This window comes from Archocentrus centrarchus, chromosome 4, assembly GCF_007364275.1.
Source record: "Archocentrus centrarchus isolate MPI-CPG fArcCen1 chromosome 4, fArcCen1, whole genome shotgun sequence".
Taxonomy (NCBI): domain Eukaryota; kingdom Metazoa; phylum Chordata; class Actinopteri; order Cichliformes; family Cichlidae; genus Archocentrus; species Archocentrus centrarchus.
In genome coordinates this window covers 34,704,413-34,967,980 of record NC_044349.1, presented here as the reverse complement: position 1 = coordinate 34,967,980, position 263,568 = coordinate 34,704,413, and the positions used below count along the sequence as shown (strand labels likewise).

General features: G+C 41.0%; 9 protein-coding genes and 1 pseudogene across 14 annotated transcripts; 5 read left to right on the top strand and 5 right to left on the bottom strand.

The window, feature by feature from the left end:
- Window positions 1–8,662: 8,662 nt before the first annotated feature.
- Window positions 8,663–17,333, top strand: LOC115779628 (survival motor neuron protein 1-like; annotated as a pseudogene).
- Window positions 17,334–27,165: 9,832 nt separating this feature from the next.
- dph5 (diphthamide biosynthesis 5) lies at window positions 27,166–40,535 on the top strand. The gene is made up of 7 exons (XM_030727577.1): window positions 27,166–27,565; window positions 30,468–30,592; window positions 31,195–31,303; window positions 37,511–37,631; window positions 39,464–39,503; window positions 39,692–39,795; window positions 40,080–40,535. Exons 1-7 carry the CDS (start codon window positions 27,431–27,433, stop codon window positions 40,310–40,312), a joined length of 867 nt encoding a protein of 288 aa, XP_030583437.1. The 5' UTR covers window positions 27,166–27,430; the 3' UTR covers window positions 40,313–40,535.
- A 149-nt stretch (window positions 40,536–40,684) lies between these two features.
- On the bottom strand, window positions 40,685–56,761 carry slc30a7 (solute carrier family 30 member 7). Of its 2 annotated transcripts, none has more exons than XM_030727575.1 (11): window positions 56,590–56,761; window positions 56,243–56,344; window positions 53,378–53,491; window positions 53,208–53,295; window positions 50,460–50,589; window positions 49,046–49,237; window positions 48,803–48,853; window positions 47,211–47,346; window positions 42,938–43,028; window positions 41,513–41,662; window positions 40,685–41,384 (listed from the first exon to the last, which is right to left on the bottom strand). In XM_030727575.1, the coding sequence occupies exons 1-11, from the start codon at window positions 56,685–56,687 to the stop codon at window positions 41,337–41,339; spliced, it is 1,200 nt and encodes a 399-aa protein (XP_030583435.1). In that variant the 5' UTR covers window positions 56,688–56,761; the 3' UTR covers window positions 40,685–41,336. The 2 variants fall into 2 exon arrangements, with proteins under 2 accessions (XP_030583435.1, XP_030583436.1); XM_030727576.1 differs by having other exon boundaries at window positions 53,378–53,486.
- Window positions 56,762–81,712: 24,951 nt separating this feature from the next.
- On the bottom strand, window positions 81,713–103,568 carry vcam1b (vascular cell adhesion molecule 1b). Its single transcript, XM_030728252.1, has 10 exons — window positions 103,461–103,568; window positions 99,559–99,855; window positions 95,853–96,158; window positions 95,510–95,770; window positions 95,151–95,423; window positions 90,352–90,627; window positions 87,056–87,358; window positions 86,678–86,950; window positions 83,534–83,794; window positions 81,713–83,406 (listed from the first exon to the last, which is right to left on the bottom strand). Exons 1-10 carry the CDS (start codon window positions 103,501–103,503, stop codon window positions 83,246–83,248), a joined length of 2,454 nt encoding a protein of 817 aa, XP_030584112.1. The 5' UTR covers window positions 103,504–103,568; the 3' UTR covers window positions 81,713–83,245.
- Window positions 103,569–107,767: 4,199 nt separating this feature from the next.
- On the bottom strand, window positions 107,768–143,666 carry cdc14ab (cell division cycle 14Ab). 4 transcript variants are annotated; one of them, XM_030727249.1, is made up of 16 exons: window positions 143,288–143,666; window positions 140,319–140,409; window positions 139,595–139,670; window positions 137,779–137,871; window positions 133,897–133,976; window positions 127,707–127,773; window positions 126,114–126,176; window positions 123,507–123,594; window positions 121,877–122,107; window positions 120,938–121,076; window positions 114,712–114,898; window positions 113,784–113,884; window positions 112,462–112,509; window positions 112,235–112,363; window positions 111,547–111,907; window positions 107,768–108,027 (listed from the first exon to the last, which is right to left on the bottom strand). In XM_030727249.1, the coding sequence occupies exons 1-16, from the start codon at window positions 143,364–143,366 to the stop codon at window positions 107,998–108,000; spliced, it is 1,863 nt and encodes a 620-aa protein (XP_030583109.1). In that variant the 5' UTR covers window positions 143,367–143,666; the 3' UTR covers window positions 107,768–107,997. The 4 variants fall into 4 exon arrangements, with proteins under 4 accessions (XP_030583109.1, XP_030583111.1, XP_030583112.1 ...); XM_030727251.1 differs by having other exon boundaries at window positions 111,547–111,718; XM_030727252.1 differs by lacking the exon at window positions 111,547–111,907.
- Window positions 143,667–163,796: 20,130 nt separating this feature from the next.
- On the bottom strand, window positions 163,797–171,179 carry rtca (RNA 3'-terminal phosphate cyclase). Its single transcript, XM_030727462.1, has 11 exons — window positions 171,024–171,179; window positions 170,767–170,867; window positions 170,003–170,146; window positions 169,753–169,876; window positions 168,843–168,901; window positions 168,620–168,761; window positions 165,815–165,936; window positions 165,462–165,520; window positions 165,153–165,247; window positions 164,966–165,070; window positions 163,797–164,021 (listed from the first exon to the last, which is right to left on the bottom strand). Exons 1-11 carry the CDS (start codon window positions 171,072–171,074, stop codon window positions 163,923–163,925), a joined length of 1,101 nt encoding a protein of 366 aa, XP_030583322.1. The 5' UTR covers window positions 171,075–171,179; the 3' UTR covers window positions 163,797–163,922.
- Window positions 171,180–173,151: 1,972 nt separating this feature from the next.
- Window positions 173,152–190,044, bottom strand: lmnb2 (lamin B2). Its single transcript, XM_030727010.1, has 13 exons — window positions 189,597–190,044; window positions 185,258–185,394; window positions 185,000–185,156; window positions 183,336–183,461; window positions 183,014–183,112; window positions 181,113–181,184; window positions 180,901–181,026; window positions 180,532–180,752; window positions 178,173–178,410; window positions 177,703–177,810; window positions 176,859–176,978; window positions 176,680–176,760; window positions 173,152–175,578 (listed from the first exon to the last, which is right to left on the bottom strand). Exons 1-13 carry the CDS (start codon window positions 189,813–189,815, stop codon window positions 175,543–175,545), a joined length of 1,740 nt encoding a protein of 579 aa, XP_030582870.1. The 5' UTR covers window positions 189,816–190,044; the 3' UTR covers window positions 173,152–175,542.
- A 3,155-nt stretch (window positions 190,045–193,199) lies between these two features.
- rpl36 (ribosomal protein L36) lies at window positions 193,200–197,371 on the top strand. The gene is made up of 4 exons (XM_030727398.1): window positions 193,200–193,266; window positions 194,414–194,508; window positions 196,065–196,199; window positions 197,254–197,371. Exons 2-4 carry the CDS (start codon window positions 194,416–194,418, stop codon window positions 197,341–197,343), a joined length of 318 nt encoding a protein of 105 aa, XP_030583258.1. The 5' UTR covers window positions 193,200–193,266; window positions 194,414–194,415; the 3' UTR covers window positions 197,344–197,371.
- A 1,028-nt stretch (window positions 197,372–198,399) lies between these two features.
- pde6d (phosphodiesterase 6D, cGMP-specific, rod, delta) lies at window positions 198,400–226,254 on the top strand. Of its 2 annotated transcripts, XM_030727483.1 has the most exons (6): window positions 198,400–198,698; window positions 216,530–216,618; window positions 220,703–220,828; window positions 223,170–223,275; window positions 224,612–224,738; window positions 224,897–226,254. In XM_030727483.1, the coding sequence occupies exons 1-5, from the start codon at window positions 198,649–198,651 to the stop codon at window positions 224,691–224,693; spliced, it is 453 nt and encodes a 150-aa protein (XP_030583343.1). In that variant the 5' UTR covers window positions 198,400–198,648; the 3' UTR covers window positions 224,694–224,738; window positions 224,897–226,254. The 2 variants fall into 2 exon arrangements, with proteins under 2 accessions (XP_030583343.1, XP_030583341.1); XM_030727481.1 differs by having other exon boundaries at window positions 224,612–226,254.
- Window positions 226,255–233,377: 7,123 nt separating this feature from the next.
- Window positions 233,378–244,120, top strand: LOC115779559 (prohibitin-2-like). The gene is made up of 10 exons (XM_030728287.1): window positions 233,378–233,520; window positions 234,353–234,485; window positions 234,658–234,742; window positions 236,350–236,429; window positions 239,307–239,491; window positions 239,714–239,843; window positions 240,196–240,299; window positions 240,640–240,717; window positions 240,886–240,965; window positions 243,557–244,120. The coding sequence occupies exons 1-10, from the start codon at window positions 233,500–233,502 to the stop codon at window positions 243,579–243,581; spliced, it is 921 nt and encodes a 306-aa protein (XP_030584147.1). The 5' UTR covers window positions 233,378–233,499; the 3' UTR covers window positions 243,582–244,120.
- Window positions 244,121–263,568: the final 19,448 nt, after the last annotated feature.

Below are 263,568 nucleotides of genomic sequence, written 5' to 3'. Positions count from 1 at the left end.
CCCCAGCGTGGGATCATAAAAATTTTATCTTATCTTAAACCACAACAGAAATTAAAATACGTATAAGAAGCTGATGCTATTAAGCTGCTACTGCTGTTACTGCTGATTCATGCCAAATCAAAATGGAGTGTGCCAAAAAGTGACTCATGGTGTTCTGACATACTTACAGAAAGTTATTTAGCTAAAATCAAAACTAGTAAAAAAAAACTGAATTATATCTATTATCTCAACTCCTTTGGCAAAAAACATGAAAATTGCCAGAAGAAAAATATTTAACCAATAAAATGTATATTTTTGTTCTACTCCGCCATAGGTCCATTCATTCTGGGCTGTCCCAAGAGTGCACCCTAAGAAACAGGAAGTACAAGGAGTGGGAGTTCCTGTCTAGAAGATTGTTGCTTTTGGCTTTTCTGCAGCATGGATCAAAGCTAAAGCAACAATACCACAATACCTTTATTAATGTCAGTTTGCATTTTGCTTTTTAACTTAGAACAGCCTGCCTGTGGGTGAGATGGAAAAATCATTGTTATATTTTCACTCTAATTTGGAGACGCTCCCTACATCATGTCCTGAATCCCTGAACTGTAGGTGAGCTCTTAACAGCCCTGCTAGTCTCCAGTAACAGATTCTTCCAACTTCCAGCCAGCATCAGTAGCACTATTAGCAGCCACCACTCCTTTATCTTTTTACTGTAACTCTATTTTGCATCTCCTCTGTGTTGTGACACTGCTGTGGAAGGATTGGGACTGTGTTGTTCAGAGAGAGGAGGCACAGCCAAGATGTCCCAATACAGAGAGGTACAGGAACAACTTTGTGGTGTAGGTGGTGTATGGTGGAGGGAGGGTGAGGCCTCTGCAGCACCCAGGGGTCCGCTTAGTATTCAGCAAAACACTCATTAGACATGCAAAGCTGCAGTGTTGGCGCTTCAAGCCTGAATGAGTTGCCTTTGTCCTGTAATTGGAGATGGTTCTGTGGGAGCCACAAAGAGAGCAGGACCTCCTCGCCCTCCTCACCCACTCCACTCTTCTCTGATTCATCCTGTCCTTCCTCCTCACTCTGTTGTGTAATTTGTTGCATAAAGATTCAGTTTCCAGGAAATGATCCAAATAAAATCTGAAAAGTAGAGAAACAAAAAAGCATCACAGATAATATTTAAAGTCATATTTAAAAGTCAGTCCGACTTTCTCACCTGAAACCCTGCAGATGGCAGACACCGCATCTGTTTGACAGTACAAATGAACAAAATCTTCATCAGCATGACAGATAACTGTTTTCTCTCTGTTAATGTAAATGTTATTAATTTATGTGAACTGTAAATGTTTACATACATTTTTGAATCTTTAAGGGTTATGAATGTGTCTTAAAAAACTATAATAACCTTTTTAGGCTAACCTGCTCTGTTTGGCCCACTTTTGAGCACATCTGCTTGATAGATAGATAGATGGAGGAGATGGATAGTTGGAGGACTCCTTAAACCCAATCAAACAAATAACCATGGTGCAGAGTTAAGATAGCCAGCTCTTAAATGCTCCAGGGAGACTGACCAGGTGCTCCCAGTTGCACTGATTTGCCCCACCTACCAGGAACCTGCAAGACAACACAGACAGACAGACAAGAGCAGGCCCTGGCCAAGGCAGAAGGCCGTCACAAAGCACTTGGCTACAGTGAGAAGGAAAAACTCCCTTTTAACAGGAAGAAACCTCCAGCAGAACCAGGCTCAGGGAGGGGCAGTCAACTGCTACGACTGGGGGTGAGGGAAGAGAGACAGGACAAAAGACACACTGTTTCTCACAATCAAATACCCAGGAAAGCAGACAGAGGAGTGAAAACAAGTCTTCCTTATTGAACTTATGCCTAAGCTTGATTTAGGTTGCTAATTTCTTTTGTCATTTACAAAAGAAAATAGCTGGGTGGCTGTAGGTCAGGAGGTAGAGCAGGTCACCTGCTGATCGGAAGGTCCGCGGCTCGATTCATGGCTACTCCAGGTTGCATGCCAATGTATCCTTGGGCAAGATACTCAACCGACGCAAGTGTTGGAGTGTGAATGTTAGATAATAAAAAAGCACTTAGCTTAGTTAATCATGGAAGTGCTTGTATGAATGGGTTTGAATAGGGTAAATGTAAACGTGTTGTATAAGCGCTTTGAGAGCTCAGACAGAGTAGAAAAGTACTATATAAGAACTAGTCCAATTACCATTTATATCCTCTGTTTATAGTCTCTGTTTATGTTCTAGTTCGTCTTCTTGGTTATTTAATATTTAGTTATCTTTTGTGATCCCTTTCTGTTTCCCCAGTAGGGTCCCATGTTTGTCTGGTCAATATCTTATGTTCATGATTGTCTGGTTCCCCTTTTGTAATTCCATCTTGTCTCTGCCAGTCAAAAGTTTGACACTCACCCAGTGTGTCCTAACTTTTGGCTGGTACTGTATAATTATTCAAGCTGCACAGATTAAGCTGCTGAAGGAATTTAAATAATAAGTGTGTGTGTGTTGCTGTTTAAGCCTTTAAGTTTCTGCGTGTTCGTTTCATTGAACAGGAATGACACCAACAGGAATAAGGAGTCCAATCATTAAATTTAATAAAGCCATTTCAAACAATTTACAGATTAATCTGGTTCAGAATCGTCGGAGTTGCCTGATGCAGTCAGTGCAGCTTCACACAAGTCTGACACCGCTCTCTATCTTAGTTCAACTTTTATACACAGACTTGACACAGTTACAGTTGAAATATGCAAGCATGTAGCAGCTTATCAGTTCCTTCTTCTGTGCCCTTCACTGGCGCCTGTTAACGGCCTCATCACAAAACATCAGTCCAAAACACACATTCTTTTCCAGTAAATCATTGGCATGTGATTTTGCTGTTTCTCTACTATGCAGTCTTATTTCTGTCTGCTGTACAGAGTTATTTCAACACCTTCACCTTGTTGTGAAGATTAATTCTGCGATATGCTACTTGATGCTACATTTCTATTTAAATTGTTATATTTATGGCATGTCTAGTGTGCAGCTTGTTTACACTTCTCCCTTCACTACACAAAATGCCACTGTGTATTGTAACAGGAACAGGAAGTGGTGTGATACCGTGATACCGAGTGCCACCAAGAGTCTTAGCTAATTATAGACCAATTTCTAACTTTCCTTTTATCTTGAAAATTCTTCATTTAAAGGTTTATTTGAAGAGTTTCAATCAGGATTCAGAATTCATCACAGTACAGAAACAGCATTAGTGAAGGTTACAAAGGATCTTATGGTCTCTGACAGTAGACTCATCTCTGTGCTTGTCCTCCTAGACCTCAGTGCAGCATTTGACACTGGTGACTACTATTATTTTACTACAGAAATTAGAACACACCACAGGTATTAAAGGTACTGCGCTGCAGTGGTTTGAATCATATCGATTTGATAGACTCCAATTTGTTCATGTAATTGGGTTGTAGCTCACAAGGTAGAGCAAGTCATCTACTGATTGGAAGGTTGGTGGTTCGATCTCTGGCTGCTCCAGTCTGCATGCCAAAGTATCCATGGACAAGATGTTGAAACCCAAGTTGGTCTCCAGTGCATGTTAGAATGTTAGATAGAAAGCACTTAGGTGCAGAAAGAAGTGCTTGTATGAATGTATGTGAATGGGTGAATGAGACAAGTGCTTTGAGTGCTCAAAGTAGAGTAGAAAACTGCCATACAAGAAAAAGTCCATTTAAACTAGGAGTCTTTTCACACACTAAGGTTAAATATGGAGTTCCACAGGGTTCTGTGCTAGCACCAATTCTATTTATGTTATACATGCTTCCCATTGGCCAGATTATTAGAAGGCTTAGCATACATTTTCATTGCTGTGCAGATGATACCCAACTTGATCGATCCATAAAGCCAGATGACACACACCAAAGAGAGGGATTACAGAGACTTTATGTCAAATTCCCCACCTGTCAAGCATTTGAGGAGGTAGTAAAACTGTAATTTTATGACATCATAAAGTCATAATATTTTATAATCTAGTTATAATAATAATATTGAATATGAATAATAAAATGTTTGAGATGTGTAATAATCAGTTAGTTAAATGGATGCATGGGCAACAGGTCATAAATGTGCTTTGATGTCACTTTAAGGCAAAATTGTCTTTATTTGATATCCTTGCTGGCAGCACGGTGGCATGGTCTGGTCTGGGTTCGATTCTGCCTTGGCCCGGGCCTCTCACTATGTGGAGTTTACATGTTCTCCTTGTGTCTGTGTGGGTCTCCTCTGGTTTCCTCCCGCAGTTTTATTCTCCTTAGCAACAGGATGTGATGACCTACACACACGCTTCCATCCTCAGACACAGATGTTCATCATGTTTTGGCAAAACCTTTGAGGATAAGATAAACATATTCTTCTCTGAGAGCGAGAAGGTCATAAATAAGATAAACATATTTCCCACAGGCCGTGAAGTTGGTCTGGTGACCACTGGTCTCCCATCTGTCTGCTCTCTATCTAATGTATTTATGTTATTGTTTATTATTTGCTTCAGCCACTATTTAGTTATTTTAATTCAGTCACTATTTTGATTGTTTTAATTCGACTACTGATTATACATTATCTGATTCAAGTATTAATTTATCATTTAATCAAATACTATTTAGAGTTTGAAGTTGGTCTTTACAAACTGTACTAATGTATCAGTTATTATATACCTATAATAACTGATACATTAGTGTCTCACATTACATAATTAGTTGACACTGGCTTAAAAACATGAAGCATGCTTGGCAGGATAGCCCCACACATCAGCATGGGCGAGCTCAACCCTAATCCTAATGCTGATGTTGTGTTTTCAGACTTGAGAACAGAACCTTGTCACGGTCCTGGGCCATGTACCCAGCGTTTTTTGTTGTAGGCTCTGTTTTCACTGAGTTCTGTTTTGTTTTGTTTTGTTTTGTTTGTTTCATTTTGTTTTGGTCTTGATCATTAATCTTAGTTCCTGTCTTGCTATTTGTTATTGTTACATTTTGATTTCCTAGTTCCCTTTGTTCCTGTCTCCACTGCGTCTGTGTTCTTGTGTCTGTTTTGTCCTTTTGTCGTGTCCCTGGCTCTGCGTGTCTGTCCGTCTGTGTGTTTCCTGTTTTACTTTGATAGCCCATAGCTCCTTGTGCTTTGTGTTTAGTTTTGCTTCCTCTGTTATTAGTTTCATTGGTTTCACCTGTTGTTCCCTGTTGTTTCCTCTTGCCCTGATTACCTAGTGTGTGTATTTAAGCCCTTAGTTTTTCTCTGTTCCTTGTCCCATTGTCTTCAATGATTCCCGACTGTGTGCCTCCTTGCCTGTTTGTTTAGTTCTGGCTCCCATCCAGCCCAGTATTTGTACTTCTTATTTCATGCCATTCTGCTAATAAACCACCCTTTTAAATTTAACTCTGTGTCTCGGAGTCTGCATCCTGGGGTCTAATCCTGCTACACACAGCCAGCCATGACAGAACCTTGCTATAAAGTTTACCTTGAAATGAGAAAAACAAACCAAAAAAAAACAAACCAACAACTCACTAATTACAGTCAATTAAGTATCACTGTAATCATTGTGATAATTTCAAATGGTATACAGTACTTTTGACTGTACTGTATGTGTACAGTTGGTAACGTTTGTACAGAAGGTAATGAAAAATCAGGCTTATTACAGTATAACTGTTACAGTATACTATTACAGTATAACTGAGAAAAATTTGAACTATTTGTTTTTGTGTGTGTGAATTGTGAAGTTAAGAGCATAAGCAGAGGTAAAAGATCAAATCCAATTATGTGTCAAAGTGCTAATTTCAAAGGACATATGTGGCACAGAAGGTCACAGAGTAGGTCATGACATCAGAATCAGTCTCATTACAGTAGGGCATGTATGTACCTACAATAACTGAGCAGAAATTGAACTATTTCTGAGTTTTTCCCTTAGTTATGAACTTAACTGCATTAGCAGAGGTCAACAATCACAGCCTATTAGGTGTCAGAGTAGTAACTGTATGGAGCATGAAAGTTCACACAGTGAGTAAACACAGAAAAATCAGGATGAGTACAGTAGGCCTCATATGTAACTGAAATAATGGAGCAGAATTTGGGGTGAACTTAAGTGCATTAGCAGAAATATAAAGACATTTTTAAAAAATTAGCAGATTCCTGGGAAAGTTCTGTTACATAACCATTGCTGCAGCAGTACATGTACAGTCAGTTAGAGCACAAAGAAAATATTGATAATTAATTCTGTTTGCCTTTGTTTTTTAAAGTAAACAGAATCATACTTTATACTGACCCAGAGTTACAAACAGATCTGAGAAAATCCATATTTAATATCTCTTTGGAATTTGCCGCAGAAAACCGAGCACATTATTCTCGTGCCCTTTTGTGTACAACCGCTAGAGGGTGGGTAATTTTAAAACCTATGTATTGGTTGTAAAACTTGCCTGCACAAACGACCCATGAGTTTGTATTTTTAAAGAACATTTAAGACTCTTGTTAAGTAAGGTAAATGGTCTAGTTTTTATTGATTATTATACACTACAAATCAAGTACTGTAGGTAGGTGAATTTTAAAGTTTAGAAATGCTTTTGTTGTTTTGTAATTAACATCCTTTAACCCCAGTTTTTATTTCAGTTTCTAGTTTTTAATTCTCAAAAGTGGACATTAAACACAATTAATCTGAAATTTGGTTCACTTGTCAATAAGAAGTGTGGGAACCAAAATATGTTAGATGTAAGAGTTTTACATGCTATTGGCAATAGCACAAGTTCCTTGTGGTTGTTTTATGAGAGAATAAGGCTAAAGGAGTAAATATGGGGTAAGATAACTGTCAAAAAAAATGTATGTGTAAGGAGTCTAAATTCGTACATGTAAGTCAATAAACGTGCATAAATATAAGATTTGTATTTCGAATGCAATCTACAAAGTTACAACTTATCAACAATACAAATACAAATCACAAATTTACAAGTACAAGTTACAAAGTTACAACTTCTCAACAATACAAGTACAAATCACAAATTTACAAGTACAAGTTACAAAGTTACAACTTCTCAGCAATACAAGTACAAATCACAAATTTACAAGTACAAACCTCTAACTATCGAACGTCATACTGGGCATGCGTTAAAAGACAACATTCTTATGGCAGATGGAGGATACTTCTTCCTGGTTGGTGGCACATTCCGAACTATTCCGGTGGAGAAAGCCTTACTGGTTGTCGTATCTGTTGTCTGTTGTCTGTCTGCTGCCCCTCGACAGGCTGTGATGAATTGCCCTCTCTAACCGTTTGCCTGGCATTCCCTGACGAACCTAACCTGCTAGTTATCATTGACATCAGACTGTGAGCGGTGTTCAAAATCTCCGTTAGCTGCGCCTAGCAAACACATAATATTAGGTTATGTACCTCAACGGAAACTCCACAAAAATGACAGGAAACTCAGAATCATACTTCATAATCAACACAATAAGCCACCAACCAGGAAGAAGTATCCTCCATAAGAATGTTGGCATTTTTTTTTTTTCCCATTTTTGGCCACAGCGGCTTTTCGTGACAGGGGAGAGAGACAGGAAATGGAGGAAAGATATAGGGAAAGACACACAGGCAAATCCGCCCCGGGCCTGCACGGGACGCGAACCCGGGCCTCCCACACTGCAACGCGGCGTGTGTATGTGGTATTGTGCTTCACCACTAAGCCACCCAGGTGCCCAGAATGTTGTCTTTTAACGCATGCGCAGTATGACGTTCAATAGTTTGAGGTTTGTACTTGTAAATTTGTGATTTGTACTTGTATTGTTGAGAAGTTGTAACTTTGTAACTTGTACTTGTAAATTTGTGATTTGTATTTGTATTGTTGCGAAGTTGTAACTTTATAGATTGCATTCGAAATACAAATCTTATATTTATGCACGTTTATTGACTTACATGTACGAATTTAGACTCCTTACACATACATTCTTTTTGACAGTTATCTTACCCCATAAGTAAACCCCTATAGAAACTCCAGACTGGAGCCCCTAAGGCTGTTGGATGGCATACTTGTCATCTTCTGGTACCTTCTGCAGCCAAGCTAGTGCCAGATGTTAAGCTTTACATTCCTGTGGATCACATCAGTGAGGCTGGGAGGGGGATCCTGACAATTGAGCAGTCCAGGATGTCCATAGTTTAAGCCCAGGCCTGAACCCTGGAGAGTCCACCCCAGCCTCACTTTGGTTGAGTACACAACATGGAACCTGGCAGTCTACAAGTTTTAAGCCCCTCTTCCCCTGCAGCCCTAGGTTTCACAGCACGATGATCTCATTCTACACTGATATAAAGGGATAAGTGTTATATGATGGATGTTCCTCAGACCCCTTGTCCATCAAGGGTGGAGTCAAGCAGAGCTGTTAGCACCAATCCTCTTTGGACACTTCTTTTGACCCCTGCTGATATATGAATTTGACTCATACACTGATGGCATCTATCTGTATACTCGATCTGATGGAAAGTTGCTCAACGTGGCACAACTGTGCTCAAAGACTAAAGTCAGGATGGTTCTAATCAAGGACATGCTATTTGCCAATGATCCAGCGCTTGTGCCCCACACCAAGAATCCCTTCTAGAGACTAGGTGGTCATGTTAATGACACATGCAAGCAGTTTGGGCTTACTGTCACCTTGAAAAAACAAACATCTACTCACTTGTTCACATGGCGAACGTATGCAGCGAAGTGATTTTCACAAGCGGAACTGGACAGAGTGATGATTCAGACATATGGGATGACACTGCATTGCAGTGACGTGCGGTGAGGGTCGTGACTGGTGAGGCACTGACGTCATCACATCAGATTTACAAACATATAGCTTATTCACCATTTGATTGGCAACAGTTGTTTTGTTTAACATTAACATAGTCTGAAGCAAACCTTTTAGCTCCGGTGTTGGTCTTCCTTTAATTATTATCTTCTGCTTCGATTGAAAGTCCAGTTTAGAAAATTCTTTCACTTGAGTTATGTAATCTTCCATGTTGAACATAAGGCCAAGCAACAGGAAAAACTAACTGGCCTTGCTAAACTGTTTATGGTAGCTTGCCGCCGAGGAGTCGTAGAGTCCCTGGGATCACCAGCGCCCCCTACCATGAGGCACGAGAACTGCGTGCCTCACCTAGTGTCTCTTCGCAGCAGTTTCATGATCGCTCAACACAAGAATGCATTACACACACATACAGTTGTTAATGAAAAAAACAACAAAAAAAAACTGTGCATTATATACACCAGCTAAAATATAGAAATTTAGTTCATATAGTAAAAGTGTTAGAACATTTTAATAGCCACATGCAAAGGGAAAGTAATCCGGTCTCACTGCATAGCATGCCAGCACAGTTAGTAGTCATTGGCAATGACTATACTGAGCCGCACCACGGATTGCGCAATCCGTGGTGCGGCTCGCCGGGCTGGTGCCTCACCGTTCGTCTCTTAGTATTTGACCGGCAAATGCAAAAATTCAGCGATTTTGAAAAAACTAATCTAAAAATGGTGTAGTTAAATGGAAAAGAACTTTAAAATACAAATCACTGAATGAATATAACCATTTAATTTATTTTTTAATTTTATATTTCCACGATGACAGGTGAGGCCGTGCCTCACCTGCCTCCCCTGACTGCACGTCACTGCTGCATTGGTAAAGGCTTATGACAAGGCAGCTGCATCTTACAAGCCCGTTTTGATCGGACACCGTGTACGTCATTATCACACATCAGCGCAAACACGCACGCGCACACGCACCTCTCACGCATGCGCAATGCTTTTTTCACACCTAGGTGTGAAAGCCGCCTAACTATAACTACTTATGTGCTCTGAGTTTGCAAAGTGTTCATAGCTTTAGTAAATGCCACCGAACTGATCTAAGGCTGTCTCTGTTGGACTCAGACACAAACAGGATCAAACAGATAAAGTGTTTGAGCAGGATTAAAGCTTAATGTTTACCTGGAGGTTTAATCTGACCTCAGATCAGTTCACTGTGTCATGAATCACAAGTTGAGGTCCCAAATACCAAATTCTGAGGCAAATAGAATAAACTGAAGATGCACCTTTATTGTGAAGATGGACACTCAAAACAAGGTAACTAAGTCCATACAAAAATCAAATCCATGGAAAAGAAGGCTTCATTTGTGGGCTGCATTTATAGGTGCCCTCGAATTGGGACAGTTTTTGTCACCTCACTGTGATGTAATCGGTCTTAAAATGCATCTGATTGTTGGAGTATTCTATTCAATTCAATTCAATTCAATTTTATTTATATAGCGCCAAATCACAACAAACAGTCGCCTCAAGGCGCTTTGTATTGTGGGTAAAGACCGTACAATAATACAGAGAAAACCCAACAGTCAAAACGACCCCCTATGAGCAAGCACTTGGTGACAGTGGGAAGGAAAAACTCCCTTTTAACAGGAAGAAACCTCCAGCAGAACCAGGCTCAGGGAGGGGGGGTCATCTGCTGCTACCGGTTGGGCTGAGAAAGCCATGCTGTGGAAGAGAGCCAGAGATTAATAATAATTAATGAATAAATGCAGAGTGGAGTATAAACAAAGTAAATAAGGTGAATGAAAAGAAACAGTGCATTATGGGAACCCCCCAGCAGCCTAGGCCTATAGCAGCATAACTAAGGGATGGTTCAGGGTCACCTGATCCAGCCCTAACTATAAGTTTGATCATAAAGGAAAGTTTTAAGCCTAATCTTAAAAATAGAGAGGGTGTCTGTCTCCTGAATCCAAGCTGGGAGCTGGTTCCACGGAAGAGGCGCCTGAAAGCTGAAGGCTCTGCCTCCCATTCTACTCTTAAGTATCCTAGGAACCACAAGTAAGCCAGCAGTCTGAGAGCGAAGTGCTCTGTTGGGGTGATATGGTACTATGAGGTCTTTGAGATAAGATGGGGCCTGATTATTCAAGACCTTGTAGGTGAGGAGAAGGATTTTAAATTCTATTCTAGATTTAACAGAGAGCCAATGAAGAGAAGCCAATATGGGAGAAATATGCTCTCTCTTTCTAGTCCCTGTCAGTACTCTAGCTGCAGCATTTTGGATCAGCTGAAGGCTTTTCAGGAAGCTTTTACGACAGCCTGATAATAATGAATTACAATAGTCCAGCCTAGAAGTAATAAATGCATGAATTAGCTTTTCAGCATCACTCTGAGAAAGGATGTTTCTAGTTTTAGAAATAATGCAAATGCAAAAAAGCGGTCCTACATATTTGTTTAATATGTGCATTGAAGGACATATCCTGGTCAAAAATGACTCCAAGATTTCTCACAGTGTTATTGGAGGCCAAAGTAATGCCATCCAGAGTAAGTATGTGGTTTGACACCATGTTTCTAAGATTTGTGGGGCCGAGTACAAGAACTTCAGTTTGATCTGAATTTAGAAGCAGGAAATTAGAGGTCATCCAGGCCTTAATGTCTTTAAGACATTCCTGCAGTTTAACTAATTGATGTGTGTCATCTGGCTTCATTGATAGGTAAAGCTGAGTATCATCTGCATAACAATGAAAATTGTATTATTCTAGGGTCTTTACCGTACCTTACAATAAAATGTTCCTTGAGATGACTGTTTGTTGTGATTTGGCACTATATAAATAAAATTGAATTGAATTGAATTGAGTGCTCAGGTAGAGTAGAAAAGTGCTCAATAAAAACTAGACCATTTACCTTACTTAACAAGAGTCTTACATGTTCTTTAAAAATACAAACTCATGGGTCGTTTGTGCAGGCAAGTTTTACAACCAATACATAGGTTTTAAAATTAACCACCCTCTAGCGGTTGTACACAAAAGGGCACGAGAATAATGTGCTCGGTTTTCTGCGGCAAATTCCAAAGAGATATTAAATATGGATTTTCTCAGATCTGTTTGTAACTCTGGGTCAGTATAAAGTATGATTCTGTTTACTTTAAAAAACAAAGGCAAACAGAATTAATTATCAATATTTTCTTTGTGCTCTAACTGACTGTACATGTACTGCTGCAGCAATGGTTATGTAACAGAACTTTCCCAGGAATCTGCTAATTTTTTAAAAATGTCTTTATATTTCTGCTAATGCACTTAAGTTCACCCCAAATTCTGCTCCATTATTTCAGTTACATATGAGGCCTACTGTACTCATCCTGATTTTTCTGTGTTTACTCACTGTGTGAACTTTCATGCTCCATACAGTTACTACTCTGACACCTAATAGGCTGTGATTGTTGACCTCTGCTAATGCAGTTAAGTTCATAACTAAAGGAAAAACTCAGAAATAGTTCAATTTCTGCTCAGTTATTGTAGGTACATACATGCCCTACTGTAATGAGACTGATTCTGATGTCATGACCTACTCTGTGACCTTCTGTGCCACATATGTCCTTTGAAATTAGCACTTTGACACATAATTGGATTTGATCTTTTACCTCTGCTTATGCTCTTAACTTCACAATTCACACACACAAAAACAAATAGTTCAAATTTTTCTCAGTTATACTGTAATAGTATACTGCAACAGTTATACTGTAATAAGCCTGATTTTTCATTACCTTCTGTACAAACGTTACCAACTGTACACATACAGTACAGTCAAAAGTACTGTATACCATTTGAAATTATCACAATGATTACAGTGATACTTAATTGACTGTAATTAGTGATCACTGCTAAGTTGTTGGTTTGTTTTTTTTGGTTTGTTTTTCTCATTTCAAGGTAAACTTTATAGCAAGGTTCTGTCATGGCTGGCTGTGTGTAGCAGGATTAGACCCCAGGATGCAGACTCCGAGACACAGAGTTAAACTTAAAAGGGTGGTTTATTAGCAGAATGGCATGAAATAAGAAGTACAAATACTGGGCTGGATGGGAGCCAGAACTAAACAAACAGGCAAGGAGGCACACAGTCGGGAATCATTGAAGACAATGGGACAAGGAACAGAGAAAAACTAAGGGCTTAAATACACACACTAGGTAATCAGGGCAAGAGGAAACAACAGGGAACAACAGGTGAAACCAATGAAACTAATAACAGAGGAAGCAAAACTAAACACAAAGCACAAGGAGCTATGGGCTATCAAAGTAAAACAGGAAACACACAGACGGACAGACACGCAGAGCCAGGGACACGACAAAAGGACAAAACAGACACAAGAACACAGACGCAGTGGAGACAGGAACAAAGGGAACTAGGAAATCAAAATGTAACAATAACAAATAGCAAGACAGGAACTAAGATTAATGATCAAGACCAAAACAAAATGAAACAAACAAAACAAAACAAAACAAAACAGAACTCAGTGAAAACAGAGCCTACAACAAAAAACGCTGGGTACATGGCCCAGGACCGTGACATGGTTCTGTTCTCAAAACTGAAAACACAACATCAGCATTAGGATTAGGGTTGAGCTCGCCCATGCTGATGTGTGGGGCTATCCTGCCAAGCATGCTTCATGTTTTTAAGCCAGTGTCAACTAATTATGTAATGTGAGACACTAATGCATCAGTTATTATAGGTATATAATAACTGATGCATTAGTACAGTTTGTAAAGACCAACTTCAATCAAAAATATGTAACTCCCTGTTCTCCTGATCACTGGTGATCAATTATGAGCCTTTATCACACCAGTGATTTTGATATTATGATTTAAAATAGAGCTACAAAATTCATTAATAGTTGTTGCATGGTTAATTTGCCATACCTTAAACTATATTTTGATATGAAGACAAATATACAACAAAGGCACCATTTTTATGTATGTTTGAGTATGTATGTCTGTATACATTAAACTGCCCCCTGACAACCTGTAATAAGACATCACAATTAAATTTAAAATTTGTAGGTGTGGATCAGATCACCTTTCTTTTCATGAAAAAGACATAAAAAGGAAAACACTAAGCAGCTTAAAGTCCAAGTTTTAACAAAATGTTAAAAAGCTCTGAGGGTTAGTTTGTTGCTTCTAGAAGCTTTTCTTTTCAGCTTATTACATAACATAAAGCTTCTCCAAAGCCAGGGAGTAACATGACCCCCCAGAGAGTAACAGAAATGGCGCTGGTAAGTGAACTGTCATTTATAAGCCATAGTTTAAAAATTGTCTGTTCCATTTACTACAAAGTAACCATCAAAATATATCTGCCCAGTTAAGAAAAATCAAATCTGAGACATTATACACCACTGCTGATAATATACAGAAGTACTGCACATTTTTGCTCACTTCATCAATGTCGTGAGAATGTCTGAATGAACTTGTGAGGAACATTAATGTAAAAGTGAATTGTGTCTAAAAGTCAGAATGACACTTGTTGGTTCTTATTTTTACTCTTTTTACCTTATGAACAAAATTATAACGTTTCAGAGTAAAACTGCAATCAAATGATTAATTAAATAGTGAATCAATCAATGATTAAATAAGTGAATACATGAAATGATTAGATTAATAATAATTGAATTAAATTAATAATTGGCAGTTGACTCAAAGCTCTAAATAGTATTTGATTAAATGCTAAATTAATACTTGAATCAAATAATGTATAATCAGTAGTTGAATTAAAACAATCAAAATAGTGACTGAATTAAAATAACTAAATAGTGGCTGAAGCAAATAATAAACAATAACATAAATACATTAGATAGAGAGCAGACAGATGGGAGACCAGTGGTCACCAGACCAACTTCACGGCCTGTGGGAGATATGTTTATCTTATTTATGACCTTCTCGCTCTCAGAGAAGAATATGTTTATCTTATCCTCAAAGGTTTTGCCAAAACATGATGAACATCTGTGTCTGAGGATGGAAGCGTGTGTGTAGGTCATCACATCCTGTTGCTAAGGACAATAAAACTGCCAAGTCATGATTAGGGATATGTGAGAGGGGAAGGCGTGTGTTTCTTTAACGGAGCTTTTATTGCTGTTTGGAGAAGCTTGTGCCATGATGCCGGAACCAACTACACAACGAACCAATCTGAGAAGGCCAAGTCTAAACCGAGGCTCTCTCTCCATCTGATTTTGAATTGATAGCGCTTGTAGTATAAAATTGTTATGTTTAGCTTAGAGCAGTGCTCTTCTGAGGAGGGGAGCCACAGGCTGGGAAGGCCTGACTCTTCCTGAACCAAATGGCCCATGTACGAGTTCTTCTTCTGATTCTTTAATATATTAAATGTTATAATTTTTTAATTTAAGTGTTTCAGGTGTCTTCCTTCACAAATGAAAAACACGCCCTGACACACTGCTTTAATAGATTGAGCAAGCCAGCGATTTTACACTAAACTAGACTGAAAAGGGTTTAGGAATGCTCTTTCACATGCCATCATTCCTACCATTACAGCAGCAGCCTCCTCCTCTCTGGAGCTGCACCTCCTTCTTCTCCTTTCCCTGGACCTTCAGCTTCCTCCTCTAGTCTCTTTGGAGTTGCTGTCCATCCTATCATATTCTTTTATCTCAGTTCTTTTATCTTTTAATTATTCTCTGCACTGTATATTTTGTAATATTGTGTTATAGTTATAGTTCTAATATCTCTGTATATTTGTAATTTGTATATTTGTAACATTGTCTTATAGTTTTTATACTTATTTGTTTTTTATGTAAGCACGAAGTACTGCAGCAATTTCCTAATGCTGTGAACCTGTTCACCCACATGGCAATAAAACCTTCTGATTCTGATTCTGATTCTGATATCTTATCCTATCCTATCATAAATATGAAAAAGTGTATGAGTGAGAGTTTAACCAAGATGAACCACATGAAGGTATACCATGGAAGAAACCAACAGATTAAAAAAAAAAAAGCAGATAAATATTCCTATTTTCTCGATGATTGCCTTGGTCTGATCAGGGAGATTGTAGGTGCAGAGGCATTCTGACCACAGTGTCTTCCTCTTCCTTTCCTACTTCCTAAGCACAAGAACAGGTTGCTGTAAAGCAACTGAAGTTTTTGCATGTGAAAGAGCTGAAAGCGAACATTTAGTTATTTCATAGAATAAAAAGATTTTGTTTTGGAGGGATTTGAGCCCATATACATACATAAACAAGCAGCAGAAGCATCTGTTTAGAAAAAACCTGAAATCTGTAATGATGCGTTATTAATAATAATGTATCAATTCATTGTTCTACTTATAAAATCTGTTTGTTGAATATGTTCTAGAACAAGTGAAACTTAACATGATTTGAGTGTTATCTTTCACATGGGACATGTTTCTGTTTCATTTCATTGCCTCCATCCATGTGGTTCAACTGAGAAATACTCTTGAAGCAAGATCCTGAAGAGTATTTCCATAGAACACTAGTTCACAGTCAGGCGGCATGGAGGGGAAACAGGTTTCATGGGTGGGTCTCTCTAGGCAGAGGAAAGGGAGAGTTATTGTTTGTTCCACAGTTGTTTGTTGACAGTTCCAAGATGACGGAGAAGGTTATTTGTAAGCGGGAGCTGAGCAATCCTTGAAGGGAGGAGTGATGTCATAGTGGCTCCAGGAGGGCAGGCAAGGCAGAGGTGAGACGTGAATGATTTTCATGAGGTGTGGAGAGGAAGCCAGTCCACAGATGCAGGTGAGCTCTGTAGCAAGGATACCATCCATCCATCCATCCATCCATTCTCTTCCACTTATGCTGTTCAGGGTCGCAGTGGGTGGAGGGGGTGGAGGTGGGTGGTTTTGTTGGTGGGGGGCGGGGGATAGGCTCTTAGGTGCCTATCCCAGCTGACATAGGGCGAGAGGCCCTTAAGGGTGAAGATGAGCCACAAGCCTCCAAGAAAAACCAACCAGGAAAGAAACGCAAGAACAACAAAAAGAACCAGAGCAGGAAAAGAAACAATGCACCACCAGACAAAGAGTGGCCGGTTGGGGCCTCATGCAGGTCTTACTGGTCAGAGGATGGCCAGCTTTATGCAGCCACCATCACCTCTATAGACAACAAGAGAGGCACTTGTATAGTTGTTTATACAGGCTATGGCAATGAGGAGGAGCAGAATCTTCAAGACCTGCTGTCGGAGTTTTCTGAGGGTGATGAGGAATCAAATACCAAGGAGCATGAAGCAGACTCATCAACAGAGGAGAGTGACAGGTCAGCCACTCCAAACCAGCACAGTCAGTCACACAATAAGTCCCACAATTCCAAGGCTCACAAAGGATCACCTCCTATGTGGGCTCCTGGTTTTCCTGAATTTCCCCCAGGACCACCTCCAGTGCATGCTTTCAGACAGGGGAGCAGCAGGCGCTCTGGTAATCACGGACCTATACCCCCTACATGGCCTCCCATGATGCCTTTTGGACCACCAATGGTTCCTCCACCACCACCGATGAGCCCTGACATGGTGGATGATGAGGCCTTGGACACGATGCTCATCTCCTGGTACACGAGTGGATATCACACAGGATTCAATTAAATTCAATTTATAAAAATGTTGGTGTCAAAGAATCCATAGGTCCCACATCTATTTCATGTAGCCCCTTTCACTGTGGTTACATGTGTAGTAGCATTCCAACAGTTCCCTGTTCTCATTAGTAAAGAGGGGCTCTGTGGTGTAGAGGTGCAAACAAATCCCAGGCTGAGATACAAAAAACAGCCTCAGCGGTCACGAGCTAGTGTGCCATATGTGCCAATCCCAAGCCCAGATAACTGGGAAAGTTTCAACAGGAAGGGCATCCAGTGTAAAATCTGCCGAATCAGACATGCAGATCCATCCCCCGTGGTCCCTGAGAAATAAGGGAGCAGCTCAAAGTACCTTCCCCTTCTAGTGATTATTAGTAAAAGTAATAGAATAATCTTAGATTCAAAATGTTGTAATATCTTACACTCTCAAATACAAATTCCATAAGATGCATTTTTGGTGAACAAAACAATTATTCATGACTAATTTAAGGGCGATGCCACTGATTTTATAAGGATCATGACTTTTATCCTGTACATCCTTCACAGCAGCAAATATCTGGGTACCATACGATTGCTAAACCACACTTCTTCCTGAACTTTACTTCCTCACAAGACCAAAGGTGGCGTCCTGTGTCACAGTCATATCACCATCCACCTGGAAAAGAAACATTTGCAGTAATCCTGGTTTTGTTTTCTGATCCTGCAAAAAGACTGAGGTCAGAAAAACCCAGAGAATACAGATACACAGAGTCCAAAAGTCATACTCAAACATAAATTCCTCATAAATTAAGAGCACCAGGTTGGCTATCACTAAATACACATTACTTTGTATGAATGAATAATAAACAAGAAATAAACTTTGGGTATGCTGAGCATGGGGTCCCATCATCCAGCTGTAGACAAACATCTACCGAACATCTTTGTTGGAAGAGGTAACGTCTAAAATAGGACTGATTCTCCCATCAGGGATCTGTTGAGTTTGTTAAGCTGTGGTATAAGCAGCAGTCACTGAAATATTACTGTTTCAGATAATAAGATCTACCACATAAAAGCCAGGATGGGAGGGTTTTAGATGATCTCAACTACCTCTGCAGGTGTTGGGCTGGTTCTCCAGCATAGTGTGCTGCAAAAACCCCTCAACGGAAATCTGACACTCCAGTCACAGACAAACAAAAACCTCTAGCAGGGAGATGGAAACAGAGTGCAGGACAGTGACTGTGCAGAGCTGCCCTGGCAAACAGAAAAAGGGAAATAAAATTAAAAACCAAAACAGGAATGCCATGAAGACCACCATGCCATCTTGGAATCAGTAATCAAAAATGCATCACAAATTTATAAAAAAATCATGTATTCTTTTTTCAATTAAACATGAAAAATTCCTTAACACCCCACAACAGACTGGCAGCCTCTCCAGAGTGCACCCTGCTTCGTTCCATGTCAGCTGGGATACACTCCAGAGCTCCACTAACTGGATAAGCAGTTAAAATGGACGACTGTATTCTTTGACTTCTCACTAAAATTTTCAGTATGGGACTGATTATCACTAATTACATCCATTAAATGGACTAATAACACCCAAAGGGCAGGTGGTTCTTCTTCATATCAATGTACAGTGCCAGTCAAAGGTTTGGACACGTGTCCAAACTTTTGACTGGCACTATACCTCCATAGCAGGGATCTTCAAATCCAGGCCTCGAGGTCCAGTGTCCTGCAAGTTTTAAATGTGACTCTGCTTCAACACACCTGAGTCAAATATAGAAGTCATTAGCAGGACTCTGGAGAACTTGACTGCATACTGAGGAGGTAATTCAGCCATTTGATTCAGGTGTGTTGGATCAGGGACACATCTAAAACCTGCAGGACACCGGACCTCGAGGGCTGGATTTGAGGGTCCCTGCTCTATAGCAAAATGGCAGTGACTTCCCTGATAACAGAAATCCTTAAAAAGTGTGAAAGCACTTTGTCTCATTCCAGATATACTTTAGTACAGTCTGTCCAAAACATTGAACTTTCCAGCTTAAGTTGAAGCTCTGATATTAACAGTCTGTCAACTTGTCACTTTCTTTAATGGAACAACTCTTAAGATAAAAAAGAGATGGGTCTTCCTGTTGACATTGTGTTGCCTCAAGTATGAAACTATACCATAACAATCTTCTCTCAACAGGGAGATTGTCTTGTTAATATCCAGCTCTTTCACTTGACTCTGTTATCCACATCAATGAATTCCAGCACAGCCATCACTGCTGCTGTTGTCATGATCTGCAGTCTTCCTGGACAGACATGCCTCTTCTCTCTCCTCTTCTGTGCTTTCTGTCCCTATCCTCTTCTTGTACGTGAGTGTCTGTGCTGATGTGTGTGTGTGAATGTTGTTTGTGTTCTAGCGACAGAGCGTGCTGGAGGTCTCTGCCCTGCCAACACACCTGAGCTGCATGCAAAATCACTCACCTGTGGGCTGGTGAATGATTCCCATTTGGCTACAAAAGGCTGGAGTGTCCTCTCAGTCAATGCTGGAGTGTTGCACCACTTGCAGTATCAATGCTGGGTGTATGGTCCTCAGTTCTGTGTCTTCAGTTTGTTCCAGTCTAGCTCTGTATATGTTTTGGGTTATTTTCAGTTTAACAGCAACAAAGCTGAAGTTTTGAGTTTACGTTTTGTCTCTGGAATCCTGCATTTGGGTCAACACTCTGCCTGCCACACAGCCAACGATGACAGAGGGACACGACCACATAATGGACCCAGCAGACCAGGGTTATAATAGGTTTGGATTTTACATTATAGTTTAGTTTTATTTTGTTGTAATTTTTTTTTCTCTAATTCAGCTAGTTTAAATTAGTTTTTATTATTTGTTTAAGGCTTAGTTTTAGTTTAGTTGTCATTAGTTTTAATTTTTCATACTTTGTCAAAAAAATGCTGGGACTTTTTTTCCCTCCTGGGTCCTCGCTCTTTGTGGTCAGGATCTAGAAATGCATAGGTCTTTAAAATTGTACTGCCTTTTTCATTTCATCTTTGATCTGTACAAATACAGTTAATAAAATGCAACCTTGTGCCTGGACCCCTATACGGTCACATGTAGAAGAAACTGCATGGCTGTTCTCAGATGTTTTCTCTTGTACAGCTGACTTCTTTTCCTTCTCTTTTTTGAGTGGATGTGGAGGATGGTAAGATGTTTCTAAGTACACAACTCACACAACAGATTTCTACGTCAGTCCCTGTGCTCAACAGATAAACATCCAAAGCAAATACCATTCTCTTTTAAAAAGTGAAGTTTCTCTCTTTCATTTTGGGGCAGGCCTTCAGTCTATGATCCTCTTCACATAATCAGGGTGGCTGTAGCTCAGGAGGCAGAGTAAGTCATCTATTATTCAGAAGGTTGGTGGTTTAATCCCTGGCTGCTCCAGTCTGCATGCCAAAGTGTCCTTGGGCAAGATCAAGTTACTCCTGGTGTATTTATTGGAGTGCAGATATTAGACAGAAAGCACTTAGATGTAGAAAAATGTGCTTGTGTGAATGCAGATGTGTTGTATAAAGTGCTTTGAGTGCTCAAGTAGAAAAGTGCTATATAAGAACCAGTCCGTTTACCATAGTAAGGTATGTCAGGAATGTCTTAAAGACATAAAGGTCTGGATGACCTCTAATTTCCTGCTTCTAAATTCAGATAAAACTGAAGTTATTGTGCTTGGCACACCCTCTCTATTTTTAAGATTAGGCTTAAAACTTTCCTTTATGACAAAGCCAATAGTTAGGGCTGGATCAGGTGACCCTGAACCCTCCCTTAGTGAATTGAATTGAATTGAATTGAATTGAAGGATCCAAAGATTCTTTATTGTCATTCACATCACATTTGCATGCAGTGTAATTCAGCCTAGAAGTAATAAATGCATGAATGAGCTTTTCAGCATCACTCTGAGAAAGGATGTTTCTAATTTTAGAAATATTGCGCAAATGCAAAAAAGCAGTCCTACATATTTGTTTAATATGTGCATTGAAGGACATATCCTGGTCAAAAATGACTCCAAGATTTCTCACAGTGTTACTGGAGGCCAAAGTAATGCCATCCAGAGTAAGTATCTGGTTTGACACCATGTTTCTAAGATTTGTGGGGCCGAGTACAAGAACTTCAGTTTTATCTGAATTTAGAAGCAGGAAATTAGAGGTCATCCAGGCCTTAATGTCTTTAAGACATTCCTGCAGTTTAACTAATTGATGTGTGTCATCTGGCTTCATGGATAGATAAAGCTGGGTATCATCTGCATAACAATGAAAACTGATGCAATGCTTTCTAATAATACAGCCTAAGGAAAGCATGTATAATGTAAATAAAATTGGTCTTAGCACAGAACCCTGTGGAACTCCATAATTAACCTTACTGTCTGAAGAAGACTCCCCATTTACATGAACAAATTCGAGTCTATTAGATAAATATGATTCAAACCACTGCAGTGCAGTACCTTTAATACCTATGGCATGTCTCTGTAATAAAATGTTATGGTCAACAGTATCAAAGCTGCACTGAGGTTCAACAGAACAAGAACTGTCAGAGGCTCTAAGAAGATCATTTGTAACCTGGGGGCTCATTTACATTTTGAGTGAAGCCAACTGAATCTAATAATTGATTAAATGCAGTGTTGAGGCTGTCATTTTCAGCATCTACATGGATGTTAAGATCACCCACTACAATTATTTTATCTGAACTGAGCACTAAATCAGACAGAAACTCTGAGTAAGGACCAGGTGGATGATAGAAAATAACAAATAAAACAGGTTTTGCATACAAAGCAAAACCTAAACAGGATGTCAAGAACGAAGGGCTAAACACTGAGGTGTTACCAGTCATAAAAAGACAGAGATGAAAACTAACCCAGACATGGAAACATAAGCAAGGCAGGAATACGTAAGGACTCAGGACATACAATATAAGTGAAACCATGAGCAAAACTAGACAAACCTAGGAATTTAGGTCAAATTTATTTATATAGCATCAAATCACAACAGTCGCCTCAAGGTGCAAATACAAATACAAATACACAGCTGCATTGCTGATATTTCATTATATATTTGATTAGTTGAAGTAATTGCTAAAGTAATTTATCATCCATCCATTTGCTTCCACTTATCCTGTTCAGGGTCATGGGGGGGCTGGAGCCTATCCCAGCTGGCATAGGGTGTGAGGCAGGGTACACCTGGTACAGGTCCTCAGCCTGTTGCAGGGCTACAGACAACCATTCACACTCACAGTCACAATTTAGAATCATCAGTTAACCTAAACCCACTGACTGCATGTCTTTGGACTGTGGGAAGAACCCACACAGACACAGAGAGAACACACAAACTGCACACAGAAAGGTCCCAGCCAGATGGTGGAGTCAAACCCAGGACCTCCTTGCTGTGAGGCAGCAGTGCTAACCACCGCACCACCATGCCCCCTTTTCAATACTCCCAAATGTTTTATGGCTGTTTTGTGTGTTTTACATATTAAATTATTCAATTAAAAAGTGAATGAAAAAAATGATCAGTTTGACCTCTATTCTTGGGACAAAATAAAAATGCATATAATTTAATTTCTTTGCTTAGCCTTTTCTCTCTTTCCACTGAGGGTCAGATCTAGACCAGAGTTTCAGTCCAGATTTGATGCTGAAGAGAAACAGTTAACAGAGACAGAGTGACAATTCTCTGGATGACTGGAGTCCAACAAACCCTGAAACAGAGCAACAAAAGACCACAATCCGCCTCTCCATCCTCCCTCCTCTTCCTCTACACCCCCATCACCAAAAGAAAAAAAAGGAGAGGATCCCATTATGTAACCCACCAACCATCTCACTCTTTTAACTGGTTCCCGGTTAAAAGAGTGAAGGAGATGGGAGAGATCACGTGGTGCACGAGCTTGTTTACCACAACAAGGGCTGGACGAGGGAGAAGCAGACTGTGAAGGGAGAGGGTAAGAAAGAGTTAAAGAAGAGGCGAAGCAGCTTTTCCCACCAACTCATTCACAACTCAAACGCTTTCACACGCTGCGCTGCCGACCGCCATCGCCATGGAAACGACTGGTCACCCAAAAGAAGCAGGGTTGGGAGGGTGGAGGAATGGGGGTGGGGGCAGAAACATTTTCACATCTGTCCATCTGTTTGTCCAGTTCATGAAACACAACACAACCAACAATCCCTTCTGTGTGCGACAGTGCAGCGACTGCGTGGATGGAAAGAGTCCTGCTGTCCTGTTTGTTGTTCGTACACTCGACCTGTTCAGGCCCAAAGGTTTCACAACAGGAAACACAGCAGGGAAAACCTCATTTAGGAGCAAAGTCATCAAAAGTTTGCAATGTTTTTTACATTTTTATTTAGCTTTTCTTTGTTGTCTCTTTTTTCTTTTTAAATCAGATTTGACTGGTGATTCTATACATGCAGTTTTTATGTGGCCACTGAAATGAAATGAAATACAAATACTAAAAAGTCCTCAGAGGCATTTCCTGCTGAGTGGTAAGACTTGCTTCAAGAAGGACTTTGCTGTTATGTTATCTTTAGTTATTTGATGGCATCTCTGCTCCTCCGGAGTGCTGCTCAGGTTTTAGTGAAACAAGATTCATTTTTCCTGGACATGGCTCTTTGTGAGCCTCCTTGAGATCTCATTGGATTGTAATTCTCATTAGTTTTTGCAATACAGCCAACCGATGACAACTAAACTTACAGTATTGTGCAAAAGTCTTGAGCCACCCCTCATTTCTTTATATTTTTCTACCAAAGGCAAAGCGTTACCCCACAACTCTGAACAGGATAAGAGGAAGGAAGGAAAGAAGAAAGAAAGAAGGACCAATCATTAAGCTATACAGAGTCAGAGTTGTTTGTAATTTTTTAAGTGGTCTTGAGCAACAGTTCTCCAGGTTTTCTGAAAGTCTTTCAAAGTTTTTCTTTGGACATTGGTTGCATTTTTACCCATTTTCAGTCTAGTCCTTGTACCCGACCATTTTCAGGGGAATGTTTATTCATTTGTTGACCCACTTTAAAACTGGCCTTTGAATCATTCCAGCATAAAAAAGGCTCATAATTCAAGAAATGAACCACTGTTGTGTCTACACATATCAGACAACTTAGCAAAGGACCATTTTTATACTGTATCTGTAGGCACTTTGTTATTAGCAGCCTGCCACAAAAACACATCATTTGTTCCCATTTCTTTAGTTGACTCTATGAAAAATGGTAAAGATAACAGTCTGACAGCATAAAATAGGATTTTTGCACCAACACTGTGATTCCCAAAGAGCTATTAGCTGAAAACTTGGTATATCTCAGTGTGGTGTGCAATGTGTCCTTAAACAATTTGAGCAAACTGGACAAGAAATAGGGAAAAAAAATCCAGCAAAGACCTGACACAGAGATGCTTCTGGCTCTTCAGCTGATCCATCACTGAAGCCTCAGTCTCAGTGGAAGGGCAGCCCCAAGAAGTTAATCTTAAGGAAGGGAATCAGGAGGGGAAATGTTGAGGTATGCCACATTCCACATTAGACTGAAAATCAGCAGCAACAGGTCTTATGGAATGATGAATCCAAATTTTACATTTTTGGTTCAAATCATCGCTGGTATGTACAGGGGAGTGGTGTTGGGAATCTTCTTAAAATTGATGTAATTACAAACACAGAAAAGTAGCATCAGATTTTGATCCACCATGCAGTGCCATCTGGACATCCAAAGATTAGCTTTGAATGTCTTTCAAGAGGCCTGAAAAACTATTCCTGAAGACTTCAACAAAATACAACAAAGCTGCCTCAGAGACTTCAGACTATGATGTAGAATAAAAGTCTGACGGACTCACTCACACTGGACAAACCCTGTTTTTTGCCTTGTATGCTGCATTTCCATGTATGTTTGCAGATGATTCAACAAGTCCCTGCACTTTTTTCCATTTTCCAAGCAAAATATAAAGAAAGGCAACTCAAGATCTTTGCACAGTACTGTACAACTGATATAATAAACTGTGAATTATGATGGATCGTGTGCCAGCTAATACATCACCGATTTACTGGTTATCAAAATAATCCTAAGTGACTCTCTCACCTTGCAAGGGTTTGCCCCAGAATCCTTATAATCATTTGAATATATATACTTTGAGTAAGAGTTAAGTTTTAACATGTTTTGTAACAGATATCCCTGAAGAATATCACAATAATTTAAAAACAAAAAAAGGTAAAAATAAAGCTTTACTTTTGATGACACATCTGTGTTAATATCATTTGATGGTTTAATAACAGTTTTTCTTGAATCCATTGTAGACAATAATAAAAGAGTGAAAAATGTAAAAAGTGCTGATGTATGGATTGTTCTGGCTTTGGCTGAAGACAGAAGACATCACTGCCATTTGCAAAGTCCTTTGACATGAAGCGTCTCTGTTACAGCGTCAGATCCAGCCTGGATCAGAATAAGCAGAATAAACATCTTGAGCAAACTAATGTTAAAAACACTTAATACTTGCTATCTATATTGTGGCTTATTGTGTGTGAGGAATAGCAGTCACTGCAGGAATCAGCATCTGCACACTTATTCTTCCTCCACATGATTATTTCCTGCTTCTAAAGTCAGATAAAACTGAAGTTATTGTAGGCTGGATTATTGTAATTCATTATTATCAGGCTGTCCTAAAAGCTCCCTAAAAGCCAGCTGACCCTAAATGCTGCAGCTAGAGTACTGACAGGGACTCGAAAGAGAGAGCAGATTTCTCCCATATTGGCTTCTCTTCATTGGCTCCCTGTTAAATCTAGAATTGAATTTAAAATCCTTCTTCTCACATACAAGGTCTTGAATAATCAGGCCATAAGACAAACTGGGGCTTTAAACACACAGACACACTGAAGGCTAATCGGAAATGAGACACAGCTGTGGAACTAAACAGGCTGACACGAAATAAGATACACAAGCCAATGGAAATAAAACTAAACACAATACACAAGCGCCACACAACTACCAAAGTAAAACAGGAAATAGCCAAATACAGAGACTTGACAGCAATACACAGGAGAGGCAGGAAACAAGGAAAATCAACAAACTAAAACCATGAACAGAAACTCGATCGCAAAACTAATTGAACTCTAAATGCAAGTTGACCATGAATAACAACTCAACCTGCAAAAGTAATAAAAACAAAAGCTCAGGAATAATAAATATCAAGGAAGCTAATGACAGAGAATAATAAATAAAACGCAGAAACACTGGGTCAAACCCAGGAACAAAAAATCAGCTACAAAAAGTAATTTTCCACGATGGCAGATTTCACCGTCCATCGCTCCATTACTGGGTTCCAACATTACAGACACCAGGCTTCAGTCACAGCTGGCTGCACCTGGTTACATGAGCACAGGTGGAGGTGGTTCTGCTAACTGAGCAAAGTAATGTTAAATGTCAAAGAAATGAATGTTACAGACGAGCATCATTTACTCGTTTAACTGTGAGCGTCTGTCCTGCTGTTTTTACAATGAACAGCATAAACAGCATTAAGCCTCTGGCAGTAGGAGTGGGTGGAGTCACGTGGCGCTCACGTCTCACCGACTGTCACTGTAAACTGTGCACGTTGCCACTTGAGTAGTTTAAAGCATGTTTGTGGGTTAAAGTTTGTCAGCCCTGCCCCCTGCAGCTTCCTACGCTGCCTGATGGGAAGCAGTTGCAATGAAAGCATCCATCAATTTTCTACTGTTTCGTGGCCACGCTGGCACACAGGATGGTATTTTTTTTAAAAAGCTCCGTTCTCTTTGATAGGAGCAGGAGCTGGAGTGTCCTATGATCACACAGACACGCCGAGCCCACCCTTCAGGACCCGGTGTGTCTGCGTGGGTTCTCCTCCTCCCACAGCCCAAATTTACGCCTGGGGTTCGTTTAATTGATGATTCGTGTGAGTGCTTGTGTGTTTCTACCGGCACCCCACCCACAAAGCCGTAGACTCGCGAGACTTCGTTAAAAAGTCTGCTGTCGAATCGTGGCTGCAGCTGTCGCAACTGTAAACATTTTGCGGCAAGCCGTATTCCAGGGAGTACAGCGGGACTCCACGTGAATGTGGGAAATGTGCATATAAAGTGTTGATTTGACTTCTTTGTGATTCCTGTTGTGAAGCTTTAGCCCCTGCTGTGGCAGCATGCTGTATCTGATCGGCCTGGGGCTCGGAGACGCCACCGACATCACGGTGAAGGGTCTGCAGGCGGTGAGGAGCTGCTCCCGGGTCTACCTGGAGGCCTACACCTCCGTTCTCACCGTAGGCAAAGAGGCGCTGGTGAGTCTGGAGCACTGCGGCGCAGAGGGGTTCATTTGAGGGCTGAAGTGAAACCACAGCCCCGATGAAGCTGTGGGAGAACCAGGAAGCAGATTATTACTTTCCCATCAGTGTTTACTACTTGTAGATGGCTGACTTTGAACACGCATGCAACCTGTTTCTAAATTACGGGACATGATTTGTGATCAATAATAGCAGCAGATTAAAAAGAATGATCCAGGCTTTTCTGCAGCCTTCGCTGAAGTGAGGCAGAGACAGCGCACATGCTCGCAGTCACACCTGTGGCCACAGAAACGATTACCAATAATTAACAGTCAGGGTTTAGTAATGAGTGACATGATTTAGTTCAGGGTTTTGTAATATTTCTACTGAGAGAAGCAGGAATATGACAAAAAACCCTGAAACACTGCAAACCCCTCAGCTCACTGCCTACAGCAGCATCACTTTACGTTGATTATTAATGTCTTATTAATGAGCAATAATAAATATTAAAAGGAAAAAAAAACACACAGGCCTTTTAAAATTAACTGCTTACTGGTTGCCATTGTAGAAGTTGCATTTTTTAATAGTTTAACTGCAAACAGCATCTGTCAGAAAAACTAAAGCCTTTCATTGGATTTATGGTCAAATTATATTTGGAAAAAAAAATTCTTAAATGTAAAAAGGCACAATTAATCACAGTATTTTCAAAATAAGGTATCCATGCAACCTAAACTGAGGCCTGAAATCAAACAGCCTTTACTCGGTGCTGTTGGAAGGTTTTCTGTCAGTAAGAGGAAGCAAACGGAGTTCTGACAGTGCTGGAGCTCCTGGATATGGTGGACTTGGTGTGTATTCATGTGTGTGTTTGTTTGCCTGTGTGTTTAAGTGTGCCTGTGGAACAATACATAAAAAGCTTTTATTTTTCTATTTTTAAATATTAATAAAAAATATCAAAATAAGGTTAGAAGGTAACTTGTGTAATTTATGTGTATCTGAATCTAAATCTGCAAAATGTTTCTAAAGCCTAGAAATAAATTTGATCTCTCCCCCTGCCCCCCCTTTCTGGATTGTTGAGCTTTATCAGTGAGAATTTTTGTTCACGAGACCAATTGAGATCCACAGTGCTACGGTGTCACCGCGGCTAGGCAGGACGCTGCCGTAGAGGCGTTCAGTCATAATCCTGTTTCACACCGTTGGCTCCTCAGCCAGGCGCACACCGACTGTCTGAAGCTGCAGTTTGTCTCATACTGTGTAGGATTACTATCGCAACAACACATTGTCAGGAGGGTAAAACAAACCCGTCTCACGACAATCAAATGCTTCTTTTTTCCAGGGCGAGTCCACCAAAAACTCCCACTCTACATTTGTCAAGTTCTTGCATTTCTCTTCACATTTCATCATGTGGTGACAAATTTAGCAAACGACAAAGTTATATACAACTATTTACATTAAAATGCAGGCGATGCCTTCACTACAACTATTTACAGAACAATCAGGTGTCACAATAAGATGCCACACAAATTATTTGCTGGCTTACTTGTGGTTCCTCGGATACTTAAGAGTAGAATGGGAGGCAGAGCCTTCAGCTTTCTGGCCCCTCTTCTGTGGAACCAGCTCCCAGCTTGGATTCAGGAGACAGACACCCTCTCTATTTTTAAGATTAGGCTTAAAACTGTTCTTTTTGATCAAGCTTATAGTTAGGGTTGGATCAGGTGACACTTTGTCATTCTTCTCATGAAAAACGTGACAGGAACAAAATTCAGTTTCTGACGTCCCTCCAGTGCAAGTTTTGTGTTTACAAAATAAATTGAATGATTTAAGAAAGAAGAATAGAATAACTGTAAAAGAATAGAAAATACTGATCTGGTGCCTCAGCAGTTAGATGGCACTTGTATACTGTGTTCAGCAGTTCTATTGCACAAGAATGTTGTCAGTAAAGTGACTTCAGTGAGGAGCGGAGTTCCTGCTCTCACAGTCTCAGGATAGAAGGTGTGTCCCAGCCTGGTCGACCTGACTCCAATGCTGCGTAATCCATTGAAAGGAGTGGGGAGAACAGTCCGTGGCTGGAGTGGGTGTGTTCCCCGATTATGCTGGTGCTCCACTGCCACCACTGGAAGTGGTGCAAAGCGTGGTCAGGATTACAAGGTGAACAGGAAAAAAAAATCATTTATTTAGTTACTACTTAATCTTTTCTTCCATTTCTTGTCACAGGCCTTCAGCTGCACTTTTATGGCCATCTTCTTTTGCCTATATAAGGTCAAGATTACACTTCAGGTTTTGTATTAAAAAATATTTTCCAACAGTTTTTGTTCCATTTTGAGGGGCATTGGTGTAAATTTTCTTTCTAGGGAATAATTCAACAGTATGTCATCTGCATTAGCAGTGTGCCAGCCTCTTTAGCAGTATGTACGGTGTTTTTGGCTCTGTCCTACTTCAGCAGTGGGTTAGATGCTTGGAGCAGCTACCAGTCAGAAGGTCGGTGGATCATTCCCCGGCACCTCCAGTCCATCTGTCGAAGTGTCCTTGGGCAAGATAATGAACCCTGAGTTGCCCCTGGTGTGTGTGTGTGTGTGTGTGTGTGTGTGTGTGTGTGTGTGTGTGTGTGTGTGTGTGTGTGTGTGTGTATGTGTGTGTTAGAAAGGGCCTGGGCATAGATAAAAGTGTTGTACAAATGTGGGGGTGAATGAGACTTGTGGTAGAAAGTGCTGAGTGCTCAAATTGAGTAGAAAGGCGATAAGTACCCATCAGTTTAAACACTGAATGAACTAAAATCCCATCCATCCATTTTCTTCTGCTTATCTAATTCAGGGTAACAGGAGGGTGAGAGCTAAATGGCAAACTTGGATGGAAAATGGACCTAGGCTTGTATAGTGCTCAAAGTGCTTATAAAACATCCTAACAGTGGGTTCCTTTGTTTCAGGAGGAGTACTATGGGAAGCAGCTGATCCTGGCAGACAGAGATCTGGTTGAACAAGGAGCTGATGAAATCCTGGAGAATGCAGATGTCACTGATGTGGCTTTTTTGGTGGTGGGCGACCCATTCGGGTGAGTCAAACTGTCCGTGCAGCCAGACTGTATAAGCAGCAGCTTGTATTGATCGCACAGATCTGGAGTCTGCTGCGTCAGCACTTGGACTGTAGTGGAGAGCAGCAGAGTCAGATGAACCCACAGTTTGTGTCAGAGCAGAGCTTTTAAATTTCAGCAGATTTCTCCCCAAAGCCACAAGATTCCTCCGAGTTAATAACAGAGTGCAGAGCAGCTCGCCTGCTGCCTGAAATATACAAACTATGTAGTCTTTTGTCTGTGGGAATTTCTGACTTACCGTTTACATCAAAAAAGAAGCTGGTTCTGAACCTCCTTTTCATCACCCTGAGGTCTAACCCGTCCATAACCTCAGCATCTGTACGTTACTCTGTCATTCAGTCACACAGTCTGTCGACACAAAACTGGAGAACAACACACAGTCCTGATGTTTCTGTGGGTTCTCCTGCTCTTTATCTCCATGGGTTAGTTCACTGTAATAACAGTGGGACAGCCCAGTGTCAGCTAGTTCACTGTTTTATGCAGGCTCTCAGTATTTAGCATCTGAACTCATTTTATGTATTTTATATGAAAAAGCTGCCCTTGTCCCATGTGTCCTTCTGCAGAGCTACCACACACAGTGACCTGGTGCTGAGAGCAGTGAATGCTGGGATACCATACAAAGTCATTCACAATGCCTCTGTCATGAATGCAGTGGGCTGCTGTGGTCTGCAGGTAAACTTCTTCCTGAACTGAGTCTGTGAGGCAGATCTTCCTGTCTAATGCATCCCATCTAGGTTTTTATTTATTTATTTACTCAATTATGTTTTTCCACATATAAGAATGAAGACAATAAGAGAACACAGTTTATATGTTTATCTGATTCTAGTTTTACCCTGAAATGCTTAGGATGGTTTACAAAACCTCTACATACCTCTGGGTTTTCATACAATAAAGGAGCAAACAACAGTAATGTAAAGAATTACACAGGGTACTAAAAGCTCAGAGAAGAAATACATTTGAAAGTGCATAACTGTGAGAAGAAGTGGTCACCTAGTACTCAGTGCCAAGGATAGAAGGATTTGAGTCACTGAGACTCTGGACTCAGAGGATCAGCATGTGCAGTGTTGGTGTTTTGGACCTAGAAGTGACCATATTTGGAAGCAAGAGTAGCGTGTTATCAGCTAATGTTTAAACAGCACGACTTTAAGCCATAATGAAATCGAAAGGGTAAGTGTGTTTTCTTTTTTAAACAAACAAAAATAAATCATAATCTGTACAGTTATGAAGGGTAAAACTGGATATAAAACTTTACGAAGCTGTGAACATGCTTTTTAATGTGTTAAAGTTCAATTAAGTTGAATCCAGCTTGATTCATATAGCACCAAATCACAACAGCAGTCGCCTCAAGGTGCTTTACTTTGTAAGGTAAAGACCCTGCAATAATATAATACAAGCTGAGCATTTCAACACTGGAGATTGATTTGTTTTGGGGAGCATCAACGGCATCAAGTCAACCCTGAAGTGTGTTAAATCTGCGCTCTTTGGGCGACAGTGAGCTACGATAAGAAATATTTTATTAATCCCATAACTGGGAAATTCTTCTAATACAGCTTTTGAAATTATGATTTAATAATAATATAAATAATAATGATATTGGTCATAAAAATAAAATTTATTATGAATAATAATACAAAATAGTTAGTGTGAAAATGTCCTTCTGCACAGACCTCAATAATAATTTCGTCTCGTTTCAGGTAATATTGAATAAAAACCAGTCAGTTTTGTTAATTTTTAGTCCTCCTTCTTCATGCTGCTCCCTTCAGGAGTCACCGAGGCAGATCACCTGCCTCCATCTCACCCTCTCCTTAGCATCCTCCTCTGTCACACCAACCCTCTGCACCCTCTGCCTGGCAGCTCCATATTCAGCATCCTTGATGTAATGTATCCGCCATCCCTCCTCTGTACATGTCCAAATCATCTCAGCCTTTCCTCTTGAACCTTGTCTCCGAACTGCTGAACCTCAGCTATCCCTCTGATGGACTCATTTCTAAAATGTTATCTTCAGCTCGGCCTCCTGTCTTTTTGTCAGTGCCACAGTCTCCAAAGCATCCACCATAGCAGGTCTCACTACCATCTTGTAAACCTTCACTTTCACTGTTGCTGCTCTCCTTCTGTCACAAATCACCCCTGATACTCATCTCCCTGGACTCATTTCTTCACTTGTCTTGTGCACTGTCTGCTGCTTTGGATGGTTGACCCCTGATATTTCATCTACCTTCACTACCTCTTCTCCTTGCAGCTTCACTGTTACACCTGTCTCCTTCTCATTCACACACATGTATTTTTGTCTTGCTTCTACTGACTTTCATTCCTCTTCTCTATAGAGCATTTCTCCTCCTCTCCAGGCTCTCTTCCACCTGCTTCCTATTCCCACTACAGAGCACAAAGATGCAAACATCATAGTCCACAGAGACTGCACCGCCCTCACATACTTCTCTTCCAGTCCTGACTTCTTCATGCAGTTCCTCTTGTGGTACCTTATCATCTGCTTTCTCTAGATCCACAAAGACACAGTGAAGCTCCTTCTGACCTTCTCTATACTCCTCCATCAACACCCTCAAAGCAAATGTCACATCTGTAGTGCTCTCTCCCAGCATGAAGCCATACTCCTGCTCACTGATCGTCACCTCTCTCCTTAGCCTACCTTCAACAACTCTTTCCCATATCTTCATGGTGTAGCTCATCAGCTTTATCCCTCTGTAGTTACTACAGAGGTACCAGTTTCCAAGAACATCAGCTTTGTTCTTGGAAACTGGTACCAGTACACTTCTTCCCCGTCCCTCTGGCATCCTCTCACTCTCCAAGATTGTGTTAAATGGTTAAAAAGTCCACCGCCCTCTCTACCAGGCATATCCATACTTGCACATGTATGTCATCTGGACCAGCTGCCTTCCCACTCTTCATCCTCTTCAAAGCTGCCCTCACTTCCTCCTCCTCTCTCATTTTCTTCATTAATGACGTCCTCAGAGTACTCCTTCCAACTTCTCAACACATTGCCTTCAATAAGTTAAACTGCAGGAATGTCTTAAAGACATTAAGGCCTGGATGACCTCTAATTTCCTGCTTCTAATTTCAGATCAAACTGAAGTTCTTGTACTCGGCCCCACAAATCTTAGAAACATGGTGTCAAACCAGATACTTACTCTGGATGGCATTACTTTGGCCTCCAGTAACACTGTGAGAAATCTTGGAGTCATTTTTGACCAGGATATGTCCTTCAATTTTTGACCAGGATATGTCCTTCAATATTAAACAAATTTGTATGACTGCACTCTTGCATTTGCACAATATTTCTAAAATTAGAAACATCCTGTCTCAGAGTGATGCTGAAAAGCTAATTCATGCATTTATTACTTCTAGGCTGGACTATAAAGTAGGAATTGAGCCTATTGAGTCATCATTAGTGGAGGTCATAGATCAAGGGAGCTGGTCTTCATGCAGCTAGAGGAGTCGCTCTCTGGTGGCCATTTAAAACAAACATGTTTAAGGTACTGAGCATTAGCTTGACTTTTCAGACCCAGAAGCTGCTTCCATCTTTCTGTTTATGTGTCATGAGTGCAGCTGCAGCTCATGATAAACCTCATTAAACAACTGTTGTAACAGTGAAGGCTTCACAGTAATGCCACCTCATCAATAACTGAACTGTCAGGGCAGCCAATCATAGAGCAGAACCCAGCTGCAGCTCCCCCCCATCCACACATGCAAAGATTAGCATTAATGCAAACATAGCATCTCCAGTGGGAGGTTATTAATATGCTAATGAGAAAGGAGGCATGCAAATCAGCTCTGTGTTCCTTCCTCTGGGAGCAGGGGCTGTTTGAGGGACGCACACACACTCACAGCTGGAGCCCTTCAGGGCTTTTCTCTACGGAACAAACAGTATATTATTTTATATAACATTTTCTGATTCTCTGAATTGTTTTCTTTATGAGAAGAATAATATCAGCTTCTGAGAACAATTTCACCATTTAGCCCCTTTCAGACATGAACTCGTTTTTGTTAATTTGGGACTCCACTGAGTCAGACGGGAACATTTACACATCACTCTGAATTGTGTGGCAGATGGCTGCCCTTTCCTGCCTGGTTCTGATGGAGATCTCTTCCTTTTAAAAGGGAGTTCTTCCTTCCCGCCGCTGCAAGTGCTGCTCATAGGGATCATTTCATTGTTGGAGTTTTCTTTCTAATATTCTCAGGTCTTCAGCTTGCATTATAAAGCGCCTTGAGTCAACTGTTCTTGTGAATTCATGCTGTATAAATAGAACTGAGTTGAAATTAAATTGAAAATGCATGATCTTTTTGTAGAATATCCCAAAATAAAAAAGGAAAACCTTTGGTGTGAGTCTTCCACTGTAGTTCTGTGTTCTCACAGAAGCTCCAAACCTGTTTCTTCAAGCTGTGTCCACACTGTTGCACAAAGTCTTGTGTCACCCTTCATTTCTTTGTGTTTTGCTTCCGAGGAGCCAGACTTTCTTTTATTTTTTCAAAGTGGTCTCCAGCAATAGATCTCCAGGCTTTCTAAAGGTCCTAACCACCTAATAACTGGTTGTAGCACCCATGGCAGGTTTAATTATTGCATTTGCGATAAGCGTCTGAGTCTTTCACATTGCTGTGGAGGAATTTTGGTCCACTCTTTTTTTGCAGAATTGTTTTAATTCAGCCACATTGAAAGGGTTCCCTACATAAACAGCTTGTTTAAGGTCAGACCAAAGCATCTCAATCAGATTCGTCTGGACTTTGACTAAAAACCTTCATTTTGTTTTGTTTTTTTGAGCCATTCAGTGGTGGACTTACTGGTGTGTTTTGGTTCTTTGACCTGCTGCATGACTCAAGGACGCTTGAGCTTCAGGGCATGAACTGATGGCCGGATATTCTCCTTCAGGATTTTCTGGTGCAGAGCAGATATCCTGGTTTCATCAAGTTCCTGAGATCCTGAAGCAGCAAAGCCGCCCCAGACCATCACACTACCACCACGTTTGACTGTTTTTATGAAATGCTGTTTTAGTTTTATAACAGATCTAACAGGACTAAAACCTCCCAAAAAGTCTAACTTTTCTCGTCATTCCACAGAATATTTTCCCAAAAGTCTCGGGTATCAAGATGTTTTTGGTAAATGTGAGATGAACTTTGTGTTCTTTTTGGTCAGCAGTGGTTTTCTCCTTGGAGCTCTCCCATGGATGCCATTTTTGCCTAGTCTCTTTCTTATTGTTGAATCATGAACTCTGACCTTGAGGCAAGTGATGCTTGCAGTTCTTTAGATGTTGTTCTGGGTTCTTCTGTGGCCTCCTGGATCAGTCGAGCTCTTGGAGTAATTTTGGTAGGCTGCTTCTGTGAATGTTCACCACTGTTCCAAACTTTCTCCATTTGTGGATAACGGTTCTCACGGTGGTTCACTGGAGTCCCACAGTCTGTGCAACCCTTTCCAGACTGACAGATGTCAATGACTTTTCCCTCAACAGTTTCTTTTGATTATGACATGATGTGCTGCTTTCTGAGGTCTTTTAGCCTGCTTCATTTTGTCAGATGGGTTCTATTTAAGGGATTCTTGATTCAACAGGTCTGGCAGTAGTCGGGCCTGGGTGTGACTGGTGAAATTGAACTCAGTTTTCCAAAAATGTGGATAACCATACTTAATTCATGATTTAGCAGGGGAAAATGCAGTTTAAAAACTGCATTTTGTGTTTACTTGGGTTATCTTTGACTAATATTAAAAATTGATTGATGGATCTGAAACATGTAAGTGTGACAAATATGCAAAAAATTAAGAAATCAGAGGATAAATACTTTTTCTTTTACTTTTCTTTTGGCGCTGCACAATAATGAGTGTCTACAGTCTGTGAGTCATGGTTTAGGGCTGCCAGTGGTGTTGAATTGATGGAATTATGAACATGTTATTGCATAGTGAATCCCAAATTAGTTTAGGATTCACTATGCAATCCCATATGGAAAGTTAATGATGGTGACTTCATTTTTCAGCATGACAATGATCCCAAACAAACTGCCAATGCAGTAAAATCATACCTGGATTACACACAATCAGTGGATTGGCCTCCCCAGAGCCCGGGCCTGGGGTCATCCTGACAGAGCACTGAACAAAAAGCAGCCAACATCCAAAGAAGAGCTTTGAATGTCTTTCAAGAAGCCTGGAGAACTGTTCATGAAGATTGCTTAAAGAAATTACAACAATGTTGTCTCAGAGAGCTAAGGCTGTGATGGAGAATAAAGATGCTCACACCAAGTATTGACTTTCAAGCTCATTAGAAATGTACAAACTGCACCCTACACCCTACCCAGAAGGCAGAGCAGGTCATCTACTAATCGGATTGTGTGTTAATATTAGATAGAAAGCACTTAGATGTAGAATGTGCTTGTATGAATGGGTGAATGGAAGGAACTGGACAAGCTTTTAAATATGATTGTTTTTAATACTTAGGTTAAAATCATCCATTTTATTTGTCTTCACCAGGCCATGCACTGAGTGCTCAAGAAGAGCAGAAAAGTGCTTTATAATAATCAGACCATTTGAGGCAACTGTTCAATTACATTTGAGCCTCTGAAAATGGTGGAGTATCAAAATGGTTGTAATTCCTAATCAATTAATGCAGCATGTTAATGGTTTAACTTAAAATCCACTGTGGTGGTGTAGAGCAGAAATGACGTGCTTTGTTGTCCTAAAACCAGTGAACCTGACTGTATGTACTTGCATTGCTGATGATATTTGGAAATACTCCTATTTGCATTAGTCACATTGTGGGGACTCAACTTCATTTCTGGGGACAGGAAACATCACTATATGTCAGTCATTCATGTGGAAATAACTGCAACTCAAACTCCTGTGATGTGATGAACTCGTCTCTCTCTTTTTACGTGTGTTTGTGTCAGCTGTATAATTTTGGGGAGACGGTGTCTGTGGTGTTTTGGACCGAGACGTGGAGACCAGAGAGCTTCTACGACAAAATCTGTAAAAACAGAAAAGCTGGACTGCACACGCTCTGTCTACTGGGTGAGGAGTACACACAGATCAGTGTTTAAATCTTCTCCAACAAGACCCACAATATCGAGATAAAATTATAAGCAAGAAAAAATATGAATAAAATTGTAACATTTCATAATTTCATAAATGTTCATTTGAAATGCCCCAAAAATCAAATGATTAAATATATCTTAGGAACTTAATTAAGATAATTACATTTAACTTTCAATAATTGAACATTTTTAAAGGAAAAAGACAATTAACACACAAGATAGTTTTAAAATTTCCTGATATTGAAGATGTGTAAAGGACAAACAAAAGAAAAACCTGTGTGTGTGTGTGTGTGTGTGTGTGTGTGTGTGTGTGTGTGTGTGTATGTATATGAGTGTATATGTGTGTAATATAAAATGTAAACATTCAAACACAGCCCAGCTGCTCACAATGAATTAATCTGTAATGATACTGATGGCTGCCTGAGGCGTTCTTCTTTTATGTCCTCCAATGAATATTTATAACACACCCACTCACCAGCAGGTCATCCACCTCCCACCAGACTGTTAATTTATGGGGGGAGCATTTGGGGTCCCTGGGGTGATTGATGGTGACCATCCATCACGTCTCCACCCACATGCACATTCAGAAAAGTGCACGGCCATATTGTCTCCCCACGGACACCAAACAATGCAGGACACTCCCAGCAGAAACATTTATTTGTTTCAATAATTAACTAAGACTTTGGACTTTTATTAATAACTGCATATTCTGTTTAAGTAATTTATAAGAAAACAAATGCAATATCACTCATAAAGCTGCAGCCATTATAATAAGGAGAATATTTACATACACTACACAGCAAAATACTAGAATAATGTTAAAAAAAAACTTTTTACATTTAGATTTTATTTATTGCTGCATTTAGACTTTTCAAAATAATACTATAGTTTCAGGCCTGTAGATCATCAAATAAAATATTATAAAAATGAAACCGAAGAGCAACACGAGCTGCTTCTTGTTTGTGTCGTATTTTGTATGTTTGCAATACGGCAAAGAGCTGATCAATACTTGCCTAATCATTTTTGTCAATTTAAGTAGAATCATTGTGTGGAAGAAATTACAAACCGCTGTGAGGCGACTGTTTGTTGTGGTGGGGCGGCTGTGGCTCAGCAGGTGATCTACTAATCAGAAGGTTGGTGGTTTGATTCCTGGCTGCTCCAGTCTGCATAACCAAAGTATCCTTCGGCAAGATATTGAATCCTGAGTTGCTCCTGATGTATTCATTGGAGTGTGAATGTGTGTCTGTTAGACAGAAAGCACTTAGATGTAGAAAAAAGTGTTTGCATGAGTGTGTGTGTGTGTGTGTGTGTGAGAGCTGAATGCAAACGTGTTGTATAAGCGCTTTGAGTGCTCAAATGGAGCAGAAAAGTGCTATATAAGAACATGTCCGTTTACCATTTGACACTAAATAAATAAAATTGAGCTGAAAACTTATTGTTCATTTTTCTAGCTGTAAATGGACCGATACTGATACTTATGGGAACGCTGACATGCAGAATAGAAGCGCTGGGGATCGAACCACCAACTTTCTGATTAGTAGACTGCTCGCTCTGTCTCCTGAGACACAGTGGCTGACAAATTGCTTTCTATTTTACATTATTTATATATTCAGATCACTGAATATTTGAAAAATGTTATCAGCAGATTTTTCTGTTCAGTTCAATCACAGCACCAAATCACTGCATCAGTCGCCTCAAGGTGCTCATCTTCAGACCCGGTAAAAGACGGTTTAACTCTTAATGACTGGCGGCATTTTAAGCTCTAAGCACTTGTTTCATACAGTTTTCTTCTTTTGTTTTTATTGGCAGACATTAAAGTCAAAGAGCAGAGCATTGAGAACATGATGAGGTAAGAACCAGGTTCTCTATATTTAAGATTTGGCTCAAAACTTTACTTTTTGATAAAGCTTATACTTAGGGCTAGATCCTGAACCCTCTAATAGGCCTAGACTGTTGTGGGGAGTTTCTGCAGACCTGGAGATTTAAATTACAGGAGTCAGTCTGTCATCTGGTTAAAGTGCTGATTATTGATTTCAGGGGCAAGAAGATCTACGAACCTCCTCGGTTTATGACAGTCAGTCAGGCTGCAGATCAGCTAATACAGATCATCCATCGGAGGAGGGAGGAGGGCGAGGAGTTGGGTGAGTCACAACTGCCATCAAATATCTGATTGACTCAACAGGACCATGTACAAAAACCTTCTAATTAGTACTTTAGTTTAACCCCAGATTTGTTTTGGTACAGTAAAGTCATCACAGTTTGAGGGAACTTTAAAACGGCCACTGTTTAGAGATTTAAGATTTAATATCTGGAGAAAAAGTCATGTTATTTTGATAGTAATATTTTGAGGGGGGGGGGGGACCCCTCAAATTTTAAAGTTTTTAAACAGTCCTTAAAGAGTCTGCTGTGTTCTCTCCCCTTCCAGGCATGACGGAGGACACAGTGTGTGTCGGCGTGGCCCGACTCGGCTCTGATGACCAAATGATTCGTGTAGGAACATTACATCAGCTGGTGTCATGTAACCTCGGCGCTCCGCTCCATTCGCTGGTCATCACTGGTCGACTCCACCCGCTGGAGGTGGACATGCTGCGACTAAATGCAGAACCAAACGCACTGGAAAACCTTCACATGATCGACAGCTCAGTGTACATCTCTTGACACACAAGCATTTACCTGCTTGTCTACAAGTACCATTTGTGACATAATGCATTCAGGCCCCAAACAATAACCTGATCACACCCTGAAGCATCCGATCACATCCTGAAGAACAGTTGCGATGTTTCAGTTTAGTTGGTTCTCAAAGACAGCAATACAAGGCCAAACATAATCCTACTCAAGACTCAGTGGCTTAATCCTAATCACTAAAACTAAGACCGAGCCTTTAAACTTGCTCAAAAACTGCCAAAAATGTCCCCCAATTATGATGGGTTTAAAATTGGTCCTCACAAAGAATGCAAACACACACAGGAAACAAGGAATTAACAATAATGTATTGATGGAATGAAAAACATTTGAAGCAGGGGAGCAGTGTCTGAAGCAGCTGAACTCAGCTCCAACTTTAATGTATGCGGTTGTGATCATTTCATGTTAAATTGAACAGGTTTACAGTGGTGTCACTGTGATAGTTTAAAACAAACAGTTCTGATATTAAAACCATGTACAAATATTGCTGCACCTGAAGTGAAAGCTTTCTTTCCATGGGGCTCTGATCCTTCCTTAGCTGTTTAATTAACTCTGTTTCAGTCAGTAATACAGATGTGATGAAGAATAGTCAAACTCAGAGAACCAGAATTATTTATTACAGCTGAAATTTAAAAAAAGAAAAAATGGCTGAAACCCACTGACCCGTCACATGGTTTGGCACATACAGAGTGACTTCACGCACACTGTCAACCAATCAACAAGTCTGAGCAGTGACGCCGGTGGGAGGGGCTCAGATTGTCTCATGAGGAAGGCACTTACCCATAATTCTTTGCAGGAGAAACAGAATTACCATTGTGGACAGGCCTATATATATAATAATTTTTTTACTTTTAATAAAGTGGGGGTGGGGCTGTTTGAGTTCATCAGCTCTGAGAGCCCTCCCCTTATCTCAGTCTGTCCTGCAGTGACTGTGGGAGTCAGAGGTCACCTGCACCAGTAGACTGAATTGGTCCCATGTGTAGAGGAGTACGAGCAGCTTCTACATGGCAGCTGTGTCGATCTGAACATAGAGCTGCCGAACTCCTGCCTGTGGAAAGACAACCGTTGACCACTATGTTGACATAACTACTACCATCAAACCATCAATGTGACAAAGTAAAAATAGTACTGCTGATACAGCCCTACATCTACAACTGCCACTACTACAACGTGTACCTGGGTGAAGATGTTGTGTGTCTGGCTGAGGATCCAGCGGGTGTCGGCATCAGGGGCGACCAGCAGCTTTAATGTTCCGATATACACATCAGTACACAGAGTCCAGAAGTGAGGCTCTTGCAGATTGTACACTCCCTGTAGCTGCTGCACCTGAATGCAACACAACAAACCATAAATCAGATTTGTCCACTATGCGCTCGGTGACTTTCAAGACTATTACCTTATTATAATGGTACTACAATTACTATATGTGGTCAGTTACTAATGATAGTACCAGGAAAAAAAACATTTTTAACTAAATGTGTATTCAGATACCATTTACAAGGTCTCTTCAGTAACACCTTCCTCAATTGTTACTACACCACCACCAAAACACACACAGACGTTATTTCAACACACTACATGTACACCACAAAACCAAACTAAAAAAACACTTTTAAATCAGAGTTTATCATCAAGTCAGTTAAACCTTTGGGATATTGATCTGGTCAGTTAAGTAGCAGAAGTGGTTGTTAATCAGTTTCAGCTGCTTTGGTGTCAATGAAATTAACAACAGGTGCACTAGAGGGGCAACAATGAGACAACGGGAATGGTTTTCCAGGTGGAGGACACACATTTTTCCCTCCTCATCTTTTCTAACTGTTTTTTCAATAGTGTTGCATTTGGCTAGGGTCATTGTCACTGCTGGTAGCATGAGGTGATGCCTGGACCCTACACAGGTTGCACACGTAGTCCAACTCCTCCAGGATGGCACATCAATGCCAGAAGGTTTGCTGTGTCTCCCAGCACAGTCTCAGAGCATGGAGGAGATTCCAGGAGACAGGCAGTTACACTGGGAGAGCTGGACAGGGCTGTAGAAGGTCCTTAACCCATCAGCAGGACCGGTATCTGTGCCTTTGTGCAAGGAGGAACAGGATGAGCACTGCAGAGCTACACAATGACCTCCAGCAGCCACTGGTGTGAATGTCTCTGACCAAACTACCATTTTGAGAAAAGTCTTGGATGAGTTCGAGTCACGGTGGCCTTATTCCTAACACATTATCTAGTCCATAACAGTACAGATATCCAGCTTGATTTACTCTCTTGGTTCAATGGACATCATCCCAACCTGTTTTGAACTGCAGCAGAGGAGAGGACAGTAGTCCTTCTTCTGCTTTGCAAGTGTGCTGCTAGCTGGAGGACCGCTCTAAGCAGAACCTGCAGCAGGTGGAGAACGGGTTCTTGTTCCACTAACAGTATTCCAAGATGGCAAAGTAGGACTCCATCAGTGCAACAACAAGCTTCCAGGAAAGGCAGAAAAATATGCTTTTCAATTATTCAGTTGTAACTGACAAAATAAAGTGATGCAAACCATTTGAATTTATGCAAATACAGATGTGTGCTCAGTTTCTACCACTGTAACATTTGAGTATGCTCAATACTCACCCTCTGGTAGCACTCTGGTAGGGCATGGTCCAGTGAATGTGGAGTTCTCTGCATCAGGATCCCAATGGACTCCTTCAGTAATGGTACCACACTAAGGATCAGATAACAGAAGTCAGAGACAAAGTTAAGATAGAAAATAAAGGTCCTTTATTGTAATTCAGTTCAATTTTATTTATATATCACCAATTCACAATAACAGTGGCCTCAATAGACTTTGCATTGTAAAGTGAAGACCCTACAACAGAGAAAACCCCAGCGGTCAGACGATCACCTACGAGCTGCACTTTGTGACAGTGGAGAAGTAGAGCTCCCTCTTAACAGGAAGAGATCTCCAGCAGAACCAGGCAGGAAGCAGGTGTTTGTTAACACCTATTTGGAGTATATCTAAATTATACAGGCTTCCCTTTAGGCAGTATTATCAGAAGGCATTGCATACATTTTCATTGCAAGGCGGAGGATACCCAGCTTTATCTATCCATGAAGCCAGCTGACACACACCAATTAATTCAAACACAGGAATGTCCTAAAGACATAAAGGCCTGGATGGCTTCTAACTTCCTGCTTCTAAATTCAGATAAAATTGAGGTTATTGTACTCAGCCCTAAAAAAAAGATTTAGAAACGTGGTGTCAAACCAGATACTTACAGAGTAACATAGTAACACTGAGAAATCCTGGAGTCATTTTTGACCAGGATAGGTCCTTCAATGCACACAAATTAAATATGCAGGACTGTATGTTTCTAAAATTAGAAACATCCCATTCAGTTCAATGTTATTTATATAGTGTGTTCCAGTTGCTTAAGTAAAATATTGTGGTCAGTGATACTGTGATGAATTCTGAACCCTGACTGAAACTCTTCAAATAAATTATCCCTCTGCAAATGATCAGTTAGCTGGTTTACAACTACTGATTCAAGAATTGTTATAAGAGGAGTTTCTTTCATACATCAAGACAAGATCCAGAGTGATTATAACAGTGAGTGTGACCATTTATATTTTGAGCGACGCCAACTGAGTCTAAGAAAACATTAAATACAGTGTTGAGATTGTCATTTGCAATCTACATAGGAATGCTAAAAATCACCTACAATAAATATTTTATCTGAAATGAGTAATCAGACTAAATCAGATAAAAGTTTTTTGGTTTTTTTGTTTTTTTTGGGGGGGGGGGGGGGGGTAATAGCCTCAAAATGCAATTTCTGAATAATAAGTGAAATAAAGCAAAATATAACTCTAGATTTATATTTTTTTTATTTATAGTTTTATTTTTGCTAAAATATTTGGTTGTGCAGGAATGAATACTACTACTCTAGAATACTGCTCCAGAATTAATGTAATTCTATATCAATTCTAATTCTATTCTACAAATTTTAAAAACTTACTGCAGAATTGGTGACTGAACTTTCAGTTTTCCCATGAAACACAGCTCAATGTGTAGATTGTAGAGATTTTTAAGTTTGGTCTAAGTTTCACTTTAAAGCTCAGTTTCATTTGTAGAAGCTATAGATTTACAACTAGAGTTTAGCTCCATGGTGAGTTCAACTTTCCAGCTGCAGAAACTCGATACCTGTGGTTATGTGAAGGCCTCTCAGCTAACCACAGCACCACTCTGCTGACTCTTTAAATTGGCAGCTGTGCTCACTTCCAGCCTATCAAACCACATCAGCACATATGAACTCCATTTATCTGGGAGTTCTGGGAAATCTGACCACTGCATTCACATACAGAAGACCAGTGATTTGGGAACAGGCTCCAGGACTATATCCAGGTCCATACTGGTGGTTTGGCATGTTGGAGCCCATTAAATACTAATTGCACATTCTTTACATTAGAGGAAACCATTTTCCAAGCAGTCTGTCAGGTTTTTGATTGATTTCCTTTCTTCCAGGCAGATACTGGTTCCAACTCATTTTTCTGTAGAATTGAGAACTGCAGGACTGAAATCTGTCTGATAATTCATTGTTGTTCAGCTCAGAGCTCAGACGGTTAACAAATGGTAATTTTTTAAGTAAGTTCTTAAACACTACTGGACAATACACTAGACACTACTAAGCTGCACAGTTTAAAATCTTAAGTCCCCCCCCCAACATTGTTGGCAGCAAGCAGTTTTAAAGCATATTTTATTTGTCTATAACCCTTAATATCATGATGTGCTTAAACAGAGCCTGCCTGACATAAAATGTCCAAATAGGCAAAGCCTACTTACTGGTTTGAATTCAGTCTCTTAACAATAGAGCTGTGACTCTGGTAAGGCTATTAACTTACAAAGCAGTTTTCTAGTCTTACACACATTCAAAAAGCACTTTTTAATACTCTACTACTGTATAGCACCGTTCCACTCACACACCACTGCTTTGGCTGCAGAAACTGTGCTTTCAGTCTGTTTTATGCATTTATACACTTGGTGTTTTTCTAATATAATTTTATCTTCCTTTATAAAATCTGTTGCTCTAACACCTTTACACCTGTCCATCTGTGTGAACAGAGACGGCCAACACCACTCCCTCCATGAGAAGATGCTATAACTAGACTATGAAACCCTGACTTGACTCATCTGGTTGTTGGGTAATAGATGAGCAAAAGGTATGCTAGATATATTGAACTGGCTTAGTAACATAGGCTCCAGGATCACACACACAATACCAGAGGAAAGGGGGGGTTTTAACTAGGGATGGCACGATACCACTTTTTTAGGTCCAATACCGATACCGATATTTTACATTTGCATATCTGCTGATACCGATACAAATCTTTTCAGGCAGTGGTGCCAAAGCTCTTTAGCTGTTTACCATTCCAGCTCCATTTAGCTGACGCTGCGGCGTCTTAAAAAACAGTTGAAAACTTTTCTGTTTAAACAGGCTTTCTTTTGACTTTATTTTTATTCTTTTTCTTTTAATATGGTAATTTTAATATGTTTTTAACATGGTGTTTTATCTGGGTTTTTTTTGATCTTGTGTTTTAATTATTGTACAGCGCTTTGTGACTTTTTGTCTGTGAAAAGCACTAAAAAAAATCAACTTTACTTACTTACAACAATTGCTCTATCACCTGAATCCTGTTGCTCCTATGTGAGAAGGTGATGGTATGTTGCAAATTTCATTAGGGCTGCAACTATTGCTTAATTTAGTAATCGAGTATTCTATCAATTATTCCATCAATTACCCGAGTAACTGGATAAGAAATACTTTTTTCACATTAACAGTTCATCTGCATATTTTAACTTCCGTACTGCAGTTTTTCCCTGTGTGAAACAAACAGGGTGGATCGAGCAGCTACAAAGTTCTCTTTTCTTCTCTTACTGATCAGGTGGTTGATGAAGGACCTCCAGCTGTTTCCCAGTAAAGGTTTAATGGAGGTTACAGGGAGAAAAGCTTCCTTCTGCTCCATCCGAGCTCACTGGCTCCGCCTCTTTGCGCTTGTGCAGACTGACTGCAGGTAAATCAGCTGACTGCTGCTGTTGCATCAGTGTTTATGTTGAAAAACTGGGGGCTGCGTGAGCGTAATCTTGTAATGCTTTATATTCACAAGCATTCTCCTAAATACGTTTCAAGTGCAGGCCTATATTTAGTCACTAATCTGGGATTAAAGTATAAAAAATATTTTGACGGGGAAGGAGTCCTTCCAGTACCGGACGCGGCGCTCGCTAAGCAGTATGTCCGGGAGCTGAACTAGAGAAAAAAATAACAAATTCTCAGCACAGCAAGCACAGCGAGCACAACACACAAACACGCAGAGAGCGGTGGAGGCGTGGAAAAACATGTCAGCGATGATCGCTCAGTGTCAAAGGGAATCCGTCGCAGCGATGGAGAACTGAGGGGGTTGTTTCCTCCATTCCGGTAGATGGCGGAATGGTGGAAACATTCCGCCATCTACCGCTGCTAAACCGCAAACCCACAAGAAGAAAAAGACGGTGGAGAACTGAGGGGGTTGTTTCCTCCATTCCGGTAGGTGGCGGTAATGCAGCTCTAAGCTGGTTTGGTCAACCGCAAACCCACAAGAAGAAAAAGACGGTGGAGAACTGTAATGTAGCTAATGCGGGTCGGATCGGATTGCATTTTTTATTTCTTTCCGATATCGGATCCAGTAATTTAGGCCAGGATCGGACCGATACCAATACTGAATATCGGATCGGCGCATCCCTAGTTTTAACACAGTATCACTGTGACCACCACAGTGTACAGCAATGTTTCTACAGTAAGATGTCTCATCCAGTAAAACCACTGGCTGATCAAATCATTTAAGGAATTATACTGTAAGCAGGGATAAGGATCACCTGACTCCAATGAGGATGGCGATCAGCATGGAGCAGATGGGATCAGCAATCATCAAATCATATTTCTGCATCAGCAGAGCAGAGATGATCACACCGATACTGCCCAAAGTGTCTGCAATAATATGTAAAAGGACACCTGGAACACACAGATACAGCACACATCAGTACAGCTTTAATCAATTCAAAGTGTTTCATACATCCTGATCAGAATTCAACAATTTGAGACCAGTGCACATAAGAAATTTGTGACAATGAAGCCAAATTTAAAAAAAAAAAAACAAAAAAATAAAATATGTTAACAAAAATAAGTATAAAACCTTTAAACAACTTGCATGAATTTAATATTCTAAACTATTACAAATGTAATTAAAATATATTTACATAATTAAAGTAAATAAAATAAGTGCAACAAAGTGCTTCATATACTGTGATGGAATCACACAGTAGTCTCTGAGGAGCTACTATCTACACCTAGTGTGATGAACACATAAAAGGAGCAACTCGGGTTCAGTATCGTGTCCAAGGATACTTTGGCATGCAAACTGTATCAGCCGAGGATCGAACCACCAACTTTCCAATTAGCAGATGACCTCCTGAGCCACAGCTGCTGCCGGTGTTGTGCCAAAAAGTATATATAAAAGTCACTTTGCCAAAAACTGAGTGCAGCTTCTACCTCGTGATAGAAATGCTGTTTCTCGCTCAAAATGACCTGATATCATTCATGAGATATGTTTGACATGTTCCACAGATTATAGGTCAACAAGTCATTTACAACTGTTTAAATACAGGCAATCATTTTTTGACAAACACCAGACTGGCAGCCTGTTAAATGTAACTAATAAAGTAGCTTGTAATCTAACTTAGTTACTTATAAAAATTATGTAATCAGTGAAGTAACTAAGTTACTTTTTAAAGGAGTAAATCAGTAATCATTACTTTTTCAAAGTAACTATGCCATCACTGGTGGAGAAAAGGTTGAGCAGGTCTGAGCATTTTATAGTGCAACTACTGAAGGTATTATCTGTTGTTTCATTCCTACATGGTTTGGTAACCTGTCTGTAAAGCTCAGATCACAATTCAAAACTTGATCAAAAGGGCGATAAAGATAAATGACATGTTCCCTCCATCTTTACTGCAGAAGATATTTGAAGACAGCAATAACGCTCAGAAATCATTAAAGATAGAAATGACTTCATAAAGGATATGAGTTGATGCCCTCAGAAAGAATGTAAAAATTGTAAGTTGATCAGCGCACGCACGCGCACACACACAGCTTCCACATGCTGGAGATCCAGCACAGATCACAGACACACAAGTGTAAGTGGGAAATAACAGGACTGTAACCGGTCCACAGGAACATGAGGAACATCAAAAACCAGGTAAGGCCTTTAAGTTTTCGGTCCAAGTCCTGAACATGTTTTGATCACGCTTCATTTTTATATTGAATTTAAAGTAATCTATTACTGCAAAGTAAAAATAAAGGAAAAAAAAGAAAGAACTCCTAAATCCATATAGAATCTCAAATATTTTACAACTACTTTTTGTTACAAACAAACAGTGTAGTATAATGTAGCAGTGTGTGCGGTTCTCACCCTGCAGGATCTGTTTGCTGGAGCCCTTTCCCGGCAGGTGCTGCGGTTCATCTGAATAAAAGAACACAACAAGGAAGGTTGGATATGTGTGGAGGTGCGTCTGTATCGTGCAGGTTTGTTTTACTACAAAGTTACCGGAAGCTTCAGTGCTTAATTAAAAAAACCCTTTACACTCTGATGCTTAACGCACATGACAGAGTATTGGTCAAAACTCTGTTTGTGGGATGCTCATGTCAGACTCACCATTACAGAGTGGTTCCTCGTGGACTCCATGACTGTGCCCGTGTCCTCCATGACTGTGCCAGTCTGCATGTTTGTCGTGGTGGTGATGTCCTCCGTGACTGTGACCGTGTCCTCCGTGACTGTGACCGTGTCCTCCATGACTGTGACCGTGATTCAGGCTACCGTTGAACAGAGAGTGACTGTGACCGTGATCTGAGGCCAGAGGAGAAAAGATCAGACGAACAAGAATCTGCACAGCTGCAGAGAAGTTCTAAAGAGATGCAATGAAGTTGCACAAGGCTGCAGTCAACCTGTGAGGGACACAGACACCCTCTCTATTTTTAAGATTAGGCTTAAAACTTTCCTTTTCAAATCAAGCTTATAGTTAGGGCTGGATCAGGTGACCCTGAACCCTCCCTTAGTTACATTGCAATAGACCTAGACTGCTGAGGGCTTCCCAGGATGAGTGTTTCACTCACCTCTTTTCACTCTGTGTGTTTATACCTCACTCTGCATTTAATCATTAGTTATTACTAATCTCTGCCTCCCTCCCCTCACCAAAAACCAGTTGTAGCAGATGACCCCCCCTCCCTGAGCCTGGTTCTGCTGGAGGTTTCTTCCTGTTTAAAGGGAGTTTTTCCTTCCCACTGTCACCAAGTGCTGCTCATAGTGGGTCGTTTTGACTGTTGGGTTTTCTCTGTATTATTGTTGGGTCTTTACCCACAATACAATGCGCCTTGAAGTGACTTAGTTGTGATTTGGTGCCATATAAATAAAATTGAATTGAATTGAACGTTCTAGTGATGTGAAATGAAGTTTAACTGAGCTTGAGTTTAGTTTAATTGATCCACATGAGGTTCTACAGAGGTGGACAGGTTTTCCAAAGTTCACTGTATCAAGGTTCTAGAGATCTGCTTTGTTTGGTTCTGCAGAACACATTTTAGAGTGCTGCAACAATACTGTGAAAAGGAGAAATGTGGGTGCAGGTTATATAGATAGACGTAGGTATGACTGATCTGTACAGGCTCTATTTGCTTGTTAAGTTTGATGTATTTTGCCATTTCCAGGTACAAACGTACCTATGAGGGTTCAACTCCAATAAAGTGATCACTGTAGACTTTAAGTGTAAGGTCCGGGAATCCATGAAAAAGAGAATTTTATGCTAACTAGTAGATACTAAAGATGACATGTTCTACTCTGGCTGAGGTATGTTAAATGTATGGTGTAAGTGCACCATAACTGCAAATCCTTCTGACACCCTATGGTGTAATGTGCACCTCTCTAGAAATTTAACTCCACATCGCTGTCAGTGCAGCCCACACAGGTATGAATGCTGACAACAGCATCATCTTCAGTAGAACTGAACTATGGAGTCTAATTGCGGCTTTATTGGAACTGCTGTAAGATTTTGGGCTGCAAAATGCATGCATATTACCTCCCTCTCCATGTGAGTGCCCGTGTCCTCCGTGCTGGAACACAAAGATCCCGACCAGGTTCACCAGCAGACCAGCTACAGAGACAGGAAGCAGCCGCTCATGGTGAACATCAGGAGGCTCTAGAGCTCTCTGACAAACAGAGACAGATGGTCATTTTGCTGTTGGCTGAGCTCCAGTGTGCTCTGTATGTTTCTTTACATTTGTATCAGTGTGAGTTATGAGGCTTGAGGTTTTAGAACAACAAGAGAAAGAAAACATTTGCTTCTACCCTAAGAGAACTGATCCAATACCAAACTGATACAGCACCCATGCACCCAGCATCCAATCCGTTCTCTAGAAAATAGCATGACCATTCCTGCAGGGAGAGCAGGAGGGTCTGAAATCTTTGTGTTTCCCTGATGTTCATCAGTAAGAATCGTAGAGTCTCCAACTTTATTCCTTGATTTATTTTTTTCCCTGTTGGCAGCAAACAATTTTACAACAATTGTGTTGTTCTGTAAAAATTAAGATATGATCCTAAAACAGGACACTTACACTGTTCTTATATCGTACCTCAACAAATTTATACGTAGACTAAGCCTATGTTTGAATTCTGCTTATATCAAATCAGAGTTCAAACATAGGCTTAGTAAAATAAAAGAGTTCAGAGTAAAGAATATAATGTTTACTCTGAACTCTTATTTGGGGGCTTTTTGTCTTTATTCGATAGTGCAGCAGTGAAGCGGAGACAGGAAAGATGGGGAGAGACAGAGAGCATTGGAAGACGTGCCATAAACCACCAGATTAATAGTTTTCTGTAGCATTCACCTGTTGTTCTTGAATTTTACTGTTATATTTTAATGTTCTTTGAGACCACTTATCCTGATCACCAGCGTTAGGCTAAGTGGATCCAGATAATGGAAAGACACGGATATGCTGAACTCTGTAGAACACGGCCCTAGAACCCATTGTTTATACCTTGTTTAATAGATCCAAGATCAACTGTGTGATCTGGGATTGGCTAATCTGTTTTATCCAGTTCTTCAACGCTACAGCAGAATTAGATCAGCCAAGCTAATTTCAATCATCTGGGATGATCATACACAGACCAGTGGAAATATTAGTATTGGAAACCACGAACAGCAGCTTTGCGTCAATATCACCTCCTTACATATCTACTGTATACACTCTTTTCATATATTCGTTAACAATCAGCGCAACATAAAAATCACAAGGACAAAAAAGTAAAATAGAAAAATATTTTCCAGTTAGATATGTTGGTAACTTATTAACAAGTTACTGAGTGATTAAGAATAAGATAATTATTCCACATTTAATAAATTACTCCCCCCAACAGCTAAATAATAATAACAACAACAACAACTGATTACTAAGTTACTGAGTGCAGGTACTGATGATATTATTGGGCTCACTTGAGATGGTGATAAAGGAGGGATTGGATTTTAACTCCTGATTACTGACAGGATGCAGCAGTGGTGAGTCGAGTCATTGTTCCTGCTCAGACATGTGCAGACATTTTTTGGGGCAGGTGCTCAAGCCAAAAAAAAAAAAAAAAAAAGGCATATTTAACTTATATATTTAATTTTATTAATAACACAATCAATACACATCTAATCAAATAACTGCAAAATGTTTGTGCTTCTTTTTCTTTAGGCGTTCACATCAAAATAAGATTTTAAATTAAACAAAACTAGTGAGCTTTTATAATTTGGAAAAGAGTAAAACGGTCTTTAAATTCTGTCTGCTGCAGTTTGTCCCCCTTCATTAAACATGACAAACGTCAGTAAACAGCTAAACGGGGCTTTGCAATCACGTGTTTCATGACTCATGAGTACAGAACATGTAGGCTATGCATGGATGCTCTTGGTATGAAAAGGCAAGCATTTTCAGCAGGTGTGATGCCTAAATGCCTCTCCACCCCTTTTTTAAGAAATGTCGGGCCAGTAGCCACGCAATGTTTTCAGCGCCACTATAATGTTAAGTGTTGCGGTTAATTTTGCACCAGATAACGTCAGGGATTGCACAAACACTGTCATTATCGGTCTGTCTGATGCTGCGGCTCAGAGGAGATGTGTGCATCAGCGGTTTGACGCTCAGCACTGCATGAGTGGAGGAGGAGGGAGGAGTAAGGCGGGAGCCTGCGCGCTCTGCGGATCGGATCAGAACTCAAATAAATGCTGATAGATATCAAAACACTTTTGGGGGGAACTGATGACAGAGAAGGTTATTTTTATTTGTAAATATTGATGAATGAAAAAAAAAAAAAGGGGGCTCCAGCAGAAAGGGGACTTCAGGGCAAAAGGGCAGGTGCTTGAGCACCACTAGGGGTCTATCTGTGCACGTGCCTGTTCCTGCTGTTATGCGTGTGTAATATGACAGATCGTGCAATGAAATTTCTTTACTTCATTGAAAACTGTTTTTACAGGCAGTGGCAGGAAATTCCTTTCCCCCCTATATGGGTGTTAATAAATTACACATAAGAATTATTCCTTCCTGACTGAAGCAGGATGTCACTAAAAGTAATGAGTCAGGGTGTGCATTACCAGTTCCTCCCACAAGATGTTGCAACCATAGCTGGTCAGTGTCATTTAAGTCATCACTTAACCTCATTTACAATGAATAAATGGAATCTGAAGTAGATTTGGCTCTATGGCGTGAATATATGAAGAAAAAAAATATGCAAACACACCTCTTAGATATGATAGTTTTACAAGTCAGGTGAAGTGGCAAATGTGTCTGCATGTTACCTCGACTCCTTCAGAGAAAATGAAGAAAGCAGTGAAGATGAGGAAGAGTCCATTGACAAAGCCTGCCAGAACCTCTGCTCTCACGTAGCTGAGACACAGAGAGGACACAGATGAATTAAACACACTGACTGTCAGACACGTGACACAGAGCTCAGAGTGGATGGTCTTACCCATAGGAAAAGCTATCGTTGGATCTCCACCTGGAGATGACGGAGGCTGCCAGACCAGCCAGCAGGGCAGTGCAGTCAAAAAACATGTGGAAGGAGTCTGAGATCAGACCTAAACTGAACACATGACACACAATGTAAAGAGGCGAATTAAGGAACAGGATCAGAGGACCTGACAATGTTTTGATTCTGCAGCAGACAGAATAATGCTTTCATTCAGATGGTTCAGACACCGACTGCACTTCTGCTTTGTTTTCTCTGTCATACGCTGTTCCAGTGCTGGATGCTCATACACTCCCCTTCAAAACAATCCCTTTATTTTTGCTGTGGACTGAAAACATTTAGGTTTGACATTAAAAACAAAATGGATCAACCAATATGAGACAAAAGATCAACATCTCAGCTTTTATTTCCAGGTTTTTACATCTGGATCTGATACACAGTTCAGAAGATGGCACCTTTTGTTTGAACCCACCCATTTTCTTGTGAGTATTGGAACAGATAAACTTAAAATAGATTAAAGTGAATAAGACTTCATATTTAGTTGCAAATCCCTTGCTTGCAATAACTGCATCAAGCCTGTGACCCACTGACATCACTAAACTTTTGCATTCTTCTTCTGTGATGTCTTTCCAGCATTCATTGCAGCCTCTTTCAGTTGTTATTTGTTTTGAGGGGTTACTCCCTTCTTTAGCAGGTAAACGTGTGTGTGTGTGTGTCTGTTCTTTAAGCGTAACACTGGGAACTGCGGACAGAAATTTCATTCCACTGCATGTAAATGTGATGCCAAATGACAATAAAGAATCCTTGAATCCTAAAATGCTCGACAGGATTTAAGTCTAAAACCTTCCACTTCCTGTAGTTTTGGTGTGTTTGGGTCATTACCTTTCTGCATGATGAAGGATCTTCCAATCAGTTTGGTTGCATCTTTCTTTAAACCGACAGACAAAATGTTTCTGTAGACTTCTGAGTTCATTGTACTGCTGCCATCATGGTGACATCATCAGTGAAGATTCATGAACCCATCCCAGAAGAAGCCATGCAGCCCAAACCATGACCTCACCTCCACTGTGTTTCACAGATGAGCTCGTATGTTTGGGATCTTGAGCAGATCCTTTCTTTCTCCAAACTTTAGCCTCTCCGTCGCCATGGTAATGATTCATCTTTGTCTCATCAGTCCATAAAATGTTGTTGCAGAATTTCTGAGGCTTGTCTCTGAGCTTCTTGATGAATTCCATCCAGACTTCCTGTTCTTTCTGCTAATTAGTGGTTTGTATCTTCTGGTGAAGCCTCTGTGCTTTTGTTAATGAAGTCTACTGTGAGCAGTAGATTGTGACACCTTCACTCCTGCCCTCTGGAGGTTGCTAACAGTTGTTTAGGGGTCTTTTTCGTTCTCTGGTTTCCACGTTGGTTACTCCTCTATTTATAAATGCACAGTCTGCACAGGCAAAACCCAACTCTGAAACTGAGTGCAGACATTCAGCACTATTTATTGTTTGAATAATTAATGTAAACAGAACAAACTTGGGCAACAAAACACACCTGTCAGTCACATGTTCCAATCCTTTTGCTCACGAGAAAAATGGGTGGGTTCAGACAAAGGGAGCTATCCCCTGAACTGTGTATAAAAGGTGAGATGTTGATCTTTTGTCTCATATTCATCTTTTAATTCACGCACACTCTGATGAACGCATCGGACAGCAGCTCAGAGTTCAGTATCTTGCCCAAGGATACTTTGGCATGCAGACTGGAGCAGCCAGCAACCTTGATTAGCAGATGACCTGCTCTACTTCCTGCACCACAGCCACCCCGTGTAGAACTAATCTGAGCAAATAAAGAGTGAAATCCAGAGCAGAATTGGATGGGTTTCAGGCCTGAGGATCAGAGCAGTGTGGACGCTGGATGACAGGCTGCAATCACCCATTCACACAAGCACTTTTTTTTCTACATCTAAGTGCTTTCCATCTAACATTTGCACACACATTTACACTCAAATGACTACATCAGGTTCAATATCTTGCCCAAGGATACTTTGGCATGCAGGATTGAACCACCAACCTTCCAATCAGCAGATGACATGCTCTACCTCCTGCGACGCAGCCACAGAACTACAATAATTAATGTATTTAAAATGTGTTACTTATATTTTTATAGCAAGCTGTGAAGTCAATTTTAAAAAGTTGTTCACTGTTTTTATACTATATTTATTTTAGTGCAACAAATACCACATTATTCAAAATTATTCAAAAAACGTTTCATATTGTTCTTCTGTAATAATTAAATTATTTAGATGTGTTAGCTGTTGTGTTATTTATTGTATTTGTTTATTCTAATGTGTATTTTAATGATCCGTAATGAAATTATCTTAATAATTTAGAAAACTAATAAAATTAATCTTGAATACCTGTTTCGCCAAATCTTACATATAATTAGAAAATTTACATGAAAATTAACAATTTAACAGCTGCTGTAGCAGGACGGTGGTGGTGTCAGCCTGTCACTGACAGGTCTGACACCAATCACAGCTAATATTTATTCCCTTTGTCTTTCTCTGCTGTTCATGTTACTTCATTTTTAAGAATGCACTTTCAGAAATGTTACGAATCGTTGAAAAGTTTGCGTAGTGCTGTGAATTGTGTATTTACAGGCTAACAGCAACTTTTGCTTTCAGTTTAAAGACGACGGACTCACTAACACACACCGGGTTCCTCCATGCTAATGCGAACACATACGTGGCACATCCTGAAAACAGCACATCACACAATCACACACTCTCTCTCACTAACACACACACACACACACACACACACACACACACACACACACACACACACACACAGAGACAGATGCTACGTTGTGTTAGCCTACCTGTTACTCCAGATGCCGTACATTAGCTCCACAAAGGCGAAGGACAGGTTCAGGCAGAGGAAGAAGAACAGATTTCTGGAGGTTTTATCAGCGAGGATAGACCTACAAAGAAATACACACACACCAGTGAGAAAAACAGCAGCACACATCATAACATAAGCCACAAACCACAGGAAAACCCCCAGCCATGAACTCCTTGCGGTTATATTCACGTAAAGCTGTCCATGAAACACGAAGCTGCGGAGGATTTAAATAAGTGTTTCAGCGGAGGAAGCTAAAGTTAGGCTAGCAGCTTCCCATTAGCCAGATGGCTCACAGCTAGCAGCTGTTAGCAGCGCCAACATTACCTGAACCATCCAGAGATTTTCAGCAGCAGGTTATTCTTGGCTGGCTTATACTCATCGTCTTTAATAGATAATGGTAACATTTTCACACCTGGACACATACGCGCACACACACACACACTCACTCACTCCTACTGGGTAGTTTAGCTGCGGAATGCTAACTGTCAACTTCCGGTTTGGGCAGATTTCACAATAAAGGCGTTAGAGCTACCCTGCCATGAGTAATGATGAACTAATGTTGTAATAATAATAATTTATTATTATTATTATTATTATTATTATTATTATTATTATTATTATTATTATTATTATTATTATTATTATTATTATTATTATTTATATAGTAGTAGTAACTAGGCTGCAATTTCTGTAGAAAGAATATGTCTTTTTCCCTGTATTGGCAATACCATATGCAAAATCACAGACGGTCACGGACACTGACAGAGAGATGAATAAATAGGTTTAAATTAGGGGTGGGACTCGATTAAAAAAAATTTATCTAATTAATTAGGAGCTTTGTAATTAATTAATCGAAATTAATCGCATTTTAATCACATTTACATATTTAACGTGATAAATATTAATTTAAGTTTGGTTGATGAATGAATCAATATACATAAGCTTAAACTTCAAAATTTTGTTTATTTTCCCACCAGTCTACTACACAGACCAACGAAGGGCGGAAGTGCTCCTGTGATAAGCAAACTCCTGAAATTAAAGTTAAGCATCATAACTGGATAGTTTTATTCAACATTAATGTCTCACTTAATATACTTGTAAATTAATCATTCGCTCAGCTGTATTCCTTGATGTTGAAATGTGTTATGCTTGTTTTAACATCTTATTTTGAATTAAAGACTTAAAATTAAACCACAAAAGGAGCGAAAGTTCGTTCTCCGTTTAACCAGCTGCTTTTCCACAGCTGTGCTTCACATTCACGGTTGCTAGGCGTCATGAGCTACGCAGAGGTGAGGGAAGGTGACGCTGATTTGAAGGCTAGCCGCTCACTTCCGGCCTCTGCCGTCTTCGTGGGCTGCGAAGCAAGTGGGCCGGGTCTTTTGCACGATGCGGCCCCTGAATTTTTGGCATCGTGCGTCGATATAATCTCTATGCCTGGAACTCGTGCACTGAGAAACGGTCCACGGTGCAAACTGCAAATAAAATGCCTTAAAATTTTTAATTCGTTATTTTCCCTGTAATTAATTAATCGAAATTAACGTGTTAAAGTCCCACCCCTAGTTTAAATAGATTGATGCATGTGTCCATTTCAATCAGCCCTTTATAATCATATTCAAGTATTTGTCTGAGAACGAGACAAGCATTTCCTGTGAATACACAGAGAAGACCGAAGATTTAAATCAAGCAATCAGATGATGAAATTCAAATGAAGGTGTTCTTCAGCTGTCAGTTGTGGATGTCTGTATCAGTTAAGCTGCAGTTAAAGTTACCATGAACTCAAATATCCTTGAGAGGATAAAGAGCTGGTCCAGCGTTCCACGACCAGGATGAAAACCGCATTGTTCCTCCTGGATCCGAGGTTCGACTAACGGGTGGACCCTCCTTTCCAGCACCCTGACATAGACCTTACCAGGGAGGCTGAGGAGTATGATCCCCCGAAAGTTGGAGCACACCCTCCGGTCTCCCTTCTTAAAGATGGGGACCACCACCCCGGTCTGCCAATCCAATGGCACTGCCCCAGATCTCTATGCAATGTTGCAGAGGCGTGTCAACCAAGACAGCCCTACAACATCCAGAGCCTTCAGGAACTCAGGGCAAATCTTGTCCACCCCAGGGGCCCTGCCACCAAGGAGTTGTTTAACTGCCTCAGTGACCTCACCCCCTGTGATGGGCAAGCCATCTCCCTCGTCCCTAGACACTGCTTCCACTACAGAAGGCGTGTCAGTGGGATTAAGGAGGTCCTCGAAGTATTCCTTCCACCGTCCGACTATAGCCTCAGTTGAAGTAGGCAGCACCCCACCCACACTATAAACCGTGTGAGTGGAGCACTGCTTTTCCCTCCTGAGTCGCCTGACGGTTTGCCAGAATTGCTTTGATGCTCTCTGAAAGTCTTTTTCCATAGCCTCACCGAAGTCCTCCCACACCCGAGTTTTTGCTTCGGCCACTGCCCGAGCTGCATTCGCTTGGCCTGCCGATACCTGTCAGCTGCCTCCGGAGTCCCACAGGCTAACCAAGCCCGATAGGACTCCTTCTTCAGCTTGATGGCTCCCTTCACTTCCGGTGACCACCATCTGGTTCGGGGATTACTACCACGACAGGCGCCAACCACCTTGCAGCCACAGCTCTGAGCAGCAGCCTCAACAATGGAGGTGCGGAACATGGTCCATTCGGACTCAATGTCCTCAGCCTCCCTCAGAATGCTGTCGAAGTTCTGCCGGAGGTGGGAGTAGAAGATCTCCCGGACTGGGGCTTCTGCCAGTTGTTCCCAGCGCACACTCACAACACGTTTAGGTGCGCCAGGTCTGTCCAGCATCTTCCCCCGCCACCTGATCCAACTCACCACCAGGTGGTGATCAGTTGACAGCTCAGCTCCTCTCTTCACCCAAGTGTCCAGAACATACGGCCGCAGATCTGATGATACAATTACAAAATCGATCATCGACCTGGGACCTAGGGTGTCATGGTGCCATGTGCACTTATGGACATCCTTATGTTCGAACATGGTGTTCGTTATGGATAAACTGTGAAAGTCTATGCCAGGGTGCTGGAAAAGGGGGGTCCATCCATTAGTCAAATCATGGATTCAAGAGGAACAATGCGGTTTTCTTCCTGGTTGCAGAATGCTGGACTAGCTCTTCCTTCTCTCAAGGATATTCGAGTGTGCATAAGAGTTTGCCTATCCAGTCTACATATATTTTGTGGACTTGGAGAAGGCATTCGACAGCATCCCTCAGGGTATCCTGTGGGAGGTGCTGCGGGAGTATGGGTGTCTGGCCCATTGTTGTGGGCAATTCAGTCCCTGTACAACCGCAGAGACAGCTTGGTCCGTATTGCTGGCAATAAGTCACACTTGTTTCCTGTGGGTGTTGACTTCACCAGTGCTGCCCTTTGTCACTGATTTTGTTCATAATTTTTATGGACAGAATTTCTAGGCATAGCCAAGTGGCAGAAGGCTTCTGTCTTGGTGGCCTCAGAATCTCATCTCTGCTTTTTGCGGATGATACGGTCCTGTTGGCTTCATCAGGTGGTAGCCTCCAGCTTGCAGTGGAATGGTTCCCAGCCAAGTGTGAAGCGGCTGGAATGGGATTTAGCGCCTCTAAGTCTGAGGCCATGGTTTTAGGCCGGAAAAGGGTGGAGTGCCTTCTCCGGCTCAGGGACGAGTTCCTGGCCCAGGTGGAGGAGTTTAAGTATCTCAGGGTCTTGTTCAAGAGTGATGGATGAAGGGAGCGGGAGATTGACAGACAGATTTGAGCTGTATCTGCAGTGATGCAGATGCTGCACTGGTCTTTTGTGGTGAAGAGGGAGCTGAGTGTGAAAATGAAGCTGTCTATTTACTGGACAATCTATGTCCCTACCCTCACCTATGGTCATGAGCTTTGGGTAGTGACCGAAAGAATGAGATCGCGAATACAAGCTGCAGAAATGAGCTTCCTTCGAAGCGTGGCCGACCTCTCCCTTAGAGATAGGGTGAGGAGCATAGTCATTTGGGAGGGGCTCAAAGTAGAGGGGTATGTCACCTTTGTTAAAGAGGGCATCCCTTTTAGTGTAGTAGACACTGGGTCTGAACTGGACTGTGTAGTTGTGGAAGTGTTAGCAGGAAAGAGAAAGCTGGTAGTCACAACCTTTTATAATTGATGCAGAAAACTAGAGCTCAACAGACTTGAGAAACTGGAAGGAGTAAATAAAGGAAGCTTTGTGTGGAGACTTCCATGCACATCAAAGTGAGGAGGCTGAATACAATGGCCAGGTAGTAACAGAGCTGTAGGATAGGAGTTGTCTTGTTGGTATTAATGACAGCTGAAACACATGGATAGATGTAAATACTGGCAAAGAATCAGTACTTGATCTTATGCTAGTATTCCTAGTGCCTCTGTGTGACTGGGATGTGCATAAAAAAGAGATCAGTGGTGAATGGACCGATTCTTTTATAAGACTTTTCTACTCTACTTGAGCACTCAAAACACTTTATACAACATGTCACATTCACACCCATTCACACAAGTACCTTTTTCTATGCCTAAGTACTTTCTATCTAATATTCACACTCCAGTGAACATAAAGAGGAAAGCAGTACCATGGCGAGATGAAAAGTGCAAACAAGCAGTGAAAAGTAGAAACAAAGCTTTTAAAGTGGTTAGAAGAGCTTACAATTTTCAGCACCTGGTTCATTACAAATAGGCCCAGGGAGTGGTTAGGAAAATGATACAACAGGTAAAAAGGTCATACTAGAGTCTGGTAGGAGGGAGTGGAACTATCCTGTTCTGAGTAGTGTGGAGGTTGTGGAGATAACTAAAAAGTAGAAGGTGTCATTATTGCTGAATACCTTTGTTGCTTTGCAGCTCCAGTAATGTAACTGAGGAAGCAAAGCAAGGCATGGAAAAAAAAAAAAAGCTGGAAATGAGGAGGCTCTTAGGAGAGAGTAGTGGGGAAAGTGAGAGAGATATTCTTTTTAACATTGGTGAATCAAAGAAGGCTTTAGCTACAATGAAGAAAAGTTCACCAGGTAATGATGGCATATATTATGATAACTCATCTAAGTGAAGAAGGATTGGATAAGTTGCTGATGTTGATCACTAAAGTTTGGAAAGACAAATGAAAACCCAAGAGTTGGAAGGAAGCATTTATAATTCCTGTCAGAAAGCTAGGGATAATTCCCCATAAACCAGGTAATTATAGAGCCGATGCTTTCATATTTGTAAGTTAACAGAAAGAATGGTTAACAAAAGACTGGCATACTTTTTGGAAAGGAAGGGTCTGCTAGCAGTCTACCAAAGTGGGTTTAAAAGAGTAGGAGCACTACTGACCTTGCTCATGTCTGTGTGCTTTAATGTGGAAAAGGTGTATGATATGCTGTGGAGAGAGGGGTTGATGATAAAGTTGCATCAAACTGGAGTCAGTGGTAATATGTTAAACTAGATTTTGAGTTTCCTATGTGGAAGAAAAAGTCAGGTTAAGCTTGAGCCATAACTACCAGAAAGGCATGTGGCAGAAAATCTGACCCATTTGATTTAGAACCTCTTACACCAAACCACGTCCTTACACTGTTCCCCCTTCTGGTAAGTTTTCCGGATGCCGGTGGAAACAAACAGAGTTCCTGGATGACCTGTTCAGGAAAAGATGGACACAAGAATATCTGGCACTAATGAAGAAAGACATAAATGGTTTAAAGAAAGAACTTCAAGGTTGTAAATGTAGTTGTGATAGTTGATCCCACCTCCCCGTTGTCTTCATGGCCTCTGGCAAGAATGCTGGAGACAAATCCTGATTCCAGTGGATCGGCCTGAACAGTAAAACTCAAGACAAAAACAAAAATAGAGCAGAAAATTACAGAGCTGTAACCATAACTGGATAAAGGACATGTAATGTATGTCTCCTTTTTTTTTTATATAATATTTTGTGGATCCCTGAATACTATGCTGAGTAATAGTTTTGTGAAGCCTAAAACATTTAGGAGCTGGATTTCTAGGAGCCAAAGATGATTATTATTATTAAGATGGTTTCAGTGTCTAACATTACTTTGTTTGAGTCGACCCCATCTAGTGGCTGGAATTAGTGTGCAAATGCGATAAAGACAGGTGATGCTTTCTCTTTCTCCCATTTCTACTTCTTGCTCTCTCTCTATTCGTCGGCTGTTCTTGGTGGAGCCTCTGTTTCCCAGGCTTCACCTGTCGCACCTGTCCCCCATCTGAGAAGTATTTAAAGATCACGGATCTGTTACAGACAGAGTTAACAGAGTTGGAGTTAACTTCAACTCCGAGTCTGGTAACAGACTCTGACCCTGCCCTGCCCACTGGCAGGTTTTATTTAACAGACTTAGTTTCTGACTCCTCCCCTCCTGTTGCACCTGAATCACCTGTCTGACACTTCAGTTCATTTCCTCATTCATAAAGTCGTTTGCTCTCATACTCAGAACTAGTTTTTCAACCTTAGAGGTCTGCAGTGATTGCTCCAGTTTAAGGATGGCTGACGTCTCTCCTTTGTCATTCTTGTGTTGTTGTGGACACACCTGAGTCTACACCCACTTCAACCTGTTATTGCAAGCTGGCAAACAGCTACCTACTGGTACTGGTATCTACTCACCTGCAACAAGCCTGCCAACTCCACTGCTCCCTCCAGGCCTTCTCTGGTCTCTTCTGGCCAGTCAGTGCATCCTCTGCAGTTTGTTGATAGAATAACCAAATAAGCCAGCATGTCCTTGTCCCTCTGTTTCCCCTTGACTCCTGTTTCCTCTCTGGTAGAGATTCCCTGCCATATTCCTGTAATCACAGACTCTCACCTGCACATAAACCTATTAAAACAGCTTTCTGAGTCCACTCATTTGGTAATTATAACATGTTTAGTAGCTACCTTTCTTAATTTTGGTACAGTATTCTTCATTTGTATGGACATGTTACAATTTTTCATTCAATTAAAATAAAAACAAAAACTTTTTAGGCTTTTGTCTTTGTGTCTTATTGCTCGGTCCCTTACAACTGGTGGCAGTGGATGGATCGTCCAGTTAACAATCCCCTTTCTTTTTGTGGAATTTCTATTTTTGGCATGAATCATGTGGGGAGTTAAAGGCAAAGCCAAGCAAGTCCATTCAAACAAGGAGGGCCAAACAGCTAATGAGTGTGAGGAGTACACAGCTACCGGTAGTGCAGTTGGCAATGACAGTGAAAAGTACAGGAAGCCTACAATATCAGACATGACAAATGTTCTTTAGGTCCATACAACAGAAGGCTCAAGCACCAATGTGGAAAAAGAAACTGCATGGCAAGACCAAAGATCAACACCAGTTTGACCTACTTCAACTAGAGGTCGAGGTCCAGTCCTTATCAGGCTTGAGACCTTTATTACAACAGAGGCTTCAAGACGATATTGATTCAGGCGGCTCTTTAGAAGAGGTCTCACCACCATTAAGATCCTCGCAGCCAGGTGATTTGTGTTTTGCTCCCTCTTTCTACAGAACTGAGATTAAGTGAAGACGACACTGAGCACTTATCACTGTAGGCTGTGTGCAGAAGTCAGGTTGGGTTTTTCTTTTGATTCTGCTCTTAATTGGGAAAGGTAGAAGTGTTCATGTGGACATGGATGTGGCTCAGTCATTGGATTATGATTGTTAAGTCTACTATTCTTCAGAAGTTTGAAATGCATTAAATCCCTCCACCCCCACCCAAAGATGTGCTGAAGCTGAATCTACATTTGATAAAAATTAAATTAAATTTAAAAAACAGCTGATATTGACTGTTAAATATAAAACATAATAAATTTTTAGACTAAAATTGGACAGGACAGTATTCAAACAACACATTTGCATTCACCCCCATTCATACAAGCACTTCCATTTATAGCTAAGCTAAGTGCTTACTGTCACACACACACACACACACACACACACACACACACACACACACACACACACACACACACACACACACACACACACACACACACACACACACACATTCACACTCCAACACTTACATCAGAGAACAACTTGGTGTTCAGTATCTTGCCCAAGGATACTTTGGCGAGCAGCTAGGAATCAAACTGCCAACCTGACTAACTCCTGAGCCACAGCCACCCAATGTTTTTTATTCTCAGGTCTTCTTAGTTTTGTAGAGCTTTTCTTTCAGTTATAGCTGAGATTTTAGTCCTTGGGTTTTCGGTTAATTACCTCCCCTCTGTTCCTTGTATCATATTGTCAGTTTTGTATGTTTCAGTCTGATTTACTTTGGTAATCATTGTTCCTGTGCGTTGTTTTTTGTTCTACTTCCCCTATCTTGTCTTGTAGTTAGTTCCAGCTGTGTTCCCCACTTGTTTCTACCTGCCTCATCACCTCTTGTATTTATTGTCTCTGTCTCCTTGTTCTTTGTCGAGTTGCCCACATTGCTGTGTGTTCCATAGTGTCGTCACTTCCTGTAATTATACCTCAGGGCTCTTGGCTTTTGCATTCTGTTTTGGGACTGTGCTTTCCTTTAATTGATCCAGCATTAAATGCTCGCCTTATGCTGATTTCTGTATCCTGCGTTCTGTATTTGGGTCCATAAACTACTAACCACATTCCACACAGCTGATCTACACATTTGTACAAACAACTAGTTGAAATGCAAACCCAATTCCAAGTAGCTATAGGTGCTGTATAAAAATGTAAATACAATCAGAAAGCAATAATTTGCTAATCTCATAAATCCGTATTTTATACACAATAGAACATAGAAAATAGCAAATGCTAGAACTGAAATATTTTACTAGTTCATGAAAAATAGTAACTCTGAGAATCTGGAGAAAACTCTGTGTGCAAGAGACAAGACAGAAAATGGATATAGGATGATCTTCAGGCTCTCAGGCAGCACTGCATTAAAAACAGGCCTGATTCTGTCATGGAAAGCTCTGTGTGGGCTCAGGAGCACTTCCAGAAATCACTGTCTGAGTACAACTCACTGTGCCATCAACAAATGCAGGTTAAGGCTCCATCAGGCAAAGAAGAAGCCATATGTGATCATGATCCAGAAACACTGCTGTCCCCTCTGGGCTAAAGTTCATTAAAATTGGACTGAGGCAAAGTGGAAAACTATTCTGAGGTCAGATTGATTGAAAATTTAAAATTATTTTTTGAAAACAAGGATGCTGCAGCATCAAGACTAAAGAGAAGAGCGGGCATTCAGCCTGTTGTTAGTGCTCAGTTCAAAATCCTGCATCATGGTATGGGGGTACATCACTGTCAGTGGAATTGGCAGCTGCACATCTGGAAGGGCTCCATCAGTGCTGAAAGGTGTATATCCAGGTTTTAGGTCAAAATGTAATTAATTTCTCTTTTTATTCACATTTTATACAACGCCCAAAGTTTTTTTGAATTTAGGGTTAAAATTTTTAACCTATGACTGTCTCTAGGATTATTTTGAAAATGTCATTAAACACGTGGATATCACATCACATAACCTTATCTGGAGAAGTGAATTTGGAGTGATATTTGGCTCCTTTTTATATATTTTTAAAACCTTTCTGCGGTGCATAAAATACATTTCTGTATGTCAAATGCCAAAAAGAACAGGACAATACACACACAAGCTAACACAGACTCACTGCCCTAACTGCAGGAAAACCAATCATCTCTGAGCAATAAAAAACCCTGCATGTCGTTGAGGTTGACTTAAGACAAAAAGGTTCTGCAACTCTTCCTTAAGATTAGTCAGCACACTAACTATGAACTTAAAAACATTTTTTAAAAAAGATGATGACCCCTGTGGCTCACAACTGACCTGATATCAAACCTCATCCTCCCTTTTCCTTCTGGCTCCTCCTTGGTCATCCACCTGCATGTGCACATGACATCAGAAGAGACACCACAAGTGTTTACACTGCATAATTAATTCATGATTCATATTTTGCAAATAGAAAAATAGAGTAACTGCTGAATAAAATCAGATGCACAACATACCACAACAGAAACCCTTCAATAGACATTTTATTATTTTAATTTGGAGGTTTTGCCCAAAACTTTTATCAAAGAGTCACTCCTGGGTTAGTAAAGATAATATATTAACTATCATTAAATCAAAATTGTCATAGTCCCGGGCCAGTGGTTTGAGTGTTTTGAGTTCTTTCGTGAAGTTCTGTTTTCTTGTATTGTTTGGGTTGTGTTTCTTGGCTTTTCACACTGTTTAGGTTCTCAGTTTGTTATAGTTCTGTATGCCAGCTTTGAGTTTAGTTATTGCTTTTTATCCTGTGTTCCTGGGTCCTTGTCTTCCTGTGTCTCTGTGTTCCTGTGTTGTCTCGGCCAGCCGAGTGAGATATAATCTCTCCAGCGTGTCCTGGGTCTACCCCAGGGCCTCCTTCTAGTTCAGAAGACCCCCATGGAAATGCTAACATTTCCGGCCCCACGCTGGAGCCAGGCCTGGGGAGGGAGCTCAAGGGAGAGCGTCTGGTGGCAGGGCACTAGCCCGTGGTGCCCGGCCGGGCACAGCCCAAAGAGCTGACATGAGCCCGCCCTTTCCCAATATAACAATTCATTGTCTTGTGCACTGTAAATAAATTCACTGAGATTCTAACAGTCTACTTATTCCTTCAGCCAGGACATTATTAGTTTAAATGAGAAAAAACAAACAAAACCTTGTTTTAATACAGTTATGTTCTAGTATGATTATGATGTGGTGGCTCATCTTCTTCAAGGCAGTTGCATTGTTTAAGTGTGTGAGGGTGAGGTGCAGGGTACACCCTGTACAGGTCGCCAGCCTGTCGCAGGAGCTAACACAGAGAGAGAGACAGACAATGTGAGATTCCAAAATAAAAACCTTGTGCTGTTCGCACTGAGAGCAGCAGATGGCGGTGGTGTCCAGCTAAAGTTCAGACTTGCTCCAAGGAAAACCGGTTTTCAGGCCACAGTGCACCCTGCTGCTGGATTCAGTAAAAGTGGCACGCATCCTTAAGTCCTGCAAAAGGGAACTTTGACCATAATTTTCTTCCATCTAGTAATTTTTTACACATCAATTTGTACTTTTTCTGCATCTGTTTATACTGGAAATGCTTTTATTTGTGTAAAATAAAATATAAAAATCGGGCACTAAGTAGCGGTTTAACTTATACTGGAATATAATGCAGACAGGCTTTCAGGTATAGGTGTGTTATCACTGCTGCATCACCACACATTGCACGATTTACACTTCTGTCCTCTTTTCAGTTTGAAAACGAGTACAATAAATTGATTTTTCTGACTAATAGCAGGCTACTTTTATCTTTGTTTACAACTTATTTAGTCAACATATTTAGTCAAGTATGCACACAATGTCACATCAGTAATCTACCTGTATGCACAGTAATACCAGTGACAAAAAGCCATCATATTGGATCTGTGGATCAAACACATGCTATAGTTTTAGTCTCAGGTTATTCACGTCCACCTTCTGTTCCTGCTGAATGTGTAGATTATGTAAAGACTTGGGAGATAAAATAGTAGTTGATGTTTAGCTTCTCAGGTAGACCCATTTCTTCTATCAGTACGGACAGCAACTGATGACTATTTTTCTGTTTTTTAAAAACAGCCACATTCATCTCCCTGACATTTTATCTGGAATATAGACAACCAAGTACCTTAAAACCAAACTAATCAGATATCTTTATCACATTTATCTCTTGTAGTTAAAAAAATTGTCTTTCAATTTCAAGGCAGTTCTTTGTAAATGCCCCACATAGAGACATAAAGCCTGTCCACATGTGGATTTGTTTGGTTATTAAAAACAAAAACCCCAAAACACATCACTCACCTGCCACTCCTTGCCAATCCACTAATATTTATATTATTTTCATCAAAATGTAAAAAATAAAACATTAGTCAGCCGGTTATGAAATCACTCAGTATGTATGTGCAGTGATGAGGACTCGCTGATCAGTTTCCATGGTAACCACAAACCTCAGTGCCCTCATTTAACTGGAAAAGCAGACACCAACACTCGAGCAGCAGTAGGAACTCCATGGTGATTTAACATCAGCACCAGGGTTCAGACCACCACCAGGAAGAGGAAATGATTGGTCGGTTTGGGGACAAGGTGAAACCGTTTGGAGCTTAGAGGTCGTTTACACTTTCAGTTCACTTCAATCCAATTTTGTTTTTCGAACAGTAAAACACAACTGCCACCTCGAAGGCACTCTATAATGTAAGGTACAGTAGGCTACAATAATACAGAAAACCTGACAATCAAAACAAACCCTCTGAGCAAGCACTTGGCAGCAGAGGGAAGGAATGTTCCTTGAGGCAACTGTTTGCTGTGATTGGCACTATATAACTAAATGTAACTGAAATGAAGGAAAACATTTAATGGGAAGAAACCTCTGGCAGATCCAGACTCAGGGAGGGGCAACCATCGCCGACTGGTCAGGGCTGAGTGGAGGGAAACAGGACAAAAGACACACTGTGGAAGAGAGACAGAGATTAATAATAACTAATGATTAAATTAGTGAGTTGTGTATGTTGCTCAACATAGAAGAGCCACCTTGATAGGACAAGACTCAGCTGTACATCTGCATCTCAAGGTCAAAGTCCTAAGCTCCCTCCCCAAGCGTCTCAAACCCCATTCACACCTTTGTTCGACCTCGGTAGGTCACATGATATGGTGGAGCAAAGTCCCAAATTGGTTTCACCTGACTGTAATGACCCACGCCTCCTTTCACACCTTGTGATTATGCAAATTGACAATAGTGGGTCACAACCACCTCCAGGGGACTACGCCCACTGAGGTTTAAATACCTGGGTCTCTCCACCTTTTGGTTTGAGAACTGAAGAAGCCTTTCGGGTGAGAGGTGAAACATCGTCAAGAAACAAAAAGAAGTCCAGTCACCCTTTTTTCTAAGCTCCAGAGACAACTATGGCCTGGATGAACCTACACAGACACCTTGTTTCCATATTGGCCTTCCATTAAGAAACAGGCTTCCTGTTAATCACTGTTCGGGTCTTTGTACTGTTGTCTGGTGGACTTGGCAGTTGCTTATTGTTACAAAGTTGAATAGATTAGCTAAAAAGGCTCTGGGGAGTTTTGTCTCAAAACGTTGAGGAATCATATATGATATGATCCATGCCTTTTAAGAAAAAAATCACTCCAATGTTCCCTGCTGATAGTCACTGTTAAGGTCTGGCAGTGCTGTCTGTTGTCCATCAGTAGGCATATGTTAGAGAGGAGCAGCTTAAATACTTGAAGTTGTGTGATTTGCCTTTAAACTGCAGTATGATCTCAGCTAAAATTAGATTAGATAGGTTAGATAAAACTTTATTAAACTTTTTAAATTATAAAATAATAACTTTATTAAAATTTGATAACTTAATAGAAAATGTAAGTGGCTGTGTTTCCCACACTGTATGTCCATTCTCAAAATAAATAGATTTAAATACACTGAAATGTGTCTTTCAAGTAGTGACCTATCATCTGATTCAGTCACTATATACACATGCATATATATATATATATATATATATATATATATATATATATATATATATATATATATATATATATATATATATATATATACAGTCCCTGACAGAAGTTCTGTCGCTTATCCATGTTGTGGAAACAAAAGCTCATAACCCGACTTTAAATTAATCCGCTGGTTTTAGAAATGACTGATATGAAAGCTGAAACCCTCCCAAATGAGGTTTAATTTACGAAAATAAATTTGCTTCACTGCAGAAATATTAATCATTTAATGAACACAGAAAGATCTGATTTTGGCAAGACAAAAGTTTTGTCACCCACAGAAAGTAATGTGAAAATCAAACAAATAATTTGCTTCAAATACAAAGATATGTTTCATAACATTGGTGAATGAAGTTGTGGTGCTATTAGAGCCATATTTAATATTTTGTGTGACTTCCATGAGCTTGAAGGACTGCATCCACGCAGTTCGACAATGATTCATTCAATTTATTGATGAAGTCATCAGGAATAGCAAAGAATGCAGTCTTACATGCCTCCCAGAGTTCATCAAGATTCTTTGGTTTTGTCTTCCAAACTTCCTCTTTCATCCTACCCCAGACATGCTCAATGATGTTCATGTCTGGTGACTGGGCTGGCCAGTCCTGGAGCACCTTGATCTTCTTCGCCTTGAGGAACTTTGATATAGAGATGGATGTACGAGATGGAGTACCATCCTGCTGCAAAATCCATTACAAAGAGGGAGCACCAGTTTGTTGAAGCCATCATGTTGCCCCACCATCTTGATTACAGTGACCAAGAGGGCTGTTCCTCCCAGTAATATTTTATGTATGTGACTAGAGGCACCTTACAAGTTACTTTTATTTTAAAGATCACAAGTGGCTCTTTCAAACGATATATGACCATTTAACATGTGTACATGCATATTTTCAGCATCTCTTTCTCAATATGTCTTTCTCCTTCACATCCTCATCTGCCACTGCTCTCTCTCCTCTCTCATTTCTACCCATCCTTTTGCTCCTCACCTCAAGTCTCATCTCCTAAACTGAAGTCAGAGCTCTAACACATGAAAATGTGCATAAACATGCTTATTTATTCCAGAAATTGTAGCAAATACTTACTGTCAGCAAATTAGACATGTGACACTCTTGTCTCCAGACATCTGACAATGAGCTGGCTAAACAACAACAACAACAATGACTAACAATATGTCAGCTATTGTTAGGATGGATGGATGGATCAATGTTAGGCTTGAGTGTCCTAAAAAAAAAAACAGTTTGATTTACATTCTTGTATGAGAGTTTACTCAGTAAGAGTCCAATAATGTTAGATCCACTTTAAAGAAAGTTTCACTAATGCTGGCTAATAGATGCTAAAAGTGGCAAAAACAGCAGTGCTTACTGACAGAAAAGTTCAGCATATCCTCAACAGCTCACCTCAGTATTGTTATCATCGGACATAAGTGAGTTTCTCTGACTATTGACTCGTGGCAGACTCCTTTCATAAAATTTTACAGCACCTTTTAGAGTACATAGACATGAACACCAGCTGAGGTAGATAGTGGACTGACAGTTTATGCTCACTACAAATGAACGGCAGCCAGGGTTGTGGCCACCGTAGCTAGGATTATGCACTTAAACTGGGAGGGGTAAGAAAACAGAATTCAGTTGACTGCAATCTGCAATCTACTGACATCTAATGGTGAGATTTTGCATACAGTACCTTTAAAGACATACAGTATGACTGAAACAGATAGCAAAAGAGAGTGGCATACAGTGATGTAACATGGTTGCTACATTTTAAGTGCCCCACCCTGGTGCCCTGCATGCTTTATCATCCAAGGAAACACGCTCACTCTTCAGATGTTGCAGTCATGGATTAAATAGATGGAAGTAATGACTTTGATATTACCCACTGGTTCGCAGGGCCCTGTTGTAAAACCTTACTTTGATCATCATCATTTTGGTTTTTGAATGCAGGCTCAGGTGCATCCAAGACGTATGCTATATAATCATTCCACTCTGAAAAAAGAACAGCCCCAAATTATGATGACATTCATGCCTGTGATGAGTATGTAAACCTCTGACCTGGCAGCTCTCAGTATAAAGCCTTGTTTCTGAGCCAGCCTCGTGGCAATTAGCGGAACTGCAGTTTGTGGCAATGTCTGCTTGGGGTTAACACTAGCAATTACATTGCTGTACATTTGGGTTGATGTAACTTAAAACAAGTAATTGTCATGGCTAGTGTGTGGCTGAAGCAGGGAGACCCCAAAATGCTGGACTCGAAGATGATGAGCTTAGTGATTTTATTGAAATGGTAATAATAACAAAACTGGGCTGGGCAGAAGCCAGAACTAAACCACAAAAGATGGAGCACACACGCAACAGAGGCAAAGACGACAACACAACAAAGAACAGAAGAAAACCGGGGCTTAAATACATATAAGGTAATCAGGGCACGAGGAAACACCAGGGCACAGCAGGTGAAGCAAATGAAACTAATAACAGAGGAAGCAAAACTAAACACAAAGCACGGGGAACACAAGACTGTCAAAATAACACAGGAAGTGACTAGACAAGGTACACGTAGACTTGACACGGGGAACAAGGGACTAGAAATAAAACAGAAATACAAAAGAGAACTAAATTTAATCTGAGAAAATAACTGAAATAGCACCAAAAGGACACAAAACACTGGGCCACCGGCCCAGGACCATGACAGTAATGAGTAATGTCTAACAACCCCAGCACTGGCCTGCATCTTTCATGTAGTCCTTTCTATGCAAATGGAGATATGTTTAAATTAAAACCATGGCAGTTTAATGCAGTATTGATTATTTAATTTCAAAATGCATTAGGAATACAAAACTGAAAGAAAATACACTTTTATGTGTCCACATACTCTAGACACACTCATGGAGTCTGCTATTGCAGTTTATGCAGATTCAGCTGAAACATTTTATGGACTCTGTTGATAAATGTGTTTCTCTTTACTCCCTCTGGTGTTTTTCACATTGTGTGCCATTTGTTATCCTAATGGACATCCAAGTCCTCTCACCCCCACGTGGTGTTGTGTAAGAGAGGACAGGAGTTCTGCTGCGTCTTGTCATTTTAATCTCCTGTTCCTTTGGTATTTCCTGTTTGAGCTAAATGAAAATGGAGCTCCTTTGTTTTCCTGACCTGAAGCATCTCCAGCAGCAGTTTTAAACACTTTTTTTTAGATAACTGAGATCATTGTTTATGGAGAGAAGCAGAAATTTTTAGCATAGATCATTTTCAACCTCTGAACTCTGGGCTGCCATTCACCCTCAGAGTTATATTTAAACTCATACATCTTTAACGCATCAGTTTGAGTTCAGTATGTGTAAAATGAATACCTCAATCAGTGGACACAGAAGAAACCATTTTCTATTGAACCCGGCTGATTTGAGATGTGTGTGTGTGGGTTAGGGTCACTATTCAGCACTTTAATTACTAATTAAAAACAATAGTTGCTTCTTTTCTTATTGCATTTTATCAGCATGACCGATAAATCAATGATTTATTTTGGCATTTGACAGATTTCCACGAGGCAAAAAAAAAAAAAAAATTAAAACAAAAAACAAAAAACTCTTTAATAACTGTTTCCTGTTTTTGTTTCTTCCTTTCTAATTCTTCTCCTATTAGAGTAGAGAGGTGCAGATTTTTTTCTGAGCAGCAACTCTGCTGGATTTAAGTTTGTTCACTTTCAAAGAAATGAAAAATCTTTCATTTTCTATGGTAGTTTCATTTTAATGGAGAGAGACAGAATATCAACCAAAAATCCAGAAAAAACATTACATAAAAGTTATAAATTGATTTGCATGTCACAGAGTGAGATAACTATTTGATCCCCTACAACCAAACCAAAATCTGGCTGGCACAGATTGGCTGTGTGCCTATGTGATGCACACATTACAATCACTCAGTCAATCATTTTCTTCCATTCCAACCTCTCCAACACCATGGGCAAGCCCAAAGAGCTGTTAAAGGACATCAGGGACAGGACTGCACACCAGCACAAGGCTGGAATGGCTACAGTATCATCAGCAAGAAGCTCGGTGAGAAGGTGACAAGTGTTGCTGTAATTATTTGGAAATGGATGAAATATAAAATGACCAACTGCCCTTAGTCTGGAGCTCCATCCATCTTACCACTATTATTAGCCATCTAAAAAAACTGACCTTTTTATTGAGCCATAGTATAAACCACTGCTGTGCTTTAATTTTGTAATGCTCAAAGCTTGTAAAATCAAATTGAAACTGAGGGTTATCTTCCAATTTACAGACAGTATGAAAACTTCAGCAAGAGCTCGAGCTGTCACTTGAGAATTCATCACGCCGAAAACAAAATAAAACAGTTTAGACTTGAGAAAAGCAGAGGATGGATATACAAAGATAATCACAGTGTTTCCAAGTGTCAAGAACTGGAGTAAGAAATGTCATCAAAAAATTCAAAGAGAGTCACACAGCACAGAACAAGCCTGGCAGAGGTCAAAAGCAAAAGATTTCAAAGACTCTGGAAAGAAAAGTAGTGAGACATGTGTCTAAAGACCCCAGAACAACTACCAAGACAATGAATGACTCAGGAATTGTAGTCCCAAAGAAGACAGCCACTAGAATTCCACTTCTGCAGAAGACACCTTCAAGACAGACTGAACTATGCTGGAGAAAGATTATACTTATTTCACTCAGTGACATGCAAACCAATTTATAACTTTTATATAATGAGTTTTTCTAGATTTTTGGTGGATATTCTGTCTCTCTCCATTAAAATGACAAGACTAAACTAGAGCTCTTTGGCCATGGAGAGGCTGCTTATGTTTGGAGAACGAAGGGAGAGGCATACAACCCAAAGAACACCGTCCCCATAGTGAGACACAGTGGTGGGAGTATCATGCTGTGAATCTTATCAAGGTGGAAGGAATCATGAAGAGAAAAGGATATGTGAAGATTTTTGAAAGAAAACCTCAAGCAGTCAGCAGCAGAAGTGGGTTTGGGCTGTCGCTTTGCCTTCCAACACGACAAAGACCCAAAACTTATGTTGCTCCTGGTGAAGAACAACCTCCAGAAGACCAAAGTGAACATTACTGACTGGCCTGCAAAAAGCCCTGACTTGAATCCCATTGAAAATCCGTGGGGTGAACTGAAGACTAAGAGTCAAAGTCAGGCTGTGTGGTAGGCAGGGTTGGACCCAAATGCAGGGACGCGTGACAACAAATTTAACTTGCAGTGCCGTTTTAATACTGAAGTTAACCAGGGAAAACACAGAAAAGAGCACTGACCGCAACGAGACAAGAGCTGAACAAGACAGACAATATATACACACGAGGCAGCGAAAGGAGAGCGGAAACATCCGAGATGGACAAAATTACACCAACAAGACAAAGAAAACAAAACTAAACACAACACAAAGGCAAAAGGGGACCGCCAAAATAAAACAGGAAGAGCCCAAACACGATACAAACGCAGACTTGACTCAACACAGGGAATACAACTAAATATAAAACACACAAGAGACAAGGGATGAGGACATAGAGGGACAAAACAGACACTGAAACATGGAGATGTGGAAAAGATGAGACAAACAAAGAAAAACAGGAATTAAATACAAATAAGTATAACCAATAACAGAATTCAGAAAACTATAACAAACTAAGAATCTAAACATTAAGCAAACTTAGAAAGCAGCAGAAATATAACAAAAACAAAAACCTCAAGGAAAAAGACACAAAACACTGGCCAATGGCCCAGGACCATGACACCAAGGTCCATGATGGAAGACCATCAAATCTGAAAGAGCTTGAAAGGTTTGCCAAAGAGCAACGGGACAACAAACGTAGTTTTTGGTTCAATTCAGTTTTTGGTGTTTGTGAAATAATTTTGTTTCTGTATGCAAAGTAACATCATTTAGGCATCCAAAATAAAACTGGGATGTTTGGAAAAGCTGTGTTAGAAATTCTTTGCCCAGTTTAACAGCACTTGGGAAATATACTGCTAAAACCAGAAACACTTCGAAAACACATCAGAGCTCAATGGGTAAAAAACCTGTTGGATATCTAAACTGATATAGACTGTGTAATGTGCTAGGAATAAGAGGGTGTCCTGGAGAGGTCTGTGCATCCCTCCATGGATATGCTTCCCCAGACCATCACTGACCCACCACCAAAGCGGTCTTGCTGTTGTTAGTTTCATTAACACCAAAGCAGCTGAAACTGATTTAACAACCCCCTCTGCTCAATAACTGACCAGATCAATATCTCAGAAGTTTAACTGACTCAATGCTACACTCTGATTAAAAAGTGTTCCTTTAATTTCTTTGAGCAGTGTACTTAAAAAATAATGATAATTAAAAAAAAATCATAGGGGGCTAATAATTCTGTCCTCCTCTGTAAATGATTCAGAGAAGGCTTGGGAGAAAGTGCTGCGGTCAGATAAAACCAAAATCAAACTCTTTGGCATCAACTTGACCCGCTGTGTTTGGAGGAAGAGAAATGCTCAGTATGACCCAAAGAACATGTTTGTGTAGGCTCTCAGTCATCCAGGTCATGGTAGTCTCTGGAGCTTGAAAAAAAGCGACTGGAATTCTTCAAGTGTTTGAAGATGTTTCACCTCTTATCCAAGAGGCTCCTTCAGTTATAAAACCAAATGGTGGAGAATCCCAAGTGAGGGATGTCCCCTTTAGAGCTGGTTGTTGACCCACTATTGTTTATGTGCATCATCACATGAGCTGTACATCTCCACCAAAAGGATTAAGGATACTGTTTCAAGGATGCCAATGTTCACATTTTGGACCAGGAAGACAGATGTTTGAAAGAGAAGTAAAAAGAGCCATCTATGTCCACTGTGAACGATCATCACTGAACAGAGGTGGTGGCTTACAACACCAGCTGTCAGCTACCTCCAGTGCAGTCTTGGAATCCCTTGCCAGCAGCCTCAGGCAATTCAATTCAATTCTATTTTATTTATACAGTGCCAAAACACAACAAACAGTTGTAAGTTCATAAGTCATATCAAGGACCACGCATTTTTCTTGATTTTTCTCAGGAATGGCACTCGCAGGTTTGCCTGTGTAAATCTGTAGATTCCATACATAGCTGGTTTTTGCATCACAGGCTGTCCAGATTTCTATGCCATATTTTCCTGACTTACTGAGCATGTATTGCCAAAAGGGGCATTTTCCATGGAAAGGGACAAAGAATTCATCTGTTGTCACCTCTGTCCCTGGGTTGAACATCAGTGGAAGGAGCTGCACCCATCTCTCCCAGACATCCCTGATGGAAGCTGGTCTTGTATCGCTGTGGTCAAATCTGAGGACTTGTGATATTATTGGAAAGGTCTGAAGTGGCATTGTTGTCCAGAAGATATTTGACATGTCTCAGAGACTATCAGTGGCCTCACTGCTGGATCTGTAACTCCAGCAAGAAGAAGAACATCAGTATGTCCACTCAGTCAAGGACAAAGTCAAAAGAGAATAAATAAATTTTTATTATTATAAAATGCACATTTTCAGATAGCAATTTTGTCCTTTACTCAATAATAATAATCAGTTGGTAAAAGAAAATAAGGAAATAACTGCAAATTATTTGTGTCTTCAAAGAATCTTTGTGGGCTTTTTAACCAGATTGTTTAACACAATCTTATGAGTGAGAGGATGAAGAGGAATGAGGACGAAGTGAGCTGGTACCAGTTTGCAAGAACAAGGGCGATGTCCAGACCTGCAGTAGTTACAGATGGATAAAACTGATGAGCCATACCAGGAAGATATGGGAAAGAGAGGTTGAAGGTAGGCTAAGGACGTTCAGTCAGGAGTCAGGAGTGGCAGAGAAGTATGTGAGGGTGGTGCTGGACATGTATGAGGACAGCGAGACAGTGGTGAGGTGTATGGTAGGAGTGTCAAATGGGTTCAAAGTTGGTGTGAGATTCCATCAGTGGTTTGCAGTGATGATGGACAGGTACACACGGACACTTACAAAGAGATGAACCGTCTCTCATCTTTATGGTAATTTCATTTTAATGGAGAGAGACAGAATGTCAACCAAAAATCCAGAAAAAACAGAAGACATAAAAGTTATAAATTGATCTGCATGTCATTGAGTGAAAAACATGGCTGAGTGCTTCATGGAGAAACTCTTGTTGGTGAGCACAGTGGTAAGATCTTTCTTTTAGTTTGTCACCAGGTTTGCCACATATCTCAGGAGGGACATTGGCCCACTCCTCTTTAAAGGAACTCTTTTAATCCTTCAAGTTTCTTGGCTGCTGCTTAGAAACTCAAAGCTCCCTAACAGATTTTCTATAGGATTCAGGTTGGAGACTGACTAGGCCAATCCATGACCTTCATGTGCTGCTTCCTTAGCCACTCCTTTGTTGCCTTGGCGGTATGTTTTTGGTCATTGTCATGCTGGAATTTCATCTTCAGTGTTCTGAAGTTATCGTAGAAACAAATCATAGAAACATGGTGTTTAACCAGATACTTACTCTGGATGGCATTACCTTGGACTCCAGTAACACTGTGAGAAATCCTGGAGTCAATTTTGACCAGAATATGTCCTTCCATGTTGGCTTCTCTTCATTAGCTCCCTGTTAAAGCCAGAATTGAATTTAAAATCTTCTCACATACAATAATCAGGCCCCATCTTATCCTAAAGACCCCATAATACCATATCACCCCAATATAGCACCTCGCTCTCATATTGCTGGCTTACTTTTACTCTTCTTTTTATTCTGTTTATACCCCACTCTGCATTTAATCATAGTTATTATTAATCACTGGTTCTCTTCCACAGTGTGCCTTTTGTCCTGTCTCTCTCCCCTCACCTGCAGCAGATGACTGCCCCTCCCTGAGCCGAACCAGGCTCCTGTTAAAAGGGAGTTTTTCCTTCCCACTGTCACCAAGAGCTGCTCATACAGTATGGGGTTGTTTTGAATGTTGGGCTTTCTCTGTAATTATTATAGGGTCTTTGCCTTGCAGTATAATGCACCTTGGGGCAACTGTTTGCTGTGATTTGGCGCGCTATAAATAAAATTTGATTGAATTGCTCTGGCTGAAGGCAGGAGGTTCTCATCCAAGTACAGTACATGGCCTCATCCATTGGCCGCTCCATGAGATGAAGTCATCCTGTACCCATCCATCTATCCATCCATTCACTTCCGCTTATCCTGTTCAGGGTTGCGTGGAAGGGGGGGGGGGGGGGTACCCTGCCTCTTGACATAGGGCAAGAGGCAGGGTACACCCTGTAGAGGTCACCAGCCTGTTGCAGGGCTAACACAGAGAGACAGACAACAGTGGCCATCACACTCCCATTCACACCTATAGGCAATTTACAATCACCAATTAACCTAACCCCGCTAAGGCCCCGTTTACACGATGCCGTTTCCACTGGAAACGGTGCTGTTTTGATGCGTTTCAGCCTTCTGTTTACACAATAGCGTTTCAGGAACGATCTGCATTTACACGATGACACGTGAAATGATGAAAACAATGTAGTTCCCATGCCAGGCCACAAGTTGGCGTTGGTTTTCTCTTTGCAAAGCTTGTTTACGCAAGACGCGCATGCATGGAGTGACAGTAGGAAGCGCGGCAAATTGTTCATTACTTACAAAACGGCCAATGTGAGAGGTTTTGTGTGGCCTGACGATGAGGTTGGATCGCTGCTGCACACAACGCTGAATTACAAAACGGTAAAAACACAAGAAAAGCACAAGAAGCACTCATAAATCCGCGAGTACTGTCTATCAATTTGCGCATTCGCGGAAAACTGTGGCCGTTGGAACCATAGTGCACATGTGCGAGTCACCTGTTTTCAAATCACCCCGGTTTCAAGCGTTTACACGAGAACGCAAGCCGGTGCGTTTCTGAAACGCTCCACTCTGGACCCCGCTTCCGAAGCACATCGTTTTCACTCCGCTGTCGTGTAAACGGAAGGCCGAAACGCATCAAAACAACGGCGTTTTCATTTTGAAACGGTGTGGTGTAAACGGGGCCTAAGTGCATGTCTTTGGACTGTGGGAGGAAACCAGAGTACCCGGAAAAAACCCACGTAAACACAGGCAGAACATGTAAACTCCACACAGAAGGAGAAATCTAGCATGTTTAGAAATGCTATGCTGAAAATGTTTTTGTTCTGTTAAAAAAAAGCACGGGAAAATTTTAACAAAATCTTTAAATTTCAAACTGAATGAGCTGGAACATAGAGCCAAAGAACAAAATCCAAAGAGCAGTCCACATCACTTCCCTTCAAATGACTCTTCAAATGACAATTCAACTTAACAAATTTTGTACAAGCTTTCTTCATTGGTTTTAATCTCTTCTCAAAGGCCTCATCACCTGGAAACTGCACTCATGTCAGCCTTCCAAAGGTTCATTTACTATAGAGGGTCCTGCAGTGATGCTGAAAGCTCCTAAAAACGGTGTAGAACTACAGAACAACACACTGTCACAGAGCCTGACCTGAAACTGGTCCAAAGACTTAAATGGTCTGATCCACACTGGCTCCTCTCTTCACACCTCACATATAAGGCCTTCCTGTTTCCATGACGACGTGTGGAGGAACCAGTTAGCTTCGTGCTGAAAACAAAAGCCAAGAGAACTCTTTTGATTTCTCCTTTCAGCTTGTTACACCACTCCAGGATTTAGGCACATCCTGCTGCTTCTTCATGAAAACAATGTCTCTGGGCTTTTATGACACCTTTAGCCCCTTTGACCTTTTTAGCCCTCTGACAAATCAGGATAAACATTTAAATTTTCTATGAATCTTAGGGGAACTTTATTGACAGTCTCCGCGCCGCCATCTGACACATGGTTTCAGTCTAAAGATGGATTATGAGGAAAAAGGTTCCTGACCCCAGACAAGTGAAAGACTGAAAAATATAATACTATAAATGTTTCATTTTCTGAAACAGTCTCATTGTTTGTTTTTGTTTTGTTTTGTTTTTGTATCATTGTAGCATTTATTAGTAATTTGGTCCCTTTGTGTATCAATTTGTGTCTTTTTTGTTACTCAGTTTATAGCTGCTTTATACATCTGTGTAGTTGCTTGGGTTCCTCTGTGTGTGTGTGTGTGTGTGTGTGTGTGTGTGTGTGTGTGTGTGTGTGTGTGTGTGTGTGTGTGTGTGTGTGTGTGTGTTTGACCCAAAGTTTGATTAGAATTTCTTTCTCAGTCAGACGTTTCCTCTGAACCAGCAGTAAGAAAACAGAGTTAAGCAGTGTGTTATTGAAGTCTGTGTTTAGGAGCTGCTGAACTGAAATGACTGAAATGCAGCTTAGGTGTTACCATGGTACCAGCTGAGTCACCCCCAAGGCTCCCAGTAAACACTTAATCCGACAAATAAAAGTGAAAGCTAGCCAGTTACAGGAAATTCCCAGGAAAATCTTGCGCACTGAAAGCCCGGGATAAGGAGGGAAGACATAAATATCTTTATTGAAAGTGAGCAAATTAAAAGAAACTGTACACATATACATTCAACTCGTACAGTGTATCACAAAAGTGAGTACACCCCCTCACATTTCTGCAGATATTTAAGTATATCTCTTTATGGTACAACACATGTCAGTGTTGTCATGGTACAACACTGACATGTGTTGTACCATGTCAGTGTTGTCATGGTACAACACTGAGAAAATGACACTTTGATACAATGAAAAGTAGTCTGTGTGCAGCTTATATAACAGTGTAAATTTATTCTTCCCTCAAAATAACTCAATATACAGCCATTAATGTCTAAACCAGCAGCAACAAAAGTGAGCACACCCCTAAAAGACTACACCTGTAAATGCCCAAATTCAGCACTGCTTGTCATTTCCCCTCCAAAATGTCATGTGACTCGTTAGTGTTACTAGGTCTCAGGTGTGCATAGGGAGCAGGTGTGTTCAGTTTTGCAGTACAGCTCTCACACTCTCTCATACTGGTCACTGAAAGTTCCAACACGGCAGCTCATGGCAAAGAACTCTCTGAGAATCTTAAAAGATGAATTGTTGCTCTACATGAAGACTGTTATATAAGCTGCACACAGACTACTTTCATTGTGTCAAAGTGTCATTTTCTCAGTGTTGTCCCATGAAAAGATATACTTAAATATATGCAGACATGTGACGGGTGTACTCACTTTTGTGATACACTGTATAACCCAGCAGGTAATTCAGCATTAACGCCAAGTGTGCAGCAATACCAAACCAAAAGATCTGAGGAAGGTGAAGATTGTGAAACGTTTTAGAGGAGTTCAACTAACTGTGTCAGTCTGAATGTTTAAGTCTTTTTCCCACAGACAGAAGGACAACAGTCTGTAAGCTCATGGGTTAAAAGCAACATTTCTGCTTTCTATTTGAATCTTCAAGTTGAGCAGTTAAAGAGGCTTTTCACTGAAAGGAAAGTCAGAGTTCATAGTGGCTGAAAAGTCACTAACTCAGCAGACCCTGGAGAAGAGAGAATACAAAGCTGCTGGAAGCTGACAGTGGACATTATTGAGCAATAGGCAGTTGTTATTTTTCCAGCTGGACTCTTGCAGACTTGTTGATTAGTGCCATGGATGTTATTCACGTGTTGGAATAACAGAGTCACATTTAAAACTTGGCAGCCATGAGTTGGGAAGTAGTAGGTAGATTTTTGGACCGGGTTGAAAAAGTAGCAAGCCACATGCTGAAAAATGATAACCATATACTGTATCAGGAGGTAGTAGTCACAATATCCAAAAGATAGGATAGGATAAGGTTTGGTATCCGCAAGCTGGGAAGCAGTAGTCTTCGCATTATGGTGACAGTAACCACATGTTGTGTTGCTGCAGTTGCTTGTTGGCAGACACTGTACGGTACTTGCATCATGTTGGGATATTAGGGAGTATCAGAGACTTAAAACATATTGGGATTATGAGAAGTGGAAGTAAAATGTTAAAAGGTGGCAATCACATTTTGGAAATGCTAGGTTAGGATGTTGCAACCACATCGCTGAAGATGATTACCACACAACACGATATTAGAAGTGGTGGTCACACATTAGGATATCAAAGTCACATGTTACAACGTGGCCACGTGTCATGAAGCTTATATGTATATAGTGGGATGTGGTAGGGCCATGTACTGTAAAACACATATGCAGAGGTGGTAGTTATACGTGACAGCCAGGTGATGGAAGCTGTTACCCATATGTAAGGACATGATAGCCACATGTTCTTATTAAGAGCTGCAGGTACCAGGTCATGGTACCTGCATGCTGAGCTGAACATGTTCGAAAATAATAGCCATATATTTGTCAGTGCTATTGTGTAGCTGGGATATGGTAGATACAAAATGGGATACTGAAGCTACATGATGTAATTTGCTAGCCACATATACCGGCAAGATGGTCATATCTTGGAATATCAAAGCCATATGTTTAAAAGCACAAAGCATATGGTGAGATCATGTCCTGTAGTAGCCACATTCAAGGACGCATCATCCAAATTTTAGGGACATGGTAGTCACATTTTTAGAATTTGGCAGCAACGTGTTCAGATGGGACTTTGAAGCTACATGTTGAAACTTGGTAGCCACATGAACCATGAGCCTTCTTGCCCAGTGTCGGCCTCAGGCTGAAGGTGGAGCAGACTGGGGTAGTTGATAAAAGCCTTTCTTCCTGGATCTCCTTAAGTAGTCGAGAAACAGAGCAGAAGCTGCTAGCACAGTGGCAATGCAGACAGCTGGGATGATGATGATGCTGAGACTGGAGGGAAGTTTGGATTTTCTCTCTGCAAAAGAATAAGGGGTCAATAGGTCAGCTTTGTGAAACTTTTTATAAAAACTGTTAAGCTAAACTCCAGCATTTTCACTTAAACAGAAAGGGGATGATAAACTTTTCTAAACTTTTTTACTGACCTCTGACACTGATGTTGAAGATTTTGACCTGGTACCCAAGGTCGTTGGTCACATTGACCTGGTATAGCCCAGAGTCTTTGGCTGTGACATTGACCAATACGAAAGTTCCATTGGTAGAATATAACTCTGTGCCATTGGTCATTTTCTTGAGAATCACAGCTGATGGTGGGAAGCTGATGGTTTGGCAGCAAACAGTGACATTTTGTCCCTCCTGGACCATTGTAGATGGCAGGATGCGGACTGTGGTGTTCCTTGGAGGAGCTGGATAACAAGAAAACAGATCAAAATGAGATCCACTGTCCACTTTAATTTCACTTTTTTTTTGCACAGTTACTTTTGCAGGAAATGCACAAAAGAGAGATGACCCAACTGAGACCCAACACTTATAACCATACAGTCATACAGCACTTCATTCTGTAGGCTCAAAGTGTGCTATGCACCTCACATCCACAGGTGATTCTGCAGTCACAGTTGTAGGTACAACAGTTGTTGTGTATTCTGGTCTGACAGTGTATTTAGTTGATTTTACAGTGGATTCTGTAGGTGTTCCTGCAACTTAATTTTCTGTTGAATTCCCAGGTTTTAAAGCCACCAAACATTTCAGTCATATTTTGGTGAAAAGATGAAGAAGCTGAAGAAGCTCTGTCAGTCAGACTGTCATGACAGGCTGAAATGAACTCTGATAAATCACAGGACAATCGGGGAGACATGTGAAGTGAGGTGTACTGGGTGACAAAAAACTGAGTCCAGATGGAAAGCTTCATGGTCATTTCCACATCTAATTAATGACAGTAAGTGTGACGGATCGAGAAGAGTCAAGTTAAGTTTTCGCAGTTGAGTTTAATGCATTTAAAAAGGTCAGGGACCGCTAAACTGAAATCCAACTCTCTTTTAACTTAAAACTAAGTTAAAGGAGAACCGTACAGAGAATGTACAAAAGCATGTGAAAGCAGCTCAGCCAAACCCGCTGACCTTCTGACAGACCTTTAACCAACACATCATCACCTGATAGTGGACAACCCTGCCACAGGACTGGAATTCAGCCTGGTGTCCTTATTAAGGTTTGCATGCCACTTTAATACTAAACATCCTTTTTCTCATGTTGTAGCTCACCTCCTCCTCACTGTTTCACTTACAGCTAGAGGACTACAGGGCTGTGCATAAATATCAATTTATGTGCAGAAACTACATGGTTTTTACGGCACCTTTCAAAAATAGAAACCAAATAGATTCAGACGTTCTGTAGACATAAATTTGTTTTCAATTTTTAAAATTTGTTTGTGCCTTGACAGGTAAACAGGTTGTTTATGAAGGAAGACACCTGAAACACTTTGATTAAAAAAGTAAGACATAAGAATCAGAGAAATACACACATGCATGTGGGGACTCAGAAGAGACAGGCCTGTGTGTGTGTGTTCCTGTCCAACCATAACATTTTTATACTGACAGCCTCTTATCTAAACATAAACAATCTCTGAGCGCTATGAGTTGACCTTCATCACTCAGTCTTGTTCAAGCTGGATTTCGTGACTCAGATTTCTCAGATTCCTGTACGTCTCCTCTCCTGATGCTTTAATTATGCGTCCTTGCGGCCGGTCCTCAAGATAAGATGCACTGAAACAGAAAAGTTAGTCTACTACTTTCTGATCAGTTGCTCTCTTTCTAATGTATTATTTAATTGTTTATTATTTGGTTGATCTACTGTTTATTAATTAATTTACTGGAGTTTACCTTTAAACTTTTGTCCTTTATTCATTGAGTAAAAAATAATCCCTAACAGGCTGCTTCAGTCTGGATCAGCTCACAGAGAAGTTTTGAACATTTGGTAAAGAAGTGATCATAATTTCTGCTTTCATAAGTTTAATATTTCTGTTATTAGATGTATTTTAACCTGTTTCACTTGATATTCCTTTTAAGAGAACGACAATAGCAATGAACTTTTACATATATTTACCTTCACCAAAGAAGTTCTGTTTTTGGTGGTGTTTGCATGTCTGTAAACACGATAGCTTGAGTTTTGAGTTCTTTTGAATTCTGATGAAACTTTGTAGGGGTGCAGAGTGGGGTCATCCGCCAAGGTCTTCAAGGTCAACTTCATGATCTATTGGTCAAAAACTGATTCCTACAAGTGTGGTTTGTACTGTCAACATATAGAAAGTACCATACAAAGATTTGAAATATGGTCTCATATTTGACCTCTGACCTCAGTTTTACATTTCACATCTGCCTTTCTTTCAAGGTGACCCCAAAATGTGTTTGATCTTTAGCGAAAGTATTGAATGTGAGTGTGGACGTTGTCTGTCTCTCTGTGTTGGCCCTGCGACAGGCTGGCGACCTGTACAGGGTCTCGCCCAGCCCCCCCACCCCCCCCCCCCCCCCCACCCCCACCCCCCACAACCCTGAACAGGATAAGTGGAAGTGAATGAATGGATGGATAGATTGTCAAGAGAAAGAGAATGAACTGCCAGGTTAGTTAGAAATATACTGTAGTATATTATTATATAATAAGCTCTAGATATTATCCATTAGTTACTTCTACATAATGTTTGTGTAATCAGAGCAAACGTCTGTCATGCTGCCCTGATCTGATTTTTACGGCACTACAAACTTCTTAAAAGTAGGTTTAAAAAGAACAAAGAAACCAAAATGAATACATAGAAAATACAATAATATTCCCTTAAAAGGAAATACTGCCCAGAGGGGGCGCTGCCTTGGTGGAGGTTTGTGCTCTCTGAGTGCTTCTTGTAGGTTTTTTAATCCTTAACAAGCTCCGCTCTACGGCTGCACTGAATGACCTGATGGGAGTGTGACGGCTAAAGTTCTGGGCTGATGACTCAGCTGTAAAGTCAGGCATTTATTTCTGTCTCAAGACCTTGTGAAGGAGTGAGAGGCTGTTTTTGTTTGTTGGTTTGTTTTTCTGACAGAGAAAAAAACACACAAAAGCAAAAAGAAAAAACTGAAAGAAAACTGATTAAAAATATTACTAAATCCCTGATTCAAAGCTTTGAGGAGTGCAAGATATATACTGTGTGGCTAAAAATATTTAAAAGAAATTATTTAAATAAAATCTGCACTATGTCGCTCCTCTCCTTAAAAAGCATATGAAAGAAGATTTTTTTAAATTATAATTATTAATGATCTGACCTTTGACAGTGATGAAGTGAGAGGCCAGTTCAGATCCATACTGGTTGGAGGCTTCACACTGGTAAAGATCAGAGTGTTCCAGCAGGATGGAGGAGAGGCTGAAGGTCAGTGAGGATGAGGAGGATGGTTTAATTCTCTGAAGCTCTGTCCCATTTCTGCTCAGCACCAGTGTTGGGGCTGGAGCTCCGTCTGAATGACAGCTAAATGTCACCTGATGACCCTCCACCACCTCCTCACCTGGCCTAATTAACAGTGATGTATTCCTTGGATGATCTGAAACAGAATTAGACCAGGAGTTTAATAAAATTTAATAAAACCTGGATCTGAGTTTAACAAAACCAAGATCTGACTACACAAAACAAACAAATAGACACTTACAGTGGACCTGCAGAGGGACGCTGGTCCTCCTGGACCTCCACAAGTCTTGGTCTTCTGTCAGTAGCTCTGCGCTGCAGGTCAACACCTGCTGATCCTCATCAACCCGGTGCTGAAGAGTAGAAGAGACGTTCTGTAAAACACTGGAGAACCTGAATGACTCTACCGTCACCGTTGTGTTTCCCAAAAGCCACCGGATTCTCAGCTGATTGGCTGAGAAGGCATTAATGACATCGCAGTGAAAGACTGCCTCTTGGCCCAGCAGGACAGGGCCAGGATCCTCCAGTATGGGATCAGATGGAAACGCTGGAGAGAGAGAAAAAAGTAACACTGATATATTTAGTAGCTAATGATGATTCAGAAGTGTGAAAATACACAAATTGTGCCAATGAAAATCAGCTTGCAAAGACTTCAACATCAAATCACAGCTAATTACATGTAAGTCAGAAATCATCAGGTTGTTTAAAGTTCTTCACTACATTCTGCTTTTTGGAATTAAAACAGTGGATCACAGTTGGAGTTCATGGTTTTAACAACCTATCCCAAAAACCTCTAAAACCTTGAGAAAGACGATACCTCAGTACTGACTTCAGCAGATTCAAGAACCCTGAATCTTCTGCTAAGACCCTTTTTCTCATTAAGAAAAAAAAGATTTTGGCTTCATTGATACCTTTTCAAAATCTCTACAACCATGGAACCAAACAAGGAACACCGGAAACTCTGGAACCTAAACCTAAACCTCCATGATCCATCATCATCCTATTCAAATCATCTGCAAACTTTTATGAACCTCTGAAAATATCCAATCACAATACCACAACCAGTAGAATCTTGCCAAAGACCACCTTAAAAGACTTTTAAACCCTTCTTAAGGAGACAGACACAAAATGCTGCCCCGGTTTTCTCAGTAAGATGGAGCTTGGCGCTTCCCTCCTGATGATGATCCTTTATTCAAAGTGGACAGTGTACAGCTGCCATGGTCCTTGGGGTCTTTGACCCAGTGTTTTGAGTTTGTAGAAATAGTGACGTGTTCCTTTTAGGATTCATCTCAGTGTCTGTCCTCGTCCTTTTCCCTGTGTAAAGCTGCCAGTTTTTGAAGTGCTGTGGATTTAGTTTTTCTCGACATCTAAGTCTTGGTCTGACATCTAAGTCTGGTTTTTTTAAAATAAAGGTTTGTCTTTTGTTTACTTCCATGTGCCCAAGAGTCTGCATTTGACTCTTAAACTTGCAATTCATGACAATAGCTCAAACATAAATGTAATCAATGTAATTAATGCACTGTACCAGAGAGCCAGTGCAGGTCAAAATAAAAGAAAACAGTAACAGTTGTTACAGATTAGTAACAAAGTACAAAATCATATAGACCACATTGATATGTCTGAAACACTTTTTCATAGAAAAGCAAGTTTAACAATTAGAACCTCAAAATCAGAGACTGGACTCTGACTCTGCTCCTTTCTGAGTGGGAGGGTTTCATATTTAGTGTTTTTGTTGAAGTGGTCAGAGGGGTAGATATGAGTGTGTGGGTGGGTGTTTGGCTTCGTTCCCCCCTTGTGTCACTTCCTTACAGAGCATTGGAGTTTATCCTCTCAGCTCAAATCTGTCAGCAAACCTTTGAAATGAGACTCTTTTCGTGGCCCTCTGACTGTGAGCATGTTTGTAACTCTTCACATTTGCAGACTTTTAAAAAAATGGAGGTCACTGCAGTTTTTAGGAGGAAGTGGAGCATTTCTTGGAACAGTTTTTTAGTGATGGTGACGATTTTCAGAAGCATAAAAAAAAATGGAGCAGAGCTATGTTTTTTCAGGGATTTGCAGAAAAATCTAGATTACAAAAAAAAAATAGCAGATCTATGTCAGGACATGCTGCTGCTCTCTGTGTTACTAAACCAGTGGCGTGGAGCTCTGCAGACTTTGACCTGTGTTCGCTGAAAAGTGGGGCTGAATGTGCCCAAACAAACTGAGCTGAAACTAAATCGTGATGATTCATATGTGGCTCTGTTTTCTCTGACACCCCCCACCCCCGGACGAGCAGCTCAGCATCAGGACATCTGTGCACACATCACTAAGCTTCATGTCTGTTATGAGCAGTTCATTTTTTTATTACACCTCTGAGATTATCAGACAAGAACGTCTCCTGCTGAGCTACACGAGTCCTGAAACTGCTGAGGATAAAACCTGTGTGCGCTTTTGCTTCAAGTTTTAGCAACATTTTATTTAACTGGTCCTTTCAGCTTTCCCCTCAGCATACAGTCATTTTCTAGTATATTTAGCTGAGTATTTCAAAGACTGTGCAACACAATCTAGTACTTACAGGGTCTGAGCTCTCAGCACAGAGGGAAAGAGCCTCTGCATGGGGCCCTTCTGTTAAGGTTATTCTAAAATGTACAAATGCAAAATAATTCTGTTCAGTGGTGGAAGTAGTATTCACAATAAACCTACAAAATAACGCTTAAAAATACCTCTTACAAGTAAAAGTTCTGTAATGTAAAAATAAGTAGGTACTGTACTTACTTAATACTAAAAGAAAGTACTTCCTACCGAAAAACAGTGTGTGAGTGTTAGACTAGGATACATCATTACACGACAGTATAATTCTCATCCATTAATATTAAAGCAGTGTTTAGAGTACTGCAAATGAAAAAGGTGGAGCTACAACTATTAGTTTTTGGGCTGCCACTATTAATTATGTTTATTATGGATTATTCATCTGTCTGTATACATAGTTTCAGCACAGAAATAAAAGTTGTCAAATGCAACAAATTCAGATGGATGTAGTGGTATAAAGAGTCAAAAACTGGAAAACATCCCGGTGGACATGTTTGTTCTCAAGGAAAAAAAGAGACTGTCAGTCATCTTCAAATCTAAACAGCTGCTAATTTTTGAAAATTAAGAGGAAAGTTTTGATTAAATTTCCTGGAAAACAGAAATATCAGGACTCTGAGGGTATTGTGACTTTCACCACTGTGACAGCAATTCAAATAATAATAAAAAAAAACACCTGAACGCAAACCCAATTCCTTTAAATTTAACCTTGAAATTCCATTAACTTCCTCTTTAATAATAATAATAATAATAACAATGAACAATTAATAAACTTTTTATCATATGTTTGCACTGTAATTCATAAGGTCTCTACTTAGAGGAATCTAAGGAAAATAAAACCTCTTAAAATTAACATGAAAATCTACTGTTGAATTAACTGTTTAATAGTTCAGAAACCCCAATTTGAAAATAAATGAAGTGTTGTTGTGTGACTCTGAAGTCATAATCATCTGCTCTCGGGTGTGTCAGACTCACAATAGACGTGGACCTGGATGTTTCTGGTCCTGATGACGGAGTCACACTCGGCCTGACAGCTGTATTCACCCCTATCATGGAGATCCAGATCCTGCAGGTGGAGCAGAGACAGTCCATCCTGATGCCAGGTCCTCTGGAGGACAGTGTGGTGCAGGTCAGTCCTCCTCCAGGTGAGGGTGGGAGTGTGGAGACAGCCAGAAGCCTTGCATGTCAGACTCAGAGCTGATCCCCGCTCTGCTGAGACCTGAGGACTCGCCTCCACCTGCAGAGGGTGAGCTGAAGGAACAGTGAGACTTTACTGATCCTGTGCATTCACACTGAACCCAACTCAGAGTTATTTTATTGCTGTGTGCGAAGGCTAACCTTTACAGAAGAGGCGCTTTTTACTATCACACACAATTAACCTAAAAATGTGAAGAAGAGTCTGGATCCAAACTAATCTGCATGCTGGCAAAAAGCTGTTGGGGTCTAGTCCAGTATACCTTAATGATTAATAATACTTAGACCTCCTCTTTACTACAGAGGACTTAAAGACTATGCACTCTAAACTTCTCTTTATTGGCCTTGAACACAACTTCAGACACAAACATCCATTCCTCTGTGGCTGCAGTGAGATGCCAGGAAATTCAATAAATGTGTTTTCTTACAGAAAGATTAATTAATTTTTTTCATAACAAAGTTAAATATAACCTCACATATTCAACTGGGAAATATTTGAAGGTACCAATACCACATTAACAATACCTCATTAATTTATAAAAACAGGGGAACACATTGTTGGGTTGCTGTTTTGTTTGTAAGAGTCAATCAAACCAAAAGCTTAAGATTCAACCTTAAATAATTTTCTTAAGTAATTCCTAAACTGAACTGGCTTCTTTTGTCTTCCTAAGCTTGAGTGTGCTTACACTATGTGGTGGAAGCAAAAGGTTCAGGGACTGGTGCTATGGCACACACACAAAGCACAGCATGTAACTTTGATGAATCAGGATTGAGTTATGTCAGTGGAACGTTGTTGTGTCCACTTGCTGCTCCACTGGACATTTTTCAGTTGCGCCATGGACCACAAGCAGCAGTCTCTATAGTGGGGGCTATGGCTGTGTGCCAGCCCTGACACCATGTGACCAGGTGCTTGCTTGTTGTTTTCTTTGACATTCATGAGGTGGCACATCATGAATATCTCACCCAGCACCAGAATGTTCTACAGTTCTTCAGGAATGTTAAGTGTAATGGTGTAAATACTCAAGCACCAGTCACAGGCTGCCATGCTGTACCTTAACACTGGATCCCATCCACCACAAGAAAACTATCCATGTGTAGAGAATTAAAAACTAAATTGTAAACCCTTTTAAAAAGAAAAATGCAATCATTTGCAAATATTTTACATGCTGAAAGACAACAGATTAAATGTGAAAATGAGAAATGTAATATTTTTGAAAAGACATGCTCATTTTTGAATAGAATGTCAGGAAGAATTATGGAATATCTCATGAATAACCTGATTAATTGGCATCAGAGCATGATTCAGAGAGGCAGATGGAGTTTTCAGACCACAAAATATTAAATCACTAAGAACAAAGCTTATCATTAGTCCACAAGGCTTACATATCTGTGAAGGCACCACTGACACTAAATGACACAAGTTCTGGGGCAACATCCAGACAATGTCTGTTTCAGGAGAGGCTTTGCTTAAATCAGGACAACAATTCCTGGAATTCATGGGTTCTAAACTAGCCTGCCTGTCTCTCTCTCCCATCTCTCTTCACTCTTCAATCATCATATTATGAAACTAAAAATAATGCCACAGAAGGCTCTGAAATCAGCTGAATTCTCTTGATATATTAAGTAAAAAAAGGAAAACATTTTGCTTTTAAAACTAGCAGTGAAGGGTGGTGTCAAAAGAAGAGTAAAAGCAACACAGTGGTAGGCATACCACACTGTTATGAAATGTGTGTCTGGCACTGAATTTAAAATGAGCTTATATATTTAAAAAAATACCAGATTTCTCAGTTTCAGCATTTTGGTCTCTGAACTTTCAATTGAACGTAGAGTTTCAATGATCACATTTTACATTTAAATTTTACATATTGTTCAAACTACTCCTCCACGAATTGCCACCTTATCATGTTGGAAGGGTTTGTGTCCCAGTGATTTCAGGAGCTATGTTGTCTGGGGGCTTTTGCCCCCTGGTAGGGTCTCTCAAGGCAAATTGGTCCTGGGTCACGGGCCAGACAAAGAGTGATTTAAATTACCCCTATGGAAGAAATATCAAGTGAACAGTTTACTCTACCCGGGATAGGGTTACCAGGGCCCCACCTTGGAGCCAGGCCTGGGAAGGGAGCTCGAGGGAGAGTGTCTGGTGGCTGAAGAGGAGACATGGGCCTGCCTTAGTGCAGGCCCACCACCCACAACAGGCATTGTAAGGGTCAGGTGCAATGTGTGTCAGGTGGCAGCCAAGGGCAGAGACCCTGGTGGACCAATCCCTGGCTATCGGGGCTGACTATTGGGACATGGAATGTCAACTCTCTGGTGTGGAAGGGTGAGGTTGAAAGATAGTGACTAGATATAGTCAGGCTCACCTCAATGCATGGCCCGGGCTCTGGAATCTCCTGGAGAGGGGCTGTACCCTGTTCCAATCTGGAGTTGCCCTCGTGAGAGGAGGCGAGCCAGGGTGGGTATCCTTGTTTTCCCTCGGCTTGCTGCCCAGTACATTGGAGTTTTCACAGGTAGACAAGAAGGTTGCTTCCCTGCACCTTAGGGCCTGAATGTTGCCTGTGCTTATGCACCAAATGACAGTTCAGAGTACCTAGCCTTCTTGGAATCGCTGGGCGGGGTGCTCAAGGTTGCTCCATCCAGTGACTCAGTTGTCCTACTGGGAGACTTCAACATTCATGTGGACAATGACAGTGGGACCTGGAGGGGCGTGATTGGAAGGCCTGCCTGATCTGAACCTGAATTGTGTTCAGCTATTGGACTTTTGTGCAAACCACAGCTTGTTCATAATGAACACCATGTTTGAACATAAGGATTTCCATAAGTGCACATGGCACCAGGACACCCTAGGTTGTAGGTCAATGATTGATTTTTGTAATTGTATCATCAGCTCTGTGGCCATATGTTCTGGACACTCAGGTGAAGAGAGGAGCTGAGCTGTCAACTGATCACCACCTGATGGTCCATTGTTGAGGCTGCGGCACAGAGCTGCAAGGTGGTCAGTGCCTGTTGTGGTGGTAACCCAAGAACCAGATAGTGGACACCAGAGGTGAAGGGAGTCATCAAGCTGAAGAAGGAATCTGAGGTCACTGAGGTGTTTAAACAACTCCTTGTTGGCAGGGCCCCTGGGGTGGACGAGATTCGCCTTGAGTTCCTGAAGTCTCTGGATATTCTAGGGCTGTCTTGGTTGACATGCCTCTGCAACGTCATGTGGAGATCTGGGGCGGTGCCACTGGATTTGCAGACTGGAGTGGTGGTCCCTAAACTTTAAGAAAGGGAACCAGAGGGTGTCCTCCAACTATCAGGGATCACACTCCTCAACCTCCCCAGGAAGGTCTATGCCAGGGTCCTGGAAAGGAGGGTCAGTCCGAACCTCAGATCCAAGAGGAATAATGGAGTTTTCGTCCTGGTCGTGCAACACTGGACCAGCTCTTCATCCTCTCAATGATATTCAAGTGAGCATGGGAGTTTGCCCATCCAGTCTACATGTGTTTTGTGTACTTGGAGAAGGCATTAGACCGCATCCCTCAGGGTATCCTGTGGGGAGTGCTGCGGGAGTATGGGGTGTCTGGGCCATTGTTGTGGGCCATTCAGTCCCTGTACAACTGCAACGAGAGCCTGGTTTGCATTGCCAGCAATAAGTCAGACTCCACCAGGGATGACCTTCATCACCGATTCTGTTCATAATTTTTATTGACAGAATTTCTAGGCGTAGCCAAGTGATGGACGGCTTCCACCTTGGTGGCCTCAGAATCTTATCTATGCTTTTTGTGGAAGATGCAGTCCTGTTGGCTTCATCAGGCAGTGGCCTCCAGCTCGCACTAGAACGGTTCCCAGTCAAGCAAGAAGAGGTGGGTATGAGAATTAGCACTTGTAAGTCTAAGGCCATGGTCCTCAGGACCACTTCTAAGGAACAAGTTGCTGCCCCAAGTGGAGGAGTTCAAGTATCTCGGGGTCTTGTTCACTAGTGACAAGAAAAAGGAGCGGGAGATTGACAGACGGATTTAAGCTGTGTCTGCAGTGATGTGGACGCTGCACTGGTCCGTTTTGGTAAAGAGAGAGCTGAACGTGAAAGCGAAGCTGTCAATTTACTAATCAATCTACGTCCCTACCCTCACCTATGGTGGTGAGCTTTGGGTAGTGACCGAAAGACCATGATTACAAGTGGTGGAAATGAGCTTCTTCCAAAGGGTGTCTGGCCTCCCCCTTAGAGATAGGGTGAGGAGTGCAGTCATTTGGGAGGGGCGCACAGAACAGCCACTACTACACAACACTGAAATGAGCTAGTTGAGGTGTTTTCAGGCATCTGACTAGGATGCCTCCTGGGTGCCTCTTGGGTGAGGTATTCCAGGCATGGAGGAGGCCCCGGAGCAGACCCAGGACACGCTGGGGAGATTATATCTCTCGGCTGGCCTGGGAACGCCTCTGTGTTTCCACAGATGAACTAGAGGAGGTGGCTGGGGAGAGAGAGGTCTGGGTTTCTCTGCTCCTGCAACCCGGACCCAGGTAAATGGAAGAAAATGGAGGGATGGAATGGATGTTCTATAAGATACAAAAGAGAATAAAAGATACAAAGAGAAAAATACTACCTCTGACAGTAACAGAGCTAGAGACAATCTGGGATCCATACTGGTTAGAGGCTTCACACTGGTAGAGGTTGGAGTGTTCCAGCAGGGCAGAGGAGAGGCTGAAGTTCAGTGAGGACAAGGACGCTGAGTTAACTCTTTGAAGTTCTATCCCATTTCTGCTCAGCACCAATGTGGGGGGTGGCGCACCCACTGAGCTGCAGCCAAAGGTCACCTGCTGACCCTCCACCACCTCCTCACCTGGAATTACTAAGAGGGATGTGTTGGTGGGTGGAGCTGTTTGGGAGAGCAGAGACACAACCAATTCAGTGAAACAACAAAGAAGCTGCAGAGATTGTAAGTGAAACAGGACCATAGCTCACCGTGAACTGTGACGTCCAGAGTGCTGGTGTAGTTTCCTTCTGAGTTGCGGGCGTCACACTCGTACTGTCTGGTGTCAGACAGTTTAATTGCTGTAAAGCTGAGCTGACTACCTTGACCGCATTGCAGAGATTGGCCGTTTGTTGTCGTGAAGCTCCAGGTGATGGTCGGCTTAGGATTTCCATCTGCCAAACAGGTGAGAGTGAGCGGAGAGCCAGCCATCACCATCACAGAGTCTGACATCTTCACAATAACAGGAGCATCTGGAGAGGAGAGAAGTCAGGTTTATAAGGACACAGACACCAGGTTGCAGACTAGAGGACTTGGAACTGAACTAAGACTCACAGAGGACACTTATTTGGACGGTGGTTTCTCTGGTCCTCTTGTCAGCCGGCAGGTCCTTCAGCTCCAGCGTGGCCCTGCAGCTGATATTCTTTCCTGGGTCCTTGTTCTCAGCTGTGAACTTGTATTCAGACCGGACTGACCTGGATCCAGCATCTCCTGCTGTGTTCTGCAGGATGGTGTTTCCTCTAAGCCAGGTGAGGCTCAGCTGCTCAGCAGGATATATGTCAGATACCTGGCAAGTCAGGGTGGACTCTACCCCCAGTCTAACATGGTCCTGACCTGTGATCACAGGGCCTGATGGAAAGGCTGGCACAGCAGAGAAACAGAAGGCAGGTATTAACTGCCATACTGTAATAACAACAATATAATAATAAATCATAACAGTGTAGTTCCTTGTGGCCCCTTGAGGCTGGCTCCAAAGTGGTTTTGTCTCTGTGGATAGGCCCCATCTCAGCTAATAGGACTCACTGTGCCTTTTGGAGCATTTTTAATGGAACTGTCAGACAAACAATGACAGTATGTGTTACAGACTCTCCAACAAGTCTGCGCTTCAGTTTTGGTGGGTTACACTCTGGTATTTTATTATTCTGTTACTTACCACTGTGTGTTGCATTGTTTCAGTTTTATGAATACAGCTTATTAATTACTCCAGCTAGCTAGCTGAAAGCTTTTCACATTACCCTCTCATCTTAATACGGTTATTTAAGCAGCAGCCAGAATATTTACATTTAGGCTTTAAAATGACCAAAACCAGTATGTGTTGTTACGGTGCTTGCATCAGTATTTTAAATTTACTGACCCTGAAGCCTTAAAGTGATGCAGTATGCACGTCTTCCCATTTATGAGGCAGTCCAGGAAGTGAAATGAAAAAAGTAGTATCTCTTGTAACACCAAACTTTTACTTTTATACACTTGCTAAAAGTTTCGCTTTTAGCTTTAAAGGTCTTTCTGGAACTATTCCAGAGATTTTATCAGGAATCCTTTTCCTGATGAGTATAACCTTTGTTCATACCAGGACAAAAATATTTCCTTTTTTGTTAATGCTGGATGTTCCCTTCATGCTTTTCAAGATTAGCATCCTGTTATTCTCCAAAAATGGTGCACGACCCTGAAGTCTAGATATTAAAGGACATACACTCACAGAGAGTTTAAAGTATACACTTCCAACAAAGTGATGTATTCTCATAATGTTAGCCTCAAAGCATAATGGCCTAAGTCACATTTTGGCCAAACTGACATATCTATCCAAATGAATCTACAGTGTTAGCAAAGTAGAATTAAGCAGGTATCTCAATTTGGCCAAAATATAACTTAGGCCACTGTGCTGTGAGGCTAATGATAAACTTGGAATTAATCCATTAAAAATACATAGGCATGGCCACTGGTTTGTAGATGTTGCCATCTAGAATATAGTGGGCCAGATAGACATTCTGCCTAATTGTGTTTTACGTACATGGCTAATGATCGGCCACATACTAGCATGCCAAAGGTTGAGGAGAAAAGAACCTGTAATTTGTAATTTGTGCCTGCACCTTCAGACTCAATATATGAAGCATCATATAATAAGTTTTATCAACAGAGAAGGGGTCCCCTTCACCAAAGAAGTGAAAATGTGAAGGAAAGAGACAATCCAACTGGCATCTGGATAAAACGTCATCCACTTCCTTCCCCACTTCATCTTTTAAACTGAAGTCAGGGCTCTAACACATGAAAACATGCTTAAAGATGCTCGTTTATTCACAATATTGTCACATTTACTTCTTGTCAGCAGATTACACATCTCTGGACAGCTGACAATGAGCCATCTCAACAACAGCAGCTGGTTATAACATTATGCCAGCTAATGTTAGGCTCCAGTGTCCTGCAAATTACACGTTCCCTCTGATGAATAGTTTCATTACATTCTCACATTGTATGAAAGTTTATTTGCTAAGTGTTCGAGTCCAACAGTATTTGAGCTACTGCATAGAAAGTTTCACTAATGCCGGCTAACAGAGGCTAACAGCAGCAAAAACAGCAACGCTTACTGACAGATAAGTTCAGGATATCCCAGCAGCTCATCTCAGCATCGCTGTCATACAGACGTGAGCTTCACCGTCTCATCGACTCCTGTCAACTCCTTTCACAAAGTTTTACAGCCTAATTAAATGTGGACACCTGGCATATTTATAGCTGGGGTAAACAGTGGACTGACAGTCTATACTCACTACAGATAAACGGCAGCCAGAGTTGTTTGTCCTACTGCGGTCACCACAGCTAGGATTATACACTTAATTGGGAGGGTTAAGAAAACAGAATTCAGTTTACTGGAATCTACTGACATCTATTGGTGAGATTTTACACACTGTAACTTTAAACTATATGGGTGTGCCATTCTATCACTGTCATCCTTGAAATAGAGTGCAAAGTCTAAAAGGTTTAATGGATTCAATTGTGGTTTAAGTCAGCTGTCAGGAGAATTTATAACCATCCTGACAAATCAATGAGGCATTATGATAAATGGAAGCATACTATTAAAAGTGCATTCATTTATGTAGTAGGTTTGAAGCCATTTAATTACTCATTTTCTTTTCATTAATTTTGTGTGATATTTTACTGGTGTTTGAATATTTACTTTTATTGATATAAATAAATATTGAGTACTGAGGCATGCAGTTTGGTAAATGGATCGGTTCTTATATAGCACTATTCTACTCTACTTTAAGCATTCAAAGCACTTTATACAACATGTTTCATTCACCCATTCACACACATTCATACAACACTTCCTTCTACAGCTAAGTGCTTTCTATCTAACATTCACACACATTCATACTCCAGTGGTTGTATCAGAGAGCAGCTAGGGGTTCAGTATCTTGCCTAAGGATACTTTGGCACGCAGGCTGGAGAAGCCAGAGATTGAACCACCAACCTTCCAATTAATAGGTAACCTGCTCTACCTCCTGAGATACAACCACACAAAGTTTCACACATGTTGCTTTTAGGCCACAGTGATTTATACTGACTGTATAAAAGGGTAGGTTAGATGAACTTTTTTGTTTTAGTCTCACTTCTGTCTCATCTGCTAACATTGAGGGGGCAGAGTGTATGACCTATACTGCAGCCAGCTATCATGGGTGATCGTGTCTGCGTTAAATGTTAAGGGTCTTTAGCTGAAGTCTACTGGATTACCCTGCAAATTGAAAAGTTATCCTACAGTGGCACCAAGTGCTTTAAAATAAAGTGGTAATATCTGGTGATGGAAAATAAAGCCTGCATTGAAGGTGGCTGCAGTAAAAGCCTGGCAGAGCATCTTAAGAGGGCAAACATAGCATTTGGTGATGTTCATGGGTTCTAGAGATCAGGTACTCAGTGAATTTCATCCAGGTATCAAAAAAATTCCTTATTCTTATTCCTATTTAAAATTTTGTTAGTTTGTCCAATTACTTTTGAGCTTTTTGATAATGTGGAACTGTATATAAAATGTCTAAGCAGTTACCACAATAGTTAAAGCCCTTGAACTGAAACTGAATTGAAAGTCTGCGCATGTTGATTGCTGGATTTAAAATCCACTTTGTGCGTATAGGAGGCAAAATAACAAAGAATAACTGTACATAAACTCATATTGTTTCAAATAGAACAATCATGAAATAATAATATAACATTTAAATATAAAAATGTAATTCATCCCATTTCAAATTTATGCTCCATTTCAGTGGTAACTCACAGTAAACCTGCACCGAGCGTCTGACTTGTTTCCGTTCTCCTCTGCAGGTGACTGTACACAGCAGTGACCCCTCGTGCTCCATCATCACAGGATCAAAGGTCAGCACAGAGCACGTTTCGTTGGTGGTGATGGAGTCGGTGAGAGGCCGGTCCCCCAGCATGGACCAGGAGACACTTGGTATGATGGGACAGTCCTGAAACAAGCAGAGCAGCTGCTGACGCTCACCCAGACTGAACAGAGCCCGTTCAGGGGTCACATCCACCTGCAGACCCAAAATCGGTGACATCAGGAACACAGCTGTGGAGGGAAACAACAACATTAAAAAAATTAGGCAGGTTTTCTTCAGCTCGCGTTGGTTGTCAGCTGGTTCCCCTGCACCGAAACATTTACCATATATTTCTGCAATAATCACTATTTAAATAAATTTGTATGAAGCTTTACATGCATAAAACAGTGACCAGTGAACAGTCATTTGTTGAAAGCAGTCACACTGACTCACTGCTGAGAGGATGTGAATATGTGTGCGAAGATGAATCTACTGCAAATCACTGAACTCAGTATTACCAGGTTTGATCTGTATTTGAAACATTATGGACTAGCCCTTACATACAGACTCCCACTACATTACATTACATTACTTTTCGCCTCCAAGGACAAGAAACAAAATAAGCTAAAAAAAATAAGCTAATTAGAACTGTGAACTAACAGGGATTAAAACCGAGGGGCTGGAGGAAGGTCACAAGACTATCAAACCATGAACTGCTACATCAGTGAGTGTGGGAAACTCACATGAATGCCTGCTACTGCTGCTTTGACAGCACACACTAGTTCGCAGCAAGCAGTTGCTTATGTTTTGTGTTCTAAGTGTTGATTAATATGGAGATAATATTGATAATTATAAATGGTAGTTATAAGGATGTTTTATGATAATGAAGTGAAGACAGTGTTTAATGGTTTATAATGGTTATGCATGGTTACATATTAGAACCAAGTGGTATATTTTTATGATGTCTGCAAAGTCTTTTTATAAAAGCGTATTTATGATGGCAGCCTGCTGCAGCAGCTCTTGTGTGTTCTGTCTTTTTGCTGTCACTTTGTGCACCCTTATTCTTGCTTGTTTTTGTTTTTTTGGAGAGCCATATAATTCCACACACAAGACCAACTGATGGAGTTATGGAAAAGACGACGGGGCTGCAGAGCTGGAGGTCCCCGGCCAATAAGATGAGCAAGCTCAGGATGATTAAGACCAGGAGGAAATACTGATGATGTGCTTCACAGAAACCTGGCTGAACTCACACTTCCTGAACCACAACACAACATCAACTGGCTTCAGAATTTCTCGGGCAGAATGAATGTCAGTAAGACCAGAGAAATGGTGATCAACTTTACAAGGAAAAGGACTGCCACACGGCTCGTGTCTTTAGACAGGATGGGAGCAGCATTGGAGCTGGTGATACCAACAGCCTGAATAAACTGATCAGGAAGGCCAGCTTTGTGATTGGCTGCAAACTGGACACTTCTGAAGTCACAGCGGAGCACTTTCTCTAATGCTACAGTCAGTCACACTAGGGAAGACAGGAGTTGAACACCATGGCGTGATAAAAATTTATCGTGACTGTGTGCAATGAACTTGTGATCTTGTTGCCTTTGCAATGGTTGCTATGAAGACCCAGGCGGCTGCCGTCTGCAAGCGAGTTTGGTGCATAAAAACAATAAAATGGCAATAAGACATTTGGCTACTGAATGGGGTTAAGTTAGCAATTACATTCATTCTATTTGATGACATGACAATCTGTTGCTGTTCACATAAGCAGAATTTCACATTCATTCATTCACATTTCATACATTCAGGTTCCTGCAAGAACCTCATAGATTTGCAACAGAATTTCAGAAATTCCTCCACAAACAGTAGTTCCTAGTTCGTAGTTGCAGCAATTTAACTACAAAATGACACGGGCACTCAGCAACTGGAGTAAAACCAGAACAAAACCAACTGGCAACCATTTGAGTCAAGTCCCTGTTGCTAAGAGAGATGCCACCGATGAGTTGCGATCAGCGCAGACTAACTCAGATTAATTGCTGTGTGTTGTCTATCTGCCTTTATAAATTAGACAATTATTTGCAAACCAATCTGTCTGAGAGGTACTGCAGTCAGCCCGACTCAAACCGTGACTGCTTGAAGAAAGGGTTGCTTCCCACCATGTGACCCAGGCAGTCACCTTGCAATCAAAAGTGATCACCCAGCAGTTGAGAAGGTGTCAACCCTCAAGGAAATGATCACCCTGTTCCCCACAGTGAAGGGGTCATAAATCGTGTTTATGTCTTGTTTTGAACTACAGTCTGTAAAGCACACTTCCCCATCAGGATGTAAATTGGAGATGAAACATTTCAGATTTTGCTTTACGCCAGAAAACAGAAGCAAATTAATAACAAAAACCAAGTTAACACTAACACTAACTGACAGAGACAGTCTCTCTCAAAGTCACATCAGAGTCTGTCCTGAAGGACTTTAAGGGCAGTGATCAAAAGTAACATCATCAGCAGGTCAATAAAAGCTTTGTTCACTGAGCAGCAGAGATAAGAGAATTTGCTCAGTAAAGAGCAGGCTGTCCACTGACGGGCCACCCCTGCAATGGTTACAAAAAGAGCGGCATAGCATTATCACAATACTGTTTTTATAGTATATAAAATATGTGTTTTAAAGCTGCTGCAGCTCCTCTGTACTGCTGGGGTAAAATGTCCAAGTTTAAAAAGTTTGTTTAGTCTGGTACAAAAACAAACAAAAATGTTTCGGTTTCTATTTCCTCCTTCATCGCAACTTTATGATGGGTCATCTTTTAGAACTCATTCATTTGGATTCTGGTAAGACTTAAATTACGGTGAGGCCGCTCACTGAACAGTTCCTCCCACGTGTCTGTGCTGCAGTTTGGAGCCTTTAAATGGAATTATCTGGCCCAATGATAGCATGTTTACTTATCAAGATACAATCATTAACTGTACAGGAACACTGTCCAGACACATACCTGCTCATTACTGCAGAGTAAGAGACTAACAAAATACTAAATTCACTAACCAAAAATGAAGCACAAATTTTTGGATCGTAACACATGGCAAGCTGTATTAAAATGCCAGATATAAATGCAAAATAAGTCAATAAAAGTCGGAGGTCAAGTTCAGTAGCTACAGCTGCTTGTGTCAGCACACCTGTCAGTCAAAGCAGCTGCAACCCCCACGATCGACACAGTCGTGAAGGGAGAACCATCCACAGTTACCAATAACTTCATTATGCTGTAAACATCGTTCTTAATGCTGTAAAGTTGCGCATTAAACCTGGGGGGGGGTCTGACTCACTTTTACTGCCAGCCTCAAGTGGCCATTGGGGGAACTGCAGTGTCTGGATGCTGTGTTGCCTTCAAATGTCTTATTGATTGAGTGAATGTCAAAAACCAAAAGTTTATGGTGATATAAGAAAATGAAAATGCCAACCATTATTATCATTTTCAGAAATACAAAACAGAAAAATCTGAAAAATATATTTTAAAATTAAAAAACAAAATATTGACATAAATTATTGAAAAAACTGTAAAACAAAAACGTTTAAAAGCTTTGATGAACTGAAACATCCACAAACAGCAGAAAGTGAGAAAGGTGAGATATGAAATCTAAAAAGTGTTCCCTGTTTTTATGAAGATGAATATGAATTTCCCTCATCTTTCCATGCGTGTCTGCTTTTTATTTCTCTATTGTTAATATACTAACCACAAAAGCTGATGAAAAACACAACAATGGCAACATTTTTCTCCAATGAAAATACAGAGATTGCAATAAAACGATATAATATTTGCACTTTTTAAAACACATCACACAACAAGCATAAATTTAATCAGAAGAAGGGCTTTTACCTGAGGTCAGAACAAAGACGCTGCGGACCCGCGGGAAGGCCATCCTCTGCGCGCACACACGGATGGATGGACACACAGCAGCGTCTCCTTTGTCGGAGTTTCGGGATGTGAAGCAGAAAGCAGGCGGACTGACGAATCACAGACGGTCTGTGAACAAGCGAACGGGCCTGTGATGAAACACACGCCCCCTCCGTCATCTGTGCTGAAGCGAGTCTGCGGGCCACAGCGCCCTCTGCAGCACACTTCACGTCTCTGTGTTACACCTTTTCATTATTTCTCCCCATTCTCCTTTCGTCTTTTTCTTTCTCCACCTTTAATCCAGCTCTTTCCTCATCCTTCCTTACCTTTGGTTTGGAAGAATTAATTTACTTTCTCACACCTTTCTTCCCTCCCACATGTCCACCCTATTTTTCCTTTACTCCCCTTTTCCCCATTCTCTGACTTTTTCCTTCTCCTTGTCTTTATTTCTTCCTCATCCTTTCTTTCTTTTCCCCTCTGGCCCTCCCGGAGTGAAGGTCAAAGTAATTAATGAAAAACTGATGATTTAAATCATCTGGGAGGTTGTGTCATCTCTTTTGAGATATTTTTGGTCAGCTTTATATTTTAACTGTATTAATATGTCTTCACTTTCTATTGCTATGAATCATGGGTTGTTGTTTTGTTTTGTTTTGTTTTGTTTTTGTTTCTTGTTAAATGGCATTAAATTGAACATAACAGCCAAAACGTTACGGGCAGTTATTACAATGAAAAGGAAAAGCGATCATTTTTCATGGATCCCAGCAAGGACTGCGTGTCCTGTTAGGGAAATTCCCAGGACTGATTCCCAGAACTGAGGAACAACTTGCAGTAAAGCATGGTTTCTGTTTTGTTTCTTGCACTGAACCAGTTATGCAACTGGACAATTTGGAGAGCAGCCGTGGAAGTACGAGTGTTCACCCTTTGCTGGTGGCCCTGACTCTCCTGGGTCAGGGCATATCACCCAGTAGTTTCCTGGGAATAAAAAGTGAAAATGAATTCCTGTCACGTTGCTTTTGCTCTTAGATATTTGGAAACTGGAATTGTTTCTCCTGTCAGTGAACTGTGATGAAACAGCAACCAACATGCTGGACCTTGTCATGTGACGGGGGTTCTATCAGGAGTGTTTCACTGTGGGGCCTCTGCCTGACTCATTTGGAGACTGTGATAAAGGGCTGAGTGGTTTACAGCCTCTGTGACTTTGTATTGATCACTTTGATGAGGATTCAAACCAATCACGACTTTCACTGATCAACTCAGAAGGTCTGGACAGCTTGTTTTGTTCATCAGGCTCTTAATAATTTGATGTCTGATTTACTGAATCTTCAGGTGTTTTTCCTTCTTGTTTCATATCTCTCAGCAGAATCATTTTTCCATTTGGTTGATTTCCGGACTGTAGTACTATCATCCCAGCCTTGTTTTGGAGTTGGGCAACTTCGTGTTGTCATTGACTCGAGACTTGTCTGGATCTCACAACTCCCAAGAAGCTTCTTCTTCTGTTGGCTGGTCTGCATTTTGCACTCAAACATCTCAGTGTGAGCATTTCTGACTTTTGTATTTTATCTTGTCTTCTTAAACGTTTTAGTGAAAAATGAGAATTTAGAGCTTTTTGAATTCAGATTCATGGCTGTTGACTTTGATGAGGACTTGCTTTGCTTCGCCTCAGGTTTGTGTTTTAGACTTGGACTCGTGTCAGAGCATGTGTGAGAGCACCGCAGTCTCACTTTTTTGTACCTGAACTGAAAGCCAAGTTTGAACTTGGCATGTACTTCCACTGGGAGATGCCTTCAAAACTTCAGGGTTGCAATGAGCTCATATACTACGGGTTTTGACCCGGACTTTGTGCATCCACTTGATCTTTATAACACCACACCAGTGCAGTTAACACATATCAAAAACAAAGAAACTCAGAGTCAGAAGAATAATTATTTTATTTTGTTATTGCTCAGACAGAAATTGTGCTGTGTGCTAAAAGAAAAAAAAACTCCAATATATTTTTTAACTTTTCCCTCAGTAAAATTCTTCAGTAAGACATTAAATACAAATCAGGACTTCCATCAGTAGAACCACAATTCAGCTTCATTTAAACATCTTCATGACAGCAATAAGTGCAAAAACCTTCTGCTTCTTTGCAATGCTGACAAATACAGTGCTTAACAAATGTGTTAGACCACCACCCAATACAAGGTTTATGCCACAGCTTCCCTAAATTAACAGTGCTGCTAATTACCAAATTTAATATTTATGTTTCTGTAATGGTTAATCTAACAGTATGTGCAAGCTCTTTATTCAGAATATTGTTTATGCTAAAATATCATTGTTATCCATGAATTTTCAAATTTATTCTTTAAACAAACAAAAAAAAAAGCAGAAAAACCTGTAAATCACATTATTATTTTGTGACTAAGATGCCAAATTACACTTATTTACTTGCATTCCTGAACAGAACATTTGAATTTCATGTTAAAGTGTGTATAAATTGATTTCTGCGTGCCAGCTCCAAAATCAGCAAATTCAGTCATTTTTAGTTTTAAACACATTTCTGGCAGATTTCTAAAATCTTTGTGTTCTTGTTTTTATGACAACTGGTCTAATAAACGTATTAACCACAATGTGATTTTTAGCCAAATGATTAATTCTGAGATGTGAGACATTTAAGGCACTTTGGGTGTGTTTAGTTAAATGATGATGTGACTGAGGGAAATAAACATCAAAAGGCTCTTGAAAATAGTGAGGTCTCCTGTTTTGGTTGCTGAAGCTTGTATTTTATTGGTCCTGAGCGTCTCAGAGACTCTGGAGTCTCTGTCACGAATGACAAACTCATTTCTTACACACAGAATGAAAACACTGTGATGATGTCATGAAGGACATTCAGCAGTTATCTCACAGCATAAAGCTTCAGGAACTTTATACGGGGACCTTCCCGGGGGTGAACCTTTATCCAGCACAGTTACACAGCAGGCTGAACGCACCAGGAAGTTTAAGCACATTAATCAGCTGCCGTGAAAAATGAAGCAGTCTCAGTCGATTCATCTTCTCACTCTAGTCTCCGTGGTTTTAAGCCAGTAATCTATATAAAACTTCAATCCCCAAAAAGACAGAATACTGTGTAAATAAAACAGAATGCAATGTTTTGCACTGCTGAGCAGATAGAATCCTATAAGTCTGAGACTGGGACAGCATTCCTCTCCCAAAGGTCCAACAACTGCTCTCAGGAGACCTCAGACATTCACAGGCTGTTGTTAAAAGAAGGCAGGATGCTAAACAGTGGTAAACATGGGCCTCTCTCAACTTTTCTGAGATGTTGTGCTGCCATCAAATTTAAAATGAGCTAATATTTTTCTGGAAATGGTACATTTTATTTTCAAACTGGGGGTTTTGCAGGTTCAAATAAAAAAATTCTGTAAGTTCCAGGGACCTTTGCAGGGTAAAACCATCTTCTAATCCAGACCCTTGTTCCTTCATGGAAGCACAGGAACAGAAAGGTTTCTTTCCCAGGGAAAGTTCCTGCGCTGATAAACTTTGAATAATCTTTGAATGTTTGGTGGATTATTTCTTTGTTGTAACAATGCAATAACTATTTATTGCCAACAATGGCAATAAATCTTATACTGTTGGGAAGCCTGTTTATTTCTCCTTAAATGGAGCCACATTTGTGAGGAAAATGCGCCTGTGGTTGAGCAGCAGAGTTGAGTATCTGGGCTGCACCCACGAAAAACTTCATTAATCTTCTCTGCCAATGCCAAACAGCTTATTCTGCTATTCTGCTTATCCTGCCCAGTCCTCTGAGCCAAGCTAAAAAGCAAAAGCAATCTATGGTGACAAAGTTGCTGATATTACATTATTACTTCTTACTGTTCTGAACTGCACTGAAGTGGAAGTGGTGCTGTACTAACAATCTTTTAAATTCAGTCTAAGATTCAGACGTGAGACTGCATTTTGTTGTTTTTTTGCTTTCATGACATTAAAAAACTGTAAATGTTTCTTTAAGGTACAGTGAATGACAACACACACACACATCCATACACACTTTAATACCCTGAGCTTAGTTGATGACATTCCGTTTTTGGGTCCCTTATTTATTTGTTATTAATATTGTTATTCCTGTAGATTAAATTAAAAAAAAGAGGGCTGATCGTCACATCAACCAAACAATATGCTGGTTAACAATCAGAAACCGGACGTAAATACTGTAACCATGATGACAGAGCAAACTGTCATCAGCTGATCCTTCAGTTTGCCAAAAACTCCAATGATCAATATCATTAAAACAAAAATACATCTGTCACAAATAAGAAATATAAAATGTATTTTCATGTAAATATATCTTCAGCCGAGCTTATGTGCAGACTACATATTTACAGACAACTCATTTACATGTGGTATAAACAGTCAGCAGCTGTCACCTCACAGGAGATTCAGTCCTGACAGAGATGAACTCCAAAGCTTCCCTCTGAACATCCAACGCAGGAGCGAAACAAAAAAACAAAAAAAACACCATCTTCAGGGCGGACATGTAGTTTTAGTACTGGATGTACTCGGACTGAAGAGACTGAAAGACAAAACAAAAAGTGTGTTTAACTTTGGGACAAATGTGTTCACTGCATTTCCTATGAGGGGTTTAACAGAGTCCTGTGGGAGGAAGACTGGGAAGAGGAAATTCCAAATGAGCTGCTCTTTCTGTGCCAGACAATCATGGAATCAACTATAGCAACCAGAGGTTATCTAAAACGTGCGCCCCACACGTGACTATTGATCCAGACATCATGTCCACCTTGGAAGTCTGCGCAAAGAGATTTCTTCCTAAAATTCTAATGATGAATGCATGAAAAGACCCAGCTTTGTGGTTCTCCACTGTGGAGTTGGAAAGTTATCTTCCTCCCTAACCTTCATCACACCAGTGCCTGTGATGCACACTATGAATGACACTTCAGAAACATGCAGATCAGGATTTCCAGCTTTGTCCAGAAATTGGTAGGATTTTTCGATATCTTCAACTTCTTTTATCTGCTCTTCTTGCAGTGTTCTCTGCATGTCTCACTTCAGTAGCTTACCAAAGCAGCAGTTTTATGACCTGTTTGAACAGGGCTGTAGAAGGTCACAGCCTGACACGTGGCGCTCTGGAATCACTCATAAAATGAGTTTCACACACAGTGCAAGCTGGCAAAACAAGGTGAACTCTCAAATTTAGTAATTTATACGATCCTTGTTAGCATCTCCATCAGATGCTTCCTGTAGCCTTTTACGGCGCTCACACAATCATGAGGAGGAATTCAGGGCCATTTCCTACTACTTCCTACAACTGTTTCAGTTCATCAATATTTCTGGGATGTCTTGATTACAAAGCTTTTTCAGGACTCAACAAGTTTTAGGTCAGCAGTCTGACTTGCTGCTACTCCAAAACATACATTTTTGCTGTTTCAACAATTCTTGATTTCCCTAACATGCTGACATAGAATATTGTCTAGGCACAGCTGTAGCTCAGGACGCCACCTACTAATAGGAGGGCTGGTAGTTCAATCCAGTCTGCATGCCAAAGTATCCTTGGGCAAAATACGGAATTTGGGATTCAATATTTTGCCCAATCAGTTGCTCACTGATGCATTCATCGGTGAGTGAATGTTATATAAAAAGCGTTCAGGAAGTGCTTGTATGAATGGGTGTGAATGGTTGAATGAGGCATTTTGTATAAAGCACTGAGTGCTCAAGTAGAAAAGCTCTGTAAGAACCAGTCTATTTACCATTTTCCATGCATGAGCTACTCTTCTGAGCTTCAGCTAATACACTGCTGACCTGTAAAATTTCTCCATTAAATTTTAAAATGAGTGGTTCCATCATTCTCTGAGGTAACAGTGTTGCTGATGGTGTTCAGCGCTTTTTTCTCCCCAACAGTTTTGGTGAACCTTTGGTAAAAATGCACATTTGGCCAATTGGTCCCAACAGAACATTGCTCTGTTGCAAGGTTTTGATTTTTATGTGCAGATCCTTGGAAGTTTGTGATCACACCTCATAAGGTTACACCTCCGTTTGCTGACGGACATTTTCCAGCCAGACTTCACTGCACCTTACATTTCAAATCGCACACCAAATCTGCAAACTGTTTCGTGAATCAGTCACGTGGTACGGCCGGCTCGCGAGGCTTCTGACATCACCACGTCATCAACACAAGTCTCAATAATTTTAGCTTCACAAAAATCTCCCTTCATAACTCGACACACACTTCAAAGCCTCGACACAGAAGGACACGTCACTATTGCTCACTTCTTTCAAATGTGAGTGATTAGTCTGTGTGTTTGACATGACATTAAAACATTTGAAATCATTTCAATCGTCCCTGATTCTGGATTTTTCAATGAGGACAGAAAAATAATATAATAATAACTTTTTATGGTAATGTTTTTATGCATGTTCACAGATGTATATATAGTGTCTTTAATTACAGGCAACACCTGCAGTATATTCAGAATTTAGTGGCAGTAAGTAATATTTAAATTTGTTCCGTTGCTTTCCTGCTGTTGAAGATCTGTGCAGGTTCCTCAGCTCAGCAGCAGCTTCATGTTAGTGTGAACTAGTGATGTTAACATGATTGATAATCATGCAGGAGAGAAACACCACAGAAATCCACTGATTCTTACCTCACATTAATCAACATCTTTAAAACCACCACCAGAGATTCAGCAGTTTTAAGGCGATACTAAAAAAGTCATATGAAAGCATGAGTTTTATTCCATTTACAAAGTTATGCTGGAATTTATTTATTTTTGTTTGTTTCATTTGTTTGTTTTTTGCTTACCTTTTAAAAGGTAGGCACTAAGCCCCCCTCCCAAAAAAAAAAATAATAAAAAATAAACCAAACACACTGTTAAAGAGTTCTAATGACAAGTTATTTTTTTAACTTCCAAATTTCAGGTATTTTATTACTGGCACAATTATGATCATTACAATAATTATTTGATCAATAAAATGTACAAAACACAGGACCGGTCAAAAGTTTGGACACACTCACCCAAACTTTTGACTGTTACTGTAGAAAATGTAAAAATCTTTGAGAACATAAAACATAAAAACAGGAGTTTCTGAATGGTTGCCAATTACTTTTCTGTTAACAGTTATTCGCATGCATTGCAGCTTTTGTGTCTTCATATGGAACCAGGTAGCAACTAATCCTGCTTTTTAATCCTGTCATTTGATCCTTGTACTTTTTGTTACTGAGCAGTCAGCACAGCGATAAGTTCAGAATCATCTGAGACAGAAAAGGAAAACGGCAAGGGTCATGGGTCAAAAACACACTGGAAACATCAGACGCATCAGTTTTTAAAGAGCTGTGTTTTTACTGGCTGAGAGTCAAACTGCTCTAAAAACGCGGCAGCTGTAACATAACTAACCACAACACAAAAATCAGGATTTTAAAACAAAAGTGAAAGAATATCCTGATGAATTAAGTTTTCATATTATGCTGTTGTGGACCAACAGACTGTATATAAAAGAAGGACGTATCCCTGTGCTGTAATTTACTAGTTTCTGGACTCATCATTCTGAAGCCTCAGCTTAAATATTTTGGCAATTTGGTGAGCCAGCAGTGGGCTTGGTTAGTAAATTTCACTCACCAAAACTGAAGCACAAACTCCTACAGTCCGTCCTCACACCAAGACATTATGTTAGATAATTCTATTGAAAATTATCCAAAAGGCACCAACAGCACAAATGTTGTGGAAAGGACCTGTTCAGTGACTCCAGTTAGTTGGTATACCGGTTGATCAAATCAGCCATACCTATAAATTTAAGTCTTGCAGAAACCAGTTTAGTGAGGCATCTAAAAGTAAATGAATAACCCCCACCCCCCACCCCAGATGTTATGAAGGGTAAAATTAGTAAAGACACCAAAACCGGTTTATGTACCAGGCTGTTAAAAATTTGTCTTAATTTTTCAACCCCGACAGTTGCTGCTTGAGTAAACCATGTGCATGCATTAAGGAAGTCTACTTCTGCATCCAGTGTGTTAGTGATATGAAAACAGAGCCAAGCAACACAGAGGGGAGGGGCTGAGCTGCTGCTGTGTCAGAGGACTTACAGGTATGGAGCGGCTCAGGTAGCGTCCTGAGGGACCCTTCATAGCGCTGTAGTGCCCAGGGCCCCTGTAGGGCCTGAAGTCCTGAGGCCCCAGCTGAACCAAACCTTTTCCCATAGGGGGCACCGCAGGGCTGCCATACAGACTGATGTTGTTGTTGACTTCATGCTGCATACTGTGAGGTCCATTACCATAGCGAGACACAGATGGTGGAGCAAAAGATGAAGTTGGGGAGCTTAGAGAAAGAGAAGAGGAGGAGGAGGACAGGGGAGGAAGAGAGGAGTACAGAGTCTTCCTGTCCTTCTCGATGTCGGCAGCATACAGATCAGTGAGAGAGCTGGCCAATCGAGAGCTCAGAGTTGAGCTGAAGTAAGCAGGTATGCAACATACAAACAAATGATTATAACATACACTACAGCTAATATAATGCAACTGCAGGATCTTTATGGATCCGCTTTAACTGAATTCAAGTCAACTTAACCCATTCTAAGACACTGTAAACGTGGTTTACACTGGTTAAATACACTGGTTAAATCCCAGTTTAAACCCCATTCATGTTACTTCCACTTAAAAAAAAAAAAAAAGTTTAAACCAGTTTAAACCTCCAAAAGATCAATTTGATGTAGCCACTGTTAGAATAAAAGCTGAAGATCAGCCAACTAATTAAAAAAAGTACCGCGGGATCACTAACCTTCTGATGTTTGACATTGTTGATGACGGACTCTTCCCAATCCTCTTGGCTGCAGCAGAATTGGAGGACGTTGGGAACTTGGGAGACTTGAGCGGGGAAGTGGAGCCCTGACTGACCCCCATCGACAGCCTGAACACAGACATGCAAATTATGATCAAATGTTCTGATTCCTGTTTCATTCTGGGCACAGAGGAAAACTTTCATGTTTTATTTTTGTAAAATTGTACCTTAGAGGTTGTGAGGCTGACCTACTGTGCATGTTCATCTCCTCCACTCTGAAAAAGGACATGTTCATCAGTCCAGGTTCATACAATCTGGACAAAATCTGGTGTCCAAAAAAAAATCATAGCCTGCTACCTTTCATGAGCTGCATGGTGTCATGGGCTTGTCCTGCTAGACTTCAGTGCAGCATTTGATACCGCTGACCATAATATTTTATTACAAAGATTAGAGTATACCGTCTTTCTAATCATATCAATCTAATAGACTCCAATTTGTTCATGTAAACACACATTGAGGTTAATTATGGAGTTCCACAGGGTTCTGTGCTGGGACCAATTCTATTCACGCTATACATGCCTTCCCTTAGGCAGTACTATTAGAAAGCTTTGCATAAATTTTCATTGCTATGCAGTGATACCAAGCTGTATCTATCCATGAAATCAGATGACACACACCAATTAGTTACAACTCCAGGAATGTCTTAAAAACATAAAGACCCCCTAATTTCCTGTTTCTAATTTCAGATAAAACTGAGGTTACTGTGCTTGGCCCTAAAAATCTTAGAAAGATGGTGTTTAACCAGATATTTACTCTGGAAGGACTGTGAGGAAACTTGACCAGGTTATGTCCTTCAATGCACATATTAAAACAAATATGCAAGACTGCTTTCTTGAATTTGAACAATGGCTCTGAAATGAGAAACATCTGTCTTAGAGTGATGTTGAAAAACTACTTCATGTTTTTTTTACTTCCAGGATTGCCTATTATCAGGCTGTCCTAAAAGTTCCCTGAAAAGCTGATTCAAAAAGGCCTAAAGAACCATCTACAGCAGATTAAAAATATCTGAAAAAAAAAAAAATCCAGCAGATCTGACACAGGACCTGAGAGTTCACTTTATCCGTGCATTTTAAGATAGATTTTAAAAGATGTACTAAGGCGCCTCCTCAGTTCAGATGGTTGTTCATGCAAATGGCCTCTTCGACTCCCCGTTCATCCTTCACCAGCTTACAATCCTGTTATTTGCACCGTTCCCCAACTCTCTGTGAATGGTACTCATGGCCACTCATCAATGGTCATGACAATTTGCATACTAATGATCATGAAACTGAACTCACAGCCCATTGTTAGTCAATGGTGCTAGCTTTGCTATGCAAATTTATTGTTTATAAGGTTGGGGAAACCTGCAGACAGCTGAGACTGAAGTGAGTGATGAAACGTTTCTCCCACTGAAAATGGTACATCCAGATGAACAGAATATTTTGTAATCGTTATAGCCATTTCAGCTTCAGCTGTAACTGACGGTAGTGATTTGGTTTGGTTTTAGTACCTCAGGGCCCCAGTGGTGGCTGGACGGGTGGAGCGTCGGCTCTTTAAGGCTCTCAGTTTGTCTCCCTGAGTCAGACTGAGCCCGCTGTCTGTCAGCTCACTCTGAAAGATAAAACAAACATACTGTATGACAACTGACATGTTACAGTTCACACTGAGAATAAACTCACAATAAATAAATGATACAATAATAGTAATGGTAGTAGTAGTAGTAATAATAATAATAATAATATAAAGGAAAAAATTAATGTTAACTAAAGAATACTAATGAACGCCTAATTTTAGATATCTATAATTAAAATTTAATAATTTCCTTGTTTCAAGAAGGTCCATCAATCAACAGCTGCTGACTTGATCAGTGGCCGAAGACCAAACTACTGTCTCCAATTATAACCTATCGTGAATAAAAGCCTTTACTAAATAGTGCTGGAAAACCTAACTGAATACCAATTACAGTTTTAAAACGCAACTCAACTAAATACATCAGAAGTCGAGCTCAATGTTAAACTGTGCAAACAAATATTTTGGGAGTTTGCTGAATTACTTCACAGGCTGTTTTTTGGATAAAAATGACTGTTTGAGGATACTGATAATGAAGGCTGAAGTTTGAGGGTTATGACAAGTTCAGGTGACAAACAGAAATCATAGTTTCGAGTACTGAAACAAATACAGCACGTCTTCATTCACACACATTCATCCTAGCACTCTTTTCTACATCTAAGTGCTTTCTATCTAACATTTGCACAGTCTGTTGGGAGCAACTCGGTGTTCAGTATCTTGCCCAAGGATACTTTGGCATGCGGACTGGAAAAGCCAGGGATCGAACCACCAACCTTCCAATTAGCAGATGACCTGCTCTACTGTCTGAGTCCCAACCAGGCCTATGCATACGTGCATGTACATACAGTATGTGTATGTGTATATCTGACCTCCTGTAGCTGGTCGGAGCTTTGCGATCGGGACATGTTGCTGTTGTGGTTAGGGTTTGTGATGATGTGGGTGGGGTTTAATGTGAGCCCATCCATACTGCTGATGAGATGAGGTACTGCTCTCTCCTCCAGCTTGGCTTTTTGGGAATGCTGATTGTCACCTAGCAACCACAGTGCTGCCTGTTTCCTGTTAATGGAAAAACACATAATTTAACTTTCTCAGTTAGCACTGCAACAAATTACTCTAGTATTTGCCTCAAATTTTATCACCTGAAAATAGAAACCTTTTGTAGATTAATGTTTTTGACTGATCAAATTGTTGATAATTTAGGAAGACCTTGGATCTTTTCATTTTTTAAAGCAGTTGATGGACTTGTTAAAACAACAAAAACAATTAAGTCAAACGTAACCTGGAACAGGTTTCAGTGCAAAAAATTAAATTTAAAAATTGAATGACAACTCAAATGGTGTCAACTAGCCACAGCTGCTATGTTCTTGTTGGAGAAAGAGGATGTGATCATCTGGTAAAATTCAATCAATTCCATTCAATTCATATAGCACCAAATCACAAGAAGAGCCACCTCAAGTTGATTACATTGTAAGGTAGAGACCCTAGAATAATTACAGAGAAAACCCAACAATCAGACGACCCCCTATGATCAGGCAATTGGCAACAGAGGGAAGGGAAAAAGACGTTTTTAAAAGGATGAAACCTCTGTCAGAACCAGGTTCAGGGATGGAAGCCATCTGCTGTGACCGGTTGGGGGTGATTGTAGGGAGACAGGGCAAATAACACACAGTGGAAGAGAGCCAGAGATTAATAATAACTAATGATTAAATGCAGAGTGGGGTATAAACAGAGTGAAAAAAGGTGAGTGAAGAAGAAATATTCAGTGCATCATGGCTCTGCCTCCCAGTCTACTCTTAAATGCCATAGAAACCACAAGTAAGCCTGCAATTCAGTACAAAGTGTCTATTGGGGTGATATGGTACAATGAAGTCTTTAAGATAAGATGGAGCCTGATTATTATTGTATGTGAGAAGAAGGGTTTTAAATTCTATTCTGGATTTAACAGGGAGCCAATGAAGAAAATCCAATATGGGAGTTCCTGTCAGTACTGTCGCTGCAGCATTTTGGATCAGCTGATGGCTTTTCAGGGAGCTTTTAGGACAGCCTGATAATAATCAATCACAATAGTCCAGCCTAGAAGTAATAAATGCATGAACTAGCTTTTCAGCATCACTCTGAGACAGGATGTTTCTAATTCCAGAGATATTAAACATATGTAAAAAAGCAGTCCTACATATTTACAAACAAATAAATGTACTATATAAGAACTAGTCCATTTATTTGTTTAATATATGCATTGAAGGACATATCCTGGTCAAAAATAACTCCAAGATTACTCACTGTTACTGGAGGCCAAGGTAATGCCATGAAGAGTAAGTATCTGGTTAGACACCATGTTTCTAAGACTTGTGGAGCCAAGTACAATAACCTCAGGTTTATCTGAATTGAGAAGCAGGAAATTAGAGGTCATCTGGGTCTTTAGGTCTTTAAGACATTCCTGTATTTTAACTAATTGCTAAACTAAAAGTGTGTCATCTGGCTTCATGGATATATACAGCTGGGTATCATCAATAGCAAAATGTATGCTATGCCTTCCAATAATACTGCCTAAGGGAAGCATGTATAATGTAAAGAGAACGGGTCCTAGCACAGAACCCTGTGGAACTCCATAATTAACCTTTGTGTGTGAAAAACACTCCCCATATACCTGAACAAATTGGAGTCTATTAGATATGATTTAAACCACTGCAGCGCAGTCTTTGTAATACCTACAGCATACTCTAATCTCTGTTGAAAAATATTGTGGTCAATGGTTTTGAACGCTACACTGAGTTCTAGAAGTGCAAGCACAGAGATGAGTCTATTGTCAGAGGCCATAAGAAGAAAATTTGTGACCTTCACTAATGCCGTTTCTGATGACTACATGCAGCTTGGAGAAGAAGCATGTTCCAGCCTCCAGAGTACTGGTCCCAGTTTGGATGGCCAACACAGAGTTGCACCAGTATGGAAACTGAGATAAATGAGCAGGATTGGAAACAATACCATGGTCCTGCAGTGGAGCTCTTGTTTGCTCACTTTGAGTGTTCTACGGCATGTGAGCTCAAGTTCACAGTTCATCTTTAATCAACTACTGCTCTATTTGTGACATTAGAGCTGGGTAGAACTTTTTCTTCTTAGGAGCGCTTTTCTGGGAGCCAGAATGTTCCTTCAGACCATTGTCTGTGCTTCTATTGGGTGAAGACCTTTGAAGATTATTCCGTGTACTGGATTTTCATAAAATTGTTGTCTGTTGTGTTGTCTGTTTATTAAAATGTTGCAGTCTTTTTACATCACTGCCATCTGTCTCTTTTGCTTTCTGCGTGACATCTGTGACAGCTACAGATGTGCAAGTAATGGCTTGTGTTAAAATTGTGCAGAGTTGTGTGAGTTGTGTCATTTTCATAGTGTTTTAGAATTTAACTGCTGTAAAGCAGAACATTTTATTTCGCCTTGAGATGGCTATTGTTGTGATTTGGTGCTATAACAACAAAGTTAACTTAAAAGACAATAAATAAGATAAAATACGGATACGGAACAGGATGTACGGATGCCTACATCCTGTACATCCTGTTCAGGGTCGCAGGGGGGCTGGAGCCTATCCCAAATGCAGAGGAGAAGATATGTTTTTAGTAAAGATTTAAATGTATGTATCATCTGAGCTGGGCGAATATGGAGACGTCGATTATTCCATGGTTTCAGTGCTGCTGCAGCAAAAACTCGATCACCTCTGTTTTAATCTAGTTTTACGCTTCTGTAAGAGTAATTGGTTAGATGACCTCAAAGCTCTTACAGGCGTGTGACTGTGAAGCAGTTCAGATTTTGAAGGAGCCAGTCCATTTACAGCTTTAAAAGTAAGCAATAAAATCTTAAAATCTATTCTAAAATGGACAGGGAGTCAATGAAGGGATGAAAGGACCGGGGTAATGTGTTCATGCTTAATGAAGGTGGCTTGAAGGCCCAGCGTCCTCTAGTGGGCCATGTGCTCACTACCCAGCACCATGGAGTCATAGAATACCAAAATTGGCAGGGCCACCACTGGTGCCCTGTGCTTTCCACAGATGAGAGCAGCTTCACCCTGATCACATATGAAAGACATGAAAGGGTCTGGAGAAGCCGTGAAGAATGTTATGCTGCCTGTAACATCATTCAGCATGACTGGTTTGATGGTGGGTCAGTGATGGTCTGGAAAGGCATATCCATGAAGGGACACACAGACCTCTCCAGGCTAAGCAACAGCACCCTGACTGCCATTAGGTATCAGGATGAAATCCTTGGACCCTACACTGGTGCAGTGGGTCCTGCTTCCTCTTGGTGCACAACAATGCCTGGCCTTGTATGGTGAGAGCATGCAGGCAGTTCCTGGAGGATGAAGGAATGGATACCATTGACTGACCGCCCATGACTGATTGACCTAAATCCAATAGAACACCTCTGGGACATTATGTTTCAGTCCATCTGAAGCCACCAGGTTTTAGCTCAGACTGTCCAGGAACTCAGTGATGCCCTGGTCCAGATCTGGGAGGAGATCCCCCAGGACATCATACATTGTCTCATATGGATGGACTGGACTGGTTCCTATATAGCGCTTTTCTACTTCTATACCACACAGTCATACAAGCACTTTTTTCTATATTAAGTGCTTTCTAGCTAACATTCATACACATTCATAGTCCAATGAAGACTTCAGGAGCAACTCAAGGTTCAGTATCTTGCCCAAGGATACTTTGGCAGATTGCTCTACCCCTTGATCCCACAGCCACCCGCATGTTTGTATGCTTGCCCCAATGTTGTCAGGCATGCATACAAGCACTCGGGGGCCATACAAACTACTGAGTATCATTTTGAGTTGCTGCAATAAAATTTCAGCAGTGTTTTCACTTTGATTTTCGGGGTGCTGTAGTGGCACACAGATAATCATTCTTTTAACAGGTATCAATCAGAGAACACCAAAACATCAGATGATGAAAATGCAGCAGCCAGCTTCTTACAAGAAGCCACCCCCCCCCAAAAAAACTTAACATATTACAGCAGTATTAATGACTCTACACTGGTTGCCCATTACTTTTAGAATTGATTTTAAGATTTTACTTATTACTTTTAAAGCTTTTCATTTCATTGTATAATGAAATGAAGCTAAAATATATTTAGCTTCATTTCAATATACAATTACGTTTCTTTGAATTGCAGGTACTTGTTATAATTTTCTTTAATTGGCTTGAGTAATAGTATTTTTTTCATATTTTTTTCTTATTTCATGATACTCTTATAATCATGAGGATTATACACGTGCTTTATTCATTACTCCTTATTGATTATCTACCTTGATTGTTTATTGCCAAATAATATGTTTACATTTGTACATGAATATTTTTATAATACCACTGCTTATATCCTTCACTTTGATTACTGATTTTGTACATGTTTGTTGTTAGCTGTTGCTATCCTGCTTTTTCCTGATTTGGTTAGAAGGCACCTACAATCACATGACCCTTTTTAGATGTGGGTGTGTATAAACAACATGTTACCTTCATTGTTTGTCAAGTCTGAGGAAGGGCAGCTGTACCCGAAATGTTACTCTCTTTAAAGGTTTTTGTATTAAATATATTATTATCCAGGAGCCTTGCTGGACCTTTTTTAGTCCTTGGCCCGAAACCCAGCCTTCACGTTTTTGGATTGTGCGCTCTCTCTCATCGTTATTCAAACAGAATAACTGGCACTACACAATCATTACTGTCAGACCTCCACACTGAGGCAGTTAGCACAACTCATTAGGTCGCCACTATAGGGTCACTGCAGCCAGGACCATTATTGTCAAGAAATCATTCATCTCAACTGCAATTAACATTATCAACAACTCATAATTAAATTTTATATAATGTTCCAATCTTTTAATGAGGTTTTAATCTTGGTATGTGTTGTCTTATACTGTGTCTTATGTTCTGTTTTATTTGTATACACTGAGAGCCATGTTTAAGACAAATTTCCATTCCTTTGCAATGGACAATAAATTTTTCTAATTCTGATTATTTGCCCACAATGACAAGAGGTATGTTTGAACAAGAAAAGGTGAGGCTGTCAAAAATACAAACACTCTACCAAGTGTCAAGCATGGTGGTGGTAGCATTATGGCCGTTTTGCTGCCAGTGGCACTGGTACAGCGCACAAGTACTTAGAATAATAAAGGAGGAGGACTACCTCCAAATTCTTCAACTTCACCTCAAATCATCACCTAGACCAGGGGTGGGCAATCCCAGGCCTCGAGGGCCGGTGTCCTGCAGGTTTTAGATGTGTCCCTGATCCAACACACCTGAATCAAATGGCTGAATTACCTCCTCAGTATGCAGTCAAGTTCTCCAGAGTCCTGCTAATGACTTCTATATGTGATTCAGGTGTGTTGGCTCAGGAACACATCTAAAACATCCAGGACACCGGCCCTCGAGGCCTGGAGTTGCCCACCCCTGACCTAGACGGTTGAAACGTGGCCACAACTGTGTTCAAACGGAACAATGATCCCACTGCATATCAAAACTGTTTTTTATAATAGATCATCTGATCATGGTCCAACGTGCTGGGGGATAACCATATATTAGTGGGGGTGTATGTATACATTTGAGCCTGTATGCATGTTACATAGATAAAAGAAAATCCACAATAAATTCAAATTTGTACACCCAATTCTTGTTTTTGTAAAGATGAATGTTGTGCAATCACTCCATCCTGGAAAAAGAACAGTTCAAAGAAATCATTAAAAGCCCAAAATTTTCAGGCACCCAGGTGGCTTAGTGGTGAAGCCGGCGACCACGTGCATATGCCGCGTTGCAGTGTGGGCAGCGCAGGTTTGATGTTTGTCTCTCTCCACTACAGATAAAAGCCACTTTGGCCAAAAATGGGGGGGGGGGGCATGGCCACGATGACCACATATAATCTTCTGACCACAACGTGTATGTTTTTGGGCATATCTTCAATAAATTTTGAAAGCAAAAGTTTGATACATTACACAACTGAATATTTTGTTATGTTTTCTTCCTTCTTAAGAATTAGTTTGCTGTTATTTCTGAAAGATGAAAACAGCACAAGAATTAAAAGTAGATCAATCAAATAAATAATAAGACCCACTCCTCCAAGAAGTTCTGCTGGGGTCCAATCACAGAGCCCGGTCTGCAGATCCGTATCCATGCGATGGCCTCACCTGCTGTGAAGCGGTAATGTTTCATGAGGTAACAGCCAATGAGAGTCCCCGTCCTGCCCAGACCAGCTGACAGAAAGACACAAGTGAACCAGTGAGTCAGCAGAGCAGCATCTAAGTAAACCTCAAACATTTCAGAAGCATTCCTTAAAAAAAATAAAATAAAAAACATCCTCTTTGTTTCAATGACAAACTCAGTAGATGAACACTGACCCACTGCAGACTCCATAGACTGGTAATCATTCCTGTTAAACTCCTAAAGCCTGCCTAAAGGGTGCATTCATAGATATATCATAATCTAGTGTCTCTCTGGACAAGTCCTCTGATTAAAAAAAATTGGCAGGCACGCAGATGTCCATAATGAGCCTTGCACTCAGTCTGAATGAAATTTAGGTCACTGTGACCCAAGTGACCCCTAGCAAATTTATGATCATGGAAACTGTAACATGATCCAATTGATAATGAGAGATGTCCTGTGACGTTCTGTAATACTGGCTATGTCTGCTACCGGGTTCAATGGGATATTTATAGTGGTCTAACTTTTAAGACTAAATATAGTATCTTAACCATTCAAATCTTTTATTTGTGATTAAACTTTTAAGAAACTAGTGGCTCAGCAGTTTTAAATGCTGAAAGTTAAATAAGGACGTTTCCAGGAGTAACATGGTGAACAGTTTTTATTTGGTTTTCTTGAGGCTGAACCAAGTTCTTTGACAGATTTCTCCTTCTAAATCTAAATATCCAAAGTGTGTTTTGCACAGAGGTGTGAACAGCTTGTACAGCTATCCTCATCTATAATTCACCTGAGGCAGCAGGTACAAGCACGTCACAGAATCAGATAGGTGACATAAGGACGGGAGGTCTCTCACCCTTGCAGTGGACGGCCACAGCACCGTCTGTACTCTCACAGATGTGTAGAAAGCGCTGTGTGATGATGTCGCTCGGTGTGCTGCCATCTGGGAAGAATAGGTCGTAGTGGTTGAAGCCTGCATCAGTGAAGCGTTTGGCATCGTAGATCTTCTTGTTAAGACGGATGATAGTCGTCACATTGTGTTTTCTGAAGTATGGGAAGTAAGCCTCGGGGGCGTGTAGAGGGTAACCTGCAGGAGGCAGAATATATACCCTTTAATGCTTTCCTTGGCAGACTAACTGGGTGGTCTGACTTTAATTTATTCACAACTGTTCTCCAGCTGGCCTGATTTCCTGGTCAGCATCATCATCATATGACTGGAGAGGACTAAAAATTCAGAATGGACTTGAATTTTTTTTTAACTTGCACTGAACTAAAATTTATCAATATTCTTCTTTACTGAGTATTGTATCCATGTGAGGGTGAGGGGCAGGAGCAGTCTGGAAAGCAAAGCAACATTTTGTGTTGCTTTCAAAATGAACAAACTGAGATTTTAAATATTTTTGAAGTTCTTCAAACTTAATCACACACATCACTGGAGATCTCATTTTACTGACCTCTTCATTCCATATGACGTCTGTTCCTCTCTTCCCTCATCTCCCAAGGAGAACAGAGGTGAGGAGAAATCAGTCTGTATTACTACAGAGAAGACACAAACCCTTTGGGGTTGCATCAATAAGTGTATCTGGTGTAACAGTCTGCCAAATCAAATATGTGGCACTATCTGCTGTGCTGACCCTTCGTGAATAAGGGCAAAGCCAAAATAAACATCTAGATTATAACGGTTTGAGTACACCTCATGACTTTAACACTAGAGCTGGCTTTGGTATTATTCATTTAAATATCACAAGTATTCTTTCTAAAGTGGATCTGGGTGAAAGAATAGATACTGACATTCTTGTTTTATCTAAGACTTGGCTTCCAAAATTAATAACAAAGACACTGAGATTATGGATTACAATGTTTGTTTGTTTTTGTAACCACCCAAAATTAGTGTTGCTGCAAATTCCATCCATCCATTTTCTTCCACTTATCCGAGGCCAGGTTGTGGGGGGCAGCAGCCTAAGCAGAGAAACCCAGACTTCCATCTCCCAGCCACCTCCTTCGGGAGTTCCCAGGCCAGCTGAGATATATAATCTCTCCAAAGTGTCCTGGGTCTGCCCTGGGGGCCTCCTCCCAGTAGGGCATGCCCTGAACACCTCACCCAAGAGGCACCCAGGAGGCATCCTGGTCAGATGCCTGAACCACCCCAACTGGCTCCTTGTGATCATAGGTGAGCATAGATCAGCCAATAAATGGACAGCGTCACTTTTACGGTCAACAATGTCTTTATCGCGACGGACTGGTGCAGCGTCCGTATCACTACAGGCAGAAACGCAGAAAGAAAGAGAAAGAATGGTAGAAAGAAAGAAAGAGCTTCTGATGATGTCACATCATCAGAAGCTCAAACTGCAGTTTGTAGTCTGCCAGTGTGATAACACACACACACAAAAGTGGTAATATATGCTAGAACAAAACATGTTTGGCTGCAGACATTCTGGCTTGCTATTACAGAGGAAAGAGACTGCAGCCTGAACATGTTCACTCACCGTTCTCTACTTTAGTCTTAGGATGAGGACCACTGAAGGCCAAAAACTTCCCTGGGACAATCCAGTTCAGGTCTCCATTCTCCACCCGCTGCCAACAAACAGAAACACAGCTTAAAAGAAAAAAACAAAAAAACTCTTTTGAAGATGTAGTCAAAATCCTGAATACTTGTTAAGATTAAACTAATAATGTGCTGTGTCCTAACAGGTATGTTTCATCAGCATTACTAGTACATCACCATGCTGCAGTACTGGTTGGTCTGTTGGTGCTTTTGGCAAGCTGATACACTTAATCACATTAAGAAAAGTACAAATAGAAGTAGTAAATATAAAAAATATTTAAATATGGCAATCATATGTTTACATCAACTGTCTAAAAGCCAAACAAAAAACAGTGCACTACTACACTCAGACACTAATGCCCATTAAGTGTATAATGAAAAACAGGTATTTTGCTTAATCAAATATACACCCATATAGTAAAGGAGGATTTCATAACTTCCATTATCAATACATTGGTTAAGGCTTAATTATATATGTCAATAACATGCATCTGACAAAACCACATAAAATGATATGATTTAGCATATTCAATGTATACTTCTCAAAAAAAAAATAAATAAAAGGAAAACTTTTTCAGAGTTTAGCATCATGTCAGTTAAACCTCTGGGATATTGATCTGGTCAGTAAGTAGCAGAAGTGGTCATTTCAGCTGCTTTGGTGTTAATTAAATTAACAACAGGTGCATTAGAGGGGCGACAATGAGACCACCCCCAAAACAGGAATGGTTTTCCAGGTGGAGTCCACTCACATTTTTCCCTCATCTTTTCTGACTGTTTATTTTCACTAGTTTTGCATTTGGCTAGGGTCAGTGTCACTGCTGGTAGCATGAGGCCATACCTGGACCCTACAGAGGCTGCACAGGTAGTCCAAATCCTCCAGGATGGCACATCAATGCCACTGCCAGAAGGTTTGCTGTGTCTCCCAGCACAGTCTCAGAGCATGGAGGAGATTCCAGGAGACAGGCAGTTACACTAGCAGAGCTGGACAGGGATATAGAAGGTCCTTAACCCATCAGTGTCTGCTCCTTTGTACAAGGAGGAACAGGATGAGCACTGCAGAGCTACAAAATGACCTCCAGCAGCCACTGGTGTGAATGTCTCTGACCAAACAATCAGAAACAGACTTCATGAGGGTGGCCTGAGGGCCCGACGTGATCTAGCGGGCCCTATGCTCACTGTCCAATTGGCATTTGCCATAGAATACCAGAATTGGCAGGTTCAAGCGCCTTGAGATGACTGACTGTTGTGATTTGGCGCTATATAAATAAAATTGAATTTAATTTAATTCACCCTGAGCATATGTGAAAGACGTGAAAGGGTCTGGAGAAGCTGTGGAGAGCATTATGCTGCCTGTAACATTCTTCAGCACGACTGGTTTGGTGGTGGGTCAGTGCTGTCTGGGGAGGTATATCCATGGAGGGGCACACAGACCTCTACAGGCTAGGCAACAGCACCCTGACTGCCATCAGGTAACAATCCTTGGACCCACTGTCAGACCCTACGCTGCTGCAGTGGATCCTGGCTTCCTCTTGGTGCACAACAATGCCTGGCCTTGTATGGTGAGAGCATGCAGGCAGTTCCTGGAGGGTGAAAAAATTGATACCATTGACTGACCCCCCTCCCCCACGCTCGACTGACCTAAATCCAAAAGAACACTGCTGGGACATTATGTCTCACTCAATCCAGGAGTTCTGTGATGCCCTGGTCCAGATCTGAGAGGAAATCCCCCAGGACATCATCCGCCATCATCAGGAGATGTCAGGCATTCATACAAGCACACTGGGGCCATACAAACTACCATTTTGAGTTGCTGCCATGAAATTTCAGCAAAAATGGACTAGCCTGCTGCATCATTTTTTCACTTTGATTTTTGGGGTGTCTTTGAATTCTGTAGGCTGATAATTTTCATTTCCATCAAACGATGTGGCATCCTTTTATTCCTAAATTATTAATCAGTCCATATCACTATAGATATCCAGTATGATTTTTCCCTATTGAGATCTTGTGTGTTTTCAAAGTGTATTTTTTTAGCACTGTATAAAGGTGCATAAACACTATAAAAGGGTCATTTGTATGACCTATTCATAGCATTAGGTCAATACAAGTGGTTGCTGGGCAACATGATGTCATAATATCAGAAAAGAGCCTACAGGGGCCTAAAACGTACCTGTGTGCCAAGTTGCTCAACTCATGATTTCGGTAAACAGTAAATGTAAATGGACTGGTTCTTATGAAGTACGTCTCTACTTGAGCACTCAAAGTGATTCTTGTCATCGTGAGAGGGATCTACAGTCTTATTTTTGTCTACAGCACGTGAGACAGTAGTTAACATCGTGCTTTCAGTATGCAAAATAAGGACACTGAACTTTGTATTAATTTTTTTTTAAAGAAAATTCTTAATTTAAAAAATATAAACAGAATTTGTCTGGAGTTAGTCTGTGTTTGCCTTTTATGTCAAAAGCTTTTCCTTCTCCTACTTGAATGTAACAGACTGTGACTTCATGAAGTAAACCTAGGCAGCAGCTGGATACTACTGATGTATTCATACCTCATAATGTTCATACTCATCCACATCAAAGGTTTCAAAGTTGAAGAAGCCATGCTGCAGAGCCTGAAACACAGAACAGCTGACACTGTAAACAGATAAACTGAACAAAGCTGAGGACATAAAGAGCCACAACCAAGCTGGAAGGCAGCTGCAGTAAAGGCCTGGAAGAGCATCTTACATAAGTAAACATTTAGTGTGGTCCATGGCTTCCAGAATTCAGGAGGTCAGTGTATAGGATGTACATCAAGTGTTAAAAACGATCTTCCTCCATTCATTTGTTTAACTGAATACCCAGGTGGGAGAGCAAGAGCCTACTCCAGTTCACACTGAACCATAAGCAAGGTACACCCTGGACAGGGGTGTCCATCGCAGGGCAGAACACAGAACTTAGCTGCTGTCAGGTTTTTTTTCCTTAAAACCATAAAAATTAGCAGTGTGAATCCATGTAAATACACTGAATGGCTTTATTCACACTGCTGCTCCACTTTGATCACAATACACAAGCGCATGCACACACAGAGCTGCTATTTGATTGGCTTCTGTCACGCTCCTGTAATACAACAGCTCCTCATCCAGGTGACCGCACTGGGCTTTTTATGTAACGGTAATCTGCTAAAAGAATTGGAGAGTCTGAAGTGGAAAACAGCTCGCTTCATCTGAAGTCACAAATTTAGTGTTTTACTTTTTATTGTTCTTGTCTGTGTGTTAAAATGTTCTACAGTCTTTTTAACTTGTTCTGTAACCTCACAGGATTGGACAATGACTTCATTTGATCAGTGATCACTTTGATAGGATCTTATGTTCAACTCATTCAACTCAGAATACACTACAGATCAACTGCACAATCAATCAATGAACATAAAAGCAACATTTGACTAGAAAACAAATAAAAACGGAGTAAAAAAAAAACAAACTGATGGTCACTTAATCAGTGTCTACTACAGCTCACCCGAGAGGTCTGTTATTGTTTCACTAACACAATGCACCACAACATTCCTCAGAAAACAAAAATAATCCTCCTCTAATGAGATTCATGAGAACAAAATTACTCAGTATCTACAGATCACTTTATCATCACCACATGCTTGTTTATTCCCAATATTGTGGCAGTTCCCGATTTTCAGTAGATCAGACCTGCGACCCTCCCATTTACAAACAGCTGACAGGAGTCTGTGTTTTGTCCAAGAAATGTCAGGAAAATGGGAAAAATATTTGCTACAAAATCTTATAAACTAAAGTAACTCCTTCAGATTTTTAGATCTAACAATTTAAAAACTCATAACTAACTCATGTAGAAAAAGTATCAAATCTTAAAAATGAAAATTTGCAAATATTAAATATTTCAAAATTTTCTTTAAAAATGGCTGCAAACTTCATTCGATTTTTTTGTAAAAATACATTTAATTTATAAAGTAAAGCACCATTCATAAATAAGTCAGCAGAACAAATAATCCCCAAACAAAGTTAGTTTGGAAATAGTTTAGAAAGAAGACGTTGGTAATTAAGTTAATCATCTCCTCTGGCAAAACGAATAACATGAAGCCAGAAAACTCTTTCAATTCAAGTCCTCAGCAGACGGCACATTGACCTCACCTTTCTGATCCCCTGCAAGCTGTCCAACACAGTCAGGTTGTAGGTGCAATTCCCAAAAGAAGCATCCCTGCAGAGACAAAGATATTCTGATTAAGATATACAGCAGCTTAGCTCATATACTAAAAGCACTATAAACCTAATAGAAATTTATAGTGGATTTATGGTGGTGGTGGTGGTTGAGGGGGTTCGTTACAACATAGTATCACAATGTTACTTTATTTTATTTTTTTTTAAAAGGACCGTGCACAATCCATCCATCCATTTTCTTCCGCTTATCCAGGATCGGATCACAGGAGCAGCAGCCTAAGCACAGAAGAACAGACCTCCCTCTCCCCAGCCACCTCCTCCAGCTCATCTGGGGGGACCCCGAGGCGTTCCCAGGCCAGCTGAGAGATATAATCTCTCCAGTATGTACCTTTAGTCTTACTTATATTCAGAGTAAGGCATGACCATGTACAACATTAACATAAATATTGTCATTTGATGCACTGTACCACAGTTAGCTCAAAAACACACAATCCATCCTCATATCCATAAACACAAAAAAACTAGACATCAGTGTTTACATATCTTTCAACAAACATTTCATTCTGTTTTTAAAGCTGGTGACAGATTTACATCAGTGATATCCATAGAGCATTCCACTGACTTGAGGCTTTCACAGCAAATGCTGATTGCCCAAAAGCAGAGTAATGAAAAGGTACAGTACAATCTTTAGTTGAAGATATCCTTGTAGATTTTATGGATTCTCCTGGGCAAAAGTTAATACAATGAAGCAGTGGAGGGGCCAGACCATTTAAAATCCTAAACACCAAACACATACTTAGAAAGACACTGCAGTGGTTTGGTGACTGAATCATAGCATGCATGCAGGTCTTAGCAGCATCCACTGAGAGGCAGCCTCTAATGTGCCTGAAATTTCTTTGTAAAAAGCTGACTTAAAGCTGAGATTTGAATCAAGTCAGTGCTACATGCCCAGTGTTCAATATCATCTTAGTTGTTGTTTACAACCCTCCCTCCACTAACCCCACAACCACATGATTTCCACTCTTAAAACATTTTATCTCCTTAAATGTAAATTAATACCCATCACACTGATAGTATCTACAGACACTGTAAATAAGTACAGACAGTCTAAAGGTCCAGGATCAACAGCAGTGCTTTCAGCTGTGTTCAGTCTGAAGATGCGCTGCCAGCCATCATTATTAGTGCTGCCACAATTTGAGCTGTTCTACACAAAGTAAAATGACAAACTGAACTATCGGTAATAATAAGCACCAGAAATCCTGGGTGCCAGAGGTTTCTGGCATCCAGAAAATCTGACCCATAGGTATATAGAGAGGCCAGTCATTTTAAATCTATATTTCTATACTGTCCAAGTTTTAGGTGAGAGTGTCCTGGTCTGGTTGAATGAATATATTACACACGGCTGAAGAGTTTTTCACTTGTTTTGGTCAGAGATGATTTCATTTCCCCAGAGTGCAAAGGTTCAGCTTAATTTTAACAGCACTCTCACTGACCTCGTCCATTGCTTCATACCATGAATGAAGGGAGGGAGTCTTATCAATATATACTAAAAACACTGACCCAACATTTCAGATAACAGCTCATATCAAACCACACCTTCTGTCACAGGTGTACAAAAATATTTCTGAGTTTAAGACTGACAGGTGGTTTTCATGACAATGGACAAATTACACACAGCTTTTCAGTGACTGACATCTCAAACTATTGAAAAGTCATCCTATCTCTTAAAATGAAAAAAAAGAAGAAAAACTGACGCTGTAAAAACAGACATCTGGTCCATTTTGTTGTAAACATGCTTCTTTCTGTTCAGACCCAGGTACCTACTCTGCACATCCAACAGCTGGCCTCAAGCAAGAGTGGTGCTTGCAAGCAGCAGCTTATGGATCCTGAAACCTTTAGACCAGGGAATGGCAACTGCCGGCCCGTGGGCCACATCCAGCCCACCAGAGGTTTCCATCCGGCCCCCTGAATAGTACTGCCACAGGTACTATACAGCAATAGATCATGTCACGTCATAACAAAAGCCTTCAAACACAATTTCCCAGTGCCCGTAAATGCCTCCGTGTCCCTAAAACCAATCAGAATGCAAGATTGGACCATGTGACTTTAAGCATTTTGTGGCTTCAAGCATTTTGTGGCTACACTGAGGAGCTGGCTTTTGTTGGTGGAGATCAGATTGTAAACACAGCTGAAGGTGTCAAACCTTGTTTTGTGAAAAAAAACAAAAGCTCTCTCACACAGTACGCTCGGGGGACTAGGACGGGTAGGTGGCTCGGCATGTCCGTCCCTCGGCTGGAAAGAACCCCGCAGCCTAGTATCTACTATTTTGTTATTGTTAAAATAAATGTGCTGCTATTTTGTGTCATTGTGGTTGTACTGAGTGAATCTATGTCGAAATCTTTTTATCACAGTCTGATATTTGGGCCTTTTGCCATCATTCACTCTGGGCAGAGGACGGACTGAAGATTTTGCTGGTTTTGCCTCAAAACAAAATATTATTTATTTAAAAAGTAGGTAAATTACTATTACTATTACTATTACTTTACATTTTTGAAAAAAAATGCTCTTTTAAAAGAAAAGTGTCCAGGCAGATTTAGAGGGTTTTACATCTGAACTCTTATTAATTTAAAAAAAAAAAATCTACAACAAAAACGCCTTCTGAAAAGTAGATTGTGCATACATAAACTCATTGCTGTCATGTAACATTTTATTGTTTTCCTGCTCATCATATCTATAATGAGCACAACTGCACACAATGGCGGTGTCTCCATGACAACCGTCAATGTAACAGAGAAGAACATGTAAGTGCAAGACTTGCACATCGCATCATTACAAATAGCATAAATTTGAAAGGAAAAATTGATATACCAAAAGATAATATATTACTTAGGATACAATATTAATTTTATTTTACTTTACAAGAGCATCTGAACCTCACTCTGTGTGCTGAGAAAAATTCCGTCCCTTGGACAAATGTAGTTGAGGACCCCTGCTTTAGACCCACTAGCTGCAGTTAGACAGGTCTGTGAACGCCTCACTACTAACCCTCCCTGAATGGGTGTGGCTTCCCCATCATGTTTAATCCATTAGCAGCCACATGAGAGCTCAGAGCTCCTCATGAGGCCACTAGGAAAACACATTCAATGGTGTGCTCAGCTGTTATGTAATCAGTGAGTTTAGCGACAACAAAAAGCCCTTTATTACACATACAGCCACACACGCTCAGCTCATCTCCTCTGAGTCTGTGTCTCAGCACAAACTGAAGCTTTGGACAAACTTTATTCTTCCTATTTCCAGCTGCTGTGAGCAGTGGTGTAGAAAATGCATACATCCTACACTTAACCCTTGAACACAGAGTATTGCTGCTGACACATTGGAAATGTGTGCATTTTTCCATGCAATTTCTCAGCTGTCAGAAACCATTTGAATTTTTTCAATAGGAGAAATTATCACGTAATTACAATAATGCAAAATGTGTGTGCACAAGCGTGTCAGTGATGAAATGTAACAATGTGCTCAATGTTAAAGGGTTAAATAAAAAAAAAAAATGTATACCAGTAATGCCACATTGTAAAAAACACTACTACAATTAAAGGTCATGCCAAACAAAAAAACTAAGTCACCTATTGGGAGTTTTTTTCACCCCCAGATAAAAGTGACAGGCTGAGAAGCAGATATCTTTTAGCCTCTAACTGAGCAAACAGGTGGGGACAGTAGGAATAACATACAGTATATAGCATGCACCATATGATCATTACATGATCAGGATGCACACCCTGTAACCTGTAGTAGTATTATTAAAAATGCAGCCAGCTTGCCTACCTTTGGTGGTGGGTTCTGTTAGCCCAGAAATTTGGTCATGGGAATAAAGACTTCTACAGTCCTAAAGATCCAGCATAAAGTATTTTTTGACAGATACAGAAGGAGATTTCATCATGTGTGCCTGAACATTAATTCTAGTTCAAGACAACCAAAATGAAAGTCACCAAAATATAATATAACTATTTTAAGTTGTCTGAAGTAGTGCAAAAATACAAATAATACATTATAGTATATTAACAGGAAATAGTGTTACAGTACCCTTGTCCAGTGTACCCTGCCTGGATCAGTGTTACCAGGGTACTACCCTGGAGCCAGGCCTGGGGCAGAGGTTCGAGGGCGAGCGTCTGGTGGCCGAGCCTTAAGGCATGGGACCTGGCCAGGCTCAGCCCAAAGAAGCTACAGCACCTCCAAGTCCAAGACCATTGTCCTCAGCCAGAAAAGGGTGGAGTCAGGACCAGGATGAGTTCCTACCCCAGGTAGTGGAGTTTAAGTATCTCGGGGTCTTGTTCACAAGTGAGGGGAGAGCAGACCATGAGATTGGCTGATGATTTGGGACTGGAGAGATTATATCTCTCGGCTGGAGGAGGTGGCTGGGTGAGGAAAAACTGGGCTTCTCTGCTATGACTGCTGCTCTTGCGACCCGACCCCAGACAAACAGTAGAAAATGGATGGATCGATCGACAGAGTTACAGTAGAAAGCAAAGGTGTATACCTCACACATGCATTCTACTAGTCAAGAACAATGCAGGGCAGGTGTGGTTAGCTGGCTAGCCTTAAAACAGCTATGTAGAACAGGTCTGGTGTTTGCGTCATAACATTCAACTCAACTTTAATGTTATTATACTAATGAGAGACAAGTTAAGAAAACGTTTTTATGTTCATTGTATTGCGGGATTACACACAACATACCATATGCATGACAAAGCAACATAATAGTGCAGGATAAGTTTATCAAATTGTTTTGCTCATTAACGTAGGAATAACTCATAACACTAGATGTAATCATTATTCCAAGACAAGTCAGCATTAACATAAATGGAGCAGGTCATTGTAATAAGAAATTATTTAGAAATACATCTAATTGATTCATTGTCTTTGTTTTTTTTGGCCACGTAATGGAGAGAGATGGGAAATGGGGAAGGATACGGGGGAGAATACGGGGGAGGATACGGGGGAGGGTGGCGGCAGCCCGGGACTCAAGTCTGCGCCACCCACACTGCAACGTGGCATAAGCATGCGGTCGCTGGCTTCACCACTCAGCCACCTGGGCACCCGATTTATTGTCTTTTCTATCCATATTGGGATTGGTACAAAGTACATATTTCTGGTATTGTACTGTTCCTACTGCAGTAATACTGCTACTTGAGAGTAGGGCTGCAACTAAAGATTACTTTGGTAGTCGACTAATCTGTCAGTTATTTTTTTGATTAGTCAACAATTATTTCAGTCTTAGCTCAGCTGTTCAATCCTGCTCACCTGTTAACATCACCTTGTTGTCTCGCCTCACAATTAAAATAATGACCCATAAAAATACGAGTTTCAAACTAATCAAATGTATCTTTAACATTAATGTGACCATCACAATAAATATCAAATAAACAATGCATATTAAAGTGAATGTAAATTTTATTTTTAAATGAAAATATAATGTGCAAATAAATAAAAATGGCCTCTGTCCAAAAGTTCAAATAAGGCTTCAAATTAAATCAAAAAGATTTTTTCCATCCAAATCAGCTGAAAAGTTTATAGATGATTCAGTTCATGCGGAGGTTTATTATTCAGAATGAACACTGATATTAATGTGAGAAAAAAAAAAACAGGAGCCAGCGTAGCGTAATATCATCCACGAGAGCTTGTTTCCGACAGGTAAACTAACAGAAACATTACTGCACAAACATTAACAGGTGTCAACGACACACTAATGTACCCGTCCAGAGCTGACGCCACAGCTCCAGGGTGCCGGCGTTTTAAACGCTCAGCACTGCAGTGATGCTGCCGTGGAAGGAAAGCTCTGCACAGTCTGCATTCAGCTTTATTTTGTTTTCTGTCAAATGCTCCCACACCTTTGACAGTCTGTCTCCATTTTCTGTCATTTTCTCCACCGTCCTCTCTGTTCCACCATCGTTATGCTGCTCACGTTACTTTATTCTTTGTTAGTATTCTTGTTACTGGCAGTCAATGGAGGCAATACTGCCCTCATATCTTCCTGTAGTGTATTGCAGTTACAAAATCATGCACGTGGTTTTGAAATATGACACATTGACATTAAAATTCTACATTGACTAATTTTTGTAGTCAACATAATCAATTATGTCTACTACATACTATTTGAGAGACTCACCTGAAGGGCAGGTAGGAGGCATTTGAACCCGAAATCAAAGCTCTATAGGCTTCTTCGGGGGTTTTCTTCAGGTAGATCACCTGAGATAGAGAGAGAACAGACAATAATAGAGAATGCATTTCCAAGAAAATGTAGTGTGAATGCTGAGAGCTGAATTTCTTGAGCTGCATTGCTATAATTGCTGAAAACTTGAGGAAGCTTGCTGAAGTTGCTGAACCTTCAAGAGTTAAACCGTTGAAAGCTAAAATACGCACACAAAAACCCAGAAACATGCTAAAAGTTAATAAGCATTCGATGCAAAAAACTCACAACACAGCAAAATATAAAAGTTGGTACAAAGCAGAAGTGTGTACGAGTTTAGCCTTGAAATGAAGTAGAATGAAAACGCAGGAAACAACAGCTAAGATTTAACAATGAAAGCTTGATATTAGCTGAATATTTTGAAATCTATGTTACAAAACACCTAATTGAAGAAATTTTTTTTAAAAAGTAGAAAAAAGTAAACAGTTAAATGCAAGCTCAAATGCTTTAAAGGGCTTAAACACTTGATACCAAAATTGTGTCTTAAATTATGCTGGTTTTAAATTACATGCAATGCATTTCAGATTCCTAATTTTAGATCTTTTTATAATGACTACTGAACACGTACGTATGTCTGTGTACAACAGAGAGACAAATGAAGTCAGAGTTGTATTTAACAACAGATTAAGTTTGGTTAGATGAACTGAAATGTGGGAGAAAGGCTAATTGCTGAAATGTTAAGCCAAACCTTGTATCCAAAGAAACAAATGACAGTAACATTGCAATACTAAAGAAAAAAGTGGAAGTAAAAGAGTTACATACTGTTTAAGCAACAAAAAAAAAAAAGAGCAGAATGACACTGCAGAAGGTTGCAGCAAAAACAGGTAACATTGAAGACTGTAAGGTTTAAATTCACATTAAATCATTAAATATAAGATCATATATGACTTGTTCCTATGTGGGGGGAGAGAAACAGGTCAAAAAAGTAAATGATGGCATTAAAACTAGTGTCATATCTATGAATAACTGTTTCATAGACGGCCATGTTGCTGTCTCTGCCTGCAGGAAAACCTCTGCAGGTAGCTGCAGCAGAGAAAACAAATGAATTCAATTTACCAGCTTCCAGCTTAGAATACAGAGCAGCTGTGACTAAACTCTCAGTGGACTTTAATCAGTGAACTTTAATTGATTAGTTTCTTAATCATGGCATTTATAGGATGTGACAATTATTGCTTGGACAGGAAACGGATTTTCTTAGCCCATCAGTGCTGAGAGCATTCAGTGTGGGTCTGATTAGATCACATTCTGAAGCGTCATACAATCAACTGTTTCAGCTGCTTCAATAAAATCAAATATTCAATGCACAAGTGCTGGAGGCAGAGAGAGAGAGAGAGAGAGAGAGAGAGAGAGAGAGAGAGAGAGAGAGAGAGAGAGAGAGAGAGAGAGAGAGAGCGAGAGAGAGAGAGAGAGAGAGGGTGTGAGTGTGTGTGTGTGTGTGTGTGTGTGTGTGTGTGTGTGTGTGTGTGTGTGTGTGTGTGTGTGTGTGTGTGTGTGTGTTTAGTGGCAAAAGAGCAAATCTGTGGGCTTCCTGCAACAGCGTGAGTGAAATTACCCTAATATGGTTGTGAGGCTCAACAGGTGTTGCGCCAAAAAGTGGTCGTCTGCCGTGAAGTGATGTTTCTATGACCTTTTGTGTGTAATGTCTTTGCTTATATTGGTTTAAAAAAAAAAAAAAAGAGTGCAGTTAACAGGATTTATGAATGACGTCTGTATAAAATGAAGAATTGAGTATCACAGATTATTAGGGGTGGCTGTAGCTCAGGGGGTAGATCACGTCACAGACTAATCGGAGTGTGAATGCTAAAAAGAAAGCACCAAGTTTTATATGTGTATAGATTTAGATGTGTATGTAGCCAAATTATCTCTTTAGTCTTTATATTTTATGCCTTTAGTGTATGTTATTTTGTTTTTGGTTTTATTCATTTAAATGAAACGGTTGCAGCTGTAACAACAGAAATTTCCCTCTGGGATCAATAAAGTATCTGATTCTGATTCTGAAAAGGCATGTTGTATAAAGAGCTTCGACTGCTCAAAGTAGAGTAGAAAACATTAGAATCAATCCAGTCCTTTTTGGCCACTTAAAGTATCTTTATAGAACTGTAATGGTATATTTTTGAAGTCATTTACAACAGCTGTCTTTTTCTTGCAAATACAGGAAATCAGCTTTTGGCAGATGATCACTTTTTGGCACAACACCAGTCATAAGGGTGGTAAAGATTTTCTGAGGTGGTACTCACTGTGAAAAGTTTGAGAACCACTGCTGTAGATCTTTAGATAAAGAAGTTTTGACAGTTTTACAATGAGTAACATTATTCTGAAATTGTCACAATTTTTTGCAGCCTTTTGTTGCCCCCATCCCAACTTTTTCTAGATGTGTTTCTGCCAAATTCAAAATGAGCTATTTTTCTTAAAAAATTATATATATTGTGTTTTCTGTGTTCTACTGTGAATAAAATATAATTTTGTGATATTTGCAAATCACTATGCTATTGTTAGAATAGATAAACATGTAACTGTTTTTCTATGTATCACAATGTGTTCATCATAAACATGCACATGACCATCAGATTGTAAGCACAAAACATACTCACACACACCCGGACCCTCCAGGTGAGGAAAGCAGGTAACGCCTGTTTCCTGACGTCACACACACATACACACACCCCCACACACTTACGTGACGCTAAAATAAAAGCACCGGCAGGAAGAAGGAAGTCAGACTCTCTTTCAGAGGCACGTGAGCTGACTGAGACTCTCCCTGCAGGTAAAAAGACCAACTACGGGTTTCTGTGTCTTTCTTTATTTAACGGTGGTCCGAACCTAACAGCTATTTTCATTTACATTTCACACCCAAAGTTTTCAGAATTGGGGTTGTATATGGAGTTTATGGCCACAATAAAGGAGAATGTGTGTGTGTGTGTTGTGTTTCTATCGTCATGCCAACTTTACACACTTCACTTTTGTTGTAGACATTTCAGATTTGCGGAAACAAAGAGTTACTCAAAATGGTGTATATAGCAGGTATGTAGCAGAAAGGTTATTAAAGATTATTTAAAGGTTGTTTTTTTTTTTTTAATGTGGCTGGAAGAGACATTTATATTTCTGATGACTGGTATCCATTCTGTTATCCATCAGCAAGGGTAGGATAAATAAAAGAAACACACTGCCCAATTCACCTGCACCACAACACTTCATGCTCACAGAATGTGATCAAACCTCAAAAACGTTAGCCGGCGGTCACTGTCAAAATGCAGCCACGGATTAAAAAAAATCTATTTAAACTGAATAACTATATAACATATTTATGTGGAAATGAGGGACTCGTTAATTCCAAGTTGAGCATATTATGCTTCTGATTAAATTTTCTCATTCTAGAATATCACAGCTGAGTCGAGACACAGCAGTATTAGTTTATGTAGCATTATTGTTTGGTACACTTTCTGTCCTCTTTAGAGTTTTGTGTTTGTGGACGTCTCCTCTAAACAAGAATGTGTCACCTGTTCATGTCATGAATTCACTCATTTTAATTCACTGATAAATGTGTTTCACCGAGACGTCGGCTCATCTTTAAAACTTTCTGTAAATTCACAGCATGTCAGAGGGACAATTTAGGAAACTCACTCAAAGCTTTCAAAAAACAAACTGAAGTCAATGTGACTTTAAGATTAGCTCTTATCGATCTGTGTGTCACGTCTTGTTTTTAATGCCTAGCTTCCACTATTCCCTAGCCTCTCTCTCTCACTCACTCACTCACTCACTCACTCACACACACAGACCAATAAGAAGCAGAGTTGTTCTTACAGCGTAGCCTCCGATAAGCACGGCTGCGTTGGATCTCGTCCTCTGATCGAAGCTGGTGTAATGAACAATTCGTTTCCTGGTCAGTGTGAACGACTGCAAAGAACATGAGAGAGCACAGCACAGTTACACAACATTTCACTGAGCTGGTCATCAAAAATATTATCAAAAACTGTCTCCATCAAACCCATCAGATTTTTGTATTTCTGTTTCCCGTTACAGTAAAACTGAATCTGAGGGTTTTGGACTGAGGAAGACATTTTTCACTGTTTCCAGATCAGCTGCTAAAGAAATAAAAAAGATTAAAATTAAAAAGTCTCAGTTTCACCCCAAACTAAGAACAGCTGTGAGCTGCAGATTCTCACAGTGACCATTAAACTGTCAGCTGCCTTTATCTTCTCAGACTGACAGTGGCTCAGCAGGTAGAGCAGGTCATCTACTAATTGGAAGGTTGGTGGTTCAATTCCTGGCTGCTTCAGTCTGCATGCCAAAGTATTCTTGGGCAAGACGCAGATGAATTCAGAGTGTGAATGTTAGATAAAAAGTACTTATTTTTATTTATCCTTTCTTTAACCAGGTAAAAATCTCACTGAGTTTAAAATCTCTTTTCCAAGAGCGACCTGGCCAAGACGGCAGCAAACACTACAACAACAAAAAACCAAACACACACTCTAACAAGTGACTATCAGTCGACAAACTGACACATATGCAAATTAAATGCAGTAACAGATCATTTCAAGAGTGATGTTAGAAGCAGAAAAAAGTGAATGGGTGAGTGAGACATGCTGTATAAAGCGCTTTGAGTGTTCATGTAAAGTAGAAAAACACTTTATAAGAAGCAGTCCATTTACTGCTGAACCCTCCAGCTCATTCATCATTTAGTGCGCACAAATTTCAAAATAACTTTTATTCCCAGTACTCATGTACAAGATGGCCACCCTACTAATCAGAACCAGAAGAACAGACCTTAAGAGGCACTTAGGCTCACATTTATATGCATATAGCACAAGTACATGTGAGAGCCAGCACCAAGAAAGCAAGGTTTGAAATTCCACAAGTATCTGAATAGAAGAAGGAGGCTAGGATATGTTCTACAGCTGTCCTTTCTTTAAATGTCATACATAATGAAGACACTACTTTAGACACAGTCTTACATGTAAAAACACTGTCTGGTGCTGCCTGGATACAGACTGCCAAGTGAGACACAACGCTCACTCGCTAGCTGTGAATTTCCCGTAATACTAGGTGTGCTATTTGGACTTCAGTACCATCCAACATCGTGCAGACTTCATGTTTAACACCGTTTTTGTTCGATCTAAGACATTTGTGTTTTTACGTGTACCTCTGCCGAGTAAGTCCTGGAAAAGTTCAAGGCTGCAGTGCACATTTGATACGAAACTAAGACAAACTAGCTCAGGACCACTACACCAAGATATAAAGACTTAACTCCTGCTACCTTTATGTCACTTATTACTGTAAGCCGTAAACATGCAGCCTTGTGTGGTATGAACAGGTAGCAAACATCAGCTTTTTTGAAGAGTGTGACGAGACTGAGACACAGGTTGTGGATCCAGACATATGACAAATGACAAGAAGAATGCAATTACTGTGGTAACATGCAAACACAAAACAGAGTCTGAAAGAGGAGTGGAAATAGCAAGCGCTGTTCGTGTGACACACAGCAGGTTCACTGTGAATGCTCACCGTCACAGTGAACCTGCTGTGTGCGACAGTCAGGAAGTAAGACTGTGTCATGCTGCATCTGTCCTGCTGCGTTCTGGGCATTCCTGCAGAGGGTGAGGCACCAGTAGAAACTCACCTTGAGCTTCTTGTTGAGCTTGCAGCAGTATCGGTACAACATGGCCAGGTTCAGAGGCCCAAAGTCTGCGTAGAAGCTGGAGACACAAAGGACAGAACGTTAAAAAACAAACAAAACAAACAAAACAAACAATCACTCAGTCTGCAAGAACTTTACACACAGAGGTCATCAGACTCCTGCTGGCTGAAAAGGAAAGTGGTACTGAGAGTGAAAGTCTCCACTTAAATTCCTAAAGCATTCCTCTTGTAAAAGGGTCACACGAGTCATTTAGCTCTGGACTAACATCCTCTAAACATTCTGATGTCAGTCAGGCCTCTAAAATCTCCAGGCATTAATGACTGGAAAAACACTCAGGTTTGATTTATTCTTTCTACTTAGTAAAAAAATGAATAAATAAAATATACACTGCTGAGTGCATCTCTCTTCACCCACGTGTGTCAAGTTGCACCTGCACAGCTCTGTTGATCAATCTTTGGCACATTGTTCAAGACATTCAACATCACAACACGTTTGTTTGTTAGTCTTCTTGGATGGGTGTTCTCTTAACTGTAATTTCCCCATTGTGGGATCAATAAAGTATCATCATCTTCATCACCACTATCATTAAATCACACTTTTTGAAAAAAAAAAAATGGTTACAGCTGCTCAGCTTTGCAACATTGTAAATGCTGTTTGAAAGAAAAACAAAGAACAGAATGTCCTGAAGCAGGTGTGATATACTTACTTTTCATACACAAATTCATCATCAGTGCAGAAGTAGTGTGTGTTGGCTGTGCTTTTGGGTTTACTTCGTAACGTGGCGAAGTACAGGCGCTCTGTTAAAGACAGACGGGGAAAACTGTTAGAGCTGCTGATCATGTAAATTACTGCTGCATTTCTATCATATACCATAACTTCCCAATAAGTTTTGAACCTTCAACACTCATTGATAAACTCTCAGTTCAACTATAAACAATTCGCCTCTGCTGCCTTTATGTTGTGCCTTATGTGAAGGACTCTGAAATGTCTTCTGTAAATAAACATGAGTAGCGTTACTGAAATAATTTATGTGACTGTTCTAGTGTAACTCAGTTTGCACTGATTATTGCCACATTTTGATTTTTTTGGAATTTAATTTAACTTGAAGAGTTTATGAAAGCCTAATGATACAAGATGGATCATCTCTTCAGCAGGAACAGAACAGAAAAGAGAATTCCACAATTCCAACCAACCTCAGTTATGTAGCATATTTTTTTACACTCTTATCGTTTATACACATGTACAAGCTACTCTCTCACACTCACTCACACACACACTGTTAGTTTTGTTGCTTTGTTCTCACCAACTCTGTCCCTTCATCTCCTTTCTGTGGAGTGATTCAGTCAGTTACAAACAGTAAGCCACAGCACCACATCTTAGATATTTCAGAAAATACATTTTTTTGTACTTAGCAAAGCTGGTCAGTGGTACAGGAGAGGCAATACATGTGCAGCACTGTCAGAAAAAATGTATTCATACAATCTCTGGAGCTTGAAAAAGGCGACTGGACTTCTTTTTGTTTCTTGAAGACGTTTCACCTCTCATCCGAAAGGCTTCTTCAGTTCTCAACCAAATGGTGGAGAGACCCAGGTATTTAAACCCCTGTGGGCGTAGTCCCCTGGAGGTGGTTATGACCCTCTATTGATCATGTGCGTGAACACATGTGCCCAGGTGTGAAGGGGGCGTGGGTCATATTTAATCAGTGGTTTCAGTTGAAACCAATTTAGGACTCCGCTCCATTGTTTCCTGTGGCCTATTGAGGTCACTGGAACAAAGGTGTGAATGGGGGTTGAGACGTCTGGGAAGGGAGCTCAGGACAGCACTGTAAGCGGGGGAAAGTTGGTGACGTAATCCACCTCCTCTGTTCAATGATGGTTGTTCACAGTGGACATAGATGGCTTCTTTCACTCCTCTTTCAAACCATCTGTTTTCCCTGTCCAAAATGTGAACATTGGCATCCTCAAAAGAGTGCCCTTTTTCCTTCAGATGCAGATGTACTGCTGAATCTTGTCCTGTCGAGGTGGCTCTTCTATGTTGTGCCATTCGTTTGTGAAGAGGCTGTTTGGTTTCACCAATGTAGAGGTCCGAGCACTCTTCACTGCACTGAACAGCATACACTACATCGCTGATCTTGTGTTTGGCGGGTTTGTCCTTGGGATGAACCAGTTTTTGTCTTAGGGTGTGACTTGGTTTGAAGTATACTGAGATGTCATGCTTGGAGAAAATTCTTCTGAGTTTCTCTGACAAGCCCGACACATATGGGATGACAATGTTGTTCCTCTTGTCCTTCCTATTCTCTGTAGTTTGTGTTTGGCCTTCATTCCTGTGCATCTTAGCTGATTTGATGAAGGCCCAGTTGGGGTAACCGCATGTTTTGAGGGCTTTCTTAATGTGTGTGTGTTCCTTATGCTTCCCTTCTGCCTTAGAGGGAACACTTTCTGCACGGTGTTGTAGGGTCCTGATCACCCCAAGTTTGTGTTCCAGAGGGTGGTGGGAGTCAAAGAGGAGATACTGGTCTGTGTGTGTGGGCTTCCGGTAAACTTCAATGTTGAGGCTTCCATCTTCCTCGATAAGCACCGCACAGTCCAGGAATGGTAACTTGTTATCTCTGGGGTCCTCCCTGGTAAAACGTATGTATTTATCCACTGAGTTGATGTGACGAGTGAAGGCTTCTACTTCATGGGTTTTGATTTTGACCCAGGTGTCATCTACATATCTGTACCAGTGGCTAGGTGCCATCCCTTTGAAAGAACCAAGAGCTTTACAATAGGCCACAGGAAACAATGGAGCGGAGTCCTAAATTGGTTTCAACTGAAACCACTGATTAAATATGACCCACGCCCCCTTCACACCTGGGCACATGTGTTCACGCACATGATCAATAGAGGGTCATAACCACCTCCAGGGGACTACGCCCACAGGGGTTTAAATACCTGGGTCTCTCCACCATTTGGTTGAGAACTGAAGAAGCCTTTCGGATGAGAGGTGAAACGTCTTCAAGAAACAAAAAGAAGTCCAGTCGCCTTTTTCAAGCTCCAGAGACTACTATGACCTGGATGACTGAGAATCTACACAGATGTATTCATACAATGACTCTTCACATTGACCCTTGTGAGTGTATTTTTAGAGAGCAGCAGCTGACAGCACGGATTTCTGTGACAAAAGCTGCCTTCTGCCTTTAAAAACACATACAGATGGAAACCCTGGTGACTCTATTCAGCCAAGCAAAGTATTTACTGACCACACAGGTCAGGATGAGGAACTAATCCAGACCCACAATGCTCAAACTGTACAACACCTCTGTTACCATCTCCACAAAGCTGGATGATTAATCGAAAATGACAATTTTCAGCTCAGGCAGACACTACAAGAAAAGTTATCCATCAAACATCACTTTAAATCAAATCACTAGCCAATGGACACAATCCCTACCTGGAGTCTCGTGATGACTGTTATATAAGCTGAAGCCAGTTTCATAGTTTTGTGCAGTAAATACGTACAATAAGTTTTTTTTTCTAGTTACACATTTATAACACTTTCTATTGGAGTTTACATTTAATAAACTCAACAGCTCACAGTTCTCCGTCAAGTAGTGATAAACAGTTTAGCAGCTACTATTTATTGCTCCCATTGTCCATTTTTATGCTCTATAAAATTACTGTAAAATAAAGTTACCTTTAATAAACTCACAGTCCTGGCTCATCCTGAACAAAGCAGACAGGATCGGTGAATGTTTCACAGCCTCCACCGTCATGGATCCGTCTAACTCCTGACCTGTCTCACCTCCGCCTGCAAGCTCCAGAAACTTTCGGAACTGCTAGCTGCTCGGCACGCCGTTCGCGGCTGGACGGAGGGCGTCAACAAAGTTAGAAACTTTCTCGTTAGTTTCACATTGGTTCCTTCGGCTTCTCTCCACTCACCGCAGGTTTTATATAACTTCCTTTACTTTTTTTTCTGTTTTAAACCAGTGACTATTCGCAGTCCTCATATTAGCATGTTAGCGCAGCTCGACGACAGTCCGAGTCTGAAACTCTACCAAATCCCTCCTTAAGCCTCGTTACTGTAGCAACGGGAGCCGCTCCCATAGCAACGGCAGCCAATCACTAAACATATCATGCTGCCTGTCCGTGCTGCCTTCACGTTCCACTGGGAAACACATAAACAAAAAGAGGCGCTCCGAGAACGCAAACCAAGGCAGCTCCCTCTCTGGGCCGTATTTACTTTTAAGGGAACAGAATTGTGTTTTGGAGATCTTCATTTTGTTTTATCGGTTCTTTTGAAAACTGATAGAGTTTGTAGTGCAGTTAAAATCAGAGAAGGCTAGCATGACAGATGTTTGATTACACAAACAATGTAGGAGTAGGTAATGGATAATGGGTAGTGATTTGTAAATGACATGAATAACTGAACTTATTATATAATATTATACTACAGTATATTTCTAACCAACTGGGCAGTTCATTCGATTTCTCTTGAAAATACTTTACTTAAAGATAAAACACATTTTGGGGGTCACAAGGCAGATCCATTCATCCATTTATTTTCTTCCACTTACCCAGTGCTGGGTTGTGGGGGAAGCAGCCCAAACAGAGAAGCCCAGACCTTTCTCTCCCCAGCCACGTCCTCCAGTTTATCCAGGGGGACACCGATGCGTTCCCATGCCAGCAGAGAGATATAATCTCTCCAGCATGTCCTGGGTCTGCCCCGGGGCCTTCCTGTAGGACATGCCCAGAATACCTCACCCAAAAAACGCCCAGGAGGCATCCTAGTTAGATGTCTGAACCACCTCAGCTGGTTCTTTTCACTCTGGAGGAGTAGCGGCTGTATTCTGAGCGCCTCTCAAATGACTGCACTCTTCATCCTTAAAAGATATTTCATCTTTAAAACTATGGTGTGGCATAGTGTGTGGAGTGGCTGTGGCTGTGGCAGGCCAGTCAAGTTCTTCCACCAAGCTCATTCATCCATATCTTTATGGACCTCGCTTTGAAACAGGAAGAGGTCACCCCCAAACTGCATTAAGAGTTCCTTTCATTGGAACTAAGGGGCTGAGCCCAGCTCCTGAAAACAACCCCACACCATAAACCCCCTCCACCACACTTTACACTTGGCACAATGCAGTCAGACAAGTACCGTTCTCCTAGCAACCACCAAACTCAGACTCACCCATCAGATTGTCAGACAGAGAAGTGTGATTCATCACTCCAGAGAACATGTCTCCACTGCTCTAGAGTCCAGTGGTGGCGTGCTTTACACCACTGCATCCAACACTCTGCGTTGTGCTTGATGATGTGAGGCTTGGATGCAGCTGCTCAGCCATGGAAACCCATTCCATGAAGCTCTCTATGCACTGTTCTTGAGCTGATCTGAAGGGCACATGATGTTTGGAGGTCTGTAGTGATTGACTCTGCAGAAAGTTGGTGACCTCTGTTTACTATGTGCCTCAACATCCACTGACCCTGCTCTGTGATTTTACATGGTCTACCACTTCATGGCTGAGTTGCTGTTGTTGCCAGTCGCTTCTACTTTGTTATAATCCCACTAACAGCTGACTGTGGAAATTTCATGACTGGACTTGTTGCACAGGTGGCATCCTATCACGGTACCACGCTGGAATTCACTGAGCTCCTGAGAGCGACTCATTCTTTCACTGATGTTTGTAGAAGCAGTCTGCATGCCTAGGTGCTTGGTTTATACACCTGTGGCCATGGAATGACTGGAACACCTGAATTCAATCACCTGGCTGTTAAATAGCTCTATATAGCATTATTATCATTTTGATTGACTTTTCAGATCAATCTATTGACCTTTAAGGAGAGGTCAGAGGTCAAATGTGACATATTTTAAATCATTATATGGTACTTTAAATATGTTGACAATGCACACCGCACTTGTAAAAATCATAGTTTCTAAGTTATAAGGTTTTTTGTTAATTTTGACTAATGGGTCAATAAGTTGACCTTGAAGACCTTGGTGCATGTGAACCAAAATTTAATGGACTGATAACATGACCGTGCTCTGCACCCCTACAAAGTTTTTATCAGAATTCATTCAAATCTTTTTGAGCTATTACATTTACAGACAAAATGACATGCAAACACTACCAAAAACATAACCTCCTTGGTGGAGGTAATGAGGCTTTCAATCAGTCCTAATCCATTCACTGTAAAATTTGATAAGCTGACTTAAAAAAAAAATTATGTAACATATCTCAAGAAAGTTGTGATTGTGGCAACAACAGGCTGGAAAATTAAATTTTATTCATAACAGCTGCAGGACCATTTAGCAACTAATTAGGTTAATTGGCAACAGGTCAGAAACTTGATTGGATATTTTTAAAAGCATCTTGCGAATCAATGTATTTTGTTTTTATTTATATTTTACACAGCGTTCCAACTTTTGCAATAAATTTTGCACTGAACTCTCTTTGTGGCATTGTTTTCTCCATACACTGTGCCTGGAGATGATGTTACCAAAGAAAGTGGGATAATCAGGGAGCTGTAGAAAGCAGACAGGAGTACAGGGAGGCTAGGCATACAGCAAAGAGACATGGGCTAGGCAAAGGAAAAGGCTTATAGTGAGTTGTAGGTGAGGCTGGACACTAAGGATAGAGATGGAAATGCACTAATGAGAGAAGAAATTGTGCTGAAAGAATGGAGTCCTTTGAGGAGTTGCAGGTATGGAGAAGTCTAGCAGCAAGGACAGTGAGGACAGGATTTTTTAACCATATTACAACAATGTTGGAGAGTAAGAGGATGCCTGGGAAATGGAGAAGTGTACTGGTATCAGTTTCCAAGAACCAGGCTGATGTGCAGAGCTGTAGTAACTACAGAGGGATAAAGCTGATGAGCCACCATGAAGATATGGGAAAGAGCTGTTGAAGGTAGGCTAAGGAGAGAGGTGACAATCAGTGAGCAGCAGTGTGTCATCATGCTGAGAGACAGCACTACAGATGGGACATTTACTCTGAGGGGTTTGATGGAGAAGTATAGAGAAGGTCAGAAGGAGCTTCGATGTGTCTTTCTGGATCCAGAGAAAGCAGATGATAGGGTGCCAAGAGAGAACCTGTGGTCCTGCATGAGGAAGTCAGGAGTGGCAGAGAAGTATGTGAGGGTGGAGCAGGACATGTATGAGGACAATGAGTTAGTGATGAAGTGTGCAGTAGGAGTGACAGATGGGTTTGAGGTGGGGATCTGCTCTGAGCCCCTTCCTGTTTGCAGTGATTATGGACAGGCTGACAGATGAGGTCAGGCAGGAATCTCTGTGGACTACGATGTTTGCAGATGACTTTGTGCTCTGTAGTGAGAGTAGGGAGCAGGTGGAAGATCATATGCCTGTCATTCAAAGTGTTTAAAATAAAAGTTTAAAATAAAGTTTAAAATAAAAGGACCTGAAATTTTAAAGCTGCTCATCAGGTGCTGTAAATTATGCTGGGTTTTTTTATAGTCTTAAAATAAAAGCTCATAAATGTAAATTGGCCTTTTGACAAATATTTTTAGCCATCTCGTCACACAGTCCAGTCTTAAGATTGAAACAAAATGTTGAGACTGTGTCAATTTCAAAATGAGACTAAATGTAGAGCACTTCGCTCTCAGACTGCTGGCTTACTTGTGGTTCCTAGGATACTTAAGAGTAGAATGGGAGGCAGAGCCTTCAGCTTTCAGGCTCCTCTTCTGTGGAACCAGCTCCCAGCTTGGATTCAGGAAACAGACACCCTCTCTATTTTTAAGATTAGGCTTAAAACTTTCCATTTTGATCAAACTTATAGTTAGGGCTGGATCAGGTGACCCTGACCCTCCCTTAGTTATGCTGTAATAGGCCTAGGCTGCTGGGGGGGGGGGGGGGGGGGGGGGGGGTTCCCATGATGCACTGAGTGTTTCTTTTCATTCAACTCTTTTTACTCTATTTATACACCACTCCGCATTTAATCATTAGTTATTATTAATCTCTGACTCTCTTCCACAACACGTCTTTTGTCCTGTCTCTCTCCCTTCATACCCAGATGACCCCCCCTCCCTGATCCTGGTTCTGCCAGAGGTTTCGTCCTGTTAAAAGGGAGTTTTTCCTTCCCACTGTTGCCAAGGGGGTCATAGGGGGTTGGTTTAACTGTCAGGTTTTCTCTGTAATTATTGTAGGGTCTTTATCTTACAATATAAAGCACCTTGAGGCGATTGACTGGCGCTATATAAATAAAATTGAATTGAATACTGTGAAACACCTTGAAAATAAAACCTCACAAATATTGTCACTTATCCAGGCTGATATAAGGTGCTGGCTTTTCTGTATATAAATAAGGATTTCATGGCTGTCTTAATGGCTACTTTCATGAGCACTATTGTATAAACAGGAGGCATTTAAATGTTCTTGCTTTTCAAAATAAAATCCAGTTTAAAAAATGACATTTTAAAATGTTTCTGCCTGTCTGTATCACACTCAGACCCTTAATGACAAAAAAAAGACAGGGTTTCCTGAGTATCCTGTGTATCCTGCAAATCCCAAGCATCCTGAGAATCCTCTGCCAGAGCCTGCAGATGAGTCCAGAGCTAGGGGGTCTTTGTCACTGACACCAGTATTCAGCCAAGCAAGAAGTGTCCCGTTTCCTCCATCGACTCAGGAGACAGAACTGAAAGGCAACTTTAATGCTCAAGATTTTTGAAAAATACCAAACACAACAAACAGGGCAGAACTGGAACTGAGAATCCAAAACTAGGAGTCTAAGGGAACCCACAGAATACAGCACTGCATGACAGTATTCCCTTTTTCAAAAAAATTAATTTTTTTACGATTTTGTTTCAGTTCCAGTTTGAGTTTCATGCTTCAGCCGATTTCAGAGATAATGGGTGTGCATTGCATGGAAAGTTGGTCCTTACAGTGCAGTCTGTGACTGTCTCTCTTTCCACAGGTTTCACTCTACAGCCATCATTCAATACTCAAATCGAAGGACCAGTCATCTGCTTTCAAAAGATGAGTCTGTCAAAGCAAACTGCATGGATCCAAGTAGAGGGAGTACCTTCTAACTGAAGCATAGGGAGACAATGAATTTTAGGTGAGGCATTTGTCTCAGATTCTTCTCACAGGTGTGAATGGTTGTCTGTCTCTGTGTTAGACCTGAGACAGGCTGGCGACCTGTACAAGGTGTACTCTGTCTCTTGCCCTATGACAGCTAGGATAGGCTCCAGCCCCCTCGCAACCAGACGGACGGACGGAGTTTCTCAACAGCAGGGACAACAGCACCCTCAGCACCAGTTTTAAAATCACTCCCATGACCACATTTTTACATCAGTACCATAGAAACCACACTGTTGTGTAGAATAAGTCCTTGGGACTCTCACGGTTGAATAATATTTTCATAGGAGTCACGTTCTTGGATTTAGAAGCAGATTTTCGACAGGTGCACCAAGGCAGATTCAACAGGGATTTGCTGCAGAGTAAGCGTATGTCAGCAGTTACTGTTACAGTTCAGCTGAAAGATGACAGTTATTTTCAGTTGATAAATTTAAATGTAAGTGAATCATGTATCATTTTTACTGGCAGATCACACTTGAGATTGATTTTTATTGAAGGATTTCTCTTCAGCACTCAGATGGTTGCTGGGGGTTAGGTAACAGAACCCGTCTGTAGTGAATTCTTCCACATTTAAACTCATCTAACCTAATTTAATCTCTCTGAGTTGCATCTTCCCATTAAAATAAAATCCACAACACAGTTAAAGATTAGAAACTATATAAGCTGCTCATTTGAAGTCAGAGAAATGATCAGTTAAACTTTTCTCTAGCTTGCTTGCACGCTCTCTCACTCACACACATACACACACACACACACACACACACAAAAGCTTACACCAGGCATTACAAAAATGGTTACATTAGATCTGAAATGCAATGCTTTTCATTTATAAAAACAGGCATATTTTAAGTCACAATTTATACGACACGTTTTAACAGCAGAAGCTGACCCAAAATGCTTCAAAGACAGGAACATTTACATTCCAGGTCCCAGTGAAACATGATACATGAAAAGCTGAAAGGTGTGTTTTATTGTGTTAATTAATTATTGTGGAAAGTAAAAATCACAGTGATTTGTCATTAAAATGTGTTCAGATGTGGCAAATTGATGTTGATTCATGTCATAAATCATGACACGCTGCTCTCCCGTGCACAAGCTGCCTTTATACCAGTACTTTATATCAGTACCAGCAATACTGGCCTTGTATTTACTTGGTATCAAATAAATACCCAAATTTGCAGTACTGCAGACCACTAGTGTTGTTATCATACACTGTAGGAAGCAAAAGGTTTTCAAAATAAAGCCTTATTCAGTTATAGGACCTAAAAAAATATTTGAACAGCTCTTTTGTACAATACTGAGTCAAATTCACGTTGACATTATAACTTTCTTTTTGAGACACAATATATTTAAGACAGGCTATTGTGGCTCATTAATGACCCTCAAAATCAATGAGCCACTGTGGGTTAAACATGGGAGAAAATTGCAAATGCACTCACCAAACATTCACCAATACCTTTAAGGCTGCGTTTTATACTTTTATTTGTAATGTGGCGACGAAGGCGCTCCAATAAAAACGTCCATACAAATGTATATTAAAAATTCACACAGAAATGCAAATGCCTATGTATAAAAGTGGTCAACAGAAAAATTTACTCCCAAAGCTCACCCCACACCATTACTGCAGCCACCAGTCTGTGAACAGGTGAGCGCAATTACAAATAACCACAAAAAACACAGCCACAGTGACACACCCCCAACCCAGATGCCACTGCAATAAACACACTGTCATGGTCCCCTGGGGGCTCCGACTGGCCTGCTTGTGTTTTTGTTGTTTTCTTTGAATGTGTTTTTTGGGTTATGGGTATTCTGTGGGGAGTTGTGCCCGTGGCAGAGGAAGGTGGTCCTTTGGACTCCACCCACAGTTCCAAGGCTCACCTGTGGGTGATCTGACACACCTGCTCTTCATGTTACTAATGGAGTGGAGTTATAAGCCGGTGGAAAACTCTCAGTCAATGCCAGGTCATTGCCTCAGCAAGGTACCCAGACTGACTCATCTTAGAACATTTTTTTCCTAAAAATACTCAGATTAACCCTTTTTCTTCTACATAGACTTTGCCATTGATAAACTTCCATAGGCGTCACTGGATAATGCAACAGTGAGATGCCACGGGAACCTTGAAGCACAAGTGGCCACAGACTCCCCGCAGTTCATTGTGTTTTTTGTGCACATCTCGGAATAAACTCTGTTCTGTTGGATTTTCGTGTCCTGCGCCTGAGTCCTACCTGCGAGACATGACAGAACGACTTGGCCATCCGGACTCAGTGGTCGCAGCCTCTCATCAGGCAGTCCTCACCTCGCTCAAGGAGCAACTGGCGAAACACGAACAAGTTCTCCGACATCTGGTGGTGGACCAAGCCGCCGTATCCCACCAGGTAAGGAGATAGGAAGTTTCATTCATGCAATGTGCTCTAAAAATCACTCTCTGACAGAGCGTCAGTGCAAGTCACCGTGGCTGCTCCATTAATGACACCTCTAGCGGCGTCGGCCCCTGTTGGACCATCGGAACCACCAGAGCGAGCTCTCCCGTCACCGGGCCTGTTTTCTGGTGAGTTTGGGAAAGCCCAGGGGTTTCTCACCCAGTGCACCCTACCGTTCAAGCAGCTTCACAAGATATACTCAGAGTTTGCTAAAATTACATACGTGACTACTTTAACGAGGGGGAGAGCATTGCTGTGGCCAAGTAAAGTCACATACACAGAATTTAATAAATTTAAATGTGTGTTTGTGAGAGGAGTGAGCGTGGATGCCGTAGCTCACCGAATGTTCAAGTTACGTCAGGGAAAGAAGAGTCGCTGATTATGCTATTGATTTTTGATTTCTTGCAGAGGAAACCAGGTGGGAGGAAAAGGCACGCCATGGAGCTTTTCTTCATGATTAGCAGTTTACGTTCACGATGAGCTGGCTACCAAAGAACTGCCTGTTTTTCCCTGGAACAGTTGGTGTCTCTGTGTGTTAAAGTAGATGAACGCATACATGAACGTCAAAGTTTAAGATCAAGGTGGCCCAGGGAGGTCTCTCCATCTCCTGCCCCTGCTGACGAGCAGCCTGAGGCAGGTTTCTCATGTGAGGTGGGGGTGGAGCCCATGCAGGTGAGCCGCAGTCGCCTCATGCCGGAGGAACAGAACCGGAGGTTAATGGCAGGGGAGTGTTTGTATTGCAGCAAGTCTGGACATCTTCTTTTTTTTTTTCCTGTCCTCCACGGCCAAAAGCCAGACCCTACCAGTGGAAATGGGAACTCTGGTGGGGGAGAGTACGGACCTCTCCTCCCTCCCACGGCTTATGATCCCAGCAACAATACTCACCAATAATGATTTTTTTCCTTTTCAGGCTCTGGTTGATTCTGGTGCAGAGCAGTGTTTTCTAGATGACGATCTTGCCAAGCAACTCAACCTTCCTCTCATTTCTCTCCCTGAGCCTACGCAGGTCTACTCATTAAACAGATGTAAACTAGCAGAGGTCACACATTGCACAAAACCAGTTTCTCTCCTCCTTTCTGGAAACCACCGTGAGTATCTCACCCTTTATATTCTTCATTCACCGCACACACTCTTAGTCCTTGGACCTCTGTGGTTGCAAAAACACAACCCCATCATTAACTGGTCAGTAAATAAGGTCGCGTTGTGGAGTAAATTTTGCCACCAACATTGTTTACGTTCAGCTCAACCACCTTCCCACTCTCCTAAGACTGATTACCCCAAGACTCCTGACTTATCTGCAGTACCAACTTGCTACCATGACCTAGCTGATGTTTTCCATAAAGATGTAGCCCTCTCTCTCCCACCTTATTGACCATATGACTGTTCCATAGATCCTTTACCCAGTGCGTCATTACCCACTAGCTGCCTTTACAGTTTATCCAGACCCGAGAGGCAATGGAGTTACATTCATGATTCACTCAGGGATAATTAGACCATCCTCCTCCCTGCAGGCAGCTGGATTCTTTCTTTGTAGAAAAGAGAGATTAAAACCTTAAGACCCTGCATTGACTATCGAGGACTGAATCAGATCACTATTAGGAACAAATACCCGCTACCTCTGTCCTCTGCTTTTGAGCTCTTACAGGGGCCACCATTTTCACCAAGTTGGATCTGAGAAATGCATACCAGAGAAAGCGATAAGTGTAAGACAGCCTTCAACACTCAACTTGGCCATTTTTAATATTTGGTAATGCCGTTTGGGCTGACCAATGCTCCTGCTGTCTTTCAAGGCTTAGTCAATGACATCTTACGGGACATCCGGGATCATTTTCTATGTTTATTTGGATGACATTCTTATTTTTTTCTAAGAACCTTTTAGAGCACCAGGAACATGTACGTCAGGTCATGCAGAGATTGATGGAGAACCGGCTTTTCATCGAGGGTGAGAAATGTGAATTTCATGTTCAGACTGTCTCGTTTTTTGGGGTACATCATTGAGAGACAGCATCCTGGCAGACCCAGTTAAAACTGAAGCAGTGGTTAACTGGCCTCTTCCTTCTGGCCGTAAACAGTTGCAGCGCTTCCTGGGTTTTGCCAATTTTTATTGCCACTTTATTCGCAACTACAGTCAAGTGGTGCAACATCTAACTGCTCTAACTTCCCAGAGCAGCCTTACCGCTGGACTTTCTCTGCCTAGGAAGCTTTTGATCACCTCAAGCACCTCTTTGCTTCTACCGCAATACTGGCCCAGCCAGACCCATCTCTTCAGTTTGTAGTGGAGGTGAATGCCTCAGATTCGGGGGTAGGGGCTGCGTTATCCCAAAGGGCAAAAAATAAGTTGCATCCTTGTGCCTTTTTCTCTCACCACTTATTTTCCGCAGAGCACACCTATGACATTGGAGACCGGGAACTGCTCACCGTTAAGTTGGCATTTGAGGAATGGAGACACTGGCTGGAGGGAGCAGAGCACCCATTCCTGGTTTGGACTGACAAAACCTCACCTATATCCAAACAGCTAAGAGACTGAATGCAGGTAATTCACTGGGCCCACACAGCCAAGTTCACATGTCAACCTGGAATCTGTCATACGATTAAGTTTCTCTAGAGACTGTTTTGGTGCCCCACCTTGATTCGAGACATGCTGGAGTATGTGGGGGCCTATACCATCTGTGCTCGGAATAAAGTCTCCTCAGCCCACCCAACCAGACAGCTCTGACCCTTGCCAGTCCCAGGCCGCCCTTGGTCCCACCTCTCCATCGACTTTGTCACCTGACGTCCACCATCTTCAGGTAACACTACTATCATGACTATAATCGGCCGGTTCTCCAAAGCAGCTCATCTTGCCCTGCCTAAGCTTCCCAGTGCTCTCGAAACTGCCCGGCTCCTCACTGACCATGTTTTCTGTCTTCATGGCATTCCCTTGGATATAGTTTCAGACAGAGGCCCTCAGTTCACGTCCCATGTATGGAAGGAGTTTTGTTCCTCTCTAGGTGCTCAGGTAAGCTTGTCCTCCGGATTTCATCCCCAAAACAATGGCCAAACCGGCCGTCTAAACCAGGAACTGGAGGCAGCACTATGGTGTGTTGCCTCCACCAACCAAGCCCCTTGGAGTTCGCACCTGGCCTGGGTGGAATATGCCCACAATACCATGACATCATCCAACACAGGCTTGTCCCCTTTTGAAGTGAGCCTGAGTTATCAGCCTCGAATATTTCCCCCTCAGGAAGTGGAGTTGAGTGTTCCCTCAGTGCAGCACCACCTGCAATGCTGTTGGCAGCTGTGGAGGTTGACTCAAGCTGTTCTCCTCTGGACAGCCAACTGAAACAAACAGCTATTTCACATCTGGGCCCTGAACAAGCCGGACATTTAAAGGTGTCCCTTGGAATGCAGCTGCACGGTCAAAAACAACTCATCCTTTTCTCCTTTGGGTGACACACCATGGTGTGGTATATACCATACCCTTCCATCACAACGGTCTAAACCCTCAGTTGGCACCCTCTCAGCGTATCCCTTGGAAAGTGCATCACTCATGAAGTTGGTATAATCTGCCTGAAATAGACTGTCCCTATCAAACCTCCTTTTGAGATTTAGAGCACATTGTTCAGCAAGCATTTTTTTATTAGGCATTTTTACATCATCTTGTCTCAAAGGCAGGGCAATACTATAATGACCATCCACCAACACAATTCCTCAAGCTTAGAAACAAAAATCCTATTGACAAGCAGTGAACTATTGCATTCTCTCTGAGAGGACCAGTCACAGTCCAACCTAATATAGTTTTGACTGCGTAAGGACCACCACCCTCACTTTGAATAACTTCCCATGCTCCAATCAGCAGCTCCACCCTTGAATCAATCTCTGTTACCTTCACATGTTACAGGTGTGGCCATCTTTGAAGATCTTCTAATCTAGGAATATTGCCTTGATGGACAGGCATACTCTGAGTAAATATATCTGGCAACACAAAAACAGTTTGTATCCAATCCAGCCACCTCCAAATCTGAAACAATGTAACAGGACAACTTTCTTCTGACCCATTGTCCGTAGGAGAACGCTTGTCCTTCTCCCTGTGAGATTTAATTTATTCATTAGCCCTTCCATATAAACTGTTGTTGAGCTTCCAGGATCCAGGAAGGCATAGGTGATCAATGTCTCATCTCCTTTCTTAGACTTCGCTCAAACTGGTAGTATGGAGAGTGTACAGTCATGTTCACCGGACCCAGTAACACCACTAGATTGCACAGAAATTAAAGCGTTTTCATTTGCTGTTTCTGGTCTCATTTTACTTTGTTCTAAATCACTTTCCTTTCCTTTAGAGTCAACATGCACTTGCTCCTGTGCACAAACATCCCAAACACAACCCATTTTCCTTAAAGACAGACATATTTTTACTGTGCGTTTTCCTTTCCAATAAAAGGCACCAATCCATACTATGTCCATCTGTACAAAACAAGCAAACCTTACATTAGAAAGCCATTCTTTACATTCTCCATGAATCCACTGTTATGTGCAAGTATACTTGAGAACCAAGCGTTTTGTTTTTCTTGTTCCTCTTGAGGGAACAACTGAAGATTTATAGAGTTGACCCGCATCCTCAGTTATACCTTCAAGATGAGACTGGACACTTGCAGCACTATCTGCAGTTTGCATAAGCGCTTTAATTGCCTTTATAGCACCTTTAAGTTTATTAACCTTGGCTTTGAAGCTTTACAATTTGAAATTCCAATGCTTTCACAGAGTTTTTGTTGCTGTTTATTTTGACCTCTTACATTGACATCAGAAAATATCTTCGTTCTGCTTGAATACATATTCAGTGGTGAAAATCAAAATGACAAAATCCATCCACAACCACATTTCATAATTGTGTTACAGTGGTTCAAAAACTTCACTTTACAAAAAAGGGGTCACACACTTCAGTATCTTAGAAATGATCAACAAATAAGGCTAAATTTATTACCCTAAACTGCCTACACAAAACTTACCTGTCCAATGCACCGTAGTCTTCTTCAGGGCTGTTTGTTGAGCCTCTTCTCCCTTTACAAACAAGACTGCAAACCCACCCACAAGACCAACACCATCATAAGGTTTGCATAAGACACCACAGTGGTAGGCAGGATTCCATCCAGCGACGAGGCTGCTTGCAGAACAGAGACTGAGAACCTGGAGAACAGGAGCTTAGAGAACAACTTGATCCTCAGCGCACCAAAGACAAAGGAGCTGATCCTGGACTTCAGGAGCCTGAGGCCCCTCATCCATCACCCGATCGCCATCAGCGGGGAAAGAGTGGAGGTCATGCAGAGCAACAAGTACCTCGGGGTCAACATTAGCTATGACATGACGTGGACTGTCAACACAACAGTGACGGTCAAGAAAGGTCTCCAGAGGCTTCACTTCCTGAGGTGCTTGAAGAGAGCACGCCTCCCACAACAGCTGCTGGTGAGCTTCTACAGGTCAACCATTGAGTCCGCCCTCACATACCACATCTCAGTATAGTAGTCTGGCTGCACTTCAGACAACAGGAAAGTTCTCCAGCGTATCATCAAGACTGCTGAGAGGATCACTGGCTCCCAGCTCCCCAGACTAGAGGACATATGCTGGACCAGGTGGGTCACAGCCATAATAAGGGACAGCACACATCCCAGACACTGCCTCTACACCCCCCTGCCTTCAGGGTGGCGCTACAGGACACTGTACACCCGGACCTCAAGACTGAAAAACAGCCTTCACCACAGAGCTGTTACACTACTGAACACTGACCATATCAAACCCAACAGACAATCTCCTTGGACATCCACTGCACCACTCTAGCACTCAAAGTCAGGAAAACGGGAACATGAAACAAGTGTATATGTGTATGTAGACACATATACACTTGTATATTAAAATGCAATAAAACTGATTAATTCTTCCAACTTTAGTGATCTGAAGCTCAAATGAAGAGAACGTTTCTGTGCTCACCCATCAGCACACAAAGGTGCTTCTAAAAATTGCAGCAAGGCCTCCACCGGAACAAGGCGGGCTGAGAAACGTGCAGGAAACCTTTCACTTTGGATCCAGATCACTCAGGATGAAAGTTTTATTTGAGATGGAATGCGCATTTATCAATGCAATCCTAATGCTGGGACAAGGATCTCTGCAGAGGGTAACCATGCAGAGATGCGCAGAACCGCAGAGGATCCTCTGCACAGCCCGTTTCGCTCACCGGTGGGGAGGCCATCGGGTCCACCGACGAATCAGGAAATCTTCACGGACACAGCCCGTCCTGTCAAAAGCATCCAGTGAGGAAACCATGAAGTACCCTGATGACTCAAGGAAGCGGCGAGATTTCCTCAAAATTCTTCGTCTCAAAAACAGCCTCAGTCTCACCTGAACTCCAGCCCTCCACCCTCCACCCCCCATTTTGGAGGGACCAACTCCAGAGTTAAATTGAGATGTTTTGGTATGACCTTAAACAGGCCCTAAAATGCAGCTGAATTCAAACAATTCTGCAAAGAAGAGTGGGTTGATGTTCCTCCACAGCGATGTGAAAGAGTCATTGTCAGTTATCACAAATGATTGATTCCAGTTCTCGCTGCCAAGGGTGGCACAACCAGTTATTAGGTTTAGGGGTCAGTTACTTTTCCACACAGGGCAGGTAGGTTTGGATAGTTTTCTCCTTAATAAATAAAATCATCATTTCATTTTGTATTTACTCAGGTTATCAGTGACTGATATCAAATTTTGTTTGATATCTGAAAAAAGGAAAGGGCCAGGTGGCTGTCCACAGCTGCCAACACATTGCCAATGGAGAACCATGTTGAGCCTTGTAGGCAAACGGACACAACGGGCAGACGTTAAATGGGCAGACGTTAAACGGGCAGACCGTTAAAAGAAGCATTAAAAAAAATAATAACTGGCAGGTGCTGAAGACTTTGACGTTAAATGTTCATGAAAATTAAAATGACATTTCAACAAAATGTTTTCAGCTGTCTCTTTCACACACAGATGTAGGGATTGAAACACAGTGTCTACGCTTTGTTTCATCCTTAAAATAAAACTAAAGAGTGTGTCAGATTGTCAAAATAAAAGCTCGCAAATTTTAAAGCCAGTTACCACGACTTATAAAAGAGGCTAGCTTTTCTGCATATAATGAACCATTCCATGGCTCTCTTAGTGATTCCCTTTATGACTACTGTTGGTAAACAGAATGTGTTTAGGCATTTTAGCCCTTCAAAATAAAATCCACCACATAATAGAATTTAGTTTTGCCATGTTCCTACAGTAGGTCTCTTTCACCCACAGATTTGGCTATTGATAACAGTCTCTACATTTAGTTCCACCTTTGAAAAACTCCACTGTCTAAAAAAGTCATAAATATTAAAGTTACATTTTGGGACTTAGATCAGAATGCCTTTACCATGACCTGCTTCTAGCTTTCTGTTTTCCTAGTTTTAAGCTACTTTTTGCTTCCAGTGTTTCTTGGCTTTCTTGGTTTGACTTACAATTCAGCAACAGCAAGTACACTAGAAATTTTCTTCATAGTAATAATAATAATAATGTTATATTTCAACAGCTGTAAAAAAATATATATTTTACACATATGGTATAAATAAAGCATTTCTCATTTTATTATTCTTATGAAAAAATAGTCTATAAAAAATCTCTAAAAAAAATCCCAGAATTCGAACTTAAAACTGATATCCAAACTTTATAATTAGCATAGTGTTTACACAGCATAAATTCTGAATTTTTATAAAGGTGTCCAAAGTTAATTTGAAATAAAGTTTGCAGCTTCTTCTTCTTCATTTTCAGAGGTCTGGAATCTGTGGTTAACAGCAGATTCTCAGACTAAAATGAATCAAAATAAGAGCTGATTCTGTTTTGTTTTTACTTTGTCTTTCCTGAGCTCATCAAATGGCTTCTGGAAAATTCTCAAAAAGATAATTTTTGTGAAATGCAGGTGAAACAATCCATTCTGATTGGCTGGATTTAGTTCCAAACTGAAGAGTCATGTTAAGGTTTCTGCTCTGTTTATACTGCAGAGCAGTCCACTGAGCATCTATGTATATCACAATGATGACTTCACACTCACCTGCGATCAGTGAGATCCACACACGGTTTGGAGCCGATCCAGTTTCTGGTCCTGGCCCTGCTCCTCGTCCCAGACCCTGTCCCAGGCCTTGTCCGGGTCCGGGTCCCGGCTGGACGATCAGAGGGTTGTCCTGGTGGGTCCTCCAGGACCCAGTGTCTGCCATGTTGCACGGCAGCAAGCAGACTGTAAGACTACAGCTGAAGGGAAGAGGTGTCAGGTGTCCTGGATCAGGTTACTCCTGGTTCCAGAGGGGACAGAGGTATGAGTTTACAGCCTCTTCAGGTTTCAACACACATTTTGAGCTGGACTTCCTGCCATACACACACCATACATCAGCTCACCTGCAGCAGGTGAGTTAGAGGGGCAACCAACAACACAACACACTGATGACATCACAGAAACAGGACAAGGACCACAGGAAGTCCAGGTCTACATCTAGGACCAGGTCTGGAAAAGTCTGGAACCAGTTACCTGTTTTGATCTGCAAGTATTGACACACCTGGACCCTGGAGAGGCAGTTGGTTCTGACTCAGTGCAGCTTGTTAATGTACAGAACCCAGAATTCAGCTCTCACAGCAAAATGAACTCCACTGTTCTTTGGGAAGAAATTGCATCAGTTGAAATCTTAGAAAAGTAATGAAAAATGTATTAAATAATATCCTGTCAATACTTTATTCAAACCCAGATGACCTTAATAATGTATTACGTGCCTTTCATAGCCAGCTACACTTCTATGACCCAACACAAGCTGAGAGTGAAAACGTTTTAAAAAAAATTAATTAATATCTAGAATTACGGCCGATATCCAAAGAACAAGCAAACGTGTTAACTGAACCTGCTGCCACTGATGAGCTCTATAAAGCACTTAGCAAAATACCAAATTACAAACCACCTGGGTCTGATCAATTTGCATTTGAATTCTAGAAACAATTTTATCACCAGTATTTCTCAGAGTAACAACAGAAATTAAAGCAATTCCCACAATAACGTCCCAGTCTCCTGCTCTTCAGCTACCACACCTGCATCTTATTGGTTTTATCACAGCTGGTATTTAAGGACCAACTCCACCATCCAGTCTCCACCAGATTCTTGTGCTTGTTAGAGTGGTAATCTGGCTCCTCTGTGGCCTCAGTGCAGTCCCGTGTTTTCCAAGCGCTACATTTTTCTTTCACCTTCCAGTGACTCTGGTGTGGCTGAAGAGCAAACATCTGATAGTTCCTGACTAATCATCCTGACCAACTCTCTAGAGCACCTACTGAAGCTTTGATTAACAGCTCAGCATCGGATTCTGTCTGGACTGACTCTCCTTCCTCTCTCCCAGAGTTGCTGGCTTCATTCCTCTGGATCCTCCCCGTTGCTCAGTTCCTCTGTTTTTGCTCGGTCGGTGACAACAAAGCCAATTAACACTAACTCGCTCCTGAGGCTTGCTTCAGAGCCCGTTCACTGCTAATGCCTTTGAAGGCCTTGACAACTGTTCATTCCAGCCACAGCCACAATAATCACAAATGGGATCAGATCACACTTCACCAAGCAGCCAGATAAGGATGCCCACTTTCTGCATCTTTATTTGCCATTTTTAGCATCAATATGGCAAAATCATAATAAAAGCCCCACAAACATCACTACAAACATCACTACATTGCTAAAAAGGACAGAAAATCATTACTGCACCAGCCTTCCATTATTATTAATTGGCAAAACTGAAACAGTAAAATTTTAAATTCTACCTCAAACTCGCTATTTTTTTTTCTATTCTTCTGATACCACCTGCAGAAAGCTGGCACCCCCGAAAATAAAATCTGAACTTTTGTTTTCCTCTGTAATTCTGACTTGGTAACAGCATTTTGTCTCTGACTAACAATACAAATCTACAACTTACAAAATGACTCACAGGATGCACACAACCCAAATGTCACAAACACCTGTCTGCAGTGCACACAGGTCCAACAGATCACTCCTCCTATACAACGGGGACAGAGACTGGCCAGTATTCCGAGCTGTAGAATTCCTCCATCACTCGTTTTGCTGGGTAACATTACAGAAGTTGACAACCTCCCAGTTAAATACAGAAATCTGCTTCTTATTTCTCAAGCCATTGCCAAGAAAACTATATTTCCAAACTGGAAATTAAAAATAAATAAAAATAATAGCAATAAAAAAAACAGCAACAATAAACCTGCCTTGTATTTAACGACATCTGGAGCCTGTTTTTGTATCGTCTCAATTTGTAGCAGACACCAGGGGCTGTAATGTAAATGGACTCATTCTTATATAGTGCCTTTCTACTCTACATAAGCACCAACATGCCTCATTCACCCACTGACACACATTCACACTTCCAGTCAGTGAAAGACCTGAGCCAACCCATATCTTCACTAAAATTTAAAAACAAATATTAACTAAACAACTGAAATAAACGTAGTTTCACCTTTTCTTTTACCTACAGCCAGTTATTTGTTCTTTTTCCTTCTCTCTTGTTGATGGCATCTTCACAATTTTTGTTGCTGTCATAATAAACGATGCAGTTTGTGCTTTGTTCCCCCGCTTGGCTTCCACCTGCTGGAGCAGCCCAAGCAAAGAAAGCCAGACCTCGCTCTCCCCAGACACCTCCAGCTTATCCGGGTAAACACCCGAGTCATTCCCAGGTCAGCCAAGAGATAGACTCTCTCCGGCATGTCCTGGGCCTGCCCCAGGGTCCCTTCCCAGTGGGACATGCCCGGAACACTTCACACAGGAGGCATCCTAGCCAGATGCCTGAACCCCCGCAACTGGCTCCTTTCAATATGACAGCAGCTCCACTCCTCACCCGATCTCTAAGGGATCTTTTTGTTTTTCTGATTTGTTTTGTTCCTTTGTACTTTACAATCTAATCTAACATTGATGATGCATTCCTAATTCCTAATATGTGTTGCATTATATTGCAGTTATGAATGTAATCCCTTCATTTCTCTTCTTCTTTCCTTATTTTATCTGGAGCACTTTGGGGACCCTGAGGAATGGGTGCTGTGGGGAGTAAGGCCAAGTCTGGGGCTGTTTGACTTTGGGTCATCTTCCTGCCGGGTCTGCGGGCAACTCAAAACTTCACAAACTGATCTAAATAACTAAAAACACCACAGCATACAACATAGATACGAATTTAATTTATTGAACACAGAATAAAAACACTGCTGTCATGGCCAATTCTGACCCCTCAAAGGGCCATTGTCCTGTTGTCCCACATGTAGATCACTCATGACAGGCAGACTTTCCCAGTGCCCTTAACAATAACTCACTTTATGGCTATTTGTATCAGCTTATGGCCTGAATAAAGCTGCTCACACGACACAGCACTCCCTCATACATGAAGCACACATTTTGGTTTTGGAAAGTCACATTTTCAACAGTGAAAAAGCCATTTTCTTAAGTGTTTCCATCTCAAAGTCAGGATTTTAGAGTATAAAGTCAGAATCTCACTTAAATATTGTATTACAGTTAACTCATTATTTCATCAGTTTCAACTGGTTCACAGCTAAAAGTGAATGTGGTTACACACAAATGGTAAATGTTGAGCCAAAATTTTTGCAGCCATGCAGGCAGTCAGGATGCAAATATGTATAAAACCACCAAACACCAGAAATGGAGAACAGCTGAGAACACGCAAGAAATGAGAGGTACCTCCTTTCTTCCCCACATCTGTGTTTAGCTTTTCCATACCATGTTTGAGAATCATTTTAGATCATCTAGGTAGAGCAGCTTCAGATGTGACCAGTAAACCAGGAATGCCAAACATTCCCCGGTGGAGCAGTACACATTTCATTGTAGTTCAGGAAGCACAAGTTATTTCATCCCAGTCACTGTGTGCGCTCTTCTGAGAAGGCCTAACTCAAAGGCTCTCCAAAGCGTGGATGCTTCTGCTAACATGCAGATTGTGAGCTAAAATCACCAGGATGTTATTTATTACACTGGAATATATCAAGGATCCATTGTAGCCATGGAGTCAGTGCTGTGAGGAGCTGGAGCCAACCGTGCAGTGACAGTCATGAACAGCTGATATTGTCATATTAATCTACAACTGTAATTGTGACTCAAACTTGACCTTAAATATTGTGGGTTTTTGACCTTATTAGTGGCCATTTTTTAGGTAGAGGTCAATGTTGATTTAGAATCCCAGAATCTTCAAAAAAGTCTGAATTGGACTGAAAAAAAGCATCTCAAAACTTATTACTATACATCTCAGAAATGTTATTCAGATAGTCCTAATCCTTCAGTTACTGAGAAGCTCAGAACAGACTCAGTCTCAACTCAAAGGCTTAATTACAGTAAAGCTGTGTACAGTCCTAACCTTGACCTCATCTTATGCTTCCCTTAAATCTCAATTTAGATTGTGGATATATGAAAACGTGACAACTGCATAATTGTGAACCAAAACACTGCTGAACTTCAGGAACAATCTTTTACAACCTTGAACTAAATAAGTCCTAATTGGACTTTATTACGTACAAAGCTGAAATTCTTGTTGGTGAAAGAAGATTCAGGATCATGCTCCTTGGAGTCAAAGAGTCAAACTAACAACCTGAGAGCCAGGAAACTAAAGTGCACATGGGGAAATATTGGAAGTGTTCCCTTAAATCAATTAAAAACAGGCAGAAACACGTGAACACAGGAAGATTTATTTATTACAGTATTTATGGAAAACCCTGAGAGACAGAAACTAAGAGGGTCGGCCATGTTAGGAGCAGCTACCGAGTGCGTGATCAGTGTGTGGAGTGTGTTCTGCTACAGGTGGGGGTTCACTGCTCCTGATCCTTGACATTCGATGATGTAGGTAACGTTTCTGCTCAGCTCATCCTCGCACTTTGTTATTGTGAATTTTGCCTGCAAACATAACAACATACAAGTTAATAAGTGATGAGCTTGAATCAGACGGTGGATGAACTGAAGCTGCATCAAAGAGCACTAATAACATAAAGAAGGATTATTCTGAGGTGTGAATCATGCAAAGCTGCAAGTTCCCCTTTAGCTTATAAAGTTTTGGTTTATTTTTGAGCAAATGTGTTTGTAAGTTATAAAACGTATTTGTGTTTCAAATAATGGACAAAAAGATACATTTCTCAGTTTGCATTATTCCATGACAACACCACTTAGTTTAAAAAATTATATTCATATTATTTAGTCCATTAAAAATCTTAATTCCCATCATTATTCCATGAAGCTCAAATAAACACAAATCCTGGCACATCTGTTTCACTATCAGCTCATGTTTCCTGGGCTGTGACATTTTTAAACTGTAAAAGCAGAACTTTTGCAAACACCACTATGTATGACACTCATGTCTATATATATATAGGAAATGGATGCAGCCACTGAGATGACATCCACTGGTTAGTGAAGTCCTATTGTGAAGCTTCAAGCTGAACAGTTTCACCCATGCCATCTTAGTGTGTTGACAGTGGCTGTGACAAATGAGGGGTTGCTACAGAGAAACCGAAGAACACTGCATGATCATATGGTAGCAACTTGTCATTCCCACAGCAGAGCACGCCCAGCTTCATCCCTTTGTCCTGCTTTGTCTTGTTTACCACTCTAGTGGGATCATAACTTACAAAGTGAACATCATGTCGCAGTCACTCAGACTCCAAACCATAATCTCTAAGTGTTTACTAAGGTCATAGATCAATGGAGGTGAGGCTCAGAGACTTCTATACAATCACGCTTCTTTTTGAGAGGAGTCACACTCTACATGCAATGATTAAATAATAGAAATGCACTCTGTAAATGCACCACTGGTGTAGAGTCTGTGCGCTCCAAGTATTCCTGACCTGAGTCAGCTGCTCTGCGATGTGAATGGCTGTCTGTGTATGTAGTGTCACAGCGCCGGTTCGAATCCGAGACGTTCCATTTGCCAGCGCCATGAAAATAATGACCTGAGGAGGAGAATCAAGAGTAAGGTCACAGTGAGGTTACCAGGTGTGTACCTGTGTGTCTGTGTGTGTGTTTGACTCTCACCTGGTCCTGCAGGAATTCATCCACGCAGCCATTGTGTCGGATGTTCTTCAGCAACATCTCAGCAGCTTCAATACCCACTTTATCTGCATACACACCTGGGAAAAAAAGACAAAAAAAACACACCTGTTACAGAACATGATTGGCTGAATAAATTGTCAAAACACGTTCTATTGTTTTTAGAATTAGAACATTTAGAAAGCCTTCATATAAATTACATTTCACAATAAAGTGACTCTCAATAAGATGTCAGTTTTTATTCTGCATTACTGCAGCGTTGCTGCCACCTGCTGGTTCAAATGACCGCCTCACCTTTCTTTCCCAGAGCTGAACCTGCAAATATGCACCCTGTGGAGGACTCTGCGATGATTCTGAAAGAGACGTGAAGAAGCAGTTAGAGAGCTGATGACACACCTGTTTTATTACTAACATTCACTTCCTGTGGGATCTCCCATAGTTAAAGCTAATGTAAAACATTCACTGTTTAAAACCAGCTGCTTTTGCTCTTTCATGACTTCAGTGTTAAAGAGAAATTTAGCTCATTTAATCTTATGAGCTCTGAGCAGCAATATTATGCTGTTATTCTTTGTGGTATCTGGTAATACCAGAACATTATTTTCCATCTTGCCTACCAACAGTGAATGCAGCACATGTGCAGAGCTTACATTATGCCATTCCCATTCCCGCAGGCCTTTTCCTTCTCTTGCTGTGGCTGGATGTTGATGTAAAGTTCTTTGATTTCCTTCCTGATGGTTCGAACAGCAGCAGCTGACATGTCTTTAGCCAACTTAAAAAACACAAAACACTACAGTTAGCTCAATAAAGACACAAAAATATACAATTGACAATAACAGCAAAACGCTGAGACCATAAACACAAAAACTTATTATAGAGATTTAATACCTTTTTTTTTTTCCAAGCTGACCATCCAAATGTCAACATACTATATCCACCCTGGCTCTCTCCATTTGTAAAACTACATACACAGAAATTTTATTTATAGACAGGACAGTACTATGCAGAAGTCTTGACCGTCCCCCTCCCTATATTTTGCTTCCAAATAGCCAGGAATTTTTTTAAAGATGGTCTAATAAAAAGTTAAATGCAATGTTGAGGCTGTCATTTTCAACATCTTTTTATAGTGGATGATTCTTATCAGAACTGAGCAAAAAAGATAAGCCTGAGGGCCAGAAGGATGATAACTAAAACTGGTTTTTGAGTTTTCCCCTCTGTGGGACAATAAAGGCTGTTTCTTCTTCTTCTTCTTCTTCTTCTAATTAGGGTGAACAGGGTTAAATTAATTTACTAACAGGGACTTAGAAGAGAAATAACTAATGTTTAATAAGCCACATTTTGGTGCAGTTGAGGATGTTCTACTGCAGGGGTATTCAAATGAAATTTAAAGAGGTCCAGTCAGACAAAATTTCACGACCCGACATGTAGTTCGATTTCTCCGGAGGCGCACGTCAGGTTACGGTTTCTCGGCAGACCACCGCCATTACTTTGCGGACCGATGCGGTGAGCATGCACACAAAAGCACACAGTTGCCTGATGGCGGTCCCAGCTTAAACTGTTAGAGCGGAAAAAAATGATTCATATGAATCCACAAGGGTTTTTTAATGAAATTACGAAAACAAAGGTCATTTTATCTATAATTTCTCTTAGTTTTAGTTAGTTTTGTAAACTCACAATACTGTTTTTTGCTTTTAATTATAGATTTTATTTATTTCAGTTAATGAAAATGTTTTTTTCAGTTTCAGTTTTCATTATTTAGTTCGTTTTCGTTAACTATAATAACCCTGTTTGTTACAAAGTTTACCAGCTGGCAGGAACCAGCTTGGTGGTATCACGTGGTATAGCCAAACTCGCATGCAATTGGTCAGTGGGTTTCCTTGGACGCTTCACTACTACCCTAAGGACTGTAAAAGCTGCGCCGGTAAACCAGAAAGCGCTCAACAAGATTTTATTTAAGTGGTTATTTCTGTTTTGGTATTAGGTTCGGGCCCCCTTAAGACATCATTTCGGTCCGGATCCGGACCGAGGTCCGCCTATTGGTGATGGCTGTTCTACTTTTTTCTCTCTGTGAATTCTTATACTTTTTTTGCTGCTGATTTTTGGTTTGTCTTTTTTGGTGGTCTGGGAGCAGACAGGAATCTGGGGAGTGGTGACAGGAGGAGGGAAGCTGCAAAGATAACAGTTTCACAGGCATAAAATTGTAAGACTGCAACTCTGCTTCCTGGTCTCAACTCTGAATAGTCACATTTTGGGGGTTTAATAAAATTAAGCCAAATTTCTAGAAATAAAAGCTGAGCGGTCCAAAGTGGGACGGATTATATCTCTCCTAATAAGACCAGGTTTTCTCCAGAACGTTTTCCAGTTGTCAGTAAAGCTTGTGTCATTTTCTGGACACCACCTAGTCAGACAGCGGTTGAAGGACAACATCTGGGTATACACGCCATCGTTTTTACAGAATCCAATATGATTTTGGCAAAGTTACACATGACTCTATTTTAATTTTAGTGACCTCTGATCAACACAACTGAGTGTCAAAAATGCCAACATGAATTACAGCCTTATCAAATATATCCTTACTCTTAGCCAGCAATTTCAAATTTGCTTCAGTGTCACCTTCTCTGGTCCCAGGAATACAATCGACTATGGTCGCTGGAGTCTCTAGCTTCACATTTCCAAGAATATTGTCACCAAAAAACTTTTTTTTATTTTGGTGGGGCTAACCGGGGCTAAGCTACTTTGGCAAGCACCAACTACCAGGGCCTAGGTAGCTATAGGACTGTTTTCAACAGTGCGGAGCCCCGTCTCCAATTCACTGAGCCTGGACTCCAAAGCTACAAACAAGCTACATTTATTACCGATGCACTAAAACACTAAAAGAGGTCAAGAAATAACTAAAGATTTGGCACACTAAGCAGGAAAGCACTTTCCTACAAGGGATGACCCACCCAGAGCCGAGACTGAACAATACTGGAAGAGAAAGAAGCGTCACACAACACCAACTCCAAGAGCCTGGTGGATCTGAGAGCAGATCACACCAGCCTTCTAGAGCAAGAACCTTTCAATGTCACAAAGGAAAACATCCAATAACAAGGCTCTGGAATGAAGCGCTGGGCAACACCAGGACCTGATATGACAAATAACTGGGCTGCTACCGCAGTTACTCATCCAAACTGGCTAACTCAGGGATGAACAATCCTGATGATGAAGGATAACTGTTCCAACTGTATTAAAGAGTAAATGGATTAAATGTGGACTATTAAATATTATGTACTCCGAGATACTTAAAGTCCTCTGCTTGGGGCAGCAAATCATCCCTGACTTGAAGTGAGAATGCTACCTTATTCCAGCTGAGAACTATCTATCCATCTATATATATCTATCTATCGATAGATAGATAGCTAGACAGATATAGATAGATATTGATTTGGTGCTATATAAATAAAAGCAAACTTTACTTTGAATGGTAGAACTCCAGCGACGTAAGCTCTACCATAGATCTTTGTGATGTTTCCTCTGTCCGTCATGGTGACGGGCTTCAGTTCTTTGACCGGATTCACCGTCACCATCACCTCACCTCCACCTTTAGGGTAGAAACCCCTGATAGACAAATACATAGTACAGGGTCAGATACACAAAAGTACTCTAACATTTAAACTCTGCAGACGTTGGCAAACTGACCTCATTCTGATGTCGCAGTCAAAGTGGACTCCAAACTTCTCCACAATGGGTTTGAAAACCTGAAGATTAATAAATAAACAAATACTTCAGGGTGCAATGACTGCAGAAAAGTGAATGTACAGAAGAGTATTAGGCCCACATTGAGAAAAAATGAAATTGTGCATTTTGAGAATAAAGTCAAAATTTCAAGAAAAACGTTGAAATACTATTTTGAGATTAAAGTCGTCATTTCAAGTCCAACAACTGCCACGGCTGCTGTACCCTCTACAAAACGCCTCGGGCCGATGAAACAACTTGATCAGCTGTTTTACTGTGTCTTGTGATTCTACATATCCCCTCTGTACTGCATGAAGGTGCAACCACCGATATCCTCGCATCTGACCATTACCAGTTTGTTTTTTTCTTCTGAGCAGATGCAGCTTCCTGCACCATCTCTTCAACGTCCTCATACTTATCACTACATTGTGTTTATGTACTAAAACAGAAATAATTTCCTTGTTACTAAAACCAATTCTAAAGTATAGTTTCACTAACTCATAACACAAGACAGTTTGGAGAGGGTACAGCAGATGTCACGTGGCAGTTTGACTCCACATTTTGACTTTTTTCTCAAAATTTTGACTTTATTCTCAAAATGCACAATTCCTGAACCTGTAAACACAGAAATCAGGCATCAGGGTCACATTCCAGAAAGCAAATTTAGTGAAAGCTCTGAGTTTGTTAACCCTGAAATGAGGGAAACTGGGTTTTCTGTCCCAGAAACAGTTAACTGAAGCTCTGAGTCAGTTACCATGGTAACACACTGTGTGAACTTAACCGGCTTGTGGCAGGTTTTCTTCAACAAATTGATTTTTATCTTAGAGCCTCGCTTCTTTCTGTTATAGGGCTATGGCGCATCTCTGCTGAGTACCTTGACAGTGTAGTCGATCTGAGGAGCCATCTCTGCATTGGTTCCTCCCTTCAGACAAAGCTGGGAGGCAGCATCAGCATAAAGAGCACAAGGCAGAGCAACCTGCAGCAGGAGACACACACTCCTGACACACATACACACAAGACGTGATTATATATATATAGAGAGAGAGAGACATTTAATGTTTAAAACAAAAACCAATCAAGAGCTTTTGTATTAGTGCCAGACGTAGTCAGTGGGCCGGCCTTACCCTGCAGTCTGTGTGTCAGCTGTGTAGTTTCCAGACTGGATTTTTCCTGGAGTCAGACTGATGTCAGTGGAGCCAATACTGGCTCCCTGAAGACTGCCCGAACACAGATCTGAGACCAGCTGCAGGCCGTTCAGGTGCTGCGGTCTGTACACACAATCAATAGATCAAAACTGTTACCGGACTTCATTTGAAATTTTAAAGTTGTAATATTTACAGGGCCTTCTGTCTCATGAAACTGTTTCCACTAAAGATACTGATTCAGAGAGAACACAAATCTGGCATATTTTAAAATTGATCGGAAGACCCGCTAACCAAAAAAGATTTTAGCAGATTTTGTGCAAAAACGTCGCAAATATAATGCCCCAACCAATAATCAATAAAATCGAGTTAGACCAACTGATTAAGAGCTAAATTTTTCTGGAAAGACTGCGGCACGTAATCATTTTAATACTTCTGCTAAGAGTTAATAGATGTCAGCGGCACTGTGCGCTGACAGACGGCCGCATTACATGAACATTTTGAATCAAGTCTGGATTTAACACAAGCTGCATTTTGCATCAGGCTGAATGTCTCAACAAAAGCAGCCGGATAAAACCGGGAGGAGGTTGACGCATTAATGTTCACACGGTGGGGCAAATAAACTATCGCTAATCTAAAATAAGCATATACTTGGTTGTTTGTTTATTTTCTGATTAACTTCACTGATGCATCAACTTCAATGAATAGGCTAACGTTAGCCAGCTAGCAGTGAGCTGCTAACTCACCTCAGACCCGGCGTGCTTCTGCCGGCTCGGATTTTGGTGATTTTGACGGAGGATCCGGTGATGCAGCTGAGCGCCGCGGACACCCTCAGGATCTGTCCACCCTGAGGAGAACATATGAAAGGGAAACAGAACCGATATCAGCGAGGTAAAACCCGCCTGCTAACCGCACCGCTAGCTTTGTGTTAGCACAGCAGCGGCGCGGAACGCCAGCAGCTTTTCATCGAATCACTTCCATCCTACAAAGTGTGAGTACTCACTCCCTCCATCACACTGCCGTCTATCTCCACAGCCCCGGAGTCCATCTTCATTCAAAACAACTGTTTTCTTTAACTTTTACTCGATACTGATGCCCTGCTCGCCTGCAGCCTCAGGACTTTCCTCTGTGTTTGTGGTTCTTCTTCGTCTATAGCAGAAATAACTGCAACTACTTCCGCTGGCTTTCAAACTAAAGTAAAAAAAAAAAAAAAAACAAATTAAATACTGTTTCTTTTTTTTTGTTGTTGTTGTTGTTTAAGTAGTAGTAGTAGTAGTAGTAGTAGTAGTAGACTAGAAAACATGTTTTTGTTTATTTGCTAACATATTGTACATGTCGTTTTTGCAACTACAATATGTTGCAAGTCGTTTTCTCAGCCATCAGCTCTCCTCAATCCCTCCTGAATTACTTTCCTTCAGATTCTCCCACCACAATCTTTAAATTTAGTGCAAGAAGTTAAAAGGAAAGAGCCATGTAGCTCTTTTTTTGAGCCACATTTTTAGTGCTGCTAAAAACCAAACACAAATATTCCCATTTAGACAGTTCCATTTAGTGAGTCCCAGCACTGATGCTTGGTATGATGTCTGGATTATTACAGTAACGTGTCCAGGACTGCACCACATTTAGTTTACAACCAGTATGATTTCTCAGTTTTTCTTCTTGCGACTCAGATTTATGTCTCTATCTGCCCAAGAATTTCTAAAGCCAGGTACTATTGAAAAACATAATAATTCACTCATAATATTCCTTCTGGGTCTTAATCAGTGCTTCAAGCTTGCCCAGCAATGATGATAGCTGGAACACAGTTTAGATTTCTTCCTTTAATTCTCCACTTAGCTCAAAGTGCTATTTTGACCTCTAACTGCACCAAGTGCTGAAACTTATTACTGTACAGAAGCTGTTTTCACGAAGATGAGTTGCAGATGAAAGGCGGTCACAGAGATGTTTAATGCGAGTTAAAGGACATATACCTAGTTAACTACTTCACTGTAGTACTGGAGGCCAAGCTACTGCATTAATGCCATCATAGTCTAACGAAAATGTGAAATATTGTCAGTCTCTCCTTTATTTCTGAGTTATGGTGTTGAAGATGAAGTGGAGCATTTTAGGTTGTCAACTTTTTTTCACTTCAATAAATTAAATCATGGTTAAAAAGCTGCATTTTGTATTATCTCATTATTTTTTGTCTAATATTAAAGTTTCTATCATCTGAAAATAAAATGACAAAAATACAAAAAAAAAAACAGGAAGTGGGCAAATACCTTTTCACAGCACCATGAATAGCACAAGAATCTTAACTGGTCTGCTAAAAATATTTGTTGTGGGTTTCCAAAGTTTTGAGTACCAGACTGAATCATTTCACCCATTTTACTGAAAACATAATTTTACAGTTGAGCAGAGAGCAGACCGGAAACAAAGTGTGCATAACGGCTATATTATCCAAAGTATGGCAAGCATAACACCTCAGGATTTTCAAAAATAAAATTTCCACTGGAAAGAGTCCTGAAAGCTGAAAGTCTCAAACTCTTAGACCTGCAGAGCAAACTGCTGTAAGGATACGGTACTATGAGGTCTTTATCGTGGGCAGTGATTATTTAATACCTTGTATGTAAGAAAGATTTTAAATTCAATTCTGGATTTAATAGAGCCAATGAAGAGAAGCCAATATGGGAGAAATCTGCTCTCTTCCTCGTCCCTGTCAGTACTCTAGCTGCAGCATTTTGGATCAGCTGAAGGCTTTTCAGGGAGCTTTTAGGACAGTCTGATAATAACAAATTACAATAGTCCAGCGTGGAAATAACTACATAAACTAGTTTTTCAGCACCACGCTGAGACAGGATGTTTCCATATTAGTTCTGCAAAACTAAACATTACATTTTAAATTTATTTTAAAAGTTATTCTAAATAATAGATACATTTTTAAATTGAAATGTAGAACCTAGATTATGTGATCCTTAAATCACCATCTGAATTTCTACAGTGACTTAAGATAAACAGTACTAGTAACCATCTCACATTTCTCATGTCAATTACACTCAAATGATAAGTGCATAAATTGTATTGTTTATGGACAGGCCTGCCTTAGCTTATAATACTGACTTGCATGCATAAAGAACACCCATGATACCAAATAGGTATGTGTAAAACATTTATTAAGTGTACAAAAAGTAGCTCAACAGTAAATCATAGATGAAAACAGACACAAGACATTCCCCAACCCCTAAATGAACAAACCATCTTTCTGCTTCAAACTTGTTGTCAGGGTTTGTTACTTTTCAGTTATTAATCAAGCAGTCGCTGCTTTCTCCCAATATGAAGTCAGAAAATAGTTCGATCATTTTTCTCAACTTTTAATGGAACACTACAAGAATAGTGTTTAGTTTATGTGGACCCTGATACTACGTACAGTCCAGTTCCCCATTTTCATTAAGTCATAAAACCCCTACCAGAACCAATCTAGGAATTGTACACATTAAAAAAAGACAGAAAAAAGTTAAACTGATTACATCATCAAGAACTAGTAAAGCACACGATACAAACACACAAGGAGAGCTGAGTTTCCTCAATAATGGACACCAGGTATGAGAAAAACCCTCATACAGTGCACTCAAATCAAACAGTACAGATGGAGAATATAGTCCACCGAAATACACATCAGACCTCTAAGTCTGAGGAGACAGGAATCTTTTACCATTGATCTCACACGCTTACAACTTTTAGTCAGTTTGATGTTTCAGATTGACAAAGCTTTCATTTTAATCTCATCATTTCATAACCTCACCTAAGAGAAGTGATGCTGCGTTCAATCCCAGGCAAAGAAAACATGGTTCTTCTATTATAGCAACCTTTCTGAATGTTACATGCATTTGAACCCACTCCTATCATGAGACAGCAAAGACTCCACTCTACTTTTTGGGTCCATGATTAATATGTGTGCCAGATTAAGATAGGTTTCCATGTCATTTCTCTCAATCCATCTGCATACATGCGCATCCTGTTTCTGCAGCTCATGATGTGATCAGCGTTTTGGCTCAGAGACGCAACATTTAGCAAGTCTGAGAAGCATTTATTTCTCAAACTTTGTTTTTTGTCAAAATGTTATTCACTGGCCTACATGTTTCTAATGTTTCCCTATGTCAGTAGTTGCAAAAAAATACTTATATTACCATTCTGAAGTTCTGTGTTTTCCTGGATAACAGACAGAGGAATCCATCGGTTTTCATGATACTACACAAATTACATATTCCTTCCTTTACAGACTACACAAGGGCAGCACAGATAAGTCTATTATCAGAAGTGTTGTCAGTTAAAATTAGCCACTAGTGTTTTTTTTTGGTCAAGAAGTCCTGGCTTTACTGAAGGAATCCCCAACAAGTATTAGCAACAGATAAAGCCAGGTTAGGTAATAAGTTGCAGTGTCATTCAACAAAAATTTAAATATTCCATAAGAACATTCAAACAATTTGTATTCAAGCAGTCTGAGGGTCATGACCTTCCTCTGGGCTGGGTTTTCAGGATTTACACAGCTGATTTGTGGCAATTACTCATTTCAGCCCAAACACAGTGAGTATAAAAGTAGTATAAGGAGTGTATATAAGGGGACTGGGTTAAACAAGGCCCTGTTTTTCCTGGAAAAGCAGGGTTCATATGAGTCACATAATTCTGCCTATGCTAGTCCTATGGAAGGTACTAAGAACAGAGGGGGCAGCACTGCCCGTTTACAGATTTGGCAGTTTTGTTTTATGCATTTTTCCTGGCTTTTATGGATTTCTGTCTACTGTAGCTTAACAGGGAAGTTAACTGCATTTAACAGAAATGCAGGTAACTTCATAACACTCCACATCCTGCAGTCTTTAGCTCTGCCAAGAAAAATAGCTCACATTTTATTTCTCTTTACCTTTGGAGAAATACGGAGGAAAAAAGGTAAGGAGCATCGTGACAGAGCGAAAAGATGGCATGAAAGCATTGGGTTGTGATCAGAAGGTCACGTAACAACCAAGTGTGCCCCAAAAGCCGTTCACTTGCAAACCAACTGTTGAACTGGGAAATCCAAGATAATTGCACAAGAATGCATTATTACATTAGCATTTGTATGCAAGTGAATGGAAGACATGAAAAAAAAATTATAATAAAACATGCAGCAGACAAAATGATGCTAAAATTAGAAACACGTTCAGAAAGGCCCTGATTTCAGAGGAGAATGGTTACTCGGTACACACTGAGTATACAGTGTGTTTTATACTGTGTGTGTGGACTCCATCATCGCTGTGTAATCCACCGATGTTGGCGTCGCAATATTTGGACTCATGACCCATATTAAAGTGGGTTCAGAAATATGGAAAGCTATAAAAACTGAGTCCATTATACCAAAATTTTTTTATCTTGAATAATAAAAACATCAAATAATGAGGCAATGGACAGGATCATATCTGAATGTCTCTAGAAGAAAAACCAGAAAATAAAAATCAAAATCAAACAAACAGTATATAAAGGTTAAAAGCCATTAGCATAACAGGAAGGCTTCACATGATGGCGCACTCTCTGGATGACACTTTGCCCTGTAGGAGAATCAAAAAAGGTTTGTTACTCTGAGGAAAAAAGAAAAAATTTCTCTCTCTCATATTATATATATAATATATATATATATATATATATATAATAATAAATAAATATATAAACACACCCAAAAATAATCACATATTTTAGTTAATTTTTAAAAACAAAGATTAATAGAAAGAGAAAGGAGGAAAAAAAGAGGAAGTAACTGGAGCCCAATGAGAAATGGATGTGTCAGAAAATGTATAGTTCCAAAGCGTGATTTAATCCATGCCCTACAGCCTCTTGATAAATGCTGGTTGAGGCATCATTTACAACCCCAATTCCAAAGAAAAGGTTGTGACACCGTGTAAAATACAAATAAAACCAGAATTCAGTATGAACTGAGGGCAGCAGTTACTGGACCTCTGGGAGAGGAACGTTGTCCCGTTCTTGTCTGAGAGGATTCTAGCTGCTCAGCAGTCCTGGGTCGTCTGTTCATATTTTTGTGCAAACTGCCAATTCCATAGGTGCTGATGAACCCCATCACAGAGATGCAGGCTTTGAACTGAGCGTTGGTAACAAGCCAAAATGACCCTCTCTTTTTTTCGACTGGGGGGGCTCGCCATCCATGTTTTCCAAAAAGAACCTTAAATTGCTTGAAATTTGAAAAACTGTTCTGTGGTCAGTCCATTGGACCTCTGCCCATCTTTACTTGTGAGAAACTCTGCTGCTCTAAGATACCCAACATGTTACATGTTCCTGCAGCCATTTCTTACTTTTCCAGCTCTTTGTTGCCACATCTCAATTTTTTTGAAACACATTCGAAATGAGCTCATATTTTTCTTAAAATGGTGCACTTTCTCAGTCTAAACATCTGTTTTCTATGGTCGATCGTGAATAAAATATGGGTTTATGAGGTTTGCAACAACACAAACAGAAAAGGACAAAAGTGACAAAATCTAACTGAACTGCAGCGAGGAGTCTCTCCCTTTGACCCAGTCATGCTTATCTACACTGATCCTAACAGAAATATGTTTTACAAAAAAAGTAAAGAGAATCAAAGTCTTTTGTGGGTCAAACATAACTCAGAGTAAAAAAAATTAAAAGAAAATCAAGTGTACCTTTTGTACCACTTTCTCCTCCTCTTCCTCTCCATCATCTACCTCCACCTGAGTGTTGGTTACGGTCCTCCTGGCCACCTCCTGTAGGACAGTCAGTCAGCCCACATGACTCAAATAAACCACATATGAAACTCCAGCAAAGAAAACTGGTTTAGTTAGGCATGCAAGGATGTCTTTACCTCGCCATCAGCATTGATCAAAAAGGTAACTATGTCACTTCCTGTGCCCCAAGAAGCCTGGCTTTTCCACAGCAAGTCAGTTGGAGGACTGTGAGCCACACCAGCATCAGCAGACCACACCTAAATGTAAAGTGCAGTTACACACATCAAGAAAATTTTTAGTCATTTACAGTGAAGAACTCTACAACACTATCTGTGCATGAAAATGATAATCAATATTACACTGCTAAAAAAAAATAATCATTACAGACAGTTACACTTTAGGGATATCAATCTGTCCAGTTAGGAAACATAAGCCATTGTTAATCCATTTCACCTGAACAGGTGCAAATAAAGCAACATGGAGAGTGGAGAGACAACGACAAGACAACAGCCCAAAAGCAAATGGTTTAAGCAGGTGGTGGCCACAGGCTGTGGCTCTCTCCTTATCCCTCATGACAGATTTTTCTCTAATTGTGCTTTTTGCAAGTGTCCTCATCACTTACTAAAAGCATGAGACTACTGATTCACACTGATGCTCAGGTTGTTCAGCTCTTGCAGGATGGCACATCCATATATATACCGTATCAAGAAGGTTTGCTGTTCTCTACCAGCACAAGAGGACAGAGAAGATACCAGAATATGGGCTGCTACGGGCTGAGAGATCTTTGAAGAGGCTCATTGTTGATGGGCTCTTTATCAGTGTTTCTTTCACCACCACTGTATAGTTGTAGCAGCAGATACCTTTTCAGAAGTGTGACAAAATGTTTGTGTGTCTGTTTTGGGTGAACTGAAACCTTTAAACCTTGATACCAAGTTGCACAAGCAAAGTGAAACAAAGTGAAACATCAAACATGCAGCTCACCGTGACAGACTGTCCGGCTTTCAGGACGTATTTTGGGGAGAACTTGTAGACAATCTCTTCACCGTTGTCAACCTGTCTCTTCAATCTCCAGTTACCCAAAGGCTGATCCTGCAAGACACGAGGAGCCTTAATACACAGATACAAAATCTTTTCTCCACTGGTGAGAAAATAGGTGGCAACAAAAAATGGTTATAGTACTTTGTCCACTCAGTTTAGGAAAAAAACAAGGCCCAATCTTCATTTTTTTTTTTTTTTAAAACCTGCAACCTAAACACAGCAATGACCGGGGGGAGGGGTAGAGGGGGCAACCCCCTGAGCAAGCCCAGACCCAAGGTATGACTGTGAGCAAACTACAGTGCTATTAAAATTGAGGGGACTGATGTGACACGAGCACCCGACTGCTGGTCAACAGTGCACATCCACACCTCCTCCCCAAAACAATCAATGTCTAAGGTGCAGACAGCACACACCTGCTCAGTATCGTTGGTAAGTGTGACTGCATTTCCATCCATGTCAGTTGGTGATATGGTGACAGCTCCACTAGAGGTAGCCTCTTCTGACACCAGCAGTTGCTCCTCTCCTCTTCCAATCTCTGGCATTTCTTTAGCCTCTGCCTCCACTCTCTTCCTCTTGGAAGAGCGAGAGGATGAAGATCCTGTTAATCTGGAAACGGTGACTCGAGAAGATGGGCTGGGGGACAGCTTCAGTCTAAAACAAACACATTTACCATTGAATCATTAGCTATCCGCACAGACAGGTCTGAGCTGTCAAGAGGTAGGCAGACAACAACCACCATTAAAATGAAAATAACAAAAACAAGAGCAACACTGAGAAGGTGCCAATGCTGTTTTGGATTTGTAACATCATGTTCTGAGGTGGGTTATTTGTATAGATGTGGACCAACAACTGGCAAACCAACACTGAAGTTTTTGTGGAATTTCAAAGTCAAAAAGTAAAATTACATGACAGAGTGATGGCGCTCGGTCAGCATGCACCTCTTGTGATAGAGAACAATTGTGTAAAGTAGGCCTGTGAAACTAGTCAAATTTCAATTTCAGCTCCAAATGACCACTAAAACTGTAACTGGCAAAAAGCAATCATTGAAATTATTTTCCTATCTTCCACATTACATCTGTCAAGTATTCTCTTCACCCTGACTTATGCTGCAGCGTTAAGTCTTTGCAGGGCCTACAACAGGGGTGTCCAAAATTGCAGCCCGCAGGCCGCTTCCAGCCCCACGAATTGATGTCAAAAATAACGTACAATTTGGCCCTTTAAGTTACTTTTTTGACATTTCACCTTCCCTTCCAATTAAGAGGGTTAAGCGAAATGTCAACAAAGTAACTTAAAGGGCCAAATTGTACGTTATTTTTGACATCAACTCGCGGATCGGAAGTGGGCATGACTAGAAGCGGCCCGTGGGCCGCAAGTTTGGACACCCCTGGCCTACAATGTAACCATTGGCCAGCACCCTGCAACTATGCATGTGCAAAGTGCATTACGTGTTAATTACAGTTAAACACCGAGCGGGGAATCAATGTCATAACTTGACGTGCACCTCCCAAGAAATGTAACTACAGGTTGGGTTGATTTTGATTGGCCTTTTCAGTACGGTCAAGTCCTCCCATGCATTTCTGGCTATTTTTATGCTGCAGTTTTCAAATTCATCAGTATTTGTTTCTATTGACCGGCACTGCCTGGAATTGACCAGGACACGACTGCACAGTAATTAACACACACACACATGAACACAGATTTGCTACACGGTGGTATCTGCACCATCCGGCAACACGACCAATCTGTTCAACCAGCCGAAGTTCAAACACTGCAGCCCTGCCAGTATAACCAGTCTCTGTTGCCAGTATAACCAGTGTTTGCTGTGTTGATCTGAATAATTATGATTTAGTCTGAAGCTGAACATGTTTTGCTCTGGGCTATAACGAGCCAGCCTCCATGTTCTTGGTTTGAGGTACTGACTGGAATTAATTGACTATAGATTTTGCACATGTGTACAGGATCTTTCAGGATGTTGTGGCAGTACACTAAAAGGTCACCAAATTTATTTGGTTTAAATAATTTGATCCTATTTCTTAGTATTATAAAGGCATGATAACTGGCATTACCTTTCTATTTATTTATTATTTGTGTTTAATCTATAATGTATTTGTTGTAATGTATTTTTAATATTTTATTTATATATTTATTTTACTTTTAATTTCATTTTCAATTTAGTATGTATTTATTTTCAAGAGACTGCAGGAGTGCACTAGATTTCAAGGTATCCACGGGTCTTTAAGTTTAATAAATGAAGTGTGTTTACAAAGGCAACTGTGTTAAATAATCGTGATTTCAATTTTGACCAAAATATTTGTGATTATGTTTCTTTCCATAATCGAGCTGCCCTAGTGTAAAGTTTGAGTGGTCTAGCTTGAACATTATAGACGTTTTGGCCAACATTGAAGTTTTTGTGGAACAGACGCCACACACTACATGGATGTGACTACAGAGCTCATAAAGATTCCAATTTGGCCAGTTTTGATACCACGAGGGGAAGAGGAATAAATTTGAGACAGGGCAGAACTGACTGTTTGCTACCTAGCTCCCACAATGTTACTGTTTATAGCCAAAGTTGCTATCTTAATAACATCACAGAATTGCTAATAGTTAAACATTAGCAATGGCATGTGTGCCAGCCAAGTTTGTTTGTTTTGTTTTTTTTAAAATAAACTCTGTCCCCCAGGAGTAAGCTAGTTTAATGATCTGAGGACATGGGGCTATATACAGATTTATTTATTATCAGTTTATAAAGCACACCACAAATGTGTGTACCTGTGTTCCTCTCCCTCCAGCAGTTTCCGGTATGCATTGATCTCCATATCTAGAGCGAGCTTCACATCCAGCAGCTCCTGGTATTCACTGAGCTGAGTGTTCATCCTGTCTCTCAGCTCAGTCATTTCCTGTTCTTTTGCTTCAATGGCACGACGGTGCTTGTCTCGCTCAGCCGACAGACTTTCTTCCAGCTCTCTGATACGATCTTCTGAGGCAGCCACCTAAAATGCAAATGTACACACACACCAGACCATTAAAACCAATTAGTAAAGCGGCAGAAATCATGAGCTGAATGGGAGAAGTAGTTCAAAGTGTGGGAACTGTGGGAGAAGTCTAGATTTGGGTGTACAGGTGATCATAAACACAAACCTGTTTCTGCAGAGCACTGAGCTGATATCCAAGGCTCTCTATTCTCGTACGGGACTCCTGCACCTCCTCCCTCGCTGAACTCATTGCCTTGTCATTAATCTCAGAGGACACTTTGGCATTATCCAACTGGAGAGCAAAGAAGACAGAACATTTGAAAACATGCAGCATAAAAACACAAAAAGGTGTGTGTGTGTGTTTGATTTGTCTCTCACCTTTGCCTGAAACGTGTGCTCCAGTTCTTCCTTATAGAGAGAGACTTGCTCATCATGTTGTCTCCTCAGATCCTGGTGGAATTATACAACTCTGATTAATGCTTATTCTCAAAAGAAAGCCCACTGAGCAGTGCTGACAAAGACACAAAGGTGAACCGTAGTATCAAAACTGAAAACCCAGTTATTTAGAATGATTACTCGTTGACTTTGTAAACACACTGCATTTACTGCATTTAAAGAACACTGAAAACCTTGAAATCTGGAGCACTCCTACAATCTCTTAAAATAAATAAATACATAAGCAGAACATGTTCAGCTTCAGACTAAATCAGAATTATTCAGACCAACACAGCAAACACTGGTTATACTGGCAGGTCTGCAGTGGTTCAACTTCAGCTGGATGACGTTCATTCCGATAGTTTCAGCAATAACTGTTATTCTCTCACTGATAAACTGTAGTTTCAACTAGGACCTACTCAACGCAACTTAGTTCTGTTTTGTTTCCATTACAATTGCACACCACCTCAATGTGGGTGGAGTCGATATAGCAACGCAGGCAGAAGCCATTTGATGTAATCTGTAGGCAGCCCAAACGCATCCATTAGCTCAAAGACCTCCTGATACACTCTTATTTCTCATCTGCCTCCAAGGACAAACGTCTGCAACTCGTTGTTGGTTTGTGTCTCCATTTCCCTTGCTGTCAGGTTTTTAAAATGGTGCGTTTGATTCTAGTAAAGGAGTCGTTCTTGTGACTCAGCTAGTGATGACACTCCCTGGCCAATCAGTGGTATGCTGTTCCTGGACATCACATTTTTGGATCACCTTGGATTGCTTGGAACCCTGGCTGAGTGGGTACTTTATAATTAAAAAAAAAAAAAAAAAAAAACAGGTAACCAGACCTAACAGAAAACTTTACAAACCGTGCCGAGTTGCGCTGTGTAGGTAGCAGTGGAAATGCAGCATAACAGTAAGCTGATATAAGGGAAGAAAGGTCAGGAGCATGTGAGTTTGATCCAAGCTGTTCTACCATGGTGCAGACAGGAAGAGAAATGAAGTAGACTTGAAGGAACAATAGGTGAGGAATCAGGAATTTGAAGCTGGAAATTGAAGGTGTGATGCTGAATATTGTTGTTGTGTATGCCATGCAGGTTGAATGTCAGTCAGAAGAGAGGAATTCTGGATGAAGTTGGATCAGGTGGCAGAGAGAGTGGTGACTGCAGCAGACTTCAGTGGACATATAGGTGAAGGGAATAGAGGTAATGAGGCGTTGGGCAGTTTTGGTGTTAAGGAGAAAAGCAGAAGAACAGATGGTAGTGGATTTAGCAAAAATAATGGAAATGAATGTGATAACAAAATACGTCAAAAGAGAGGAACATCCTCCACTCTATCACCCTAATGAATGAAGAGCATGTTGAGAAGTTAGGAGTACTCTGAAGGACTCATGAACGACAAAAACAAGAAAGTGAATGGATGGAGGAAAATGAATGCATCAAGAAGTGCAGGGGATTAGTACGGAGGAAGTCAGGACAGCTCCGAAGAGGATAGAGTGGAAGGATGGCTGGACCTGTAGCCATCCAGTATTGTTCTAATCTTTATTTTAAAAGAATTCTGCCTCTGTCCATGTCACTGCCATTAATAGACTAATCAGTTTGTTTTTCATACAGTGCTTGTCTAAAATGAAAGTGTCTTTGGTGATTGTGTAACCAATGAGAGTCAGATGAGAGCATTTCAGCCAACCAACCAGACTCCCTAAAGACTTTACATGTGTGATGTGACTGGCTGCTACTTATTATTTGTATTATGAAATTTAATAATTTCTTTTTCATTGATACTACTATACCTTTCAATATACTGTGTTGTAACAACAACAGACATGGCAACATCAGCAATTTAAATCATACCTGTAAAGCTTGTGCCAGTTTGAACTCATAGTCCTGTCTGACTCCAGAGTCCACCTCCACTATTCTCTGCTCATGCCGATGCCGAGACTCCCGCACCTCCTGAACACAAGAAGAGAGTGAAGTGTAACCAAAATGCCACAGGTCCACTAAAGCAATATTCATGTTGCGCTCAGTCAAGTTAACCCCAAAAAATATTTACCACTCTTTTCCATATTCCAAAAAAAACAAAAATAAGACTGCCGAATCACACTTGCTTATGCAAAGTTAAGCTTTAAGGCAGTCTTGTGTACACGCACAGTATACGCCGCCACCCCCCCCTTACCTCTTCAAACATCGTCTTCCTGAACTCCAGCTCTTCACTCAGTGACTGACAGCGGTTCTCCAAGTCCACACGCATCAGTGTCTCTGCCTCCAGCTGGCGTTTAGCAACAGCATGGCTGTCCTCTGCCTACATACCATATAAGACCATGACATTCATTAGCACACAAACAACATTAGGCTAACGTGAGCAAACAACATTTTTCATGTTCGTTTGGCATACTGAGAGGGCTTAGTGGGTAAGAAAGTATTTAGTGGGATGAATATGTGCATATCTGTGCTTTTACTACAATCTTAATCTGGTCTGTCAGTCTCTCTGTTCAACTTGATACATACATGGAAATACAGCATACAAGGCAAAAGCAGAGTTTGTACAATTCTAACCAACTTGAAACTCAATGTTTGGTATGACCACCTTTATTCTTCAACCTAGCCTAAACTCTGTCAGGAAAGCATTGTTGTAATTTCTTTACGTACCATTAGACTCCATTCTGAATAGTAAACCTCTGCATGAACCGAATCATCTGTAAACTTTTCAGATGTTTTGGAAGGAAAAAACTATTTGATTTAAGTTGAAGTCTTATTTGAACTTTTGGACAGAGGCCATTTTTATCCATCTGCACATTATATTTTTATTTAAAAATAAAAATTGTACTCACTTTAATATGCATTGTTTATTTGAGATTTATTGTGATGTCACATTAATGTTAAAAGTACATTTGATTAGTTTCAAACTCGTATTTTTATGGGTCATTTTAATTGTAAGAAGAGACAAGGTGATAGGTGAGCAGGTTTGAACAGATGAGCTAAGATTGAAATAATCGTTGACTAATCAATAAAAAAAATTGACAGATTATTCGACTACCAAAATAATCTTTAGTTGCAGCACTAGTCTCCATGGAGAGTCTGATGTTTCTCTAAAAGCATTAAACATCTTTCCATGAAAAATCAATTAGTTAAATTCAAAATCATTTATATAGCACCAAAGCACAACAAACAGTCGCCTCAAGGTGCTTTTTATTGTAAGGTAAAGACCCTACAATAATACAGAGAAAACCCAATAGTCAAAATGACCCCCTATGAGCAAGCACTTAGCAACAGTTGGAAGGAAAAACTCCCTTTTAACAGGAAGAAAGCTCCAGCAGAACCAGGCTGAGGGACTGTTTGGGGGTGAGGGGAGGGAGACTAGACAAAAGACACACTGTGGAGGAGATCCAGAGAATAATAACTGAGACAGAGAGAGTGAAAAGAGGCGAATGAAGAAGAAACACTGAATCAAGTATAGTAATTATTGTAGGGTCCTTTACCTTACAATATAAAGCACCTTGAGGCGACTGTTTATTGTGATTTGGTCCAAATTCCACAGATGAGCCTGAAAGCTGAAGGCTCTGCCCCTCATTCTACTCTTAGGTATTCTAGGAACCACAAGTAAGGTGGTTAAATACCAGGTTTCTAAGATTATATTGATAAATTTACATGTGAGGACATAATTTGCAGTTGAGAAAGCTTATAAAAATCACAATATATAGCAATTTCTGTTACTCAGCATTTCGCAAAAATTGCAATATTGTACCATAAGTTAATTGTGGTGATGATGATATATTATGGGGTCTCTGAATTAACCACTTCAAGATTTTTTTCTGACAGGAAAACATGAATCTTACTAACCTTTGCCAGCAGGTTCTTGACATCAGCTAGCTCAGAAGTCAGAGCAGCATTCTGGCTTAGAGCTGTAGAAAGAGCTGCTTCACTCTTATTCAGCTGGCCTTCCAAACCACTGGCCCTGGACAGTGCTGCAGCAAGATCACCATCTTTTTTCTTGACACTGGAACACACGGACAGAGGAGGCAGAACACAATTATTGTCCAAATGTCCAGCCATATGAATACATTCTCAGTCAAAGAAATGTAGCTGATAAGGCATTACTTGTGTGTAGCTTCCTCCAGGTCAGCATGAGCCTTGCCGAGATCTATCTGGAGCCTGGCTCTCTCTCTAGCAGTTTCATCCAAAACCCGTCGAGCATCAGCTAACTCTGCCTCATACAGAGCCTTTAGTCCTGTTACCTAAAGAGAACACACAACTTGTTACTGGATGGCTTGCCTAGATGAAAAAAGAAACACTACTCGCTGACCGTGTTTGAATGGACAGTCTCCCTAGATGCTGCATATTTCTAAATTTTTGCCTTAAAAATCCAAACCTTTGTCTTCTGAAATTCCAAATTTTTACTTTATCAGACTTGCTCATAAAGTAAAAAAGTAGTATCATTGCTATAGGACTATACACTAAACAAAATCATTAAAAACATACAATACAATTAATGCACATTGTGGCTCCATAATAAGTGTTTAAATTCGAGCAAATTGGTGCATATTCCCCACTTGCCCTGCGGGCAGTCTTTGTCCTCTAGCTATTACTCCACATCTATGTCCAGTTGGTTAACCATCACAAGTTTGTCTGGATCTGGAAGTCCCACAGGATCTTTGCATGGTCATTCTCTACTACCCATGGGGACACACCCCATTCTTACCTTACTGACTACAAGGTCGTACTAGGCACAGATGTTCCTGTATACTATACCAGCCACTTTGTTATGGCATTCCATGTATCCCCTGTCTGCTAGCATCCTGCACCCTGCTGCCATGCGCTGGATTGTCTCACAATGCACAGCCTGCACCTGGGGTCTTGCCTGGTGTGACAGACCCGGCCTCTATGGATCTTGTGCTAAGAGCTTGCTCCTGTGCTGCCATTATTAGTGCCTCTGTGCTGTATTTCAGCCCAGCTTTGTCCAGAAATTGGCAGGATATTTTGATATGAGCCACTTCTTCTATTTGCTGGTGGTACACGCTGTACAGGAGCCCTTCCTTCCATGATGGTTCCTGTTCTTCTTCCTTCTTAGGTTTCTGCTGCCTGAGGTGTGTGTATCTATCTATCTATCTATCTATATCTATATCTATATATCTATCTATATATATATATATATATTAGGGCTGCAACGATTCATCGATTAACTCGATTAAATCGATTCTAAAAATTTATCGACACAAATTTACTGTGTCGATGCTTCGTTTAAACTCTGCAGCGCTCAGCTGTCTCGGTGTAAGCTGCGCTCCTCACTAGCATTAGCAGCATTAGTGCTGACGTTTTTTTGTGGGTTTATTGGGGGCTGGCAAACCAACATAGAACTGCATTACCGCCACCTACTGGACTGGAGTGTGAATCACTCACGTATACACAAGCACACATTCTAAAAAGCTCTCCGTCGCTGCGATGGATTTCATTTAACACAGAGTGGATCATCACTAGAGTTGCCACCTGTCTCGTAAAATACAGAACCCCGTATGTTACGGGACTCCGTGGAATACGGCTCCGTAACATGCCGTGTTCCGTACTTTACGGCACGGGTGGCAACTGTCGCTGACATGCATTTCCACGCCTCCACTGCTCTCTGTGTGTGTTGTGCTCGCTGAGAATTCCAGCTGCTATTTTTGTCTTTACTTCAGCTGTAGCTACCAGAACTGGTTTGCTAGCGAGCGCGGGCCATTAGCACTAGCGATGGTTCGGTACCGGAAGGCCCGCCCCCCAGGACCGAGGGGCTCCTTCAAAATATTTTTTATACTTTAATCCCTTATTAGTGACTAAATATAGACCTGCAGTAGAAACGTATTTTCGAGAATGCTTGTGAATACAAAGCATTACACCATTACTCACACATGCGCCATGGCTCCCGCAGCCACTAGTTTTTCAAAACACTCATAGCAGGCAGCGGTTTTAACTGCGCAAGCGCAAAGAGGCGAAGCTGTGACGGTGAGCTCAAGTAGTGAAAAAGGAAACGTTTTTCCAGCGTCCAAAACAGCAGCTTTTTCTTTTAGTAACCACCATTAAATCTGTGAAACAGCTGGAGGTCCTTCATCAAGCACCTGATCAGCAAGTGTTAAGGTGAAGAAAAGAGAACTTTGTAGCTGCTCCATTCACCGCTGTTTGTTCACATGGCGAGAAACTGCATTACGGAAGTTAAAATATGCAGATAAACTGTTAATAAAAAAAGTATTTCTTATCCGATTACTCGATTAATCGCTGGAATAATCGATAGAATACTCGATTACTAAAATAATGGTTTTATGCAGCCCTAATATATATATATATATATATATATATATATATATATATATATATATATATATATATATAGACACACACAGAAAATTTCTCAGGCTGGAGGTACTGGATGGGGGATGGTACCGAACATTCACTTGCTAGAGCTAATGACCGCGCCCACTAGCACACTGTCAAAACAGTGATCATTCCAAAAGGCAACAGCTTAAGTTGTCAGCCTTGCGCAGCACTGGGTGATCAGGCTAGAATCCTGCTTGTTATCCAACTTAGTATTTTTATATGACCTTAGCATACTATTGAAATGTGTCACTGGAGTTCAAAGGACATTTGTAGAATTTTGTATTCCTTTGTACAGTTGCAACACTGTTAGTGTTAGCCATGTTGCTAACTATTGGCAGCTACCTGTAGCAGTTGAAATGTGACTCACTTTTAAAAATGAACCACAAACATTGACCAATGAATTCTGTTAGCATTTGGCATACCACCTAATGCCTCATTTCCACTCGACTCCCTTTAAAGGGTTTTCCTGGTCCCCGGTACCTTTTTCAGTACCTTCTGAGCCGCAGTTACATGTGAGCTGAGTGGGGCCAAAAATGTGACGAAAACAGAATGCACGCCATTGATTGGCCAGGAAGTAACATCACTAGATGAGTCATGAGAGCAACTCCTTCACAAGAATCAAACCTGTTGTTTTTGAAACCTGGCAACAAGGGAAATGGCTACAAACTAACCAACACACTCACTAACCACACAGACGTTTTTGTGCTCGGTGGCTGACAGCAAAACCAGAGGAAGTTAGATGGCGCAACCGTTTGTTTTGCATATAAATGAGATCACAGAACTTTTGGGTTGCCTTGCTGTAATGACCGGCCCAAATTGAGGCAGTACTCAGTTGTAATGGAAAATGATCAAAACTGAGCAGAGCTGAGCAGGTATGCGTGGAAAAGAGGCATGAAGTAACCATAAGGTTAGCATGCAGAACAAGTAGCATCCATTGAGAGGTTGCTAACATAAACACTGAGGGTTACTAATTTAAACTCTCCTCTTTGTAAAATGAGGAACATTGGAACAGACCTCAATTAGTAATGCCTGTAGGTAATGAACATAGTCACTGCTTCTGTGTTCATCTGCGGTGATGGTGGTTGCTAGGTTACAAGGAAAACAAAATGATGCTGTGAGGTGCAACACAGTGTCTTTGCAACACCACTGGCTGAAACACCAAGTAGTAACAAAGGGCCAAAAGTTATCTACTGTTGGTTTAGTGTTTTTTTTTTTTTTTTTTTTTTTTTGTTGTTTTTTTTTTAAGTAGTTCCTTTAAAAACTACTTCCATTACAGGGGCACTACATGTGAGCCAACACCAACTCACAGCATAAAAGAATAAATGATCTACCAGTCTTCAAAGAGTTTTTAATAATTTGGTTACGGGTAACTTAGTATTATGAACAAAAAAGGTTTAGACTCTTAAAACAACAACAACATAAGCTAATAAAGAAGAAACACCATATCATATAAAATAAGGTCACATATTAAAAAAGAATACACAGAAGCACAAGTTTCAACTTTAAGGCAACTGTGCAAAATTATGACAGCACCATTTCCATTTTTGCATGGCAGGTTTTGTTGACGTTCATCAGATTTAACCCCAAAACATACCAAAGTAGCGTCAAAATTACACTAGCTACTGGCTGAGTTTTAACTTAGGATTGTTAAACTTTTTTTTATACTTTAAGAAAGTTTTTGTTTTGTTTGTTTATTTTTTGCGTGTTAATCGTTAAAAATAAATAAATCAATCAAATGAAGCCCATGATTTAATTTTTTTTAAATCACGGGGCAGAGATTGGCGCGCAGAGCCACCCGCTCAGAGCTTCCGGTCCGGTCACATTTGAATACAGTTGCCATGCGGGTCTCTACCGTAAACGATGAAAAAGCCAACCGCATCCATAAATTTGATCAGTACACATACCTGCGCTCACGGGCTTCTTACACAGTTAACCATAGTTAACGTGAGTTATTACTAAAGCTCTGAAACTGTGCCCACCAGGTCTGTCTGAACTGGATGTGTCCGCGCATGTTTCTTAATGACGTTACATTTTTCCAGCCCTGATCAAATGCTGGGATTCACATTTGTTGGAATACTTTCATTTGACTAACCTCTCTAGTGGTCACCTCCTCTTTCTCAGACACTTTGACCATAAGCCGGTCGTTCTCCAGCTCCAGAGCCCGCACACGGTCGATGTAGACAGCCAGCCTGTCGTTCAGATGCTGCAGCTCCTGTTTCTCCTGTAAGCGAGATATCCGTGTCGGGGAGAGAGGGGTAGAGGCCGCTGACCGGCCAGCTTCGCGGCTTGGAGTAGCGCTTGCAGTCGCCATAACGGTTCCTTCAACAATTCTGCCCGAGTTTTCTTCACCGCTCAGTAAGCAACAGAAAACAAACTGTTGTATCTAATGGCTCTGTTAAACCGGGATGCTAAACAGCTTCTGTGCTTGGTCGACGCCAGGATCTGAATCAATGAGCAGCGGACGGTTTACACCTCGAGCTGATTCCAAGATGGCCGCTGCCAAGACCGCGCCAAAAGCAGAGGACGCTTCCTGTCCGCGGTGGCTGATGGGAGAGCGGATGGAACGGAGGTGTAGGCCGCGCCGTTTCCTCGTGGCGGACAGATTACGTCAGCAGCACCTCCTGTCACACAATTGGACCTTCATCCATGTTCAGAAAATGTCCTGGGACGTTAAGTTATAAATGGAAGCGCAGCTCACTACCGTGACTGCAGTTCTGAGGCACATACTTGGCAAAACTGACCAGGGTGCTGCTGTATGGATGCATCCCTGCTGACACCCACAACAATGACAGACACAACTGACAGTTTTACAGTTACTGCAAGAAAGAGAGGGGATGTAGAGGTGCTCAACGACGGTCACATCAGGCCAGAAAACCAAACTATCTTCCATTTATGCTTATGAGTAGGGAAAATTCATTCATATAAATGACAGTATATTTGTCTTTTAAATGTGTGTGTTTATTATACAGTAAATCTCTCAGCATTCCAGGAAAGCACTCTTTTAGTCCTACATTTAGGGCTAAGTAGGTAGGTACATTTAGGTGAGAGGCCACAGCTCTCACCACCAGGGGTGGCTGTGGCTCAGAGCAGGTCACCTACCAATCAGAAGGCTGGCGGTTCAATCCCTGGTTGCTCCAGCCTGCATGGGCAAGATACTGAACCCTGACTTGCTCTCTGAGTGTCATTGTTAGATAGAAAGCACTTAGATCCAGAAAAAAGTGCCTGTATGAATATGGATGAATGAGGCATGTTATATACTTGTGTAGAAAAGCACTGTATAAGAGCCAGATGGAGCAGTCACCTTATACAGTAGCATCCATAGAGCAAGCCAGTAAAACCAGCACCAGCTTCACTGTTTCAGCTATGGAACATTTGGCAGGGTAGTATCTGAACTTGAGTAGATTTAAAATGAAAAAAATGGTCACTACATGAATCAATATTGTCAACAAAGTCAAACAAGACATTTTCAAAACAATGTATAATTCAGCTTTGTTATCTACATACTGACAGATTAAACCAGAACGTTTCGACATAAGCACATTTCTAAACCAAATGACATGAGTCTTCTGATGATGACAAACGGACCTTATAAGGCCAACCAGTGCAACATTTAATTTAAACTGTAAAACTGTTAAAACCAAAAAATGATGTCTTGTTTACTGTCACCATCAGCTTTCATTATCTGTGTCACAATATGAGACTTTGCAGGGACCATTTAAAAGCCACATGAAAAGTACAAAGTTTATGGAGGGAGGTAGAAGGGAATACACAAAGTGCAAACAAGTAAAACCAGTTTTTCAACAGGTTTGACCCCAGCTCCCCCTCCTCCAGCTGCAGCACAACAACTGTCCCACTGAGAAATGCTGACTATGTCTCACCTAACCTACAGTCCCTCCCCCCTCACCTGATCCCACTGACAGCTCACCATCACCCACCACCTCCTCACTCACCACAGACACCAAACCATCTATACCCATCTACAGATGGGCATAGATATGATCTATGGGTCGTATCTATGCAGTGTTTTAAATTACATTTCTTTATTAAGAAGACCTCAAATTCAGTCCATTTCAGTCTGAGATGCCTTTACTTCCTGAGAAGACTCAGATCATCCAAGGTCTGCAATAAGATGCTCCAGATGTTGATGTTTCTGCTGTTACAAACACCATCTTCTTTGCTGTGGCGTGTTGGGGTGCAGGCACCAATGGGGGGGACTGGAGCCTATCCCAGCTGTCATAGGGCGAGAGGCAGGGTACACCCTGTACAGGTCGCCAGCCTGTCGCAGGGCTAACACAGAGAGACAGACAACCATTCACACTCACATTGGACTGTGGGAGGAAACTGGAATACCCGGAAAAACCCACACGAACTGGTGGAGAGCTAGCTGTGAGGCAACACTGTGTTTTTTTTATTTTTAGACTTTTGAATTTTATTATTTATTTTTATTTATATTACCATTCCTTTATATATATATATATATATATATATATATATATATATATATATATATATATATATATATATATATATATATATATATATATATATATATATATATATTTTTTTTTTTTTTAGCATTATCTCTACTTTCTGTAAATTTTTCTGTAAATTGCTTGAAATACCCTGCTGTTTGACAAGTCAATTTCCCCTATTGGGATCAACAGAGTTGTCTGTCTCTATTGTTGTCTGTCACTCTGTCCAGTACTGATTTTAGAAGTTGTTCCATCAGTGTTCCCTCTGTGTAGTTCTTCAGTGTTATTTGTTCTGTAAAGTTCCTGTCGCTGCATCTCCCTGTTTTAGTTATTTCTAAAAGGTAAATAGTAAAATTCAATGTCTGGTTAAAAAATATGGAAAGACATGTAAAAAATTAGTACAAAAAATTCCTTAATTTTAAAAATTAAACATTATATTGTGGTTTCATGGATCTTTTTCTCAGTGAACCAGAAGGCTTTTCTCATTGCTCAGATTGTACCTTCTCTCTCCTCTGTCCTACATCCTCCTGCCCATGACCAGGAAGTCACCCTGACACACAGATGGAAATTTCCTTCTCAATTCTCATTTCCTTCTCAAACTGCACATTCTTGATTCCTCTCCTCAGCTCTCCTTCTCATATCTTAGTCCATCAAAGATGCAAACAGATAATAATTTTAGATAATTTGAAAGCAGTGCCAATGTTAGTGAGGTCTGACGGAGCTGGAGCAGAAATAGTTTTGTGCCAGTCCACCTGCAGCTGCCTTCTATGATGTAACAGGGCTCATTACAGTCACAACAATGTGACAAGATATTATACCTTTTTAATGACACACACAGAAACTGTCTTACATAACTGTAACAAGATATGAACAAAAAGAAGTGCTTTTCTTATGAGTCCTTCTCCCACCATCGTTTGTATGTTCCAGCTGTGTGCCACACCCCTTGTTGAGGGTGAAAACACTTTTGCAAAGGCTGTACAAGCGACAAGCCTCCTCCTCCTCGTCCATCCGCTGCCCTCCAGATGCACTTTAGGAATTCAGACCCCTTTCAACATGGTGTACTCAGACGGGTTTTTAGGTCACAGGCAGGAAGACAGAGGACAGAGGTGGCGAGGATGCACAAATTAGTGAAACGAGAAAACCCCATTAAAAATGAAAACACTGCCTCCGCCAGGCCGGCAGGGGCGCTGTCTCCCAGCGTCATAGACGCGTCTTCCGGGTCGAATCTTTCATTCCCCTGCTTCGGTCCACAGACAGTCCTTCCGGTTTGACCGCCATCACAGACGGCAGGTAGGGTTTTCACAGGGAAATTTTTAAGCTGAAAGCCGCTTCTAATCTTCGCCATCCATCGAGTTTGGGCAGATTCGCTAACATTGTTAGTAACTACCAGCTCTGCCGTACATGTCTGTACAGTATTGTAACGCGACGCTCTGTGATAGTGATGAAAATGCGCAGCCTGATCTGCGGTGTCTGCGATTGTGTAGCAGCTAATTAGGTCTCGAAATGCGTGCACGTTGAGTAACGTGAGAAAATGAAGCAACGAACAGAGTTGTTAGCACACTGAGAGGCCCACAGTTCCACTGTTAGGAACACTTGGTGAGCTGTACAAGCCCGCCTCGCTGCGCCGCATCCCGGGCCTCGGACATGAGGAAGCCGGTTACAGGTTTTTCTTCACCACAGCAGTTTATGGATGAAGCTCGCAGTGTAGTAATGGCCATGACTTCACTCTGTTGTTGTGCTGAGTGATAGACCCTGATGGCTGAGCTCTGCTTTGAGCTGCAGGTCCTGCTGGTTGATTTTGTTTAAGATCTGTTGTCACTGAAAGAAATGTTTGAGTCCAAATGTAGTTCATGCTGGAACCTGCAGGACAAACTGACAGTTTATAGGAAAATATCTCCCACAAACATTCTTGGATGCAGATATTTGAGCTGCACCTAGCCTGTCCAAAGTTAACTGAGGTAAATGGACTCACATTTATATAAAGCAGCTCTAAGCCACCTGCACCCATCCACACACACATTCCTCCATCACCTTATTCTGTGTCTCACATACACACCACTACCACTGGCTCCTGAGCCGCAGCTGGCCTGTGCAGTAAAATGTTGAAAAGTGATGGAAGTCCTAATCTTTGTTTTATTAGTTATCTTTCATATTCTGTCAGATGATCAGAATGGTGCTTATGACGACTTAAGCACCATAAGTATTGTGACGACAAATTGTAAATACATTCAGGTAATTGCACAACCGAGTAGGAGGAAATGGCTTTGGTAGAAGGATGCATGCAGGTGAGGCAGGAGGACAAAGGCACAAAATGCGACTGAGAGAGAAGACCCTGTTGTCAGTTTGGTTTTCCTGCTGTTGTGTACCAAAATATCTGGTCTGTCTTGTTTGTCCTTTGCACTTGTCTCATTGTGTGTGTGTGTGTGTTCTTCCACAGACATGGCTATTCGTTATCCTATGGCTGTCGGCCTTAACAAAGGTCACCCAGTCACCAAAAATGTAACTGCTCCCAAGCACAGCCGCCGGCGTGGGGTGAGTATCTGTTGCTGAGTTACTTTAGACACTTGAGTTAATAGCTTTACACATTTTTCTTTTCTTACTAGCTGTTTTGAGTTCAGTTGGTCCCACAGGGTCCGTGTACTGCTTGTTCATTTGTTTGTTTTTTAATTTTAAAAACAGGTATTGGAGAAAAAAAACAGTTTGGTCATTCTTTTTTTTTTCTCAAAATGGGATTTAACAAAAGATTTTTTTTTTAACTTTAATCTCATACTCCAGATCCATATAATGTAGAACAAATTATATTTCTTTTACTCTTTGAAATCAAAACATAAAGTCACAAAGAATGGGAAGCAGAAAAACAGTGCATCTTTTTATTTTTCTCAAACAGCAAATACGTGTTTTTGCGGCATCAGAGAAACTTTCCCATCAACGAATATAAAGTTACTGCGAGCTGGAGCAGCACGTTGTTTTTCCAAACAGCAAACTCTTGTCTCTCAGGCTTTTGGCATCTTCACCTGCTGATGTGCATCAGAGAAGTCCACTCAAGCCAGTTTCTGTGCCAAATCTCCTGATGCTCATAGCAATGTGAAATAACCGCAGAGATTTCTGTAGAAGACGGTCCCCTTCTTGCCATGTCTACAATTGCTTAAGAAAGAGGTTCTAAAGCCATCCTAACTAACAGCTCTGAAAACTGTGAACTGACAAGAGCAAGCATCAAATCAGAGTGAGCAATTTGTATTTATGCTCCTTAAGTTGCCTTGATGACGGTGTTAAACTTCCGGTTTGGGAAAAGTAGGAAGACGGTTTTTCTGTTTCCTATTTTTTGAGAATTTATGTTAGGATTTCGGGGGGGGTAGATTATATGGATTTGGAGTAGGAAAATAAAATTAGAATTAAAAAAAAATTAAAAGAACAAGTTTTTCATCAGTTTTTCATTTTTAATATCCGTTTTGAAAATGAAAAACTGACCAAAAAGAACACGGACCCCACAACCATAAATGCTTCCATTACTTCCAGTAGACTACTCACCGTCTCCTGGAAGTGATGGCATCCATCATTCTTACCTGCCTGCGTTACACAGCAGTACGAACATCAGCTCAGATGAACAAGTGTAAGCTGAATGTAACCACGTGTGAAACTGCAGTTTGTTTACATACTCCACTGACTGGTCTGGCTGGCCTGAAGTCTTAGAATTAAACTTGTAGGTTAAATTAGTCTACGGGGTGGCTGTGGCTCAGGAGGTAAAGCAGGTCATTTGCTAATCGGAAGGTTGGTGGTTCGATTCCTGGCTGCTCCAGTCTGCATCCCAAAGTATCCTTAGGCAAGATACTGAACCCAAAGGTGCTCTCCGATGCAGCCGTTGAAGGATGAGTGTGTGTGAGAATGGGTAAATGCAAACGTGTTGTATGAAGCACTTCAAGTGCTCAGGCAGAGATAGAAAAGCACTGTATAAGAAATAGTCCAGTTACAGTTACTTAAACGTACTTCCTCAATGTTCCAAAAATGAAATGTCTATCACAGTCTGTCCAAATAAAGTGAACCGTGTTAAGTGGTTTGATTTACCATTTTCCCATGTCTTTCCTTTCCAGCGTCTTACCAAACACACCAAGTTTGTCCGGGACATGATCCGTGAAGTGTGCGGTTTTGCTCCATATGAGAGGCGAGCCATGGAGCTGCTCAAAGTGTCCAAGGACAAGAGAGCGCTCAAGTTTATCAAGAAGAGGGTGAGTTTGTAGTTGTCACTTTAAGGTGCATGACAGCACAAACCACACTACAACCACAGTAGTGTTTATGCAGTTACAAACGCAATCCCAAAAAAGTTGGGACATTGTGTACAATGTAAATAAAAACATAATGCAATGATTTGCATATCCCATAAGCCCATATGTTAGTCACAATAGAGCACAAAAATATATCAAATGTTTAAACTGAGAAAATGTGGCATTTTAAGAAAAATGTCCTTTTGAATTTAATGGCAGCAACACATCTCAGATAGGTAGGATTGGGGGGGGCAGTAGTCTGCAAAAGCATGTGGTCCTAAAAAAAACTGCTGGAGGAACGTGATGCAAGTACTTAGACAACAGGTCAGTAACACAACTGAGTATAAACAGAGTCAGAGGTTCACCGGTCAGCAACAAACCGCATCTACAAATTGTGTAGCAATTTCAGAGTAATGTTCCTCAGTGTAAAATTGCAAAGATCTCATCATCCGTTTTACATGATATCATCAAAAGATTCTGAGAATCTGGAGAAATCTGTGCACAAGGGACAAAGACGAAGATCAGTATCGGATCCCTGTGATCTTCAGGCCCTCAGGCAGCACTGCATTAAAAACAGGCCAAAATCAGTGTCTGAGCACAGCTCACCGTGCCATCCACAGATGGAGGTTAAAGTTCTAAATATGTTCAGATTTTTCTTAAAATGTTAAATTTTCTCAGGATAAAGGTTTGATTTGTTGTTATTGTGAATAAAATATGGGTCTGAGATTTTCACACCATTGCATTTTCATTATTCACTGTTTTATACAGCATTCCTTTTTTTTCTTTTTTTGGAATTGGGGTTGTGCATTCTCTTGTTGGCTAGGAGTGAAAAAAGATGCATGCATGGTTGCAATGCCAGTGATTTAGTTGGATACTGAGCCATTTGTAGTGTGATGTAGATTTTATGAGGGTTTCTGCCCTTTTGTAACCTCGTGTTGTACACGTCTTGCACTGACTCCACATCAGAAAATACACTGAAGTGAGCCATTCTCATACTGCTTTCTGCTCCCCTTCACAGATTGGCACTCACATTCGGGCCAAGAGAAAGAGAGAGGAGCTGAGCAACGTACTTGCTGCCATGAGAAAGGCTGCTGCCAAGAAAGAGTAAATTTCATTTAATAAAACATGAAAACAAATTCTAGCCTTGTCATCTTTTCTGCTTTTGTTTTTGCTTTCTCAGCATTCATCAGATCAATTTGTGTTGGTACATCCATCTCAGTCATCAACACAGTTGTTTTGTTTTTAGAAAACTGAATTCAGTGTTGCTTCAAAATATCCACGACACACTGTGCCAGACTTGCTGTGTAGCTTGGCCTACTGTACCTGAAAGAATGATATCCCAGAAGATACATAAACATAACATAAATTGCAGGTAAATATTTGAAACTAGACAAGTGAAGGACCAAAGAAGTGGGAAGTTTTAAAAACAAGCAGCAGATGAACAGTATCTGAAAGTTGTGCTTAAGAAGTAGGAAAAAAAATCCAGCAAAGACCTGACAGATGGGTCTGGACCTTCAGCTGATCTGTGTCAAAACTAATGCAATTATGAATGCAGAAAAGTATCAGTGCCAGAGTGGTAACGGTTTCATTTTTCAGCACGACAGTGATCGCAAACACACTGCTAATGCAGTATAAAAACAAAACCGTGAAATGCTGTCAGCCCTGGATTGGCATCCCCAACAGTAATGAAGCAGTGTGGGATTCTGACAGAATGAAAGCAGCATCCAAAATGACCCCTGAATGTCCTTCAAGAGGCCAGGAGAGCTGTGCCTGCAGACTGTTTAAAGAAATAAGATAAGATAAAACTTTAATGATAGAAAGGTTGTGTGAATAAAAGAGGTCACAACAAATATGGACTTTTAAGCTCGTTAGAAATGTGCAAACTGTTTCTGTTGCGTTTCTCTGTTCAGTTACTGCTGCACCTATGTCCCATTTTCCATGGAAGTGATAAAGACACAAAGGTTGCTGGAGACATTTGCACAGTGTTGTATAAGCAGAGGTGAGGCGGTGGTTGAATCCAGAGAGGTTTCCTCTGCGTTATAGTGCGTTTCTTAAACGGTGACAGTAGTAATAGTAGCATACGGACAGCGCGACGATGATGCAATGCCGAGTGTGTGGCGTTGCCATTGGTGACACGTCGCTATCCGCTTTGGTCCCACCTTTGCTCTCCACTCTCCTGTCATTGGTTGGTAGGAGTTACCCTCGCTTCTGATTGGTTAGACTACCTGCTGCCTGTTTGCTAGCTGGGTATATTTAGCTGATTGCATTATCGGATCAGCTTTAGCCCGCAGTCCGGCTTGTAGTGCCCGCTGTTCAAGGCCAGTACGGACGGGCAGCGTAGTTAGCTAACTAGTTTACACTACCGTGAACAGCAGGATTTCCAGTTATTTGTAAAGAACGAAAACAAACGGAAATGTCTTCAGACGAAGACAGGGCCAAGGAAATCTTGAAGGGCTTCAAACTGTATCCTTTTTGGTCTTTATTAGTTACGCTCTGTAAATGTTAGACATGCAGCAGTGAGCTAGATAACGGCGTTGGACAGGCTGCTACAATCAGCATTAGCAGGACGGCTGCTGCTGAGTAGGACACCAAGCTTAGCTGCTAAAGCTAAGCTGCTGGAATCCCTGCTCACGGAGCGATATAGTTGCTGTTTCCATTGAGCTGCTCCTGTGCTTATGGAGCAGGAAGCTCACTGAATGACGGCCTGGCGGCTGAAATGAGTCCTCATATTGGGGCTTACTTGTTAGGCTATTCAGTGCTGAAAAGCAGGCTCTGGTAGCAACAATGACATATCACGAAGCTGTGATTTGCTCAGGTAGCTAAGAGGTGATTTTCTTCTCTGTCGAACCTTCTGTCACTATCAGTAAGCGCTAGGCTGCAAGATAAAAGCAGGAGTGATGTGCCGTTCGGGAATGAGCAGCTCTACGAAGCCGAGTCTTTGTAGCGAACGAGAAGAACCGACTCGCGCCGGGGAGAGCCGAACCCGCAGCCGCTCCTGGTCAGCTCTGCGGAGAATACATGTAGGCAAGGGCGGGACTTGATAAGTTTATGGTTGATAAGCACATGACGCGGCCAATCACCTGCAAAGGTGTGAAAAAAACAAAGGGCGTTGGACGGCGGTGTAGTGGTACAGGTCAGGTACACAGACACATGGGAGTCGGATTTTAATGCAAGTGGCCTTTATTTAATTGATCTGCTTGCTGTAGTTCTGTATTCAGCTATTCAAGTTTTGATTAAAATGTTAAACAGTAATCATCTTTTTTTTTTTTTGGTAACAAAAAAACTTATGAAAATCCTGGAAAAAAAAAAAGAAAAAAAGTGCTTACCAACACAAACTATTCATAATAATTGCTAAAATAGAAGGTCCCGAGGGATATTAAATGAAGGAACCATTTGGGAGCAGTAAGAGCCAGCTCTTCTAAGGGAGCTGAGCCAAAAGAGCCAAAGCTTTGAAAAAATGTGTACCTCCCATGACTAAAAAGCAGGTATGTGACTAGCTGAGCATAGTGTGATTGCTGTATGGTTTCATAATATTGAATGTTGTCAAACCCAGTTGCACCTCTTTGTTTCGTGATGACAGACTTTATTCTGAATGTGTGTAAATCCACCAGTCACGTAACCTATACTGGAGATCACCATATGACTTAGTCATGTGCTTATGTAGTAAGCCTGAATGTGGTTATATCATGTAACTATGCATAGTGTAAAAACCGATGCTCACAGTTTATTTATTTGATGTGTGCCTGTAGGACAGTATGAACAGTATATAGAGAATTGTAGCTAACAATGAAACAGGAACACAAAGTGGGGTGAATTTTAGTTTAGGAGGTCTGTAGAGTTCCATGCCGTTTGCTTTTTCTTTTTTCTCAGTTTACACACTTCCCCCTTATTTTTTATTTTCAGTCTTGTACCACTTGTGTCCTAATGCTAACTCATATGCTTGTGTTTGCATTATTGTTTTACTTATAATAGATTAGAGGGAAAGCTTATCTAAATATCACCGAGTGGTGCTTGTGAACCATTTTTCTTTTTTCAATATTTCATGATTAACATGCCCCCAAAATGGCTACATGCAAATTATTAATTAAATCAAATGGACAAAAAAAGAGAGACTTAGACAATTGTTGTTGTTGACAGTGAGAAGGATCCCTGTTATTTAAAGACAGTGATCTGTCAAGGTCTGCAGTGGTTCTGCAGTGTAGTGGTTAACACATTTGCTTGGCAAGGGTTGCTGGTTTAATTCCAGCAGAGAGCCCAAATCTCCTTCTGGCTGTGTCAGGAAGGGCATCTGGTGTAAAACGGCCAAATCAAACGTGGTGCTACCTGCTGTGGTGACCTCTTGCGGAGCAGCTGAAAGTAGCTTTGGATGTATACTATATTGCCAAAAGTATTTGCTCGTCTGCCTTCACACGCATATGAACTTGAGTGACATCCCATTCTTAATCCATAGAGTTTAATATGATGTCAGCCCACCCTTTGCCGCTATAACAGCTTCAACTCTTCTGGGAAGGCTTTCCGCAAGGTTTAGAAGTGTCTTTATGGGAATTTTTGATCATTCTTCTAGAAGTGCATTTGTGACGTCAGAGACTGTTGGACGAGAAGGCCTGGCTCACAGTCTTCGCTCTAATTCTAAGGTGTTCAGGACTCTGTGCAGGCCAGCCAAGTTCGTCCACACCAAAATCACTCATCCATGTCTTTATGTGCTTTGTGCGCTGGTGTGCACTCATGTTGGAACAGGAAGGGGCCATCCCCAAACTGTTACCACAAAGTTGGGAGCATGAAGTTGCCCAAAACGTCTTGGTATGTTGAAGTATTAAGAGTTCCTTTCAGTGGAACTAAGGGGCCGAGCCCAATTCCTGAAGACAGCCGCCTGGCACAATGCAGTCAGACAAGTACCATTCTCCTGGCAACCACCAAACTCAGACTCACCCATCAGATTGTCAGACAGAGAAGCGTGGTTCATCACTCCAGAGAACATGTCTCCACTGCTTTGGAGTCCAGTGGTAGCGTGTTTTACACCACTGCATCCAATGCTTTGCATTGTGCTTGGTGATGTGAGGCTTGGATGCAGCTGCTGTGGAAAAACATTCCACAAAGCTCTCTATACACTGTTCTTGAGCTTCTTGGGAACGACTTCTGTCGTTCCCAATCGCTTCCACTTTGTTATAATCCCACTAACAGCTGACTGTGGAATATTTAGCATTGAGGAAATTTCACGACTGGACTTGTTGCACAGGTGGCATCCTATTACGGTACCACGCTGAAAGTCTTCATGCACAGGTGCTTGATTTTATACACCTGTGGCCATGGAAGTGACTGGAACACCTGGATTCAATCATTTGGATGGGTGAGTGGATACTTTTGGTTTTCCCCCTCCCCCAACTCGGTGACTGAGCATCAGATTTGAGAAGAGATGCTGATGCTCATCAGGCTCTAAAAAGTTGCAGTGCAGGTGCTGGAGTGGCTCAGTGGGTGAGCAGGTGACCATATATGCCGCATGGCTGTGGTACAGGTGGGCTTCATTCATGTCCCACCCATGGCCCTTTGACTTTCCTTATCTCTCTGTCTTCACTTTCATGTCTCTCTTCACTGTATGTATCTAATAAAGTTAAAAGGGTCAAAAAAGTTGCATTACTATCTCTAAAGATTCAGCTACACTGTGTACAAATGGACCAAAATTAGTTTCTTAAAGATCACATGGGTAAGCCAGAAGTAATAGAACATTGTTTTGTGGAAAGACCAAATAAGACCAAAATGGAACTTTGAATGAATTTCAACACAACCAGGCTTTCTTTGCATTAGCTAGCTCAGCAAAACCTAAAACCCCAGTTGGATAGAACAGGTAATGCAATGGTGGTTATCAGCTTGCTCTGTTAAGCAGGGCTTTCTGCTTCAGGCTCTGTGGGTGCTATGAAAATACTACTGCACAAAATGATCACTGATTGCAGTCCAGTCAGAGATGTTATCAGTTGGTGATGATGATAAATTGGTGACTAAAAATCTACAAAAAACATAAAAATATAACATTAAAATTGGGGCCATTTGATTATGGAAAGAATCATAATCACAATTATTTTGGACAATATTGAAATCAAGATTATTTAACACAGTTACTCGTTGACTGTATTTATTACACTTAAAGAACAGTGAATACCTTGATATCTAGTGCACTTCTACAGTCTTGTGAAAATAAAACTAAATTGAAAATAAAATACATAAATAAAATATAAACAAAATATTAAAAATATAAACAAATACATTATAAATTAAACACAAATAATAAATAGAAAGGTAATGCCAATTATCATGTCTAATAATACTAAGAAGAAATAGGATCAAATTATTTAAACCAAATAAATTTGGTGACCTTTTAGTGTACTGCCACAACATCCTGAAAGATCCTGTACACATGTGCAAAATTTATAGTCAATTAATTCCAGTCAGTACCTCAAACCAAAAACATGGAGGCTGGCTCGTTATAGCCCAGAGCAAAACATGTTCAGCTTCAGACTAAATCAGAATTATTCAGATCAACACAGCAAACACTGGTTATACTGGCAACAGAGACTGGTTATACTGGCAGGGCTGCAGTGTTTGAACTTCGGCTGGTTGAACAGATTGGTCGTGTTGCCGGATGGTGCAGATACCACCGTGTAGCAAATCTGTGTTCGTGTGTGTGTCAATTACTGTGCAGTCGTGTCCTGGTGTTTTCCAGGCAGTACCGGCCAATAGAAACAAATAAAATGCTGGAACTTTTTCCCTTTTGTGTCCTCGCTCTGTGTGGTCAGTTTTTTTTCCGAGTGCGAACATATTTGTCCCTCTAGTTTTTCCGCTTCTTTGTTTATTCCCTCACAGCCGCTCCGATAATTTCAGCAATCTGACATTTGTGAGTCCTTATATTGATGATATGATTATTATTCCTTATATTTAGATGATAATTGTTATTCTGTCACTGATAAATTAAAAAACTCCGTCATAAAAGTAGCCAGAAATGCACGGGAGGAACCGATCGTGCTCAGCAAGTCGTTCAAATTAAACCTGACCTGTAGTTACTTTTCTTGGGAGGTGCACATCAGGTTATGTTGTTAATTTCCCACTTAGTGATTAAGTGTATTTAACACATAATGCACCTGCACAGGCATAAAAGCAACGTCACTGGCCACTGATGTAGGTTACATTGTTGGCCCTGAAAAGGCTCAGTGCTGCAGCATAAATCAGGGCTAAGAGAATACCTGTAGAGCGTAATGTGACAAAATAATTTTAATAATAATCGCTTTTTGCCAGTTACACTGTTTTTGTGATTGGAGCCAAAATTGAAATTTTATTAATTGCACAGCCCCAATTAAAACTCTGTTGTAAGAAAATAAGTTAATGCTGCAGTAAACTATTAATCTGGTTATTTGGGGCACAGAGCGGTAAAATAAAGTCGAGGTATTTGTTTTATTGCTGAGAGTGCTCTCAGTGCTGCTGTTTATGTGTAATGTGATGGCTGCATATTAGAGCCCTGAAACATTAAACTAGATGCATTTAAAAATGAAAGGTTACTGTCCCACAGCTTGATAAGAGAGTTGTGGAAATAGCTTTAATTTGTTGGCAGATCAAAGTGAAATTAATTTGATTGATTGAACAGGTGTTCTCAGTCTGTGTTCTAGTAAATGTGTTTCCACCAGAGTAAAAGAGACTTTGCAGCAGATTAGAATCAAGTATAATATTATTTATACATTTTCTTCATTAATGCAAGCACATTCCTGTGACAGTGCAATACAGTTTGTGCTTCATTCAGTGGTATTAGTAAGGTAGGCTTAACAGCTTGCATATATAAACCATATTCCTCCAGCAGAGAGTCTATGTTGCACTTAAAACGTGCTGTAAATAAAAGAATCTGTGAAAACGCGGTGCTTCCAGCTGATTTTAAACCAAAACTCTGAATGTAACCTGCTTCCAACCAGGTTATGTGTTCAGTACAAGTTACCGTGGCCATTAAACCAGGTAAAAAGAAAGCCACTTTTGTGGCACAGAAAACTCTGACTTTAAGCTTGACACAACTAGTTGAGTCATTAATCGTTCTTTGTAGTGCACCCCTCAGGACATCTTGTCATCATTGATGGAAAAATTAATTCTCAATTATAGTATCAAATTTGGAAGGAAAGTGTCAGGACATCAGTCTGTAAACTGAATATAAAGCGATTAAAGGCATACAGTAAAATTGCTGTATGAATGTGTGAATCAAGCTTGTAGTAAAAAGTGCTTTGAGTGGTCAGAGTAGGAAGGTGCTTTTGTAAGTGCAAAGTCCATTCACCATTTAACACCAGCAGTTGGGCTGAGCAGTCACACAAAGGTGGTTAGTGGACAAGTTAACTCAGGGTTTCCCAATCTAGCTTCAAGCTAGATTTGAAAGGGGTGACACTGGCAGCATGTGACCAATCGCAAACATGGATAGGTCTACTAGCAGCAGAGTGGTTGATATTACAAAGAAAGCTGAATCAGCGCTAGAAAAAGACAGCAGATTAAATAGAACTGAAGTGTATTTGTTTATCAGAAAAGATGAAATGGACCACTGAAAAACATAACGAGATTAGAAATATTACTGTTTGCACCTATATGTTTAACTTTCCCTGCACAGTCTATAGAAAAGCAGAAGGGGGAGTCTGGGGGGGATCTTAATGGTTAGGTCAGGCCTCTTGATGCAGTGCGGTTACACCTAAATCCATGATTTAGTGTTAGGGGGCTTTACTGCCTTCTGTCCTTACAGCCTTATTAAAGGAAACCCAGGCTGAAAAGAACAGCATTCCCTTCTTCTTCAAAACAGCTACCTTCCTGTTTGAATTGGAAATGTTTAACTTACAAAATCCCCTCAAAGTTAGGTCCTCAGCGTGGTGTTTGTGGGGTTATTTCACTTTGTCCCATTCTGAGCAGTCATACGATTTGCAAATGCTGAAATGTGTGGGGATTTTAAATGACCAGGATGTACTTACAAAACCCTCTTGAGACATCTTGTAACTGAAGCAAGTCTTCAAGAAGAATGCGTAGAGAAGAAGAGTTCAGGGGCGCCTGGGTGGCTTAGTGGTGAAGCCGGCGACCACATACATATACCGCGTTGCAGTGCGGATGGCGCGGGTTTGAGTCCCGGCCCGTCGCCAATTTGCCCACGTGTCTTCCCCTGTAGCTTTACCCTATTTCCTCTCTCTCTCCACTGCTGAGAAAAGCCACTGTGGCCAAAAATGCAAATAAAAAAAAAAAAAGAAGAGTTCAGTAAGCTATTGTCAGAGACTGACAGGTAAAACACCTACACGGTCTTTGTGCGAAAGCAGACAATACTGGCTTTTGGTACTGCAGTCTCCACAGATGGCTGCTCCATCTACAGATATTTTTTGTTGCGTAAATGATTGAAAAAGCTAAAAGTGATAAAGGGACCTTTGTCTCAAATGTCTGCTTGTTCAAAATACTTCTTAATTTAATTAAATTATTTCTTTTTGCACTTTCCAAAATGTTTACAGACACATATGCTATTCTTTTGTATTGTTTTTATCCTTTTTAGGGTTTATTAGCTGTATATTAAAGGTAAAATATAAGCAGCTAAATGTACTTGTTAAAATAATCTAAGCATAAAGAAAACCGAGCTACTTTTCAAAGCCTGTCTACATTGATTCCTGTTTAGGATATCTAATATTTACTTGTGATGGTAATGCATACTTAATGGTTAATTAATAATTGACATAAAAATGTATGATAGTTGGCTAGTAATTGTTAGGTGGAAATATCAAATGCCACAGTAGAATCATGTTTGTAGTCATACATCATACTCATCATCAAGTTTTTTTGTTTTTCTCCCAGTACTAATTGATTGCCATCAATTACAATGGGAATGATGTTTGTGCTGCCATTCTGGTTATTTGTTCTTCTCCTTCTGTCAAGATTGTGGCAGGATTGGGCTCAGTTTGCTCTGTAGTTATCGTCTCTCAATTTCATTCAAATTATGTTATATGCCATAAGCGTTGCCTCAGAAAGAATGGACATCAAAAATGTATTCCACATTTAATTGTATAAAAGCTACTTTCTGCTGCTCGCTTGCCACAAATTAAATCTTATTGAATTTTTGTGTAAATGGCATGAAATAGCTGAAAAGGACTTTTCAATAGTTATATAAATGTTGGGCTTAGAAAGTTACTTGTAGCCATTAACATGTCTTTAAAAATAAATGTAAACGAAAATGTGACAGCAGCTTTTCACTGGGGGCTCATTAACAATGTTCTGACAGGTCTGTGCACGCACCCTGGTGGTTTACACACACAACATGTAGCAGACCCAGAGGACGCCATGGTATAATTTTGTGTGATGTTATTGGAGCTTAAATCTGTGTAGATTTTCTTATGTTTAGGCTGAAACTGAAAGAACATTGAATAGCATGGGCAGCACACATTATTAGGTGGGAAGCACTCATGAAGGTGATGGTTTGTATTTTAGCCTTGAGCCTTGTCTTTTTTTTTAATGCAGTAAAAGAGCAGACATTGCTGTGTGGCCTAGATTCTTCTGGACAGTGTAGCTCTAGTTGTACTTGAAGGGATTAGTGAAACTGTTCAACTCAGCATACTTTACTAGAAAGCCAGAAGAAGGGGGAGGGGATGGTGGAGGTAATGGAGTTGTGCTGTTAGTGGGATCTGACCTATATACCTATACCGGGATTATTCTCCTTTGCAGACTCAGCTGTGGACTGATGTTTACACTGAAAAAACACTTAGATATTGCTAATATACCGTGCTTGAGTTGGAGGAAGCATGTTCATTTGGTGCCCTTCAAGTGAAGTGTCTGTGGGGTCATCTCTGTCCCAGCGAAAGGGAGGGTATGTGGACATCCACACACTCTTTCCCATACACTGTCTTGACAAAAGCCACCTATCTTCCAATTTATTTTATCCTCTGTAATACAAGGCAGCAACTACACTATATTGCCAAACGTGTTTGCTTGTCTGCCTTCATATGCATATGAACATCCTATTCTTGATTCATAGAGTTTAATATGATGTTGGCCCACCCTTTGCAGCTGTAACAGCTGAAAGGACTCACCCAGACTGCAACCAACATTTTGCATTGTGCTTGGTGATGTAAAGCTTGGATGCAGCTGCTTGGCCATGGAAACCCATTCCATGAAGCTCTCTATCCACTGTTCTTGAGCTAATCTGAAGGCCACATGAAGTTTGGAGGTCTGTGGTGATTGGCTCTGCAGAATGTTGGCGTCCTCTGTTTACTATGCTCCTCAGCATCCGCTGGCCCCACTGATTTTATGTGGCCTACCACTTCATTGCTGAGTTGTTGTTCCCAATCACTTCCACTTTGTTATAATCCCACTAACAGCTGACTGTGGAAATTTCATGACTGGACTTGTTGCACAGGTGGCATCCTATCACGGTACCACGCTGGAATTCTCTGAGCTCCTGAGAGCGACCCATTCTTTCACAAATGTTGGTAGAAGCAGTCTGCATGTCTAGGTGCTTGGTTTTATACACCTGTGGCCATGGAAGTGACTGGAACACCTGAATTCAATTATTTGGATGGGTGAGTGAATCCTTTTGACAATATAGTGTTTAATATATTTATTAGACCACCTGCCATTAAAAGAACAAGAACAAAATATTTTAGAAATCTATCAAAACTTGTTCAACTGCTAAAACCAATTTTTCTGTTCAGGATTGCAAGTAACAGAAAATCAAACTCTAAAATGAAAATAAAAATATTATAAAAATATTATAATCTAGTATAATCAATATGATCAAGAGATATACACCAAATAAACAATGTGTAAAATATACAAAAAATAGAATGTATAAAAATATATACATACATACATACATTGGTGCATCTGTACATTGTAAGAAAGTAAATGCGTGTATACATATAATAATGAAGATGATGAATATTGCACTTGGTGAATGAATATTGCACTAGTGAATGAATACTGGATATTACACAATATAGGAGTGATAGATATTGTTCAGTATGAATAATATAATATTGCACAGAGATGTGGGTGTTGCACAGTTACAGTGGGTGAGTGTGTGAGTTCAGGGTGGTGATTGCTCTGGCGAAGAAACTGTTCTTGAGTCTGTTTGTTCTGGCTTTGATGCTCCTGTAGCGCCTTTTTTGTTAAACAGTAAAAAACATTTATGGATACCAACAATGATATTTTAGCATTAAAAATATTTTGATTAAAGTGCTTGCACATACTGGTAAATTAACCATTACAGAAGCTTAAAAAATGAATTTGGTAATTAACAGCACTGTTAATTAATGACAGCTGTGGCATAAACCTTGTATTGGGTGGTGGACTAACACATTTATTAAGCATTGTATGTGCAACGCAAACTAGAACAAACTAGCAAACTAGCAAACTAGTAAGTTTACTATTCATTTGTGTTCTCTGCAAGACAGATGACTGTTAAATAATGACATAATGATGACTTCCATTCCTCCAGTGCTGTTGAGCAAACAGGGTGCCGGTGGAAACTGTGCTACTGTTGGCCTAATACAAAGGAAGAAAGGAGGGGGACGTGTGTTAGGAGGCAGCAAGAGAGGGGGAAAGGCAGGAATAGGGAAGTGAGAGTAAGAACTTTAAATCTAACGACTAGGGGGGGGGGGGTCGCCAACATTCAATGCACATGTAGGTGAAGGGAACAGAGGCAGTGAGGTGTTGAACAGGTATGGTGTTAAAGAAAGAAATGCAGAAAGACACATGGTAGTGGATTTTGCGAAAAGGATGGCAATAGCTGTGGTAAACACATAGAGTGACATAATAGTGTAAGAAGGTGCACACAGGTAGACTACATTCTATGCAAAAGGTGCAAACTGAAAGAGAGAGGATACTGCAATATGGTGTCGGGATAATGCGGCTAAACAGCGTCGGCAAGAGACCCAGAATCAAATATGAAACTCTCCAATTACACAAGGACAAAGGAGGAATGGCTCTCCCCGAACTGAAACTGTATTATTTTTTTCTGCCCATTTAACACTGCTGGTGTACTTCAGATTATAGTGCAATGTGGAAAGGCATTGAAAGAGAACTAAATATAAAGAACTTAAAAAGGACAAGTCAATAACAGCTCATACCTTGAGCATGTGGCACAAATGTTTAAAAACATACACAATAGATGAGGAGATAGAAAGATTAAAATGGATAGTTTATGGCATAAACTTCATCACATTATGATCAAAGATTCAAATACTGGGCAGTGTTGGGTATTACAGCCTGGTGTGTTCTGGCAACAGTGAGAGTTTCCAAAATATCAAAGTGAAATATGGTCTGGAAAACTAGAATTTCTATAGATACCTACAGCCAAGAGACTAGTAAAGGAAGGAAATGCAGGGAAACAAAGTGATAGGAATCATTAGTAGAGCCCCCCAAAACAAAACCATTAGAATAATCTCATCACTATATCAAGTATTCGAGTCCAATGAGAAACCTTAAAGTATAAAGGAGAAATGGGTGAAGGATTTAGAGGATAAGATCAGTGATGAAGTTTGGGGAAATATATGTATGTCTTACCATGCAACCACAGGTTCAAGAACCTGGAGGAAGTTGACCTGGAAAAATTTGGGGTGATATGTTGTCACACCAGTATTAAAAAGTGAACAGCTGTAGAGAACACAGAAATGCTGGAGAGAATGTGGCATCTATAATGTCTGGAATTCCCAAAGACTAAATGAATTCTGGGAAACAATATGTGAACTGATACTTGGCTATACATTCCCTAGAAAAGGTCAAATGTGGCATCTCTGCTATCACAAGGAAAGAGTTATAGAAAAGATCAAAATATTAATAGTGAGTAAAAAAGCTGTAACAATGAACTTGGGAAAGGTAGAGCCACCGGCAAAGGACCAATACTCTGAGATTGTTGAGGACATATATAAAATGGAAAAACTAACACAAAAAACTAAAACTTCAGGAAGGACAACTGGAAGACAAATGGGAAAAATGGACAAGAAACAGAAAAACACTAGTAACAATTGAAGACACAGTAAAATAAAGTGAGACTGAAGAAAGAACTGATTGACCCAAGCACACTGTTCACTGTTCTGTATATTTCATTCTGTTCTGGTACATAGCTACAGTGGTATGAAAAAGTCTGGGCACCCCTGATAATTTTCATGATTTTCCTTTATAAATCATTGGTTGTTGGGATCAGCAATTTCAGTTAAATATATCATATAGCAGATGAACACAGTGCTATTTGAGAAGTGAAATGTTTATGGGATTTACAGAAAACATTTTCATACCACTGTATATAATTGTGCTATAGCAAATCCGTCTTGAAAATCAAGTGGAGAAAAAAAAAAGAAGAGGAAGCGAGTGAAGGCAGAGGCAAGGATTAAATGGTGGAAGTTGAGGAAAGACGAATGTTGCAGAGTTCAGGAGTTCAGGGAGCAGTTGAGACAGGCTCTGGGTCATAGAGAAGAGTCACCAGATGACTGGGAAAGGTGAGCTGAATTGGTGAGGGAAACTGCCAAGAACGTGTTTGGTGTATCCTCTGGATAGAGGAAAGAAGACAAGGGAATTTTGTGGTGGAATGAGGAAGTAGTCAAAGGAAGAGGTTAACAAAGCAGAAGTGGGATAGTCAGAGAGGAAGAAAGTAGACAGGAGTAATGGGAGGCTAGCTGTACAGTAAAGAGAGGTGCCGAAGGAAAAGGTTGTATGTGAGGCTGGAAACTAAGGAAGGAGAACAGGACTTGCAAAGAGATTGAGATGGCAATAATGTGCAGCAGGTCAGGGTGATTAAGGATAGAAATGGAAATGTACTAATGAATGAAAAGAGAGTTGAAAAGATGGAGTACTCAAGAACTGATGAATGAAGAAAATGAGAGAGAGGAGGATATAGTGAATCAGGAAGTGCAGAAGATTAGTAAGGATGAAGTGAGGGCAGCTATGAAGAGGATGTGTGGAAAGACAGCAGGTCCAGATAACATACCTGTGGATGTATGGAGATGCCTAAGAGAGAGAGCAGTGGACTTTTTAACCAGATTCTTTAACTCAATCTTGGAGAGTGAGGATGCCTGAGAAACAAAGAAGTGTACTGGTACCGGTTTCCAAGAACAAGAACTTCATGCTGAGAGAGCGCACTACAGATGTGACCTTTGCTTTGAGGGTGTTGATGGCGAAGTATAGAGAAGGTCAGAAGGAGCTTCACTGTGTTTTTGTGGCTCTAGAGAAAGCAGATGATAGGGTGCCATGAGAGGAACTGTGGTCCTGCATGAGGAAGTCTGGAGTGGCAGAGAAGTATGTGAGGGCAGCGCAGGACATGTATGAGGACAGAGACAGTGATGAAGTGTGTGGTTGGAGTGACAGATGGGTTCGAGGTGGGGATCTGCTCTGAGCCCCTTCTTGCTTGCACTGATGATGGACAGGGTGTCAGATGAGATCAGGTAGGAATCTCTGTGGACTATGATGTTTGCAGATGTCTTTGTGCTCTGTAGTGAGAGTAGGGAGCAGGTGGAAGAGAGCTTGGAGGTATGCACTAGAGAGAAGAGGAATGAAAGTAGAAGCAAGACAGAATACATGTGTGAATGAGAGGGAGACGTGCAGTGTGCAAAAGTATTGAGCCCCCTTTTCTCTGAGTGCAACTAATTGCATTCAGAAGTTGCCTGATGACTGCTAATGACTAAAAAGAGTCCACCTGTGTGTAATCTAATCTCAGTACAAATACAGCTGCTCCGTGACGGCCTCAGAGGTTGGTTAAGAGAATATTGGGGAGTAAACAGCATCATGAAGTCCAAAGAACACACCAGACAGGTCAGGAATAAGATTGTGGAGAAGTTTAAAGCAGGCTTAGGCTATAAAAAGATTTCCCAAGCTTTGAACATCTCACGGAGCACTGTTCAATCCATTATCCGGAAATGGAAAGAGTATGGCACAGCTGTAAACCAACCAAGACAAGGCCGTCCACCTAAACTTACAGGCCGAACAAGGAGAGCACTGATCAGAGATGCAGCCAAGAGGCCCATGGTGACTCTGGACGAAATGCAGAGATCCACAGCTCAGGTGGGGGAATCTGTCCACAGGACAACTATTAGTCGTGCACTGCACAAATGTGGTCTTTATGGAAGAGTGGCAAGAAGAACGCCATTGTTAAAAGAAAACCATAAAAAGTCCCGTTTGCAGTTTGCCAGAAGCCATGTTGGGGACACAGCAAACATGTGGAACAAGGTGCTTTGGTCAGATGAGACCAAAATTGAACTTTTTGGCCAAAATGCAAAACGCTATGTGTGGCAGAGAATTAACACTGCACATCACTCTGAACACACCATCCCCACTGTCAAATATGGTGGTGGCAGCATCATGCTCTGGGGCTGCTTCTCTTTAGCAGGGACGGGGAAGTTGGTCAGAGTTGATGGGAAGATGGATGGAGCCAAATACAGAGCAATCTTGGAAAAAAACCTGTTGGAGTCTGCAAAAGACTTGAGACTGGGGCGGAGGTTCACCTTCCAGCAGGACAACGATCCTAAACATAAAGCCAGGGCTACAATGGAATGGTTTAAAACCAAACATATTCATGTGTTAGAACGGCCCAGTCAGAGTCCAGACCTAAACCCAATCGAGAATTTGTGGCAAGATCTGAAAACTGCTGTTCACAAACGCTCTTCATCTAATCTGACTGAGCTTGAGCTGTTTTGCAAAGAAGAATGGGCAAAAATTTCAGTCACTAGATGTGCAAAGCTGGTGGAGACATACCCTAAAAGACCTGCAGCTGTAATTGCAGCAAAAGGTGGTTCCACAAAGCATTGACTCAGGGAGCCCTCAATACTTTTGCACACCACACTTTTCAGTTTTTTATTTGTAAAAAATGTTTTGAATCATGTATAATTTTCTTTCCACTTCACAATTGTATACCACTTTGTGTTGGTCTTTCACATTAAATTCCAGTGAAATATGTTTATGTTTGTGGTTGTAATGTGACAAAATATGGAAAAGTTCAAGGGGTATGAATACTTTTGCAAGCCACTGTATATACAGTACCAGTCAAAAGTTTAGACACACTTACCCGTTCATATGGACGGAGGTCTATTTGTTTTTTGTGCCTGAAAGAGAGAAAATATCAAATTTTTAAATCAAATCAGTATTGGTCTAAAAAAGCCTTATCAATTGGGCTGAAATACGTATTCTGACCTGCATGACATGTTTCTGGTAACGATGCTGGTTTTTGTTAGTCAAGCTTGTACAAACATTACTGGTGTCAAATTCAGTGGTGTAAGTTTAAGAAGAGTTCTTGAATGTGACCGCCCCACCTGAAAGCTAACGTGTGACAGGAATTATGGCAGTAACGTGTGTATTGCTAAAGGCAAGTAAGCGTCTGGAGCTCAAGAAGCTGTGGGGTTTTTTTTTTTTTTTTTTTTTTTGGAGGGTGGGATGAAGGGCTTCACAGATGGTTTGAAGCTGAGTGTGTGTGACAGTAAGTAGTATCTGACTGTGACAATATGCTCAGTGGAGAATTTAGAACAGATGGATGTGTTCTACACGGTTCTTTATTGGTATCTGTGTCTATCTCTTTTTCCCACTTAGACAATGTTATATTTAGCTTACCTATAAATTAATTTATTTTCATCCATCATGAATTTTACAATGATTTATCAGTCTAAATTTCCATCTATGTATCTTCTGCTTACCATGCAGTATACTTAATTTGAAGTAGGTTAGGTATTTATTTAGTGTAATAAATGGATGTAATATAATATGTAATGTCCTCCATTATGTACATATTTTTTATAACCGATACATATTGTTTATACAGATTTTTTAATCATTCTACTTCCTACTTAAACTCTTATACTTGATATTTTTATTTTTATTGTTTCTTAGTTATTGTTTGTGCAATTATCAGAGGGGAAGCTGGCTATCCAAGCTGTCATAGGTCGGAAAGGCTTAAAAAAAAAGGGCATTCCAGGTAAATTTCCAAAGGTAATATGTATACCATGTATGACATATAGCTGTTCAAAACTACGAATAATATATGTAAGGTCTCCTTTTACCTATAATTTGATACACTGTCAAGAATGTTCTAACGTTGTCATTTTTTTAAACATGAATTTGGAGCCTTCAGTGTGTGAGGATTTTTCAGATTCTATACTCTGATGTCTTAAGATTTTGTGTTTTGTGTTGTCCTGCTGTTCAGATTGTGAACAATGATAACAGTGAGTAATCCTGGTACTTAAGCAGGAAAATTATCACATCTGACCTTTTGGCTTCTTGAATTCTGGATGGATATCTGTGCGTGGTCGTAGATGGCAACCACAAACTAACCAGTGTTAAGTTGTATTACTGCCGGTGTTGTTGCACTAATATTGCCAAGCCAAACAATGGTTGTATTTCTTCACGAGGTAGCCTTCCAATTTTCATTTTCCTTCGATTGGCTGGAACTAAGCTGGCACATATTCTTTTTGAAAACACCAGTTGTAGAAGTATCCAGATCCATAATGCTTTGTCACAGTACATGTTTGCCATTTGTTGGGTTAAGATTATTTTTAATTGAAAATAATACAAATACAACATATCACATGTTGAAAGTGAGATTTTAAGCTGTTTTTAAATTTGACAACAGCAAACACAAAAAGTTTCAAATGGGGTAGCATGACACTGAAAGACACTGAACATACACATGCTATAGTTCCACATTTAATTGGCAACAGGCAAGTTAACATGACTGGTTATAGCCAGAGTATTCCAGAGAGAGTATGTCTGTAGGTGCCATGACCCAGAGTTGTACTGAAAGTCTGAGGTGTACAAGATGAACAGGAGAGTCATGTTAAATGCACCTGAGAAATCAAAGAAGGCGATTCTCACCGTACATCCATTACTATCTACTTGGAAATAAGCTCTCCCCAGTATGTAGATGATTGCATCAGCCACTACTAGATTTGGTCTATATGCAAACTGCAGAGGGTCAAAATATGTTTTCACCTTTGGTCACAGGTGGGCCAAGAGTAGTCTCTGCAGTACCTTCATCACGTCATGTGAGGGCAACTTGTCAATAGTTGTTAAGCTCTTATTGTAAATGGTTTGGTTCTCATATAGTGGTTTTCTGCTCTACTTGAGCATTCAAAGTGCTTCATTCACCCATTTAAACACAAATTTATAAAAGCAGTTCACACTCGGGGTTCACATGATCAGGGTTCAAGGATACTTTGATAGAGTGGAGCCGCCTGTGACTGAACCACCAACCTAACCAATTGATGAGTAGATGACCTGCTCAGCCACCCATGGCGTTGACTTCTTTGGTACAAGAACCAGACAGTGTGCTTTCCATAACACCAGTATCTTGTGTTGCTCATTACACTATTTGTTTCAAATTTCTATGCATTCATTATCATGCGATACATGTACATAATTAAGGCTGCAACTATCGATTATTTTAGTAATCGAGTATTCTGTCGATTATTCCATCGATTAATTGGATAAGAAATACCTTTGTCTTATTCATCTGCATATTCTAACTTCCATAAATTTACTGCAGTTTTTCGCTGTGTGAAACAAACAGTGGTGGATGGAGCAGCTACAAAGTTCTCAACACTTGCTGATCAGCTGGTTGATGAAGCACTTCCAGCTGTATCCCAGTAAATGTTTTAATGGTGGTTACAGGAAAAAGCGCTGCTGATTTGGAAGCTAGAAAAACATTTCCTTTCGCTCCACCTGAGCTCACCGTCTTGATAACAGCTCCGCTTCTTTGGACTTGCTGTGCATGTGCAGACAGACTGCACAAAAAGCTGCTGTTGTGTTATCAATGTTTTTGTTGAAAAACTGAGGGCTGCATGAGCTTAATGCATTAATGATTTGTATTCACAAGCATCCTCCTAAATACATTTCTATTTCAGGTCTATATTTAGTCACTAATCAGGGATTAAAGCATAAAAAATATTTTATGGAAATATGGAAAAACGTGTCAGCGATGATCCTCGGTGTTAAAGGGTCGTTTTTTCCAAATGATGGAAATCAGTCGCAGCGATGGAGAACTTTAATGCTACTAATGTGGGTGAAATGCTGCACTTACCTGGTGAAACCTGAGCACTGCAGAGTTTAAACAAAGCATCGAAGCAACAAATTTGTGTCAAGGATCTTTTATAATCGAATTATTCGAGTTTCTCGAGGAATTGTTGCAGTGATACAGAAGAGCTAGGCCCTCCATTGCACCAAGTTGAAGGATGTAACCACCCTGAATAAGCACTCACTGTGGCAGCAGCATAGTCTGCCAATGTCTGTTTGTTTGAGTGGCATTTTCACTTTGGTTTGGTCACTGTTACTTAACCATTTCCTGGTAGAAACTGGATGAATCTTCGGGATGCAGAGACAGGCAAAGTGCTGTGGCAGGGAACGGAGGACCTCTCTGTACCAGGAGTAGAACATGAAGGTATCTCCACACTTTGACACTTTTGTAGCAGAACAACTTAAATGCAAGTCTTTCTCAAATCATTTTTATGAGACCTGTTTATAAGATGGTTTACACGCTAATTATTAAAGTATTGTTACTCAAACTTTTTTTTTTTTTTTTAACTTTATTCAGATTGTAGTTTTATAGGGGGAGGCATGGCACTCAAAGAAGCCTGCATAGAAAACAATGGGAGACTTCTGCAGCAATAAAGATGGAGTTTGTTTCACCTCCCCCCAAAACACGAATCATCTGCTTGTTACAGCTTAACCATATAAGCCAGTATTGTTATTGCACTGTTTGTGAATGTGTGAAAATGACATTTTAAGTTATTTGTTTCAGCTCTTCTCGGTGGTTCTGTATATGCAGTGACAAAAGCTTAAAGCTTAAAAGCTCTCTCTATTTACACACTTTTCTGGGACCTGGTCTTGATGAGCTGAATTAAATGTTTGGAGGCATAACCAAAATGTCTGCTGAGTGGCAAGACTTTAGATCTACTTCCTTATCATCTTTAATCCACTATTAAAATACATTGTGGCATCCTCTGGTTGTACGAAACAAGTGTTAAAACAAATTAGAAAAAAAAATATATATGTGTGAGATATGAACAAAATATTTCAGTGACACTGCCCATTAAAAAAAAAAGCAAAAATGTTTTAAGTCATCTTCACATCCACCTTTGCTTGCTTCCTGCGTGCTTGTTATTTTGAAATCACTCCCTGGAAGTGGTGTTTGTAATGCACAGTAAGTCTCTTTGACTGTGAATTGGCAACCCATTTAAATTTTGTTTTGGCCAACACAGCAATGTCTCAGGGGATTAAGTCTGTGGTGAACAATGATTGGATTGGTTCTGACAAAAATAAATCCCACCTTAATACACTTTGAATTGATTTATGATGGCTAGAAACACAGTTTAGATAATTTACCCTGAGATGCAGCAGGATGTGGAAGTCTGTACTCACAGTCTCACAGTCTGACCCTGCAGGACAAATTTATGGTCCACACCCCTGTGAATATCTAAGACAGCTTTGAGGACCATGGTTAAATGGCAGATGCAAGTGTTCAGAACATACTTAATAAAAAAAAAAAAAAGTTTTAAAAAAAGCAGATGCAATGGAATCATGGAGAGGTGCATGAACAAATGACATTAAAGGGTTGGATACCATGCTGAACTCAGGTACAGTTTTTGCTTTTTAGGGATGGAGTTGTGGAACTTTTTGATGGTGCCTTGTGAATGCTAAAAATTGAAAACAAAGTTAATAAATGCGGTGAGCAGGTGCACCATAACCTGAAATGCAGCAGCCTGGGTTCGAGCCCGATGTGGGGCTCTTTGCTCCATGTTCTCCCCACACTGTTTCTTCCTGCTTTCCTGTCTACTCTTAACTACTACACTATCTAATAAAGGCAAAAAGGCCCAAAAAATAAATAAATATAATTTTAATGCATGTGTCCAAGAGTATCCTAAAGTTTAGTACAAGCATAAGCAAGGCTTTCTCCAAACATTCATGCAACTTTATAAATGGAAAAACTCAAAAGAAATTAAACATGAGACTGGTTGTTATATAGTGCTTTCTCTCACACATTCACCAGTGTCTGAATTGGGTGCAACTTTGGGGTCGAGTATCTTGCCCAAAGATACTCATACAGGCTGGAGCAGCCAGGGATTGAACCGGCAACCTTCTGATTAATAGATGATCTATTCTTCTCCTGACCCACAGCTTTTCACATTTGGTTTGAACTTCAGCAGGTCATCTTGGCCATGTCTTCATGCCTTAATTCATTGATTTGCTGACATGTGGTTGGCTGTTTAGATATTAGATAGAACAGGTGTACTGAACAAAGTGGCTAATGAGTCTCTATAGGTCAGGCAATGACCTATATGCTTAGTGATGGCCAGGAAGAGGCGTACAGAACACTATTGGATGATTTTGTGGAGCGGACTGGGAGAACTCATCTGCTTCTGAATGTGAATAAGGAAGAGGACTGCCACATGGCCAGTGTCTATGCTGGGACAGGATGTTGATGTGGTGGAAGACTACAAGTACCTGGGTGTCCACATTGAGAACAGGCTGAACTGGAAGACCAACACAGAGGCTGTATGTAGAAAGGGGACGAACAGGCTCTGTTTCCTAAGGAAACTGAGATCTTTCAGTGTGCAGAGCAAAATGTTGTGGATTTTCTATCACTCAGGTGTGGTGAGCCCAGTGTACTTCAGAGCTGGTAACACAATGGACTGAATAAACTGATCAGGAAGGCTGGCACTGTGATTGGCTGCAAATTGGACACTTGAAGCTGTGGTGGAGAAGAAGGTCACTGAACAAGTTTTTATCCATCGTGGATAATCCTGACCATGCTCTGCAGTACTTACTGGACAGGCATGTGTAGTACACAAAAGAACAGCACTGTGCACTATTTTTTTTTTTTTTACACACACACATACACACACATAAGGTCCTTTGGGACTTTGAGTTCCACATGGGCAAGCAGCTGCTGGCCAACCAACTAGACATAGTGGTGACTGACAAGGAGCAGAAGACAGCAACATCAGGAAGAAGGAGCGCAAAAAAAAATAGAAAAGTATTTTTCTATTTTTTTTGATGGATGATGGAACAACTGGAGCAGTTGTGGAAGGTAACGTCCAAAGTGGTCCCAGTGGTAATACGAGAGTGCGCAGAACCCTCAAAATCCCAAGCCTCTGGTTGAGAACCCAGGCTTAAGGAGTACACACACACACACCACCCCCCGGCAGGGAAGCCCCCAGCAGCCTAGGTCCTGAATCCAAACTGGAAGCTGGTTTCACAGAAGAGGGGCCTGAAAGCTGAAGGCTCTGTCTGACTATATAGAAAATCTGTGGAGGGAGCTGAAGCTTCCAAGCAGCAGCCAAAAAACCTAAAGGATTTAGAAAGTTTCTGTAAAGAGGGGTGGGCCAAAACCTCTCCTGAGATGTGTGCAAACCTGATAACCAAATACAGCATAATGTTATCCATGGTTTCCCCCACACCCTTTCACATCTGTCACATGTGATTAGAATGAACCTCCTCTCATCTGCGAAAACCACAGGGTGCCAGTAGTGGACCTGCCAGTTCAGGTATACTATGACAAATGCCAATCGGGCTCCACGGTGCCAGGCACAAGACCCACTAGAGGACGTCGGGTCCTCAGGCCACCTTCATGGAGTCTGTTTTTGATTGATTGGTCAGAGACATTCACATTAGTGACCTGCTGAAGGTCATTTTGTAGCTCTGGCAGTGTTCATTCTCTTCATCCTTGCAAAAAGGTGCAGATACTGGTCCTGCTGATGAGTTAATGACCTTCTACAGCCCTGTCCAGCGCTCCTGGAATAACCGCCTGTCTCCTGTAATCTCCTCCATTCTCTTGAGACTGTGCTGGAAGACACAGCAAACCTTCTGGCAATGGCATGTATTGATGTGCCATCCTGGAGGAGTTGGTCTACCTGTGCAACCTCTGTAGGATCCAGATATGGCCTCATGCTACCAGTAGTGACACTGACTCTAGCCAAATGCAAAACTACTGAAAAAACTGTCAGAAAAGATGAGGAGGGAAAAAATGTCTGATTAAAAAGTGTTCCTTTAATTTTTTTGAGCAGTTTTGGAAAAAATATATCATCAAACACATTTAAATATTAGACAAAGATAACCTGAGTAAATACAAAATGCAGTTTTTAATTATGATTTCATGTATTAAGGGAAAGAAGATATCCATACCTAACTGACACTATGAGAAGAAGTAAATGTCCCCTAAACCTAATAACTGATTATGTCACCCTTGGCAGCAAGAACTGCATGTTTTCTTCAATTGCCAGTTGGAATAACTGGCAATAAGTCTTTCACATCACTGTGGAGGAATTTTGTCCTACTTTTCTTTGCAGAATTGTTTTAATTCAGCCACACTGGAGACATCATGCCATGATCTTGTTATCCCTAACTCCACTAAGTTTTTGAAAACCTATATTCAAGTTTTAATAAACCTGTTGTATGCTTATATACCAGACATGGCTCTTGTTGTAAGCAGAGTTAATTATATTAGTTTCTTACTGTCTCTTCAGCTCGTGTGCCAAAGAAGATCCTGAAGTGTAAAGCAGTGTCCAGAGAGCTGAACTTTTCGTCCTCGGAGAAATTGGAGAAGTTCAGACTGGAGCAGAAAGTTTTCTTCAAAGGACAGTGTTTAGAAGGTAATGAGCCCCCCCCCCCCCCCCCCCCCCCCCCCCACACACACACACACACACACACACACACACACAACTTTATTCAATCCATTTGAATCATTTATCTAATAGACTCCAATTTTTTCATGAAAATGGGGAGTCTTCTTCAGACACTAAGCTTAATTATGGAGTTCCACAGGGTGCTGTGCTAGGACCATTTACACTAATACATGCTTCCCTTAGGCAGTATTATTAGAAAGCATTGTGTACATTTTCATTGTTATGCAGATGATCCCCAGCTTTATCTATCCATGAAGTCAGATGACACACATCAGTTAGTTAAACTTAAAGACATAAAGGCCTAGATGACCTCTAAATTCAGATAAAACTGAAGTTATTGTACTCTGCCCCACAAACTTTAGAAACATGGTATTTAACTAGATACTTACTCTGGATGGCATTACCTTGGCCTCCATTGTGAGAAATCTTGGAGTCATCTTTGACCAGGATATGCCCTTCAATGCACAAATATGTAGGACTGCTTTTTTTACACCTGCACAATATTTCTAAAGTTAGAAGCATCCTGTCTCAGAGTGATGCTGAAAAGCTAATTCATACATTTATTACCTCTACGCTGGCCTATTGTCATTTATTATTATCAGGCTGTCCTAAAACCTCCCTGAAAAGCCTTCAGCTGATCCAAAATGCTGCAGCTAGAGTACTGACAGGGACTAGAAAGAGAGAGCAGGTTTTTCCCATATTGGCTTCTCTTCATTGGCTCCCTGTTAAATCTAGAATAGAATTTAAAATCCTTCTCTTCACATACAAGGTCTTGAATAATCAGGCCCCATCTTATCTCAAAGACCTCATAGTACCGTATCACCCCAGTAGAGCAATTCCCTCTCTGACTGCTGGCTTACTTGTGGTTCCCAGGGTACTTAAAAGTAGAATGGGAGGCAGAGCCTTCAGCTTTTAGGCCCCTCTTCTGTGGAACCAGCTCCCAGTTTAGATTTGGGAGACAGACACCCTCTCTATTAAGCTTAAGATTAAGCTTAAAACTTACCTTTTTGATCAAGCTATATTTACTTCTTTTAGATTTGACAGCTGCTTTTGATATGGTGGACCGCAGTATTTTAATATCTCGTCTAGAGCAGGGCACAATGCTAGAGTGGTTTAGATCATACTTGACCCAGAGAACTTTTACTGTTCGCTTAAATGATTTTAAGTCATCCTGTACTCCTTTGTCATATGGGGTACCCCAGGGTTCAATACTTGGACCGTTGCTGTTTTCTCTATATTTGTTGCCCCTTGGTTCTATTCTCAGAAAGCATAAAATTGCCTTCCACTGCTACGCTGACGATACCCAGATTTATATGCCCCTAAAACATAGCAATGCGAACTCCTTACAGACTCTAACAAAGTGTCTTGATGAAATCAAAGCCCTGATGGCTTTGAATTTCCTGAATTTTAATGAAAATAAGACAGAGGTGATCGTTTTTAGTCTGGGCATCACTGGGGGGTCAACTTCTGTGGATCTGGGTCCTTTATCCCAGTATGTAAAGCCTGCGGTCACAAATTTGGGTGTAAAGATGGATTTGAGTCTTAAGTTGGAGGGTCAGATTACTGCTTTGGTGAAATCCAGTTTCACCTGAGACAGCTCGCCAAGATTAAAACTATCTTGTCAAAAGATCATTTTGAATCTGTGATCCATGCCTTTGTTACGACCCGGCTTTCCTACTACAAACACATAAGAAGCAACAAGTAATGTGTAGTCACTTTTTACCTCCCTGTCTCCCCTCATCATAAGATGTCTTAAAATGCAGACTTGACTTGTTGTGTTTTTGTATATTTATTACCAAATTCATCATGCCATGGTCAAGCAAGTCAGAATTCAAAAGTGCTGATGTTATGATAAAAAGTCACTATGTACTTAGTTCCCTACAAAGTATCACAAGATACAGCTTTCAGTTATGTTATAATACCTCAGCTCTTCAACCCTTTGGTGTGATTTTCTGTTACTGTCAAAAAAAACCTGTGCAGAGTTACTTAAAGAAGGTTCAAGAAGAACATCCAGCTCAGAGAGCTGTAATCTTTTGCACATTGTTGTCACTTCCGTGTTTCAGTGTGCTTTAGTACTACCCCTGGGGCCCTGCTACACAGAATCAAGGTTCCAGGTAACCTCTGGGGACAACACACAATTCAAACAAACATAACATGTTTATGCTGCTGGTTTCCACTTGAGAAGAGAAAAGTCTCTGAATTAATATTTTGACTGTGATGGTACACTAACACCACTTGGGAATCGTTAACATGATAATGCATGTTATTACAGCAGCACTGAGCTCTTTGTCTGTCTCTCTCTATCCAGAATGGTTCTTTGAGTTTGGTTTTGTTATCCCCAATTCCACCAACACATGGCAGTCTCTGATAGAAGCAGCTCCAGAGTCCCAGATGATGCCAGCCAATGTTTTAACGTGAGTGTCCACACAGATGAGTTCATCTGTTGCTTGTTTTGTGTTTCTGTACTTGGGCCGTCTCTACAATTTATTGCTGTCATTTGCTTTTAGTCAGCCTTTGAGCTACATCTTACATGCTTACATGGTGATACAGAAATAAGTGTATATAGATGTGTGTCTTTATCTTTTGCAAGTTATTACCTGAAAAAGTGTAATAATATTTACTAACTTGCAGTTTATTCTCATAAATGAAAATGTCATACTTTACTGAAAGTTTGGGCAAATTTGTAAAATCTTACAAATAATCACGACAAATTTAACAAACATTTGATTTCACAGAGGTGGGGTCTTTTTTGTTTTTTAGGAATTTAATCCGTTAAATTTTTTAGGAATTTAATCCGTAACATGTTTTTTTCTGCTGTAAGCCTCATTGTTTACAGACCCACTTCCTGCTTTCATTTGAAGCTGCTTTGCTTGTAGTTGTGCGCTCCCATTTTTCACAGTGCAGGAAGTGGATACTCACTTCCTTATCGACTTAAAATGCTTTGGATAATTTGAATAAACTCTTGGTTTGTTTGGTCACCGCAGTTCCATTCTAGAATGCATTTCGGTCCGGCTCGTGTACTCTTGGATGGATTCTCTTGTGCAGAGTGATGTGTGTTGCTGCCAGACCCATACTGGAGTCCCAATTTGTTTACACATGCACAAAAAGTTGTGTTTGTCCTGTCACCACCATAGTTTAAAAATAATCATGTTCTTGTTTAATGTTGGATTAAAATTACTTTGCTATGGATACCTGACATCTGTATATTGGAGCTTTCCATCTCAATTCAAATTCCCACATGACCATCACAGATTTGCTAGGAATATTCCAGGGGAAAGACTCACTTCTTAATAGGAATTATGCAAATTTTCAGGTCCTCAGAAACATTTTTCAACAGACAGTAGGGATGTTTTTTTAGATGGTTTTCTTGCATCATTTTGAGGGGCCTTTTTAACATTCCATCATCTAGAAAACCCTTTGAGCTCACTCCTTGACATTTTTAGCTTTTCTGGTACTATGACTTCATAAAAAAACTTCTTGCTGGGCAGTGAGCATGCTAAATTGGATTATAACTTATCAACTTATTAACTTCTGTGCGATATTCCCCAGGAATGACACAAAGGACCACTTTGGTGGAATATCGCACAGAAGTTGGTTAGTGCAGTCATAACCAAAGTCAAGACATTTGCTTTCCTTTCATTCTTACAATCAGTACTGTACAAACTTTTAGATTGCTATTAATGTTATTTAGCATACATGTAACCTTTGCTTCACTTTCACTTAAAGCTGACATGTGTCTTTGTTTTCTAGTGGTAATGTTATCATAGAGACCAAGTTCTTCGATGATGATCTCCATGTCAGTACTTCCAGGGTACGGCTTTTCTACGTCTGACTTTACCCTTGAGTCTACCTTCCAAAATGCTGACACCCTGCCAAGGTCTGTAAATTACCAAGGTTAGCTACAATTTGAAGCATTAAAGAGCTCATTGCTGATGTGGGATCAGCATGTTTGGGTGAAACCCAGCTGTGGTGCCACAGTCAGTGAAGTGAGCTTGTGTTTGGTCTCTTGTTTTGTGTTGACTTGAAAACCTCTAGACCTTGGAAGAAGAGTGAAGAGGAGGAGAGAGAACTCAATCGCTTCCCCTGTTCAGGAATCATCTCTCTCTCCATTTTCCCCTGCAGACTGTTTCACTGTAAACAGGAGTCCTGATCTCAAGTCAGCCAGGGAACCCCTCAGAATTGATCTGATTTGTGTTTTTTCTTTTTTGTAGTGCTGCCCTGTCTCACGCCAAGGTAGCATTTACTCAGGAACAGAACATCAGACCTGTAACCTTTTGTGAAAAGATCTCATCTTTTCTGTCCCAAACTCTGATTTCTGTGTGTCATGTGTTCAAAAATGGACTGTCATTGTTGAGGGAAGATGATGCACTGAAGGGATAAGATGAAAGCTCTTAATGTAATTTTAGGTGCTAAAACAAAATTTTATTGACAACTTGCAGATTTTACATAATTAAACATCAAATATATACAAAATATTTGCTAGAGATTAAGATCAATTTTCTCTAGTTGTGTCCCATTTCAGAGGTACCCTCCCACATTTCATAGACAGTATATCTTTACTGGTGAAGATGGCATTCCAGAGTTGAAATGGAGCCTCCTTTCTGCATTTGAGCAACAGGATCAGACTTTTTTCACTCTTTCTCATCCTCAATATCCAGAAATTCTCAGCAATGGTCAATTTGAGACTTGCTTTGGTTTTTCATTGGAGAAATTGAAGAAATTTATGTGGATATATTTATCTTCACACTTTAACCCCTTTCCTAATGTTCCACTTTTATTAATTGATGAGGACTGGCTGAAGGAACTGCTAACAGTGAAGTGCTTATCTCCCTTTAGTCTTCTAAAGCACTCACCTTAGCAAGCTGCCTCAGAAGTGGGATACACCACCTTAACTTTGCTTAACTTTGCTTGCTTTCTGACTACATGAACTAGTCCACAACAGTCACTTGTTAAACTGGATTGTTGTGTGAAATGTAAACCTGCTGACAGTTATGACATGATTAAAAACTGTTTGGCATTCATTGGTAAACAAAACAAGCTTTTATTACATTGATTTATGTTTTAATTAATCTTCATATATACTTATTTCTGATATTTCACTTTGAACTAAATCATCATCAGGTCGAGACCAAAACATGCATCATTTCATCTCAGTAGTTCACCTGTTTACAATAGTTCTCCAATTAGATCCAGATGGTGGCAGCAGCTTAAGTTCTTTACAACATCTTTGCTTTGCACATTCTGGCTAGATTTTTAACTTTGACTTCCCATATCGTTCACTGCATTCAGGTTATTATTTGTTTTTCTTAGCTGCTAACTGAGCTTTGTAAAATAGATTTGTGTTGTAATATGATGGGACGTGTAGATTAAAGTCATATAATGTTGGAATAACATGATGTGTGCTGTTTTTTTGTTTTGGTTGTTTTTGGCCTGCATGTCAGTTATACTTACAGAGTGAATAATGTATATTTCAAAATATCCTCCTGGATATTCAAACTGGGAGCTGGTTTCACAGAAAGAGGGGACTGAGAGCTGAAGGCTCTGCCTCCCATTCTACCCTAGGAATCACAAGTAATCCAGCAGTCTGAGCGCTCTGTTGTGGTTATGTGGTACTATGAGGTCTTTAAATAAAATGGGGCCTGATTATTCAAGACCTTGTATGTGCAAAGAAGGGTTTAAAATTCCATTCTGGCTTTAACAAGGAGCCAATGGGAGAAATCTGCTCTCTCTTTCTAGTCCCTGTCAGTACTCTAGCTGCAGCATTTTTGACCAGCTGAAAGCTTTTCAGGGAGCTGTTAATAATACTTAATTACAATAGTCCAACCTAGAAGTAATAAATGCATGAATTCGCTTTTCAGCATCACTCTGAGACAGAATGTTTCTAATTTTAGAGAATGCAAGAAAGCAATACTACATACATAGGCCAAAATTTCACTTTTTGGTCCATCTCAGGGTGGCAAAACTTAATCATAATTTTTGAAAAGTTACATATCTGTAGATGATATTTTGGTATGATAGCTCTTTCAAAGTGGTAGCTTAGTCACAGTTATCAGCTCATGAATTTAACAACCCCTTAAGAAAAATTTTGTTTTTTTTGACACTGTGTATATCTACTTTAGGCTTATGGTACAGACTTTTTTCAAAGGTCTAGAATATAGTGTTTGGTATCATTTTAAAAGGAACCCTCATGGTGTTCATTTGAGCCAGGTATTGGATCTCTTTGCTCAACATAGAGGTCAGTAGAGCTCTTTAAACCACAAATAATACAAATTTCCCCATAATTTTCACCTAACCTAAATAGTTTCTTTTAGCCCTGTGGCATCCAGAGACATCAGGGACACAAGAGTCAACCACTGCAATACTCAGAAGACTCTAAGGATTAAGAAAATGTATAATATACCCACACTGTCTCTTTGTGGGAGGTGATTGTGAGCCATACTTACAGTGTGAGCCATACAGGTTTAGGCCAGAACGTTAACTGGTTTTGTGGGGTGTGTGTGTGTGTGTGTGTGTATGCCTGTCTAGTTTGTTCATTATAAAAAGAATTAATCAGCAATGGTATAAATTTACACTTGCATACATTTTAACATAGTGTACACAGGCCTATTAATCAGTTTTTGTGGGGTTTTTTTCCATCCTGGACTACTATTATGTAGCTAGAAACACACATGGCTCTGTGGAAGAAGATGCTGTGAACACATTTTACGGTCTAAACAAAACTGCAGTATCTGTGTATAAACACCTACAGCGATTATGAGCAAGATGACAAGTATGCAGTTCAAGTAGCAATTCAATTCAATTAATTCAATTTTATTTATATAGCACCAAATCACAGCAGTCGCCTCAAGGCGTTTTGTATTGTGGGTAAAGATCCTACAATAATATAGAGAAAACCCAACAGTCAAAACGACCCCCTATGAGCAGCAATTGGCGACAGTGGGAAGGAAAAACTTCCTTTTAACAGGAAGAAAGCTCCAGCAGAACCAGGCTCAGGGAGGGGGGGGGTCATCTGCTGTGACCAGATGGGGCTGAGAGGAGAGAGACAGGACAAAAGACATGCTGTGGAACAGAGACAGAGATTAATAATAACTAATAATTAAATACAGAGTGAAGTATAAACAGAGTAAATAAGGTGAATGAAAAGAAACAGTGCATTATGGGAACCCCCCAGCAGCCTAGGTCTATCGCAGCAAAACTAAGGGATGGTTCAGGGTCACCTGATCCAGCCCTAACTATAAGCTTGATCATAAAGGAAAGTTTTAAGCCTAATCTTAAAAATAGAGAGGGTGTCTGTCTCCTGAATCCAAACTGGGAGCTGGTTTCACAGAAGAGGGGCCTGAAAGCTGAAGTTTAATATGTGCATTAAAGGACATACTCTGGTCAAAAATTATTCCACAATGGGCACCAGGGTGGCTCAGGGTGTGAACAGGCGACCACATACCCCGTGTGGCGGAGCAGTCTGCGCAGGTTCAAGTCCTGTCCTGTTGCTATTTACTGCATGTCTTCCCTATCTCTCCTCCCGCTTTCCTGTCTCTCCACTGCAACAACTGTCCAATAAAGATGTAATAAGGCCAACAAATATCGTTTAAAAAAAATTACTCCAAGATTTCTCACAGTGTTACTGGAGGCCAAGGTAATGCCATCCTTGGGTGGAATGTACACAAGTATTGTTATGATGTGACTGACAACACATGATCTCCTTGATGGTGATATGTACAGTATTACACCATCTCTGGTTTACAAATAAACCCAGACCCCCACCTTTTTTCTTGCCATCTCTGTCTGACCTGTATGAGGGTGAAACCAGATAGATCCACATTAGAATCTGAGATGTTTTGACTCAACCATGTTTCAGTCCTCACTTTTTAGTCTTGGAGGAAGTAACTACTGAAGTTTACTCAGATCAACTGGAGAGAAAGAATCTAAATAAATATCAGTAGTACTGAAAATAGCTGTACATAACGATATGTCTATGAAATGGTTATGAATAATGTTATTTTACATTACTGGGGATTTATGTTTTAGTGGGAAATGTATGCCACAACCTACATCGTAAGCAGAAACCTCTGCTGTAACTACAGCCTAGATTTCCCACTGAAGCATAAATCCAAGATTAGACATTTAACTGCACATTGGGTCCAATACAGCCCACAATAATTGTGAGTGGCCTGTTCAGTTCCACCAATTCCTCCTGTGCATTTGTGGCTACTTTTTCACTGCAGTTTTTAAATTTATCAGTAAAAGAATAACGATCATTGTCTCAGTATAAGGAAGAATAATCATAGCATCAATATAAGCATATAAGCATATAGCATCAATATAAGTATTGTCAGTAAATTCATGGAGGGAGATTGCTGAAACTATGGGAATTAACATGAGGGAATTTACGAAGAAATGGAAAAACTAGAGGGACAAATATGTCTGACCCTGAAAAAAATACCAACAACAAAGAGCAAAGACCCAGTAAGGAAGAAAGTCCCTGCATTTTATTTGTTTCTATCAGCCAGCATTGCATATAAAACACCGGGACACAACCACATGGTAATTAACACAAAATGCACCAGCACAAGCATAAATGCCAGTGTTGTGCCAAAAAGTGATTTCTGATGTTTGATATCTGTGTGTGTGTTTTTTTATGTCTAATATGTTTTCTCATATTGGTAAATAGACTGTAGTCAACAGAATTTATGAAGGGGTTATATAGGAAATAAAGAAATGACCTGTTTTGCAAGTATTTTTATGATTTTGTGTTATTGTACCTATATTATAATCAATCATGTCCTTTTTGGCCACTTATAATATCTTGATTGAACTGTCATGTTATATTTGTTGTAATTCTGCAGTCTTCTTGGCCAGATCTCTCTTGAAAAATATATTTTTAATGCCAATGAGACTTTTATTCTCAAATAAATAAAGGATATATAAAAGTCATTTTGCCAAGAACTGATTGCAGCTTCTACTTTGTGATAAGAATGTTCTTCTTTCAGGCTCAAAATTACTTGATATCATTCATGAGAGAAATGTTTGACAGGCCAACAAGTCATTAACATCATTTTAAATACAGGCAATAATTTTTAGCAAATATCAGAAATCACCTTTTGGCAGATGATCACTTTTGGCACAACGCCGGCAATAACGTTGGCCACTTATGTAGGTTACATCATAGGCTCTATAAAGATTCTCCACAGAAGTCTAAATCAGACAATAGGTTATGGTGTAGGGTTTCAGAGGGGTTTGCAGATACAATAAATCTATGATGCATAAATCTCCAGGAAGTTGGAGGTCATCACTCGATGATGCCAGCAGGACCACATCATCTGCAAAAAAGCAGAGACATGATCCTGTGGCTACCAAATTGTACAGCCTGTGCTGCTTGGTAACACCTAGAAATTCTGCCCATCAAGGTTCTGAACAGAACTGATGACAAAGGGCAGCACTGGTGCTGTCCCACAGCAACCAGAAACGACTTTGACTTATTGCCAGTAATGCAGACCATGCTTTCACTATAGTTTTACAGTAACTGATCAGCCTGTAACAACTGGCCCAAAACCCTATGCTCCCAAAGTACCCCAAGCAGTACACTGTGGGGGATGCAGTCCAGTGCCTCCTCCAGGTCCAGAAAATACATGTAGACTTGTTGGAAAACTTCCCATGCACCCTTAAATATCCTTGCAAAAGTAAAAAGTTGGTGCGCTTTTCTATGGCCAGGCCAAAAAGCCCATTGTTTCTTCTTAGTCCAAGATCCAAGATGGATCTCCTCTCCAGTATCCTGGCATAGACTTCTACAGCGAGGCTAAGGAATGTGATTCCCCTCGTCCTCTTGAAGGGGGACCACCATTCCAGTTTGCCGATCCAGGGGGACTGTCCCTGACCTCCAGCAGAGACTTCTCAACCAAGACAGCCCCACAACATCCACTTCCACTGCTAATACCTGTCAACTGGCTCCAGAGTCCTGGAAACTTACCAAGCTTGGTACAACTCCTTCTTCATCTGACAGCTCTCTTCACGGTGTCCACAATGAATTTATTTATTGTTGATGTTGTAACAGGTACCAACAACCTTAGGACCACAGATCCATACAGCTTCCTCAGCAGTGGATGAGTGGCACATGGTCAATCCAGATTCAAGTGTCCTGAGCCTCGCTTGGAATGCTGTCAAAGTTCTGCCAGAACTGAGGCTTCAAGATTGTCTCTTGGATCAGGCCTTCTGCTAGACAATTCTTGTGCATCTTCACTGTATTGTACCTTCATTTGACTGTGTCAGACCTGTCCAACATCCTCCCCTGGCACCTGATCCAACTCACCACCAGGTGGTGATCAGTTGCCAGCTCAGCTCGTCTCTTCACTCTTCACTTCATAATATCCCGTTAGAAGTGGGGAAGCATGTTCTCATGCTGGTCCAGCTGGGCTTCCAGGTGAGCGAAGGAGGGATGAGAGGAACCAGGGTCTGCTGAGTCTTTTTGCTGGCTGTCATAATTCATGAAGTAAATGAGACTCAGGCACAGACTCAGAAAAAGTTCACAAATTTATTTACAACAAAGCAGAATGTGATGTTTGACAGTGGTAGCAATTCCAGTTAGATAACAATGGCTCCAAGCAAGGCAAAACCAAAGGCAGCTCTCTTGACAGGGACTCTCTTTCTCTCTCTCTCTCTCTCTCTCTCTCTCAGAGACTCTCTGGGTTTCCAGTATTCCTGTGCAGAGGGGAACAGATGACGACATGAAGGCAAAACACATAAACAGGTAAAGCATGCACAGAATGGAGGACAGCACAAACTGTTTATAACTTAACGATTCAGCACTGGCCGATTACTAACAGGTAAATTGGACCGAAGGGCAGTAGCAGAGGTAAGGCTTGCCTTGAAATTAAAGGTGTGGTTAACACACAAACACACAAGACAGAGGGAGAGTAGAGAGAGAAACTAGTGGAGAAAAGGATAGAATGCGTGAGCCATCACGGGAGGACTGGAGGACCATGACACCCTCACCCAGAACCAGTATGCCTTGGGAGACCCTACCAGGGGGCAAAAGCCCCCAAACAACATAGTCTCTGGGATCACTGGGACACACAAACCCCTCTACCACAATAAGATGTTGATTCACAGAGGGGTACAATGTTAATCATAATATTAAAGCAGCGCAGCAGCAATGAGAGTCTCGGCCGCATGTCGAGCAGGGGTGCAGTCAAGTCGTGCTACAGTTCGTGGTTGACACGGTCAGGACCGTCACGGGGTCACCTGAATGTTTTTAGCCCGGTACCGTGTCATTTGGCCACTGAAGGTCTCTTATACCTACTAGGTGGCGTTGACAAGTGACCACTGATTATATGTTATGCTCCTATATATAATGCTTGCACTCAACAATGAAATTTTACACTCATGGGATGATGATTATAAGTCTACTGCTGATTTCCTGTTCCCACTAGGTGGCGTGTGACCCAATGTTGGTACACAGATGTGTCCAGACTCACATTCTCATCAAGCATGTGAAGGTTGGGAGAGACTGAGATAAGCAAATGAGATAAGTGATAACAGAGAGAGAAAATGACAGATAATACTATATTTCCCCTATCTGGTAAAGAACAGATGGGATGTTGTAAGAGTATGATACTATAAAGTGGTGTGTGTGTGTGTGTGTGTGTGTGTAAGCATGCATAAGGTGGGATGGATTGTTCATGAGAAGCTTCTTCATCAACTTTGTCTCAAGTTCTACTCCCAAGAACTGAGCCAGCTTTCCTGATCAGCTTGTTCGGTCTGTTGGCATCAGCTGCCTTCACTCTACTGCCCTGGCACACTGCTTGATAACACGCACGCAGAATAGTCCCACCCATGTTAAAGCACGAGAGGCTCCTCAGTAGATACAGTCAGGTCCATAAGTTGTTGGACAGAAACATGATTTTTGTTGTTTTACCTCTGTACACCACCACAGTGGATTTTAAATCAAACCATTAACATGTGATTGAACTGCAGACTTAAAGTTTTAATATGAGGGTTTGCTATACAAATCTTGCATTAGGAATGATAGGAATTTTTACAAAGCCTCCCATTTTCAGAGACTCTAATTTAAGTGGACAAAGTAACATAATTCATGTGTATATTGTGATTTGCTGAGGTGCAACAGAGCAATGTTATAAACTGTGTATGAGTGTAACAAGTTAAACTGTTTTAACCACATGCTTATGAAGCAAATTTTCACTAACCTTTTATTTTGGGTGGCATTTTACAAATTTGCATTTATTATTTATTTTTACGTTTTGAAAATTTCAGCTTGGAAATGCAATTAATATACTGTAGGTTGTAATCCCTACTGATTTGTGACAGAGCAATAGCAGCAAGAGTGAAAAGGAAGGTTTACAGGATGGTAGTGAGACCTGCTATGATGGCTGACACAAAGACGAGCTGGAGGTGGCGGAGCTGAAGATATTAAGATTTTCATTGGAAGTGACCAGGATGGACAGGAACAGAACTCAAACTCAAGTGTTATTTGGAGCAATAATAAATGACAACTGGGACCTGCAGGGGGCAGTAATAAGCATGCCATCACACCAAATAAAAAGAATAAAAAAGAACTACATATCCCAGGATAGTTTGCGGGCCACGCGGAAGGGGCTGTCTCGACCTTGGGTTCTGACGTTTAAAACATGGCGAATAAGGAGCCGAATGTAAGTGTTTTAAATATGAATGCTTTTTATTTAAGAAGCCTTCATTTTGTTAAATGTCGGTATTGTATGAAATGTTTATTTGGCACTAATGCGAGGCTGTGGCAAGGAGCTCACATTAGTAACGAGTCAGTCAGCATGTGCCAGTTCATTGCGTGTGCACTCCCACAGTCCAAAGACATATAGTCAGTGGGGTTAGGGTCACTGGCGATAAAATAACCTGCTGACAGGTTATTTTAATGTAGACTTTTTTCTGCTTAAGGACAGCAGGCTTCTTCTCTCCTCTGCTGTGTCTTTATTGTCTCCCTTAATAAACTATTTAAACATGGCAGTGTCAGCCTAGCCAGTTAACAGTGGGCGAGAATCACGGCTACATCCCGGACAGGTGCCAGATCCATCACAGGGCTAACATATAGACAGACAGCCATCCATGCACACATCTACACCTGACACACATGTCTTTAGACTGTGGGAGGAAACCCTCACAGGCACAGGGAGAACATCCAAATTCCACAGGAGACCCTTAAGTTCAAATCCAAAACCTTCTTGCTGTGAGATGACAGTGCTAACCCCTGCACCAACATGCCTCCATCAACTAAATGATGAATCAGAAAAATCAAACTTGGTAGTGAAATTACACCAGCACTGAATTTGTAACCAGTCCTGGAATATAACTGGCACTGTAGCACCAGAGATGGGTGTTTAGCTGCAACATCAAATTATTGTGTTTTTATATATCAGTTCGACTCAACTCACACGTTCCATACACATCATGATGATGCTGATCATGTTTTTGTTGCCGCACTCTCATCACCACATACAACATGAACTGCAGCGCTTCATCCAGCACCTGAGGGATCTGGCTGGCCGGATGTCCTCATCTGGTGGCAAAGGGGCAGGATTAGGACTGAAACTGCTGCTCGGAGCTGGTGCATTGGCGTATGGCATTAAAGAAGCCACCTACACAGGTAAATACATCTTTACTTGTGTACCATTAAACTTCACACTATGCTTTCATGTGACATCTGAGTAATGCTGTGGTGATCTACAGAAATAGATCTGATGGCCTTAAGTTAGTGCAAAGTGTCAAAACTTCAGTTATGCCAATATAATTGTTTCTCTGTCTGTCTGTGAGAGCAGTGGAGGGTGGTCACAGAGCCATCATCTTCAACAGGATTGGAGGGGTGCAGATGGACACGGTTCTGGCTGAAGGACTGCATTTCAGGTAGAATCAGAAAATTACTTCTGGACTTTTTGTAGTACTAACACTTCAGTCTGCTCTCATGGCTATAAATAGTATTAAAGCCACAAGTTGTCATTTAAATTTGATTTGATGGGGTACTAGCCTCAAGAAGGTGGGTCATGCATACAGCAGGAGAAGGAGAACAGAGGAAGCATGAGAGCAGTGTACTGTGGATAGCCAGCCGCCTTCATGGTAGGGTTGGGTGATTTGCTTTCCCTCCTTTGTGGTTGCTGGTACTATTACAAAGGGTGGGGTGGTGGACGAGATTAATATAATAATGAATGAATGAGAAAAATAATGAAGTTAGGAATTATGTATTAAGTTCATGTTGTCACAAATCTAGCTCACTTTTAATGTGGCTAGCTCCAGAGCAGTTTTAGTGAATTGGAGGCCCCAAGCGAAAAATAATGGGTGCCCCCTCTCTCTCTCCAGTTATGCTAATACAATCACAGCTAGTAAAGAAGTGCCTTTGAGAGGCATTTAACCAAGCCAGAGAACTAAAGGACAGACTGAAATGAGAGGGGAAAAAGGAGAAGTTTGGCTAATGGGGCTGAGTCAAATAACCTGGTGGACAATAAGTACTGAAACCATATGGAAGGAGGACACAACAAATGCACAACACTGTCTCCAGAAAACCAGCGAATAAAATTTCAAGAGGAGTTAGCAAAGAGTGGCAGAGAAAAATACCACTGTGTTCTTGATGTGCATTCTTTTATTGATTTGGTCTTTTGCATGGCACCATTAAATCTCCCTGAGAAACTGAAAACTGGAAGTGCAGCCTGCACAGATGTGCTTGTGTGCAGCACATAGCCTGGCAGCATATGCTATGAGTAGGTCAAAGGGGACTGATTGTTAAGTAGGGTCTTTACCTTACACTATAACGTGCCTTGAGGTGACTGTTGTGATTTGGTGCTATATAAATAAAATTGAATTGAGTTGAAAGGACAGCAGACTTGACTGTGAAGGGGAGAAACACAGGAGAAAACAGCACGAGAAACCGTGGGTGGAGTGGAACACTTTAACATCAGCGCTTTGTTATAACTTTGTTCATCTTCATGGCTGCCTGAGGACCAACAACAGCAAAAGCAAGAATAGGCCACAGACTCATTCACTTATTTTTGATGCTGCACCCTGGTGACGGTAAACAGCTACAACACGTGTCTGCAAAGCTGTGCGTAGGCTCGGTGTAGGACCGTCACACAACTGTGCCGATCCCCGTAGTTCGCTGGTGTAGATGCCTTTGGCTAGATTGCTATGGTAGTGCATGAGAAAACACAGATTTAAAAAAAAAAAAAATTGGCAGTATAGTGCATTTGTATTGTGACAAAGTAGGTGAGGTTGCCGATTTAAAATACTGAATTTATTGCTAATGAAATATTCCACCAAATAGCTGTTAATATCAAACTTGAAAGATCCTTAATTATATTTTCCTTAATTAATCCCTAATTAAGATTAATTAAGGAATGACCTTAATTATATTGTTGAAATATTTAGTTTGAAAAGACATTTCCACACTGTTGTAGGCTGTGACAGTTTGAAAATTCCTGTATTCTTGATTACCTTTGCCCTGACTTTGGAATCTTTTGTAGGATCCCATGGTTCCAGTATCCTATCATCTATGATATCAGAGCTAAACCCAGGAAAATCTCCTCTTTGACTGGTAGTAAAGGTAATGGACACCAGGCTCTTTCTCTGTTATGGATTATCTGGACCCACGGCAGCAGCATGTTGCTACTACAAACAGCAGCTATAAGCTCTGGTCAAAAAACAAATTTAAAAAGCATTGAGTTAGAATGTGGTTTTTTTTTTTTTTTTGACTAGTTTAAGAGCTTATAGCTCTTGTTCGTAGTAGCAACATGGTAAATGGACAGGTCTCTCTCAGCTCTCAAAGTGCTTTACACAACATGCCACATTCACACAAGCACTTCTTTCTAAGCTTAAGTGTATTCTATCTAACATTTACAAACATTCATACTCCGATGGCTGCGTCGGAAAGCATCTTGGGGTTCAGTATCTTGCCCAAGGATACTTTGGCATACAGATTGGAGCAGCCAGGGATTGAACCAGAGGAGGTAGAAGTGACCTCCTCTACCTACTGAGCTACAGTCACCCCAACACGCTGCTGCCGTGGATCCATCTATCAATCCTTCCTTCCTTCCTCCGCTTATCCTGTTCAGGGTCGCGGGGGGGTTGGAGCCTATCCCAGCTGTTATAGGGCAAAAGGCAGGGTACACCCTGCACAGGTTGCCAGCCTGTCGCAGGGTAACACAGAGAGACAGACAACCATCCACACTCATATTCACACCTATGGCCAATTTAGAGTCACAGTTAACCTAACCCCACTCACTGCATGTCTTTGGACTGGAAGATAATGGTAAACATAATTTCCAACACTGAAGATTGTCTTGCTTGTTTCCTGATGTCCAATGTTGCAAATATACCTGAAATTTATTTTGGTTCAGTTAAGCTTTATTTATATACCGTATTTTCCGGACTATAGAGCGCACCATACTATAAGCCGCACCTACAAATTTTTTGGAAAAAACTGGAAACGTACATATATAAGCCGCACCGGGCTATAAGCCGCTGGTATCTCCGCCGCTCTCGGTTTTCCACAATTACTCGGCACTCAGCAGAGGGGGACACACAACCCCAAATTTGAGTTATAACAAGTCAATTCACCATTGATTCGTTCACGCCGAGCTTACGTGCAGCGGCTCTATTTCCCTCCTGTAGTGCCAGGTCGATAGCCCTCAACTTAAAAGCGGCATCATAGGAAGTTCTTTTTGTGGTTTCCATGATGAGGGAGTTTGAAAAAAATCTCTTTTGTGCCTGCTGCTAGCACTTGTTGGCGCTTTCTTCTTTGATTTCCAACTTTGACGTCCCATGATTCATATCCTGCTAAAGAGCCCCCTGGTGGTTAAAGAAAAATCCACAGAAACGCCGCACCGGGCTATAAGCCGCATGGTTCAAAACGTGGGAAAAAAGTAGCGGCTTATAGTCCGAAAAATACGGTAATTCGTAGACTGCTAGTTAACAACAACAGTCATGTAGGTGGTTTATATTCCAAAGACAGTACAATACTAGAAAGAGAAGATCAACCCCCTATGAACAAGCACAGAGCAACAGTGGGGAGGAAGAACTCCCTTTTAACAGGAGGAAAACTCTGGCAGATCCAGGCTCAGGGAGGGGCACCAGTGACCTGCGGTGAGGTTTGTGACGGGTGAGGCACTGACTTGTCTGGAGTCAGATGTTCACATATATGAACCCAAAATAGAAGTTTATATTTCAATTTTAATTATGCTAATAATTAATTATGCTTTAATCAACTCCATACTGTTCAACAATGATGGCAAGAAAAACAAAATATTGAATGTAAGGTCAAACTAATTTATTTATTTATTTTTTGGGCGGGGGGGTGTAAACTTCTCTTTTTAAATAATTTTAAAAAACATGTGTTATCTTACCTTTATTTGAAGATGAAGTCCATGTGCCTATCCTGCTGCTGCTGGGACAGCACTGTTGCAGCACTGCCCCCTATCGGTGCGGCACGGTACTTTCTGCCTCCTCCTGTGTATTTTCACCGTGCATTTATGACCGATCACAAAGAATAAACATGTCACACAGGTTCATTCAATATATTAGACAGACTGTGGAACATTAGCATGTGTAACACGTGTAATCAAACACGTATATTGGTGATATAAAGAGAGACCGCAATGGGCATGCGCCAACCGCCTTGTATGTGACACAGCGCCACCAGAGGTGAGGCACAGTACTGCACTGCCTCGCCCTGCAATTCTTCTGTGTTTGAACAGGCGATGCCTAATTCCATGATTTTGACCATTAAAGTGTTGAAATAATTCAGAAAACAGTTTTATAAAACAGTTTTATAGAACATTCAAGTGGTCAAATGTATTTTCTCTTATCCTTGTTAGTATTTTACTTGTCATGATGACAGGGGAGGCAGTGCCTCACCTGCCTCCCCTGATTGCAGGTCACTGAGGGGCACCGTGTTATGACTGGTTTTGCTTGGCAAAGGAAAAGAAAAGAGGCAATAAATATCACAAAGAGACCATGAACAGCAAACAGGACAAAACAAGATAGAAGCACAGGGTTGTACAGTTTGCGGGTTTGTTGGTCTGAAAAAACCAGGAAAAGATTCAGAACTTAAAAATTACATTTAAAAAAAAAGCCCCACTTTTAGAACATGTTCTGTATACATTTTAGATCACACAATGCCAGAACAAATGTTGGTTTGAAAACACCTTAAAATGTGATTTCTGTGAAAAAATATTTTGCAAGTATTTGCTATTTAAGCGAGGAAGCTCTGTAACCATTTGTGTGGATTTTATCATGTTCACTAAATTAGTAAGTATTGATATAACCTGTGCCTGAGACAGCTACTGATTAATGTATCCCTCTGCCAGTATAAGAACTGAGATAAAAAATGTCTTTTAAGTACAAAATTACCAAGCGTTGGAGAGGTGGCAAAGAAAAAATGCAATCATTTTTGGTGTGTGTGTGTGTGTGTATTTGTATATAGATCTGCAGATGGTGAATATAGGAGTGCGGGTGTTGTCCAGACCCATGGCATCCAACTTGCCAGCCATGTACAAGCAGCTGGGGAAGGATTATGATGAGAGAGTCCTCCCATCTATTGTCAATGAGATCCTCAAGTCTGTGGTAGCAAAGTTTAATGCCTCACAGCTCATCACACAGAGAGCACAGGTACTGCAACACCTTTGCATGCTCTGCCGGGATGAATTTGATGTTTTATCCCATTTACTGTATTTTCTTTTCATTTGGTCAATTCATGTAATCAACACTGATAAATTGATCCTGAACAATGAATTTAATAATCACCTGATTCTGCTGTAGATGCGATCGTTTAACTAAGCTGTTGTTGCCTCGAAAAGTTGACACGCATTACTGTTTGTGTTTATTGTTTAGGTGTCCCTGCTGGTGCGCAGGGAGCTGTTTGAAAGGGCCAAAGATTTCAACATCATTCTTGATGATGTCGCCATTACTGAGCTGAGTTTTAGCAGCCAGTACACTGCTGCTGTGGAAGCTAAGCAAGTTGGTAAGGTTCAGAAATCAGTAGGTCAGCACACACTCATCACTACAATTGTTAACCATAGTAAGTTTAACAAATTTCCAACAGGTTATTAGTGTTTCTCATTGGTGTTCAGTGAGTGGTGTTCTCTGCTTTTCAACACTGACAGTCCCAGCCCAGCAGCTGTTCACTGCAATGAAGCCAAAGTACAACAAGCCTGCTGTCATCATAGTTCTCATAATTGTCTCTGTGAAACTAAACATGGTTAAACATGTGTGCATGGGTTGCATTGTCAACATATGTGAAGTGTAAACTGTTTTTTTTTGTTTGTTTGTTTTTTAAATGAAAGAACTTTAGTAATGTAAATGTGTTTGTTTAGCCCAACAAGAGGCCCAGAGAGCCCAGTTCTATGTGGAGAAGGCCAAACAGGATCAGAGACAGAAGATCATCCAGGCTGAGGGAGAGGCTGAAGCTGCTAGAATGGTAACTGAGTTACTAGTTACTGTTTTTATGGAAACCTGCCACAAGCCAACACACATCAGTCAAGAAATAGTTGATCTGAGTACAATAACTGTTGCTAGAGCTTTAACTTTTTGAGATCTTATCCTGTTCTCCGTGCACCTTGGAAGGTTGAAATCTCTGCTCTGTTTTACAAACGTATGTAAACCGGAGTCGGACAGCAAAACAAACCTTGAGAATTTTATTAACTGTGAGAGACGTAAAAATTCAAAATAGAGGAATTACAAGTAATCATTCTCCATCTTCCATTATTTCTTGTCATATTGTTTAATGCAATATGTTAACAAAAACTGTTTTCCATCAGCTGGGCCAAGCAGTCACTAAGAACCCTGGTTACCTGAAGCTGAGGAGAATCAGAGCAGCACAGAACATCGCTAAGACGGTCAGTACTGTTGTTTTTCTCCTGTGGTTTCGTTTATGTCTTGAAAAAATCACAGATTTGCATGCTCTGGGATTTGGGCCGTCCTGCAGAATTCCTCACTGAGGTAAAAATGTCATTTGTAATTGCCAACATTGGGAGGTGACTGATCATTACTGTCTTTCCTTCCAGGTGGCGTCGTCTCAGAACAAGGTGTATCTTAACGCTGACAGTTTGGTCCTAAACCTACAAGACCAGACATTTTTTAATAAGTAGGTTTACACACACACACACGAAAACACACACAGGCTCACTCATCACTTAAAAAGACAATACATTCACTTTTAGTTTCCACTTAGCCTAACGATGACACTGCAGTCACAACTGTTGGAGGCTGAAGCTCAGTGATTACCTCTGTGTTGACTTGAGAAGAACAAAATGTACACATGTTCACACTTTTATTTGTTTCTGCACACAGTCGCAAACTGAACTGCAGTAAGAAATCCATATGGCTCAGTAGTTTTGAACAACAAGCACCTTGTATTACAATGATGTATTACCCCCCCCCCCCCCCCCCCCCCCCAAAAAAAAAATCTCCATGACTTTAACAGAAAGGTTGCTGACTCTTCTCTGTGGTGTTCCTCTTTTCCTCCTGCCTGGCAGCTCCATCTTCAACATCCTTTGTCCAATATATCCACTAAGCTGTCCCTCTGATGTACTCATTTCTAATCTTTGTCCGTTCTTGTCACTCCCAATGAAAACATCTTAACATTTTTAACTCTGCCGCCTCCACCTCCAGCTTGACCTCCTGTCTTTTTGTCAGTGCCACCTTCTCCAAACCATCCATCATAGCAGGTGTCACTACCATCTTATAAACCTTCCTGTTCACTCTTGCTGCTCTTCTTTTGTCACAAATCACCCCTCACAATTGTCTCCACCCTGCCTACACTCTCTTTTTCTACAAGAGAGGCCTCTTGAGGTCATTTGATTTAGATATTTGACCCCAGGTATTTTAAGTCATCCACCTTCTGCTCCTTGTGTCTTGCATCTTTCTCCCTCTCATTCACACACGTATTCTGTTTTGCTTCTACTGACTTTCATTCCTCTTTTCTCCAGAGCATACCCCCACCTTTTCCCATTCTCACTGCACGTCACAATGCTGTCTGTGCACGTCACAGTCCATGGTGACTCCTGCCCAACCTGATATAATCCCACCCCCACTGTGAACCCATCAGTCACTCCTACCATACACCTCACCACTGTTTCTCTGTCCTCATACATGTCCTGCACCAGCCTCACATACTTCTCTGCCACTCCTGACTTCCTCATGCAGGACCATAGTTCCTCTCTTGGCACCCTGTTTTCTGTTTTTCTATATCCACAAAAACACAGTGAAGCTCCTTCTAACCTTCTCTATACTTCCTCATCAACACAAAAAACAAACATTGCCTTTGTAATGCTCTCTCAGTGTTAAGCTGCTGTGTTTTACTTATATTAGTGCCGGTATTGTTTTAATTAGTGTTTTGTGTAGCCCAAATCTACGTAGAACTTTATAAAGGAAACTCCAGTGTACTGACTCAAATACCTTTTCCGCATCCATGCTAATTACCATTGCTGCTATTTTATTCTCTTGAATATGGCTAATAATTTGTAATGTCCGTCATATGTTATCTTGCGTTGATGCTCTCGTATAAAGCCTGTCTGATCGTTGTGTATCAAGTTAGGTAGGTGCTTTTCCAGTCTCCTGGCCATGATTAAAGTAAATAATCTATAATCTATGTTCAGAACTGATATTGGTCTATATGATCTTGCTTATTGCCATTTTTAACTCCTTTTCTGTTATTTTACACTGGTAATTTGTGAAACAGAATTTAAGCTGTTAAAGAAAATGATGTCTCTCTGCTATGCTGCCCCCTGCCTTTTTTAGAGTATAGTGTCTTATAGTATACTTCAAATGCTCCCAGAACTTCATTTAGTTTACTCTTAACTTTGTGGATTGTGTTTTGTGCTATTTTCTTTTAAGTTTCTAAACCAGAACTTTATTGATTTAGAGCCGCCTTCATAATATCTTTGTTTAAGAAACATTAGATTTTTCTTAATCTCATGCATAGTCAAATCATGAATTTTATTTCTTGTTTTCATGATTTCCTCCCATACTTCCTGTGCTCTCTTAATCTGTTCTTTAATCTCTTTAATCTGTTCCACTTTCACAGGTGTTTATTTTATCTTTGTCTCTTCAGAATGTTATAAAATCATCCATTCTTGTGTATAAATAGTGGAGTGTGGGGTAATGAGTGGTTTAGGGTGCAGGTCTCTCCATATATTAATTATAATAATGTATTGATTTTCTTAACGAGTGATTTCGTGCCCTGTTCTTTCTAGTTTGACTATAAGTGTATATTCAGATCTCCCCCACAGATTAGAAGGCTCACTCTCTGTTATCATCCTATCAACAGTTTTCTTGAAGACATGGATGTTGCTTCCTGGTGGTGCATGTATATTTAACAGTGTGATCGGGTTCCCCTCAATGTTTTCCCCTAGCTAATATAAACCGTCCCTCCTTGTCAGTTCTCTCGAGTACTCTCCTTCGCCCAGATTTGTAAATCTCATTCTTTTCAATCTCTCATGTTCCTTGAAGTTTAGTTGAGAAAGATTCCACACATCCACATTTTAACAGTTTCTTCCAGTGTGTCTCAACATTAAAAAAAAAAAAAAAAGATAAATGGAAGGATATGGGAAGGGTATCATTGATTTCCACCCCTGATAGATTAAATTTGAACATAATTGTGCTCATGTGGAGTTGTGATGTGAGCTTTACTCTGTGCAGCAGTGGTGGCTAATGTAGTGTTTCATTGTTTTTCAGCTTGACAGTGGGTGCAAAGAAGTGATGAAGAGGCCACAAGCAAAGGCAGTAAAACCGTCACTTCCTGTGAACCGTCTTGATTTACTTGCATTGAAGAATCAGCGAGAACAAGAGAATGAAGATCTATTTGGTTTTCTTATGTTTTACTTCTCTCACACTTGGGAGCAGCCTGCATTATTTGGACTTTTGCCAATGAGTTATTCAGGTGGTAAAATCTACATTGAATAAATCTAACACATTTGTCAACCAAAAAGAACAGGATGTTGGAGGGATTGGCCATATCCAGTTTTACCAGAGCCTCTGTCAGGAGGAGCTGATTGGTGTAAAATGTGTAAAATGATTTCAGTGCTGCATTCATCTCCCATAGTTTGTTTAATTTGGCTGCCAATGTTTTTTTTTACACACGTTTCATCAAAAGTGTTTGTTTCCTTTCACAGGTATGACATGAGAATGTTTGTCAGGGCTCCATAGCTCCTGTTTTATGTGTGTGGATCCATGTGTTGATAATGCAGCCACTGCTGCTGGCCAGACCACCTTATGTTAATAAATTTTATTAGAAACAGTTGTCTTTTGTAGAACTAAACCACACTACTAAACAAATAACCAACTGTCATATTTTAACTGCAGGGCTAGTGCAGAGAGACGGACAACCATTCATGCTCATTTCACACCATTGGCCAAGCACAAGCATGGGGAGGAATAAGCTACCTGATCTCAAAGCTGATTAAACTTTACAAATAGAAGTACATGTTTTATTACAAGACAGGTTAAATGTGTTTTTATTTCAGCCTTGTACACTGGAGAATTGTGTTGCAAAACTGGATTTTGAGAAACAGGATGGGTTAGTATTGACTGTGATGACTGTCCAGGGCAGGAGACAGCTGGAGGCACTGTACCAGGGCAGAACTGTAGGCCCTGATGACATCAGCCCCGAGGTTCTAAGGACCTGTGGCCAGCCTGCTGTCTGGGCTCCTGAGTCAGGTTTGTGATTAAGGTCCTGGAGAGAGTAGCCTTGGCCCACCTGCGACCACAGGTGAAAACACATGACCCTCTGCAGTTTGCATATAGATCAAATCTGGGAATGGGTGATGAATTCATGTACACAACCCTGTAGAGAGCCTGCTCCTATCTAGATGTAATGTGGTTACAGTACTCAGCATCTAGCCAACGCCAAAGAAGAGGAGGATTAGGAGTAATGGAGTAACTTCTTTTGTGTAGTCTGCTGGGTAACATACAGCTGCTCGCTTTCCCCGAGAGAGAGAAACTTAATGTGCAGGATTGATTGATGGAGAATGACATAAGCAAAAGAAAGGTGAGATTATTTTGAAAGGCAGGGGACTGCTCAGCAAGTGAAATTTTATAATATGGAAAGTTAAAGCATACATTCATTTTACTGGATCTATACATGATGTGTTGTTGAATTATGCTTTTGTGAAAAGTCTTGCAAAACTATGAATGCTAATTTGTGCTGTTCAAAGGTTGCATGAAAATAGCATACTAGGCAGTTTGGTACAGTTTAGGCTGAACTGGTTTCCAGTACTGTGGCGATATTTACGCTGATGCTCCATGGTGGTCAAGTGTCATGTTAGTGAAGTCCTCATGAAGGTTTGTGACATCAGTTTATATTGAGGGTGATGATGCGTCACCAAATTCTGCCTCTATCCTTATAGTGTCTGGATTTGGAACGCAGGCCATCATGAAACATCTGCTCATATCTTGTTGAAATCAGTGGGCTCGATCCTCAAAGACCAGTGAGCATCCGTTAAAGGATAAGATTATATTTTTCATTACATTTTATGATTTTTAAAAATTTTTTTTATCCTTATGCATCACACTTGTGGGGTGGTTGGTTCAGCACACACAGCTGAAGTTGCTGACTCTGTAAGTTAACGGTCTTGACTTCAAACCAGTCGGGTCAGTCCTGTTCCACTTTACAGTGCAGCTCCGCTCTGGGTTTTCTGTGTGGCCTCTCTGCTGCTACAGTTCTCCCTCCCATGCTTCTGTCCCATCCGCCATTTCAAATAGCGGCTTAGAGAAGTCCTGTGATGGAGGAAGAGGGAGAGGAGATTTGCTGAGGAGGCAGGGAGTGGAAACTGATCAGAAAATAGGGGGGTAGAGCTGTGAAGTAATTATATAAATTAATGCTTTAATAGTGATGAGTAAAATTTTTAAAATCAATGCAGAAATGAACAGTCATGTAAACGTAAGCAGCAGTGCAATACTGTAACCTTTTTCATAGTTTTGAAAGTTAACAAATGGGAGCAGCGTTCTCTGGCATGAAGCACATTATTAAAAGTAAAAGGAAATAATTCTGTAGATTCTGAGATGAAACTGCAACATTTTTCCACGTGTTCAAACTGAGTTTAACATCATTACTGAGTTGCAAGCGTTACCTGCAGATGCTGTAACTAATCTGGGCATTCTCTAAGGCTTCCTTTGGCTCCAGATGTTCTGCTGGAATAATGAACTGCTTTATCCATGGCTGCATGTTAGCCATGGATTAACTGACAGTGGATGTACACCACTTGCAGATAACTTTTCATTGAGTGCAAATTGCTATTTTTATCTTTTTAAAAGAAAAAAAAAATGTAACTAAGCTGCATACTTACATGGAAACACCTCAGTCCAAGCCTTGTGTTCATCACAGAATTTTTAGACATTTTGATGGGACAGGTTCTTACGGTTCCTGCTGCTCCATAAGAGCAGGGACATCATCTGAAAGACATTTGTTACTTATTTACAAAATTTTAATAAAACTGAATTCAATGACTTACAAAGCTCATAAGGCCTACGTTCGCAATCGAACACAGAAAACATGTTTAAACTGAAACATTTTATTATTTCCTGAAAAAATATTAACTTATTTTGTATTTGATGGCAGCAGCATCTCATAAAAGTTGGGACGGGTCAACAAAAATAAGTGGTACAGAAAAGAAACAGCTAGAGGAGCATTTCCAACTAATTAGGTGAACACTGCGGGTACAAAAAAGTGCACCTAGAGAGACAGAGGGATAAAGACAAAGATCAATATTGGATTCCCATGATCTTCGGGCCCTCAGGCAGCACTGCATTAAAAACAGGCCTGATGCTGTCATGGAAAATCTCTGCGAGTCTCAGGAAAACTTCCAGAAATCAGTGTCTGTGAGCACAGCTTACCATGCCATCCACAGATTGCAGGTTAAGTCCCATCAGGCAAAAGAGAAGCCACACAGGGTGGCTGTGGCTCAGGAGGTAAAGCAGGTCATCTGCTAATTGAAAGGTTGGTGGTTCGATTAAGGGCTGCTCCAGTCTGCGTGCCAAAGTATCCTTGGACAAGATACTGAACCCCAAGTTGTTCTCCATGATGAATGTGAACGTTAGATAGAAAGCACTTGAAATAGGTGCTTATATGAATGTGTGTGTGAATAGGTAAATGCAACATGTGTAATGTGCTTTACTAGTTCAGCTAGAGTAGAAAAGTGCTTTATAAGAACTAGTCCATTTACCATATGTGATCCAGAAACACTGCTATCTTTTCTGATTTCAAATGGACCGAGGCAAAATGGAGACGAATTGGAAAATTTGACATGATGTTGTTTCCTCCGGACTAAAGAGGAGAGGGAGCATTCATCAGTTGCTTATTTCAAAAGCCTGGAAGGATGGTATGGGAGCGCATCAGTGTCAGTGGAATTGGCAGCTGCACATCTGGAAAGGCTCCATCATTACTGAAAGGTATATCCAGGTTTTGGAGCAACATGTGCTCCCATCTAGACAACATCTTTCCAACTATTTTGTGACTTCTTGTTGCACCAAATTCAAAATGAGCTAATACTTTTTCATAAATGTTACATTTTCTCAGTTTAAACATGTCAAAAAAGGTCTGTGTGGCAGGCAGGTTGAGGACCCCAGTGCAGGACTTGTGAGACAGAACTGAACTTGAAATACACAGCTTTATCTGCTGAATAACTTGGAAAAAAACTCATACAAATATACCGGGCTGGTCAGTAGCCAAGAATACACTAAAGAAGACGAGCACACAGCCAGTATATACACAAAAGGCAATGAGTGGAGAGTGGAAACAGCCAGTGAGAACAGCTGAACAGAGACACAGTAACAAGACCAGGGGAAGCAAAACTGAATACAGAACACACAATACAAAAGACTGCCAAAGTAAAACAGGAAGGTAGACATGACAGAACAGGGAAGCAGGCACACTGAGGAAGGGAACATCTACACTGGAGAAAACAAAACTGGACACAGGAAACACTGATACATGAAACCATGGGGGACCCAGATGGACACAGAAAACACAAACAGACCCAAGAACAGAACAAAAGAAGAACCAAAACCCTAGGAATATAAATATCAAGAAACCAAAACTGCAAAACACACAGCAGCCAAGAATGAAACAAAGTCTACATCCGAAAATGCTGGATCATAGACCCAGGACCATGACAACACATTTGACCAGGTAAGAAATTTCTGCTTTTGTCTTGTCTTTGGGTTTAAACTGTTTTTCCTACTTCTGTACATGTAAACCAAACTAGACTACATACTTTTTTGATACCAAAACTTTGCTTTGATGGTGTTGACAATAATTTTACAAATTTGACATTTTCCCATATAATACCAGTTACTAGTGGTTTTCATTTAGGTCTGAACCCTTTTTTCAAGGCTGTTTTCTCTTCAAAATTGCCTATAAAAATGGTCAGAATCTTCAATTAAAAGAAAAAGAAATAAATCGATGTAACAAAAATTCAGTTGATCAAATCTTTCTATACCTGTTCAGATCAAATTTTAAGAGTTAGTAGAGAGAATTTGCTGAGGTTTCAAGGATCTTCACAAATATTGCACAATTTTCAACCAAATTTTCAAGAAAATTGAACCATTTTTGGGGCAAAAAAATCATTCTAAAATCCACAAAAGCAAAGTTTGACAGGAATAATGGACACTTTATATTGTCTTACAATTTGCTTGGAATCTCTCCCTTGGATGCTATTTTTGCCCAGTCTCTTTCTTATTGTTGAATCATGAGGCAAATGAGACCTGCAGTTCTTTAGATGTTGTTCTGGTTTCTTTTCCGATCTCCTGGATGAATCGTCAATGTGCTTTTAGAGTAATTTTAGTAGGAGGGCCACTCCTTGAAAGGTTCACCACTGTTCCAAGTTTTTCCATTTGTGGATAATGGCTCTCATCTTAATTTACTGGAGTCCCAAAGCCTTAGAAAAAGCTTTGTAACCCTTTCCAGACTGATAGATGTCAATGACTTTGTTTCTCATCTGTGTTTGAGTTTCTCTGGGTGGCTGTAGCTTAGGAGATAGCGCAGGTCATCTACTAATCGGTATTTTAATCCCTGGCTGCTCGAGTCAGTGTGCCAAAGTATCCTTAATACTGAACCCCAAGTTGCACTCTGATGCAGCCATTGGAGTGTGAATGCTAGATAGAAAGCACTTAAATGTAGAAAGAAGTCCTTGTGTGAATGTGGGTGTGAATGGGTAAATGAGTCATGTTGTATAAGCACTTAGAGTGCTCAAGTAGAATAGAAAAGCACTATAAGAACCAGTCCATTTACCCTTTACATTTGTTTTTTTGTTTGTTTTGTTTTTTTTTCACTTTTGAGGTTTTTTTGCCTACTTCACTTTGTCAGAACAGGTTCTATTTAAACGATTTCTTATTTCAGCAGAACTGACATCAGTCAGGTGTGGTTGTGGCTAATGTAATTTAACTCAGCTTTCCAAAAAAGTAGTGAATCACAGTAAATAAAGTGAAAAAGTGAGTTACAATAATCAAATCAATTCAATTAGGCCCTCTTCTGTGGAACCAGCTCCTAGTTTGGATTTGGGAGACCAGACACCCTCTCTATTTTTTAAGATTAGGCTTAAAACTTTCCTTATTGATCAAGCTTATATTTATTGCTGGATCAGGTGACCCTGACCCCTCAGTTAGCTACTCTGTAAGAGGCCTAGGCTGCAGAGGCTTTCCCAGAATGCACTGAGTGTTTCTCTTTACTCACATCTTTTTACTCTCTCTGTGTTTATACACCACTCTGCATTTAATCATTAGTTATTATTATGTCTGGCTCTCTCACAGTGTGTCTTTTGTCCTGTGCCCATCCCTCACCCCCAACTGGTCATGACAGATGACTGCCCCTCCCTGAGCCTGGTCCTGCCAGAGGTTTCTTCCTGTTAAAAGGGAGTTTTTCCTTCCCCAATGCTTGCCTCATAGGGGGTCATTTTAACTGTTGAGTTTTCTCTGTAATTATTGGATACAATATAATTACAATATAAATGTATATACAATCGGGTCACCTCAATTCACTTATTAAGTGCCTTGAGATGATTGTTTGTTGTGATTTGGCGCTATATAAATAAAATTGAATTGAATTGAAGATAACAGGTAGAACCTCATTAAGAAATTTGGGAAGAATAATGTCCTTTGGGCAGGAAGAAGTACACATATGAGAAAATAATACAGATGCAGCCACCTAATGTTGCCGCATCCAGCCAGACGTCGGCCAGCTGAAGTCCAGCCCCACAGCTGGCCGACGTCCGGCTGTCGTCGGCTGGAAAGTCCCCCCTCCTTCTCCTGGGCGTATCTACTTTCCAGCATGAACACACCCCTTTCCCTCAATTGTAGACTGTCACCAAAAGGTGGCGCCTTCTTAACAAAAACGTTGAGTTCTGTGATTCAAATAGTTTTGGTGAAGTATCAAGTTTTGAAAACCTAAAATAGATGCCTAAATTTTGTCAGTATGACCTTTCACACATTTCCATTGCGAATCACCAAAAAGAGTTCCTTTGTTTTCACTCATCTTTTAACTAAATAAGTAAATAAATACAGTAGGTTAAAAAAGAAGCGGTGCTTGCGCTGAGCCAAACCCGGTCTCACGGCAGTTCGTGCAGTAGTCACGAAATTTAATCTATTGATTCGTGCTCATGAACACGATTCCCTCTTTTTTTTCGTGTTACTCGGCACGACTTCTAACCTGCCTGAAATGCAGTGGGATAAAGTTCGTGCCTCTGAGCACGGCTTCTAAGCTGCAGTATAGTTTTTTTTTTTTTTTTTTGCCCCCTGTCCCCTTTTTCCCCCTTTCTTTTGAACTGGAAGCTCAGAAGCTGAATTATGCCTTTAATTGCGATCCTTAAGCGCCACTTTTCCTTTTGACATGAATTTCTCCTTGTTTTATTTAATGTGGGGTGCTGCTTATGGTTGTAACGATGACATTTGTGGGGCTTTTATGTCTAAATTTATATTTACGTGTTTATGGTTAGTGCTATATTCGGTGTCCAATTTTTTCTGTGAGTTCCGTGGTCTGAAGCCGTTTTTCCTCTGTGTTAAATCCATGAACTAACGATGAATAAATAAATGAACTACAGTACCCATCACCCCATCGGCCGTAACCATGGTCACGCGTATTCCCGTTGCTGTCCAGCTAATTGCAATAGTTCACCCGCTTCGGGTGTTATCAGGTAATTACTGACTTTATTAGCGGTTTTCAGGCCTGTAAATATGGGCCAGCAAGGGCCGTCTGCACCTCGTAGTCAGTCGAGAAGGTAGTTATCGTTCTAACGGAGGATCACTGACAAAGAAGGACTACAGACGAAGGACTACAGAAGAAGGACTACAGAAGCCATGCTCGCTGACTTCCGGCGGATGCTGCAGTGTTCAGGTAAGAGGATTTCAATGGACAGCATTTATATAGTGATATTATTACGGCAGTGAGTTCAATAAGCACTTGAAATTAGATTAATGTGGTGTAAGAGAGCGCTGATATCCCAACTCTGAGATGCATTTGTAGAGATTATTGCGGGTTTTGCCGTCTTTGAGACGCTAGCTTAAATTTTCTGTGCAAATGTTAGCGGATATCGTAGGAAAGCGTTCACTATTTAAACAATGTTATGACAGAAATATGAGCTTCTGGACTTACTAGTTAAGTAAAATGATTATTTTCAGCCACAGATTCCAAATAAATATCCTGATGAGCTTCATGCATCCATTCAATATCTGCGAGTACAGTGCTTCATTTAATCTGCACTGAACTGACCCAGGGTTATCACAATGTAAAATAAAATGATACTGGTCTGAACACAGTTGCTGGATCAGGTGACCCTGAAGCCTCTCTTAGTTATGCTGCTATAGGCCTAGACTGCTGGGGAGGTTCCCGTGATTTCTTTATATTCACTGTAAACAAACCTTATATTAGCAAGTTTCTTATATTCACTATTTAAACAAAGAGCAGTCTGTTTATACTTCAGACTGCTGGCTTACTTGTGGTTCCTATGATACTTAAGAGTAGAATGGGATGCAGAGCCTTCAGCTCTCTGTGGAAAGAGCCTTGAGGTGACTGTTGTGATTTGGCGCTATACACATAAAACTGAAAGTCTGGCTGCCTTTAATCATCTGTGACAAACACGAGGATCCATGAAACCTGCCAGCACCTGAGAATGAGCTGAAACTTGCAGTGTATTACATTCCCATCATGGAGAAGCTTCCAGACTCTGGGAATCCTGTCAGTGAGCAGGGACTGATTCACTGTCCTCAGCTTTAAACAAACCCAGTCTCCATCTCAGGTTTTGACTCAGCCTGCTTTGGAGTCACTAATCTAGAAGCATCAGGCTACTTACTTTCAACACCATAATTTTGTTACTGATTCAGTTTATAAACCTGTTTAGTGCTGCAGCAACAATCAAACATTTCCACTTCATACATCATTGTAGTTTGTGTCTTTACTCTTTCAGTACTGAATTGGAAATCCAAAGGTGCTGCAAAGCTTCTTCTCCAACCCTCAAAGCCAAACTTCACCCATGAGAGCTGACAGCATGCAATCATTTTGAGAAGTGACACTCTCATAAATAAAGGTGAGCAATGATACTTAATGTGTACTTTTTGATTATCATGTTTAAAGGTTTGTCATTGCTCACAGTGGCCTTGTATTCATTAGGCATTTCCAGAATAGTATCCAGCAGTTTCTTGTGAGCTGAGCTGAATCATTTTTCTTTTAATACATGTTTAACATTCACTTGAGTATTACTTGTTATACATAACTGTGGCTCTGAAACAAAGGCTCTCCTGAAGGAGAAGAAGAGAACCTTTAGATCAGGAAATAAGGAGGAGCTGAGAGCTGTGCAGAAGGATCTCAGAAGGAAAATCAGGGATGGAAAAAACACCTACAGAAAGAAGATGGAGGACCAGCTACTGCAGAGCAACACCAGTGGAGTTTGGAGAAGCTTGAACTCAAGTTCAGGCCACAAACAAGCCCACTCTGAGACTTAGAGTAGAGTGGGTGAACAACTTGGACCACTAGAACTACCAGCATTTTCACACTACTCCTTTTTCTACCAAGCGCCTCCAAATGGCAGTTTACATCTCATTAGGCCACCTTTTGTTATGTACACGGGGCCAGTAGATCGGAATGTGTGTGGGATGGGTGTGGGGGTGGGGATGGGTTACCACTGATGACCCAGGGTCGCCAGGTGTATAAAAAGCCAGGTCACAACACATATTTCACCTTTAATAAGAACAAATTTGTAATTGAGATCCCAGATTTGGAAGAGATGTTTTGTGTTCTCCGTGCTTCAGGTTCACAGCAGATGGAAGGAAACTCAAACAGCCACTAATGTAGCCGTTGTGCTGACTGTAGACTGAGGGATCTCTTCAAATTGTTGTATTCCTCCTCTTCCTCGTCACCCACTGCTTCAGATCTTGCTGTCACCATCAGACTGCAGCAGTTATTTATTTAGCCATGAACATGTCGTCACCCTCTCCCTTGATTTTTTTCAGGCTTGTCAGAAAACACAAAAAACTGAACTGAATGTTGAAAATTTAATTTAGACAAAATAAAATTTTAAAAATGTCTTTGAACCATTTTTTTAGGAGGGTGACGATAGATAACCTTGTTCAGCCTGTTTTAGGAATGCACTGAGATCATAACCTACTTTCCAACGCAGATCTGGAGAAAACACAAAAACCAACGGGACCCTACACAGCCCAGATGCTGCTCCAGAGCTAGAAGTTCTAAACCATAACACCACCTGGGAAACTTGCTAAGTGTGACAGGTCCAACAAACCCAGATACAGCCCAGCACAGGGTGAACCAAATCTTTCAGATAATGACAACAGAGACCAAACGCACCTCCCTCCTAAACTCACCAGCCTGCACCAACCTGACATTTCTCCTCCCTGAGTTAAATAGATGAATGGAAGTTAAGTGGTTACAAACATAAAAAACCACGGGTCCACAGACAGGAGCAGTGAGCTGAAATCAGCACAAAGCTACCTGAGAGGCTGTATTGAACTACTATATATAATTTAATCATTTTGTCCGGACTGGTTTCACCTCAGATGTTCTTTCTCCTTTGGTAGATTTCTCCCACCTCTGTTTTGATGCCAAGAAGAAGAAGAAGCTGCTTCAGAGAAGTGGGCTTCATGGTCTCAGTGCACAGCAACATGTGTTTCACTGCCACAATCAAACATTGAATAAAATCTATGTATTGTTGTTTGGAAACGTGTCATATTACTGCATGCTAAGGTGTTATTAAAGAAAAAAATGAGTTCTATATTTCTGGTTTGATGATATCCAAGCTTTTGATTCAAAACGTTTATTTTCCACTGCACAAAATATTTACTGTTGACACATTTATTTCTCATAGGGATTTTTTTTTTCTTTCCATATTTCAGTCCTCTGGTTCTTGAGAGTCATGGCTCTGTCTGGTCTCTGACAGAGATCCTAAAAATATTATTGGAAAGTACCTATAATTTTACTTTCAAACAGCTTTATGTGAATGTTATCTTTTCATTTATAATTTTTAATATATTGATCACAGTGTAGTGTACCGTAGAGGCATCCAAAAATGATGAGACTGGGCTGCTTGTGTGTGATTTGGAAGGTTGTGTCTGTCTGTGACTCTGCAGAGGTTAAAGCTGTGATCCAGTCTCAGTCTCTGACTGAAGGTTGCTGAGACTCTGATTAGATACACAATGTGAAGTTCACAATTCTCTAAACAAATAAAATGGTAATGACAAACATGAACATCTGTACTTATTTCAGAGACATGAATGTTTACAAACATAATATTTATTTTAAGGATTGGACTTCATAAAGCGCACTGATGTTAGAGTGTGTGTTCATATTTAAATCATTTGTAGGCTGAAATTGTAACGGTGGACCTGAGATGGTCCAGAGAAAGTAAACACATGTTAATTAGAATAATAACACAACAGACTGAGACAGACAGCTGTGAAATGCGGCACACAATGACGTCACCTCATTCACTGCTAGCTTACACTGCTAGCTACATCGTATCATTCATGATCATCTATGTAAACAACGTTTAAAGAAGCCGCCACAGCTCTGCGGCTGTAACTGTTTCAAATCATATATTTTTGCTCGTTTGAACTCTGAGGATGTTTTTAAAACGGTCTTAAAAGGCTGTTTCTATGGTGGTTGTCACGGACGCCTCAGTAGCTTCTTAGGCTAACCTGGCGCGTCCGGTTCCTGCTGCTAGCTGTCTGCCGCAGGAAGGCTGCGTCCCATTTCAAAGAGCCGCCGCTCCGTTGTAACTGTGGCTCAAACACCACTTTATCCTTTAAGAAAAGGCCTTTTATAGCCATTTGGTCGCAGTTTTGATTATAAAATAAAAGGGAAAATATAAACAAACAAAAAGCTTAACATTGTGAAGACTTGGAAGAACAATGTGACACTGATGAGAGGATAAGGCTTCCCAGGTCATTGCCAGGCCAAACCGGCTGGTGATCAGAATTATTTTAATTATTTTTTACCCAGTTTCGCTGGCGGTGCAGCGCTCACAGCCTGTCCGAGGTCCCGGGCTGAACTTCAAGCCCAGCCCGTCCCTCCAGACAATACTCACCGCTCCACTATAATGACCGCTTTACTCTCATCTTTCTATTGTTTTTAATGGACAGTTCCGCTTACAATTACAGTTCAATGATGTGAGGATCCTTGGTACAGTATACAGCGGGCTGCAAATGAATGCGCTTCCACTATTACTGCTCCTCCTGGTGGATAAACAAGACATTACCACCATTTTCCCCAAATGCTGCTTAGGGGCGTTCCCACCAGTGGCCGGAATTCCTACGTCATTAGCGGGGGATCGCGTTTAGGCCGAGGTTCGGCCACGAATCGGCCAAGGACCGGCCAAGGTCGCGTCACGGATCGGCCGGAAATTTTCAGTGGCTGCATCTGTATGTACATAATTATTCACAGCCTTTGCTCAATACTTTGTTGTAACACCTTTGGCAGTAATTACAGCCTCAAGTTTTTTTTTAAGTATGATGCTTTAAGCTTGGCACACCTATTTTGGGGCAGTTTCTCCCATTCTTCTTGCGGAACCTCTCAAGGGTGAGTGGTGCCTAGTTTCCACCAGACATACTGCTTGGCATTCAGGCCAAAGAGTTCAATCGTTGTTTTATCAGACCAGAGAATTTTGTTTCTCGTGGTCTGAGAGTCCTCCAGCTGTCTTTTGGCAAACTCCAGGTGGGCTGTCATGTACCTTTGGCTGAAGAGTAACTTCTGTCTGACCACTCTAACACGCAGGTCTGATTGGTGGAGTGCTGTAGAAATGGTTGTCCTTGAGGAAGGTTCTCCTCTCTCCACAGATCAAGGCTTTAGTTCTCTTAGCCTGACCATCACATTCTTGGTCATCTCCCTAAATAAGGCCCTTCTACCCCAATTGCTCAGATTGTCAGGCCGCCAGCTTTAGGAAGAGTCTTGGTTGTTCATGTGCTGCAGAAATTTTTCTGTACCCTTTCCTAGATCTGTGTCATGGTCCTGGGCCGGTGGCCCAGTGTTTTGTTTTCTTGGTTTTGTTTCAGTTATTTCTCTGATTATGTTTATTGGTTTTCAGAATCAGAATCAGAATCAGAATCAGAAGGTTTTTATTGCCATATGGGTGAACAGGTTCACAGCATTAGGAAATTGCTGCGGTACTTCGTGCTTACAGAAAAAAAACAAATAAGTATAAAAACTATAAGACAATATACAAGTATACAAATTGCAAATATACAGAGATATTAGAGCTATAACTATAGCACAATATTACAAAATTACAAAATATACAGTGCAGAGACTAATTAAAAGATAAAAGAATGTAGACTATATTCCACTAATATGTACATCAGTGCAGTCAGACAGCTGCATAGACATAGGGTCATCAGCGTTGTGGAGGGTGGTAGTAACAGTCTTAGGGTTATTGTTCACGAGTCCAACAGCAGAGGGGAAGAAACTGTTCTTATGGCGGGAGGTTCTGGTCCGTATGGACCGTAGCCTCCTGCCTGAGGGGAGAGGGTCAAAAAGTCTGTGCCCAGGGTGAGAGTGGTCGGCTGTGATCCGACCTGCACGCCCCAGTGTCCTGGAGGTGTACAGGTCCTGGAGAGATGGGAGGTTACAGCCAATCACCTTCTCAGCAGAGTGCACAACGCGCTGTAGTCTCTGTTTGTCCCTAGTGGTGGCTCCAGCGTACCACACAGTGATGGAGGAGGTGAGGATGGACTCAATGATGGCAGTATAGAACTGCAACCATGGTCCTTGCTGGCAAGTTGAATTTCTTCAACTGCCGCAGGAAGTACATCCTCTGCTGGGCCTTTTGATGACAGAGGTGATGGTGGGCTCCCACTTGAGGTCCTGGGTGATGGTAGTTCCCAGGAAGCGAAAAGAGTCCACTGTGGTGATGGGGGTGTCAGTCAGGATGATGGAGGGTAGAGGGGCTGTGTGCTTCCTAAAGTCCACTATAATCTCCACTGTCTTCTGGGCGTTCAGTACCAGGTTATTGTGGCTGCACCAGGACACCAGACGTTTGACCTCCATCCTGTAGGCCGACTCGTCCCCGTCTGAGATGAGTCCGATGAGAGTCATGTCGTCTGCAAACTTAATAAGCTTGACAGACTGGTGGTCAGAGGTGCAGCAGTTGGTATACAGGGAGAAGAGCAGAGGAGAGAGGACACAGCCCTGAGGAGTGTCAGTGCTGATGGTCCGGGAGTCCGAGACATTCTTCCCCAGCCTCACGTGCTGCTTCCTGTTCATCAGGAAGTCAATGATCCACCTGCAGATGGGATCTGGCACGTTCATCTGGGACAGCTTGTCTTGGAGGAGATCAGGGATGATGGTGTTGAAGGCAGAGCTGAAGTCCACAACAGGATCCTGGCGTAGGTTCCCTGGGAGTCCAGATGCTGTAGGATGAAGTGCAGAGTCAGGTTGATGGCGTCGTCCACAGACCTGTTGGCTCTGTAGGCAAACTGCAGGGGGTCCAGAAGGGGGGCTGTGAGGGACTTGAGGTGGGACAGCACCAGACGCTCAAATGACTTCATGACCACAGAAGTCAGTGCCACAGGTCTGTAGTCATTTAGTCCAGTGATCCTTGGCTTCTTGGGGACAGGAACAATGGTAGCGGTTTTAAAGCAGACAGGCACGTGGCAAGCCTCCAGTGAGGAGTTGAAGATGTTCGTGAACAATGGGGCAAGCTCGTTAGCACAGTGTCTCAGTGTGGCAGGTGAGACACCATCTGGACCTGGAGCTTTGCGAGCTTTGACACTCCTGAACTGCTTTAGCACCTGGTCCTCCTGAATACAAAAGACTGTGGGGGTGGGGGAGGAGGGGGACTCTGGGGTGGGAGTCCTTGATGATGTGGGCTTCTCTGAGGTGTGGGGAGTGGGGGAGGTTGGGGGGTGAATATTTGTGTTGGCTGTATTGTAGTTGGGACTGGTGGAGGTGTGAAGGCTGCTGAACTGACCATCAAAACGACAATAGAACTCGTTCAGTCTATTTGCAGTTTGTAGGTCGTCTGTGGAGTGGGGGGTTTTAGGCTTGTAGTTGGTAATCTGCCTAAAACCTTTCCATACAGAGGCCGCGTCGTTCTCTGAGATCTGCTGCTGTATATTCTCAGAGTGATGTGATCTAGCAGTGGCCACTTCCTTGCTAAACCTGTACTTGGCCTCTTTGTAGCAGTCTTTGTCCCCACTTTTAAAAGCTTCCCTCTTCTCTATCCACAGCTGCTTCAGTTTGGGAGTAAACCAGGGTTTGTCACTATTATAACACACCCTGGTGCGTGATGGCACAATGCTGTCCTCGCAGAAGTGGATATACGAGGTTACAGTGTCCGTGTAGTCATCCAGACTGTCACAGGCAGCCCTCATTGAGTCCCAGTCTGTAGTTTCGAAGCATGTGCAGAGCTCCTCCACAGCCTCACGGGTCCACTGCTTTGTTGTCCTCACCACAGGTTTTGAGAGCTTCAGCCTCTGTCTGTACGCGGGAATCAGGTGGATCATGTCGTGGTCAGAGAGGCCGAGTGCAGCGCGGGGCACTGCGTGATAAGCCCCGCTTATCGTGCTGTAGCAGTGGTCTAGTGTCTTCTCCTCTCTGGTCGGACATGTGATATATTGTTTATATTTGGGAAGTTCCTGTCTCAGGCTGGCTTTATTAATGTCCCCAAGTACGATGATAAGAGAGTCCGGGTATGTCCGCTCCATGCACAGAATCTGCTCTGTGAGCGCGCACTGGGCCTCGTGCACGTCCGCGTCCGGCGGGATGTAAACAGCAGCCAGTATGAATGAAGCGAACTCCCGCGGAGAGTAGAACGGTTTACAGTGAATGAAAAGATATTCCAGTGAGGGAGAGCAGTGCTTAGCAATCTCTGTCACATCCGTACACCAGCCACTGTTGATGTAGAAGCAGACTCCTCCACCTGTAGCCTTGCCGGAAAGCGCAGCTTGCCGGTCTGCGCGGAGGAGATGAAATCCCTCCAACTGGAGCGCGCAGTCCGGTATCTCCTCACACAGCCATGACTCCGTGAAGCATAACACACAGGATATGGAAAAGTCTCTATTCATGCTCCTCATCAGTGTCAGTTCGTCCATTTTGTTCCTAAGTGAACGCACGTTGGAGAGGAAAATCCCAGGTAAGGCTGTGCGTAATCCACGTCTCCTTAGCCTCACAAGGACGCCAGCGCGCTTCCCTCTCTTTCGGCGTCTCACTTTCTGGGCCAGAGTGTGTAATAAATCCGCCGCAGATGCGACAAAAACAGGAAATAAATCCGAAGGTGTTGTGGACCTAATGTTGAAAAGCTCTTCTCTGGTGTAAGAATACCCAGAAGACTGTCCAGACACAGAAATAACGCACAAAAACAAACAAAACAGAGCGCACCGAAGTACCAGGGCATCCATTCGCGGCACCATCTTGGAAAGAATGTCTTTTGTATTCCTCAGTTTATTCTGGTCCCTTGTGTTTCCCTGTGTTAGGTCTGCGTCTCTGTCCAGTGTCCATGTGCCAGTTACCCCTGTCAAGTCTCCGTGTTCTTTGTTTAGCCACTTCCTGTATTATTTGACTGTCTTGTGTTCCCTGTGCTTTGTGTTTAGTTTTGCTTCCCATGTTATTAGTTTCATTTGCTTCACCTGTTGTGCCCTGCTGTTTCCTCTTGCCCTAATTACCTGCTGTGTATTTAAGCCCTCAGTTTTCCTCTGTTCTTTGTTGTGTTGTCATCCATGTCTGGCTGTGTGCGTGTCTCTGTTCCTTGTTTCCCCCTAGTTTTAGTTCTGGCCACAGACCAGCCCAGTTTATTTGTTTATACAATCCTCATTTTCAGTAAAGTCCTTTAAGTTCATTTTTTGCACCATTTTGAGTCCTGCTTTTGGGGTCTGCCTTTCCGGCCTGCCACAGCAACCATGACAGATCTGTGCCTCCATACAATCCTGTCTCAGAGCTCTACAGACAATTCCATGGGCTTCGTGGATGGTTTGTGTTCAGGCATGCTCTGCCAACTACAAGACCTTATATAGACAGTTAGGTGGCTTTCCAAATTATGTCCATCCATCCATCCATTTTCTGTGTGGCCTCTCTGCTGCTACAGTTCTCCCTCCCATGCCAGGTCATGGGCGCAGCAGCCTAAGCAATTCAATTTTCAATTCAATTCAATTCAGTTTTATTTATATAGCACCAAATCACAACAAACAGTCCCCTCAAGACGCTTTGTATTGTGGGTAAAGACCATACAATAATACAGAGAAAACCCAACAGTCAAAACTATGAGCAAACACTTGGCGACAGTGGGAGGGAAAACTCCCTTTTAACACCTCCAGCAGAACCAGGCTCAGGGAGGGGGGGTCATCTGCTGTGACCGGTTGGGCTGAGGGGAGAGAAAAAAAGACATGCTGTGGAAGAGAGCCAGAGATTAATAACAATTAATGATGGAGTATAAACAAAGTAAATAAGGTGAATGAAAAGAAACAGTGCATTATGGGAACCCCCCAGCAGCCTAGGCCTATAGCAGCATAACTAAAGGAGGGTTCAGGGTCACCTGATCCAGCCCTAACTTTAAGCTTGATCAAAAAGGAAAGTTTTAAGCCTAATCTTAAAAATAGAGAGGGTGTCTGTCTCCCAAATCCAAACTGGGAGTTGGCTCCACAGAAGAGGGGCCTGAAAGCTGAAGGCTCTGCCTCCTACTTTTAAATATCCTAGGAACCACAAGTAAGTCAGCAGTCTGAGAGCAAAGTGCTCTATTTGGGTGATATGGTACTATGAGGTCTTTGAGATAAGATGGGGCCTGATTATTCAAGGCCTTGTATGTGAGGAGAAGGATTTTAAATTCTATTCTAGATTTAACAGGGAGCCAATGAAGAGAAGCCAATATGGGAGAAATCTGCTCTCTCTTTCTAGTCCCTGTCAGTACTCTAGCTGCAGCATTTTGGATCAGCTGATGGCTTTTCAGGAAGCTTTTAGGACAGCCTGATAATAATGAATTACAATAGTCCAGCCTAGAAGTAATAAATGCATGAATTAGCTTTTCAGCATCACTCTGAGAAAGGATGTTTCTAATTTTAGAAATATTGCTCAAATGCAAAAAAAAGTGGTCCTACATATTTGTTTAATATGTGCATTGAAGGACATATCCTGGTCAAAAATGACTCCAAGATTTCATTGATAGGTAAAGCTGAGTATCATTTGCATAACAATGAAAATTGCTGCAATGCTTTCTAATAATACTGCCTAAGGGAAGCATGTAAATAGAATTGGTCCTAGCACAGAACCCTGTGGAACTCCATAATTAACCTTAGTTTAGTGCTTTTAGTGCTTCCGGCGCCGCGCGAGCAGGCAGCCAGTTTCAGCAGCTCCGCACTCATTCCGTGTTTTTTCTCATTTTGATTAGTATTAGATGTGTTTTTGTGTTTCTGTATCTTCCGCTCTTTTTCCTCATGATGGAGCGGACTTTTTTCTGGAAAACTTTGTTTTTATTTACCCTTTTTATGGTGTTTATGTCTGGAGATTGCGAGAGTGGCCATGCTCCTATTGTTTACTCTCGGGACCAGCTGATCTCCATCGGGAGCTCCGCTGTGCCTACTCCTGCAGAACGACTTGATATTCCCCGCGAACTGAGAAGGAAGAGACGCGGGAGACGTGCGGGCATAGGTTGTCGTTGCCAGGGGAGAAGGTACAGGCCCGTCATCCCGTCCATCATCATGGGAAACGTGAGATCTCTTCCCAACAAAGTGGACGAGCTGGCGGCGCTAACGCGACATCAAAGGAGCTACCGGGAGAGCAGCCTCATGTGCCTGAGGGAGACGTGGCTAACCGAGCTAACCCCGGACTCACACATAAACATGGACGGCTTTCATTTGATCCGGGCCGACAGAACCACGGAGCGTGGTAAGAAGCGGGGCGGGGGTCTGGCTGTGTTTGTAAACGATAGATGGTGCAACTCCAGACATCTAACCATCAAAGAGACGCTCTGCAGTAAGGACATTGAACTGCTCGCTGTTGGTATGAGACCGCACTATCTTCCTCGGGAGTTTTCACATGTTATTGTGATAACTGTGTATGTGCCGCCCTCTGCTAACGCTGCTGCAGCCTGCGATGTCCTCCATGCTACTACCAGCAGCCTCCAAACACAGCACCCACAGGCCCTCTTTCTGATCTCAGGGGACTTTAACCACGTCTCCCTGTCCTCCACTCTCCCCACCTTCACCCAGTATGTCACCTGCCACACCAGGAATACCAACACACTGGATCTACTGTATGCCAACATCAAGGAGGCATACAGCTCATCACCTCTGCCTCCCCTGGGGGGCTCAGATCACCACCTGGTTCATCTCCAGCCTGTGTACAAACGCTTGGTACACAGAGAACCAGTTGTGACACACACAGTGAAGAAATGGTCTGAGGAGACTGAAGAAGCTCTGAGAGACTGCTTTAGCTCCACTGTGTGGGAAGAGCTTTGTGCCCCTCATGGGGAGGACATCGACAGCATTACGGACTGCATCACTGATTACAGTAGGTAGAGCAGGTCACCTACTGATCGGAAGGTCAGCGGTTCGATTCCTGGCTACTCCAGGCTACATGCCAATGTATCCTTGGGCAAGATACTTAACCCCAAGTTGCTCTCCGACCGTCCTGTCGGAGTATGAATGTGTGTGAATGTTAGCTAATTAAAAGCACTTAGCTTAGTAAACATGGAAGTGCTTGTATGAATGGGAGTGCATGGGTGAATGTAAAACATGTTGTATAAGCGCTTTGAGTGCTCTGACTGAGTAGAAAAGCGCTATATAAGAACTAGTCCATTTACATCAATTTCTGCGTGGAAAACTCTGTGCCCACCAGGAGGGTACGGTGTTTTTCAAACAACAAACCCTGGATCAACTCTGGAATAAAGGCTCTCCTGAAGGAGAAGAAGAGAGCCTTTAGATCAGGAAATAAGGAGGAGCTGAGAGCCGTGCAGAAGGATCTGAGAAGGAAAATCAGGGATGGAAAAAACATCTACAGGAAGAAGATGGAGGACCAGCTACAGCAGAGCAACATCAGTGGGGTTTGGAGGAGTTTGAACTCAATTTCAGGCCACAAACCAAGCCCTAGGGTTGTGGGAGACTTAGAGTGGGTGAACAACCTGAACCAGTTCTTTAACAGGTTTGACCAGCCACCCACCCCTCCCCCAGCCCAGTCCCCCCTGCTGTCAGCCCCACCATCTTTAATGACTGCCAACCTTTCTTCTTCTTGGGACCTCACACCTCTCAGCTCTCAGCCATCACCCACCCCC

Bases quoted from the DNA above. Each gene is read 5' to 3' on its own strand.
- dph5 (XM_030727577.1), top strand. From the start codon at position 27,431: ATGCTGTATCTGATCGGCCTGGGGCTCGGAGACGCCACCGACATCACG. The intron at 31,304-37,510 runs GTAAACTTCTTC...TGTTTGTGTCAG, and splicing joins TGGGCTGCTGTGGTCTGCAG to CTGTATAATTTTGGGGAGAC. The intron at 37,632-39,463 runs GTGAGGAGTACA...TTTTATTGGCAG, and splicing joins GCACACGCTCTGTCTACTGG to ACATTAAAGTCAAAGAGCAG.
- slc30a7 (XM_030727575.1), bottom strand. From the start codon at position 56,687: ATGTGTCCAGGTGTGAAAATGTTACCATTATCTATTAAAGACGATGAG. The intron at 47,347-48,802 runs GTGAGAACCGCA...TGTGTGTTCCAG, and splicing joins CAGCAAACAGATCCTGCAGG to GTGTCCTTTTACATATTATT. The intron at 41,663-42,937 runs GTGAGTATTGAG...TGTTGCATTCAG, and splicing joins TACCAGAGTGCTACCAGAGG to GTGCAGCAGCTACAGGGAGT.
- vcam1b (XM_030728252.1), bottom strand. From the start codon at position 103,503: ATGGCCTTCCCGCGGGTCCGCAGCGTCTTTGTTCTGACCTCAG. The intron at 95,424-95,509 runs GTGAGCTATGGT...TCTCCCAAACAG, and splicing joins TCTGGACGTCACAGTTCACG to CTCCACCCACCAACACATCC. The intron at 90,628-95,150 runs GTAGTATTTTTC...CTGTTCCTTCAG, and splicing joins TAGCTCTGTTACTGTCAGAG to CTCACCCTCTGCAGGTGGAG.
- cdc14ab (XM_030727249.1), bottom strand. From the start codon at position 143,366: ATGACGGTGGAGGCTGTGAAACATTCACCGATCCTGTCTGCTTTGTTC. The intron at 122,108-123,506 runs GTGAGTGAACAT...TGCCTCCTGCAG, and splicing joins TAAGACTAAAGTAGAGAACG to GTTACCCTCTACACGCCCCC. The intron at 113,885-114,711 runs GTCAGATATACA...TTTATCTTTCAG, and splicing joins GCTCCGACCAGCTACAGGAG to AGTGAGCTGACAGACAGCGG.
- rtca (XM_030727462.1), bottom strand. From the start codon at position 171,074: ATGAAGATGGACTCCGGGGCTGTGGAGATAGACGGCAGTGTGATGGAG. The intron at 168,902-169,752 runs GTACTCAGCAGA...ATTAATCTTCAG, and splicing joins AGATCGACTACACTGTCAAG to GTTTTCAAACCCATTGTGGA. The intron at 168,762-168,842 runs GTCAGTTTGCCA...TTTGTCTATCAG, and splicing joins GACTGCGACATCAGAATGAG to GGGTTTCTACCCTAAAGGTG.
- lmnb2 (XM_030727010.1), bottom strand. From the start codon at position 189,815: ATGGCGACTGCAAGCGCTACTCCAAGCCGCGAAGCTGGCCGGTCAGCG. The intron at 185,157-185,257 runs GTAATGCCTTAT...CGTGTGTTCCAG, and splicing joins CTGGAGGAAGCTACACACAA to TGTCAAGAAAAAAGATGGTG. The intron at 177,811-178,172 runs GTGTGTGCTGTC...CGTGTCTTGCAG, and splicing joins TTACCAACGATACTGAGCAG to GATCAGCCTTTGGGTAACTG.
- rpl36 (XM_030727398.1), top strand. From the start codon at position 194,416: ATGGCTATTCGTTATCCTATGGCTGTCGGCCTTAACAAAGGTCACCCA. The intron at 194,509-196,064 runs GTGAGTATCTGT...TTTCCTTTCCAG, and splicing joins AGCACAGCCGCCGGCGTGGG to CGTCTTACCAAACACACCAA. The intron at 196,200-197,253 runs GTGAGTTTGTAG...TCCCCTTCACAG, and splicing joins TCAAGTTTATCAAGAAGAGG to ATTGGCACTCACATTCGGGC.
- pde6d (XM_030727483.1), top strand. From the start codon at position 198,649: ATGTCTTCAGACGAAGACAGGGCCAAGGAAATCTTGAAGGGCTTCAAA. The intron at 216,619-220,702 runs GTATCTCCACAC...CTGTCTCTTCAG, and splicing joins ACCAGGAGTAGAACATGAAG to CTCGTGTGCCAAAGAAGATC. The intron at 223,276-224,611 runs GTGAGTGTCCAC...TTTGTTTTCTAG, and splicing joins ATGCCAGCCAATGTTTTAAC to TGGTAATGTTATCATAGAGA.
- LOC115779559 (XM_030728287.1), top strand. From the start codon at position 233,500: ATGGCGAATAAGGAGCCGAAT. The intron at 234,486-234,657 runs GTAAATACATCT...CTGTGAGAGCAG, and splicing joins TAAAGAAGCCACCTACACAG to TGGAGGGTGGTCACAGAGCC. The intron at 234,743-236,349 runs GTAGAATCAGAA...AATCTTTTGTAG, and splicing joins GCTGAAGGACTGCATTTCAG to GATCCCATGGTTCCAGTATC.